We start from the raw sequence: 288,358 nt of genomic DNA, 5'->3' as shown, positions 1-288,358 counted from the left end.
GCAACATTGTAAAGTAATTACACTAAAAAAATATAAAGGAGAAAGAGAGAGAAGAAAAGAAGAGGAAAGGCTCTGCCTGCTTTTAGCCATCCCTTGCTTAGAGTTTGCCGGTTCAGTTCCAGCTTTGGTTTCTCAATCCTCTATCCAGGAGATAAAACTATCTCCTGGCAACTGTAACTGAGTCTTTGGAACACAGTGAATTTAACTGCTAGGGCATTGAACAAAGCTTATAATGAAGGAAAAAAGTTAAAACACTTTATATATTATTGCACTTTTGTCTGAATGCATGTTAGGAATTGATGGGTTATGTTATTTGCCTATGTTGTGTTAATTTCCTATCTTCTAACTGCCAGAGAAGAGCACCCCAACATCTCAGAAAGGAAAAACTGTAATTAGAGAAGCACTTTAGTAGGACAAGCAGATGTTTGCAACTAGTAGATGAATTAGGATTTAACACAAAGGCCTCTAATCTCTGAGGTCTGTCTGCTAAGAAAAAGTTCCTGTCATTTTGTCCCACTTCCCATTTTGTCCCAGGCTTCCCTGGTGGATCAGACAGTAAAGAATTTGCCTGCAAAGCAGGAGACCTGGGTTCAATGCATGGGTGGGGAAGATCCCCTGGAGAAGGGAATAGCTACCCACTCCAGTATTGTTGCCTGGAAAATCCCATGGACGTAAGGGCCTGGTGGGCTCCAGTCCATGCAATCACAAAGAATCAGACATGACTGAGCCTCTAACACTTTCTTTTTTTCACCACAAAAAAAAAAAAAGGGGGGGGGGGAAGAAGCCTGCTAAGAGTGGCAGCTGGAGATAACTCCCCGTTTGGAGATTTGTTTTTGAATTTGAAAAAGTTACTGGACACATCCCTTTCTGAAAATAAGTTATTGCCTTGGTAATGGGTTCTTGCTGAAATCTAATGCCCAACCCAGAGACACTCCTCCAGCCTGACATATAAATTTCAGACTCTATAACTAACAAAGAAGTTTATAAATGCCTCCCTTGTCAATAGGATATGGTATAATGAAGAATGCAGCTGGCTTGGCCCCAGACTCATCTTGGTTCTGTTTTAGAATATGTCAGCCCCCACTCATCTTTCATAATCCTAGATGTGACTCTGGCCTTTTGATTTTAAAATTATATGCTAAATGACTGAGAACATGAAGTGATTACCTAGCAACTGCCCTCAAAGTCAGCAATAGTTTTTTTTTCATTTTTAGTTTTTTCTTTCTCCACTTAAAATAAAACTTGGAATAAAAATTAAAGATGATTGACTTAATGTTTCTTAAATTACTCTAAAGTCAATGATTTGAATTGTTATTTGAAAAAGATGGGGGAATAAAATGGAAATTGTATCTGATGATAAGATAAATCTTGATTGAAGCTTTTAAAAACTTGTTATTGGATCAAATTATATGGAAATAGCTTTATTGGTTGGCGATCATTCATCCACTCATCCATTTGATAAACATCTGTAGTGTGCAACATAATATAGCCCATGATAAACATGGAGATGGATAAGTTATAGCTCTTATTTCAAGGAACTTACAGTCAAATATAAAACACAGAATTGAAAGAAGTATTGTATAACTGACTATATTAAAATGTGGTAAGATTTATTCAACATATGTGTAATATCCAATCTTAATCAAATTAATATCAATATATCAAGGAACATTTTCTTTAACCATGTCTAAAAGATATAAGTAACAATATAAGGCGGTTCAATCTGCTTAATGAGAGACATATTCAGAGCATTGGTTTCCCAATTTTTTTCCATTGATTGTGACAGAACATGTATATGAATTATTATTGTTTTTTTCTCTTCATCAATTCATTGCTAGGATTTGTCAAGGAGGAACATTTCTAGATATACTTTTGATTGCTTTAATTGTAGCTAGCTACAGATACAATTAAGGATTTCATCATTGTGCAAGCAGCAATAGGAACAATAATCATTCCCCAATATATCAAGTCTAATCCACAGATACCTTGAATATGTCAGGTTATATGGCAAAAGGAAGTTAAGGTTGCAGATGGAATGAAGGTTATCAATCAGCTGACATTAAATAGAAAAGGCCTCCACCCATTATCTAGATGGGTGCAATGTAATCCCAAAAGTCCGTAAAAGTGGAAGCAGGAAGCAAAAGAAGAGACTTGGTTGAAGACGTGATTACAGAAGAATAATCAGGGATAAGCAACATTGATTGCTAGGTTGCAGATGGAATAGGTAATCACAGAGGAATGTGGGTTTTCTAGAAGTTGGAAACACAAAGAAATTGATTCACTTTCAGAGCTTCCAGAAAGAAATGCTTTAAGCATAGTGAGACCCTTATAGAACTATAAGGCAATATATTTGTATCATTTTAAGTCATCGAATTTCTGATAATTTGTTGCAGCAACCACAGAAAAGGAGAGAGTTTTGTAAGGTTCTATAAACAGAAAAATTTGAAGCCTGGTGGCAGGTTAAGTATATAGGACTATTCAGAAAGCTCATAAGAATGTTATTAATATTTTTGTTGATTAAATCAATATAGAAGAAAATAGAATTCATTGAGAGAAGTTTCTCTAATATAATAATATATTCTACTCATTGACACATTGGTTTAATTCAAAACTAAACGTATTGGCCAGCCAATGGCAAAGAAATGTACTTTACATAATAACCTATAAGCACAAGTTTTAAAGTTGGATTTAAGTGACCTGTCAAACAGTCAGAAATTTGCAGTGTATCCTTTTATTACAGAATTTAACTGGATTCTGATAAAAACCTCAGGAATAGAAAAATAGATTTTGAGGTAAAAGCCTTGGAATACATCATGAGTTTGTTTTATTTTGAAATATTTTTAGGTGTAAAACTTTGACACTGTTGTAAGTAGCATCACTGCCGCTTGACAGAAAGGGAAGAGGTCCGCATGTTAACTGAGGTTTAAGAAAACGCCTCAGTGCTACTGTGTCAATTAGTCCCACCCTCTCCCTCCCCAGCTGTGTCCCCAAGTCTGTTTTCTATATCTTATGTAACATAGATAACCAGTGGGAAGTTGATATATAACAGAAGCTCCTCCCCGTGCTCTGTGACAGCCTAGAGGAGTTTGAGGGAGATTCAAGAGGGAGGAGACATGTGTGTACCTATGCCTGATTCAGGCTGCTGTATGGCAGAAACCAACACACCACTGTAAAGCAATTATACTCCAATTAAAAATGAGTAAAAAAAAAAGAACAACTCAGTAATATTAGCTTTTGCAGTAATTAAATCCAATATTTTGCTCTCATAAAATCACAACATAGCCATTAAAAACAGTCTTTCTGTCTTTGGTTATAAGGCAAGTGTCTTGCTCTGTGTATGTGAATCTCACTAGCTTCTAAACTTTCCCCCTCAAATTTCTTTTACAACATGTTTCTGAACAGTTTAATATTTTTAGGAACACTACTAGTATTATTATAGTAAATGAGACTATGCTACTAAATGTAATACATATGATTATTTCTATAATATTACCTTCATGAATATTATGGCAAAGGAAACCAGTACAGATATCCAAATTATCAATGCACCTGGGGAGAAAAAAGTCATTTTTGTAAACTAGATTGTAGCTATTGTTTGTTATGGCATTTGAAGCTGATGACCTGAAATTTCATTGCTGTTAGGACTGCAAGTATTAGTTATTATGACAAAACTTTAGCTGAGAAATAAATAAATATCTGTCTCCTCTCACCTTCCTGCATAGCCCATGAATTGTAACAATATTTATCAGGGCCTTGGAGTTATGTCCTGGATAAAAATAGAGCATCTTCCATCTTTACCTTTTATGAGTTCACCATTTACAAGGTGACTTTTAAAAGATTCGTGGATACTTTGAATGTCAGTAAATGTTATTTCAATATTTTTTCAAATTAATCTGAAGAGTAAGGAGATTACATATTCTGTTTGTGTGACCTGGCCTGAGAACTGATCTTTCATGACCTGTTTTAAACTTGTGATGTTAGTGCGGAATGAGGCAACAGCAGGGAAAGGGAGAGAAAATGCTAATAAATTTGTTAGTAGTCAGAACAAAGGACATTATGTTCCAAAAGAGACAAACTTTGCTATTGTGTGCATTTTTCTTAATTTGAGTTGTATTTCTAGTTGTCAGGATGTGTTTTTGGATATAGAATAAAAGTGGGAAAAATTTAAAATAAATGCAAGAAAAAGTAAAATATATATATATTATAACTTTTGTGTTTCCTTTAAGCAAAAATCATATTGTGGTTTAATTTAAAGTCCTCCTCCTATCACTGAAAAAGTCATATTTTTGTATCTTAAATCCATATACTTCAGAAGATTTCAAAGACCTTGTCTAAAGTTTAAATTTATCTCTCCTAAAAATTTACTTTTTTGGTTTGTAAAATAATTTATGATTCAACTACTTTCACATTTATACTATTGATATGACATCAGGAAAATATCTGTGTGAAATGTAATCATATAATAGGACACATGGTTAAATTTGCCACTGGGAAACTGGTGGTGAATAAAGTTTAACATTTTTGAAAATACAAAATGACACATATATAATTCTTCAATTAAAAAAATATATATATTTGTATTAGATTCTTCTGACGATTTTGCCCTGGTCACATAAGCCTTGCTGACAATAGAATTAAGTCAAATTTCACTTTGGGAGAAATAAATGGCTTCAATTCTGAAATTTATTAACCAGAATTAATTATATTTGTTATCAATAAACCATTCTGAGACTTTTGCTTCCTTTGGAGGCCACATTGCAAGTGTTTAATTTAGAATAAAGAACACATAAAATGTGACTTAATACAGTTCTTTGGAACAATGTCTCTAGGAGGAAGTATCTTTAGTTTTCACAGAGGAAACATGATTTGAGAGATTATCTCTATGTTAAAGTGCATATCTACTATAAAGTCTCTTTAATTATCTCTTTTCAGTCACAGGGATAGATAACACAGCAGGCTAGTTCTCTAATCCCCAAAACCTCAAGAGGTAAATAATCTCACCTGTGAGGTGTTTGGAGTGATAAGTGACTTCTTGCTCCACAAAATGATAATCATCTATTTATGTGCATGCTCTCTAACAGTATATTTCTAAAGATATAGATGTTGCTTTTCTGTTGCAGAAGGTAAGAAATGATATTGAAGGCAAAAATATAAAATAGTTCAGTTTTAATAAATAAATACATTTTCACCAATGTTAAAATAGTCAGAAACATAAATATTTTGCCCTGTGGCATGTGTGCTAAGTCGTGTCCAACTATTTGCAGTCCTTTGGACTATAACCCACCAGGTTCCTCTGTCCATGGGATTTTTTAGGAAAGAATACTGGAATGGGTTGCCATTTTCTCCTCCAGGGATCTTTCTGACCCAGGGAATGAACCCATGTCTCCTGCATCTCCTACATTGGCAAGGTGAATTCTTTACTTGCTGTGCCATCGGGGAAGCCCTGTGGAGGATACAAAAAAGAGATAAAGCATCATTCTCTTCCATCACATCTGAAATATCAATTTCAAAAATCTATCAATTTCAACCATAGTGTTAGTGATAAAAACAAGCTGAAACTTTTATTTTAAAGTGTTATTAATACTAAAATGTCTATCTTAAACTTTAGCCCTTGACCTTTTACTGAATTAAATAGGTATGAGAAAAAATAGAAAAAAAAGTTAGAAAATGTTAGCACCCAAGATTTGACACAGAACTTATTGTAGAGTAGTAGGGATTTGGAATAAAGATGGTTATGTGAACAAAGTAGGGATAACCTTCTTGCAGCCAGTGGTCCTGAGAATGGAGCTGGCCATTGCTGCTACATTGCTACTGGTCTGAAGAGCACACTGTGATACAGAAACTTCAGCTTTAATTACCACTGGATCTACTGACCACCCTCAGTCAGGACCTTACTCTCTATCTCTTTCTTGTTATTATGAATGAGCTATCTATTTATCTACATTTCTTGATATTCTCTAAATTCTCAGTTTTTAATGTCATCTCTTACATTCCTTATTAAGGACAAAAGTCCTAATTCATTATCTCTTTCTCTTAGGTTTTTCCAACCAGCTAAAAATAAGTTATGGTTTATTAAGTAGAAAAATAGAGATATAAACAATTAAAACTTCTATACCCCAATATTATATATATTCTCTCATTTTCACAGAAAAGGAGAAATTCCTTTATTTTATAAAGGAATATCCAAAATCACTGCTTCAGTTTTCTTATTCTCATATTCTTCTTTTAAACCACAATCCACTGGAACTTTATCCTTTGTTGTTGGTCACTAAATCATGTCCGACTGTTTGTGACGCCATGGACTGAAACACGGAGAATGTCCTGTCCTTCACCAGTTCCTGGAGTTTGCTCAAACTCATGTCCTTTGAATCAGTGATGTTATCTATACAAGAAAGATTGCTGGTCAACATCACCCATGACTTCTATATTTCAATGCATACTTTGTTGTGCTCAAGTTACTCACCCCAACAACACTCTTAATCACCTCTGACCAAACTGTCTTGGTTTAATTTCCTCACTTACATATCAGGCCATCATGGTCTCAGTTTTCCCTCCACATCACTGTTCAAATATCCAAAATCCTCTTCACTGGACTCTTCTCTTTGCAATTCTTATGTATTACGTGCTGAGGGCTCATGCCTTAGTCCTTTATAATCATATACAGACACGATGTTTACCAACCTTCTGCTTGTCAATGACACACATGTATAGCTTTGACTGTTCTCTGAACCCAGAATATCATACCTTACAGAGCATCTCCACATGAATGATAAATATCACAAAACATATGTTCTCATAGTACGATGCTGCTATTTTCCAATAAACTATGTATTCTTTATTCTTCTTTTAACTATCTATCTAATATATATAATACTTTATTTATCAGAGTTCTTCATAGAAACAGAGTCAATTATTTATATATATATATATATATATATCTTTGCTCTCCTACTGGCTCAGGCAGTAAAGAGTCTGCCTACAATGTGGGATACCTGGATTTGATCCCTGGATTGGGAAGATTCCCTGGAGATGGGAATGGCAACCCCACTTCAGTATTCTTGCCTGGATAATTCCATGGACAGAGGCAGGGGGCTACAGTCCATGGGATCCCAAAGAGTCAGACATGAATGAGAAACTAACACTTTGACTTCACTTTCATATATGAAAATGAATATGCCATATATATGAATATGACACATTTATAATACAGAAGTAAAGAGATTTTTTTATGAGGTATTGGCTCATGCAATTATGGAGACTGAGAAGTCCCAGGATTTGCCCTATGCATGCTGCAGATCCAGGCAAGCTGATGGCATAGTTTGAAGGCCTGAGCCCTGGAAAGCCAAACGATGAGGATTCCAGTTTCAGGCCTTCTCTGAAGGTGTGAGGACCAGCATTGCTGTGGGAAGAAAATGGAAAAACATTGTGCCATTTCATGAACTCACACAAAGAGAGAGTGAATCCTCCCATACATCGTATTTGGTTCTATCTAAGCCCTCAAGAGACTGGATGATGCCCATCTGCATGGGAAAGAGGAATCCATGTTACTTATTCTACAGATCCAAATGCTAATCTCATCAGAAACACTCACACACCTGCTCAGAAATAATGTTTAACCACATATCTGAGCAACTTGTGACCCAGTCAAATTGATACATAAAATTAACTACCATGCACTCCATTTGCTTCTTCCCACAAATACAGCCTTAATAGGGATCATCTTTCCTTCTGTTTCAACCACCTTAAGACAATGGCTTAAGCTTCCATTATCTATCAGCAAGCCAAGCACCAATAATTGAAAAGTATCCTCCCTGGCTCCTGTTTTTGAAGACCCACACACTACACCAAACAGGACTTTTCACATAGCATTCAAAAATAAACATAAAGAAAGTAGCCACATTAAAATCATCCAGTGTGTTTCAAATCCATTTATAATAAAATTCAAGCACCAGACCCTGACCTAAAAAGGCTAATGAAGTTTGGCACAGGTTTCCATCTCTCACACCACCTTCTACCATTTTCCTTCTAATTGATTACTTTTCAGTCACAGTAGTTGTGTGTGTGTGTGTGTCTGTGTGTGTGTGTGTGTCTGTGTGTTTATTGGCCCTTGATCTTATCAGGATTCTCTCCAGATTACCAATAACTTCCACACAATTAATCTTTATTTCTTACAGCACTTATCATAATATTTACTTGCTCATTAAAGTTCTCCTTTGTTTATTGTCCATTTTCCACAGCAATATTATGTCCATGTGAGCAGTGATCTCTTCTGTTATATACACTGCTCTATCCCACAATGCTGAAAGAGTACATGGCAGACCTTATTTTCTTGGGTGTGAAAATCACTGCAGATGGTGACTACAGCCATAAAATTAAAAGACTCTTGCTCCTTGGAAGAAAAACTAGGACAAAACTAGACAGTGTACTAGAAAGCATAGACATTACTTTGCCTACAAAGGTCTGTATAGTCAAAGCTAAAATTTTTCAAGTCATAAGGGATGGATGTGAGAGTTGGACAATACAGAAGGCTGAGAGCTGAAGAACTGATGCTTTTGAATTGTGGTGCTGGGCAGTAAGGAAATCAAACCTAAATGAAATCAACCCTAAATATTAATTGGAAGGACTGATGCCGAAGCTGAAATTTCAATACATTGGCCATGTGAAATGAAGAGTTGACTCATTAGAAAAGACCCTGATGTTGGGAAAGATTGAAGGCAGGTGCAGAAGGGGATCTCAGAGGATGAGATGATTGGATGGTGTCACCGATCCAATGGACCTGAGTTTGAGCAAACTCTACCAATGAATGAAGGACAGGGAAGCAGGGCATGCTGCAATCTATGGGGTTACAAAGAGTCAGACATAACTGAACAACTGAACAGCAACTATAAGGGAATAAATGAACATTTTTTTCCTGATGTTCAGATTAATGGGACTTACTCTTCTAGATTTAGAAATATGTGTTGTGGTTGTTTAGTCACTAAGTCCTGTCCAACTCTTTTGTGATCCCTGCTAGTCTCTTCTGTCTATGGGATTCTTCAGGTGAGAATACTGGAGTGGGTTGCCATTTTCTTCTCCAGAGGATCTTCCTGAAACAGGGATCAAACCCAGGTCTCCTGAATTGAAGATGGATTCTTTACCATCTGAGCCACGAGAGGTCCTCATATAAGCTATATGAATATAAACATCACATAAGCTATATGAATTGTTAAGTATTCTTATTTCAGAGATTCTATGCTAAGTCACTTCAGTCATGTGCGACTCTGTGCAACCCCATAAACGGCAGCCCACCAGGCTCCCCATCCCTGGGATTCTCCAGGCAAGAACACTGGAGTGGGTTGCCATTTCAAATATTCTACAAAATACCAAATGAGCTAATGATTATCTCCAGTTTTTATAAGAGACCTGATGAACTTGGCAACAATGATAATTTATCTTAGTTTACTTTATGTCTTATCTTTCATTTGTAAAGCTGATTTTTCATTGGAAAATTACTTGGATTTAATGATCTGTATAGAAGCTTCCTAAATGTAGGAGTAGTAAATTTTAACATAACAGTTGTGCGAAAATGTAACTATTGTATGACGTTTTATGAAGAAACCAAACCAACACTCCATCCTAAATTAATTCAAAGCCCCACAACCACATGTTTTTCACTTTGAGTCCTCACAATTTTAATGCTTCATCCATTCACATATGTATGTGTATACTAATTTTCACTAAATCGTTAGCTTATACACAAATGTTGATATTTTTCAAATATTCAATGGCAAAATATTTTTATCTTAATGTCATTTCTAAAGAATGAGAATCACTGAGTCTATCATTGCCAGATCTATTTCTCACTTATTATTTTCTCTTAATGCTTAAAAAGACTTCCCTGGTGGCTCAGACAGTAAAGCATCTGCCTACAATGCAGAAGAACCAGGTTCAATCCTTGGGTTGGGAAGATCTCCTGGAGAAGGAAATGGCAACCCTCTCCAGTGTTCTTGCCTGGAAAATCCCATGGATTGAGGAGCCTGGTAGGCTACAGTCCATGGGGTTGCAAAGAGTTGGACACGACTGAGCGACTTAACTTTAACTTTATTTTCTCTTAATGAAAGTGAAAGTGGAGAGTGAAAAAGTTGGCTTAAAGCTCAACATTCAAAAAATGAAGATCATGGCATCCAGTCCCACCACTTCATGGGAAATAGATGGGGAAACAGTGGAAACAGTGTCAGACTTTATTTTTCTGGGCTCCAAAATCACTACAGATGGTGACTGCAGCCATGAAATTAAAAGACATTTACTCCTTGGAAGGAAAGTTATGACCAACCTAGATAGCATATTCAAATGCAGAGACATTACTTTGCCAACAAAGGTTCATCTAGTCAAGACTATGGTTTTTCCTGTGGTCATGTATGGATGTGAGAGTTGGACTGTGAAGAAGGCTGAGTGCTGAAGAATTGATGCTTTTGAACTGTGGTGTTGGAGAAGACTCTTGAGAGTCCCTTGGACTGCAAGGAGATCCAACCAGTCCATTCTGAAGGAGATCAGCCCTGGGATTTCTTTGGAAGGCATGATGCTAAAGCTTAAAGTCCAGTACTTTGGCCACCTCATGTGAAGAGTTGACTCATTGGAAAAGACTCTGATGCTGGGAGGGATTGGGGCCAGGAGGAGAAGGGGACGACAGAGGATGAGATGGCTGGATGACATCACTGACTCGATGGACGTGAGTGTCAGTGAACTCTGTGAGTTGGTGACGGACAGGGAGGCCTGGCGTGCTGCGATTCATGAGGTCGCAAAGAGTCGGACACGACTGAGCAACTGATCTGATCTGAATGCTTAAAACAAGTCAAAATAATGAAAAGAATCATAGGATTTCATGTTAATTAGAGAAAAGAAATATAAAAGAAAACATACTCTAAAATGGACAACCTGACATGAAGTCAGTATTTATTTAGATGATAGACAAAACAGCAAATATTACAATTTAGTAGTGAAGTCGTGTCCAACTCTTTGCAACCCCATGGGCTAAAGAGTCCTTGGAATTCTCCAGGCTATAATACTGGAGTGGGTAGCCCTTCCATTCTCCCAGGTATCTTTCCAACCCAGGGATCGAACCCCAGTCTCCTGCATTGCAGGCAGATTCTTTACCAACTGAACTATTGTATTTATCATAAGCTCATATTTCATTTTAACTTTTGTCTATTATTAAAGTAACAGAAGGTTGTCTTTTATGCTACTTGATCATGTGGGTCAGGTCAGTTATTTTGTCCTCCTTCCTTGCAGAAACCACATAACAGGACTTCTGGATCCTTGCCAGTCAGGAAAATTGAGAAAAAAAAGAGAACATTTCTTAGAGTTTCAGTCCAGAAGTGACCATATTACTTCTGTTCACCCTGATGCATCAAAGCAAGTCATAAAGCATTTCTGAGATAGAAGAGAAGAGAAGTCCTACCATATGATAGGAAGGAGAGAGAATCAAGTATTTTCAACTGTTTGTATTCTTTTCCTGTGTCTGCTATAAGAAATTACCACAAACTCAGTGGCTTAAAAAGTACAAATGAATTCTCTTACAGTTCTAGAAGCTAGAAGTTTTGAAATGGTTCACCATGCTGCCTTCTTTCTGAAGTCTCTAAGAAAGAACCACTTTGTTGCCTTTTCTCCCTTCTAGTGGAACCGCACTCCCCTTCTAGTGACTTCATCCTCCATATTGAAAGCCAGCAGTGTAGCATCTTTTCTCTCTCTGACCTTTTGATTCTGATGCTACTTGAATCTAACTCTATTGTTTCCTTCTTTTAAGGACCCTGTGATTACCAGGTGGTGCTAGTGATAAAGAACCCACCTGCAAAGCAGGAGATTTAAGAGCCATGGGCCCGATGCTTGGGTCAAGAAGATCCCCTAGAGGAGGGCATAGCAACCCAGGCTAGTATTCTTTCCTGGCGAATCCCATGGACAGAGAAGTCTGGCAAGCTATAGTCCATGGGGTTGCAGAGAGTCAGATATGACTGAAGCAACTTAGCATGCATGTATGTAATTACACTGGACTCACCTAGATAATTCAGGATAATTTCTTCATCTCAAAGTCTTTAGTTACATTTTTGTAGTTCCTTTTGCCTGTAAAAAAGAACAGATTTGTAGGTTCTGGGAATTTTAAAATATTTAATACTTTTGAGGGGCTGCTAATCACACTGTCACACCATTCTAGTGTGACAATAAGGAAACATGATATAAGTGGACAGGTGTGGTTCATTGGAAGTTTAAAGATCAACATAGTTTTAATCCATGTTCATTGCAGCATTCTTCACAAGATCCAGCACATGGAAGAAATCTAAATGTCCATCAACAGAAGAATGGATAAAGAAGATGTAGCATGTGTGCAAAATGGAATATTACTCAACCATAAAATGAATGAAATTTTGCCATTTGCAGGGACATGGACAGTTTTATAGGAAGCTACCTTTGAAACTCTATACCATCTCATTAAATATTTTAAGAAAGAAAAGCAACCTCATTTTGAGGAGGTAAAAATTGAAGTACAAAATGGAGAAATGAAAACAAGAGAACTAAATTTGCTCTTCTATATTGGTGAAATCGGAGAAGGCAATGGCACCCCACTCCAGTACTCTTGCCTGGAAAATCCCATGGACGGAGGAGCCTGGAAGGCTGCAGTCCATGGGGTCGCTGAGGGTCGGACACGACTGAGAGACTTCACTTTCACTTTTCACTTTCATGCACTGGAGAAGGAAATGGCAACCTACTCCAGTGTTCTTGCCTTGAGAATCCCAGGGACGGGGGAGCCTGGTGGGCTGCCGTCTCTGGGGTCCCACAGAGTCGGACACGACTGAAGCGACTTAGCAGCAGCAGCAGCAGCAGCAGCAGCAGCAGCATTGGTGAAATCTATAGATATATTTTCATCCCTTAAATATGACTACAAAAGAAAGAAAAAGGTTTTGGAAGTCTTTTTTGCATATCTTAAAAGTTAATTTAACAAGCGTACCTTCCAAACCATCTTATGTGAAATATTAGTATCACAATTCTCACTTGAGGGGGGGGTACCAAATCCAACTCAGCTACTTATTAGAAAATAATTAATGCAAGGAAAAAAAATAAGGGATAAGAGAGTAACAAAAAGACACTATATAAAACAAAATTTAGTTTTTAAAAAAATTAGTAAAAAAGTTAAATATATGTACAAAAACTGCCTTATACAATTTTTAGTTGCAGAGCAAAAAAATCTTATATTTAAGGATTTATGCAAAGAAAATAAGAAATATATATACATAAGTGATTTTCATTTTTCTCTACAAGGAGTTGCAAATACTTTCTGCAAAGAATCAGATAATACATATTTTATCAAAACATAGCATTTTATTGCCACAATATGACCACCTAAAATATTGTACAAGTTCATTATTAAATTCAAACCAATGACAGGTGGAAGAGAGTGTCCAATTCAATAAACTGAATGAGATAAAAAAAATTACAATGATTTAGAATAAATATAAATTATTCTAAAAGCTACACATTATTAGCATTAAATATATTAAATTTCTTAATGTCAATTTACTTGATTACTCAGAGTCAAGATTTGGGTGAAGTTAGTGAGGCAGTTAGCTCAGGTACCCTATGTAATAGTTACACAGTGGCTGAAAAACTCAGTAATCAAGATGGTATTTTAATGTAATATTAAACAAATTGTCAAACCATGCCCTAAATACTGAGTGCCTAATTTTGTGTATACAATATTGTTGAAATCAAGACCTGATTTGGGTCAAACAAGTGAGAAATATTCCATAAGTGCAGTTTAAATCATTACACTGTTGAAAATTTTGATATTTTTTTAATTGTAGACATTGTTATTAATAGGGGTTTTTAAAGTATTTTATTAAAATACTGTATATCTTGATTACTGGATTTTGGTTCTGATTTTTCATTACAGTTATCGTTACCTTACTAGCTTCACTCTAATTACAACACTAGAAGCAGTAAATGTAATTTAATATTAAGAAAGCATATTGAAGCTTGCTAAAAATTTAATATTTAAATTTTTATAGAAATGCATTATATATAACAAATTTTCTCTTGTTATTGGTCATTTTTTTTCTTTTATTACAATAAGCGGAAGTTGGTGATGGACAGGGAGGCTTGGCGTCCTGCGGTTCATGGGGTCGCAAACAGTCACACATGACTGAGCGACTGAACTGAACTGATCTAATCCCTAAAATGTCTGTTATGTCTTTGTATAACTTAATGTAAATATTTATGGCTTAACTGAGTTATTCTTTCATCAGGAATCATCATCAAGGGTTAAAGAATGGTGATGCTCCTGAATTAAGTATTAAGAAATACAAATGTACTGGTTGAATTCTTATAGCTCATCTGCTTTTAAAACATGTTTTAAAAACCTAGAAATTATGTTAAATACTGGATGCTTGGGGCTGGTGCACTGGGATGACTCAAAGGGATGGTATGGGAAGTGAGGAGGAAGCGGGGTTCAGTTTGGGAAATACGTGTATACCTGTGGTGGATTCATGTTGATGTATGGCAAAACCAATACAATATTGTAAAGTAATTAGCCTCCAATTAAAATAAATAAATTTATAAAAATATATATATATAAAAAGTAAAACAACCTAGAAGTTATATTAAATAGTGAAATAATCTTTTATTTTAAAATGATCACAATTATATAGATAATAAAATAAGAGAAGAAACATCTTTTTTAAAAAATTCTTTTAGCTAAGAACGATAAAGTATGGAGACTTCCTTGGTGGCTCAGTGGTAAAGAATCCACCTGCTAATGCAGGAGACACTAGACATGAAAGTTCAATTCCTGAGTTGGAAAAATTCCCTGGAGTAGGAAATGGCAACTTGCTTCAGTACTCTTGCCTGAAAATTCCCATGGACAGAGGAGCCTTGTGGGCTACAGTCCATGGGGTTGCAAAAGGTGGGGCATGACTGAATGACAGCACACAAAATACTTTTAAGTATAATGCATTTAATGTAACTATAATTTTCTCATGTATAAATACATACTACATGTTGTATGGATTAAACTGTCTAACTTTCCAGTAAAATATACAATATAATGATTTATCTGTTAAAATAATTTTAAATATTAGAAACTTAGATTCACATGCATACACACACACATATAAGTATCAATTGTCCTGTGTAAAAAGAACATCCTCTGTTTTTCTCCATATTTATTGTTCAAAATTTTTTAGTTTGACAGAATATGAAAGTAATTTGAAATTGGAAAAAGTTATATTTGCAACATAATAAAATATATGATTTCACCTGTTTTATGTTTTGATGAGCAGTTCTATAATTTAATGTGGTCTAATGTTGGATGTGAGAGTTGGACTGTGAAGAAAGCTGAGCACCAAAGAATTGATGCTTTTGAACTGTGGTGTTGGAGAAGACTCTTGAGAGTCCCTTGGACTGCAAGGAGATCCAATCAGTCCATCCTAAAGGAGATCAGTCCTGGGTGTTCATTGGAAGGACTGATGCTAAAGCTGAAACTCCAATACTTTGGCCACCTCATGTGAAGAGTTGACTCATTGGAAAAGACTGTGATGCTGGGAGGGATTGGGGGCAGGAGGATAAGGGGACGACAGAGGATGAGATGGCTGGATGGCATCACTGACTCAATGGACATGAGTTTGAATAAACCCTGGGGAGTTGGTGATGGACAGGGAGGCCTGGCATGCTGGGATTCATGGGGTCTCAAAGAGTTGGACACGACTGAGCGACTGAACTAACTAGCTAACTAATGTATCAATTGCTTTTTCCATGGAACATTTTGTCCTTGTGTCTTGAGCTATTTTTTTTTTTTTTGCAAGAGAATAGAGATTATATTTATATTTGTATAGTGATTTTGTATCCTGCAACATTGATAGACTCTCCTGTAATTCTTAAAACTTCTGGATTATTTCAGATTTTTTCTATGTATAATCATAAAATAGTCTAATAAAATTACACAATATTATCATTAAACATATGGTAGCTCAGATGGTAAAACGTCTGCCTACAATGCAGGAGACCTGGCTTCAATCCCTGGGTAGGGAAGATCCCCTGGAGAAGGAAATGGCAACGCACTCCAGTATTCTTGCCTGGAAAATCCCATGGACTGAGAAGCCTGGTGGCTACAGTCCATGGGGTCACAAAGAGTGGGACACAACTGAGCCACTTCACTTTCACTACCTTGACAACCCAGAGGAAAAACCCAAAGAATGTTATTGGTGCTTCCAATAGTCATAGTTTGCTTAGATTCAGACAAATATCAAGATCTCTAATTATCATGAAACCGAGAGATTTTAAAATACTCATTTATACTTATCCCCACCTGTTTCAGAGGAAGTATCTCAGAGGATTGTTCCTCTGAAGCACAATTTTGACTCTATTTGTAGTAAGAACTGATTTGGCTTCCAAATAGATTTCAAAACCTCTGTCATAACTACTTTTAAGAAATGCAGTTGCCTTGCTAAGTTATCCATAATATGGTTTCCTTAGTTGCCATTGTTTCCTCTTATAACTCACTTCTCTCATCCAGTCTCATGTGGGTACATCTGACTGTTGGAACCTTGGAGACATAGGAGCACCCTAGCTAAACATGAACCATGGAAGAAGTTGATATATGCTTGGAGAAATCCTAACTCCAGTATTTTCCAAATAGCTCCTGATAGAGGCTACAGTCTGCTCCAAAACAGACTTTTTTTTTTTTTTTAATGTGGGGTAAAAACACCAGTGGAGAAATAACTTCAGAAAGAGTGAAGGGATGGAGCCAAAGCAAAAACAATACCCAGCTGTGGATGTGACCGGTGATAGAAGCAAGGTCCAATGCTGTAAAGAGCAATATTGCATAGGAACCTGGAATGTCAGGTCCCTGAATCAAGGCAAATTGGAAGTGGTCAAACAGGAGATGGCAAGAGTGAATGTCGACATTCTAGGAATCAGTGAACTAAAATGGACTGGAATCGGTGAATTTAACTCAGATGACCATTATATCTACTACTTCAGGCAGGAATCTTTCAGAAGAAATGGAGTAGCCATCATGGTCAACAAAAGGGTCCAAAATGCAATACTTGGATGCAATCTCAAAAACGACAGAATGATCTCTGTTCGTTTCCAAGGCAAACCATTCAATATCGCAGTAATCCAAGTCTATGTCCCAATCAGTAACACTGAAGAAGCTGAAGGTGAATGGTTCTATGAAGACCTACAAGACCTTTTAGAACTAACACCCAAAAAAGATGTCCTTTACATTATCGGTGACTGGAATGCAAATGTAGGAAATCAAGAAACACTTGGAGTAATAGGCAAATTTGGCCTTGGAATACAGAATGAAGCAAGGCAAAGACTAATAGAGTTTTGCCAAGAAAATGCACTGGTCATAGCAAACACCCTCTTCCAACAACACAAGAGAAGACTCTACACATGGATGTCACCAGATGGTCAACACCGAAATCAGACTTATAATATTCTTTGCAGCCAAAGATGGAGAAGCTCTATACAGTCAACAAAAACAAGACCAGGAGCTGACTGTGGCTCAGATCATGAACTCCTTACTACCAAATTCAGACTTAAATTGAAGAAAGTAGGGAAAACCACTAGACCATTCAGGTATGACCTAAATCAAATCGTTTATGATTATACAGTGGAAGTGAGAAATAGATTTAAGGGCCTAGATCTGATAGACAGAGTGCCTGATGAACTATGGACTGAGGTCCATGACATTGTAGAGTATACAGGGATCAAGACCATCCCCAAGGAAAAGAAATGCAAAAAAGCAAAATGGCTGTCTGAGGAGGCCTTACAAATAGCTGTGAAAAGAAGAGAAGTGAAAAGCAAAGGCGAAAAGGAAAGATATAAGCATCTGAATGCAGAGTTCCAAAGAATAGCAAGAACAGATAAGAAAGACTCCCTCAGCAATCAATGCAAAGGAATAGAGGAAAACAACAGAATGGGAAAGACTAGAGATCTCTTCAAGAAAATTAGAGATACCAAGGGAACATTTCATGCAAAGATGGGCTTGATAAAGGACAGAAATGGTATGGACCTAACAGAAGCAGAAGATATTAAGAAGAGGTGGCAAGAATACACAGAAGAACTGTACAAGAAAGATCTTCATGACCCAGATAATAACGATGGTGTGATCACTCATCTAGAGCCAGACATTCTGGAACGTGAAGTCAAGTAGGCCTTAGAAAGCATCATTACGAACAAAGCTAGTGGGGGCGATGGAATGCCAGTGGAGCTCTTTCAAATCCTGAAAGATGACGCAGTGAAAGTGCTGCACTCAATATTCCAGCAAATTTGGAAAACTCAGCAGTGGCCACAGGACTGGAAAAGGTCAGTTGTCATTCCAATCCCAAAGAAAGTCTATGCCAAAGAATTCTCAAACTACTGCACAATTGCATTCATCTCACATGCTAGTAAAGTAATACTCAAAATTGTCCAAGCCAGGCTTCAGCAATACGTGACCCGTGAACTTCCTGATGTTCAAGCTGGTTTTAGAAAAGGCAGAGGAACCAGGGATCAAATTGCCAACATCTGCTGGATCATGGAAAAAGCAAGAGGGTTGCAGAAAAACATCTATTTCTGCTTTATTGTCTATGCCAAAGACTTTGACTGTGTGGATCACAATAAACTGTGGAAAATTCTTCAAGAGATGGGAATACCAAATCACCTGACCTGCCTCTTGTGAAATCTGCATGCAGGTCAGGAAGCAACAATTAGAACTGGACATGGAACAACAGACTGGTTCCAAATAGGAAAAGGAGTATGTCAAGGCTATATATTGTCACCCTGTTTATTTAACTTATATGCAGAGTACATCATGAGAAATGCTGAACTAGAAGAAGCACAAACTGGAATCAAGATTGCCAGGAGAAATATCAATAACCTCAGATATGCAGATGACACCACCCTTATGGCAGAAAGTGAAGAGGAACTAAAAAGCCTCTTGATGAAAGTGAAAGTGGAGAGTGGAAAAGTTGGCTTAAAGCTCAACATTCAGAAAATGAAGATCATGGCATCTGGTCCCATCACTTCATGGGAAATAGATGGGGAAACAGAGGAAACAGTATCTGACTTTAGTTTTTTGGGCTCCAAAATCACTGCAGATGGTGACTGCAGCCATGAAATTAAAAGACGGTTACTCCTGGGATGGAAAGTTATGACCAATCTAGATAGCATATTCAAAAGTAGAGACATTACTTTACCAACAGAGGTCCATCTAGTCAAGGTATGGTTTTTCCAGTGATCATGTATGGATGTGAGAAATGGACTGTGAAGAAGGCTGAGAGCTGAAGAATTGATTCTTTTGAACTGTGGTGTTAGAGAAGACTCTTGAGAGTCCCTTGGACTGCAAGGATATCCAACTAGTCCATTCTGAAGGTGATCAGCCCTGGGATTTCTTTGGAAGGCATGATGCTAAAGCTGAAAGTCCAGTACTTTGGCCACCTCATGCGAAGAGTTGACTCATTGGAAAAGTCTCTGATGCTGGGAGGTATTGGGGGCAGGAGGAGAAGGGGACGACAGAGGATGAGATGGCTGGATGGCATCACTGACTCGATGGACGTGAGTCTCAGTGAACTCTAGGAGTTGGTGGTGGACAGGGAGGCCTGGCGTGCTGTGATTTATGGGGTTGCAAAAAGTCGGACGCGACTGAGCGACTGAACTGAACTGATGTGAACTGAACTGAAAAACATCTAAGCATAATTTTAAACTGTGAAATGAACAAATGCCCCAAATATAGCACTGATGCGTTTCTGAGGTAGATGAAACTAAACAATTCTGAAATCATATTTTGCAAGGTTACAATGCCTTGGAGTGTAAATAAAACCTGCAGGAAAAGTCTGGTTTTCTGCCTGTTTTTGCAAATGAAGCTTAATTGAAAAATGGCCATGCCTAGTCATTTATCAATTATCTTGGGTTGCTTGCACTACAACAGCAGGCTTGAATAGTTTCCAAGAGACCATTCAGCTTGCAAATTCTAAAATATTATCTGGTCCTCTACACACCACACACACAAAAGTTGAACAACTGTTTAGATAGCATGCATAGATTTGTCACTGGAAAAGAAAAAATCCCTGAAATGTGTTTATAAAGGCAGAGATACAGCAAATACATAAAGGAAGTAGATTTTGAGTATGTTTAGTTCATGATAGGAATAATTGCCTGAATGATGACAGCTAATCAGTATGAGACTATGTAGCCTGATACTGGCAATTTAATTTCAGAGTGTTTTTATTTCTTCAACGGTATTTGCAACCCATCTTAGGAATCTAACTGAAACGTACTTCCTCCTTTGTCACATGACATAGGTAATTGGAGGATCAGTTGTTCAGTTTTCCTAGATGATTCTGTCCACTGAATTAAGAATGCCTTTTTGAGAGTGTTAGAAAGGAATGCACTTAAACCTGCTACAAAGATATGATTTTTCAAGTGGCTCTGACTTTGAAAGGGAACAAATTATGATAGAAAATAAGGAAATGCTCCAGCTCAAATCTAAACTCAGATATAAGAGTTTTGAGTCAATAGCAAATTCTGATACCCCTGACACCCACAAAATGCTTAGCAAGTCTTCTGTAACAAAGGGATTCAAGTAGGAATCAATGTTCCTCAAAGGCCAATGGGGAGTCCTTTCTAACACACTCTTCTCCAGGCTTTGAGAATAAAACTCAGAAGAAGGAAACTGTATCTGAAAAGTTGGCATAAGAAAGTCACCTGGAATCAAGAATTCAGAATCGCAAGAATAGGCCCCAAATCATCACACTCTACTCTTTAGAAGAAACGGAATTTGTCAATATTTGTTGATCCCATTAAATTCTCATCTAATAGGCAACCTATGTATATTTTCAATTACTCACTGATAGAATTCTTTTTACATCAGTGTCCCTTTTTTCTCCTATTGTATTTTTTATCACACTACCTTTTTTTTATTAAAAGGTAAACTCTTTTTAAAGAAAATTCTGTGTGCATGAAAAACAATAAGTCTAATAGTCAGCATGGCATGGTATGACATCACAGTTGCTTAACATATAGAAATTAAGGACTTTTATACATAGTTTTATATGAGACACCTGTCCAATAATCACCCTTAGAAAAAAGAAAAAGGAAGTATTTTGCAACATTCGCATGAGACAGAGAGACTTATAACAGAGAATATACATAATATTGCATTCTTTGAGGAAAGTGTTGTGGTATGTAATGGTTTTCTCTTCTTTAAGATTAATAATTTTTACTACAAGCTGAAAAGACTTTCATATCTGGTTACTATGTGCTTCCTTGACTTTATACTTGCCTGAAGCCATATTCTTCCTTCCAAACAAACCAGCTCCTCTCAGTTCCCTGGATGTATCGTGTTAGCAGTGCTTTTTGCCCTGGAAATGGCAACCCACTCTACTATTCTTGCTTAGGAAATCCCAAGGTCAGAGGATCCTGGCGGTCTACAGTTCATGGGGTCGCAAGAGTCCAATGTGACTGAACATGCACACTTGCACCCTCACTGTACAAACTTTCGTAACTTCTCCAACATATACCCATTCACATACCTACCAAAATTAAATGTTGCCTCTCATTCTTCAGTTTCCAGTTCAGTCTCCCTTACATCAGACAGACATCCTGGCCATTGAACTCGATCAAACCCTTAGAAGCCCTTCTTTATACACTTAATAGTTTTGTAATATGGCTGATATTTGATAGAAAGTAAATATTTTTCTGAATGAGTAAATTATTAAAAGGCTCATCCAACTCATTTGTCTTTTGAAGACTACACATGGAAAATCACAAAATGTGGTTTTACACCAAGAATGAGTGTACATGGAGTTCTAGTACATGCTATTGTAAGTCAGTATTTTTTATGTTCCATCCATTGTCAGAAGCTGACAGAGAACCCAAGGGACATAAAGCTAAAATCATAAAGCATCAGCCTGCATTTCTGAGCTATTTAACAAAGAGATGTGAATTCTATCTCCTTCATTTAGCAGTCTTTGGATTCTTTGTACAACAAAGATTTATTGAAAAAAAGCTACCCTGGCTCAGGCACTGTTATTAAAGTATTGGATAAGACTTGGGAAGCTTAATTATGATACAGATGTAAACCATCTGTATGTAAACCATTTTCCTTTCAGTTCTGAATTGGTAAGTACCTTTAATGCAAAAAAAAAAAAAAAAAAAAAGGATTGTTGTTATTTTGTACTTTCTCACCACTCTCACACTTATTCTACAATTACCAAAATTCCTGTGTTTTCATAAGCTGAAATGTAGGGATAAAATAAAACTTTACAGAATAATATTTTCTTCTAATTGCAAATTGCTGTTACTGAAATACTAGAGTTCAAAAAGCATAACCCAAGAAACTTACACAACAAGCATTGCATCATCTTATTCAGTTTTAATTTCTGTTTACCTGTATTATTCTTAGTGCATACACAATAGAATTGCACTTTGCAAAAAAAATTATTAATGACAAAGCACCATGGCTATATCTGTGTGATATAATCATAAACAACACCTAAATCATGTTATATGTATTTGCATACACATAGAAATCTTTACAAATATACATATAATTGTCCTTGCTAACTGTGTATCTGTGTTATCTCTTGCACTGGAATATTAGCTCCTGGGTAGCAGAATTTAGGAAATCACAGCAGTTGATGACTGCAGCCATGAAATTAAAAGATGCTAGTTTCTTGAAAGAAAAACTAAAACAAACCTAGACAGTTTATTAAAAACCAGCGACATTCCTTTTCCAACAAAGGTGTAGTCAAAGCTATGGTTTTTCCAGTAGTCATGCATGTATGTGAGAGTTGGACCATAAAATCTGAGCACTGAAGAATTGATGCTTTTGAATTGTGGTGCTGAAGAAGATCTTGAGAGTCCCTTGGACAGCTAGATAATCAAATCAGTCAATCTTAAAGGAAATAAATGCTGAATACTTATTGGAAGGGCTGACACTGAAGCCAAATCTCCATTACTCTGGCCTCCTGATGCGAAGAGCCAATTCATTGGAAAAGCCGCTGATGCTGGGAAAGATTGAAGGAAACAAGGAGAAAGGGTGCAGTAAAGGATGAGATGGTTGGATGGCATCACTGATTCAATGGACATAAGTTTGAGCAAACTCTGGGAGACAGTGAAGGAAAAGGAAGCCTGGAATGCTGCAGTCCGTGGGGTCACAAAAAGCTGGACACAACTTAGTGACTGAACAACAATACAAGGAGCTGGTACAGTGTTATAAGGAGAGGTTACAACTGTGAGAATAGTGATTAAAAAATTATTTTAAATCATCTAAGTATAAGTGGTTTAGACTAATGTTGAAATTTGATGTTCAATGAAAACATATTTGTTGAGAAAAAAGTAGAATAAGAAATTAGAGAAATCTCTTTTATATTTCCATTTGTAAAATTACTGCAAGTGGTATGCTTATAAGCTATTCTCATACTGATCATTCAGTGAAGTAGCTACTAACTTATACTAAATTTCCACTCTCTAAGAGTTTTTGTTGTTGTTTTACATGAAACTAAAAGATTTTCATCAAAAATTTCAAGATGTTTTTCAGTCTTGGATATGTACTTATGAGGCTAATTTAATGCCAAATTTTATTTTCCTTATTAAGCAGATTTGTAGGGATGTATGTTTGTCACATGATAAATATATGTTTCAGAAATATATGGCAAAACCAATACAATATTGTAAAGTTAAATAAAATAAAATTAAGAGAAAAAAATAAATTAAAATAATTCTAGCATTTTATTGTTACCACAAGTGACTTTTTTAACAGACAAACACTGCCTTGAAGGGACCCTCTGCTTTGTGAAATAATTCACAGAAACAAATCCATTCTTTGTATATTTTTTGTATACTGTGGAAGAAGATCCTTTATATTCTGCAAGTTTGATGGCATTTTAAAATATCATCCTTAACAAATGTATTTGTCATGTTCAGAAAATGAAAATAAGAGTTAGAAGAAGACTTCCCTCTGAAGCCTGGGAGCACTCTCACTTTAGTGTTATGACAAAAGCATAGAGTATGACACCAGCATGTGCCCGTCTGAGTTCATATTTGGATGAATAATCTTAAAGGAACTGAGGGTCAGAAGCCTATATCCTATGACCCAATCTCACTTCTCGGTCATGGGAGGATAGTGTTTGTAAGATTGAGGTGAGAACCCAGCCCCAAACTGAAGAAAGCTATAATCAGAAATCTCCTTCACTTTAAAATTGCTTGTCTTTGAAGAAGTAAATATCATGTTGTTTTGGTTTCTGAGTTAAGCACAGTACATAATCATTATACATAGCTTGAATAATATACTGATAATATAAGGAAAATACAACATTCATCCATAAATCCGTTATATATTTCTTTCAGTTTTATCTAGAGGTACTGAATATGGACAAAACTCAGCTATCGTGGCTTAAGCTTATGTGCAAATGACATTCAACTCTCCTGTGTTCACTTTTTCTTTCTGTGTGAAACAGAAGAATTGAGCTGAGTGACATGCTGCTAAATTGGGAGTTTCTATTAAAATGCTGAGAGAATATGTAAGTTAGGAGCTGATTATTTGTCAGATGGAACAAATGAAAAAGATGGCTTCCAGGATGGAGACAGTCTGAGAGAGAATTGGTACTGCCTCTGTAAATAAATTCAAATTTCTCCATACCCTATAAAAGAGGCACAATATCCAGGGACCACAGTAGACCCAAGGCAGTGATGTTAGTCTGGGTAATTTAAACTGGGCATTTCCTAAAAAGATCTGCTAGATGAAACTAGATCAATGGGAGTTTACAATGGGTTTATCAATGGGAGTTTACAAGTATAAAATGGGAGTTTACAATGGGTGACAATGTCTGAAACTTTGAAGTTGAAAGGAGGGTAGGAAGCACCATGTGAGGGTAAGGGACGGCTCATGAATAGGAGTCGTACACGAAAGGGCCCAACTGGAAGGATGTGAAGAAGCCATGAAAATACCTTCAGGCAAATAGTTGCCTCTTGTTAAGACAGATGTCAAAGAGGAACTTACTATAAATACAGTGAGTTCTGACAGCATAGCTATGGGAGAGAAAAAAGTTAAGGAGGAAAGACTGAACAAGGGCTTGACAGTCATCTACTGCCAGGCCCTTGCTGGTCAATGGCAGGGTGAGGGATGTCTCACTTTATAATGAGGAATTAAGCTCTGAAAAATTTAATTGAATGAGCATTCTGATTTCTCAACTCAGTTTTGTATCAAAATTGAAAGCAACTGATAGATTGTCTTTCCTACCAACTATCAGAAATATCTTGAGCCTTCTGGAATTTTCATTCAATTGCAGGGAAAATATAATACTCTTGAATGCTAAAGTAAATTTAGGAGATGAACCTTAGACTATGACTTAACATCTTCCATTGTTTGTACCATGCTTATACAACACACTATTTACCATTTCTATAATAATGTGGTGATGTAGCTATGTTTAACTTATTTAAATTATTTTAATTTATGTTAAATTAAAATGCTCACCTTGTGGCATGTGCTAAGTTGCTTCAGTTGTGTCTGACTTTTATGGACTGTAGCCCACCAGGTTCCTCTGTCCATGGGATTTCCTGAGCAAAAATACTAGAGTGGGTTGTCATTTCCTTCTCCAGGGAATCTTTCCAAATCAGAAATCAAACCCACATCTCATGCATTGCAGGCAGATTCTTTACAACCAAGACATCAGGGAGGCACCTAATTTACAAAGAAAGAAATATTTTTATTTGTAACTGGGCTTCACGACCCAGATAATCACAATGGTGTGATCACTGACCAAAAGCCAGACATCCTGGAATGTGAAGTCAAGTGGGCCTTAGAAAGCATCACTACGAACAAAGCTAGTGAAGGTGATGGAATTCCAGTTGAGCTATTTCAAATCCTGAAAGATGATGTTGTGAAAGTGCTGCATTCAATATGCCAGCAAATTTAGATAACTCAGCAGTGGCCACAGGACTGGAAAAGGTCAGTTTTCATTCCAATCCCAAAGAAAGGCAATGCCAAAGAATGCTCAAACTACCACACAATTGCACTCATCTCACATCCTACTAAAGTAATGCTCAAAATTCTCCAAGCCAGGCTTCAGCAATACATGAACTGTGAACTGCCTGATGTTCAAGCTGGTTTTAGAAAAGGCAGAGGAACCAGGGATCAAATTGCCAACATCTGCTGGATCATGGAAAAAGCAAGACAGTTCCAGAAAAACATCTATTTCTGCTTTATTGACTATGCCAAAGTCTTTGACTGTGTGGATCACAATAAACTGTGGAAAATTCTGAAAGAGATGGGAATACCAGAGCACCTGACCTGCCTCTTAGAAACCTATATGCAGGTCAGGAAGCAACGGTTAGAACTGGACATGGAGCAACAGACTAGTTCCAAATAGGAAAAGGAGTACATCAAGGCTGTATTTTATCACCCTGCTTATTTAACTTATATGCCAGAGTACATCATGAGAAACGCTGGACTGGAAGAAACACAAGCTGGAATCAAGATTGCTGGGAGAATTATCAGTAACCTCAGATATGCAGATGACACCACCCTCATGGCAGAAAGTGAAGAGGAACTAAAAAGCTTCTTGATGAAAGTGAAAGTGGAGAGTGAAAAAGCTGGCTTGAAGCTCAACATTCAGAAAACGAAGATCATGGCATCTGGTCCCATCACTTCATGGGAAATAGATGGGGAAAAATTGTCAGACTTTATTTTTCTGGGCTCCAAAATCACTGTAGATGGTGACTGCAGCCATGAAATTAAAAGACGCTTACTGCTTGGAAGGAAAGTTATGACCAACCTAGACAGCATATTCAAAAGCAGAGATATTACTTTGCCAACAAAGGTCGGTCTAGTCAAGGCTATGGTTTTTCCTCTGGTCACGTATGGATGTGAGATTTGGACTGTGAAGAAGGCTGAGCACCGAAGAATTGATGCTTTTGAACTGTGGTGTTGAAGAAGACTCTTGAGAGTCCCTTGGACTGCAAGGAGATCCAACCAGTCCATTCTGAAGGAGATCAGCCCTGGGATTTCTTTGGAAGGAATGATGCTAAAGCTGAAACTCCAGTACTTTGGCCACCTCATGCGAAGACTTGACTCATTGGAAAGTCTCTGATTCTGGGAAGGATTGGGGGCAGGAGGAGAAGGGGACAACAAAGGATGAGATGGCTGGATGGTGTCACTGACTCAATGGACGTGAGTCTGAGTGAACTCCAGGAGTTGGTGATGGACAGGGAGGCCTGGCATACTGCGATTCATGGGGTCGCAAAGAGTCAGACACGACTGAGTGACTGAACTGAACTGAACTGATGTGCTGAACAAAAAGTTCATTTGAGTTTTATGTACCCTCTTACAGAAAACCTGAGTGAACTTTTTGGCCAGCCCAGTATTAGATACATTAGATGTTAACAGTGTCCCTGAAATACTTCATGGCAATCTAAATCTTGAAAGTGTTATTTGCTCAGTCATGTCCAAGTCTTTGTGACACCATGGGCCAGGCTCTTGGGGCTCCTTTTTCCATAGAATTTTCCAGGCAGGAATATTGGAGTGGGTTGCCATTTCCTTCTCCTGACCCAGGGTTCGAACCAGGTCTTCTGTATTGCAGGCAGATTCTTTACCATCTTGTTCTCTTACCATTAGATTCAATTTAAGCATGATTAAGAATATGTTCTGTGTATTGAGTTGAAAAATGACATTGCAGTAAAATAGAAAATAGGTTGATAGAACATGGGAATATTAACATAAAAATATTATTTTATATTAAATGTACCTATAGTAGGGTGTTAGTTAATGATTAGTAGTTGAACTGATTTATCAAAAATATTTATGAAATAATAGGTGATATAGAGATAAAAATAGACCTTTCACTTTTGAAATAAAGGAGACAGAGCAAAACCTCCCAATGTTGAGCCACTCACTTGAAATTTACAACATTCCTTCATTCATGCTTCTTCCATATATTCTGTAGAATTTTTAAACAGTGTATTATAAAATATTATATTCTTATTCATAGCTTTTGGGAAAGAGTGAAGAACAAGAGAAATATACAAAGGTGAGTAGAATTTATGATATTTTTCAAGATATTCAGTGTGCTGCTACTACTGCTAAGTCACTTCAGTCGTGTCCGACTCTGTTCAACCCCAAAGACAGCAGCCCACTTGGCTCCCCCGTCCCTGGGATTCTCCAGGCAAGAACACTGGAGTGGGTTGCCATTTCCTTCTTCAATGCATGAAAGTGAAAAGTAAAAGTGAAGTTGCTCAGTCGTGTCCGACTCTTAGCAACCCCATGGACTGCAGCCTACCAGGCTCCTCCGTCCATGGGATTTTCCAGGCAAGAGTACTGGAGTGGGCTGCCATTGCCTTCTCCATTCAGTGTGCTAGACACTTGCATATCAGGTTTTCATTGCTTCCTCACAATTTAGCACAAAATTGGTACTGTCTCATCTGAGGTTTGGGGTACTCTTCCCAACTTATGTGGCTGTTGGAAAAATGTATTTCCTTGCAGTGGTAGAACTCACAGCACTCTGCTTCTTCAAGCTGTGAAACGAGCAAATGAGTGAAAGAGAGAAGAATAGGGAAAAGTGTTGGAAGAGTTTCTGCTACTTCAGTGTCTCATCTTGAGATCCTATTGTAAAAGGCTCAGCTGATTAGGTTGATTAAGAAACTTAATTATACTTGCAAAATTATTTTATCAGGCAATAAATTAGTCATAGGAATGATAACCCTTGATACTCAAGGATTCTGCTCACATTTAAGGAGGGGGAGGTATTTGGGACCCTCCTCAGAATCTGCCTCCCAAAATCTGCTTCCTTTTTTCCAACAGAGTTTACTGTTTTTACTTGTGATAATTGACAGGAAGCAGGTAATCTTGTCCTCTAGGTTTTGCTTCTGAAAGTGGACTTTACATAACATCATGGCATACAATTCCTAATAAGATATACTGAAAGGCACAAAATGAAATTGTTGCCTCTTATTTAAGTATGTGCCAAGAAAAAGGTCCATATAGTCAGATCTATAGTTTTTCCATTAGTCCTATATGGATGCGAGAGTTGGGCCATAAAGAAGGCTAAGCACCAAAGGAGTGATTCTTTTGAACTCTGGTGTTGGAGAAGACTCTTGAGAGTCCCTTGGACTTCAAGATCAAACTAATCAATTCTAAAGGAAATTAATTCTGAATATTCAGTGGAAAGACTGATGCTGAAGCTGAAGCTCCAATAATTTGGCCACGTGATGTGAAGATCTGACTCATTAGAAAAGACCCTGATGCTGGGAAACTCTTAAGGCCAGAGGCAAAGGGGACAACAGAGGACAAGATAGCTGGATGGCATCACAAACTCAATGGACAGGAAGTTGAGCAAGCTCTGGAAAATGGTGAAAGACAGGGAAGCTTGGCATGGTGCAGTCCATGGGGTTACAAAGAGTCAGACAGAACTGAGCAACTGAACAACAGCAATTTAAGTATCAAGTTCGGATGAAAATTGGAGTTGCTATTTCTATGTTAAGACAAAGAGTGAAAAATGATAACTTAAAACAATTTAATGCCAGTTGTAAGATTTGAAGAGATTCAAAATTTTCTGTGTTCTAGAAAGTGTTTCAATGATACCCCTCTCCACGTGCCCCAATGCTGAACATTCACCAGTGTTTGCCTTTATATCTATGTTGGTGAAGAACAGTAGGACACGTTATATGATGTGGGTAGAACAGTCATGGAAACATGTAAGACTATGATATCTGAGAAACATCAAATGAGAAAGTTTCACTGGCAAGCATTTTTACTGAAGAAAATATCCATGAAATTATCTTTAATCTTTAGGAAAACTAAACATTAAAATCAGTTGGGTAATATTTTTTTCTAAAAAATATTTGACATGCAAAAATTGAAATTATGTTACAGTAAGTAAATTTAAATCTTAAGAAGATAAAACAGCAAATAACAGCTATCTTGTTTTAATAAAAAATTGACATTAAATTAAGAAACAGAAACTATTTCTAATACTCAGTTTACTCTTACGTCTTATGGGCCTTCTCCCTAACTATCTTAGAGATGACTGTTGAGATACTTTTGGGAGGCAAAGCAATAATGTTTAAGCCTGAGTCTTGGGCATTGCAATGTTCAATAATTCTATTGATGATATTAATATATGTATGTGTGTATATATATATATATATGTATACACACATACACCTTAAATACTAATATTTTCCCAACAAATGCAATATGAAATAGCTTTATTCCCAGTATTCACAGTCAGGAAAAGTCATATAAAATATTTTTTAAAATTCTGAAAATCATCTGCTGACCCATGTCTCTGCAAACAAATGTTTTAAGGTTTCTAGATTTCTCAATCAAGCCATACTGTGACACCTGTGGTCCTCAGAGCTGCAGTCAGTGATTTTAATTTTAATTCACAGATTTTTCTTATTTATTTTTTTTAATGCATCTATACAATATATCCAGAGAGGGCCCTGACACCCCGCTCCAGTACTCTTGCCTGGAGAATCCCATGAATGGAGAAGCCTGGTGGGCTGTAGTCCATGGGGTCGCTGAGAGTCGGACACGACTGAGCGACTTCCGTTTCACTTTTCACGTTCACGCATTGGAGAAGGAAATGGCAACCCACTCCAGTGTTCTTGCCTGGAGAATCCCAGGAACAGGGGAGCCTGGTGGGCTGCTATCTATGGGGTCACATAGAGTCGGACACGACTGAAGCGACTTAGCAGCAGCATATAATATATCAGTAAATCCTATCAGGCAATTTCTTAATGAAAAGTTCACTGGTAAATCCGTGAGTTGAAACTTATTTTTGACTATACCATATTGTATTGGAGAACTGAACATAATCATTTATTAAAATTTAACAACCCAGAAGAGTAACCTAAACTTTTTAAAATAAAAATGAGTTGCTATTAGGCACCCAAAACTGCCTTCCTTAATTAAGAATTTAAAAATATAAAGGTGAGAAAACTAAAGTAATTTTTACTCTCACTAAGGTAAGATTATAACCTCAGATACATACTAATATATCAATATGCAATGTCAACATTTCATAAATGAATATGCTTTATAAATTATTGCAAGTAAAATATAATGTGAAAAATAAGCATATATATTCTCAGTTTTAAATCACATTTTATATTTCAATCTAATTGAAATTTTAACCATATTACATATTTCAAATATGAGAAATTAGACACAAATGATATAATATGAAACAAATTAGAAAATATTTGAAATATTAAGCCATATAATAGGTTCAATTTGTGACTTAATTAAGGAAAATTGGAAAAAGCTTCCACAAATCTATTTCATTAAAGTTTATAGTGAAACCTGTCAATCATCTCAAGGCTGAGTGACTATGTCACTTTTCATTTGGAAAAATGAAAACATTTTCACAATATCCAAATGATTGTTCTCATCCATTCAAAATACTCAAGAAAGTTCCCTAAGAAATATACACCCCAAACACACACACAGACACACAAATATATGCACACTCAAGGATTTTTCTTCTAAGTGCATATTATGTAAGAGTCTATTAAAAAATCAATATTTTAACAAAATGCATTTATCTGCAAGTAGAGAATATTTGTATAAGTTCAATTAAAGTTTTATGGATTGTTGACAATTTCTGGATTCCAGTTTATAAAAATTAATTAAGTGGTGCAGTGGTAAAGAATCCTGCCCATGCAGGAGACTCAAGAGATATGGGTTTGATCCCTGGGTCAAGAAGATGCCCTAGAGGAGAGCATGGACAAACTTGCTTGGAAAATCCCTACCTAGGGTCAATAGGTGCCCAATATGCTACTGGAGATCAGTGGAGAAATCACTCCAGAAAGAATGAAGGGATGGAGCCAAAGCAAAAACAATACCCAGTTGTGGATGTGACTGGTGATAGAAGCAAGGTCAGATGCTATAAAGAGCAATATTGCATAGGAACCTGGAATGTTAAGTCCCTGAATCAAGGCAAATTGGAAGTGGTCAAACAAGAGATGGCAAGAGTGAATGTCGACATTCTAGGAATCAGCGAACTACAATGGACTGGAATCAGTGATTTTAATGCAAATGACCATTATATCTACTACTGTGGGCAGGAATCCCTTAGAAGAAATGGAGTAGCCATCAAAGTCAGAAAAGTCTCAAATCCAGTGCTTGAGTGCAGTCTCAAAAATGACAGAATGATCTCAGTTCGTTTCCAAGGCAAGTCATTCAATATCATGGTAATCCAAATCTGTGTCCTGACCAGTAAAGCTAAAGAGGCTGGAGTTGATTGGTTCTATGAAGACCTACACGATCTTTTAGAACTAAGACCCAAAAAGATGTCCTTTTCGTTATAGGGGACTGGAATGCAAAAGTAGGAAATCAAGAAACACCCAGAGAAACAGGCAAATTTGGCCTTGGAGTACAGAATGAAGCAGGGCAAAGGCTAATAGAGTTTTCCCAGGAGAATGCACTGGTCAGCAAACACCCTCTTCCAACAACAATAGAGAAGACTCTACACATGGACATTACTAGATGGTCAACACCGAAATCGGATTGATTATATTCTTTGCAGCCAAAGATGGAGAAGCTCTATACAGTCAGCAAAAACAAGACTGGGAGCTGACTGTGGCTCAGATCATGAAATCCTTATGGCCAAATTCAGACTGAAATTGAAGAAAGTGGGGAAGACCACTAGCCCATTCAGGTATGACCTAAATCAAATCATTTATGATTATACAGTGGAAGTAAGAAATAGATTTAATGGACTAGTTCTGATAGACAGAGTACCTGATTAACTATGGATGGAGGTTCGAGACATTGTACAGGAGACAGGGATCAAGACCATCCCCATAGAAAAGAAATGCAAAAAAGCAAAATGGCTGCCTGGAGAGGCCTTATAAATAGCTGTGAAAAGAAGACAAGTGAAAAGCAAATTAGAAAAGGAAAGATATAAGCATCTGAATGCAGAATTCCAAAGAATAGCAAGAAGAGATAAGAACGCCTTCCTCAACGTTGAATGCAAAGAAATAGAGGAAAACAAGAGAATGGGAAAGACTAGAGATCTCTTCAAGAAAATTAGAGATACCAAGGAAACTTTTCATGCAAAATGGACTCGATAAAGGACAGAAATGGTATGGACCTAACAGAAGCAGAAAATATTAAGAAGAGGTGGTAAGAATACACAGAAAAACTGTACAAAAAAGATCTTAACGACCAAGATAATCACGATGGTGTGATAACTCACCTAGAGCCAGATATCCTGGAATGTGAAGTCAAGCAGGCCTTAGAAAGCATCACTATGAACAAAGCTAGTGGAGGTGATGGAATTCCAGTTGAGCTATTCCAAATCCTGAAAGATGATGCTGTGAAAGTGCTGCACTCAATATACCAGCAAATTTGGAAAACTCAGCAGTGGCCACAGGACTGGAAAAGGTCAGTTTTTCATTCCAATCCCAAAGAAAGGCAATGCCAAAGAATGCTCAAACTACCACACAGTTGTACTCATCTCACACGCTAGTAAAGTAATACTCAAAATTGTCCAAGCCAGGCTTCAGAAATACGTGAACCATGAACTTCCAGATGTTCAAGTTGACTTTAGAAAAGGCAGAGGAACCAGGGATCAAATTGTCAACATCAGCTGGATCTTTGAGAAAGCAAGAGAGTTCCAGAAAAGATTTATTTCTGCTTTATTGACTATGCCAAAGGTTTTGACTGTGTGGATCATAATAAACTGGAAAATTCTGAAAGAGATGAGAATACCAGACCACCTGACCTGCCTCTTGAGAAATCTATATGCAGGTCAGGAAACAACAGTTAGAACTGGACATGGAACAACAGACTGGTTCCAAATAGGAAAGGGAGTACGTCAAGGCTGTATATTGTCACCCTGTTAGTTTAACTTATATGCAGAGTATATCATGAGAAATGCTGGCCTGGATGAAGCACAAGCTGGAATCAAGTTTGCTGGGATAAATAACAATAGCCTCAGATGCAGATGACACCACCCTTATGGCAGAAAGTGAAGAGGAACTAAAGAGCCTCTTGATGAAAGTGAAAGAGGAGAATGAAAAAGTTGGCTTAGAGCTAAACGTTCAGAAAACTAAAATCATAGCATCTGGTCCCATCACTTCATGGCAAATAGATGTAGAAACAGTGACAGACTATTATTCTGGGCTCCAAAATCACTGCAGATGGTGATTCTAGCCGCCCGCCCCCCCCACCCACCCACCCCCCCGCCCAATTTAAAAGACTCCTTGGAAGGAAAGTTATGACCAAATTAGACAGCATATTAAAAAACAGAGACATTACTTTGACAGCAAAGGTCTGTCTAGTCAAGGCTATGGTTTTACCCGTAGTCATGTATGAGTGTGAGAGTTGGACTGTATAGAAAGCGGAGCGCCAAAGAATTGATGCTTTTTAATTGTGATGTTGGAGAAGACTCTTGAGAGTTCCTTTGACTGCAAGGAGATCCAACCAGTCCATCCTAAAGGAAATCAGTCCTGAATATTCATTGGAAGGACTAATGCTGAAACTGAAACTCTGATACTTTGTCCACCTAATGGGAAGAACTGACTCTGGAAAAGACTCTGATGCTAGGATAGATTGAAGGCATAAGGAAAAGGGAATGACAGAGGATGAGATGGTTGGATGGCATCACCTACTCGACGGACATGAGATTGAATAAGCTCCAGAAACTGTTGATGGACAGGGAGGCCTGGTGTGCTGCAATCAATGGGGTCGCAAAGTCAGACATGACTGAACAACTGAACTGACTTATGCGTTGGCAAGTGTGTTCTTTACCACTAGCACCACCTGGAAAGCCCTTCATGCATATACACTAACGTCGCTCAGTCGTGTCCAACCCTTTGCGACCCCATGGACTGTAGCCTATCAGGTTCTTCCGTCCATGAGATTTTCCAGGCAAGAGTGCTGGAGTGGATTGCCATTTCCTTCTCCAGGGGATCTTCCCGACCCAGGAATCGAACCTGTGTCTCCCTCATTGCAGGCAGACGCTTTACCGTCTGAGCCACCAGGGAAGCCCTAATGAATATACAAACATCTGTAAGTATCGATATATGTAAACATCTATATCTATATTGAGTTAAACATCAGTTTATACAGATGTATCTGATTCTAACCCATTGCCTGTTTTTAATTTTATTTTTTCCATTGTTGGATTTTAAGGATTGTTTGGATAAAAGTCCTTTTCACATGTATTTGAAAATATTTTGAGTCATGGTACATCATTTCATTCTAATCAGAACGTCTTTCATAGAATACAACTTTAGCTCTAAGAAAGCCCAACTTAATTTGATTTTTTCTTTTTTGAATCATTCTTTAGGTGTTGTATCTAAAATTTCATTACCAAAAACATGGCCAGCTAGATTTTCCATCATGATTCCTTATAAAATTTTCTTCTAGGTTTGTGTTTCACATTTAGGTCTCTAATGTATTTTGTGTTATCTGAAATGTGTAAGGTATATGTCTAGATTATTTTTTATATATGGATGCCTAAGTTTTCAGTATTGTAGTATGTTGAAAAGATTTTTCATTCAGATGTTTTTGTGCCTTTATCAAAAATAAGTTGACTATATTTGCATGGTTATATTTTTGATTCACTATTCTGATCAACTGATTTACGTGTATCTTCTTCTGCCAATCTCATTCTGCCTTGATTACTGTACCTTTGTAGAAGATCATGTATCAAGTAGCATCATCCCTCTGACATTGTTCTTCTGCAGTATTAATATTATGTTTGCTATACTGGGTCTTCTGCTTCTCCACATAAACTTTTTAAGAACAAGACATCTCATGGTATTGGTTGAAGTAGCACTGAATCTAGAGATTTGGTTGGGAATAACTTGCATCTTAATAATTTTTGGTCTTATCTATATACATAAACTATTATACTATTTGTTTATGTTCTCTTTGATTTATTTCCATGAAATTAAAAGGCGCTTACTCCTTGGAAGGAAAGTTATGACCAACCTAGATAGTATATTCAAAAGCAGAGACATTGCTTTGCCAACAAAGGTCCATCTAGTCAAGGCTATGGTTTTTCCAGTGGTCATGTATGGATGTGAGAGTTTAACTGTGAAGAAAGATGAGCACCGAAGAATGGATGCTTTTGAACTGTGGTGTTGGAGAAGACTCTTGAGACTCTCTTGGACTGCAAGGAGGTCCAACCAGTCCATCCTAAAGGAGATCAGTCCTGGGTTTTCATTGGAAGTACTGATGCTAAAGCTGATACTTCAATACTTTGGCCACCTCATGCGAAGAGTTGACTCATTGGAAAAGACTCTGATGCTGGGAGGGATTGGGGGCAGGAGAAGGGGACGACAGAGAATGAGATGGCTGGATGGCATCACTGATTTGATGGACATGAGTTTGCATGGACTCTGGGAGTTGGTGATGGACAGGTTGGCCTGGCGTGCTGCTATTCATGGGGTCACAAAGAATCGGACACGACTGAGTGACTGAACTGAACTGAATTGATTTCTTCATCTGAATTTTACAGATTTTTACATTCAGATGCTGTACTCATTTTGCTTTATACCTAAATATTTTCATTTTGGTGCTATCATAAGTTGTTTTGATTTTACCTGTTTCCTAAATTCCAATTGTTCATTGTACTTAAAAATGGACATAATTGACTTTTGTATCTTAACCATGTGTATTAATTTCCTATGGCTAGCATAGAAAAGTAACTAAAAACTGGTGGTTTAAAATGACCAACATTTGTGTTCTCACACTTCTGGGGACTAGAAATCCAGATTTAAAGTGTGAGCAGAGTTATGCTCTATGTATAAGCCTATGGGTAGAATTGTTTATTGCTTATTTCTAACTGCAGCTTTTATCTTTCCATGCTTCCTCTTCCTTGGGCGGCAGTAACATTGCTCCAATCTCTGTCTCTGTTGTCATATTATGTTCTTCCTACTTGTCTCTGTCTAAATTCCCCCCTTTTTTAAAGGCTACCAGTCATATTGGATTAATGTACACTAATGGCTTCATTTTTGCTTGATATTATCTGCACAGAAATGCTTTTCAAGCAAAGTCACTCTCATAGGTATGTGAGTTAGGGCTAAGTGAAGTCACTCAGTCATGTCCGACTCTTTGTGACCCCATGGACTGTAGTCTACCACACTCCTCCGTCATTGGATTTTCCAGGCAAGGGTACTGAAGTGGGTTGCCATTTCCTTCTCCAGAGGATCTTCCTGACCCAGGGATTGAACCCAGGTCTCCTGCATTGTAGGCAGACACTTTAACCTCTGAGCCACCAGGGAAGTCTACAGTATGTCTTTTGGGAAACACAAATCAACCCACAGCACTATGTGACAGTGTTCTTCTAACTAGTCAGTTCCAGAAATTTTCTGGTTGATCCTTTGAGACTTTATGCATAGATAATTATGTCGTATGCAAACAGTCATAGCTTTTCCCACCTTTTCTTGGTAGATATACACTTGACTTCCTTTTTCCCACCTCTTCTTGGTAGATATACACTTTACTTCCTTTTTCTTGTCCTGTTGCACTAGGTAGGACTTCTAACACGATGATACACAGGAGTGATGAGAGAACATAGTTCTGTTCCCCATCTTATGAGGAAAACTATCAATTTTCTCACCGTTCAGTTTAATGTTAGCTGTAGATTGTTCGTAGATATATTTTATGAGGTAAAGAAAGTCTCCCTCTGTTCTTAGGTTGAATAGAAATTCAACATGACTGGTTGCTATATTTTGTCAAGAGTGTTTTTTTTTTTTTCCCACATCAATTCATATGATCATATGAGATTTATTTTTTATCCTGTTGATAGGGTGAGTTATCTTGGCAAATTTTCGAATGTTGAACCAGCCTTGCATGCTGGAATATTTCCCATTTGGTCATGGTATAAAATTCTGTTATTGTATTGCCTGATTTGATTTGCTAATCTTCAGCTTAACATTATTGCTTCTATGTTTATGAGAGATGATGGTGTATAGTTTTTCCTTTTCTGTAATGTTTGTATCTGATTTTTGTATAGAGTAGTTCTGGCATCCAAAAAATGCAATATGTTGTGTTTATTCTCCTCCGTTATGGAAGTGTTCATGAAGAATATAAAATATCATTTTTTTCTTAAATATTTGGTACAATTTACTAGTGAAATCTTTAGTGCTTAGTGATTTCTTTTTGGAAAGTTATTAACTATTAATTCAAATCTTTAATAGATTTATGACTATTTCAGTAATATATTTCCTATTGCTTGAGTTTTTGTGTTCCTCAAGAAATTGATCTATTTCATCTAAGTCATTAAATTTGTTGTCATAACCTTGCTCATAATATCCTTTTATTATTCCGGGTAACTTGTATCATATCAGACTACACTAGCTTTTCTAAATTCATAAAGACTTCTATTTTTAGGCCATTTATTACATATTAAAGAAAAATAGAATATTATCCCTGTTCTCTGAAGTCTATTTTGTTTTACTTGGCTGTCTTAAAAAGATAAGAAATAGGAGGTGATTTAAAAGTTGATGCCACACATAGCCTTCATTTCAGATCTCAGTGAATAGATAAACTATTAGTGACTATGTAACTATTAGTAACTATGGTGTTACACTGAGTTTGAAATGTGATAGCTTCTTATATAAAAAACATGATTTGAGCATGTCACTGCTTCAAACACTGAATAATAATGCACATAATTTTTATTATATAGGATCACTGCTATTTTGTAAAGGTGAAAAATAATAACATAATAAGAATAATAGCAACAATAATTAATATAGATGAGATAATATATATTTTTACATATTTTCACATGAATTGTCTCATTTGATGCACAGAGACCCATAATCTATGAAAAATGAGAATATCATGTAAATAACTAACTTAAAAATTCTCATCTTGTGCTTGAATTCTCTTACAATACACATATTTGTAAGTGGTAAAAGGTATCTTATTTTGGAGGCTAACTTTTTTTCAAAGACTATTTTTTAGATACTAGCTTTCAGAAAATTTCAGGGAGACTATGAAGCCTAGAGTAAATTTACCAAGTTTTACCATTTCTAATTTACAAGAAAGGAACTCACCTGTTTGAATCAGTTCAGTTCAATTCAGTCGCTCAGTCGTGTATGACTCTTTGCAACCCCATGGACTGCAGCACCTCAGGCCTCCCTGTCCAACAGCTTCTGGAGCTTGCTTAAACTCATGTCCATTGAGTCGGTGATGCCATCCAACCATCTCATCTTCTGTCATCCCCTTCTCCTTCTGCCTTCAATCTTTACCAGCATCAAGGTCTTTTTCCAATGTGTCAGTTCTTCACTTCATCAGATGGCCAAAGTATTGGAGTTTCAGCTTCAGCATCAATCCTTCTAATGAATATTCAGGATGAATTGGATAGACTGGTTGGATCTCCTTGCAGTCTAAGGGATTCTCAAGAGTCTTCTCCAACACCACAGTTCAAAAACATCAATTCTTCAGCGCTCAGCTTTCTTCACAGTCCAACTCTCACATTGATACATGACTACTGGAAAAACCATAGCTTTGATTAGACAGACCTTTGTTAGCAAAGTAATGTTTTTGCTTTTCAATATGCTGTCTAGGTTGATCATAACTTTCCTTCCAAGGAGTAATTATCTTTTAATTTGGGGGCTGCAGTCACCATCTGCAGTGATTTTGGAGCCCTGCCAAAATAAAGTCTGTCACTGTTTCCACTGTTTTCCCATCTATTTGCCATGAAGTGATGGGTCCAGATGTCATGATCTTAGTTTTCTGAATGTTGAGTTTTAAGCCAACTTTTTCACTCTCTTCTTTCACTTTCATCGAGAGGTTCATTAATTCTTTTTTGCTTTCTTCCATAAGGGTAGTGTCATCTGCATATCTGAGGTTATTGATATTTCTCCCGGAAACCTTGATTCCAGGTTGTACTTCATTCAGCCCAGCATTTCTCATGGTATACCCTGCTTATAAGTTAAATAAGCAGGGTGACAATATACAACCTTGACATATTCCTTTCCCTATTTGGAACCAGTCTGTTGTTCCATGTCCAGTTCTAACTGTTGCTTCCTGACCTGCATACAGATTTCTCAAGTGGCAGGTCAGGTGGTCTGGTATTCCCATCTCTTTCAGAATTTTCCACAGTTTGTTGTGATCCACACAGTCAAAGACTTTGGCATAGTCAATAAAGCAGAAATAGATGTTTTTTTCTGGAACTCTCTTGCTGTTTTGATGATCCAGTGGATGTTGGCAATTTGATCTCTGGTTCCTCTGCCTTTTCTAAAACCAACTGGAATATCTGGAATTTCATGGTTCACATGTTGCTGAACCCTGGCTTGGAAAATTTTGTTTGAATATTACAGTTATTGCTATTCAGTGTATAATGTAATTCTGCTTACAATATGCAGAAAAATCTTAAGGCAGGGGCTGAAGGTATAAATAAATAAAGTTAATTATAGCACACTAAAATATAGCAAAATTAAGTAGCTTCAAATGGGTAAATATGAATAGAACTTATTTTATAAAATATTGTATAAATTAGAAAAGATGCATATGTCTGTGTATGGAATATATAGTCAACATCTTGTGGTCATTTTAAGTGAAAAGTATAGCATCTGAGATAATTTTTGAGCATATTAAAATATCTATAGAAGCTATTTTAAAGAAGTACATCATAATTAACCTAAAATTGCAAAGCTTTTAAATTCAATTCAAATGTGTGCTGATATATTTTATTCTTCATCAGTTCTAATAGAGTCATTACCTGATGTTTTAAAAGATCTTTTTCTAAACTAATATTTAGCAGAAAGTCAGATCTATTTGGTAATTTAGATGTGTTCATTCATTGGAAGTGAAAGTGAAAGTCACTCAGTTGTGTCTGACTCTTTGTGACCCCTAGGGCTATACAGTCAGTGGAATTCTCCAGGCCAGAATACTGAAATGTGTAGCCTTTCCCTTCTTCAGGGGATCTTCCAACTCAGGGATTGAACCCAGGTCTTCCCCTGCATTACAGACAGATTTTTTTTTACCAACTGAGCTATCAGGGAAGCCCTATTTATTCCTTATTTCAATAAATATTCAGAAATGAAAAGGGTTATTAGACATTATTAAAATTATCATGCACTCCAATACTGTTGCCTGGAGAATCCCATGGATGGAGGAGCCTGGTGAGCTGCAGTCCATGGGGTCGCTAAGAGTTGGACAGGACTGAGCGATTTCACTTTCACTTTCCACTTTCACACATTGGAGAAGGAAATGGCAGCCCACTCCAGTGTTCTTGCCTGGAGAATCCCATGGACGGAGAAACCTGGTGGGCTGCAGTCCATGGGGTCGCACAGAATTGGACACGACTGAAGCGACTTAGCAGCAGCAGCAGCAGCAGGAATTATCTGGGTGGTGGATTCTGTCCTGACAGGATAAAAAAGGATGTCCTATGGAATTATGGGGGCATATCATTATGCCCAAAAGAAAGCATAAAGGGAAACTGAGTCTTGTAGCAGAAACTACAGCTTCAAATCAAGCACATATCTGTGTCTTGTGAACTTCCATACAAAATCTTTCTCTATTTAGCATCATTTCTGTCAACTATAAGAGTTTTAAACTGGATCGTTTATAATCTCAGGACAATGATTAAGAGTGCTTGGAATCATAGGTCTGAAGTGAAGCAATGATTTGAAACACATCTTATTTTCATTTAAAAGAGCAATCAGAGGCAAGGCACTGAAATCTACTTGATAGATTAAAAAATACAACAAAATACTAGCATATTAAATCCCCAACAATACATTATAAGGATCATATACCATGATCAAGTGGGATTTACGCCAGGAGTTCAAGGATTTTTTTAATAACTGCAAATTGATCAATGTGATACACACATTAATCAATTGAAAAATTAAAACATGATCATTTCAATAGATCCAGAAAGAACTTTCAATAAAATTCAATATCCATTTATGATAAAAGCGTTTCAGAAAGTGGACATAGAGGGAACATACCTGAATATAATAAAGGCTGTATATGACAAACCTACAGTGAACATCAAACTCATTGGTTAAAATCTGAAGACATTTCCTGTAAGATTAGGTATAATACAAGGTTTTATAATCAGACAAAAATGAAATAAATTCAAACTGGAAAAGAAGCAAAACTGTCACTATTTGCAGATGATATGATGCTATATACATAAAAAATTTCTTTAATTATTTTAATTTTATATGATAAATGCTATACAGAAAACAAAACCGAAGATGGAGTTAGACCTAGAAGTTTATATAGCATTAAAAAAATTATTAGAGTTTAGTTGATTTACAATGCTGTGTTAGTTTCAGTTGTAAGGCAAAGTAAATCAGTTTTATATATATATATACATATATATATATATCTCCACCTTGTTTTGGATTATTTTTCCATATAGGCCATTGCAGAGTACTGAGTAGAGTTCCCTGTGCTATACATTGAAAGAAAAAAAAAAAAAGTAAAAATAAATGAAAATCTGTCACTAAGTCAGTTCCCAATCCCTAACCATACAAATGGGCAAAAGGTAGATGAAAAGGTGCTCAGCATCACAAATTATTTAGAGAAATGAAAATCAAAACTACAATGAGGTATCATCTCACATCCTTCGGAATGGTCATCATCAAAAAAAAAAAAACTTTTACACACAAAAAATGCTGTAAAGGGTGTGGAGAAAAGGGAACCCTCCTACACACATGGCTTCAGGGACCCCAGAAGTGCTTTCTGAGCTTCCCCAGAAATGTAGGACCCTGCTGCTGTTTCAGCTGATTCACTGCATTTCTGATTCAGGATGGAATTCTGGAAACTATGGACTGTATTGGACTGGGGCAGAAAATCACACCCAAACCTTGGCATTCCTGCTAGGAACTTTTTACCAGGAGTTAATTCAGAGTTGGGCTTCCCTGGTGATTCAGATTGTAAAGAATCTGCCTGCAACTCAGGAGACCTGGATTTATTTGATCCCTGAATTGGGGAGATCCCCTGGAGGAGAGCATGGCAATCCACTCCAGTATTCATGCCTGGAGAATCCCCATGGACAGAGGAGCCCGGCAAGCTACAGTCCATGGGGTCTCAAAGAGTCAGACATGACTTAGTGAGTAAGCAGAGCACAGCATACCTACATTGTTGGCAGGACTGTAAATTGATACAACCATTATGGAGAATAGTATGGAGGTTCTTTAAAGAACTAAATATATAGTTTCATATTCTGTTGGGAGGATAGCCTCTGCCATCTCAGCTAAAATTGCCAAAGATCTTAGTAGTGGATGGATTTTTAACAATTTGAAGAGTTGAGTCCTTAGAAGAGACCCTGATTCTGGGAAAGATTGAGGGCAGGAGGAGAAAGGGGAGACTTAAGATGAGATGGTTAAGATGGCATCACTAACTCAAAGGACATGACCTTGAGCAAATTCAGGGAGATAGCGAAGGACAGGGAAGCCTGGTGTGCTGCAGTCCCTGAGGTCATAAAGAGTCTGACAGTACTGAGCGACTAACACTTTCACTTCCCTATACACAGACACACGCACGCACGCGCACACACACACACACACACACAATGTATTTCAAGCAGTCAGGCATTCTGGCTCCCTAAGATAAAAATACTTGCTTTACCGTTAACAATACAGCCTATCTACAGAACTCTGAGTCTGTTCTGATAAGGGATATTTCATCAACACTATAATGCTCTATTTCAGTGTGCTTTGCTTGTAAAAAATTTAGCTGCTTTTTATCTTTTCAAGAGACATGTGGTTCTTATAGAAAGAAATAATTCTTAAGTAAAATGTCAGGGTGCTTGATATTTCTTTTGTCCTCTTTAAAACTGTGTCAGGTGTTTCAGTAACAAAATGTAAAAGATAAAGAATTTGGATTTCACTTTTCTTGATCTAACTTTTTATTCCAATGCAGTGATTGCATGCACCTTCTCACACAGCAACCACGTCAGGGGGTGATATAGCAGTTTTCTGATTAGGAAAATTTACAAAGAACATTCATCCTACCTTTATAAGAGATCTGGGTAAATGAGCACTTTAAAAGCCACACAGAAAAGTCTTAATCATAGATACTCACACAGTCACTGGACAGAGACATTCAGAAAAAGATTTTTTAAGTACCTGGCAAGTGCAAGTAGGTCTTAAGGAAAAGTAACTCTGTTAGGATAACACATGAATAGTGACTCAGCACTTTTAGAAGTGCCTAAGTTTGTCAATCAGTTAAAGAGTGATCCAGCAGCCTCAAGATAACCTAAGAATTAGTTAGAAATTCATGATTTTGGTTCTCACCATAGATCCATTCAAATCAGAATCTTCATTTCAACCTATGCATATTAAAGATTGAGAGCATTGCTACAGGTTGGTTTGGGCCATGGATTTCACTATTAGTAAGTAGTTTTCAAATACTCTCCCTAATATATGTTAAATATGTTAAGTAGCAGAAGGAAGCAGTTTATTATTTTACTTTGCCCTTTTGAATTCATTCTTCTGATAATGAGCTATGATCATTGAAATGGGTATGGAATCTAAATGAATTGGCTAAGTGCAATCCCCCTCCTTTAAGCTGAACAAGGGTTCACCACTTGGTCTCTTGGTTTCCACCTCTGTGAGGCAAAGATTCTCTCACATTTACAAATGTATCCCAATGGAATAGCACATGGACTATTTCAAAGTACATGGTCAGTAAATATTAGTGGAATATGTGAAAGAAAGACAAGATGAAATAGAACACCATTGAATAAAGTAACCATTTTTTGGAAGAAATTCAAGTAATGCCATAGACTTTTCAAAATTTTTCTTTATAAAACTTTTAAGTTTAAGTTTTTATATTATAGAAGTATGTTGCATAAAATGTCCAGGGCATTTTTTTTCCTAATACAGGTATTGACAACTAACTATTCCATTTTACATAAACCTGTTCGAACACAATGTTATCTTAAATATTTATATTATTCCTTCATATAGACAAAAACTATTTTTTAGCTTCAGATGGCACTTGCATCATATAATTTCATTTAACAGCAAATGATATTCATATTTAATTACTAAGGAATTATATATACATATACATATTTATGTATGTATATATAAACTGAATCTCTGTGCTATACACCTGAAATTAACAGTATGTTGTGAATCAAATATGCTTCAATGAAAATATTTAGTATCATTATTGCTCTACTTACCTAATCTCAAACCAAATGTGAACCATTTTCATTTACTTTTTAAATGTTACAAAATGACTTCTATCTTCAAAAATTTTCCCAAATTAATCCTTTAAAACACTGACTCTTATATATAACATTTAGTAGACAATTTTATATTTTTCCAGCGCTTGATTCTTTTCTCTTCTGACATCCATATTTGACATGTTGGTAAGACAGGCTTCATCCTGAAACTGACTCGGCCTCATGTGCAGTACTCCTCTATTTTTTTGTTCTCCATCTCACGTTTTGATAATTACATCTCATTGGTTTTCCCTCAAATTTTAAATCATCTTTGAATATAAAGTTTTCCTTTAGAAAAATATATTTATTCATATGGCTTCAGCTATCTTCCGCATGTTGATGATTTCAATATCAAACATAAAATATCTAAACCTGAAGTTTTTGCCTTGCTCTCCAACTTTCACCAAATGTCACTCTTATATTCCTGCTTCCAATGTTTTCCACAAAAATTGCTAATTCTTATTGTTCCAAATCAATATTTCATCTTTGACTTATCCTTGTTTTTAAATCATGTATCATATTCTATTGATAACTCCTAAATATTCCAGAAGGGTATCTCCCCATTCTTTTAATTCTTGAAAATTTTTGAATTCATAGTTTTGATTATTTATTTTGGTGTATTTTGTTAATCTCTTAACTGGTCTTCCTATGTCTTATAACTTAAGGCTACCTACTTTATGCTGTCGCCACTATGTTTCTAATTCAAAAAACTAATCTTGGATACCATTTGGAGCATGTTGCTGTTGTTCAGTCGCCCAGTCATGTCTGATTTTTTGTGACCCCATGGACTGCAGCACGTCAGGCTTCCCTGTCCTACACCACCTCCCAGCATTGGCCCAAGTTAGTGTCCATTGCATTGGTGATGCCATCCAGGCGTCTCACACTCTGACGCCTTCTTCTCCTTCTGCCCTCAGTCTTTCCAAGCATCAGGGAAGCACAATCCTATATAACTCATAACTACTTTAGAATAGAATATCCCTAATGGAACAGGCAAAACCTTTCATAATTTGCACTGCTCCTACTCAAAATCTGTTATTTTGATTCATTCTTTTTCCCCTTATATCCAACCTAAGTATTATGTGCTTTGAGAAAACATACTTTGATGCTGTCTTCCTCTTGCTGTCTGAGGCATACTTTTAAAAACTTTAAATCATGGTTTTATATCTACAGAATTCTTTCTTTAAAAAAATATTTTTTTAATTGAGGAAAAATTGTTTTACAATGTTGTGTTGGTTTCTTCTCTACAATGTGAATCAGTTATGAGTACATATGTTCCTTTCCTCCCAATCTTCCTCCCACTTCCCCTGACCATTTCACCCCTCTAGGTTGTCACAGAGCACCAGGCTGAGCACCCTAATTGTATGCAGGGATTATCTTCAGTTTCAACAATACTATTGGGAATAGAGAAGGTTACTTTAAAAAATGTATTAACTAAAATATATAAATCCTTTCTTATGGCAAAGTTAACATTTCTGGGATTGGAAACAGGAAGATCAGCTTGGCCTCTATTACAATATCCCAGTAAGAGAAGATAACGTCTTGAAGGAAGAGAATAACATTGAAGATGGTGAGCAGCAGGGATGATGTGCAAAATCTTAATGCCTGGAGTAGCATGGCTGATGAAAGTTCACAATGGATTCCATAGCAGTTAGCATGGTTGCTAGGTGTCAGAAAATACTTTGAAAATATGTTTCATGCATTTTTATTAGAGATTGGATAAAGGATATAGCTTCATGCTGATGATATTTAAAGAGAAATTTCAGCAAAAATATCACACCAAGAGCAAGGCAAACTTAAAAATCTAAGCAACTTCACCAGGAAACATATTTATACAGAGTAAAGTGAGAAATCTAAAATGCATGATGGATTTGCTGTTTTTATTGTTTAGTCACTAAGTCATGTCCAACTATTATGTGACCCCATGGACTGTAGCCTGCCAGGCTCCTCTGTCCATGGGATTTCTATGTCCAGGCCAGGATATGGAACATTTCCTTCTCCAGGGGATTTTCCTGACCCAGGGATCAAACCCACGTCTCTTGCATTGGCAGGCAGATTCTTTACCACTGAGCCATCAAGGAAACTGTATAATTTGCTGCCTATCTTAATTTAAGAAATGTGTAATTTTAATTTGAGAATAATTAACAATTTTTTTTCCCTGCAGATAAAGGTAGGATCCCTCCTTCTGAATTCCAACCATAATCAGCTATTGATATTCCAGTGATTGCCCTACTGATCACCTTTACACTGGCTGTCCTTCCATACTTTATCATACTTCAACCAATATTATCATCAAAGATTATGCAAAAACAAAGGCACACACCCCTGACCTAAAGGTGTTGGAATTTAAAGGAAGACAGGTTAGGAAATATAATGAAGGAACCAACTTTTTCAAAGGTATGAACTGAGTGTTTGTATGTGTTATACTCTCTAATCTAAGGGGCAAGAATTTACTCACAATTAAATCTCCTATGAACCATTATTTAAAAATTCATCTAAACATACTTATATTTGCAAAAGACAGAAGAGATTTGCTAATATTCCCTTTGCCATTGATTTTATTTTGAGAGAAATGATGATTTAAGAGCTTTGATAGTATGTATAAAAGGCATATATTTGTATTTGTTTAGAAATAAAAACTTGGCAACTTTATGAAATTATGTTCATGTGAGAAAGAATACTCATAGAGCAGATATAACTCAACCATATGCCGCATTCCTTGGAAACTTATTCAGTCAGTGTGCCAAGAAAAATATTGAATAAAATTGATGTTTTCATGGTTTATGAACCAGTAAAATGGAGTGAACTACTTCTACTGAACACAGCAAGAATTCTTCAGTTGGTCAGTTGCCCTAATATTTATGGTTCATTGATTTAATTAGAGCCTAGTAAAATGATTTCATTACGAAAGAAAATGTTTGATGGGCAAAGACAGCTATGTGAATATGTTTTTATATGCTTATAAGACCATAAAGAACAATATTTTTAAACAGCTTTATAAAAATATAAGGCAAAATGAATAAGTAGACATAAAGAATGGGGGAATTTAAATGCTTCTGACCAACTGAAGCAACTGAGATATTCTTAATTGTTTAATTTTGCTTCTTATTTTGTAGATTTTTTCTAAATTAAATTATTAACATTCATAACTCTTAAGCTTTATTATTGTATTTGAAAGTTAATTTTAAAACCCTTCAAAGTAATATTAAGAAACAACTGTAATTATAACACATGATTTATTTTTATATATTTTTCCAAAAATTTTGCATTCTATGCTAAACTCTCAAAAGCTAACATAGCTACACAACACAAATAAGATACTATTAAATATTTTTCAATGAAATTCAGCCAAGTAACTTTCAAATTTTCACAACATCAAGAAAATAGTAGACAAAATTTTTGTTTTGGGTTTTGCAAATTAGTCCCCAAAGAATTTGCCCAACAACACATCCCCATAACTGTGTACATGCTCTATATCTAGTTTCAAGAGCTAAAGCTTGATAATCCATAATCATGTTGATTATGGATTATCCTCATGGCCAACTTTGACCAAAAGAATGTGTTACAAGTGGTAATTTGGATTTCTGAGCTCAGGCATTTGATAATACAGCAAACTTCATTTCCTGTTTTGTGGAATCCTATTTTTTAATTGAGTAAAATGATAACTGAGCAGATAGTATGTTACATGATAATCTTTTAAAATATTGGTCACAGAATGCATATTACAATTTTAAAACTGAGTCAAAAACAGAAATATAGCATTAAGCAAAGCATTATTTCATCTTGTATAATGATAAAATCCTATGAAAACTTTAGACAAATATTTGAATAAGTATTTGATAAAATTTTACTAGAAACAGTAAATTTTAGATTAGACCATAATGTAAACATATATTCTAATTACTTGGATACATGTAGATTAATGGGCTTCCCTGGTGGCTCAGCGTGTAAAGAATCTGCCTGCAATGCAAGAGGTCCCGGTTCAATTCCTGGGTCAGGGAGATCCCCCGGCAAAGGGATAGATTACCTACTCCATTATTTTGGGGATTTCCTCATGGCTCAGTTGGTAAAGAATCTGCCTGTAATGTAGGAGACCTGGGTTTGATCCCTGGGTCAGGAAGATCCCCTGGAGGAAGGCATGGCAACCCACTCCAGTATATCTGCCTGGAGAATCCTCACTGACAGAAGAGACTGGCAGTCCATGGCATTGCAGAGTTGGATACTTCTAAGCACAAGCAAAATACATGTGCAAAGAGAAGTCTAAAAACATTAGCATGTTAAATTTATAAAACTCATTTTAAACTTTATTGAGTATATCATATATAAACTTACATGAAACATTTTTTTTTTTTTTTTGAGTTGAGACCTGTAGCTTTAACCTTTAAGCTTATAACTTTAACCCTAACTTTTTACCCTTATGGCAGAAAGTGAAGAGGACCTAAAGAGCCTCTTGATGAAAGTAAAAGAGGAGAGTGAAAAAGCTGGCTTAAAACCCAACATTCAAAAAACTAAGATCATTGTATCCAGTCCCATCACTTCATGGCAAATAAATGGAGCATCAGTGGAAACTGTGACAGAATTTATTTCCCTGGGCTCCAAAATCACTGCAGATGATGAGTGCAGCAATGAGATTAAAAGATGCTTGCTCCTTGGAAGAAAAGCTATGATCAACCTAGACAGTATATTAAAAAGCAGAGACATTACTTTGCCAACAAATTTCCATCTTGTCAAAGCTATAGTTTTTCCAGTAGTCATGTAGGGACATAAGAGTTGGACAATAAAGAAAGCTGAGCGCCAAAGAATTTATGCTTTTGAACTGTGGTGCTGGAAAAGACTATTTGATCTCCAGGAGATCAATCCAGGCAGTCCTAAAGGAAATCTGTCCTGGATATTCATTGGAAGGACTGATGCTGATGCTGAAACTTTAATACTTTGGCCTCTGATGTGAAGAACTGACACTGGAAAAGGCCCTAATGCTGGGAAAGATTGAAGGCAGGAGGAGAAGGTGATGACAGAGGATAATATGGTTGGATGGCATCGCTGACTTGATGGACATGAGTTTGAGCAAACCCTGGGTGTTGGGAGGCCTGGTGAGCTGCAGTCCATAGGGTCACAAAGAGTCGAACACAAATGAGTGACTGAAGTGAACTGAACTGAAGAATCTTTGATAAATAACTAAATAACTAAACCATGACACTTTTACAAAAATATCTTTAGACCCATGTCTAGGTTTCAAAATATCATCACATATTGAGTATAAAAGTATCATCACAATATAACTTCTGAGACTTTTATAACCCAACAACAATAATTATTTCAAGGACAAATATGTGATTACCCCCACAAAATATTGGAACATTCAAATTAAAATTTTAGACTTAAAATTTTCATATGTATTTAAGATGATTTGGGGTCAACTTCATACATTTTGTTCTTTCCTAAATTTCTTCATATCATTTCATTTTGAGGGGGAAAAAGCTATTTACTGATGCATTGTATATGGATGATCAGCAGAATATTTCCACTAGTGCAGATGATCTAAAATATTCAGACAAGCTGAAGCTGATCATGCTTATTTTCTGTTTCCTCATTGTGGAAAGCTTAATCATTTCACTTCTATATATTTACAAGATACTGCTCATTTCACTATCTTTTCCCCTTATGTTCAGTATCTTCTCCTGTATTTTAGATTTTAAAGTCAAATCCTGACAGTGATGAACCTATTTTCAGGGCAGGAATAAAGACACAGACCTAAACAGCCACTTGTGGACATAGTAAAGGGAGGAGAGGGAGGGACAAATTGAGGGAGTAGCATTGACATATATACAGTCATGCGTAAGATAGATAGCTAGTGGGAAGCTGCTGCATAACACAGGGAACTCATCTCGGTGCTCTGTGATGACCTAGAGGGGTTGGGTGGAGGGGTGCAAGAGAAGTTCAAGAAGAAGAGGACATATGTATACTTATAGTCAACATGTTGTACCACAGAAACCAACACAACATTGTAACACAGTTATCCTTCAGTTAAAATTAAAAATAAACAAGGATACTTGTTTCATTAGCAAAATCTGAACTTTTAAAATCAAAATCTAAAGTTTTCCAATTAAGTAGTAAAAATTAAATAAAAATAAAATATCAGGCCAAAAAAAGTGAAAATTGTTCCTGTCCATAGAAAAGGTCTCAGGACATAAATGAGAATAAAAGGCAGTTCAGTGTCCATATTATACAGCTTTAATATACCCTGGCCCTTATTCTATTGTGTCAATATACCTTTGTCATTACCAATTTCTTTTCAGACAGACACAACCACTTACAGAAGGCAAGACATGCCCAGCTAGTCATTCTTTTGTTGTTGTTGTTCAGTCACTTAGTCATGTCTGACTCTTTGCAATCTCATGGACTGCAGCACACCAGGCTTCCCTGTCCCTCACCATCTCCGGGAGTTTGCCCAAGTTCATGTCCATTGTATCAAAGATACCATCCAGTCATCTCATCCTCTTCTCCTGCTTTCAATTTTTCCCAGCATGAATTAATCATTCTAGTAAAGGACTATTTGTAAGTATTTTCAAGAAACCTTGATACTTTTGTGTTTTACAGCATGTTTTTTACTAACAATGTTTTCTAATAATTAGTTCATAAAATTTTATTTTTATGTAATTTAAAACAATTTTTGTTGCCTCAAAAACCAAAATTACAATTAATTAGAGACTTGAAGAAGTACATATCTTGTGATAGAAAGAAGCAATCTAGTATTTGCAAAGTACTTTTCTTTTTAAGAAGGAGACATTTTGTATTACCTCTATCACCTGCCAACACCTTGGTATTCTTTCACCAATGAATTAACAGTCACTTACAGAGCAAGAACAAGAAAGAGATTGTTAATGACTGAAAAGTACTTCATCTTCAATGTGTCAAACTTATCATCTAACAGTTCACATTTGAAAGGGTTAACCACATTGGCACTGCTGCTGCTGCTGCTAAGTCGCTTCAGTCGTGTCCGACTCTGTGTGACCCCATAGACGGCAACCCACCAGGCTCCCCATCCCTGGGATTCTCCAGGCAAGAACACTGGAGTGGGTTGCCGGGCCTTTCTTAGGGGATCTTCCTGACCCAGGGATCAAACACCAGTCTCTTAGTCTCCTGTATTGGCAGGCAGGTTCTTTAGCACTAGCATCACCTTGGAATACATCCCTGCCAATTAAGGTGATTTGTGTTAATGATCAGTTTTCTTAATTAATTCAAGAATCAAATAGTAAGGGAGATTTTGCTTTTTCACAATCTCTTTGATATAAGAACTTTCTGATTTACTAGTTCAGAAAAGATTCTCCATTAATATAAGCAAATTCAAAGACCATTCTAGAAGGTTAAACCCTTCATTTGATTATTGGTAGCAGTCAGCATAACAAGCATTAAATTAAGTCTGAGTTCAACATCATTACTTTTATTTCCAGAACATTAAAGAACAAGTTATTTAAAATATATTGAAAATAATGTTACTTGTGGATAAAAATTTCTCATGGAATAGGCAAAGGAGGACTTTGAAAGAGAAATTCTAAAAGGCAAATATGCAACCATAATTTAACTTTAATTAGAATATGTTAGTGTAGGCCTAGACGATATAGAATGTCTTATTATATTTGAACTAAATATAAAACTCAGCTGGGGAAGAAAGTGAATAGAGGGAGTTAAAGTGTGAATCAGCTTACAGCCAGGCCTGATATCTTTTAGCCAACCTCTATCTTTTCCTAGAGGGCTTCCCAGGAGGCTCTCTGGGTGTGGTAAAGAATCCACCTACCAATGCAGGAGTTGAGGGCTTCCCTGTATCAGGAAGATCCCCTGGTGAAAAAAATGGCAACCCATTCCTGCATTCTGCTTGGAAATCCCACAGAGAAAGGAGCTTGGCAGGCTGCAGTCCATGGGGTCACAAGAGTCTGACATGACTTAGCAACTAAACAACAACAACAAATTTTTTCCTAGATAACCCTTCTATCTGGGACAGCTATCTGTCTTGCTAAATCTGAGAGATAAATCTATTTTCTCATTAATAGAATTTTTTCAAAACATTATTCCTTCATGACAGAGTAATGAATATGGATTTTAGAAAATCTATTAACAGCATATGAGATGAGAGAAGATATTTTATTGATTATGAAGCTAATAATTTAGAGAAAGAAGCTCAAATTTTTATACAAACTTCACCCTGTACTTTTTCAATTCACTACCTTGCTCTCACATTTGTAAAGACCCAGTCGATGAATTGATTTGCAGTGTGATGGCATGGTATTGTTCTCTTGTGTTTGAAGACAGCAGTCTTGCATCAAGCTTGAAGCATGCTTTTATCTCATTAGCAATAGAATTTATGTAGCCTTGTTAGAAATATTAATAAAAATTGCACAGATTGCTTAAGTTAATTGATGTAATACTTCCTTTGAAATGCTGTGTCAGCATGATAAAATGACTAGTTCAAATTGAAAAGTCAAAATGGGAACCTTTAATTCACTGTAACAGAAGATTCAAGGTCTATATGTATTCTGACTTCAGAATTCAACAGAAACTGATTTTTCAAATGCCTTAATATTAATAGTACTGTCCAACGTAGCTTCCTTTTGTTATCTCTTTACATATGTTTTCACCAAAAGCCTCAAGAATGCTTTCAAAAGCACACAGAAGTGCCCTGATGAAAAATAACTTTATTTTCAGTTCAGTTACTCATTTTTATGGGGCACATTTCCACTTCCAACTTATCTCTAAGCAATGTCTACCCAAGGATTCAACTACTTCACCTCAGACAAAAAACTAAAAGTAACTTTGATAAGTATCTAAAGTATATAGGACACTTAATTTATTCAACAAATATGCTTTTGAGCACCTGACTTGTAATAGGCACTGTCTATGGGCCAAGCCTTCAGGAATGAACAGAGGAGACACATTACTTTCTCCTGCAGAGTTAAATCTTGTTTTCTCAGTTCAATCATCTGAATTGGAAGTGATCTGAATAGGGGCAGGTGTGAGAAATGGCTACGCAGTAAAAAATAAAAAAATAAAAAAAATTCATGGGAAAGATCCAATTTGCAAGATTAACTTGTTCATTTTTCCACCCTTCCTTTAAATTAAATTCTTATTGCTTCAGTTAAACAATCAATTTTCATTAATTCAATAAGAAGCACATAGATCACCAAATTAACATGAATTATTAATTGCATGTGACTTATATATAAATATGTTTCTATGTATATATAATAAAATATGTATTCTATTATATGGAGTAATATATACTAGGAAAGACTAGCACAGAGAGATAAGAAAGCCTTCCTCAGTGATCAGTACAAAGAAACAGGAAAACAATAGAATGGGAAAGACTAGAGGTTCTTCAAGAAAATTAGAGATACCAAGGAAACATTTCATGCAAACACGGGCACAATAAAGGACAGAAATGGTGTGGACCTAACAGAAGCAGAAGATATTAAGAAGAGGTGGCAAGAATACACAGAAGAACTATACAAAAAAATCTTTCTGACTGAGATAACCATGATGCTGTGATCACTAAACTAGAGCCAAACATCATAGAATGTTAAATCAAGTGGGCCTTAGGAAGCATAGCTACAAACAGAGATAGTGAAGGTGATGGAATTCCCGTTGAGCTATTTCAAATCCTAAAAGATGATGCTGTGAAAGTACTGCATTCAATATGTCAGAAAATTTGGAAAACTCAGCAGTGGCCACAGGACTGGAAAAGGTCAGTTTTCATTCCAATCCAAAGCACAGACAATGCCAAAAAAATGTTCAAACAACTGCACAATTGGACTCATTTCATATGCTAGCAAAGAAATGCTCAAAATTCACCAAGCCAGGTTTCAACAGTATGTGAAATGTGAAATTTCAGATGTTTAAGCTGATTTTAGAAAAGGCAGAGGAACCAGAGATCAAATTACCAACATCCATTGGATCATATAAAAAGCAAGATAATTCCATAAAAGCATCTACTTCTACCTTATTGCTTACACCAAAGCCTTTGACTTTATAGATCACAACAAACTTGGAAAATTCATCAAGAGATGGGAATACCAGACCACCTGACCTGCCTGTTGAGAAATCTGTATGCAGGTCAAGAAGCAACAGTTAGAACCGTACATGGAATAACAGACTGGTTCCAACTAGGGAAAGGAGTACGTCAAGGCTGTATACTGTCACCCTGCTTATTTAACTTATATGCAAAGTACATCATGAGAAATGCCGGACTTGAAGAAGTATAAGCTGGAATCAAGATTGCCAGGAGAAATATCAATAAATTCAGATACACATATGACACCACCCTTAAGCCAGAAAGAGAAGAAGAACAAAAGAGACTCTTGATGAAAGTGAAAGAGGAGAGTGAGAAAGCCAGCTTAAAGCTCAACATTCAGAAAACCAAGATCACGGCATCTGGTCCTATCACTCCATAGCAAATAGATGGGGAAACAGTGGAAACAGTGACAGACTTTATTTTTGGGGGCTCCAAAATTACTGCAGATGGTGACTGCAGCCATAAAATTAAAAGATGCTTGCTCCTTGGAAGAAAAGCTGTGACCAACCTAGACAGCATATTAAAAAGCAGAGACATTACTTTGCCAACAAAGGTCCATCTAGTCAAGGGTATGGTTTTTCCAATGGTCATGTATGGATGTGAGAGTTGGACTATAAAGAAAGCTAAGCACCAAAGAATTGATGCTTTTAAACTGTGATGTTGGAGAAGACTCTTGGGAGCCCCTTGGACAGCAAAGAGATCAAACCTGTCAAACAAAAGGAAATCAGTCCTAAATATTCATTGTAAGGACTAATGCTGAAGCTGAAACTCCAATACTTTGCTCACCTGATGTTAAGAACTGACTCATTGGAAACGACTCTGATGCTGGGAAAGATTGAAGGCAGGAGGAAAAGGGGATGACAAAGAATACGATGGTTGGATGGCATCACCCACTCATCGGACATGAATTTGAGGGACAGGGAAGCCTGGTGTGCTGCAGTCTATGGGGTCCCAAAGAGTTGGACATGACTGAGTGACTGAAATGAATTGATTTAGAATAGATGTATATGTAATATTTATACAATGTGTTATATTTGTAATATACTATATTATTCTATATATATATATGTTCAGTTCAGTTCAGTTCAGTTGCTCAGTCGTGTCCGACTCTTTGCGACCCCATGAATCGCAGCACGCCAGGCCTCCCTGTCCATCACCAACTCCCAGAGTTCACTCAGACTCATGTCCATTGAGCCAGTGATGCCATCCAGCCATCTCATCCTCTGTCGTCCCCTTCTAAAGTTATGACCAACCTAGATAGCATATATATATGTACAATATGTTAAATTTAATATGTACTTTTATAAAATACATATATATATGTCTGTTTATTTATATGCTTTGTATTTTGTAATAAAATCAGGTTTGCCTCAGTGGTCAAGTTAAAATGACAGTCAAATATCCTAAGATACAAATTCAGCAATTTTTGAAATTTAGCTATTCCACAAATTCATGAAACACATGAAGTGAATACTTGTCCAACACAAATATATGCAACAAACTACCTACCATGTTTAAAATAAGATGGCTTGTAGATGACAACAAACAGAAAAAAGATTACCTTTAGGATTAAACCTGACTATAAATGTTTTTCGGAAGTTTGTAAAATTTGTTTCCCTGTAAGTATTGCCTGTCCTATTAAGTATTCTTAAAATAGTTTTGTAATGATTAAAAATAAAAAGCAATCTGCTAATACCTAGAAAGTGTTATACTGAGTGAAGTAAGTTAAAGACAAATATCATATGCTATGGCTTATATGTGAAATCTAAAAACAAAAAAAATTATACAAATGAACTAATTTACAAAACAGAAACAGACACATAGAGAACAAGCATATGGTTACTTGGTGCAAGGTTAGAGGGAGGGATAGTTAGGGAGTTTGGCATTGACATGTTTACACTGCTATATTTAAAATGAAAAACAAGGACCTATTGTATATCACACAGTTGCTTTTCAGTCATTACTGCATATCTGATCTTTGCAACTCCATGGACTGTGGCACATCAAACTTCCCTCTCTTTCATTATCTCCCAGAGTTTATTCAAACTCATTTCCATTGAGTCCATGATGACATCCAACCATCTCCTTCTCTGTTGCCCCCTTTTCCTCCTACCCTCAGTCTTTCCCAGCATTAGGGTCTTTTCCAATGAGTCAGGTTTTCAAATCAGTTGGCCACAGTACTAGAGCTTCAGCTTCGGCATGCTGCTGCTGCTGCTAAGTCACTTCAGTTGTGTCTGACTCTGTGCCACCCCATAGACAGCAACCCACTAGGCTCCTCTGTCCCTGGGATTCTCTAGGCAAGAATACTGGAATGGGTTGCCATTTCCTTCTCCAACCCTACCAATAATATTCAAGGTTTATTTCCTTTATCATTGACTGGTTTGATCCCCTTACAGATCAAGGGATCCTCAAGAGTCTTCTCCAACACTACAATTCAAAAGCATCAATTTTTTAGCTCTCAGCTTTCTTTATGGTCCAAGTCTCACATCCATACATGACTACTGGAAAAACCATAACTTTGACTACATGGACTTTTGTCAGCAAAGTGATGTCTCTGCTTTTTAATATGCTGTCTAGTTTTTCATAGCTTTTCTTTCAAGGAGCAACCATATCTTAATTTCATGACTGCAGTAAACAGTCCCCAGTGATTTTGGGACCCAAGAAAAATAAAGTCTGTCACTGTTTCCATTTTTCTCCCCATCTGTTAACCATGACGTGATGGGACCGGTTGCCATGATCTTATTTTTTTTTGAATGTTGAGTTTGAAAGCATCTTTTTCACTCTCCTCTTTCACCTTCATTAAGAGGCTCTTTAGTTTCTCTTTGCTTTCTGCCATTAGGGTTGTGTCATCTGCATATCTGAGGTTTTTTATATTTCCCCTGGAAATCTTGATTCCAGCTTATGATTCATCTAACTCAGCATTCTTCTCGATGTACTCTGCATAGAATTTAAATAAGTAGGGTGACAGTATACTGTTTGACCTACTCCTTTCCAAATTTTGAGCCAGTTCTTTGTTCCATAGCACAGAGAACTCTGTTCGATGTTATATAGAAGTAGAACAGTCTTATGGACTCTGTGGGAGAGGGAGAGGGTGGGAAGATTTGGGAGAACGGCATTGAAACATGTAAAATATCATGTATGAAACGAGTTGCCAGTCCAGGTTCAATGCATGATACTGGATGCTTGGGGCTAGTGCACTGGGACGACCCAGAGGGATGGTATGGGGAGAGAGGAGGGAGGAGGGTTCAGGATGGGGAACACATGTATACCTGTGACGGATTCATTTTGATATTTGGCAAAACTAATACAATTTTGTAAAGTTTAAAAAAAATAAAAATAAAATAACTAAAGAAAAAAATAAATAAAATAAAAAAAAAGAAATCTAAATGGGAAAATGTTTCAAAGAATAGAAACATATATGCATAACTGAATCACTTTGCTGTACACCTGAAACTAAGACAACAGTGTTACTCATCTATACTCCAGTATAAAATAGAAAGTTAAAAAAAAAGTATTCTACCAACTTATGCATATTTATGCAAAAGAACTAAAGTCAGGATCTTGAAGAGACATCTGCACCCCCCATGTTCATTGTGGCACTGTACACAATAACCAAGACATGGAAACGGTTGAAATGACCGTTAATTGGATAGAGACCGTTAAATGGATAGAGAAAAGGTGGTTTATATATACAATCCACTGTTATTCAGTATTTTTTTTTTAAAAAGAGGGGAATCCTGTCATATGTGACAAACAGATGAACCTGGAGGACATTACTGTAAATGAAATATACCAGTCACAGAAGAACAAACAATGCTATTTCCACCTAGATGAGGGAACTAAAATAGTCAGAATCCTGAAAATAGAATGCAGAAAGGTGTTTTCCAAGACACGGAGGAAAGAGGGATATGAGGTGGTGTTGTTCAATGGCTATAAAATTTCTGTAATGCAAGATGAGTAAGATCAACTGAACAAAGTACTGCCTGTGGTTATAATAATAGTGTATTGTGTACCTAAATAATTTGTTTCAAGGGTAGATCTTGTGTTGTGTTCTTACCACTATAATGAAAAAGTAAATCAATAAAATCAAAGGGTCATAAGGAAAATTTAGAGGTGTTGGCTACACCTAGCACTTTGTAGTAATGGTTTCATGGGTGTATGCATATGTGTAAAGTCATCAAATGATGAAAATTATACATGCAGTTTTTAATATATCACTTATACCTCAGTAAGACTGTTTAAAGATTTTAAAGAAAAAAATAGGTAATCTACTTTACTGGGGTTTTAATCATGAATCACTTTATACGTATTTGCAATGAACAACAAAACAATACAACCTGCATTGATTTTAATAGAGTATGAATATCAATGTATTCAAATATCAAACTAATCTGTTAGAAATGTCATGCCTATTTTAACCTGACACTAGGAATTCAACTGAGTGTGAGCAAATCTAGCTATAGAACCATGGATGTTTTCAGCCAACATTGAAGTGTCTCTCCTTGACTCTGGGTAGAATAATCAATCATTCATTCAAACAGACAGGCTCTTAAGAACAACAGGTGCTCTATCCACAGGGTCAAGGTCACATCAGGATTCAGCCTGCTGTTCTTCCTTTTTGTGATGCTTAGAAAGCAGGAAAATCACTGAGGGGAACTTTTTATTAAATGAAAAAGAAAAAAATGGAAAGGAAAAAATCAAAGTTAACAGTGTCTAGTACCATTTATTCTCTTCAGTTTACTCAATTTTGGAAACATCTGCAGGCTTCTAACTTTGATATTGTTAACTCTGAGCACTTTCCAATTTCACTACTCATTTATTTTCTCTTTGTCTCTTTGGAATTTGCAAGTTTTATACTTTCTTTAAAAAAGCCCAATGTATTATTGATGAGGTATTCTCTCTTTAATGTGATAAAAATATCCCAGACGCAAAGACATATTTAACAGTATATTGGCTTCCATCGGGAAGATCATTATTTTGATTTTGTACTCACTATATGCATTTTCAACTAACTTTAAAAGACTATGTAGTTTTGTCTTTTTTTTTTTTTTTTTTTTTACCCAAGCAGTATCTAAAATTCTTCTAAAGCCATGTGTGTTTCAATGTTAAAATTTTTTTGCAAAATATTCACATTTCAAAGGGCAAATGTGAGTTTTATCCTAGTAAGTTTCAATATTGGTAATTGTGGTGAAGCTTCACTACATGTTAGATACTTGGGGTGTTAGTGTTCTAAGGGTCAGAAGTCACGAAAACTCTACAATGCAACTTGAATGGTCTTAGACAAGTCTTTAATTTTTCTAAGCTTCAGTCAGATGAATTATAAAATGATTTTAAATTCTTAGTTCTCTAAGTTGATGTAAGGAAAGTTTAGAAAAGTGCCATAAAATTAATAAACACCTAACATTCTGTATTCATTGCTATTATTATTCCACTTATTGTTTTGATAATTTATTCCTTATTTTGAAATAAAATTTAAATAAGACTGTTCCTTGGTAATAATGTGAAGTTAACATTTTATTCTCCATTAAGGAAATAGCTAAGTAACACCCTGTCCTCACACTTCTAATTATAAGTGGCAAAAGCAGATGTTGCAGGTTGGTGGTATTCTTTTTGATAACTGGATTTAGAGCAAATATCTCTACTTTTTCTTTCTAGAAGCATTTCCTCCCTCATTCTGGTTCCTCCTTTCCTCCTCTCTATGTAGAAGTTTTCTTGATACTGACAGGCTTCAAACCTCTCATAGACACTGAAAGAAAAAAAAAAATATATATATATAGCAACATTCAAAGAACTAAGATCATGGCATCCAGCCCCATCACTTCATGGCAAATAGAAGGAGAAAAAGCAAAAGGAGTGAGAGGTGACAGATTTTATTTTCTTGGGCTCCAAAATCACAGTGGAGGGTGACTGCAGGCATGAAATTAAAACATCACAGTCTCCCAGCCTGGTGGAGAAAGGCCAGTGAAGTAAAAGTTATGTGAAAAGTAGATTATGTAGAAAAGAAGTATGGGAGACACTGTGTTAGAGTTAAATAGGTTTCTTTATTGTAATATTTTGTATAGAACAGTCTTTTGGATTCTGTGGGAGAGGGAGAGGGTGGGATGATTTGGGAGAATGGCATTGAAACCTGTAAAATATCATATATGAAACGAGTCTCCAGTCCAGGTTCAATGCACGATACTGGATGCTTGGGGCTGATGCACTGGGACGACCCAGAGGGAGGGTACAGGGAGAGGGGAGGGAAGAGGGTTCGGGATGGGGAACACGTGTGTACCTGTGGAGGATTCATTTTGATATATGTCAAAACCAATACAATATTGTAAAGTTAAAAAATAAAATAAAATGTTAAAAAAAAGAATCATTTAAAAAAAATAGATAAAAGATCCTTGCAAGTTGGAACGGAAATAATGACAAAACTAGACAGCATATTAAAAAGCAGAGACATCATTTTGCTGAAAAAGGTCCACATAGTCAAAGCTGCGTTTTTTCCAGTAGTCACGTACAAACTTGAGAGTTGGACCACAAAGAAGGCTGAGCACTGAAAAATTGATACTTTGGAATTGTGGTATTGGGGAAGACTCTTGAGAATTCCTTGGACCACAAGATCAAGCCAATCAATCCTAAAGGAAATGAACCCTGAATACTCATTGGAAGGACTGATGCTGAAGCTGAAGCTCTAATACTCTGGCCACTTGTTGTGAAAAGCCTACTCATTGAAAAAGAACCTGATGCTGAGAAAAACTGAAGGGAACAGGAGAAGAGGGCAGCAGAGGATGAGATGGTTAGATAGAGTAACTGACTTAATGGACATGAATTTGAGCAAATTCCAGGAGACAGTGGAGGACAGAGAAGCCTGAGAGTCACACATGACTTAGTGATGGAAGAATAACAGCAATAAAACACATACACTGACCTCTTTGACATAGTTTGATTTCTCTCTTACATATAAGAAAATTGAAAAGAGCATTTGTAATTCATTATGAATTAAAATTTTCTAATAGTTTCTGTGATATTGTAGTTTTTATATAACAGATCATAACATGACAGCAAAATTTACTAGTATATAATATGAAGAAAATCTTTAATAAATGTATAAAAGAGCAACATAGCACCTAATAAATTTAAGGATAGCATAATGGGATTTTATGGAATAGTGAGGTTTCTGACACCCACAATTACAAAGCAAGATGTGATGTCGTTTCTTGATTTAATCAGAAATAGCATTCAAATGTCTGTCATTGAATGAAAAGGATGAATGAAAACACAATTTTAATTCAGTGTTTTCTTTTTTAATTCTAATATGATTTTACTGTAGTAAAGACATTTTATATGATATCTACCGTCTTAACAAATTTTAAGTGTACAAAAAATATCATTATCTACAGGCATAAAGTTTTATGGCAGGTCTTTAGAACTTGTTTATGTTGAATTACAAGGTGCCTGTGCATGCATGCTAAGTTGCGTCAGTCACGTCCAACTCTTTTGCTACCCTATGAACTATAGCCCACTGACCTCATCTGTCTGTGGGATTCTCCAGGCAAGAATACTGGAATGGATTGCCATTTCCTCTTCCAGGGTATCTTCTCGAACAAGGGACTGAACCTGCGCCTCTTGTGTCTCCTGCATTGGAAGGCAGGTTCTTTACCACTACTGCCACCTGGGAAAATTGAAGAGCAGCTCTCCTGTTCCCTTACTTCCTGCTCCTGGCATCCATAGTTCTGTTCTCTCCTTCTAAGAATTTAGCTATTTTAGTTACATTATATCAGTGAAGTCAAGCAGTATTTGTCCTTCTGTGACTGTTAAAATAATGTCTTCCAGGCTCATCCATGTTGTCATATTTCACAGGATATTCTTCTTTATATAAGGCTTAATAATATTTTGTTACATGTATATACCACATTTTCTTTGTCCTTTCATAGATTGATGGACATTTTGGTTGTTTCCATGTCTTAGCTATTGTGAACAATGCAGAAATAGGAAAGTGCAGATATTAAGATTTTGATTTCAATTCTTTGGGACAAATACCCAAAACTGGGATTGCTGGATCATATAGTAGTTGTATTTGTAATTTACTTAGGAACTTCCATACTATATTCTGTGACAGGTGTACCATTTTCCAATGGTAAGCAAGGGTTCTAATTTCTCCACCTTACCAGTAACTTGCTTTTTATATATTTATATATATTTATATATATATATATATATATATATATATATATATATGGAAATTTTGTTAAAAACAAGAATGCCATGTGAGAGAAGGAGATGAAAGAAAGAAAGAGGGAGAGATATAAAGAGGGAGGGAAAGAAAAAAAGAAATCAAAATTCAGTCTGTGATGGGGTATCCAGGGGGTCCTAAGTTAGAGTTCTGTTGCCAAGTGATGAAGAATTGAGATGAGGCCGTGAGGGTCTTCTCCATCACCATGCTGTGCTAAGTCATTTCAGTCATGTCTGAGACTCTCTGCAACTCCTTGGACTGTAGCCAACCAGGCTCCTCTGTCCAAGGGATTCTCCAGGAAAGAAAACTGAAGTGGGTAGCCATTTCCTTCTCCAGGAGATCTTCCCAACCCAAGGATTGAAACCAGGTCTCTCACATTGCAGGTGGATTCTTTATTGTCTGAGCCACAAGGGAATTTGTTATTCTATTAAAATAACTTGAACTTCTGAGTTTAATTGTAAAATGGCAGCCTCCAAAATCCTAGTTGTTTAAGCAGAGAAATATTTTTAATGCTATACATTAACTATATCATGTTCCTTCAGACTCAGTCAACATACATTTTGACATAAATATATTCTTCTTCTTAAAATATACAATAAAGCTGTGACATTTTTACTAAAATGATGTATTTTCTATACAGTACTATACATTATGTTGTGATGTAGTTTGTGTATCCCAAACTACACCACTACACCACTGATAGCACAACAAATGTTTCTTCCGAGAATAACAATATAAAAGAGATAAAAGCACAGTAATCTTTGTATCAAGGCAACTTAGAACTACTAAGGCCAAGAAGATTTAAGGAGATAAATTAAAAAAAGGGGCAAATTCAACAGAACAAAAAGCTAATGCTTTAACCTTTATTTTCTTCAGGGCCTTGGCTGACTTCTAGACCCAGGATAAGAGTCTGAAGATCAGGACAATGAGAGAATAATGAGAAACTAGTAAAAGATACGAAAGCTCAGTTGGTTCTCCTTAAGGTATCTGTTGGGCTCTGAACCTGCACAAGGCAGGAGGCTAGTTATTCAAGCAATGAGGAGGTTGGGGCAACTGCATTCTACTGAAAAGATAAAGATGAGGATTTTGGAGCTGCCAAGAGGAGAGACATGGTGAACACTTAGAAGTCTGGTTGAGCGTCCCTGCAGAACTGTGTCCTGAGAGAATAATGACAAAACTGCAAGCTAGCTGCTCTTCTGTGTCATTGCTAATTGGTTTTAGCTAATTTGGTTCCCTTCTGTCAGCTCCTAGTTCTTCTTCAGTGCCTCAAAACAATAAAGAATCTGCTGCAGTGTAGGAGACCTGGGTTTAATCCCTGGGTGGAGAAGATCCCCTGGAGAAGTGAATGGCTACCCACTCCAATATTCTTGCCTGGAGGATTGCATGGACATAGGGACCTGGCATGCTACAGTTTATGGGGTCAAAGAGTTCGACACAACTGAGCAACTAACACTTTTTTGCTATCAGTTTACTGTGGGAAAGTGTAAGTCTTCTGTGGTGGTTTTTAATTGCTTCACAATATTACCACACATTTATTGGCTTGTGAAGTGTGATGTGCATGCTCAGTTATGTCCAACTCTGTGTGACCCTATGGACTGTAGCCCTGCCAGTCTCCTCTGTTCATGGGGATTTTCCAGGCAAGAATACTAGAGTGGGTTGCCATTTTCTTCTCTATTTATTGACTTGAAACATTATCTATTCATTAGCTCAGACTGTTCTGTAGGTCAAAAGTCTGAAACGGTACAGCTGGGCTCTTTACTCATGTCAAAAGGCTGAAGGTATGATGTCAGCCTGGCTGAGTTATTATCTGGAGGCTCATACTTATTGGCAGAAGTTAAGCTATGTGTTTTCTAAATTGTTGTTGTTTAGTCTCTAAGTTGTGTCTGAATCTTTTGGAACCCCATGGACTGTAGCTCACCAGGCTCCTCTGTCTATGGAATTTTCCAGGCAAAAATACTGGAGTAGGTTATCTTTCTCCTGGATATCTTCCTGACCTAGGAATCAAACTTGTGATTCTTGCCACGTCTCCTGTATTGCATGTGGGTTCTTTATAGCTGAGCTACCAGGGAAACCCGATTGTCCAAATACTTCCATATAACTGGGACTAAAATTTATTCTTGTTATAACAGTCCCATGATATGAAGTCAGTGAATTGTGTTTTTAAGAAACAGAATTGAGAAAATAAATGAAGTTTCACACTAATTGGTACTAAGATCAACTAGTCTGACTTCTTCCTACAATATGAAAATGTAACAAAAATAATAACAATTGATATTTTAGAGTGTTTTCAAGCTCCCAGCCTTTTTCACATATGTTATTCCATTTATACAAATAAAATGACTAATCTGATGGGTATTTTTTTAGCAGAAAAATCATTTAACTACCAATTCTATATTATGTGGAGGAAAAATTAAGTTAAACTCAGTAGGAAGTAGATACTATTAGTCCAAGTAAATATCCCAAGAGTATATGAAATTATATAGTCTCACATTTTGAGTAGTAGTACATCATGTCTTTAAAAGGAAATGCAGACATAGAAAACAGGCTTGTGGACACAGTGGGGGAAGAAGAGGGTGGGATGAACTGGGAAAACAGCATGGAAACAGATACATTATCATATGTAAAATAGATCAGAAGTGGGAATTTGCTGTGTGACACAGGAAAGCCAGTGTTCTGTGACAACTTAGAAGGATGGGATGGGCTGTAAGATGGCGGGGGGCAGGGGGCGGTTTCGGGAGGAAGCAGACATATGTATACCTGTGGCTGATTCGTGTTGATGTATGGGAGAGGCCAACACAATATTGGAGAGCAATTATCCTCCAATTAAGGCAAACAAACCAAAAAGTATGTTACACTATAAGATCTGATCCTTAGAAAAAAGATACTGTCTTGCATCAATGCCAAGCAAAGCTTAGATAAGAAATTTTGATTTGAAAATAACCATATCATCTGGCGGTGGGGGAAAGGATATTGGGTGAGAAAAAGGAGTTGGGAAACTTTATCAGTCTCAGTTACAATAAACTGTCGGAATCAATTAACTTCTGTGACTTGTGATGTGTTGAGTTTCTTGGTGCAAATGTCATTAATTTCAAGTCATTTTTTTCAGGCTGAGCAATAAAAACATTTCTCTGTTGTTTCATAAAGGGCAGAGTAGGTCTTTCCTATTTGTCAAACATAAAAATTTTCACAAAATAGCAAATTATGAAGAAACAGGCCCAAACAAACAAGTTTTATGCATTTAATGACAAAATTAATAGGACAGAAACATTTGCCAAGGCATTTCAGTCAATTATTATTTAAAATATCCATTCACGATTCATTTATGCACATATGGCATAGAGAAATAATCATCTCTTGATTATCTGTTCATCATACTTAAGTCTTTTAAGAATTAAACTGATTCATAAATATTATGCTAATTGGGAGAGTGCTAACAGAGAACAGGGCTCTCAGCTCTTTGTCACCAATGATGATGATAGATTTGATTTAGTTATGATAAGTTGTGAATAATTTTAGCATGACCATTCCTTTTTTCATACTACTTGAATATCCTTTTCCTGTGGTCTGAGCCGGTTCTCTAGTTGAGCAGAGTGAAGATATCTGCTAGAATCAGCCATGATTATGGACTTTAACGGTACTACTAACTCATCAGTTATTAAAGCCTTAATTTTGAATGATCCAATGACATCACCCTAATACTGTATTTTTTTTGTTAAATTTGATGCTTTTGAAAAAAACTTTTTAAATGCTTCAGGCTATGTTTGATGAATTACATTTTGATACAAAGAAATAAAAATCTGTACTTAATAAAATATATATTCAGTATGTCAAGATCTGAAATGATCAACAATACTTCCTTTATTATTATCAATTACAGATATGTGAACCAGTGCTAATACAATGTGTGCATAGATTGCAATGTGTATTCAACTTTATTGAAAATCCTGAATAATAACATTGCTGCTAAGTCACTTCAGTCGTGTCCGACTCTATGCAACCCCACAGACGGAAGCCCACCAGGCTCCCCCGTCCCTGGGATTCTCCAGGCAAGAACACTGGAGTGGGTTGCCATTTCCTTCTCCAATGAATAATAGCATTATTAATATATAAAATATTTAAATTTATATTTTAATTAAAAGTTAATAATAGGATATCTCAGAGGTCAATTTTCAGAGGCCAGTTCCAGGATTTAATAATATGATATCCCTCTACCAAAAAAAAAAAAAAAAAACAAAACCCTCATTTTGTACAAAAAAAGAAGTGATGAAAGAAGTGGCTGAATTATATATATGTATATATATATTTTTTTTCTAGATGCCTTAGGCTGAATTTCCCTTCATATCCAGTTTATCAGTAGTCTCTCTTAAAACACTGAGAACTAATCTGAAACAATTTGTAAGGATCTTAACAAATTCTCCAAGGAAGTTTCTTAGAATGATACTACCAACTTTCTAAAGGTAAGTAACATATTATTTCTTTCAGATTTAAACTTTTATTATTTTTGTCCTCTTACCTACGATTAATTTCTATGTGTCATTCTAAATGAGTATGGTTTCTTCTTGTTCCTTGTTAATAACAGAACTTAAAATTGGCTCCCTAATGTGTTTTTGTTATTGTTTAGTCGGGAAGTCATGTCCGACTCTTTTGCGACCCTATGCACTATAGTCCACCAGGATTTTTTGTCCACAGAGTTTTCCAGGCATGAATACTGAGGTGGGTTGTCATTTCCTTCTCCGGGGATCTTCTCCACCCAGGAATCAAACCCTCATCTGCTTGACAGGTGAATTCTTTGCCAATGAGCCACTTGGGAAACCCCATATAAGATGTTTTATCATTATCCAAGTAAATGGTAGGATAAATAGAAAGCTATAGAGATGGAAGGGTGGATGAATGTTGTGAATGAGAAAGAGAATGAATACAGATATTACCATAATGTCTATAATTTTGTCTTTTGCAGATTATTTATTTTTCCTTGTAAAACCTCTGTTGGTTTATAACCCTGGGAGATCCCCAGGTGAAATCTGAAGCTGTGCACATAAGAAGTCTGCAAAAAGACACAAAAGAAGGAGGCAGACCACCCCAGATTGGTAGATGACAGTTTTGATAAACAAGACATCTCCACATAAGACTTGTCTTGGGTGACTGCAAGAGAGTAGATCTCTGACCCTGCCAGCAGAATCTTACAGAGGCCTTTATGAGGATGAGTCACTACACAGCCAAGATGGTCTCAACAACCCCTGACTCTCAAGGCCACATCCTTGGAACCATGTCAGCTACAGGGACACAGGCAAACATACACCCCAAGAACAGGGAAGTGAATGAATGGTCTCTGACTCCCAGGTCAACCTTCAGTCATGGTCACACACTCCCTGATGACCTCCTTCAACACTTTCTTTGCTGTATTTCTTTAAGATATTTATGAAAATAATTTGGAAATTGTGGCTGAAGTTCATGGATAGCAATGCTTTTTAGAAAAGATTTAAGCTAAGAAAAGTTACAAAAGAAAGCTACAAAGAAACTCCCTTCTCTCTAGCAATGCCCACTTTCCTACAGCAAAATAGGCCTGAGGATCATGAATCAAAGACCAATATGAGGCAGCATCTCTGAAGGCCTTATTCCATGGAATAATTCCCAAGGTCCCTCAAAAATTATTGAGATTTAATTTTAAACATATCAAGATCAGGCTACAATTAGTAAGATCATCTACTTAGAAGCAGTGCTAAACGTCTTCATGGTGTGGTCAGTACTGCTGTTACTTCTCACTGTAGCTTGACTCCAAGGACCTCGTTGTGTTTGATCACCAGAACTTTCTTCTGGAGCAACTCTTTAGCTATTTCCATCAGATACGACCTCTGCTCTAACTAGAGTTGGAATATCCATTCTTTTCTGCTTGATGTCTTAATCCGTTATAGAAATCATACAGAAGAAACAAACAGATGTAAAAAAGACATACATACAAAATTTCTTAAGGGTAGGAGAGTTACCTAACACAAGGTTGGCACAAAGGGAACAAATAATACTGAAACATCAGAATTTGGAGCAGAGAAAGATTTATTGTAGGACCATGCAAGGAGACACCAGTCAGTGGCTTGTGCTTAAGAAAAAACAAACAAAAAAACCCCTCCAAAACAAACCTCAAAATCCCTGAAGCGTTTGAGTGAAGCATTTTGAAAGGTCAGGTGAGGGAGGGATTTACAGGGTATGTGATCAATTCATGCTCAATTCTCTGATTGGTTGGTGGTGAGGTAACAGGGTAGTTAGCATTATGAATCCTTAGGTTTCAGAAGGTCCAGGGGCTACGTGGTCATGAGCATCAAGTAGTTAATTTCTTCCATTTGGTGGTAAACTGAAAACCTCAGGAAATATGCCTCATATACTATTATCTAGGTCCATCAGAGAGGAGTTACAGCAGAGGATACGAGGACAGAAAGGCCCCAGAGTGCCCTGCTTGGTTACAGGAGTAGTGTGTTCAAACATGAATCAGAGATGACATGGGATAAAATTAGGATAAATAGTACAATTGCAATTTGGATTAAAGGTTTCATCAGAATTAGCAGCAGATCTTTCATTGCTCTTTCCACCACCATCCACAAATTTGTGTTCCTGAGAACTGTAGGAAGATTGATTCTGATGGCTTTGGTCCCTGAATGTTCACTGATTCCTGTCTTACCAAATTCATCACTCTGCCCCTCCTAATTGTCCCTAATCTGTGGTCACTTAATTAATAGTCTACATTATGTCAGTGTTCATGAAGCAGGAACTATTGCTATGCTGTTTCATTAGGGAGCAGTGAAGCACACATATATATTTAAAATATTTTCTTATTGTAAGCGCATTCTTAAATCATGTCAAAAAATTATTGAATGCCTCATGTAAGTCAGACACTGTGAAAATCATTTTCACTTTTATTATCTTTTATTCCTTATAGCAAACCTCTTACAAAGGTTTTTATTACCCTCCTTTTATGGATTGGGAAACAGAGAGGCATAGAAATTATTTAACACAGCAAGTATTTTACCTATGAACTCTGATTTAAATCTAAGTCTTGAAGGTACTAAACCCAGAATGCACTAATGGCATTCAGTCATAATTTTATAGTATATAAAAATTGTAACCTGTATTAAACAAAATGGGAATACAAACCTTTTGTATTCCATTAAATTATTTTTTACTGAGTCATATGAAAATAATTTAATTTTTAATTTTTAGGTATTTAAGTTAATATGTGATAATTAGATGAAGAATAATTCAAAATTCAATGATGGTAATTTTCCATTAGACATTGATAACTCTTTATTGTTTATGAACAACTACAAAATTTGTAAGACTTTCCAATTTTGGGGGAGCAATGAGCCTTCTTTTGTTAACTTATTATTAATTAAGTGAGTTACTTAATTCAATTTCCTTGATGTAATGATAATAGTTTTTGATTATTTATACTTCTAGTACTTATTTTTCAAGAAATTCTGTGACAGTGTCACAGAAAATAGTTGCAATCTAACAGTTGAAACACGTCTTATTTGAAAGAAAAGTTTAGATCTTAAGCCTAGCGCCAACATCTCAAGTAACCCTGAGAGAACTGCTGAGAGGAGACAAGGAGAGGAGCAGGTTATATTTAAAACAAAGGGCATGTAGTCTGAACATCAAAAGATTATTGTTAATTAAAGAAAATCAGATATCTCAAGTTAAGGAATTTAGTACTTTTTTATGTATAGGAAGATGTAAGAGTCTGAGCTCACTGAAATCATTCCTTCCATATGTATCTCAGCTATATGGGGCCAGTATATTTCATTGTTCACATCTTGAGTTCCTCAGTTCTCACTGTAGGGAATGACTGCAGACTGATGGCTACCAGATCTCACAGGTATTCTTCTCCTTCCTGAGTGCCCTTGGGGCTCAGGAATTCACATTTGGAGGGCCAGAATTGCTGATGATTGTGACATGCTAGTTTACTGATATGGCAGGAAATATTTCATTCCTCAGTGTGAAAGTTTATATGAATCTGGTATTTTGAGGGTACTTTATGTAGGTAATACTCAAGGTCTAGATCATCATAATAGTAGTGTACTTATCTATATTTGTGTATAGGTCAGGCCTTTTTATAAAATATTTCCTCAAACTATATTTGATTATTTAATTATTGACAACAAGGAAAATGATGAGTAAATGATTTGGGGACAAAGTTCAACATGGGGCTATTATTAAATCCTTGCTTCACTATATGCTGAATGCAAGAGTTTCCTGAAATATAATTTGTAACAGAGCCTGTTTACTGAACGTGTGGAATATGCTAACAGACAATCTGAAAATTAAATCCTTAATCACTTGTCTCCTACCAGGGTCTTTACACATATTTTATCAAAATTCCCTTTCCCAACTCTTGCCTGTAGATCCCACAGGTTACATGGTTTCATAATTTTCTAATAGTTTTAGCTGAAGTTCAATGTTATCTTCAGGTATGAGAAGATACTCAGTTCAGTTCAGACACTCAATCGTTCTGTCGCTTTGTGACCCCATGGACTGCAGTATGCCAGGTGTCCTTGTCCATCATCAACTGCCTGAGTTTACTCAAACTCATGTCCATTGAGTCGATGATACCATCCAACCATTTCTTCTGTCATCTCCTTCCCTTCCCACCTTCAGTCTTTCCTAGCATCAGGGTCTTTTCAAAGGGGGCCAAAGTATTGGACCTTCAGCTTCAACATCTGTCTTTCGAATGAATATTCAGGACAGATTACTTTTAGGATGGGCTGGTTGGATCTCCTTGCAGTTCAAGGGACTCTCAAGAGTCTTCTCCAACACCACAGTTCAAAAGCATCAATTCTTTGGTGTTCAGCTTTCTTTAGAGTCAAATTCTCACATCCATACAGGACTACTGGAAAAACCATAGCCTTGACGAGTCAGACCTTTGTTGGCAAAGTGATGTCTATGCTTTTCAAAATGCTCTTTATGTTGGTCATGACTTTTCTTCCAAGGAGTAAGCATCTTAATTTCATGGCTGCAGTCACCATCTGAAGTGATTTTCCAGAAGAATGAAGAGACGGAGCCAGGCAAAAACAACACCCATTTGTGGATGTGACTGTGATAGAAGCAAAGTCTGATGCTGTAAAGAGCAATATTGCATAGGAACATGGAATGTTAGGTCCATGAATCAAGGCAAATTGGAAGTGGACAAACAGGAGATGGTAAGAGTGACCACTGACATTTTAGGAATTAGCAAACTAAAATGGACTGGAATGGGTGAATTTAACTCAGATGACCATTATATCTACTACTGTGGGCAGGAATCCCTTAGAAGAAATAGAGTAGCCATCATGGTCAACAAAAGAGTCAGGAATGAAGTGCTGCTGCTGTTGCTGCTAAGTCACTTCAGTCGTGTCTGACTCTGTGCAACCCCTGAGACGGCAGCCCACCAACTTCCTCCATCCCTGGGATTCTCCAGGCAAGAATACTGGAGTGGGTTGCCATTTCCTTCTCCAATGCATGAAAGTGAAAAGTGAAAGTGAAGTCGCTCAGTCGTGTCCGACTCTGAGCGACCCCATACTGCAGCCCCCCAGGCTCCTCCGTCCATGGGATTTTCCAGGCAAGAGTACTGGAGTGGGGTGCCATTGCCTTTTCCCAGGAATGCAGTACTTGGATGCAATCTCAAAAATGACAGAATGATCTCTGTTCATTTCCAAGGCAAACCATTCAGTATCACAGTAATCCAAGTCTATACCCCAACCAGTAATGCTGAAGAAGCTGAAATCGAAAGGTTCTATGAAGACTTACAAGACCTTCTAGAATCAACACACAAAAAAAGATGTCTTTCATTATAGGGGACTGGAATACAAAGGTAGGAAGTCAAAATCACCAGGAGTAACAGGAAAATTTGGCCTTGGAATACAGAATGAAGCAGTGCAAAACTAATAGAATTTTGGCAGGAGAATGCACTGGTCATAGCAAACACCCTCTTCCAACAACACAAGAGAAGACTCTACACATTGACATCACCAGATGGTCATTATCGAAATCAGACTGATTATATTCTTTGCAGCCAAATATGGAGAAACTCTATACAGTCAGCAGAAACAAGACTGGGAGCTGACTGTGGCTTAGATCATGAACTCTTTATTGCCAAATTCAGACTTAAATTGAAGAAAGTGGGGAAAACCACTACACTACACCATTCAGGTATGACCTAAATCAAATCCCTTATGATTATACAGTGGAAGTGAGAAATAGATTTTAAGGACTAGATCTGATAGACAGAGTGCCTGATGAACTATGGATGGAGGTTCATGACATTGTACAGGAGACAGGGATCAAGACCATCCCCAAGAAAAAGAAATGCAAAAAAGCAAGATGGCTGCATGAGGAGTCCTTACAAACAGCTATGTAAACAAGAGGAGCAAAAAGCAAAGGAGAAAAAGAAAGATATAAGCATCTGAATGCAGAGTTCCAAAGAATAGCAAGAAGAGATAAGAAAGCCTTCCTCAGTGATCAGTGCAAAGAAATAGAGGAAAACAACAGAATGGGGAAGACTAGATATCTCTTCAAGAAAATTAGAAATACCAAAGGAACATTTCATGCAAAGATTGGCTCAATAAAGGACACAAATGGTATGGGCCTAACAGAAGAAGAAGATATTAAGAAGAGGTGGCAGGAATGCACAGAAGAACTGTACAAAAAAGATCTTCACGACCCAGATAGTCATGATCTTGTGATCACTCACCTAGAGCCAGATATCCTGGAATGTGCAGTCAAATGGGTCATAGGATGCATCACTATGTACAAAGCTAGTGGAGGTGATGGAATTCCAGTTGAGCTTTTCAAATCCTGAAAGATGATGCTGTGAATGTGTTACATTCAATATGCCCGCAAATTTGGAAAACTCAGCAGTGGCCACAGGACTGGAAAAGGTCAGTTTTCATTCCAATCCCAAATAAAGGCAATGCCAAAGAATGCTCAAACTACCGCACAATTGCACTCATCTCACACGCTAGTAAAGTAATGCTCAAAATTCTCCATCTAAGGCTTATGTGAACTGTATATTTCACAGTATGTGAACTGTGAACTTCTTGATGTTCAAGCTGGTTTTAGAAAAAGCAGAGGAACCAGAGATCAAATTGCCAACATCTGTTGGATCATCAAAAAGGCAAGATAATGCCAGAAAAACATCTATTTCTGTTTTATTGACTATGCCAAAGCCTTTCACTTTGTGGATCACCACAATCTGTAGAAAATTCTGAAAGAGATGGGAATACCAGACAACCTGACCTGCCTCTTTAGAAATCTGTATGCAGGTCAGGAAGCAACAGCACCGGACATGGAACAACAGACTGGTTCCAAATAGGAAAGGAGTACATCAAGGCTGTATATTGTCACCCTGCTTACTTAACTTATATGCAGAGTACATCATGAGAAATTCTGGGTTGAATGAAACACAAGCTGGAATAAAGACTGCTGGGAGAAATATCAGTAACCTCAGATATGCAGGTGACATCAACCTTATGGCAGAAAGTGCAGAAGAGCTAAAGATCCTCTTGATGAAACTGAAAGAGGAGAGTGAAAAATTTGGCTTAAAACTCAACATTCAGAAATCTAAGAGCATGACATCTGGTCCCATCTCTTCATGGCAAATGGATGAGGAAACAATGGAAGCAGTGACAGACTTTATTGTTTTGGGCTCCAAAGTCACTGCAGATGGTGACTGCAGCCATAAAATTAAAAGATTCTTACTCCTTGGAAGAAAAGTTATGACCAAAATGTGAAAGACAGTTCAGACTAAACTGACATTTCAGTCTTGCATTTAATTATGTTTCTCCCACCCTCTGTGTTAATCCTGGGTCAAGACCTGAAGGAGATAAAATGTCATCATCTATATTACCGATGCTTTGATATTGTTGTGGGGGGGAGCATCATAGACTATAGAGAGCCCCTGTGGAATCCATACGTATTTAAATTTTAATTTCCATTTTTTATGAAAAACCTATAAACTATGTCCAGCAACATAACAAGCTAATCCTTCCAACAACTGGACAGCTTAGATTTCGTTCTACTCTTACAGATCACCATGCACATTTGTACATAATTCAGCATAGACAATATCTCACATATACTATCAATGCTTTGCAAGTTGTGAGTTTGCCTTGTTACTTTTGGTCCCCAGCACATAATTCTGTGGGCTTCCCAGGTTGCACTAGTGATAAAGAACCCACCTGCCAATGCAGGAGAAATAAGAGATGCAGTTTCAATCCCTAGGTTGGGAAGATCCCCTGTAGGAGGGTATGGCAGCACACTTCAGTATTCTAGCCTGGAGAATCCCATGGACAGAGGAGCCTGGCGGGCTACAGTTCATGGGGTGACAAAGAGCTGGATAAATCTGAAGCAACTTAGCACACATGCACACATATAATTTTGAGGGAATGGATTAATTTGTCCCCAGATAAGTTCTAGGAACATGAATCAATAGATTTCAAAACAGCCACTTATTGTTACCATCACATATTTCTGAGAAACTATAGCATCACTTGTTATTTAATATATTCTATTTTTATTGTAATCTAAACTACCTCTTTTTCAGAAATAGGCTCTCAATTTTACATGTCTCTGTGCCATAGTTGACAAAAGTAATTTAAATAAATATATATATATATATATATATATATATATATATATATATATATCTTTCATCTTAATCTGTTCTGGCTGCCATAAAAAAAAAAAATTCCATGGACTAGGTAGCTTAAACTACAGAAATTTATTTTTTCACAATGTTGAATGCTAATAATCTGAAATCATGGTTCCAGAATGATTGGGTTCTGGTAGGAATACTCTTCTGATTGCTGGTGGCTGCTTTCTTGATGCTTGCTTGAGGAAAGAAAAAGATATCTCTTTTCCTCTTCTTATAAAATCGCCAATCTTATCAGAAGAGGATTGTGACATCATTTAACTCTAATTACCTCTTAGAAGCCTGATCTCCAAATATAGTCATATTGGAAGTTAGGGACTCAATGTATGAATTTTGGGGGAGTGAAATTCAGTAAATAGTGTCTTCATAATAGAAAACAAGTATAATTTCCAAGATCATAGACATTACAATTTTATTTAATTTTTACAAGTCTTAAAATATGCCTTGTTTACTTTTATACTGTCAACGGAAAAAAAATGCAAAACCTGAATGTTCAGATTTATATTTTAGTTGGCTGACAAACCTAAGGAATTAAGCCCAGGATGTAGCCTCAGCAAACTCTGAGAGACAGCTTTGAAGAGGTTAGGGAGAAGCCTGGATATATAGGCGTTTTTGTCACAAAGACCCAGTAGTCAGAACTTTGAAAAATTGCTGTTAACTAAAGAAAAACAGACATCTAAAGTTAATGTATTCATTGCTTTTCTATGTATGGGAAGATTCAAAAATCTGTGCTAACTGAAATCATTCCTTTGACGTGCACCTTAACTATTCAGAGCCAGTGTCCTGTGTTCTTCCAGCCTGAAACCCCTCAGGGTGCACTGTTGTGGGTGGTTGCACTGTCTGAGGGCTTGGTTGTCAGCAACTGGTTTCCTTCCATCCTGAGTTCCCTCAGGGCTCACCTTCAGGAGATACAGTGGCTTGATGGCTGCAGCATCCTTTCTTTACAGACACAGAAGACAACATCTTTCATTCATGATACTTTATTTATTTAATTTTTATGTATATATTTATTCATTCAGTTTTATCTAGAGATTAGTTGGGACAACAAATTGTTAAAGAATAGTATCCAAGAAATTTTCCCTATAAAATCTGCATGGAATTTTCTCAAGAAAAGACAGTAGCATTAAGCATATTAATTGCATCAAATAGCTTATCATTTTTTATCTTACTTTAATCATAAAGAAAATAAAACTGAAATCTGTACTTATAGTAAAAAGGCTTAACTTGTCTGTTTTAAGATTTTTATTTATCATGATGTTTATTGTGAATTGAATTAAAGGGAAAACAAGAATATTTGAAAAATAGCAAAAAAAAAGTATATATATATATATGAAATTCTGTTGCACTAGCAGGTCTTAAGTCTTCCCTGGTGGCTCATTATGCTTACAATGCATGAGGCCCAGTTTCAACCCCTGGGTCAGAAATATACCCTGGAAAAGGGGTTGGCCACCCATTGCATTATTCCTGCCTGGAGAATTCCATAGACAGAGGAGCCTGGTGGAATACAGTCCATGGGGTTGCAAAGAACCAGACACACTAAATGACTAACATTTCCACTATTTCATTTTTCTCTTTGCAGCAGGTCTTATCACCAAGATCACTAGCATGAAGGGAGGCAGGACAAAAAATGTCTTCTTCCAAAACCCTTACTTTGTGAAATCTCAGTGACATTAGAGCACTGCTATCTCAGGCAACATCAGTTATATTAATGAAAATTACATTGCATGCAATCAAGTGTAATTATTCACTCTAGAAAAAGGATCAACAGAAGCAAAACAATGCTGGCTGCCAATTATCTTTCAACATCAACTGCCCAACCAGAGTCCCGGAACTCTACTTATTAGTATTTTGTGGTTTGCAGTAAGAGACTTGAGCTCCTTGCTGTTTTTATCTCATCCTACTTGTATGTCTTAGTGGCAAAGAGAAATTTACCAGCCAAATGTACAATGAATCCAGAGTTGTAGTGAAAATTGGATTATTTTGCTTCTAGGTTCATGCAGGATTTATCTCTGAACAAATTGTTATGATTGTCCTAACAATTTTTACACAATTATTGTAGAAATAACAAATTGATCAGCAATTAAGAAAATAAAACCTCTATCATAAGAAAATAAATGTTTCATCATTCTCTTAATCTGGTCTTTGTCTAAACACATGTCTATTTTTAGCTATGGTGAGATTTTATGTTTACATTTGAACATTAAGTTATGTTATATGTCAATATAATTTGTAATATTATTTAAGTTTTCACTTATCTGCCCATTATTTTATTAATACTTGTTTAATATTAAACAAGTAATTTATTAAACCCACTTAGCAGCAGCAGTGCCAAATTAATCTTTGTCTTTATTGTTTAACTTGCTTAGGATTTTTTATGTCTACTAATGTAAGAGAACTTATTTTCTTTTTTAAAAAATTAAATCGAACATATACCATCTCTTTAAATAAATTTGATGGTTTTCCAACCTTTCAACAGATCTATCTGCTTAAAAAATCTATTCCATATACCTATTTTAAAATAAATTTTGTTTGAATATCATAATATTTGTTATATGCTTTTCTCAACTATACCGTTTTATACACAATATCTGCCCACACACATAGCATGAAACCATAGACTAGTAAGCACTGACATGTTGGAGCCTGTGAGTTTTTTCCAACAATCAAACATTGCCCATCTGTCACTCTGACAATAATCCCTTGGTTCTTGGAGGATTTGTCTTTTTCACAACTGTGACTAGGTATCATAAAAACAAATCTATTTTTTCACTGCTTGCAATGGAAACTTCATACGGCCATAACATTTTCCTCCCCAAAAAACTCTTCTTATATGTCACAGCTTTCTCTTCAAGCTTACTTAATCTTGCCATATAAACACACTGGGAGCTGGGGCAGGGCGGGGGCGGGGGGGACATTGGAATGCCAGAACTTCTATGGTGAAGGGAGATGGACTGCTAATAAGATCAGTGGAAGGTATCATTTTTCTCTGTGAGGTGGAATGCACCAGTGTCTTTGGTCATTGTCCTTAGAATCCAGCCTTATTTTTTGTTAGTAAAATGGCCACTTGCCACAGAGCAAATGTTACTTAGCACATGCCACAGCGTGTATTTAAATGCCATCAATTCATGTGCTGGAGTGAATACACTCACTGATTTCTCATTTGTCTCTCTGTACAGGCTTATGGCCTATCTACTCGTCAGGCCATTTTGTCTAAAACACGTCCCTGAGGGGTTATTGGAAGACTTTGTGGGAGAATCATTGGGGCTCCTTCCTGTTCAGACACTGCCTCGTGTGAGTCTGGTAATGGAAGGGAAAGACGAGTCACAGAATGCCGGGAGCCGGCAAGAGGCATTCCGCTCTTGACAAAGGTCATGAGGAAGGAGGCTCGGCATACGCATAGGTGGGATAGAGTCTCAGGAGTCCCCCTGGATATTCTCGAGCATCTACCCCCTCAAAAAACCAGAGTCTGCCTACTTTACTGCTTTGTGCTCTCACCTCTGACTTTACTGGGGGCTGTCCCCCACCACCATCTCTCTCTGTCAAAGAGTTAACTTACAGCTCCAATTAATAAAGTTCCTGGGCAATTAGGAGTGTTTAAATCCAAACCCCTCAGATAGCTCTCTAACTCGCCTGACAAGTTTACCCGGACTCCTACAGCTATGCATATGATTGTTTACAGTCTCCCAGCCTCAAGAGGCATGGGAAGCTTAAGATATTCAAATAGCTTAGAGCCTCTCAGAGAGTTAGAAACTGTCAGAATACAACTAGTAAAAGATTTCATTGATGAGCCAATGCTTGTTGCCAAGTTTTCACATCCCCTGAATTGTATCCTTGAATGTGTATTAATTAATATAGTTGGTATGTAGAAAAAATAAGTAGTGGCCTTAGTGTTAGCAACTTTAGACCCTTAAGGTAATAAATTCTTTCCTTTGTTGTAAACCCATTACACATCTGCCCTATAGGAATACAATTTTATCTAACACCTTCGGAAGATGGCGCCAAACCTTAAAATAATTACTCTTAGAGAAAATAAGTCTTTGTCAAGAGTCATAAAATGTTAATAGGCCTCTGTCCAGAAGATGATGTAAATCACCTAAACCATTTGTATACGATAAATTTGCAGGAAAGAAACCCTGGTTTTTGATAAGGATCAAAGACTGCTGACTTTGCATCCCCTATTATCCTCTATGTGTAACTTAGGGTATAAAAACCCCTGTTGAAAATAAAGCTATGGGCCTTGCTCGCCAAAGCTTGGTCTCCCCATGTCATTTTTCTCCTTAATTTCCAGCTGAGTCTCCATCTGGAGCGCGGAGGTCCTCTGCGACCATTTATTTGCCTGGGCTTCTAAGACCCACTCGAGAAGATGTCTAACGTGGGGCACCTTCCGCTATTCGAGAAGGCGCCTGCGGCCTCCATGGTCAGAGCTAACCTGGTGTCACAGGTTATATTGATTTTCCACGTAAACCAAGCTACTCAGCCTCTTTTCTCCACTGAATTTTCCTACTGAGCTATCCTCATTCTATTACTCTTTATATCTTTGGTAAATATTTAAATAAATAGGTCACCGAAGCCATCTCTCCTTCGAATACCCTGGATCAGCCGGGGCTCGACCCCGGCAACAGAAGACCTTGCATTTGTTTGCAAAGCCTGCCATAATGAAATACGACAGACTGGGAGACTGAGATCACAGAAATTTATTTTCTCATGTATCTGGTGGCAGGAAGTCCAAAATCAAGTGCCAGTACAGTTGATTTCCTCTGAGGCCTCTGTCCTTGTCTTGCTCTTTGCCTCCTTCTTGCTACATAGAAAATATATATATATATATATATATATATATATATTCAAATTCTTCTTTAATGTGGATTATTATAAGATATTGAATACAGTTTCCTATACTATACAGTGGGAACTTGCTGTTTATTTTATATAAAGTAGTGTGTATTTGTTAATCTCAATCTCCTAATTTATCCCTCTCCCCTTTTCCCTTCTTTTAATCTCCCCTTCTTACAAGCATAGCAGTCAGCCTGGATTAAGCCCCTCTGCCCAGTAGCATCATTTTCCTTAATATCCTCTTTAAAGTACCCATCTCCAAATACAGTTACATTCTGAGGTACTAGAAGTGAAGACTTCAACATAAAATTTTGTGGGAATACAATTCAGCTCATGATAGCTCCCTATGCTTCTCCAAGTTATTTCCACATGAAAACAAAAACACCTCACATTATCCAGCTTGGGAAAATTGTCTATTTTCATTTTTGCCTTCATAATTTTCTCATTTTTACATACTCTGATGACTATCGGAATATAAAGTGAAAGTGTTAGTCACTAGGTCATGTCCAACTTTGCAAACTCATGGACTGTATCCCACCAGGCTCCTCTGTCCATGGAATTCTCCAGGCAAGAATACTGGAGTGCATTGCCATTCCCTTCTCCAAGGGATCTTCCCAACTCAGAGATTGAATCCGGGTCTCCTGCATTGTAGGCAGATTCTTTACCATCTGAGCCACCAGGGAAGCCCCATCAGAGTACAAGAAGAGTAGGACTAGGGTTACTTGATGATCAATATTCATTAGCTTGATGTCAAGGGCACAGTGGGGCCTTCCCTGTTATTCTGATTAAATCTCAGTCTTAAGTAGGCACTATTTCCCAGAGTCTTGAATGTAGAGCACTACCAATGATCCTACTCTCTCCCATCTATAGGTCAAGGTCCAGGACTTACTCCTGCTTTCCCATGCATGTAGAAAGGTTTTGTTTTCTGGTCCTTTCATCCAGTTGCAGTAGATTTTCACCAGTAACCTAAAAGGTGACTATGGTACTTGCTCTTTACCGAGCATTTTAAGAATGTCCTTCATAGGAGAGTTGGAAGGTAATCCAGGGTTGACTTTCTGTCTTCCTTTGCTGCCGCTTCTTCCCTAAGCCAGCACCACCTCTTGCCCTGACCCTAATCTTTCCTAAAAGTGCTAATAAAGATGAAGTTTGTAAACCTGCACATAAGTGAAAACTCCTCTTGCGTATCCAGCCTCCAGAAGTTCATATATTCTTGCCAGTCCACAATTATATTTAGCAATTTATTTAAAATACAGCTAAATTGTTTTTGCCAATGCTCAGTGGCATCTTTCTCATGTAAGCAAGTGTTTGTTTCTTATTTATTTTAGAATCTTTTGTCTTAGTTTAGAGTCATTTGTCTTTCTTTACATTTATGGTTAATTGTCTGCCCTGCAGGTTCAGCTTTCTGATGGATTTGAGAGCAGTTATGAATATGCAGATTCCCCTCATTATGTTGTTATTTTGTAAGGGAAGGAGAGAGACTATGTCCAATTCTCTATATCCTCAAGGTTCAACTCATATTGTCTTTTCTTTAACACATAAAGAATTTGAAGGAAAAGGACAGAGTTCCTATATACCACACATCCACTCATCACATACTACAGTTTTCCTTATTATTAACATTTTACATTAGTGTGGTGTGTTTGGTAAATTTGATCAATATTGATACAGTATTATAAAATAAAATCAATAGTTTACATAAGGATACACTTTATAGTGTATGTTCTGTGGATTTTAATATATTCATATTGAAATTATAATGTCATATATGATAATGATGACACCATTATTATAGAAGGTGGGGCTTTGGTGAAGAGATTAATTCATAAGGTTGGGGCCCTCAAGACTGGGATCAGTGTCCTTACTAAAAAAAAGACACAAGACTCCTTGGCCCTTCCACCTCATGAAATTACTGAGAAAATAATCATGCACAAACCGGGTAGAGAACTCTCAACAGATACCAATTCTGATTGTATCTTGATTTTGAAGTTCCCAGCATTCAGGACCATGAAATAAAAAAAGCATTCTTCTTTTAGCCATCCAATCCTGGTAGTTTGTTATAACAGTCCTAACAGAGATCAAATTGTCAGCACCAGGTGGATCATAGAAAAAGCAAGAAAATTCCAGAAAAAAAAAAATCTACTTCTGCTTCATAGACTATGTTAAAGCCTTTGACTCTGTGGATCACAAGAAACTGTGGAAAATTTTTAAAGAGATGGGAATCCAGACCACCTAACCTGCCTCCTGAGAACTCTGTATGCAGGTCAGGTAGCAAAAATTAGAATTGGACATGAAACAACACACTGGTTCCAAATATGAAAAGGAGTACATCAAGGTTGTATATTGTCATGCTGCTTATTTAACTTATATGCAGAGTACATCATGAAAAATGCTGGACTGGATGGAGCAAAAGCTGTAATCAAGATTGCTGGGAGAAATACCAATAACCTCAGATATGTAGATGATACCACCCTTATGGCAGAAAGCAAAGAACTAAAGAGCATCTTGATGAAAGGAAAGAGGAGACTGAAAAAGTTGGCTTAAAACTCAACATTCAAAAAACTAAGATCATGACATCTGGTCCCATCACTTCATGGCAAATAGATGGGGGAAACAATGGAAACACTGGGATACTTTATTTTCTTGGGCTCCAAAATTACTGCAAATGGTGAGAGCAGCCATGAAATTAAGTTTGCTCCTTGGAAGAAAATTATGACCAACCTAGACAACATCTTAAAAAGCAGAGACATTACCTTACCAACAAAGGTCTGTGTAGTAAAAGCAATGGTTTCTCCAATAGTCATGTATGGGTGTGAGAGTTGGATTATAAAGTTGAACCCCAAAGAATTGATGCTTTTGAACTGTGGTGTTGGAGAAGACTCTTGAGAGTCCCTTGGGCTGCAAAAAGATCCAACCAGTCCATCCTAAAGGAGATCAGCCCTGGGTGTTCAGTGGAAGGACTGATGCTAAAGCTGAAACTCCAATACTTTGGCCACCTGATGCGAAGAGCTGACTCATTTGAAAAGACCTTGATGCTGGGAACAATTGAGGGTAGGAGGAGAAGGGGATGACAGAGGATGAGATGGTTGAATGGCATCACTGACTTAATGGACATGAGTTTGGGTAAACTCTGGAAGTTGGTGATGGACAGGGAGGCCTGGCATGCAGCGGTTCATGGGGTCCCAATGAGTTGGACACGACTGAGCGACTGAAGTGAACTTAACTGAACTTCACTATTATAGTTAGATTACTTTATGGGCCTCTTAGATGCAAAAATTTGATTACTGTATGTATTAAATCTAGAGTTAAAAGATTTTGAAGAGCTCCTGTTTCTGTTAGGTATGTGGAGCAAGTATAACGCATTGATTAAGAATAGGGGGATGTATGTATACCTAAGACCTTGATGCTGGGAAACATTGAGGGCAGGAGGAGAAGGGAGCAACAGAGGATGAGATGGTTGGATGGCATCACTGAGTCAGTGGGTAGTAGTCTGAATCAACTCTGGGAGATAGTGAAGAACATGGAAGCTTCGCATGCCATGTCCATGGGGTCACAAAGAATCAGACATGACTTGGCGACAGTCAAATAAGCAGCAAATAACAACAAATTGTTGTTTGAATAGCAAACAATAAAAATTAAAAAGTATATAGTATTAAAACTCTCTTAGAAGTTGTCTAACTAAATCTATTTTGTCAAATTACCTTTTATCACCACATACTCATTGAAACAAATACGCTCATGTATTACCAAGGGTATCTTGCCCAACTAGTCCTTAACAAAGTGGTTTTATTGTTGTCTTTATTGCCTAGTAAGCTCTTCCATTCTCTCTCTTTTGAAAATTATAGTACATGCATGAATTGTCTCCATCATAGTAAAAGATCAACAACAAAAGTGATAGAATAAAAAAAGATAATGTGAGTCTTCATACATAATAAGATATTTTAGAATATTAAAAACTATTTCATATGACATTATGAAGTCAGAAAAAAATGAGTTGCATGTAAAGAAAATAAATTTATTAGAAACACATTTTTTTTCAATACTGTCATGGTTTTCTTCACTTTTAACTTCTCTTATGAAGTTTTAAATCCACAAAATAGCAACCCACTCTGTTATTCTTGATTGGAAAATCCATAGACAGAAAAGCCTTGTGTCTACAGTCCAGAGAGTCAAAGAGAGTCAGACACAATTGAGTGACTAAGCATGCACACACACATGCTTAGTTTGAATAAGACCATCATGCCAGGAGGGGCCATGTACACACACCATGATTCCTAGAAGAAAGGAAATCTGCATGCCATTCACCACTAAGTTTACTGCTTGTTTGCAAGATGCTCAGTGAAATGAAACTGTTCCCTGACTTCATGTTGTGCCTGCTTTCTCTACTTTCCTTCTCCAGGGATTACAGAGATAAGAGTCTCTTCCTTTTATAATGAACGCTTTAGAGCTCATGAGAGAAGAACGTCCTCTCCCCTCTCTCTGGTAAGTCATTTATCTCTTCTGAAGCTTATTTATTTATTTATTTTTTTAATGATTTTGTTGTAAAGAGCAAGATTTGGGTGCATGTAACCCATTTAGTTATCGGGTCAGAAGCAATCATTTCCTGACCAGTTAGTGCGTGTCTTTCCCCCATGATGAGTGCCTTATAAATGCTGCACTCAGTGTTTTATGGCTTTACTGCCTACCCATTTAGAGAATACTGTCATTCATTCAAATGCACACTGCAAACATTGTAGAAATTCACTGAAAATTATTTTTACTAAAAAATGCCTCAATTACCTGAACTGGAAAGAAGGGAAATTGGGCAGTCCATGCAGTTCTTGAAACCTTATTTTCCCAGCATTGAAAAGAAAGTTGCACTGGTCACCAACATTAAGGGATGGAGAAGGATCTCACTGGTGATACACTTGGGCCACTGGAACACACTGAAGTTCAAGAGCAAGTCTTAAAATCTAGAACAGTCCTTTTATGCTAGGCAGAGCTGCTTCGTTAATAAAGACCTCCCATAAACATTATGGAATAGCACAAGAAACCTCCTGTACTCTTGCCTACTTGTTCTTCAGAACTTGTTTGTTCAGACTGATCGCTTTTTTCTGTCCTCATATTGTGTGAATGTGGCTCTCTTTCTCTCTCTATTTCACCTCATCTCCGTCTATGTATCATTCTGCTTAGCACTCTACTTAGCACTATATTTAGCATTCTACTTGGTGATTCTGTTGGACTTCTGGGATATTCTGGATCCACCACTGGACAGTATCCTTGATCATCCTCTTCCAAATGCTCTTTGATCTTGCAAATTTGTAGTATTTATTTACTATGTAAAACCTATTACAGTAAAACTGAAAGTGGAATGAAAACTCAGATATGATTGGAACTATTAGACACCATGTTATTTTAAGTCTTTACACAAGCCATTTTATTTTTACTGATATGCTTAGAATTACCACTTACTTTGACAAAAAAAAAAAAAATCAAGATTTTTAGGTAAACAAGTCTATCAAGCTTTGCACTTTAATGAGGGGTGTGATGGGGTGGGATGTGGGAGGAAGTTTCCAGAGGGAGGGAACATGTGTATACTTATGGCTGAAGCATGTTGATGTATGGCTGAAACCAACACAATATTATAAAATAATTATCTTTCAATTAAAAATAAATGTATTTTAAAAGAACCAATTTAAAAAGGTTTTCACTTTGCTAAAATGTAATGTAATGCAGGTAGGGAGAAGACAATGGCAACCCACTCCAGCACTCTTGCCTGGAAAATCCCATGGAAGGAGGGGCCTGGTGGGCTGCAGTCCATGGGGTCGCTAGGAGTCAGACACAACTGAGCGACTTCAGTTTCACTTTTCACTTTCATGCATTGGAGAAGGAAATGGCAACCCACTCCAGTGATCTTGCCTGGAGAATCCCAAGGATGGGGGAGCCTGGTAGCCTGCCGTCTATGGGGTCGCACAGAGTCGGACACGACTGAAGTGACTTAGCAGCAATGCAGGTAGAATTGTTTAGGTCACTGTTCTATTTTCTTCACCCCTGAGAAACGGAGTTGGAGACTGGATGGTGACACAGTCCAATATGAAACCAACTTCTCACTTGCCTGGAAAAAAAAAAAATAAGAGGAGAATAATTAATCGAAGATAATTCTTAAATATAATTCATGTCACAGGAATACACATGCTTACTTTCTAACTGTGTAGCATCCCATCTCTGTGGGTTCCATCACCATTTTGTAGGACTTAACCTTGTTCATTATGGGATGTCCACATGTATCCATTCTTTTCCTCTTCCATGCTAAACAACTGCCTTGCTGAGGAACAATGTGAAGTAGAATTAATGCCACAGCACTCACAGCCTTTGAATCTGTGAGGTGTCACAGAGTTACCTTTCTCTGACAGTAGAGGGGCACACTCATGCATGTTACCATATCTGGTCCCGACATCACCTAAGCTTGATTCCATACCATTCATGTTTTTTTTTTTTTTTCTTCAATGCCAAGTCAAAAATAATAATTATTTAGATAACTGAATTCTTCTTCAAAATGCCTTCTGTGTGATAACAAGAACATGGTGCTCTAATGCTGAGAGAATTGTTTGCTGGCTACTTTTATTCTCTGTAAATTTCTTCGAAATTTCCTTATGTCACATTGATATTTCAAAATATGTAGAATGTTGGTGAGCTTTTTCAAATTTTGCTCTAGAGAATTTGACCTCTTTCTTTGGTAATTTTATTAATTTAGGTACAGTAAAAAGGAAGAGTTCTACATATACAAACTAACTGTCCATCTTCTGAGCTGATATCCCAGTATCTTACATTTATGTATATACTATATTACATATTACATTTAAAATTAATATATATATATATATTATATTTTACTGCAAATTGATGCCAATGAATTGTTAACATATTTTGTCTTAGAATATAAACTTTCTATCAATGTCAAAATTTTAGGTACAACCAGGCTATATTTAACTTGTTATTCCACTGATATAGAAAATTTTCTTAGGGGTTAATTCTCTTGACAGCAGAACGTACAGTCCTGCTACAATCTAGAAGGCTTTAGAGACACTACATTTGATTTTCCCATCTTGCTGAGTAGTCAAGTCACATATATTAGGTTTTCCTAATTGTCACTTGTAATGAAGAAAAATGATGTTCAAGATGACCTGAAGAAGTAAACTGACTCTGATATTGTGTAAAAAGAAAGCATATAAAACAGCTGTTCATAGAGAAGCATCTGTTCTGGCAGACAAGACCTGGAGAAAACATTACCTTCTGTGCTGCATCAGGAAGATAAATTGTAAAGCAGAATTCTCAGGAGCATTCCCAGATGCTTCTTTTGAGACAAAAACATCAGCCTAGAAGGGCTTGCCAACTTACATCCTTGCCAGCCATCCAGCCTCACTTCTCTTCCTCTTTTGTGTTGTCATATTCCCAAGTAACCCTTTATTTTTGTCACTGGATTTTTCTTTCCCTTCACTGTGTGTCCACATTAGAACAGATAACATGAAGAGGACTGGACTCCAACATTTACAGATCCTTTCATTGAATACATAATTGTCTTTCTCAGTTATGTGTGACATAAATAAATATTACTACCTCTAAAATAATTGTCAGAAAGTTCAATCTTTCCCTTAAGTAATATATCTAGAAAAATATCAATTAAAAAAAAAGTTTGGTCTCTTCACAAGCAGCTAGGTCACATACTGCATTGTTGTTCAGTAGCTAAGTTGTGATTGACTCTTTGGGACCCTTTGGACTGAAGTGCCCCAGGTTTTCCTGACCCTCACTATTGCCTGAGATGTGCTCAAACTCATGTCCTTTGGGTTGGTGATGCCATCCTACTGTCTCATTATCTGTCATCCCCTTCTCCTATCTTCAATCTTTCCCAGCATCAGGGTCTTTTCCAATGAGTCAGCTCTTCACATCAGGTGGCCATAGTATTGGGCTTCTGTTTCAGCATTAGTCCTTCCAATGAATATTCAGGGTTGATTTCCTTTAGGATTGACCGGTTTGATTTCTTTGATGTCCAAGGAGCTCTCAAGAGTCTTCTCCTGCACCACACCTTGAAACCATCAATTCTTCAGCACTCAGCCTTCTTAATGGGCCAACTCTCACATCTGTACATGGCTAATGGGAGTTTATCAGCAAAGTGATGTCTCTGTTTTTTATTTCTCTGTCTATGTTTTTCATGGTTTTTCTTTCAAGGAGCAAACTTCTTAATTTCATGGCTGCAGTAACCATCTGCAGTGATTTTGGAGCCCAAGAAAATAAAGTTGGCCACTGTCACCATTTTTTCCCTATCTATTTGCCATGATGTGATGGGACTTAGCTTTTTGAATGTTGAGTTTTAAGCCAGTTTTTCACTCTCCTCTTTACCTCATTAAAAGAGCTTTTACTTCCTGTTCTGAATAAGTAACCATTGATTGTGAACAATATTGTTCAGTTCTGAGCTTATTGCCAAAGTGCCAGCTATAGCCTTACCCCATAGAAATACGAACCTGCCCATGAAAAATAAACAGCTGTCCAGTCAAGAAACGCCATGTGTCTTTTTAAGAGGACTTCAGCTTTTTCCATATCATTCTGTGCTTATGAGTGTTTGTTATTACTCATCACATAGGTAAAAGTTATAAACATTTAAACATTTTTGCATAAATATAATTCATGCTGTGTGAGATTTTTGAAACTGAGGATACAAATAAAGAAAAATAATCACAAACATTTCTAAGTAGAGATAAACTTTTGGATACTTTCTCACCTATTTATTTACCTATTCTGTGTTCTCTCTAATATCACTACTGCTTGTGCTGAATTTATATTAAATATAAAATTCCTATGTATTGATTATTCTTCTCGAGTTAATTTTATGACTGCATATTCTGTATGGAATAACAAAACACTAAATTTTTTCAAACACTCAGTTTTAGACTTTTAAAAGTTATTCTCACTGTAAAAATGATTTTTGAAAGCAAATGACTAACAGCCACCCTGGATATGAACATAATCATTTAGTGAATGCATAAATTCAGTATGTGGCAATTCAACCCCTTTCTGGATGATCCAAAATGCTAACCAAAATAATTCCAATTGAATATTTAAATAAAAGTTGATTAAATATATCTGATTAAGTAGGTAAATTTAAATATGTAGCATAACAATGTTAAATCTTTTGCTAATACTCTTTAGACTGAAGATATGCTAGGAAAATTAAAGTGCCACAAGAAGGAATTATTTGCAGTAGTTCATCAAACATAATTCAATTTGAGAGCCCTATGCTTTATAATGAAAGCTAAGTAATCTACTGCAGACCTTGCATTTCAATGAATTCTGAGGTAACCCGCTTTAGTGAGATGAATGCAGATTTTTTTTTTTTTTTGACAGCAATGATCGTGAGTTTCAGTGCTAAACTTTCCTTTGAGTGATTTGATAAAATTTCTTAAATTCTCTAAGGATAAGTTCTCTCGTATAGATATCTAATTGTATACTTTTTATTAGAATAAAATACAGAAAAAAAAAAAGCTTTTGAATTCTCAAACAAGGATTTCTTCATTGACTGTATATTGGGTTTACTCACACAAAGAGAAAGATCTATGACATAGAAGAAAACAAAGCTACTCTAGTTTCTGCAACCTTTATTCATAGATATTTCAGATAAGATAACTTTTAGATTGAATTAACCAGCTCAATCTCAAAAGATTTCCTTTTGGATTTATGTGTGTATGCTGATCTCTATATATGTCTACCTTTGAAAACAGTTCATCACATTTGTTGATTCAAGAGCTAATCGCTGTCATGAATAACATATGTGTTTGCCATATTTTCCACTTGGATAAGTACATTTACCTTTCTTTCATGGGGCTTCAGAGAGTGTTCTGCTTGTCTACCCCAGGGAAAACAGTACTGCCAGCTGCTTCTGTCTAAGAAAAGACAAAATGTTGATAAATGGAAAGAAATAGAATTTATAGTGAGTAGTTTTCATGTACCATATTTTAGGAAGTGATTACTTTTGGTTTTTTTTTTTTTTTAGTTGTAATATCAGCCATAGTTTATGTACTTTAAACGTAATGCTAAATATATTTCTTAGAATAAATTAGGAATTATCCTATTATAACTGTTAATGGGGTAGGGGGGATGTATTTCCATGCTTGGGCATAGAAAAAAAAAAATTCAGTGTTACAGAATTCTGAAGGTGTTAAAACTGATCTTACTGATTAATGTGTTTCTGCTCACTGTTATGCCATAAAATGAATACAAGTATGTGAAATATAGGGCATCTGGACAACTAAAGAAGTCATATATATATATATATGCTCTCTTCTTATTATTTGTGGTAACAAAGTTCTGTAAAGTCTTTATGAACAACAAATTAATATTGTTATTAATGGTAAACTTACACATGTCAATATTCTACAGCCCAGATATGTTTCTTCTATTCACTCAAAACTCTTGCAAATGTATTATGTATTATGTTCATACATCCTAGAATGATGACATAAAATGTGTTATATTCACACAATGGGATATTAATATAATTATGGAAATGAAAGAGTAATAATTGATGTGGATTTATCTTTAAAATATAATATTGAGCAAATATTTCAAATGACACAAATAGATATTCTATTATTTTCATTTATATGAAATTCAGGAACATATATATATATATATATATACACACACACACTTATGTATACATATGTTGTTTATATAACATATGTATTTATGTTTCCCAGTGGCTCAGATGGTTAAGAATCCACCTGCAATGCAGATGACCAGGGTTCAATCCCTAGGTTGGGAAGACTCCCTAAAGAAGGAAATGGCACATATATATATATATATATATGTGTGTGTGTGTGTGTGTGTGTGGGTGTGTGTGTGTATGTCAAATATCTTTTCTAAAGAAAGCTTCAGTTCAGTTCAGTTCAGTCACTCAGTCGTGTCCGACTCTGCGACCCCATGAATCACAGAATGCCAGGCCTCCCTATCACCAACTCCCGGAGTTCACCCAAACTCATGTCCATCAAGTCAGTGATGCCATCCAGCCTTCTCATACTCTGTCATCCCCTTCTCCTCCTTCCCCCAATTCCTCCCAGCATCAGGGTCTTTTCCAATGAGTCAACTGTTCGCATGAGGTGACCAAAGTATTGGAGTTTCAGCTTTAGCATCATTCCTTCCAAAGAACACCCAGGACTGATCTCCTTTAGAATGTACTGGTTGGATCTCCTTGCAGTCCAAGGGACTCTCAAGAGTCTTCTCCAACACCATAGCTCAAAAGCATCAATTCTTCGGCTCTCAGCTTTCTTCACAGTCCAACTCTCACATCCATACATGACCATAGGAAAAACCATAGCCTTGACTAGATGGACCTTTGTTAGCAATGTAATGTCTATGCTTTTGAATTAAGCTTAGACCTTAACAAAACATTGTATTTACTTTGAGAAAGAAAGCAATATTATGCAATACCAGCACTTCTTGAATTTATCATTTTTTGGTTACATTTTGGACATATCTTTTTTGGTGGCTTCTATCACAATTTATACATAAATCCATGCTGATGTCTAAATCCTTATTCACAGCTGTATAATATGCTGTATATTTTTTTATTCTTGAAATTTTAGAACTGTAAAATCAATTCAAAAAATATAAAACTAAAAAAAAGTGAAATCCTGTTACTTAAACCTTTGTTCCTGGGAAGTTCATATTGTATTGGATAAAACTGAATTCTCTTCAAATATATAAACTTCCCATTTTTTGCAGTAGAAATTTGTGATCAATGTTATGTTTTTCCTTCATCTCTTGGACTGAATTCTCCAACCATTGTTTGGTTGTTTTTTAATGTACAGAACATTTTTCTGTCGAAGTACCAAATAAAGCATGGACTTAAAAATCAAACATTCATGGATCTGGATCTTAGCTTCTATAATTATTCCCTTATCTCACAGCTCACCTGAGCATTGGGATATCTCAAGAAACATCTGCTGAAATAACAAATGTAGTTTACTCTAAGCTCCTTTCTATCACCTTTAGATTAAGGCTTTTTAATTAACAACACTATGTGATATTTCTGGGGATAAATAGTTTATAGAATATAAAGTTGTTAATTATTGCAGAGCTTGTGATATCTAATCTGTGTACATTAGTCATGCAATATTACAACACTGCAATAAACTCTAATATGAAAAATATTTGTGAATGTCTATAATTATTTTGCTAGAATCATTTCCAAATTGGTATAGATAAATGTATGAACATTATAAAAGCATTTGAATTTGCTAAATATTTAAATCAATATAATTTGTACATTTATCAACATGTCCTCCAGAAACCTTCCATAGCTGCATGTCAATTATAATAAAGGGCCCAACATTATTTTCTGATGCTCAACTGTTGGCAGCTTTCAAACTCCTTCCCTCTTCCTTCTCTTTTCCCTCACACCTGCATAACCTAGTTATTGCAAGCCCTTGTTGTTACTTGTTGTTCAGTCACTAAGTTGTGTATGACTTTTTGTGACACCATGAGCTACAGCACGCCACACTTCCCTGTCCTTCACTATCTCCCTGAGTTTGCTTAAACTCATGTCCATTGAGTTGATAATGCCATTCAACTATCTCATCCTTTGTCACCCACTTCTCCTGCCCTGATTCTTTCCCAGTATCAGGATCATTTCCAATGAGTTAGCTCTTTTCATCAGGTGACCAAAGTACTGGAGCTTCAGCTTTAGCATCAGTCCTTCCAATTAATAGTTAAGGTTGATTTCCTTTTGGATTGGCTGTTTTGATCTCCTTGCTGTCCAAGGACTCTCAAGAGTCTTCTCCTTGAGCCCTCTCCATTGGTGTTTTTAGGGGATTAAAACTGTTCAAACCTTCACCATGGCTCCAACATCTAACTGCAGTAAAGACCAGAGCTACTTGCCCCCAATCCCTAAGTCTTGTTTTACTCAGGATTTAACCCAATGGGTTTTTTTGTGTGTGTGTGGAATTGTTTTGTTGTTTACTCTGTGAGTAATACATTTACTTTGCATCCTTTGGTGCCTGTGTGTCATTTTTCCTGATATATCTTTGTAGGGGTTGTGTGGAAGCCTGCAGGATGTCCATTTGGAATGCCAGGCCCCCAGATAAAACACTTACATTAAGTACCTAGTTTACTACAATTTGGTGAACTTGATAAGTGTAGATAGCTTTTTATTGTTTTAAATGGCTAGGGAAGTGTAATTTATTACTATAAGTTACCATTTAACATTTCAAATAAACTCATCTATTAGATGAGGTGTAGACTGTTTTGAAATAAATGCACTGAAGAAACAATCTATTTCCATACATAGTATGTGAGGAACATAGCCTTCAAGCTACAATTTCTACCCATACCATCTGCTCTTATTTAATGAAAGTCTATTTGATCTGAATGGTGTGGATAATTGCCTCAATCTCTCATTTCATTGTCATTTTGGAAGCCCATTTCTTAAAAAAAAAAAAAAAAAGAAAATGGATTGGCCTTATTGGGGAAAAAATAGGGGCCTATTTTTTTCTTTAACCAAAATCAATTTCAGCAATATTTTGCTTTCAGTAATCAATGTTTGTTTTAATGAAGAAATGCATATCCATTTCTGATATTCAAAATGCAACAGTTACAATTGATGACATTATATTTTTTAATTTAGAAAACATTTTTGTCTCTTTGGAAAGTGTAAAGGGAAAATACAAGGTTATTGGCTTTAATAATGAAAATACATATGCTGTTGTGAGAAGAAAAGAATAAAAATCATCAAGAAAAATTAAAAAAAAACAATTTAGGATGAGATTTTTTAGTATGAGAGTAAATATTCAGGGGAAAAGGAGGAAAGTTGACAATGACAAGCAAGGTCTTGGGTCCATTTCCAGGTGGCACACTTGGGAAAGAATCTTCCTGCTTAATACAGGAGATGCAAAAGAAGCCAGTTTGATCCCTGAATCAGGGAGATCTCCTAGAGGAAGAAATGACAGCCCATACCAGGATTCTTGCCTAGAAAATCCTATGGACTGAGGAGCCTGGAGGGCTACCATCCATGGGGTTGCAAAGAGTTGGACATGACTAAGCATGCACACATACACATGATTGAGAATATCTCTGAAGAAGGAAAATTCCTGAAACTTAAGGCTCATCCCTAAGTCCCTATTTTAAGATGCATTTGAATACAGAAAAAGAACCTGAAGATTTAGAGGTCTGCTTTGGACTGAATATTTTTCCCCCCAGCCCAAATTCATCTGTTGAAGTCCTAACTCACAATATGATGATATCTGGAGATGGAGCTCTTGGGGTGTAGTTAGCGTAAGATAGAGTACTGAGGATGGAACCACTATCATAGGATCTGTGCTCTTATAAGAAGAAATACCAGAGTTTGCTCTCTATCATGAGAACACAGGAAGAAGGTGGCAGTCTGCATGCCAGGAAGAGAGCTCTCACCAGAACCAAGCATGCTGGAAACTTGATCTCCAACTTTCAGATTCCAGAACTATGAGGAAATAAGTTTCTGTTGGCTAAGCCACCAGTTTATGGTATTTATAGCAATTCAAGCTCATTCAAAGTCTGGTTCAAAGACTTGAGTGATCTCCATATTAGTTTTAATAATGGGGGAAAAAACTGGTCTCTCATCAAATATTTCAGGGTCTTCAAGATTGAAGAGTAATATAAGAAATAAAAAGCTATTTTAAGTTAATTTTTGATAGTTGGAGGTATGCATCACCATGTATAAATATATAGAAAATAGTTTTGTTGTGATTTTTGAAATTATAGAGTGATAAAGCTTATTATGCAGTATTTAATTGCTAAGCAAGAATTATGAAGTTTATGGTATAAGTTATGTTTCATAACAAGTGTTTGAAAATATAAACCATAACCTAGCGTATGACTTTCTAGAAGTTCCATATTTCTATTAATTTCTTTTTTTATTTTATTTTAATATTTAACTTTACAATATTGTATTGGTTTTTAATTTCTATAAACAGAAAGTTAATGATTAATTCAAAACTACTTTTATAATAGTAATTTAGTATTTCTGAGCAATAGTAACTACAGCTATTCAAATAAGCAATCATATAGCTTACATTATAGCTACAATGTAGCTCATGGTAGCTTGTGCATTCTGTGAGTGTTTAAAAACACAAATAGGATACAGAAGTTTGAGTCATTTCGATTCAGTATAATGCATTAGTTAAGTGTACATCGTTGGATTACCAAGGTTAAAATTTTTCCTCTGTTACCTGATAACTTTAAGACAATGCTATATTTCAGAGGTTAGTTGAGTAATTTAATTTCTCAAATACCTCAATTCTTTCCTCTTTAAAATGGGAATAATAGGCACTTTCTCAAAGTGTTATTTGTGGATAAAATAATGTAAGGCACTTAGAATTGTGGTTCGTACATGGTAATAATCTGATAATTATCATCTCTTTTTTTTTACCTTTTAACTGATGTTTCCACGTGAATGTACTTTAAGATGTTTCAGTTCAGTTCAGTCGCTTAGTCGTGTCTGACTGTTTGCAACCCCATGAATCGCAGCATGCCAGGCCTCTCTGTCCATCACCAACTCCTGGAGTTCACTCAGACACATCCATTGAGTCAGTGATGCCATCCAGCCATCTCATCCTCTGTCGTCCCTTTCTCCTCCTGCCTCCAATCCCTCCCAGCATCAGGGTCTTTTCCAATAAGTCAGCTCTTCACATGAGGTGGCCAAAGTATTGGAGTTTCAGCCTCAGCATCAGTCCTTCCAATGAACACCCAGCACTAGTCTCCTTTAGGAAGAGTTGGATCTCCTTCCAGTCCAAAGGACTTGCAAGAGTCTTCTCCAAATTGTTTAGGGGTGCACATTGGATTTATTGGTTAGTCCTACATTGGAAAGAGGTACAAAAAATAGGGAAGCTGTCAGGTATTAATATCCTGGCAATTTGAGGCCTCTTGTTACTGATATTTTATTTGGATTCTCAGATTATTACTAGAGATAGTGATCTTACTTACTACACATCTGACTTATAGACAGACAGAAGCCTGGTTTCCTATAGATGAGTTATTTTCCAAGCGTGATTGCTACGTGTTGAGAATCAAGAGTTCTTATTTTGTATATGGCCTGGCCCTTGTCCTTTTGTATTCTCAGTCTCTCATATGTTTGGGACATACACCAAGAATATATTTCTAAAATTATCAAAATCACATAGCATGAAATTATGATAATTTTTAAAGTATATACTTTGCTATAATTCTAGGTATAAGATAAGTCATGTTGTGTCCAACTCTTTGCAACCCCATAGGCTCCCCCAGGAGCCCACCAGGTTCCTCTGTCCATGGAACTCTCCAGGCAAGAATCCCCTTGTCCAGGGCATTTTCCAAAGTAGGGTTTGAACCTGGAGTCTCCTTGTTGCAGGCAGATTCTTTACCATCTGAACCACCAGGGAAGCACAATTCCAGGTGAAAGTTAATAATATAATTAATTGATATTATTTTAACTTTATTGTATTAATTTACTTAATGAATTCTATTCAGTCAGTTCAGTTGCTCAGTTGTGTCTGACTCTTTGCAACCCCATGAACCGCAGTACACCAGTCCTTCTTGTCCATCACCAAACTCCCGGAGTCCACCCAAACCCATGTCCATTGTGTTGGTGATGCCATCCAACCATCTCATCCTCTGTCGTCCCCTTCTCCTCCTGCCCTCAATCTTGCCCAGCATCAGGGTATTTTCAAATGAGTCAGCTCATCAGGTGGTCAAAGTATTGGAGTTTCAGCTTCAACATCAGTCCCTCCAATGAACACCCAGGACTGATATCCTTTAGATGGACTGGTTGGACCTCCTTGCAGTCCAAGGGACTCTCAAGACTTTTCTCCAACACCACAGTTTAAAAGCATCAATTCTTCAGCGCTCAGCTTTCTTTATAGTCCAACTCTCACATCCATACATGATCACTGGAAAACCATAGCCTTGACAAGATGGACCTTTGTTGACAAAGTAATGTCACTGCTTTTTAATATGTTGTCTAGGTTGATCATAATTTTCCTTCCAAGAAGCAAGCATCTTAATTTCATAGCTGCAGTCACCATCTGCAGTGATTTTGGAACCCAGAAAAATAAAGTCAGCCACTGTTTCCACTGTTTCCCCATCTATTTGCCATGAAGTGATGGGATTGGATGCCATGATCTTAGTTTTCTGAATGTTGAGCTTTAAGCCAACTTTTTCACTCTCCTCTTTCATTTTCATCAAGAGGCTCTTTAGTTCTTTTTCACTTTCTGCCGTAAGGGTGGTGTCATCTGCATATCTGAGGTTATTGATATTTCTCCTGGCAATCTTGATTCCAGCCTGTGCTTCGTCCAGCCCAGCGTTTCTCATGATGTACTCTGCATATAAGTTAAATAAGCAGGGTGACAATATACAGTCTTGACATACTCCTTTTCCTGTTTGGAACCAATCTCTTGTTCCATGTCCAGAACATGTTCCATGTTCTAACGGTTGCTTCCTGACCTGCATCCAGGTTCCTCAAGAGACAGGTCAGGTGGTCTGGTATTCCCATCTCTTGAAGAATTTTCCACAGTTCATTGTGATCCACACAGTCAAAGGCTTTGGCATAGTCAATAAAGCAGAAATAGATGTTTTTCTGGAACTCTCTTCCTTTTTTGATGATATAGCGGATGTTGGCAATTTGATCTCTGGTTCCTCTGCTTTTCTAAAACCAGCTTGAACTACTGGAAGTTCACGGTCCGTGTATTGCTGAAGCCTGGCTTGGAGAATTTTGAGCCTTACTTTACTAGCATGTAAGCTACTAACACCCTCAATTAAACTGCTTTATCGTATATCTTGTTAATTTTGCACAAAATGATGAATAGATTTAGGAAAGAATGACTGAGCTGTTTTTGTTTATCTGTGAAAGTGAAAGTGGCTCAGTCATGCCCAACTCTTTGTGAGCCCCATGGACTATACAGTCCATGAAATTATCTAGGCCAGAATACTGGAGTGGGTAACTTTTCCCTTCTCCAGGGGATCTTCCCAACCCAGATATCAAACCCAGGTCCCACATTGCAAGTAGATTCTTTACCAGTTGAGTCACCTATAAAATTACAGAATAAATCACATACCCTTAGGATAGCTAAAGTATGAAAACTAAAAAACTATTTTATAAATTTTTTAGCAATTTGGGATATATTTCAAATATCCACTCACACTTATCCTTGAGACAGCAGGTAGGAAGAATTGAAGAGGATATATCCTCACGGGCTTTGGTTCTTGATAAGGACACAAAGAAGAATCTGATGTCTTACCCATGGCAAAAACAAGTTTTTTGAAGAAAAAACAGAAAGAACATCTCAAGGAAAAAGTGGACCAAGCCAGGAGAGGCACTCACACTGGAATGATGAGGTGTAGGATTTTTTAAGACAGGACTTTTACATATTCATCTAGGTGAGCTAGATGACTGTGATCCGACAGTTTTTTTTTTTTTAGGGAAAAGAGCCTTAATCTTTATTTTATTATTATTATTTACTTTACAATATTGTATTGGTTTTGCCATACATCAACATGCATCCGCCACGGGTGTACACGTGTTCCCCATCCTGAACCCCCCTCCCACCTCCCTGCCCATACCATCCCTCTGGGTCATCCCAGTGCACCAGCCCCAAGCTTCCTGTATCCTGCATCGAACCTGGACTGGTGATTTGTTTCTTATATGATATGATACATGTTTTAATACCATTCTCCCAAATCATCCCCCCCCCACTCTCCCACAGAGTCCAAAAGACTGTTCTATACATCTGTGTCTCTTTTGCTGTCTCGCATACAGGGTTGTCATGAACTGACAGTTTTGACTGATATTTGCAAGCTACATAACAACAGTCTCTATTGTGCATGTCTTTCCCATAATTCAGTCTGTTATGGTCAGATGTATGTATGTATAGAATATTTATGAACACTTAATTGGCTCTTGGGGCTTCACTGGTGGCTCAGATGGTAAAGAACCTTCCTGCAATGTGGAAGACATGGGTTCAATCCCTGGACCACGAAAATCCCCTGGAGAAGGGAATGGCTATGCACTCCAGTATTCTTACCTGGAGAATTCCATGGACAGAGGAGTCTAGTCCTTGGGATTGCAAAGAGACACTACTGAGCAACTAACACTACTAATAGGCTCTTGGCTGTCTAAGTCAGTTTAGGACATAGCTGTGCATCAAGGATGCACCTGCCAGAATCGGTGAAGTCCCGATGGTTAGTTTGTACCCACTGTGAACCTAGGACACGGGCACACCTGAGTTGGAAAAGACTCTGTGGTTACTTTGTAGCCTGTTGGTGAGCTTTCCTGGGCTACACAGGGGCATGTCTAGGGTGGGGTTTACAGATCAACTTGAATTATTTTCAGCTATGCCACCCCTTGTTGCTCATGTCTAACTTTCCATCTAACAAGACCAGCTGGAGTTAAAATATTTATTTTTTCTGATTATTTATTGAATTACTAATAAAATAAACCCCTAGAAAACTAAAGAAAAGACCCTCATGATGCACATAACATTCTTTTAGTTAAAATAAATTAAAAAAATGTATTTTAGGGGAGTCCATTTTTTTCACAGTATGTAATGCCACACTTCTTTAGAACTGCAAAGCAGGGTTCAAAAATGCCTTACTTTTACAGATGAATTCAATTCTATGCATCCATTTTATCAAAGAAAAATTGCAAGTAACACTAATTAACTCTTATTAACATGAAAAAAGGCATAAAGCCAGTAAATGGGTAGCAAGGAAACCTTCAATTTAGTAGTAAAGAATAAAAAATTATCATTACCAACAACGGCTGCAAATTTTATTGCACTGTTGTACAAGATTTTAAATATAAATTTAAAAATAACTTTTTAAATAGAGTGACTGCTTTGGTTCAAGTTAGACATCATGATGAAATGTTATACACTGAAAATCTTTTGGTCTTTTAGTTGTGGAAATGGCTTCTACATTTCTGGAAGTGCAGCAGCAAAATAATAAAAGTAAATTGAGCTAAAGAAATCTCTTTCTAGTATTCATGCCAAACTATTTAGAAGTATATTAAATCATCATTTGAATAATTTATGGATAGTCATTGTCATGATGTGATGTGTGGTTTGTGATTATGGGCAGCTTTTAAAAATTAGGTTTCTAGACTTAAATTTAGGAAATAAATTAATGGTTAAAGCTCAGAGAACCTCATTCATTACTAAACTTTACCCCAATGCTTTCAATGTATGGAATCCAACTGTAATAGATCCCAACTTGTCCTACCCAGCAAAGAAAATCTACCGATCACAGGGTGTGGTAAAGGGAAGTACAGTGTTTATTTTAGGGCACTAAATAAGAGAGATGTTGTGCTTCCCTGGTGGCTCAGGTGGTAAAGAAGCAGTCTGCAATGCAGGAGACCCACATTCGATCCCTGGGTCAGGAAGATCCCCTGAAGTCTTGGACCCATTTCAGCTTGCTCTTTGAGTTTGGGATTTTTTATAAAGGTGAAAAGCAAAAAGGCTGGGATTAATCTTTGTCTTGTGACAGTTCTGTGACATTTCTTAATCATAATTTCAGAAGTCAGGATATCTATGATTTATGATTCTTAGTCAGGCCAGGTGGTCCACGGTGCCAGGACCATGTTGTATCACCTTGCCCTGGAGAAACTAGCTGAGCTGGTACTTTAATTATGATATCTATAGTAGCAATTTTGGTTATCAACAGCAGTTTTAGTCATCTCTGGTTAATTAGTGCTCAGTTAGCACAAGGATGAGGTCATAGGGGACAAAAAAGAGAATAAAATTTTGGACAGAGAGCTTAATAGCAAACAGTAATGGAACTTGGTTTTAGGGAGACTAAGTTTCATTAGTAGAATTGAGTGCTACTGGCCTTAGCATTTAAAAACCATAGATCCTAATTCTAAATGCCTGGCTTGTTAGAGACACTGTGAACAAAAAAAGAAAACAAAAAAACAAAAAACTCACTTTCTATTACATGTTTCTAACTCAGTCTCAGTAAATCTTCATAGAAGGTCAAGGATTGTGTTAAAAGAGGCTTTTCGGGTGAGAAAAAAGATAAAACTATGACTTTCATATAGCTATAACAATGAATAAACCATAAAATATTTTATTTACTTCATTCAGTGAGGGAAACAGAAAAATATTATTATAACTTGGCCAGAAAAGAATAAAAAAAGCAGTCATAGGTGTGCAGAACTGTAATATAGCTCAAAGACAATACAAAATTTTAAATCATATAACCCAGCAGGGTGTGCTGGATATAAACAATGCACATGTGTAAAGTAGGTCAAAGACTAGGAGGAGCTGCAGTCATGTGACCTGGAGTGGGCTATCCTCTAGGCGATGCATAGTTTTCACTGAACGCTGTGTGTGATTTTTTTTTTATATAAGAGGCTTTTTTGTTGTTAACACTGAGATAGTAATTTTCTGACTTTTATCCAGCTACTTAAAGCACTCAGCATGTTCACTTTTAAGTTTTATATATATATATATATATACACATACATACATATATTCAGGACTGATTTCCTTTACAATGGACTGGTTGGATCTCTTTGCAGTCCAAGGGACTCTCAAGAGTCTTCTCCAACACCACAGTTTAAAAGCATCAGTACTTTGACACTCAGATTTTTACAGCTCAGCTCTCAAATCCATACATGACTACTAGAAAAACCATAGCTTTGACTAGATAGATCTTTGTTGGCCAAGTAATGTCTGCTTTTGAATACGCTATCTGGGTAGGTCATAGCTTTTCTTCCATCTTTTAATTTCATGGCTGAAGTCATCATATGCAGTGATTTTGGAATCCAAGAAAATAAAGTCAGTCACTGTTTCCACTGTTTCCCCACCTATTTGCCTTGAAGTGATGGGACCAGAAGCCATGATTTTAGTTTTCTGAATTTTGGGTTTTAAGCCAACTTTTTCACTTTCCTCTTTTACTTTCATCAGGAGGCTCTTTAATTCTTCTTCAGTTTCTGCCATAAGGGTGGTGTCATCTGCATATCTGAGGTTATTGATATTTCTCCCAGTAATCTTGATTCCAGCTTGTGCTTCATCCAGCCCAGCATTTCTCAGGATGTACTAAGTATATAAGTTAAATAAGCTGGGTGACAATATACAGCCTTGATGTACTCCTTTCCCTGTTTGGAACCAGTCTGTTGTTCCATGTCCAGTTCTGTTGCTTCCTGACCTGCACACAGGTTTCTCAAGAGGCAGGTCAGGTGTTCTGGTATTCCCATCTCTTTCAGAATTTCTCACAGTTTATTGTGATCCACACAGTCAAAGGCTTCGGCATAGTCAATAAAGCAGAAATACATGTTTTTCTGGAACTCTTTTGCTTTTTTGAAGATCCACAGATGTTGGCAATTTGATCTCTGGCTCCTCTGCCTTTTCTAAACCCAGCTTGAAACCCGGCTTGAACATCTGGAAGTTCATGGTTCATGTACTGTTGAAGCCGGGCTTGGAGTACTTTGAATATTACTTTACTAGCCTGTGAGATGAGTGCAACTGTGCAGTAGTTTGAGCATTCTTTGGCATAGCCTTTCTTTGGGATTGAAATGAAAACTGACCCTTTCCAGTCCTCTGGCCACTATTGAATTTTCCAAATTTGCTGGCATAATGAGTGTAGCACTTTCACAGCATCATCTTTTAAGATTTGAAATAGCTCCACTGGAATTCCATCACCTCCACTAGCTTTGTTCATAGTGATCCTTCCTAAGGCCCATTTGACTTCACATTCCAGAATGTCTGGCTCTAGGTGAGTGATCACACCATTGTGATTATCTGGGTCATGAAGGTCTTTTTTGTATAGTAATACTGTGTATTATTGCCACATATTCTTAGTATCTTCTGCTTCTGTTAGGCACACATAAAGCTTCTGATGGGCACAATAAAGGGCAGAAATGTTATGGGCCTAAAAGAAACAGAATATTTGGAAGAACTATGCAAAAAATATATTTATGACCCAGATAATCACTTAGGATAGCCTGCTTCTAATTAGCCAGCTTGCAGCTTCCTTCTTCCAACAGCCTCCAATCAGACCATATCTGAAACCTTGCCATTTCTCTCTATAAAGCTTTCCCAGTCCCCTGCCTGTCCCTGAATCTCAGTCAGATGGAGGTGACATTGGCCAACTTCCTTGCTACTGTAAGCTTTGGATAAGTACCTGTCGTTTGTTCTTACGTGGTTGGGCTTTGCTTACTTTCACATCTCACAACTATGAAACCTAGTCACTGTTAGCTAATTCATAGAGGGAAGAAAACTGAAATAGTTAAATTCAGTACTCTAAAAAATCACCTTTGAGGCCCATGTCTTTCTTGATTGACAATCTACATGTAAAACTCATGATAATTTAGAAATTTTCAGTCAGTACAACATTACTTAAATACTGATTTTTTGCAAATATTGAATTTTTTAAAAAAATCTGATTATCATATACCATGTATAAAAAGGAGTCCTCTGGTGGCTCAGATGGAAAAGAATCTGTCTTCAATGAAGGAGCCTCCGATTCTATCCCTGGGTCAGGAAGATCCCTTGGAGAAGATAATGGCTACCCATTCCAGTATTCTTGCCAGAGAATTCCATGGACAGAGGAACCTGGTGACCTATAGTCTATGGGGTTGTAAAAGAGTCAGACATGACTTACCGACTAAAATAGAAATAAGAACAAATCCTAAGTGATTGGTTTGGGGAACATGTTTGGCTTTCTCCATTTAACCCTGAGTTGGAGTGAATTGAGTGAAAGTCACTCAGTCATGTCTGACTCTTTGCAACTCCAAGGACTATACAATCCATGGAATTCTCCAGGCCAGAATACTGGAGTGGGTAGCCTTTCCCTTCTCCAGGGAATCTTCCCAACCCAGGGATCGAACCCAGGTCTCCCACATTGCAGGCAGATTCTTTATCAGCTGAGCCACTAGGGAAGCTGCCCAAAGTTGGATGTGGGATCAAAAATAGAGAAAGTGGCAGTCATTGATCAGTTCTGAGCCTCCTGTGATGATTGCTTCAGAGACTGTTCTGGCTTCTTGGACTGGTTATTATAGAGGCTGTGGCTTGAAGTTTTATTGCAATATGTAGTCTGGCCATTTTTCTGCATATTTTGTCTCTGAAAGGATATATGATCTGAACCAATTTATAACTATTTTATCTGATCACCTCAACAATCAGAACACTGTACATAAATTATACTTAAGTGTGAACATGCTGAATGCTTTAAGTAGTTGGATAAAAGTCACAAAATTATAAAATATCAGATTTAAATAGTTATATGTATATCTTTGGTTTTATTAATATATGCTTATTAATTTTATTCAATATTATTTTTGTGGTATTATCTTTATCATTCTACATTTTACTTGTTCATCTTATCTGTTATTTTCTTATTAATTTATGCCAAATTTTTGTTCATATATTTTTCAAGGACCCAAATTTTGTTTTATTCTTTTCTAAATTTGTCTTTGCTTTTCTATTATTTTGCACTTAACTTTGCTATTTTCTTTATTTTAGTCTCAAATCTTTGTAATAAAAGCTAATATTATTTAGTTTCTATTTACGTAATTTTAAAATCAATATTGAATGGCATAGATTTTCCTCATGTGTATTGCTTTACATATGTTCTAGATTTTGACATGTTGTATCCATAATAGAATTTGTTTTACACAAAAATAACAACAGGAAATTTCATTTCCAAATATACAAGATTTTGTCATTAATTTCTATTATTTTTTCTTTAGAGCTAAAAGAACATCACATATTCTTTCATCACAATTCATTGAAATTTTTGTTGCCTAAAATAGGAATTATTTTCAGAAAATATCATCATCTATAGGAAAAATGGACAGATCAGAAGGCAGACTGTCAGAAAATAATATACTTTTAAAATTAAGTATCTTTTGAACATATGTATATTAAGCTTTGTTCTAAATGCTGGAGCTATAGCACTAAAGAAAAGTTCAGAATGAATGACTCACATAAAATCTTCATAGTAATATTTTATCGTAAATTACGTTGAATATAAGAATATCATGAAATCAATAAAACGAAAAAATCAGAGATGAGGTGTGACTTAAGGTACTTGGAGAATGTCTTACTGTCAAAGTATATTTGAAAAGAAAACTGAAGTGTATGAGGAAGCCATCCTTGAAAATATCCAAGGGAAATACTTTTCAGACAGAGATAAAGGCAAATTAATAGTATATTCTAGGCAATGATGAAGATTTGGAACCAGCTTCAGAGGAGATTCTTGACTTATAGATTTCCTGATTTTCTATGGTATAAATATAGCTATGGTCATTTTCAACTTACCAACATGCAGTCATTGAATTCAGACACCATGGTATAATATCTCTACTATATATGTTTAATAGATATGGATAGAATTATGATAGATATAAATAACCTTCAGTACATAGACTATATTAAATATATATATGCTGCTGCTAAGTCACTTCAGTTGTGTCCGACTCTGTGTGACCCCATAGATAGCAGCCCACCAGGCTCCCCTGTCCTGGGATTCTCCAGGCAAGAACACTGGAGTGGGTTGCCATTTCCTTCTCCAATACATGAAAGTGAAAAGGGAAAGTGAAGTTGCTCAGTCGTATCCGACTCTTAGCGACTCCATGGACTGCAGCCTACCAGGCCCCTCCGTCCATGGGATTTTCCAGGCAAGAGTACTGGAGTGGGGAGCCATTGCCTTCTCCGAAATATATATATAGATTATATAATATATATAACATGATATATATTATATATAGATTATAGCAAAATGCAGCAAAATAATTAGTAAGTGATGAGTTTCAAGTATATTTTACCCAATTTTAATATAATTAAATTTTAGTATATAATTTAATTTTTAGCAATGACTGAATTTCTGACTTTCTAAGTAGTTTTTGTTTTTGTTTTTGTTTTCCTTTTTTCAATGTGACTTGCAGGGTCCCAGTTCCTTGACCAGGACTGAACCTGGGTCACAGTAGTGAAAGCCCTGAATCTGAACCACTAGGCCACCAGAGAACTGCCTGTCTTAAAATTTAATAGTCAATACTCAAATGCAGTTCTACAATACCACTGGATCCAGGAAATCAAGACCAGTCCTTGGGTAGGAATGGGTAGATAGGAAGAATAGGAAAAGTTAAAGAGGTACATGGGCACTTGCCCATGTAGGGGGCTAGACTTATATGGAGAGTTTTGCTGTTACTCTGCCTGTCTGGGGAGTATCTAGAGAGATTTTAGCAGAGAAGGAACTTTATACGTTATTTTAAAATTGTCATTATGACTTATTTTGAGAATAATTTGTATTATAGTAAATGAAAAATTAATAAAATCAATTAGGAGGATATTTCAGTAGCCAAGGAAAGATTCAGAATACTTTTTGAAGATTAAATATATATATCTCCTGGTTTAGTCTCTCAGTCCTGTCCAACTCTTGTGACCCTGTGGACTACCGCCTTCCAGGCTCCTCTGTCCATTGGATTCTCCAGGCAAGGATACTGGAGCGGGTTGCGATTTTCTTCTCCAGGGGTTCTTTCCAACCCAGGAATTGAACCCTGGTCTCCTGCATATTAGGTGGATTCTCTACTGACCAAACTACCAGGGAAGCCAAATATATATATATATATATATATATATATATATATATATATATATGTGCTGTGCTTAATGACTCAGTCATGTCTGACTCTTTGTGACCCCATAGGCTATAGCCCATCAGGCTCCTCTGTCCATAGGGATTCTCCAGGCAAGAATACTAGAGTGGGTTGCCACTCCAGGGGATCTTCCCATGGGATCTCTCAGGGATCTTCCCAACCCAGGGATCAGACCCATGTCTCCTGCATTGGAGGTGGATTCTTTACAATCTGAGATACCAGGGAAGCCTGTATGTATGTATATATATGTATGTATATACATATACAATTTACTAAAAAAATAAATGTGGAGTGTGAGAGTAAGAAAGGAGTCAATGATTTTGACCTTGAGTTTCTAGAAAGGTGAAGTTGTCAACTGAGGTGGGGTGGCAATGGGTAGAACATGATGATGTTGGGTTAACTTTGGAACATTCTAAGTTAAAGTGGCTATTGTGCTTGTAGAAACGATGAGTAGGGGTGGAATATATGAGTCTGGAGTTTAAGTGTTTGAATAACTGACTATAATGGAAGACTTTACTCCCAAATGACTTTAGTAATAAAGGCTTAATAGTAATTCAATTACTAGGTAGATAAGACAAGCCGTGCCTTGCATTAAGTAGGAAGTATTTAAATGATCACCCATGTGCATACATAGGTATAACTATTCTGGCTTTGTGGGGGTGTAGACAGTTCTAAGTTAGTGATGTTGGTGAGATATATAGAAATGTCTTCTTTTTTTTGTTTCAAATGTAGTCTTTCAGCTTTTCTTCCTCAGTGACTGGTAAAGGTTACAGTAACTCAAGCCAATTCTGTGCTTTCTAATGACACATTCAGTCTATTCCCTCACTGTCTTCAAGGGAGAATTAAAAAAAAAAAATTAATATCTTGGTTTCTCCACCCAGTTATAGGCTGAAATAGAAACAAAAATATGTTGTAGTGATTACTATATATATACCTGTGTGTGTATATATATATATATATATATATATGGATTATTAAAAAAATTTTGTGTTTATGTTTAACAGCAAATGTTATTCTCAGGTCCTAAAAACAAAATTGTGCCTGTTTTTTACAACTAGAAAATAGTTTTAAAAGCACATTAATATTCTAATAGTAATTTCAGAAGCGTTATCTAATTTAATATTTGTTGCTTAGTTGCTAATTTGTGTCTGGCTCTTTGTGACCCCATGGACTACAGCCCACCAGGCTCCTCTGTTCATAGGGTTTCTCAGGCAAGAATACTGGAGTGGGTTACCATTTCCTGCCTCAGGAGATCTTCCGGACCCAGGGATAGAATCTACATCTCATGCATTGGTCCGTGGATTCTTTATTGCTGAGCCACCAGAGAAGCCTCCAGTTTAATTCTTGGAATAAGTTTAACATCATTTTGATACTACTTTCAGCTTTTGAGGCCTGGGACCAATTCTGAATGCCATCTTTTCTGTCTGATTTTATTTGAATAAGTCCCTCTTCACGTTGGCTGCTACTGAGTGGTAACCGGAAGTCAGACTTTGGTAAGGAACCTGGGGGATATTAATATTTACAACACTTGGTTCTGATACACAATACAAAACAAGACCAAAGTATCTGCAATTCTAGGCATATAGGCAGACCTCATTTGTATATTGTGTTGAACAGAAGATAACCATTTAATTATTCTTATACTTTGCTAAATGCTATCTCGTTCAGGGAATATAAGAATATCTAATCACTTCTATTAAAACTAAGTACACTGAATCTATTAAAATAATAAAAATAAGATGCATAGAGGTCAAAAGAAGAGAGAAACTGTAGTTGCTTGGATAAATCATGAAAAACTTTATTAGAGAAAGCAGCGTTGAGTTTGAACTTGACGAATGACTAAAATGCCAGCAGATGGAAGCAGTAGTTAGACTTCATTAAGCAGAGAAGTATAGTGTGAGCAAAAGTTCAGATTTTGGAAAAAATAAACAATGTATGAAAAATAATTAAGTTTTGCTGGAATAAAGTTCAGGCTAGAGGAACGATGCACATCTAGATTGGAAAAGACTGATGCTATTGGAAGGCTTAAAGGTTAGTGAGAGATCTTTTCATTTCTGTAGGAATTGTAATTATTTACAGGTTTTTGCTAAGAAAGTGAAATGTTTGTAAACAAATTTGGAAAGTAATCAGTTGAGTAATCATTGAAGAACTTCAATCAGGAGATTAATGACATAAGAATGGAAATATGAAGTATAGTAGGAATTTTAGAGGTAAAAACCACAGGAGTTGGAAAATAATGGGATATAAGAGACAAAAAAGAATAATGAACCAGCATTAACTGTGGAGTCCTAAGTGACAGAGAATATTTCTGCAATTTGGAGGAATAGGGAAGTTGGGGACAAATGCAGATGTCGAGTTGGGACATGTGGTATATTACACAGATGGTATTTGGGCACCAGACACCTGTGTCCTCTGAACAATGCATGAAAAAGAGAGGGTTGCAATTATGCACCTTGAGTGTTTTCAGAATAAAAATATTGAAACATGAAAATGGATATGATTTGGTGAAACCTAAAAGGAAGATTCCACATACTTAAACTTTTCAGCCCGATTTAGGCCATCTTTTATTTTAAAAATACCTTCAGTTTTAAACTTCATCTTGTCCAGTTTATTATTCTTTTCTTATGAGAACTAAATTGGTTATCAAAATAAGATTCTCTTACACTAACTGTGGTGAGACTGCTAAGTGCCCACCTTATAGCTTCTCCTTTTTCTTACCACTAAAGTGAAAGTGTTAGTTGCTCATCATGTCTGACTCTTGCAACCCCATGGACTGTAGCCTGCCAGGCTCCTCTGTCCATGAAATTCACCAGGCAAGAATACTGGATTGGGGAGCCATTCCCTTCTGAAGGGGATTTTCCTGGTCCATGGATCAAACCCCAGTCTTCTGCCTTGGGGACAGATTCTTTACCATCTGAGCCAACTAAAGTCTGACATTATTTGTAGTGTCACTGAGTCCAGCTTTAAAAATTTGATAATAAAATTATTTTCCCCCTTCTTGTCATGTAACACATTTTGGCCAATGGGATAAAAATGGAAGTCCCAAGGGAACTTCCCAAGCCTCGGGGCACACTTCCATTTTGTCCTTTCCTTTCTTTATGCCTGAGACACTGTTGTGATGGCTGCTAGATGGCAATCTGATACTGTGCTTTAATCCTGAACTCCCCACTCTGAGTTTCCTGTATGTGAGAAAACACTACAGTTATAACTTAAAGGCACCACTTTGCAGCCTCTTCTTGTTCCTAGTTGGATACAAAAGGATTAAATGAACTCAGTGATTCTCTGTGCCAAAACTGTCATGATATGAGTATGTGGATTTATTTGTCATTACCATGAAAGACGTATAAGTTTTAAGAGAAAAATCTAAGCATCTCATGTTAAGACCCATAATTGAAATGGCTTAACAACATACATTAAACTGGACAAGATTTTTAAGGGTACTATTTGAATGACAGGACTGTTTATTATTTTTAAATAACTACTGTTTCCTATTTTAATCACCTTATTTTTTATGACTGAAAACCAAACACAAAATATTTTTGTGATATTGAGTTCTGTCAGAAGATCTGTCAGAAGAAAAGGGGAATAAATAGCTCATGCATGTATCATGAGCTAGTATTTATTATGTGTTTTACCAAGCATTTTATATGGTTAGTAAATATAATCAAAGTAAATATCATCAAAGTAAATATTCCAGCAATCACAGATATCAACTGAAAAGGCATCATACCCTGATGTTTTTTTATTGCATATTCCTAATATGCTTATTTGGTACAATGTGAAATGCGTGCAGATACACTATGTAAAGGTAAAAATAAGGTAGAGTGCAAATACAATATAGTAACACTCTGGAGAACTGGAGGCATGGAAAAACATTAAAACCATAAAAACTGATTACTTTATCTTGACTGTTTTGCCATTTTTCCTTGTCTCCTTTGTGCAGTAATCAAATGATGTTTAAAAACCCCGAATTTGCTCTATTAAAATTTTAAAAAGAAAAAAATTACAAATTTAAATATTGAGGGCACTCTAAAACTCCCAAACTAATGAAAATGATTTTATTTGATCAATGAAAAGAAAAGAATATTTCTCATCTATCAGTTCAGTTCAGTTCATTTGTTCAGTGTGTCCATCTCTTTGTAACCCCATGGACTGCAACACGCCAGGCTTCCCTGTGCATCACCAACTCCCAGGGCTTGTTGAAACTCATGTCCATCGAGTTGGTGATGCCATCCAACCATCTCATCCTCTGTCGTCCCCTTCTTCTGGCTTCAATCTTCCCCAGCATCAGGGTCTTTTCCAGTGAGTTAGTTCTTCTCATCAGGTGGCCAAAGCATTGGAGCTTCAGCTTCAGCATCAGTCCTTCCAATGAATATTTAGGACTAATTTCCTTTAGGATTGACTGGTTGGATCTCCTTGTAGTCCAAAGGACTCTCAAGAGTCTTCTCCAACAGCATAGTTCAAAAGCATCAATTCTTCAGCTCATATTTAGTAAATGTTTATTTTCTATATTATCAAATGAACAGAAGGAATAGGAAATATGTTTAAAGTCCAACTCACATTCTGAATATATTTGTATTAACCATTCAACAACAACAACAGAAAACAAATTAAACTATTCTTTTTGAAGGGAGGGAGCTTTAAATAATAAATATTTATTGATATTAGAAGGGGCTTCCAAGGTGGCACAGTGGTAAAGAAGTCACCTCCCATTGCAAGAGACACAAAAGACTTGGGTTTGATCCCTGGGTCGGGGATTTCCTCTGGAGCAGAAATGGCAACTGGCTCCGGCATTCTTGCCTGGAAAATTCCACAGATAGAGGAGCCTGGAGGGCTACAGTTCATGCAGTTTCAAAGAATTAGACATGACTGAGTATGCATGCTAACTACCTATTGATATAAGAGGAGGGAATCATATGATAGTATGGTTATAGTTAACTTTATACAGCTATCCTATTCTAATGCTTCACACAAGAAAAGAGCATATAACCATATAAAATGCTTGGTAAAATGCATAATAAATACTACCTCATGATACATCCATGAGCTATTTACTTACCTTTTCTTCTGACAGAACTCAAATGTGGTCCTGGTGTTCAACCCTTCACCTCAGGACTTAGACAAAGTCACCCTTACCTCAATGGCAGTTATCAGATCTGATAAATTTAAAGCAGTTATTAGAGTTCATTAATGTTTCCAGTAATTGAGTTAGTCATGGACTTGCAAATATGTTTTAACCAAGAAAAGCATTAGAGATATCTGCTAGAAAGGCTTATGAAAGTTAACCTCACTCTAGAGGAAAGACATAAAGAGGTAAGGGGAGGAAGAGAGAGGGAGAAGAAAAGAAAACAAAGATTAAGAAGAAAAAAAAGAAACAGGAAGAGGAGGGAAGGAGAAGGATGGAAAGAAGGAAGTCCATAGTAGTGTGTGCATGCGAAGTCGCTTCAGTCCTGTCTGACTCTTTATGACCCTATGGGCTACAGTCTGCCAGGCTTCTCTGTCCATGGAATTCTCCAAGCAAGAATACTAGAGTGGGTTGCCATGCCCTTCTCCAGGAGATCTTCCCAACCCAGGAATTGAACCCCAGTCTCCTGAATTGTAGGAAGATTCTTTACCATCTGAGCCACCAGAAAAGCCCAATGGGGCATTACCTCTAACCAGTTAGAATGGTTATCAATTGATAAGAACTAGCTAGCATTAGAGGGGATGTGGAGAAAAGGGCACATTTGTGCTCTGTTGATGGGAATGTGAATTGGTGCAGGTACCATGGAAAACAGTATGGAAATTCCTCAAACAATTAAAAATAGAACTATCATATGATCTGCACCCACAATTCCACATCTGTGCATTTATCTAAAGGAAACAAAAACACTAACTGGAAATATATATATGTACCCCCGTGTTAATTGCAGTATTATTAACAATAACAAAGATGTGGACATAGCCAAAGTGTCTATGAAGGGATGAGGGATAAAGAAAATGTACGTAAATACAACAAAATATTGGTCAGCCATTAAAAGAAATAATAATAAATCTTGCCATTTGCAACTGCATGGACGGAACTTTAGCTCATTATGCTAAGTGAAATAAGTCAGAAAGACAAACACCATACGATTTCACACACACGTGGATGGAAGTCACTGTGATTTCCAATGTAACTTATGGTTCAGTTTTAATAAAGAACAATGGTTCAGTTTTACCTTGAAGAACAAAAGAATCAAAGATTATATGCCATGTTCCTCTAATTGCTCACATGTCTCAAGCTAGATGAAGTCAGGTTGTATAAGTACTATACATGTCTAACACACCACAGGCCAAAAAGCCTTTCAAAGATGAATTTGGAAAACCAAATATGATAGTGTTAACCCGTTTTTTTTAGCATGTTTCATGTCCTTTATTATATTCTGCAAATTATTTGAACCACAAAGAAGCTCTTCCTAAAGCAACAGCAAAATCATTGCTGTGGTTTTTTCTGTAATAAGCTCAGCTGGGGAGTAAGTAATAGAAGCAGCAACAGAACTGATAATCAATATTGCTCCTCTTTTGTATGATTGATCACCTGGCTCAGTGTTACCATTATGGAGAATTAAGTATTGACTTAACGTCCTTATTTGGAAGCAAACAAACAAACAAAAAAAAAATAGCAACTTAATTATGAACTACTCCTGGGGAACTCTGAGAGCCTCTGGGAAAGTATGAAATATATTAAATGAATTAAGTTATAATGTGGTCATGCCTAAAATGTCTTGGTGTGATTTTTTTTTTTTTTAACTTTACTTTAGCTTGAAAAGTATGAAAGTGAAAGTGTTAGCTGCTTAGTCAGTGTCTGACTCTTCTCGACCCCATGGACTGTAGCCTGCCAGGCTCCTCTGTCCATGGAATTCTCCAGACAAGAACTGGAGCGGATTGTCATTTCTTTTGTTTTTTTTTTTTTTTTTTCTATTTTTATTTTTTAGCTAGATCTTCTTCACCCAGGGATCAAGCCTGTGTCTCCTGCATTGCAGGCAGATTGTTTACCATTTGAGCCACCAGGGAAGCCTAGGATAAGAGCAAATCCATGAGGAGAAAAGATGTCCCAATTGTTTTAATAAGTTAGTAATCTGGCCCCATCACTTCATGGGAAACAGATGGGAAAGCAGTGGAAACAGTGTCAGACTTTATTTTTTGGGTCTCCAAAATCACTGCAGATGGTGACTGCAGCCATGAAATTAAGATGCTTACTCCTTGGAAGGAAAGTTATGATCAACCTAGATAGTATATTCAAAAGCAGAAACATTACTTTGCCAACAAAGGTCCATCTAGTCAAGGCTATGGTTTTTCCAGTAGTCATGTAGGGATGTGAGAGTTGGACTGTGAAGAAAGCTGAGCGCCAAAGAATTGATGCTTTTGAACTGTGGTGTTGAAGAAGACTCTTGAGCGTCCCTTGGACTGCAAGGGGATCCAACCTGTCCATTCTAAAGGAGATCAGTCCTGGGTGTTCTTTGGAAGGACTGATGCTAAAGCTGAAACTCCAATACTTTGGCTACCTCATGCGAAGAGTTGACTCATTGGAAAAGACTCTGATGCTGGGAGGGATTGGGGGCAGGAGAAGAAGGGGACGACAGAGGATGAGATGGCTGGATGGCATCACCGACTCAATGGACATGAGTCTGAGTGAACTCCGGGAGTTGATGCTGGACAGGGAGGCCTGGCATGCTGCGATTCATGAGGTCACAAAGATTCAGACACGACTGAGCGACTGAACTGAACTGAACTGAACTGAATCCTACATAATGAACTTGTTGCATTTAGAACCTTAGAATGCTATTTTCATGTGTGCTAAGTTGTTTCAGTCTTGTCTGACTCTGTGCAGCCCCGTGGACTCTAGCCCACCAGGCTCCTCTGTCCATGGGATTCTCCAGGCAAGAATGCTGGGGTAGGTTGCCATTTCCTTCTTTAGGGGATCTTTCCAACCCAGGGATCAAACCTGCATCTCTTATGTCTCCTGCCTTGGCAGATGGGTTCTTTACCACTAGTGCCACCTTGGAATGCTGCTTTAATTGATGTTAGAATCACTTTATATAAATAATTTTATTTTAAAAAAATCATACAGGGAAATTAGAACTGTCCATTTCCATAGTCTCTAAAATATATCTGGATTATGATTATGACACAGTGCACTCCATTCTAACATTTACAGTTGGGTCCAGCCTTCCAGAGCTAGCATGTCTACATATGTTTTTCACCTCCATGTTATAATCTAGGACCGCAGATTCCACAGCTAGACATACTGCTTTTAAATTTGGGCTCTGACACTTAATGGCAATACAGTTTGCACCCGGTTATCCATCTCTTTGGGCTTGAGATTCCTTTCTTGTACAATGGATAAAAAGTATCATCTTCATCAGGTTTGTGTGAGATTCAGTGCAACAGTCTATGCTACTAAGTCGCTTCAGTCGTGTCTGACTCTGTGCAACCCCATAGAGGGCAGCCCACCAGGCTCCCCCATCCCTGGGATTCCCCAGGCAAGAACACTGGAGTGGGTTGCCATTTCCTTCTCCAATGCATGAAAGTGAAAAATGAAACAAGTCGCTCAGTCCGCGACCCCATGGACTGCAGCCTACCAGGCTCCTCTGTCCATGAAAAGTAGTTAAATAGTGCTTGGGTTTATTACTCATATGCTGCAATTAACTTTGTGCTAATCTGTAATTTGGGTGGTGACAATATTAACTCCTTCCATGCAGTTTTTGAAAAGTCCACACATAATTCACCTTAAACACACCTCTGAACCTGTATTCTTATTGTAGTTGTCATTCTTCCTTCACTTGCATTCAAATCTTTTTCTCTCTCTCTTTTGTATGATTCTTCCCAACTGGTTTCTTTCTTAGATCTGCAAATTTCTTTGGGCGATTTGATGATTGACATAGAGCAAAGAGATCTTAAAGTCCTCACTCAAAGATAATTTGCTTAACTAATAGCCCTGTTAGTTTCCTGAACAACCTTGCTTTCCATATATCTCATAAAAAGAAAGACAAAAATAGAGCACTTTATCTGATTTCAAAATAATATCTATTGTCTTGGAAAGAGACCTTAAACTTGACAGGGTAGTAAACTGTTATCTGTAGATATATTTCCTTTAAATCAACTATTTGTCAAAACTGTCAGTTTTTAATACACTTTCTGGCACTGATTAAGAAACATGAATTTTCTTAGTGAATCACAAGAATCTCTCCATCTTCCTTAAAACCTCAATAAAAAAAGTTTTCTATATTTGAAAATAGAAAATATTAGTAATAACACAAACATTGTACTTAACACTTGACTGAGATATCAGGCTTTCCCTTGTTTACAGAGCTGTTATTTATAGCTCACATTTACATGGCATAGAAAAATGAGCTATTTTCCCCTTGGCTAATAGCCAATATTAAAAGCATCTACTCTTGATCACTAGTTACCTTAGAGAATTTCCTACTTTCTCAAATCTTGTCCTGCAAGCTCAAAACCAGTTAAGATTTTCAAATAGAGTAAATCTACATAGAAATGCAAGAAAAACTATTTACCAAGAAGATGAGACTGCCAAATTTTTATTCATTTCAAATGAAAAAGTAAAAAAAAGTAAATGTAATTATATAACTTTAATATTAACACAAAATATGCATAATTTTTCTCCAATCACATGAGTAATCTAGTCATCTCAGTAGATTCTTTAAAAACTATGCAGTTAAAACAAAGACAACCATTCAATGTTTAATCATATTAATGTATTTATTGTTGCAATTCTCTCAGTTATCTCTCTTGCTGTATTAGCCAGAATTTGGGTTATTGTTTTAATTATCCTTACCTGCAACAACCCTCATAAAAATAAGCTACAATATCAGTGATTTATAAGACTTAATATTTTTCCCAGTGTTGAATATGCAGATGGCTCCAGAAAATTTGGTTCAGGCCTTTGGATGGATTTAGCTCTCTTCTCGGAGAAGGCAATGGCACTCCACTCCAGTACTCTTGCCTGGAAAATCCCATGGATGCAGGAGCCTGGTGGGCTGCAGTCCATGGGGTCGCACAGAGTTGGACATGACTGAAGTGACTTAGCAGCAGCGGCAGCTCTGTCCTACCAGTCTTCTCACTCGGGATTCAATCTGACAGGTAGAGATTGCCAAAAGGCATGCTCCTTTCAAGGCAGAAGACAGGAACCAGAGAAACTAAGCCTACTATTAGTGGCATAGGAAAGAATATATCTTCCATGCAGGAAGGAAGAGGACAGTGGACATTTGCTCAACAATAATATAATATAGCACAGATGGCTTCTGAAAGCATTAGCACATTTAAATCTTCTTTCTTTCTGTGATGGATAGCAAAATTGCCAAATTTCTCATTGACTGTTCCTTCTTTATATGTTTCTGTACTAGTCTATTCAACCCTGCAGACCAGAGAAACATTTAATTTCCTAGATAAAATTTCATTCATTTCTCTGATGAAATTTGTGTGACTGAAACTCATTTTCCTTAAGTAGTTCTTGGTTTGTTGTTGCCTCATTATAGATCCCAAGCAATACTAAATAAAATATGGAGTGAAAAGTAATCTTTAAAGTGTTAGTCACATCATGTCCGACTCTTAGTGGCCCCATGTATTGTAGCCCACCAGGTTCTTTATCCGTGGAATTGTCCAGGCAAGAATACTGGAATGGGTGGCTATTTCCTTCCCCAGGGGACCTTCCTGACTCAGTGGTCAAACCTGAGTCTCCTGCATTGCAGGCAGATTCTTTACCGTCTGAGCCACCAGGACTTCCTTAAATAAAACATGATTCAGCCATTATTGCTTGAAAAACAAATAGCAATGTCTGTACTAAATGGATACCAATGTTAAAGTCAGCATAAAATTTAAATATAATGTACAGTTATGAAATGGTAAAATTTGGGGGGATAAAAACAAAACACAAGTCAGATATTATAATTTTTGAGATGCCACCTAGCAGATATTGGTGTGCATGGCCAGAGTTGATGAATAAATTGTGTTCTAATAGATAGTGTCCCCTGTAAAGTTAATCATAGAGACCTCACTATTTACAACTGCCCAGTTTTTTTTAAACAAGGCTTGTTAATTATTCTCAAATAGTCTGCAATCCTTGACTGTGATAAAGTTTTTCCTATATTATCTTAAATTATCATTGCTATTAAATTACTATTACTGTAAACTATTAAGCTAGCTTTTAGTACATGGAGAACAAGCACAAACCAGGAGTCAATAAAGTCATAAAGTATGTGAAGCCAAATTACCCTTTGATATTTTTTTTGTTTTCTATCGTCCCATATTTCCAAATGCTTGATGAAAATTTTCATTGGATGTCCAAGCAACATGTGTTCAAACTCGCAAAGTAAATTTGTCGTGTTTTCTTTCGGTTTGCTTCTGTTGTATTTATGGATCTCTTTTGCATTTTCATTTCCCTAGCAGTAATGGATGGCGTAAAAAGCAAATTACATAGAACTAAAAAATACATTTGTTAACAAAGAGATAGAAGCTAAAATTATTATCTAGAACTCAGTAGAAAGAAGCAAAGAGAGGAAAAAGATGAATGAGATGGTAAAAGAAAAGATGATAAAGAAAAGTCTAATCTATCAGAGTCCTAAAAAATGAATAAGAGAGAAGATAGCAATGTTCTAAAGTTAACATTAGAAACATTGATGATAACAAAAAAGAAACCCAAATTTATAAAGAAAAAATAATTTAAAAAATTGTAAAACACCTCAAAATGATATTGTGAAAATGTCACTTTGATTGGAAAAATATGAAAAGAATATTCAGTGATATTTCTAACACAAAGCCCTAGAACAAATATATATAAAAATTAATGAATATGGATCAAGAAGACAAAGTTAAGAATAAGAGTATCATAAACCCTTAAAGATAGCATTAAAAGAGTGGAAACCCAGATTAAGTTACTACTTGCAAAAACACAAAAAATAGGAAGAGATTTTGGTAATATTTGGAAGGGGAGAATAAGAACAATGCAATCTGAGGCCCACTACTTGGAAGGATGGTAACATGTTGATAGAAAATACAGTTGCAATATTCTGGGAGGTGGGTCATAGAGGATCCTGCTGTGATGTATGTCAGAGAGTGTTTTGCCTATGTTCTCCTCTAGGAGTTTTATAGTTTCTGGTCTTACGTTGAGATCTTTAATCCATTTCGAGTTTATTTTTGTATATGGTGTTAGAAAGTGTTCTAGTTTCATTCTTTTACAAGTGGTTGACCAGATTTCCCAGCACCACTTGTTAAAGAGATTGTCTTTAATCCACTGTATATTCTTGCCTCCTTTGTCAAAGATAAGGTGTCCATATGTGCGTGGATTTATCTCTGGGCTTTCTATTTTGTTCCATTGGTCTATATTTCTGTCTTTGTGCCAGTACCATACTGTCTTGAGGACCTAATTAAACTTAAAAGCTTCTGCACATCAAAGGAAACTATTAGCAAGGTGAAAAGACAGCCTTCAGAATGGGAGAAAATAACAGCAAATGAAGCAACCGACAAACAACTAATCTCAAAAATATACAAGCAACTCCTACAGCTCAACTCCAGAAAAATAAATGACCCAATCAAAAAATGGGCCAAAGATCTAAATAGACATTTCTCCAAAGAAGACATACAGATGGCTAACAAACACATGAAAAGATGCTCAACATCACTCATTATCAGAGAAATGCAAATCAAAACCACTATGAGGTACCATTTCACACCAGTCAGAATGGCTGCGATCCAAAAGTCTACAAATAATAAATGCTGGAGAGGGTGTGGAGAAAAGGGAAGCCTCTTACACTGTTGGTGGGAATGCAAACTAGTACAGCCACTGTGGAGAACAGTGTGGAGATTCCTTAAAAAACTGGAAATAGAACTGCCTTATGATCCAGCAATCCCACTGCTGGGCATACACACTGAGGAAACCAGAAGAGAAAGAGACACGTGTACCCCAATGTTCATTGCAGCACTGTTTATAATAGTCAGGACATGGAAGCAACCTAGATGTCCATCAGCAGATGAATGGATAAGAAAGCAGTGGTACATATACACAATGGAGTATTACTCAGCCATCAAAAAGAATACATTTGAATCAGTTCTAATGAGGTGGATGAAACTGGAGCCTATTATACAGAGTGAAGTAAGCCAGAAGGAAAAACATAAATACAGTATACTAACGCATATATATGGAATTTAGAAAGATGGTAACGATAACCCTGTATACGAGACAGCAAAAGAGACACTGATGTATAGAACAGTCTTATGGACTCTGTGGGAGAGGGAGAGGGTGGGAAGATTTGGGAGAATGGCATTGAAACATGTGAAATGTCATGTATGAAACGAGATGCCAGTCCAGGTTCAGTGCACAATGCTGGATGCTTGGGGCTGGTGCGCTGGGACGGCCCAGGGGGATGGTATGGGGAGGGGGGAGGGAGGAGGGTTCAGGATGGGGAGCACGTGTATACCTGAAATTAAAAAAAAAAAAAATTAAAAAAAATTAAATTAAATTAAAAAAAAAAAAAAAAAAAGACTTGACTGGAGCCATTGGAAGGTTGGCGTTGCCATCAAGTGAGATGAAGACAACTGTGGATGGAGCAGATTTGGGGGTGAAGATATGGTATTCATATTTGAAAATCTTGAGTTTAGATGTTTAATAAATCTCTAAATAGAGATGTCTAGTAGGAATATTTGTAGTTGAATCTGTTTTGGTAACTCACTGTATAATTTGTACTTCTGCAAATAAACTTCCAAGTTTGTGGGAAAAAAAAAAAAGAAAATACAGTTGCAAAGTCTTCAAATTCATGTTATTTCCCTCCCTTTAGTTTCTGTCAATTGTATTAACACAAAAAATTCAGAGAATAATTATTAAAGATTATTGTTGGAGTAATCGAGGATTGAGTTTAACAAGAGAAATAAAAGTTGCTTTATTCTCTATGCTAATTACTTACATCTGAAAAGTTGAGTTGGTTTAAGAGTGATACAAGCAATTGAAGCTATAAATTTTAGGAAATGGTGGAGGGCATGGAAGAAAGTTATCTAGAAGGAAATATGTAAAAAACTATGGTAATTGGGAAAAGTAATTAGAGATATTTGGCATTGATTCTGGCAAGAAAGAAAATAAATACAGTAATATCAGACAGATGAAATCCAGTGAGCTGCTTGTCAGGGTTGAAAAGTTATTTTTGAAGGGAAAAAAAAAAAAAAAAAACTGAGGCTGCATCAGGGTTGTGTAGAGAAAATGCAAGATATATTGAAATATTGGAACTTATGACCTTAAAGATCTTGGCCAAACATGATGTTAACAGAATGATCGATTGTGCGCTAATGGCTACAATTATTGTGCTAACCTATGCACATTGTGAGGGGAAAGTGAAATCAGCTCATTTTTAGCTATTATTTGCATCATCATTATCACTATAAAATGCTTTACTCAGCTATGAAGTCACTCATAGACCTACAGTTTGTATCATTTAAAACTGGACAAAATCCTGGAAAATATGCTTAAGAGAATAGTTTTGCAGGGCAAAGTGATTCCTTTGATGACCCAAAAGATCTTACCTGCCAGTAATTTCTTCAGAACAGTGAAATAATACTTAGGGTAATTACATTATATAGCAAATTATACTATATATCTCTTATATGCATTATGTTGCCATATGCAATATATTCTGTCCTGTTTTTTTTTTTCTGTAAATCAACATAATCTCATTTTATAGCTTCTCTTAGTTCATATATCTTCTAATTCATCATATTTGGTAGCCAGATAATCACACCACTTTTCTATAAAAGAACAACAGGGCACAAGACACATTTTCTTATAAAAGGTTTTCCTTCAATAGGAAATATATTTAAAGCCAGTATATTCTTAACATAAGAATAAAATTCTGGTCAGGTACCTGCAAAATGTAATGGCAGGATTTGATTATCCTGAACTCCCTTCCCACTTGAAACAGAAAGTCATAAAAAACAAAATGTTAAAAGAAAAAAAGTAAAAGGAACAAGCTAAGTTCAAAATAAACACAGAGCAGTCAGTGGGTAAAATATATTGGTATAATGGGTTTGAATCAAAAAGAAGGAGGAAAAGGCTTTACTTCTCCGGAGTAATAGGAATTTAAAGCGTCCTCTAAAAGGTGAGATCATGCTGCGGAGTCCTTGAAATCAGAAACTGAGAGCTCACCCTCTCTCTCTCTCAGATAAAAACAGTTAGAGGAAAAAGAGACTCTGATAGGCTGTGTCCCGCTTTTTTCCAATGTGTATGTAGTGTTTTTCTTCAAATAGCTTAGATCAGTGTTTTTAAAAATTATTTACCAGTAAGAATCTCTGTTTGAAACGGATCTTGGATACCCATTTACAAAACAAAATCAAACCAGCCCTCATTTAAGCATAAGAAGTATTTGGCATTTAACTTTCCATTCTAGATATTTCTTCCCCTCTGCTGTAAACCTTGATGAGGTTTACAAAATGTTTTTGGTTCTAGAGAATTAAATTAAAAAAAATAGATCATAGAAAGATCATATGTAATTACCTTTATGTGATATAAATAATATATTCCACAATATTTTTAGGATTTCTTTTTCAAAATGAAATGTAAACACACATACACACACATAGAAATTACTTAACAATAAAAAATATCACCTCCTCTGAATTGAAATCACTCTTAATTATAATTATTTGCTATAATAATTGTATCTATTTTAAAAAATGTTTTAAACTCAAGGACAATGCTTATCTAAACTTATAAAACTGAGAAACCTCGTAAAGGAAGACTTGTTGTCTTTTTTCCCTCTAGGACTGAGGAACATAGATTGAAATGAACTTGAACATTATTGCACAATGTTTTATTAAATTAAACTCCAAAATCTCAATTATCTATGGTGTTTTATTTTTATGTTACTTTAATTTTTAAAATTACTTTAGAGTTTGTTTACTGATAAACCATGAAGAATTTCAAGAAATTACTGATATTGCCCTGCATGATTATTTTTTTAATAAGAAATATGTATCTGCAGCTTTTGGAGAAAATTGAGATTACTTTCCATCATAGATAAGGACCAGTAATCACACAGGTAATATTTGAGCCACAATATGATATACAGTTGGGTAGCATAATATATCACAAGTACAAAACTGAGTACAAAGGACAACAGTATTATCAACTTGAGTTCAGTTATTGATGTCCTGGCAATGCCAACATGAGTATTAATTATAATTTCATGGGAACAGTGATTCTCGAGGCATTTTAGCTATGAGATTTCATTTTTTATTGTCAGTCTAACCCAAGCTTATGCAATGTGTAACATTTACCAACTGTGATAAAAGTTTTAGTGATGATTCTGAAATCCTTTTGCAAGGACATATTCTTTTATTTATTTTGCTGAAATAGAGACAACTTTTTTATTAAATATCTGGTCCAGTGCACATTATATTTGTATATGATGTTTCCACTGTGCTCTATTTACTTACAGCACATTGAAATTTTGTGCTTAAAACATATATTTTTAAAATTTCTCTGAATTATTCAAAGAAAGCATGGTAATTTTCTTGGTGATTTATCTGAGATGGTTATACGATATATAGTGTTCACTCTGTGTCTGATGCTCATTAGGTGTGTCTTTTCAATATCCTATATTCTTTAATTCTCAACTTTATGATTCACATTCTGTAGTGTTCTAGGGGGAAAAATTTAGTGTGATAGCCTTGTTCCTTTTGCCTCATATTTAAGACTATTCCCTAGTCCTTAGTAATCTCATGTAGAGTTTAAGCTGCCATCTTGAGGTTGTTAACTTTTAACTTCAGGTTTTACCTCTTTTATTCATTTAACATTTAAATATATACTGTATGCACATTTTGAGCTTTGCACAATGTAAGGCAGATAATACAGTGGTCAATGAGGCAAATGCATTTTCTATTTTCATGGATATTACATTCATTTGCAGGTATCAGAAAATAAACAGAATCTAGACTTCAACTTTGAGTAAGTTGTTGTGAGATATTTGTCAGACATCTAAGTGGAAGTGTCAGGACGACTGATACAACTGAGCTGTTTCTACTTGGCTGATCCATTGCCACCACAGGTAGAACATAGTTAAAACTGAACTTGTTATTATTGAACCAATCTGATTTTTTCTTTTTTTAAACTCACAATCTTTGAAAATAGTAGTCTTCTGCATTGAGACAATCATCAAAATTGGGTATCATTCTAGACTCTATTTCCTCCACTCCCCGCATTGAATCAGTTACTCAGTCCTCCAACTCAACCTTCATATACAGGTCTCTGCATCTGTTCCTGCCATATTTATGTGTAACCTGGAGCATCATGACACATTGCAAACTCACCTCTCAGTGTTTATTAGGCTCTTCAAAGAATCTTTCTCCAATATAGATTTAAGTCAGTCTCTTGCCTGCATAAATATGAATAATCACTACATTATGTACCAAATACAAACTCCAAAGAATGAAATAAAATCCCTTCCATTATCTGGCTCTGTTTCTACCTCCGATTTGTATTTCTCACTTGGCCTTATCTACAACTGCATGCTTCAGGCACACTGATGTTATTTTGCTTCCCCAAATCTCTGCATGTCATATAAATTGACTTAGTCTTTATCTCTGCCTTGAATATGCCTTATACATTTTTCATTTTTTCAACTTATCCAACTTATCACTTCCACACTGACTTTTTTCCCCTACTTCTTGTTGATTGTGTTATCAGCTGTGAATCTCCTATCTTAGAGGACACATTTCAGTTTGCATTTTTTCAATGCAAGGCATAGAGATTAATGGGTTATGTTATTAGAATTGCGCAACAGTCAATAAGGAAGAGGTGGTTCTTACAGCCAGAGTCTATAACTCTTCATTCTTTCACAGTCTGCATGACCTAGCTATATTCTGAATGCTTTCTGCTTTTCATTACTCAGTTGATTCTTTAGCTTCGTCCCTCACTCCAAACCACATTCCCACATTGTATTGAATCATCACTGTTTCATCACTGCCCTCTAGTCCCAAGATTTGCTCATGGTTTTTCTGCTAACGCTCCCGTGATTCACTGCCATAATATGTCCATTTCTTAGTTTAACATTTGAAAGACATTATGAATCACTCAGCCTATGTTTTTATAGATCGGGTCACAGATTCCACATAGATCACTGGGTAGTCTCCACATTGGTTATTCTTTATTGCTTACCATGTTGTGAAAGTGAAAGTGTTAGTAGCTCAGTTGTGTCTGACTCTCTGTGATCACATAGACTGTACACTGGGCTCCTCTGTCCATGGAATTCTCCAGGCAAGAACACTGGCGTAAGTATCCATTCCCTTTACTAGGAGATCTTCCTGACCCAGGAAGAGAACCTGGGTCTTCTGCATTGCAGGCAGATTCTTTATAATCTGAAGGGACAGTGGGCAAAAGGGACAGTGACTCTAAAAGTTTCCATCAGGAAGGTGTATGGATGAGATAGATTGAGATCAGTGGAATACATTTCAAATTTTAATTATTATTGTGCACATCTTGTCTTTTCCAGTAACTAATGCACTTCTAATGTGTTAGTCTCACAGTCATGTCTGACTCTTTGTGACTCTATGGACTATAGTCTGCCAGGCTCCTCTGTCCATGGGATTCTCCAGGCAAGAATACTGGAGTGGGTTGCTATTTCCTTCTCCAGGAGATCTTCCTGTCCCCAGGGATTGAACCTGGGTCTCCAGCATTCCAGGCAGATTCTTTACCATCTGAGCCACAAGGGAAGCCCAATGCACTTCCTAAACCTGATCTAATCATCTTGTGTGTGTTACTACCAAGGATACTCATATTCTCTCCACACACACACAAAAGGCAAGACCATATCCAGATGTCTTTGAATTGTGTTCATTCATGATAGAGCCCCAAATTCTCAAGACATATTCACCATTTTTATAATAGTTCACTCTTATTCAGACATCTTTTCTAGATACATTGGAAGCCTGTAAGACAAACAACAAATGTGAACACCAACAACTCACATATACATAATAACTGGAAAAGAACAGAAGAAGGAAGTACATTTTCCCATTCAGGAAAGGATAGAAAGACATCCAGGACATCCTTACACTCAGTTCAGTTCAGTTTGTCACTCAGTCATGTCCGACTCTTTGTGACCCCATGAAGCACAGCAGGCCAGGCCTCCCTGTCCATCACCAACTCCGGGAGTTTGTTCAAGCTCCTATCCATCGAGTCAGTGATGCCATCTAACCATCTCATCCTCTGTCATCCCCTTCTCCTCCTGCTTTCAATCTTTCCCAGAATCAGGGTCTTTTAAAATGAGTCAGTTTTTCACATCAGGTGGCCAAAGTATTGGACTTTGTGCAACACTCTGGTTGGCACAGAAACAACCACTTTCAGGATAAAATATCTACTTGGCCAGTGAATGATATAAGCTTTCCTTCTTTTTCCTTCTTTCCTTCTATTATTTTTTTTTCTTTTGGTGTTATAGTAGAATGAATTCCTCCGATAACACATCTGACTCTTCAAGTTTGCACACTAGGGGTATTCCTCCACAAGACAATGATTCTCTATAGCATCATATTTATAGCTGGAGCTGACATTCTTTACTCTGAGACCATAAGTTGGCACTATGAGCACCTGGTCAGTTTGATTGGAGTTTAACACAGACTAACAATCACCAAGTTGGACTAGATCTAACTAAAGTCTTCATAGAATTAGAGCATTCTCACCAGGATTACATTCCACCTAGGCACCAGTCATTACACTAATCATATCTGAAAACCTTCTATGGCTCTGTAGTTGCCCTGCCCAACCCTCCCTCACTTATCCAAGTGTGACTTAAAAATGCCAACACACCCAGGATCCCAACAGGGAATAAAGTAGTCTCCTGATTTTTGGAGCATGTGTCCTGTAATTGTGTCTCTCATATTCGCATATGGTCTTCCAGAAGCTTCTTTACAACTGGGAAGCAAATTCTTTGTATTTTTTTTTATATATTTATTTTTAATTGAGGTAAGATTGGTTTATGGAGAAGGCAATGGCACCCCACTCCAGCATTCTTGCCTGGAAAATCCCATGGAGTGAGGAGCCTGGTGGGCTGCAGTCCATGGGGTCGCTAAGAGTCGGACACAACTGAGCGACTTCACTTTCACTTTTCACTTTCATGCATTGGAGAAGGAAATGGCAACCCACTCCAGTGTTCTTGCCTGGAGAATCCCAGGGATGGGGGAGCCTGGTGGGCTGCCTTCTATGGGGTTGCACAGAGTCGGACACGACTGAAGTGACTTAGCAGCAGCAGCGGCAACATTGGTTTATAACTATATAAGCTTCACATGTTCTTAGCGCAAATTTCTGAGTAAGAAAACTTACATGAATGATATCTTTTATCTGAGCACAATAACATAGCTGACATTTCTACGAGTCACACATCCTTACTAACGTATGTACCTGCTGATCTGATCACTGTGATTATGAAGGTGAAGTTTTGGGTGAAATGGGAAAATCAGACTATTGAAGAAACAGAGTATATAGAAGAAAAAGAAAAGGGAAAAAGACAATAAATCAATGGTTTTCGTTAGAAGATAAGATCGGTAGAGAAGATATAAAGAAAGTAATTCCAGTTTGATTTTATAAAGTTTATATTTAAAATATATTGCTCTCATACTGTTTTCATTCTTTTTGAGACCCCAGTCTATGTCTGATTCACAACTCTATAGTGTCAAATAGAGGAATACTGAAAAGAAAGTAAATCTATACTGTGTTCTTCACAATGACCATCAAAATATTAGAGAATAAGCATCATGCTTCCCTGGTGGCTCGGAGGTTAAAGCGTCTGCCTGGAATGCGGGAGACATGGGTTTGATCCCTGGGTTGGGAAGATCCCCTGGAGAAGAAAATGGCAACCCACTCCAGTACTCTTGCTTAGAGGAGCCCATGGAGTGAGGAGCCCGGTGGGCTACAGTCCATGGGGTCACAAAGAGTCAGACACGACTTACTGACTTCACTTTCACTTTCTTTCAATGCAAAAAATGGAAAACCACCTTTCTAAATTTATCACAAGTATTTTTACAAGCATATTTTCAAATGTACCTTGTAAAATCAGGCAGCTTCTTTGAAGTTTTTAAACAATGATTTCTGGCACTACCTATGTAATGGAAAACAATTGTAAAGCAATGTTTTATTAAGTAGTTAAATATGTCCTGTTACATATTTGATCAAATTACTTGTGTTCTGATCTGCCTATTAAACATAAAAGCAATACTTGTTAAACAAGGTAATTAATTGGAATTTAGCCTTTATGTTCTTCACTTTTTATGCTCTTCTAAAAACATGTGATTACTATTTTTAAAATAGTGACATTGATAAGTTAACCATAATTCTGGAATACCCCACTTTCAACATTTTGCTTATATTACATGTGTGTTAGTTCTCTTAGAATGAGGATAGGAATGAGTGAGATGGGCAGGTTGAGAGGTGATAGATTCAAATGTTCTAGGTATAATTAAATACATTTACTTATTAGAAATACATTACAAATGGAAAATAATAGGATAAGAAATAAGAAACATATGTATACTTTTCTAATTAAATATGGAAAATGCCACATATTACTTACCTTTTTTGTTTTCAACACATGGATTTTACTTGGACTAAAGCAAAGCAATGGAATACAAACCATAGTAGCAAAGAAAGAGTTTATATTAATTATTTTCATTAAGATTTGAAATATGTCTAAAATTAACATTTATATAATTAGAATGGTGGACATGAGATTGAAATCCTGGCACACAATATAGAAATTATGGAAAAAAATATATATTTAAAAGATGAGCTTCTAAGAGAGGGCATGAACAGAATTAACTCACTGATAATAGTTACTTTATACATGGGCCTTCCAATGAGAGCTAGTATTAAATATTTTTTCTAATATAGAAAACTTTACATCTAAAGATTATCCAATTTTGTTAACAACCACTGAGTACACTGAAGCCTAGCAGGGTCATTTGTACTTCCTGACCTGCCTCATTGCTCAGTCTGTAACCACTTGTTCCTGTCAATATAGTCATACTACTAAGATTCAATCACTCTCAGAAAGATTCAGAGGGGTGGAAACACTCATCCTCCTAACAGAGTTTGAGGTTGAGCTGATAAATGTATTTTTTGTAGCAAAAATGTAGTATTTTAGATGACTATATATCTTATTTTGAATTTTCCCAGCCTTAATTCAAGTCTCGATAGTTTTTTGTTTAGTTGCTCAGACATGTCTAACTCTTTGTGGCCCCATGGCTTCCCTGTTCTTCACAAACTCCCAGAGTTTGCTCAAATTCATGTCCATTGAGTTGGTGACGCCATCCAACCATCTCATCCTCTCTCGTACCCTTCTCCTCCTGCCTTCAATCTTCCCCATCAACAGAGTCTTTTCTAATGAGTAGACTTTTCACATCAGGTGACCAAAGTATTGCAGTTTCAGCTTCAGCATCAGTCCTTTCAATGAATATTCAGGATGGATTTCCTTTAGGATTGACTCATTTGAATTCCTTGCAGTCCAAGCTACTCCCAGTGTGTCTTATCTAACACCACAGTTCAAAAGCATCAGTTCTTTGGTGCTCAGCTTTCTTTATGGTCCAACTCTCACATCCATACATGACTACTGGAAAAAAAAAAAAACATAGCCTTGACTAGACGGACCTTTGTTGGCAAAGTAATGTCCCAGCTTTTAATACGTTGTCTAGGTTGGTCAAAACTTTCCTTCCAAGGGGCAAGTGTCTTTGTAATTTCATGGTTGCAGTCACCATCTGCAGTGATTTTGGAGCCCAAGAAAATTAAGTCTCTCACTGTTTCCATTGTTTTCGCATCTATTTGCCATGAAGTGATGGGACCTGATGCCATGATCTTAGTTTTTTGAAAGTTGAGTTTCAAGCCAGCTTTTTCATCTCCTCTTTCATTTTCATCAAGAGGCTGTTTAGTTCTTCTTTACTTTCTGCTATAAGGGTGTATAATTTTTGTATTTGAGGTTATTGATATTTTTCCTGTCAATTTTGATTCTAGGTTGTGCTTCATCCAGCCTGGTATTTCGCATGATGTACTCTGGACGTAAGTCAAATAAGCAGGGTGACAGCATACAGCCTTGACATAGTCCTTCCCCAATGTGGAACCAATCTGTTGTTCCATGTTCAGATCTGACTGTTGCTTCTTGACCTGCATATAGGTTTTGCAGGAGGCAGGTAAGGTGGTCTGGTATTCCCATCTCTTTAAGAATTTTTCACAGTTTGTTGTGATCCATACAATCAAAGACTTCAGCATAGTCTATGACACAGAAATAGATATATTTCTGGAATTATCTTGCTTTTCTGTGATAGTTTACAATTCAACATAGAAAGATAAATCTACAGATAAAATGAAATTTCTACCTCACTGCCTTTGCTGCTGCTGCTGCTAAGTCACTTCAGTCGTGTCCGACTCTGTGTGACCCCATAAATGGCAGCCCACCAGGCTCCTCTGTCTCTGGGATTCTCCAGGCAAGAACACTGGAGTGGGTTGCCATTTCCTTCTCCTGCCTTTAGGAACTGGAAAAAAGATGAACATGAAACATATTTTTAAAAGCAAGCTATGAAAGAGACCATACATGTAAGAAATCTCTTGAAAACCATAGCTTATGATTTATGAAGATTATTTTTAATTGATTGTTAGCAAAATTCCCCTCTTGCTTATCTCTTCCTGTAAATCTAATTTCTAATAGAGTGATTCTTTTTCATTTTTTCCTATAACATTTTGATGCATATAGTCTGAATTAAACAAAAAATTCAACATTAATTTGTACTATTAATTTAATTTGGGAATTCTTCTCATGCTTTAATTAAAAATGCTGTAAGAATGGAGACTTCTAAAGAATTTTGACATATTTTGTTTTTAAATTCAATATATTGGTTAATATATATATATCAACTTAAGCTTCTAAACCTTATGGAATTTCCAACCAGTTTAAAAGTGACTTTTAAGTGTGAGAAAATATAATTTTAGGATAAAATTCATTAGGAAAATCTTTCACTTCTATATATTGTACTTTATAATATTTAATAACAAGTTAAAAAAAGGAAAATGATTTTTATTCATACAAGAGTGGTGAGTTAAGTATAAGAAAGGGTTACAAATGACAAGAAAGCTGTATGGAAGTATTCTTAACTCTCTTTCTTAGCATTTCTGTGATGTTTTAAATCACATATATCCCCTTGAGTTAAAACAAGGAAGGATTGACCAGGAAATCAATTCTCCAGCCTTTAGATTAAAATCAGAATAAAGCTAAGTTATTGAAGTGATACATATAAGTCTATGAATGATGGAAAAGTCATTTGTAGAGTCTGAGAAAATATATCAGGTACTGAGTGAAGCTTGACTTAGTGGGCAAGCTGGTACCTAGATATTACCTATGGTGAAATAGTTACTTGGGTTCCACTTGTTATGGGTAATGAAATTTCAAAGCACTCCTTTTCTCAATTGGAAAAACTAACTCACCAAATTACTTAGTTCTTGTATATAGACTACAAGATGTCATTAATTACAGTCTGTGAATCTTTGTCTTTTCTGTTTGAGTACACCAGACAAGCATTGCTACCCACAATTCTCTATTATCCCTTGTACTGTCTAGGCTGGTATCAATCAGATGAATGCTTAATAACAGTGATTCTTGTTGACTTAAGAGTCTAGATTCCACTAAACAAACAATGTAATTGAATATTTGATAATTATTGGTTGTTTGGGAAAGCTAGATTTTCACTTTTGAATAAAGCCCCTAATTAGTCATTTCTTTCCATATTTTCATGACAAACACACGCATGAGCAAACACACACATCTAATTATGTAACAGAGATGGCGTCTTTTAACAATGCTGATTTACAATTATTTTCAAGTTAGGTTAATCTTTACACAATTTTCCTGTTGCCCATGTCAAAAATCTAGAGTTACTTTAGATGAGCACTTCACGCATTTAAAGAAACACATGTTCTATAGATAATATCTTTTATAAGCCTCTTTAATTTGCAATTCCAATTCCAAGGCTTTGATTAATACCTATCATTTCTTGTCTTGTCAATTAAAAAGTCTTTTATTTGGTCTTTTGGCTTTCAATCTTGATTTCTCTCAAAATACATTATCGATACAAATACCAAAATGAGCCTCCTAAAATGAACATCTAATAATGTTATTCCCTTGATATAAATTTTTAACTTATATGATTCATAACCAGTAGTTTAAGTCAGGACCATTTCTTAAGGTTATTAAAATAATAATTATGATTAAAAATACTGATTTTCAAATATCTACATATTCCAGATTAACTGAGTTAGAATCTCCTATTTGGGTTAGCCAGGGTCTATTTTTATTATTTTAAATATAAATTAAGTCAATGCATACTCTGCATCAGGACTCACTGGTTTAATGGCCAGCTATCACAAGGTAAAATGTGATTTGACTTACGTGGCTGTTTAATATATGAATTCACTTAGCTTTCTAGCCGTGTATACTATGCCAGAGTAATATCGAAGTGTTCACAGTTCTCTAAACATACAATGATCTTTAATTCTTCAGTGTCTTTGATCTACCTGGATTGCCTTTCACTGCCTGGCCCATTGGTTGATGTCTATTATTCCATTAACAGCAATTTTCAAGGCATACATCAGCATTTCTTTCATGGAACAATTCTTCCACTGCAATCAAGAGTGCTGTGCTTTATCTATCTCCTGTCTGTGCCTGTCTCCTTCACTAAACAATCATTTCCTGAGGTTAGGGACAGTGGCTCATTTCTTTATATGGGCAGTGTTGTAAGCATTTAGTGACTGACTGGCATATGGTAAGAACTCAGCAAGTACCTTTGAGCTACTGGATGAAAGAATGTGTTAAATTGTTACCATTTTTTTAAAAAACAGAATCAATTTCCTTTAGAAAAAAATGTATTTTCTTTAATAATAATTACTATGAGGGAATCAATTGATGAGTACCTACTACCTGTATTCTTTTGAAAGCATAATTGCACAAGGAGAAAAAAAGAAAAAAAAAAACACATTCTATTTCCAGTTTTCTTGAATTTTAAAGGTACATTTATTATTTATATTTTCAAAAATTTCAGCTTGACATTGAAAGCTAGGTCAAAATGGTAGATTAATTAAATGTTTAAAAGTTAAGAGAAAATTATAAACTAGAGTTAAAACTTGGTAATTATTATGGTCTCTTAGATATCCTTTTAATTAGTAAAATAAACCATGTTTATAGTGATAGATTAGATAATTTAGGAATGTCATAATAAAATAAATTAACTTTGAAAAGAAAGATTTTAATTCTTACCTAGATTGGAAGGTTCTCTATGCCTTTTTCAAAATTTTGACATAATACCCGTGTGAAATAGCTAGAAACAATATGCATTTAAAAGATATGTATTCTATGTAAGGCTAAACAGGTTTGAAAATTAATTATTTTATGGTGACTGCTATAGGTTGAATATTTGTGTCTCCCTAAAATTCATATGTTGAAATTCCAAAGTTTATATGTTGAAACCTAATTTCCAATGTGATGATTTTCAGAGATGGAGGTTTTGGCAATTGATTAGTTCATGAACACAGAACCTTCATGAATGAAATTATGTGCCCTTATTATAAGAGACTCCAAAGAGCTCCCTTGTCCTTTTTGTCATGTCAAACCACAGCAAGAAGATGGTCATTTATGAACCAGAAAAAGAGAATATCACATCTGTTATATGTGGAATCTAAAAAGAAATGATACAAATAAACTTACAAAACAGAAACAGACTCCCAGACTTATAAGACAAACATGATTTACAGGGGAAGGAATAGTTAGGGAGTTTGGGATGGTCATGTAGACACTGCTATATTTAAAATGGATAACCAACAAGGACCTACTGTATAGCACAGGGAACCTCTGCTCAATGTTATGTGGCAGAGTGGATGGGAGGAGGGTTTAGAGGAAAATAGTATATGTATATGGCTGAAAATGTTCACTGTTCACCTATCACAATATTGTTAATCAGATATGTTGTTATTGTTCTGCTGCTATGTCATGTCTGCCTCTTTTGGGACCCCATGGACTATAGCACTCATTCCACGCTCCCCAGACTTTCGCTGTCTCCTGAAGTTTGCTTAAATTCATGTCCATTGAGCCGGTGATCCTATGAAATTCTCCAGGCAAGAATAACGGAGTGGGTAGCCTTCCCTTCTCCAAGGGATCTTTCCAACCTAAGAATCAAACCTGGGTCTCCTGAATTCATTAACATCTGAATCACCTACCAGGGAAAGCCGTAATCAGCTATATATCCAATACACAATAAAAAATTCAAAAGAAAGAACACATTTTTTTTTTCTATTTTAATCATGTAAATCTTACACTTACCTGGTTTATGCAAATTTAATCAGTTAAGGGACAGGGGAGAATGAGTCCTCCATAGGACTCATAGAACTCCACTAGTATATCAGTGTGGCCTTACTGCAGGGGCCTCAGTTTTTGACTTGTTACAGCAAGGACTGCACCTCCTTTTCCATGAAGTGGTCTTGAGATTAGAGCTCTAATCAAGTATACACTGGGTGTGGGCCATCTCTGTGGACTTGTCTGTGAGGAAAGGTAAAATGTTTGATGATTTTTAACAATATGCCACAGCTTGAAACTCTTGTTATTGATCCAATTATTAGATAGATTTAGATATTTTGATTTACTAAATAGATAAAAAGCTGCAGAGACAATGCAATATGTTCAACAGTCGCTTCTGAAGTTTCATTAATTTTTTTTTCCATTGATTTAAAATGCTAGGTAATTGCTACGTTGAGCTCTAACATAATTAGATCAAGGATGGCCAATTTAAAAAAAAAAAGCTTATAGGAAAAAGACTGCTGAGTATGAATGTTGAATGAGTGAGAAAAATATGAGCTTCTCAATTAATTTAGAAAATGGAGAAGTTTCTAATGTCCTTGGTCAGAGGTAAGTGAGAAAAGGAAAGCTAAAAATAAAATGAGAGTAAGAATGTGGTCTTATCACTCTTGATGTGGTGAAGATTAAATTGGGTAAGCAAAGAAAACACATTTGAATAGACAAAAAATAAAATCTATGCCAAAGCTTTTATAAATAATGAATTCTCTGTTAATTCTCTGATTAACAGAGAATAAAGAGAAACATCATTTGTATTTTTCTCTTGGTAATTTTAAAGTATTTTTCTAGGGGTCTGTGATAGCAATATTTTTAAAAGTATAGTTTTCTAACTAACCTTTGTTTCCATCTCAAAGCATTTGAAAGTTCAACTAGCAGCTAGTTTGTGAAATAACCACAGGTGCTCTTTAAAGTAAATTAGATGTCAACTTAATATTCACTGAAACTGTTGAATGCCCAAAAGTTTCTAGACTAAACACTTTTTCTACTTCTTGATTGGAGAGCCTGTTTAGTCTGAAGTTTTAATCATTTGCCTTCTCTAAAAACAACATGTAATTCTTTTGTCCAGTATCCTTTTTCAGTTGACATAACTTTATTTGCAAAAAGTTCTATGTTGTTTATTCAAAGTAAAACAGTTCTTGGATTAGGGGAGTATAGTCCCTCACAAGCACTTCCCTGGTGGCTCAGCAGTAAAGAATCCACCTGCCACTGAAGGAAATAAGGTGCGGGTTCGTAGGTTCCATCCCTGGGTTGGGGAAATCCCCTAGTGTAGGAAATGTTAACCCACTCCTGCATCCTTGCCTGGGAAGTCCCATGGACCAAGGAGCTTGGTGGGTTACAGTTTATGGTGTCACAAAAGAGTCAGACACTATTTAACAGCTAAATAACAATAGCAAAAACAGAAACCATAGGTATAGCAATAACAAAACCAGAAACCTCATAAACCTTGGTCCACTGTTCCCAAGAGATTTGGGCTAAAACCAAGTTTTATATAGTAGGCATTAAAGTAGGCCTTGAAGAAATAAGGGAAAATTGACTAGGAGATCAAGAATATGTCTATAAGGCCAACAGATTCTGTTTTTTAGAGCAATGTAAGCTAGAAGAGGGTGACAGAGGATGATATGGTTGGATGGCATTGCCAATTCAGTGGAGATGGTGAGGGACAGAGGTGTGGCCGTGCTATAGCCCATGCGGTCGCAGACTTGGTGGGCACAACTTGGTGACTGAACAAGACCAATAACAAACTATCTAAAGCTGATCTGAAGGATTGTGATTGGTGTATATGAGCTTTCCTTGACAGTGTCTTCCATAAGTGTAGGCTGACTTAGCTTAGGTTGTGAGGTGAGCCTGGCCACAGGGAAGGTCTCAATTTTGTGATCCTGACATACGTATTAACTTTATCACCCCCGATATCCATTCCTTGGAGGTTCCCACCGTGGACAAGAAAGGCATGAAGAAGTTGAAGCACTAACCTCCCCTTTAGCACTTTGACAGAGCTACTGTGGGTTATTCTAGTCATTTGACATCTGTACAGTGTTTGTGAAAAGTTTTCAATTCTGTGTATAAGTTTGAAAATCAATACTCTAAGACAGAGAACACAAAATGGCATGAAAAAGAAGACGAAAACTACAGACAAGGTATTTTTGTGTCTTGCACACTGTCTTTAATATTGCCAACTTAGACACAAAGAGTCTGCATTCTCGGTTTAGTTTTTTTTTTTTTAAAGGGAAATAGCTACTATACATGACTTACATTTCTATAATGCAATAATTGGCTGGAAAAAAGTAATCACAATCCACATAAGAAAGACTCTGCATTCTTAGTCCCTTCTCCTCCAGTAATTGCCATCATTCAGAACTCTTCATGACCCTCCAGACTCACTTATTTGTACCACTTATTAAATGCCTATACACAGTTGGATTTGGTAATCACTAGGTTGTTATCTTCTTACTGAATTATGAATCAACAAGCAAAGTATATCACATGTAAAATATAAAAATAAGAACAAGATAGATAATTGAGGATCTTTTTACTTTCTGTTTTTTTTTTTTTTTTTTTCTTTATTTTGCAGTGGATAAAAATCTAGGCATACGCTAGTATTTTAAGTTAGATAAATTTCAATAACTCCAATTATAATTTGAATTTTCATTTTTCTAGGGTGATGGATGACTAATCTCACTCTAGTTGGGTTCCCTTTCTTACCCCTAAATTTTTCAATAGTTTGGAGGATAATTGCACTGTCCTGAACTCATTTGTCTTTCAATAGTCTGTTTACATGGGAATCTTTTGAGACGTCTGTTTCATAAGTTACAACTGATCTGATCCTTTTTCATGCCTAATTTAATCCTTTGAGGATTAAATCAGTTATATCTCTGCCAAGTTTTAGGGCATCAGTACCATTCGGTAGGCTCTTTGTCACTCTGGGGGCCTTAGTAAACAGTAAAGCTGTTGATGGCCCTTATCTGCTTTCTTCTGAGTCACATCCACTTCCTAAAGCAGTGAACATACAATAACCTAAGTGCTTGCATGGAACAGAGAGAGAACTACTGGGAGAATGAAAAATAAATAAATAAAAAATAAATAAATCTAGCATCTTGTACAAACAGAACCTACAATCCATAAAATTGGAATGATTAAATCAGATGTCATTCTTAACTCCCTTCAGGTAACATTCCTCTGTACCAAGAGCCCAAATATAGTTGCCAAAGCACCACAATACAAAGGAATAAGTAAACCAACCAACTGAAAACCTAATTAAATTCACTGGACCTTGAAATATACAAATGTCTAATATCTGTAATGGGCTAGGTAAAGAAATAGAACCTTTGAGTGTACTGGAACAGAAAAAGGGCAAGGCATAGTTGTTCACAGTGGTAATGGATGGATCTCCAGCATGCATGCGAAAGTAAAATTAGGGGTACACAAAAATGAAAGAGAATCAATTTTAAACTTGCTAATAAGGAATTAGAAAAAATTTTAATGTAATGCAGATTGGCAAATACAGCACTGACACATGACAAAATTTAAGACACCATCTATCCAAAATCCTAATTTGTAGAACTTATCTATTGATTTTGACAGTTGTATGTGACACATTTGATTTTACTGATGAATGAATGCATTGGATTTTACATCATCGTGTGCGTTAGTCACTCAATGGTGTCTGACTCTTGTGACCTATGGACTGTAGCCTGCTTGGCTCCTCTGTCCATGGGATTCTCCAGGCAAGAATACTGGAGTGGGTAGCCATTCTCTTCTCTAGGGGATCTTCCTGACCCAGGGATTAAATCCATGACTCTGGTCCGATTCTTTACCACTGAGCCATCAGGGAAGCCTATTTATATCACAGAGATTCTTATTAATTAGGTGTGTTAATCAGATAATCAGATGTTAAGTTTATCTCTGTAGAGAAGTTACTTTAACATACTGTTGTGGTATAGACATATTTCTTCAGAGTAGAGGGGGAGAGGTCTGTTGCTGTCTGTGGCATTGACATTCTCCCACATACTTTGTTTAAATCTGAAAGCTACCTTTAACACTTCATTCTCTTTGACAACCATTTCCAGTAGCTCTTCATGATCTGTCAATATTTTAGTCAAAAATGATCCTTTAAGTTCCAACACTTGCTCTCATCATCATAGCTTGATTAATATACTCTCTTTTTTAAAAAAGGTTTTACCAAGCTTTCATATTCTCCAAATGAAGCATATAGTCAAGAATTCCCCAGGAACAAAGTCGGGGACCACACATTACCTTGGACATGGAAGTCTCCCCAGCATGAAATAGGAGACTAGAAGATGAAGTAGTCAGACAATTTAACTAACAGTAAGAGAAGAAAAGCTCAACATTCAGAAAACTAAGATCATGGCATCTGGTCCCATCACTTCATGGCAAATAGATGGGGAAACAGTGGAAACAGTGTCAGACTTTATTTTGGGGGGCTCCAAAATCACTGCAGATGGTGACGGCAGCCATGAAATTAAAAGACACTTACTCCTTGGAAGGAAAGTTATGACCAACCTAGATAGCATATTCAAAAGCAGAGACATTACTTTGCCAACAAAGATCTGTCTAGTCAAGGTTATGGTTTTTCCAGTGGTCATGAATGGATGTGAGAGTTGGACTGTGAAGAAAGCTGAGTGCCGAAGAATTGATGCTTTTGAACTGTGGTGTTGGAGAAGACTCTTGAGAGTCCCTTGGACTGCAAGGAGATCCAACCAGTCCATTCTGAAGATCAGCCCTGGGTGTTCTTTGGAAGGAATGATGCTAAAGCTGAAACTCCAGTACTTTGGCCACCTCGTGGGAAGAGTTGACTCACTGGAAAAGACTGTGATGCTGGGAGGAATTGGGGGCAGGAGGAGAAGGGGACGACAGAGGATGCAATGGCTGCATGGCATCACCAACTCGATGGACATGAGTTTGAGTGAACTCTGGGAGTTGGTGATGGACAGGGAGGCCTGGCGTACTGTGATTCATGGGGTCGCAAAGAGTCGGACACGACTGAGTGACTGAACTGAATTGAACTGAAGAGAAGAAAATTGTCACTATTCTTAAACCTGTTGGATTTGATAATTTGCCTCTATCAATGACATCAGTTATGTTTCCTACTGTTTGTTTTTCCTACTGGCAGATTTATTTTGGGATTTCCAGGACTTTTTCTCATCTTGTATATCTGATATCCCTAAGTAGGAGAAGTTGACTTTTGGTTTATTGATGGCCAGGTTGCAAGGTGGTAATGCAGACCTTATGAGAGAACTGATTTTGAATTTGAAAACATAATGGAATGGGTCATTTGGGCTGTCTCCCTAGAGGAGGGATAAATGGATTCTATAAGAGAAAGGAAGGATAAGTAGGGTAAGCTTAATGCCTTTATACTAATACAAATATCCCAACAACTGTACCTTACAAACTCACCCTAGAGTGCCTTGTCTTAGAAGCCTTATCACTGATTTTGCTTATCACAGACATTCTGTTTTTCTTCTATTTTTCATCTACCTAATGGAGAAAATAATAATGCCTTTTTATAACTTTGTAGGAAGTTATAAGAACACTAATTCCATTTATGAAGTATTCGTCTTTATGAGCTAATTACTGCCCAAGTGCCCCACCTCCAAATACCATCCTGATCACCTTCTTCACACTTGTCTGCAATAGAAGCCATTTCTATGGGCTCTATCTGAAGGTGTTATCTTCCTTATCAATGAATATGTCACATTTTAAATTAGTTGCATTCATAAATATTTATCTCCAAAATATAATTTTATAGCATGATCATGTATTCTGTATTGTTTTATTATCAAATCTTCAGCCCATTGCACAATACATTAATGAAACTGAAAGAATAAAACAGTAAATAATGTAACATTCCTATTCATATCTGTTTTTCTTCCTTTCCACACCAACATATCACAGATGAGTCTTCATTCTTAAAACTAACATTTACAGGCTACAAAAAGAGAAGGAGATAAATCTCAAAAGGCATTAGAATCAAATAATAGTGTTGAATATTACGGCACACAGATTACACTCAATTTGTTACTAAATAGTCAGTCAATTCGAAGTTTTAAGTAGTCATCATTAAAAGATGTCAAAACCATGAACTTTAGTTCCATGCTTGGGCTAATCAATTAAAGAAAACCTAAATAACCACTGCATGAATGACATTCTTAGTAGAAATGTACTACTTAGTAGAAATGTGGCTAGTATTAATCCTTGAATTATTTAACAGAGGGCACTATGAAATCAGGATGATGGAATATTCTCTGCAGTCATTAACTTGGCAGACATTAAACAAGAGGGAGAAGGAAGGTAGCTAAAAATGTAGAAGATAAAATCACCATTCAAAGTGACCTTGTTGAATGGGAAAACACATGGAAAAAAATGCAGTCAACATAAGACGAGGGCTGTGTATCTGAAAAGAAAACTAATTCTTTATTGCAAAAATACAAGAAATGTGAGTGTGGCAGAAAAAAATAGCTAAATGTCATAACAGATAATATGCTAACTACAATCAGCAATGCAGCCTTGGGTAAGGGAAACACAGTGCTGAATTCTTAAGTAGGAACCCTGCATTGAGAAATCATGATGTAATTATTATTTTCATCACTGACTTGTTTTTTTGTGATCAAAATGAATTCTGTTATGTGAAACGCAGAGAGTTCAGAAGAAGGTGATGGAGTCAGCTTAAGGTTTAAAATTAGTTATAAAGAAAAGCAAAGAAAGGATTATTCTGGAGGTAACAATACTGAGAGAAGACAAATGGTAATGCATAGCATGTAAGAGCTCTCTGTAAAAGAATGCTACCCAAGTGATCTCCAACAGACCCAATCACACAGAAAAAAAACTGTTAAGGGAAGGGCAACATTCTAATATAGGCAAGATATGGGGAGGATTTCTGTGAGATGATAAAATACACTAGCAGGAGATACTACAAAGATAAAGATTAAAATTGATTTTTCTTTGAACGGTTTAAATAAAATGCTATCTAACTGAGGATAGACTAAATTGCCTTCAATTTACTCTTAATCTTCATAGAAACGTGGATGCTATTATTTTAATATTGATTCTGACAAGCTGTTAAAACAAGCAGCAATCTCCAGGATGGAGCTTTGTAAAAATTCCAAATGATAACAGGGTGGACAAAGCCAAGTAGTGGATAATAGTGACTGTGATATGGCATAGGGCGATGAGCATCAGCTTTGCAGACCTTAGACATAGGGATATTAGTTAGCAGTGATGACAGCTTACTGCGCCAGGTGCCCAACTGAGACATGGACTTCACACCACTGTTAATTTTCTTAGTGACTCTCTGTGTGGATAACATTATCCACTCCAGTTTACAATGTGGAAATTGAAGTCTATTAGGCGAATCACTGGGCCTGCGACTGATAACTAAGGTATGTCATTTCAACTCATGTTTGTCTGAACCCATGTTCTTAACCAAAAACAATATTAAAATTTAAGTAGAGATGTATTCATTCTGTCTTTATCTATTTTAGCCCTTGTTTTTCCAGAACCACATTCAAGCCAGCTGTGTGATAAATATTGGTTAAAGGACGACTACCCAGGGACGGGAAGACTGGTGGGATGCTGTCTATGGGGCTGCACAGTCAGACACGACTGAAGTGCAGCAGCAGCAGCAGCAGCACACATAATATAGCTTTTGGAAATATTAGGAGAAAAGTTGGAAATGCAAAGAAATCTGTGTAAACAGAGGAATACAACTTTCAGATCAGATCAGATCAGATCAGTTGCTCAGTCGTGTCCGACTCTGCGACCCCATGAATCGCAGCACTCCAGGCCTCCCTGTCCATCACCAACACCCAGAGTTAACTCAAACTCACGTCCATCAAGTCGGTGATGCCATCCAGCCATCTCATCCTCTGTCGTTCCCTTCTCCTCCTGCCCCCAATCCCTCCCAGCATCAGAGTCTTTTCCAATGAAACAACCCTTTGCATGAGGTGGCCAAAGTACTGGAGTTTCAGATTTAGCATCATTCCTTTCAAAGAAATCCCAGGGCTGATCTCCTTCAGAATGGACTGGTTGGATCTCCTTGCAGTCCAAGGGACTCTCAAGAGTCTTCTCCAACACCACAGTTCAAAAGCATCAATTCTTCAGCACTCAGCCTTCTTCACAGTCCAATTCTCACATCCATACATGACCACAGGAAAAATCATAGCCTTGACTAGATGAACCTTTGTTGGCAAAGTAATGTCTCTGCTTTTGAATATGTTATCTAGGTTGGTCATAACTTTCCTTCCAAGGAGTAAGCGTCTTTTAATTTCATGGCTGCAGTCACCATCTGCACTGATTTTGGAGCCCAGAAAAATAAAGTCTGACACTGTTTCCACTGTTTGCCCATCTATTTCCCATGAAGTGATGGGACTGGATGCCATGATCTTCATTTTCTGAATGTTGAGCTTTAAGCCAACTTTTTCACTCTCCACTTTCACTTTCATCAAGAGGCTTTTGAGTTCCTCTTCACTTTCTGCCATAAGGGTGGTGTCATCTGCATATCTGAGGTTATTGATATTTCTCCCAGCCATCTTGATTCCAGCTTGTGTTTCTTCCAGTCCAGCGTTTCTCATGATGTACTCTGCATATAAGTTAAATAAACAGGGTGACAATATACAGCCTTGACGTATTCCTTTTCCTATTTGGAACCAGTCTGTTGTTCCATGTCCAGTTCTTCCTGACCATGCATACAAATTTCCATGTCCATGTTGCTTCCTGACCTGCATACAAATTTCTCAATAGGCAGGTCAGGTGGTCTTGTATTCCCATCTCTTTCAGAATTTTCCACAGTTTATTGTGATCCACACAGTCAAAGGCTTTGGCATAGTCAATAAAGCAGAAATAGATGTTTTTCTGGAACTGTCTTGCTTTTTCCATGATCCAGTGGATGTTGCCAATTTGACCTCTGGTTCCTCTGCCTTTTTTAAAACCAGCTTGAACATCAGGAAGATCACGGTTCACGTATTGCTGAAGCCCGGCTTGGAGAATTTTGAGCATTACTTTACTAGCGTGTGAGATGAGTGCAGTTGTGTGGTAGTTTGAGCATTCTTTGGCATTGCATTTCTTTGAGATTGGAATGAAAACTGCCTTTTCCAGTCCTGTGGGCACTGCTGAGTTTTCCAAATTTGCTGGCATATTGAGTGCAGCACTTTCACAGCATCATCTTTCAGGATTTGAAAGAGCTCAACTGGAATTCCATCACCTCCACTAGCTTTGTTCACAGTGATGCTTTCTAAGGCCCACTGGACTTTACATTCCAGGATGTCTGACTCTATTTCAGTGATCACACCATCATGATTATCTGGGTCGTGAAGCTCTTTTTTGTAGAGTTCTTCTGTGTATTCTTGCCATCTCTTCTTTATATCTTCTGCTTCTGTTAGGTCCATACTATTTCTGTCCTTTATCGAGCCCATCTTTTCATGAAATGTTCCTTTGGTATCTCTGATTTTCTTGAAGAGATCTCTAGTCTTTCCCATTCTGTTGTTTTCCTCTATGTTTTTGCATTGATCACTGAAGAAGGCTTTCTTATCTCTTCTTGCTATTCTTTGGAACTCTGCATTCAGATGTTTATATCTTTCCTTTTCTCCTTTGCTTTTTGCTTCTCTTCTTTTCACAGCTATTTGTAAGGCCTCCTCAGACAGCCATTTGGCTTTTTTGCATTTCTTTTCCATGGGGATGGTCTTGATCCCTGTCTCTTGTACAGTGTCACGAGCCTTATTCCATAGTTCATCAGGCACTCTATCTATCAGATATAGGCCCTTAAATCTATTTCTCACTTCCACTGTATAATAATAAGGGATTTGATTTAGGTCATACCTGAATGGTCTAGTGGTTTTCCCTACTTTCTTCAATTTAAGTCTGAATTTGGCAATAAGAAGTTCATGGTCTGAGCCACAGTCAGCTCCCAGTCTTGTTTTTGCTGACTGTATAGAGCTTCTCCATCTTTGGCTGCAAATAATATAATCAATCTGATTTTGGTGTTGACCAACTGGTGATGTCCATGTATAGAGTCTTCTCTTGTGTTGTTGGAAGAGGGTGTTTGTTATGACCAGTGCATTTTCTTGGCAAAACTCTATTAGTCTTTGCCCTGCTTCATTCCGTATTCCAAGGCCAAATTTGCCTGTTACTCCAGGTGTTTCTTGACTTCCTAGGCTGCGCTGGTGCAGGAGGGCCTAGAGGAGCTATCCCACGTTGAAGGTCAGGAAGGGTGGCGGTGAGGAGATACCCCTTGTCCAAGGTAAGGGGCAATGCTGCACTTTGCTGGAGCAGCCATGAAGAGATACCCCACGTCCAAAGTAAGAGAAACCCAAGTAAGATGGTAGGTGTTGCAAGAGGGCATCAGAGGCAAACACACTGAAACCATACTCACAGAAAACTAGTCAATCTAATCACACTATGACCACAGCCTTGTCTAACTCAATGAAACTAAGTCATGCCCGTGGGGCAACCGAAGATGGGTGGGTCATGGTGGAGAGATCTGACAGAATTGGTCCACTGGAGAAGGGAATGGCAAACCACTTCAGTATTCTTGCCTTGAGAACCCCATGAATAATATGAAAAGGCAAAATGATAGGATACTGAAAGAGAAACTCCCCAGGTCAGTAAGTGCCCAATATGCTACTGGAGATCAGTGGAGAAATAACTCCAGAAAGAATGAAGGGATGGAGCCAAAGCAAAAACAATACCCAGCTGTGGATGTGACTGGTAATAGAAGCAAGGTCCAATGCTGTAAAGAGCAATATTGCATAGGAATCTGGAATGTCAGGTCCATGAATCAAGGCAAATTGGAAGTGGTCAAACAAGAGATGGCAAGGGTGAATGTCGACATTCTAGGAATCAGAGAACTCAAATGGACTGGAATGGGTAAATTTAACTTAGATGACCATTATAACTACTTCTGCGGGCAGGAATCCCTCAGAAGAAATGGAGTAGCTATCATGATCAACAAAAAAGAGTCCGAAATGCAGTACTTGGATGCAATCTCAAAAATGACAGAATGATGTCTGTTTGTTTCCAAGGCAAACCATTCAATATTGCAGTAATCCAAGTCTATGCCCCAACCAGTAATGCTGAAGAAGCTGAAGTTGAACGGTTCTATGAAGACCTACAAGACCTTTTAGAACTAACACCCAAAAAGCTGTCCTTTTCATTGTAGGGGACTGGAATGCAAAAGTAGGAAGTCAAGAATACAACTTTAAAGGATTTTAAATTTGGTGATTAGAAGTTTTCATTTGGAGATTTTGCCATATCAAACATTGTGGTATTAGAATATGTTTCTTGTGTCCTAATCTTCACTTTTGACTTCCAGGCTGACTCAGTGGTGAAAAATCTGCCTGCAATGCTGGAGACATGGGTTGGATCCCTGGGTTGGGAAGATCCCCTAGAAAAGGACATGGCAACTTACTCCAGTGTACTTACCTGGAAAATTCCAAGGACAGATGAGCCTGGAGTGCTACATTCCATGAGATCACAAGAGTCTGTCAGGACTTAGCAACTGAACAGCAATAAATCCCCACTTTTACAGTTCACTAAATATATATATATATATATATATATATATATATATATATATATATATAAATGATTATGGTAGTATTTAAATGGTGATGGAAAGGGGGCAAGCATTTATTAATTCTTTGAATGCAATAAATTTCTTCCAGGAAAAAAATTCTAAAATCACTTAAAACTATTATATACTTTAGAATAGATTGTGTCCACACTTTTAAAATAATTGTAACATAAATCTGTTAAATGAAAAGTATATGACATTCAAAAAATGCAAAGATGGTTATGAAAATACTACTTTTGACACAGCATTTTTCATAGAATCTTTTGGATTTGTTTGTTTCTTTCTCTCTTTTCCTTTTAACTTAAAAGTGAAAGTTGCTCAGTTGTGTCTGAGTCTTTGCGATCCCATGGACTATACAGTCCACGGAATTCTCCAGGCCAGAATGCTGGAGTGGGTAGCCTTTCCCTTCTTGGAAGTTTTAACTTAAAAGGACTAAACTAAAAATCATAGTTTTACCCTTCAGAATCTTGGATTCAGGGCATGAGAGATCAAGGACAAATCTTAGCCTTGAAAGTCTAAGTGAAAAAGTTACGAGAACTATACTAGTTGAGGTTCTCTAGAGAAACAGAACAAATAGGAGGTAGATGGATACAGAAAAAGAAAGAAAGCAAGAAAGAAGAGAGTTTAAAAAATGGCTCAAACGATGATTGTGGAGGCTTGGTGAGTCTAAAAACTGGTAAGAGTTTGTCAGCCTTGGGACTTAGGAAACTGTTGCAGTTTGGGTCCAAAGGCAGTCTGTTGACAAGCCCCGAAGACCCAGCTTTGCAGACAGAACCCAAAGGAAGTCGGCTTGGTGAGTTTTCTCATCTAGGGTAAGGCCAGCATTTTGAACTATTTAGATTTTCAATGAACTGGAATCCTAAACTCCACGTTATGGAGGGTAATCTGCTTCCCTCAAAATCTGTCAATTTAAAGACAAATCTCATTCGGAGCACCTTCAGAGAAACATCCAGAATAAGGTTTGATTTAAATATCTGGCCACTGTGGCTCAATTAGATTAACACATAAAATTAACCATCAAGCACCATTTATTTTTGAAAGAAATGCAACTTTCCTGTCACATTATCTCTTTAATTATTCACTTTTAGAAAATATGTTCCCTGGTAGCTCAGGCGATAAAGAATCCACCTGCAGGAGACCCTAGGTTCCATCCTCAGGTTGGGAAGATCCCTTGGAGAAGGGAAAGGCCACACACTCCAGTATTCTATGCAGATCTATTTATTCGTCTGTTAATTACCTGAGACAAACATGGATTTTCTGTGCCATCTCAGTTTTGATACTGTGTCCTTAACATCAGCTGATACTAAGCTAGTTTCTCTAGTATTTCTGTACTGTTTGTCATCTCTGCACATTGATTAAAGAAGTAAAAGCCTAAGTGCACCAGAGCTGATAGAGCCAAGCACAGATTTCCATAGCAGGTTCTCTGTGTCCACTCATGCTTTTCTTCTTCTTTTTCTTTTCTTTGTGTTCTTAACATCAATTCAGAGTTTATGGAACCAATTGAGTGACACTGCCTTTAGAGAAGCATCTTTTTAAAGAAAATTCCCTGTTATCTTTCCAGATAAAACAAAGATCAGAAACCACAGAAATTTGAATTCATAAAGGTACTTTTTATTATAAAATTAAAGTAACAATATAGAAATTTTTGAAAATCTGCCATAATTTAACTACTCTACAATATGCCTTACTATTTTGATTTTATTTTAGTATTAAATAAAGCATAATGAAAAATTCTTAAATGGAAAAGTACACAGAAGATAGTGAGGTGATAGAAAAATATTAAAATGGAAACTTTAATATAGAGAAGCTTTATTTTTCTCCACAATATAAATTTATAGGGATTATATTTAAATTCTAAATCATAATTTGATGATCTCTGTTGCCTCCTCCATTATTTATATTTTGCAGAGAAAACTTTTCTGTTGTAGTATTGTGGTACTTCATCAGTAGTTGCCAAACGCTTTTCTTGATACTATTTTGAGAAAAAAATATAATTTCCATAATTATTTTTACTAATAAATAGTAATAGGATATGATATTTTAGATATGCAAAACCCCAATTTGTTTTTCTAGAGTAATTTTCTCATTTAAGAAGTATTCAGTGAGAGTAGAACATCCAGTTATTTTCTACAATTAAGTATAATTTATCTAAATCTTATTCCCTTTCTCATGGTTTGAAAGAGAAAATATATAATATTTGTTATATATGTTTTATAGTCACATATATATTAAAAATAACATTGGAAGCAAAATATACATAGTAAATTTTAAGGAAAAAGAATAAAACAAAAATATGTTGGAAGAGTTAAAGAGAATTAATTTATCTGTTGTTTGTAAGGCTATTTTTAAAAACTGCGATTCGATGCATTATACAGGATGATCTGGGCTGGTGCACTGGGATGACCCAGAGGCATGGTATGGGGAGGGAGGTGGGAGGGGGTTCAGGATGGGGAATACATGTACACCCATGGTGGATTCATGTTGATGTATGGCAAAACCAATACAATATTGTAAAGTAATTAGCCTGCAATTAAACTGAATAAATTTATATTAAAAATTAAAAAAATAAAAACTGCAACAGTAAGAAATGAAACTGTATGAAAAGGGCTAAAGTATTTCTAAATTTCTAATTCTTACAGTGGTCTGATTCTTTTATATTTCATAAGATCAGGTGTCTAAACCATGATTTTATTGCTAATTTATGAATACTTATTCATTGTGTACAGCCACCATTCTATATGCTTTATATGTATTAATGGATATGATTTTCACAATTACTAGAAGAGAAAGTTATTATTATTAAAGTCATTAATGGCTCAGACATTTAAATAGCTTAGCCAAGTAACATAGAGAATAAGTGACAAAACTCTAATTCCAGGTTTATCAATCTAGCACCAGAATTTTCTCATCTGCAGCTCTGTTGTGTATCTCAAATGTTTTAAAATTGTATTTCAATATATACAAGTATTAATTTACTCCTCAAAGTTACTGCGTCTGGATACTTAGACTATTTTCTGTAATTTTCACCAGCTTTGAGAGCATAACTATATCCCTTTTATCACCTGAGAGGAAAACCAGAATTTAATACAGTAATTAAAGAGAATAAAAAAATGAAAAAACGTGAGATGAAACTTCATTAAAACTAAGACAGATTCCAGGCAAAAAGAGTTTCCAGTTCCCATAGAAAAATTGGTATTGAGAATATGAGTTGACTGTTCAAAAAAGGAATTGTGGTGATGGTTTAGTCACTAAATCAGTCCAACTCTTGTGAACCCATGGACTGAAGCCCACCAAGCTTCTTTTTCTGTGGGATTCTCCAGGCAAGAAACCTCCTCCAGGTTATCTTCCCAACCCAGGGATTGAACTCATGTTCTCTTACATCTCCTGCATTAGCAGGTGGGTCCTTTACAAATAGCACCGCCTGGGAAGCCCAAATTAGTAGTACAAGAAGAAATAATTAGTTCTCTAATTATTTATGCCCTAAGAACCAGAAGCTAGGAGATATTTAACATTTCTTGAAAACCTGGAAAGATTAAGATAATAATGAAGTATGTCATCAATATACCAAATTAAATGTTTATTATTTAATATTATTTTATGTAAAGTCAATTCTATTCTAATATACAATTCTAAGTCAGCTTTAACATTCAGTGAGTTCAGTTCAGTTCAGATCAGTCACTCAGTCGTGTTTGACTCTTTGCGACCCCATGAATCGCAGTATGCCAGGCCTCCCTGTCCATCACCAACTCCCGGAGTTCACTCAGACTCACGTCCATCGAGTCAGTGATGCCATCCAGCCATCTCATCCTCTGTCATCCCCTTCTCCTCCTGCCCCCAATCCCTCCCAGCATCAAAGTCTTCCAATGAGTCAACTCTTCGCATGAGGTGGCCAAAGTACTGGAGTTTCAGCTTAGCATCATTGCTTCCAAAGAAATCCCAGGGCTGATCTCCTTCATAATGGACTGGTTGGATATCCTTGCAGCTTTAACATTACTATTTTCTTTACTACTCAGTTCAGTTCAGTGGCCCAGTTGTGTCCGACTCTGCGACCCCATGAATTGCAGCACGCCAGGCCTCCCTGTCCATCACCAACTCCTGGAGTTCACTCAAACTCATGTCCATTGAGTCGGTGATGCCATCCAGCCATCTCATCCTCTGTCATCCCCTTCTCCTCCTGCCCCCAATCCCTCCCAGCATCAGAGTCTTTTCCAATGAGTCAACTCTTCTCATGAAGTGGCCAAAGCATTGGAGTTTCAGCTTTAACATCAGTCCTTCCGGTGAACACTCAGGACTGATCTCCTTTAGGATGAAATGTTTGGATCTCCTTGCAGTCCAAGGGACTCTCAAGAGTCTTCTCCAACACCACAGTTCAAAAGCATCAATTCTGCTGCGCTCAGCCTTGTTCACAGTCCAACTCTCACATCCATACATGACCACTAGAAATACCATAACCTTGACTAGACGGACCTTTGTTGGCAAAGTAATGTCTCTGCTTTTGAATATGCTATCTAGGTTGGTCATAACTTTCCTTCCAAGGAGTAAGCGTCTTTTAATTTCATGGCTGCAGTCACCATCTGCAGTGATTTTGGAGCTCAAAAAAATAAAGTCTGACACTATTTCCACTGTTTCCCCATCTATTTCCCAGGAAGTTATGGGACCAAATGCCATGATCTTTGTTTTCTGAATGTTGAGCTTTAAGCCAACTTTTTCACTCTCCTCTTTCACTTTCATCAAGAGGCTTTTTAGTTCCTCCTCACTTTCTGCCATAAGTGTGGTGTCATTTGTGTATCTGAGGTTATTGCTATTCTGCAGGCTATCTCGATTCCAGCTTGTGCTTCATCCAGCTGAGGATTTCTCATGATGTACTTTGCATGTAAATTAAATAAACAGGGTGACAATATACAGCCTCGTTGTACTCCTTTTCCTATTTGGAACCAGTCTGCTGTTCCATGTCCAGTTCTAACTGTTGCTTCCTGACCTGCATACAAATTCTCAAGAGGCAGATCAGGTGGTCTGGTATTCCCATCTCTTTCAGAATTTTCCACAGTTTATTGTGATCCACACAGCCAAATGCTCTGGCATAGTCAATACAGCAGAAATAGATGTCTTTCTGAAACTCTATTTCTTTGTCAATGATCTGACAGATATTGGCAATTTGATCTCTGGTTCCTCTGCCTTTTCTAAAACCAGCTTGAACATCTGGAAGTTCATGGTTCACATATTGCTGAAGCCTGGCTTGGAGAATTTTGAGCATTACTTTACTAGCATGTGAGATGAGTGCAGTTGTGCGGTAGTTTGAACATTCTTTGCATTGCCTTTCTTTGGGATTGGAATGAAAACTGCCTTTTCCAGTCCTGTGGCCACTGCTGAGTTTTCCAAATTTGCTGGCATATTGAGTCCAGCACTTTCATAGCATCATCTTTCAGGATTTTAAATAGCTCAACTGGAATTTCATCACCTCACTAGCTTTGTTCGTAGTGATGCTTTTTAGGGCCGACTTGACTTCACATTCCAGGATGTCTTGCTTTAGGTAAGTGATCACACCATCATGATTATCGTGGTCGTGAAGATCTTTTTTGTACAGTTCTTCTGTGTATTCTTGCCACCTCTTTTTAATATCTTCTGCTTTTATTAGGTCCATACCATTTCTGTACTTTATCGAGCCCATCTTTGCATGAAATGTTCCTTTGGTATCTTTAATTTTCTTGAAGAGATCTCTAGTCATTCCCATTCTGTTGTTTTCCTCTATTTCTTTGCATTGATCACTGAGGAAGGCTTTCTTATCTCTTCTTGCTATTCTTTGGAACTCTGCATTCAGATGCTTATATCTTTCCTTTTCTCCTTTGCTTTTCAATTCTCTTCTTTTCACAGCTATTTGTAAGCCTTCTCCAGACAGCCATTTGGCTTTTGTGCATTTCTTTTCCATGGGGATGGTCTTGATCCTTGTCTGTTGTGCAATGTCATGAACCTCAGTCCATAGTTCGTCAAGCACTCTATCTATCAGATCTAGTCCCTTAAATCTATTTCTCACTTCCACTGTATAATCATAAGGAATTTGACTTAGGTCATACCTGAATGGTCTAGTGGTTTTCCCTACTTTCTTCAATTTAAGCACCTCATCACTTGAGCTGCTCGGACCTGGGAAGAGCACAAAACTCAGGCCCAACTGAGTCTGCGCCTCTGAGGACTACCCGAGTGCCTGAACCTGAGCGGCTTGGACCTGGGAGGTACATGCAACCCAGGGCCAGCCTCGGATTGTTCCCGGTGGAACAACCTAGAGCCCGAGCAGTGTGGGCAGGGAGGCTACACGCGCCGTGAGCAGGGGCAGACCCAGTGTGGCTGAGGCACTGCGAGCGCACGCCAGTGTTATTTGTTTGCAGCATCCCTCCCTCCCTCCCCACAGCGCGACTGAACAAAGAGAAGAAATACAGCTCCACCCATCAGAACACCGACACAAGCTTCCCTAACCAGGAAACCTTGACAAGCCACCTGTACAAACCCACACACAGCGAGGAAAAGCCACAATAAAGAGAACCCCACAAACTGCCAGAATACAGAAAGGACACCCCAAACTCAGCAATTTAAACAAGATGAAGAGACAGAGGAATACCCAGCAGATAAAGGAACAGGATAAATGCCCACCAAACCAAACAAAAGAGGAAGAGATAGGGAATCTACCTGATAAAGAATTCCGAATAATGATAGTGAAATTGATCCAAAATCTTGAAATTAAAATGGAATCACAGATAAACAGCCTGGAGACAAGGATTGAGAAGATGCCAGAAAGGTTTAACAAGGACCTAGAAGAAATAAAAAAGAGTCAATATATAATGAATAATGCAATAAATGAAATTAAAAACACTCTGGAGGCAACAAATAGTAGAATAACAGAGGCAGAAGATAGGATTAGTGAATTAGAAGATAGAATGGTAGAAATAAATGAATCAGAGAGAATAAAAGAAAAATGAATTAAAAGAAATGAGGACAATCTCAGAGACCTCCAGGACAATATTAAACGCTACAACATTCGAATCATAGGGGTTACAGAAGAAGAAGACAAAAAGAAAGACCATGAGAAAATACTTGAGGAGATAATAGTTGAAAACTTCCCTAAACTGGGGAAGGAAATAATCACCCAAGTCCAAGAAACCCAGAGAATCCCAAACAGGATAAACCCAAGGCGAAACACCCCAAGACACATATTAATCAAATTAACAAAGATCAAACACAAAGAACAAATATTAAAAGCAGCAAGGGAAAAACAACAAATAACACACAAGGGAATTCCCAATTTAAGTCTGAATTTGGCAATAAGGGGTTCATGATCTGAGCCACAGTCAGCTCCCGGTCTTGTTTTTGTTGACTGTATAGACCTTCTCCATCTTTTGCTGCAAAGAATATAATCAATCTGATTTCAGTGTTGACCATCTGGTGATGTCCATGTGTAGTGTCTTCTCTTGTGTTGTTGGAAGAGGGGGTGCTATGACCAGTGAATTCTCTTGGCAAAACTCTATTAGACTTTGTCCTGCTTCATTCTGTATTCCTTTGAACCCCCCCTTTTTTTTTGGTCGGGGGGAAAGCAAGTTACTGGAGTGGATTGTCATTCCCTTTCCATGAAATCTTCCCAACCCAGGGACTGAACACGGGTCTCCTGCATTTAGGCAGATGCTTTACTGTCTGAGCCACCAGGGAAGTCTTCTTTAATAATAGCCTTAATTATATTTTTGTTCTTGTTTGATATTTAAAAACAAAGTTTTCATGTGTTCAATAACTGAAGCTATTATTAAGCCTGTAGATCCATTGTTCAGACAAAAGTAAAATAACAATGAACCCGATTTTTTATACGGCGGGGAAAAGCATCTTATTTTGCACATGCTACACAGGCCATGCAAATTGAGGGTTGCTTCATAAAAGACATTTTTCTAAGTGAAATCTCTTTTTTTTCTAAGTGAAATCTGTTTTACAATGAAAACATCAACAGAAGCAATAAAACTGTTACTTCAAAAGTCTATGTTTGTAACAAGTTTTGCTTTATAGATCTATAATGGGTATCTAATAGAACCACTTACAGCTGTAAGTTATGGCAGTTTTTGAACCACTACATTGTATCAATGGAGTCTTTATCCTTTTTCAAACACTTTTTTTTTTTTTTTTTTTTTGCTTCTTGATAACACTCCTTTCATGTTAACAAGTACTTTTTACAACAAAATGTAAATTTGTTCCTATTCATTAAAATAGATGGGCTTTTAAGCATCATTTTGAGGAAGAGATGCATCAGCATTTCCTAGCAGCTATAAATTTGAAATTATATAACTTGACTACAAAATAAAGTTGACAGATTCCATATAAACTCACACATACAATGTTTATATACTTATACAAGGTGTCCTATAAGCAACTTTAACTGAGAGGGCAAAAGTTAGATATAAAGGAAGAGAAAGTCTAAGAATCTCAAAACCATCCTGTTATATCTGAATAGATGCAATAGGTATAGAAAGAAATATTGGAGATTCAACCTGTAAAATATCCAAAAAGTTGAACATCAATTCAATAGTTATAAATCAAATGCAAAAGCAGGTATAACTGAACTTTATTGCTAATACATATCCTTGTAATATTTTGTGCCACCCTTTCTTTCCAGTTATTTAAGTATGAAAAGAGCCTCTTGATGAAAGTGAAAGAGAAGAGCAAAAAAGTTGGCTTCAAGCTCAACATTCAGAAAACTAAGGTCATCCGGTCCCATCACCTCATGACAAATAGATGGGGAAACAGTGGAAACAGTGACAGACTGATTTTGGGCTCCAAAATCACTGCAAATGGTGACTGCAGCCAGGAAATTAAAAGATGCTTGCTCTTTGGAAGAAAAGCTATGACCAACTTAAACAGCATATTAAAAGCATAGATATTACTTTGTCAACAAAGGTCCACCTAGTCAAGGCTATGGTTTTTCCAGTAGTCGTGTATGGATATGAGAGTTGGACTATAAAGAAAGTTGAGCGCTGAAGAATTGATGCTTTTGAACTGTGGTGTTGGAGAAGACTCTTGAAAGTCCCTTGGACTGCAAGGAGATCCAATAAGTCCATCCTAAAGGAGATCAATCCTGAGTGTTCATTGGAAGGACTAATGTTGAAGCTGAAACTCCAATACTTTGGTCACATGATGCAAAGAGCTAAAGACCCTGATGCTGGGAAAGATTTAAGGCAGAAGGAGAAGGGGATGACAGAGGATGAGATGGTTGGATGGCATCACCGACTCAATGGACATGAGTTTGAGTAAACTCCGGGAGTTGGTGATGGACAGGGAGGCCTGGCGTGCTGCAGTCATGCATTCCCAAAGAGTCGGACCCAACTGAATGACTCAACTGAACTGAACTGAAGTATGGTTAGAGAGAACATCAAACCACAATATGAGAAAGTATTAATCTTGAAAAGTTAATGCTATCTTAAATACTTAAATCCATATTACAAGATTGAAATGAATATTTCATTGAAATTAATAATATGATATAGGTCATATAAAATAGAAAATCACATTAAATGGAGCTTTTTCTGTCAGTAAATTTGAAGACAGTATTATTTTTTAGAAGTAACTTATCTTCTTTTTCAGAAAATTTTAAACAATACATTAAAAATACAATGAATTAAGTATATACATTATTATATATAAAATTGATAACCACAAGAACGTTCTGCATAGAACAGGGAACTGTACTCAATATCCTCTGTGTGTGTGTGTGTGTGTGTGTGTGTGTGCTCAGTTGTGTCCAACACCCCATGGACTGTAGCACTCCAGGCCCTTCTTTTCATGGAATTTTCCAGGCAAGATTACTGGAGTGGATTGCCATTTCCTCTTGCAGGGGTTCTTCCTGACACAGGGATTAAACCCACATCTCCTGTGTCTCCTGCATTGGTAGGCAGATACTTTACTACTGAACCACCTGGGAAGCTCTACTCCATATCCTATAATAACCTATAATGAAGAGAATGTAAAAAAAAATATATTTTTATATATATATGTATAATGGAATCAGTTTATTATACATTTGAAGTTAACACAACATTGTAAATCAATTATATTTTAATAAAACTTTAAAAAAGTTAATGAAAGACAAATGTCTCAAGTACCATGAAACCATGAAAAGTGCATTGTGAAGTCATCAGCAAAAATCAGCAAAAATATATCACAATGTTTGTATAATTTCTTATTTTCATTTTTCAAGAAATACGTTCTTCTATAAACTTCCAAACTCTAAATTAAGCATACTTAAACATCAATTAAGTATGTTTTATATGTTTTTATTTTTTTAACAAATATAGAGAAGCAAATTATAGATAGGTCATATCTTGTCCCCAAAATTGTCAATATTAAAATTTAAATTGATACAAAACTGGGAGCTCAAAATTTTATGCAAAGTTAGTAAAATTCCTATTTTAAGAAATGAGAATTATTTTTTAACTCTTCAGTGAAGTCTAGAAGCATTGAAAGTAGTCTTCGAAACGAAAAAATAGTTCATTAAGCTTAATATTTGAGTCATGATATTGCTGCTGTTACTACTAGCGAGGTGGCAGGGAACTTTTTATCTCTAACCATCTGTGCTTGCCCCTCAGGAGGATGTCATTCACGTATTTTTTTATCTCCCCAGGGCCTGCAGTGGTAATATTAAAATAGGTCAATTTAATTACACTGAAAATTATCTATTGCTAACCCATTATATTTGAGGCATTAAACTAGGCTCAGGATGAAAGATAGTTAAAAAACAATAATTTATGGACTTCCTTGGTGGTTCAGGGTTTACATACCTATGGTTCCACTGTGGGCAACAGAGGTTCCATCCCTGTTGAGGAACTAAGGTCACCACGTACCATGTGATGGGGGGAAAAAAGATAATTTAATTTAAAAAAACTTCCTTGTCAATGAGATGCAATTTCTGCCTTTAGGAGATTAATAGAAGTAAGAACTTATGACACAAAGTATCATAATACAGTGTGATGGCCACAAAGATCAAATACAAGAGAACTTTCATGAAGTAATAAGTGATTATTCCTTTTGATGGAGTTGGGGAAGGGAACCAGTCCATTTTAAAGGAGATCAGTCCTGGGTCTTCATTGGAAGGACTGATGTTAAAGCTGAAACTCCAATACTGTGGCCACCTCATGCGAAGAGTTGACTCATTGGAAAAGACTCTGATGCTGGGAGGGATTGGGGGCAGGAGGAGAAGGGGATGACAGAGGATGAGATGGCTGGATGGCATCACCGACTCAATGGACATGAGTTTCAGTGAACTCTGGGAGTTGGTGATGGACAGGGAGGCCTGGCGTGCTGCAATTCATGGCATCGCAAAGAGTCGGACACGACTGAGTGAATGAACTGAACTGAACTGAACTGAACTGAACTATTACTTTAAAAGAGAGGACATTTGAGCTGGACATTGATAAGGAATTTAACTTTCTGAGTTATCAAGAAAGTAAAAGAATATTCACACGGAGGAAAAGAATATGCAAAGTCAAAGAAGATGAAGTCATAATGATTTTGATGAATTTCAAGTATTTTGAAGTCACCATATATGCATTGTGAAGGGAGACTCGAAGAAGATGTGACTAGCATGGTGAACAGGAGGTTGATCTAAGGTCGGCAGACTGCAGAGACCTCAGAGATTCAAGAAGTACTTGAATTGTATCCCACTGGACTATAAAATGGAGAAGGTTTATAAAGGTGAAAACCCTAAAAATTACATTTTTTTTAAATCAAAAATTCTAACTAGAGCTGTCAAGAAGTAAAGATGTTTGTTAAGCAAGGATGTATGGGGATTCAAAATGATTGCATGTATACACCGGGAGACCTTGAGACCATAAAGTTGTAGCTGAAATTTTCTGGGAAATATTGTTTAGAGAATAGCTGGTAGTAACCTTGAGTTTGATAGAGGTCAGAAAATTCAAGCTTTCAGTGATGAAGTAATATGTCTGAAACCACAATCCCAATGGTTACTTGACTCTACTTTGGAGACCTGAAACATTGTTACTTTACTTTTATTTTAATTGCATTATTTCTTTAATGGTCAAAGCAAATATACAATGTATGTTTGACAGGTCATAAGACAGGCTTTTCTAGTTAACATAAAGTTCAATCCAAATCATGTATAAACCAGAATGACTTCTCCATACCTCTGTATGTGAAAATTTCTTCCATCATATTTAACATCTTACAATGGTGTCACATATTTTATGTACTAAAACATGAAGCCCTTATATCAGATGAAACGCCCTTTATGGACTGATTCACAAGTTCCTCCTCTATGTTTTACCTCCTACTATTTGCAATGATCACCATATTGGTATTCCTCTCATATAGCTCAGGAATTTTGCACATAATATATCATTTGCCTGTATTGTTCTCCATTATATCCATCCGGATAACTATCGTACGTTCAACCTTTGCTCAAATTCCACTTTTATGGTAGTGTCTGTCTAGGGAACCTATTTCAAATTGCAACAGTCTCTCTAACTCTACTTGCTGCTCCTCATCATTTACACACTAATTCCTCCTTATCCTGATATCTTTCTTTATTCCATATCACTTAGATCAATTTAAATATAATGTATGCATGTATCATGCCTAGTGAAAATAAAGGCAAGAATTTTAGTCTACCTTGTTCACCGTCATATGCCAAGTTCTTAAAACAAGATCTGTTACACGTATATACGGAAGTCTATTTCTTATATTAGTAAATAGTTAATTATGATGATATAGGTGTTGAATGAAATTATATACTATGATCACTGAAGTAGAGGATTATTGGAAAGCAATGGATAATAGGAAGATTCGATTTTTTCCTTTTTCTTTCATCATCTGTGCTAATTACTGTCAGACAAGTCACTGAGCATAGGTCTCAATAACACATACAATCAATTAAAAAACAATAATAATAAAAGAGAGCCTTGGGCTAGATTATTTCCAATTTCTTTGGGGTTTCATATTGTGTCATTCATAAGAATGCTATAGTTTCATCTTACAAAGAGCTAGAGTGTCCTAAATGTTAAACAATCAATATATTAAAAAAAAAAATTTAAACACATAACATTTGAAATACATAACAAATACATAACAGATGTATTCTTTCATAATAATGAAATAATTTCTGTGGAAAGAATTTATTTGTAGACTATTTTTGTGATTTTTAAATATTCACTTGTTAAGTTTATGACTGAGTTGCAAAATATAATTCTAGGAGTAAAAAGAAAAATGAGTTCTACTGCCATTTTTTCTATAGTAGAAATACAATAAAGGTAACTATAAAAATTAAAACCCATTAATGGATCAAATTGTGGTTAAGTGCACTGAGAAATGATCTTGTGGGGTTGTGGAAGGACACATCTGGAAGGAGGCCATGCAAGTGAAATTTATTATTTTTCTTGTTAGTTTGACAAATGAACCTATAGTTGGCAGTGGATATTGAGTTTCAGAGTGAGCAAAATGGATGACCTAAACATTCACAAAATTTTTCTGGTAGGAATAAGATTTTAATCCAATAATAAGGCTGTCAACACTTAGTGGATTTCCAGTATTTATGAAAATGCTGCCTTCTCTATCTGCATGGTAAGTAGAAGAGGGTATAGTTTATATTAATTTATATTTTCACTAAGAAGTTTTTTTTAAAAAATCCACATATCATCAATTCAGGAAGCCCTTGAAAACTGAAGGGGAGATTATATAAGTCATATTGGCTAACTTTTCACATTTATTAAGCATTAGTGACTTTGATTTAATATTAATATTGAAGTGCAGCTAAAGAAATTCAACATGATAAATAAACACATATAAAGGATGATGCAAGATTCATTGACGTATATTCATATAAGTGACATGTAGTTTAAAGTTAATCCAAAACATTTTTTAAAGCTCTATTTTCTCATCCATGTATCAAGTAGTTGTCAATACATGTTCTACCTAAGTTTTCCCTTTACATCAGGACAAAGTAGGGAGAAATGTTATCTGCAGGCACAACATTGTTAGGGAATGTCCTGAGTGCTTAAATCAAAAGCATAGAAAGGAGGAAACCTGGATAAAAAGAAATTACAGATCAGTTTTGAGTGTAGAGACAGAGGGAATTCGAGGCAAAATGTTCATAAGTAAAGGTGAGGATATTGAAGTCAGAGAATGAGTTGAAAAAGCACCTCTATTACATATTTTTCAGGTGGGAAATTATAAACATGCATGGACTGTTCACACAGCTATGTTGAAAGGAGGATTGGGCCAAGTGGACATAACATAAGTCACACAAAACACAAAATGCTGTTTTAACCAAATTCCCAACATTATATCTGTGAAATAGAATATTTCCAACTTATATTACATAGAATTATATCTGAAAGTGAAAATGTTAGTCACTCAGTCATGTCTGATTCTTTGCAATCCTATGGACTGTAGCCCGCCAGGCTTCTCTGCCCATGTGATTTTGCAATCAAGAACACTGGAGTGAATTGCCGTTTCCTCCTCTATGGAGCTTTCCCAACCAGGGATGAACCTGAGTTACCAGTGTCTCCTGCATTGCTTGTGGATTGTTTACCTGCTGAGGCATCAGGAAAGTACTGGTGGCTCAGCAGTAAAGAATTTCTTGCAATGCAGGAGACCACAGTTTAATTCCTGGGTCAGGAAGATCTCCTGGGAATAGGAGAATGGAATAGCTACCCACTCCAGTATTTTTGCCTGGAGAATTCAAGGGACAGAGGAGCCTGGCAGTCTACAGTACTTGGTGTCACAGGGTCAGACACAATTTAGGGACTAAATGATAAGATTAGCTTAATCCCATCTATTCAAAAATTACCAGAGGCATCTAGGCTGAACTGTCTCCTGAGAAATCTGAGTCCAAAAGAAAAACTTAAAGCTATTACTTGCAGAGATGCTCTTAAAGATTGACTAAAGGAAGTTTATCAAACAAAAAGCAAATGATGTAGAACTCTTCAGTTCGGTTGCTCAGTTGTGTCTGACTCTTTGCAGTCCTATGGACTGTTCATCAGCAACTCCCGGAGCTTGCTCAAACTCATGTCCATTGAGTCAGTGATGCCATCCAACCATCTCATCCTCTGTCGGCCCCTTCTCCTGCCTTCAATCTTTCCCAGCATCAGGGTCTTTTCAAATGAGTCAGTTCTTGGCATCAGGTGGCCAAAGTACTGGAGTTTCAACTTCAGCATCAGTCCTTCCAATGAATATTCAGGGCCGATTTCCTTTAGGATGTACTGGTTGGATATCCTTGCAATCCAAGGGACTCTCAAAAGTCTTCTCCAACACCACAGTTCAAAAGCATCAGTTCTTTGGTGCTCAGCTTTCTTTATAGTCCAACTCTCACATCTGTACATGACTACTAAAAAAACTATAGCTTTGACTAGACAGACCTTTGTTGGCAAAGTAATGTTTTTGCTTTTAATATGCTGTCTAGGTTGGTCATAGCTTTTCTTCCAGGGAGCAAGCATGTTTTAACTCAGAGAAATTGCTTCAGAACTATTCTGTTATTTACCAACACCAACATAAATATAAGTACTTAGAGAAATAATTTTATCATAGCTTTTAAAAGACAAGATAATTTAGACATCTGTGGAATGATAGGCTACTACTAATCACTCAAATATTTACTTAAAGCAAATTTTAAAGCCAACTTGTCTATATAGATACAATTAAGCACTTTCCATATAGTAATCAGTGTTGTCACAAAATAGTATTTTCTGAAGTTCTCTTAGCCTATTATATTGTTATGTTCAAGGAGATGTAATACAACCTTCACATGAGATGATCTGAGCAATGGAATTTTTTTTTCTTCTAATTTGTAATAAATTCACATGAAACACACAAACTTACTTGTGTTTTATACCAAAAAGATCAGACAAAAACATCATCGTGTTCTCATCCTTTAAAAAATAACTCATTTAGTTGTGTATCATGCCAGTATACATTTTAAAATAATACAAGGACCTGATATGCTATTTACATGATTTCAACATCACCCTTATTCCTAAAATAGTAAACATGTTGAGAGATAGAGAACAAGAGTTGTGTCATATCTGTGCTGTAGTTCCTGTCGAGGTCTCTGCTATTGCACTCATTGCTCTAGTATCGATGGCTTGTTATTTGGAAGTTAGCAAATAACTGACTGTTATTTGCATATCAGTCAGTGTTGGTGTCCTTTATGTTCCTAATTGACCTGACATTGGCCAAAGTTTCACCTCAGGAGGGTGAATTTCTATCAATTGCATTAGAACATTGAACACTTCTCATAAACTTGTGGTTAAGCCTTTAAAAGACATTGCACAGTAAAGGCAATTCAAATTTATAACTTGGATGCCAAGTGCCTCTGTCAACTACAGTTATTCCAATCCTTCTATTCAAATATAGATAACAACTGTCAGTGAATCTCTGAAGAATTTCTCTCTTGCTGTTTAGAATCACTTCTCTGTGACTCCCTGCAAAACTGACTTTTGAGAATCCTGCCATTCATTCTTTGCATGTGGTCCTTGCAGCTCCATGTTGAGTGAGAGCAGCTTAAACGCTGGCAGGTTTGCTGCATCCTTGGCTCTGCGACTACACCTACTACTCAGGTGCAGTGATCGGAGTTAATGCTGATGGAATGGAGCAAAATGTCATGGCCTCAAATTCTAGATTTTTCTTACACAGTAACATGATCTTACAGAACTCTGTTTGGTCTGGGGATTGATGTTTCCTCCGTCAAAATATTTTGTCTCTCCTATTCCCATAATCCCAATAAACTCTGGTAGGTGATAGTATCTTAATGCTTTATAGTTCTGAGAAATAGACCTTAGAGGATTTGGGGGACTGACACAGCCAGAATTCAAACACATTTATGATCCTATCCAGAGAGATTTCCATGCACAGAGTCAAAAAAGGATAAAACAAGTAATATGTTGGATTTTATCTTTTAAAAAATAAAAGTTAAGAATTAGCTTTAAAAAGAGATATACACACATACATATATATATACACATATATATACATAAATATGAGGAGATAAGCATTGATCAAGAAAATGAATGCTTTTTAGTCATTGGTATTGATAGTTCCAAAATATTTATTTATCTTTCTAAATCATGTTCTTAAAACGTCTTTCATAAAATGGCCTGAGGCAATGTGTGTGTGTGTGTGTGTGACAAAATTAGTAAATTCATGTCTTAACTGGTGTGCCACTGTACAATAATATTTATGAAAAAATGTTAGGCCATGTGAACTGGATTTTAGTGAAAATAATCAATATTTAAATATGAGACTAGTATTTGGATTTTATAAAATTTTTAACAGTAGTGTATAATACTGTTAGTCTTATATGTCAACTTGGCTAGATTATATTAAATATTTAATCAAACAATAATTTAAATGTTAGATTTAGATGTAAATGTATATTGTAAATGCCGTTAATATCTATAACCAGATGATTTTAAACACAAGGTATTAGCTCTTTAATATTGGTGGACCTTGTCCAATCAATTGATTATCTTGAGACTATAATGTAACAATCCTACTGGAGTTTCTGGCCTACAGGAATCCCTGCACATCTCAAACTTTTCAGTACCTACTATCATGTGAACCAATTTCTTAATTTCTTTCTTCCATCCTACCCCAACCCCCACCTCTTTCACACACACTCTATTTTTGTTTCCTATGGAGAACTGAACTAATAAAAATAAAATTGAAAACTCCTAGAGGAGAACATAGGCAAAACACTCTCCGACATACATCACAGCAGGATCCTCTATGACCCACCTCCCAGAATATTGGAAATAAAAGCAAAAATAAACAAATGGGACCTAATTAACCTTAAAAGCTTCTGCACATCAAAGGAAACTATTAGCAAGGTGAAAAGACAGCCTTCAGAATGGGAGAAAATAATAGCAAATGAAGCAACCGACAAACAACTAATCTCAAAAATATACAAGCAACTCCTACAGCTCAACTCCAGAACAATAAACGACCCAATCAAAAAATGGGCCAAAGAACTAAATAGACATTTCTCCAAAAAAGACATACAGATGGCTAACAAACACATGAAAAGATGCTCAACATCACTCATTATCAGAGAAATGCAAATCAAAACCACTATGAGGTACCATTTCACACCAGTCAGAATGGCTGCGATCCAAAAGTCTACAAATAATAAATGCTGGAGAGGGTGTGGAGAAAAGGGAACCCTCTTACACTGTTGGTGGGAATGCAAACTAGTACAGCCACTATGGAGAACAGTGTGGAGATTCCTTAAAAAACTGGAAATAGAACTGCCTTATGATCCAGCAACCCCACTGCTGGGCATACACACTGAGGAAACCAGAAGGGAAAGAGACACGTGTACCCCAATGTTCATCGCAGCACTGTTTATAATAGCCAAGACATGGAAGCAACCTAGATGTCCATCAGCAGATGAATGGATAAGAAAGCTGTGGTACATATACACAATGGAGTATTACTCAGCCATTAAAAAGAATACATTTGAATCAGTTCTAATGAGGTGGATGAAACTGGAGCCTATTATACAGAGTGAAGTAAGCCAGAATGAAAAACATAAATACAGTATACTAACGCACATATATGGAATTTAGAAAGATGGTAACAATAACCCGGTGTACGAGACAGCAAAAGAGACACTGATGTATAGAACAGTCTTATGGACTCTGTGGGAGAGGGAGAGGGTGGGAAGATTTGGGAGAATGGCAATGAAACATGTAAAATATCATGTAGGAAACGAGTTGCCAGTCCAGGTTCGATGCACGATGCTGGATGCTTGGGGCTGGTGCACTGGGACAGCCCAGAGGGATGGTATGGGGAGGGAGGAGGGAGGAGGGTTCGGGATGGGGAACACATGTATACCTGTGGCGGATTCATTTTGATATTTGGCAAAACTAATACAATTATGTAAAGTTTAAAAATAAAATAAAATTGAAAAAAAAAAATTGAACTCTTAAGATTCAAGCAGTGTATATGCATAGTAACTTTAAACCATCTCTGGAATAATGCAGATAGATGAATTTCAACAAACAGGAGAGGCCATTGTCATCCCTTAACAAGTTTTCCTCCTTCCAGAGGGACTATCCTTGAAGAGAGTCCTTTTGGATCTAATAACTAGAGTGGGAGGCTGGAGCTGAGGGAAGGTGGTGTGGAACAATAAGGCTGGTAAAAAAGCAGATCACTCAACAATAAAAAGGAACAACTCACTTGTATATACAGCAATGTGGTTGAAGCTCGGAAGCATTATTCTTAGTGAAAGAAACAGATACAAAGATAAAACTATATGATTTTATTGTGAAGTTGTAAAACAAACCAAATTTATTTATAGTGATAGAAGTAAGAACAGCAGTTGTTCTGGGATGGTAGGAATTGATCAGGTAGGAGCAGAGAAGGAACTGTCTAGAGTGATAGAAATTCAGGTTATGTAAATGTATATAATTATCAATATTGATCATATTGGGAACATAAGATCTAGTTTCATCTGTAAATCAAATTTCAATTTAAAAGAAACAAAAAAATTACAATGTTGCTAATATAAATGTGGAAAAATGTGTAACCTTTAAACTATGTTTTTAAGGATTTTTTAAGCATATGGGAAATGTCCATGAAACAATGTTATATATTGTCTATTATATGTATATAGACAGTATTGATAATTCTTTTTTTGTTGAGAAAAACTGTAGATCTGCATAAAAAATATTGTAATGAAATGTAGGACAATGTTATCAGTTGTGATATTTTGTCGGTGAGATTTAAGAACTAGTAAAACATGATGTCAAAGTGAGTGTACATGACACATTTATGGCTGTTTTAAATAATTAGTCTTCCTTTTCCTTTGACTGTATGCTTTGGGAGGGCTAAACCTATTGTTCACCTTGACACCACCATAGAGTAGCATCATTGTAGCAACTCAACAAAAGTAGTAAAAGTTTTATGCTTTGGAACCTTCACTCCACGCTCTTGCCTTTCCTGTTCTGTTCTTGAAGTATCTGTGCTGGGCATCCCTGATAGTGGAGACAACCTAGTGATGAGGGCCTTCCAGTACTGTAGAAAATACACTAAAGTCTAAGATATTGTTGTTCAGCCTCTCAGTGTCTGATTCTTTGCAACCCCATGGACTGCAGCATGCCAGACTTCCCTGTCCTTCACAATCTCCAGGAGTTAGCTCAAACTCATGTCCATTGAGTCCGTAGTGCCATCAAACCATCTCATCCTATGTTGTCACCTTCTCCTCCTGCCTTCAATCTTTCCCCAAATCAGGGTCTTTCCCAATGGGTCGGCCCTTTGACTCGCCTATCAATTCACTCCAGTCCATAGGAAAGTAGGCTTTTCCCTGGTATGATAAATATATGCCTTACTGACTTTTTTCAGAGTTCCCCTCTGGAGATTTTAATAAGACTTTTTTTGAAGTGGTGCCAAAAAAATATAAAGAATCATTGAAGATCATCTGAACAACCCTTCATTCCTCTTCTGTGACCCCTGAAACCTCCCAAACACAGCCCTAAAGTGTCCTTTATTCTCCATATCAGTGACAAGCATCCCAGTGACAGCCCCAAGTGCTCTCTTGTATATAGCCATAAGGTCCTGCACAGCCAAAGAGATCTGGGTAGATACATACCATATCATACCACTTCCCCCTCACCTCTCCTCATGCACAATCCAGTATGGCTTACAATCCATCTTAGCTGTTCTCGTACTTCTCTTAACATCTGAGCAATCAGCCCTGCTCACAGTCTGCCTACCCCGCCATCTTTGCAGCTTTTCCCTGATCCCAGAAACTGAGTTCTTAGGGTCTTTTCTTTATACGTGAAATGTTCTTCCCTTGACCCTCCTGGAGTGTCTTCTTTTTATCTTGTAGGTCTCAGTTTAAATGCCACTTTCTTAGTATTTTCCCATTGTCCTACTATAATCAACTGCAGAGCACATTTTTCCTTGTTAACTCGACCTGCTTCTCACTAGAACATAAGCTCTATGTGTTCACAGATTTATTGGATGGTGTTTTCCATCACTGCCTCATAAGCACCTAGAACAATGCTGAAGTCATCAACAGACATTAAAAGAAGCTCAATAGATATTTTTAAAGTAAACTGATATAAATGAGTGCAATAACACACACATGAACTTTCAATTGAATAGGATCAAGTGTGTTGGCCGTTCTCCAAATTTGTTCTACACCGCTTTCTGGCCTGCTCTGTGTCCAGGAGGCTGACTCCCCTGAACTGCAGTACCCAGGCCTGCTGAGTGGCTGCTACTCGTGCCAGTAGTAAATGGGATGACAGGAAGGCAAGGGTGTGGCAGGAGTTTCCTCCATTTGCTCTGCTTTGCCTTCCATGAATAGCTCTTCAGTGGATCCTGATGACAGCACTTCTTCCCTCCTTCCCTTGAGCCTTTTCCATCCCATGTCAGTTTCCTATCCCAGTTCTCAGCTCCAGAGTCTGTACCTTCATCACAATACCTTCATTTGCATAATTTGGGATGAAGTTTTCCTTGTTGAAATCTTATCTGATTTCAGGGAACTTTCTTTTTGTTTGTGTATATTTTATATGTGCGTGTGTCTGCATGTTCAGTCATGTCTGACTCTTTGTGACCCCATGGACTGTAGCCTGCCAGGCTCCTCTGTCCATGGGACTCTCCAGGCAAGAAAACTGGAGCAGTTTGCTATTTCCTCCTTTGGGGATCTCACGACATGGGGATTGAACCTGCATCTCCTGCACTGGCAGGCAAATTCTTCACCGCTACACCACCATCGCGTGCAGCGATTCATGGGGTCGCAAAGAGTTGGACACGACTGAGCGACTAGACTAACTGACTGACACCACCAGCGGGATATAATTTATGTATCTTTCTGTGTATACAAATGGTGCACACGATGCTGGATGCTTGGGGCTGGTGCACTGGGACGACCCAGAGGGATGGTATGGGGAGGGAGGAGGGAGGAGGGTTCAGGATGGGGAACACATGTATACCTGTGGTGGATTCATTTTGATATTTGGCAAAACTAATACAATTATGTAAGGTTTAAAAATAAAATAAAATTAATTAAAAAAAAAACAAATGGTGCACAAATTTTTATGTCTTCTTTCTTTTTAAATTTCTGGATCTCTGTATTTTTAAAATTTTCTCAGCTACTGGCATAAAGTCTTAAAAGAGTCTCATATATGTATTGTGGTTTGTGTGTGTGTTTACATGGGTTGTCATCAAAATTCTGGCTATGGATCCTAGGGAACTGATATGCATAACACACTGTTTATTCTTCTCTACCTTAATTTTGAAAAAAAAATTAGTAGTTGAAAAAATATAGTAGCCAGTAATGACTACAAATAGGTATAAAGAATAAGATGTTGATTTCAGCACATTTCTATTTTACGGCACCAGCAAACACACATCTTATTCTAAATACTCAGTGTGTAAACTGATAAACCTTATAGCAGTGCATTAAATGTGGAAAGAAGGTAGCTATGATGACACTGAGGAATAAAGTGGCAGCAGTTTTCCTGGGACAATCCAGAGCTGGATTTTTCTAAGTAATTTCATTTCAATGAAACAAACAAAAAAGCTTCTTGTAGTCGGCAAACCCCAAATGTAAGCAGGTGAAATACTGCCCAGACCATTGCAAATCCACTGATTAAGTTCCGGCACTTACATCTGTAGTGGGGAGGAACACATGCCCCACTCCTGCCCCAGCACATTTTGTATGTATATTCTATTCAAGAAGATGAAGATGCTCCAGAGAAAATGAAATTTTCACCAACACCCCATAGTTCATTTGCCATCCCTTCACTTGTGTGTTGGGTAAACTCCAGCAATGTTAAATAGAATGACATTAATTTAAAAGCAAAATTTCACAGTCAATCCAACTGAACAACAGATCATTTATACAAGTAATAGGAAAAAAAAAAATCCATGTCACTAAAATAAATAAATTTATTAAAGACAAATGAATTAGAAAATGGTAGCTTGAAAAAATCTTAGATCTTTACTCTGGGATACTTTCACTGTGGGGTGATGTTTGTGCAAAAAACACTTGCATAAATAACAACATCTATATAGCACTGATGTATAAGTTATATGCATATATGCGTGATTTGTGAGTTGTACGTAGTTATATGCATCCTTCAAATGGGATCAAGGTGATTACTCAAGATCTGTGCATTTTACCAGGTACATTTGAAATGTCATATTTTAAAAAATTTTGTCACATGAGACAAAATAAAGGTTTTACCATTTTAGAGTATAGAAAAATATGATGCAGCCAAACAACAACAACAACAACAACAACACAGCCTTTTGAAATATTTTTAGTAACATGGTAGGTGGGGAGGTTTATGATAGGATGAAAATTCTTTAAAGGCTATATTGAAATGTATATGACAAGATCACACTTTTACAGAAAAAAATGTATGTGTGAATAAATAATGGAAAGAAATTCAAGAAAATGTCTCTGGTTGGTGGGATTGTATATAATTTTAATTATCTTTCTTTACATTTTACTATGTTATTCTATCCAGGGATTGAACATGCATTCTTTTCTTTGTTTTTTGCATTCTTTTCTAATCAGAAATAAACAGTGCTCTTTCTTTTTTAAAGTAATATTTTATAGCATATATCTTGCTCTTATTCAAGTTGCATGGCTCCAGTTTTCTGTTGCTGTCATAAAAAATTGCCACAAACTTAAAGCCTTCAATCATATTCATTTAACAGCTCACAGACCTAGCTGCTCTACTAGTTTCTCTTAGATCTTTACTCTGGGATATTTTCACTGTGGGGTGATGTTTGTGCAAATAACATTTCACTGTTCAATTTGTTTCCCAAATGATTTCAACTCTCCTAAGAGCAATGATTTGTGAATTAACTGGAGTTACAGTTCCCCTAGAAAACTTGATGGAAATGCTGGCCCTTTCTAAAGCTAAATAAATATGTAGGCAAAATTGATATGTAAATGCATATCCTTGGATAATGTCCACATACCATTAACCCTTGCTTTGGAGAATGTTTCTATGAAAATAGCATAGTAATACAAACCTTGTAAATTGATAATATTACAGTTTTAAGTATTTGCTTTTTGCAAAGTAAATTCTACATTTTGACTTTAGCTGCCGATCACACAATAGGGTCAAACTTTTCTACATATTGTCTTTAATTTTATCTACCAAGTGAGAAGATGTATGTAACCACTTAAGAGCTCATGCAAATTTAAATGAAATAAAGATTCAAGCAAATAATTTCTGTCCTTTGATAAAAGTTTACTTAAGACTCAACCTGACGACTCCATCTATTTTATAGTGACCTTTCAGACCAGAGGGGAGGTACACCACTGATGTAGATATTGTCATGTTGACACTGAAACTGGCATTTGACACATTTGTTGTTATTGTTCACTTGCTAAGTTGTGTCTGACTCTGTGACTCCATGGACTGTAGCATGCTTGGCTTATCTGGCCATGGGGTTCTCCAGGTAAGAAAACTGGAATGGGTTGCCATTTCCTTCTCCAGGGAGTCTTCCTGGACCAGGGATCGAACCTGTATCTCCTGCATTGGCATGCACCAAGTATAAAACCTGAAGTCTGAAAAGTTTTACTCCTCTATAACATTAAGGACAAATCTATAACAGGTTAAGTGCTATAAACCTATAAAAGAAGCTTACATGAGTGTGTTGAACAATGCCATTCACTGTCTCCAAAGTGTTTTGTTAACAAAGATCAAGAAGAGTTGAATTTAAAAGATTGTGGCAAGAAAATACAACTATATTTTTAAATCCTTATCAAAATCTCATAAAATGCTAATTAACATTATCAAAGTTCAAATAAGCAATGACTGATGAATTCAATACTAAACACTAAAGTTTGGTCAGGAAAATATTTTTAATACTACAAAATAAAATATACATAAAATTTAAACTCAGTGGATTCAAAGTAATATTAAATATGCTAGCGTAAATGAAAATAATAATAGTTAATTCAGCTTCAACTGTTTGCCAGATACTTTTACATTATTTCCAACTATCACAGAAATTTCACAAGAATCGATTTTCAGAGTTTTCCGAGGACAAAATTGAAAAGCAGTCAATTTAAGTGTCAGGCCTGTATAAACAGGTGCTACTGCTACTGCTAAGTCACATCAGTCGTGTCCGACTCTGTGACCCCATAGATGACAGTCCACCAGGCTCTGCCATCCCTGGGATTCTCCAGGCAAGAACACTGGAGTGGGTTGCCATTTCCTTCTCCAATGCAGGAAAGTGGAAAGTGAAAGGGAAGTCCCTCAGTTGTGTCCGACTCCTAGCGACCCCATGGACTGCAGCCTATCAGGCTCCTCCGTCCATGGGATTTTCCAGGCAAGAGTACTGAAGTGGGGTGCTGTTGCCTTCTCCATAAACAGGTGCAGAGAAGATTTAAAGTCATGTCTATCTAAATGGTCCTTTTACAGAGAACCAAGATTTGTTATCCATTTTATGGTATGATTATACTGAAATAGATAAACTACTTGTTGGTAGTTACTTTTTTCACTTGTTTGTATAGTTAGGAAAAACGTTATCTTCAAAAATTATTAACTGAGAATAAAAATTATCTTTTGTTTTCACTTATAACAAATTATTTACATCTTTAAAAACCATCAAATGTTACAAATGACTCTATGACTCCTGATCTTTAGCCATATTGCCAAAGCAGTATCTAATTTTCAAAGTAATCTTGTTAGAAATCTAGAATATTACTTTCATTTTCTCATCATACAAGACAAAAAGAAAATTATATAACTCTGTTTTGAATAGCAAATTTTAATGTCTCACTTTATGCCACACAGATACTGTGCAGCATTCCTATTGACATATATTCAGAAAGATCCTTAATATTTTTAAAACTGAATACTCTGATTATGACTGCTACTCTACATGATGCAAGTGAAATTTTGTTGTTATTGTTTCTAGCCTTTTTTTCTTTTTTTCCCCCTGATCTCACAGCCTGAACTAACAGTCAACATTCACCAGGCTAATAATTGAAAGAGAAAGAAAAAAACAACTGAAAGAGAGAAAAAAAAAAATGGTTTGTATGTTTTGGTTGCATATAATGAAAATACTTTTATGAACAAAAAAAGAAAAAAAAAATTTTAAGAAATATTGAAATGATTACATTTCCTTGACATAAAGTACACGTAAGACTAATCATAGCAATTGAATTTTCTGGTGAAACTAGCAAAAACCATTACAGGGTAAAAAATAAGAGATTTCCTTCTTTTTTTCCAGTTTTATTTATGTTGAGTAAAGAGAAAATTTTGAGCACCTCTTTTGGTAAAGGAAGTAAAAGAAGGCATGAAAAAGGTCGAAAAAACAAAAACCATGACATGTTGGCATCAATACTACCTTATTATTAATTTCTTTTTTTTGGGGGGGGGCAGTCAATAGAAGTCAAGAAAAGCGATTGCAGGAAATAGAAGAGAAAATTACTAGGAAGATTTAAACTTGAGCTTGTTAATGCACTGAAAAGTAAAAAGTCCTGTGAGAATCAGATACTTTATGTTTAGCTGTCTCAAAATAAGCTATATTTTCATGGAGTTCAGAGAATCTTATTTTAAACAATTATCTCCTTGATGGGAGAATCTTTCACTTTGCCAGCAAATTTGCTCCATCTCCTTTCATTTTCAGTCTTGCTGTGTTTGACACATCATCAACTGTATCAATTAGGGAAATATGGCAATTGTATGAATTTGTAAAAATCTACAGAAAATCTCTGCTTCCATAATCTCTAAAATGACAGCAAATTTCTTAGACAATTAGTAAATGCTTTCTTCATAATTCACTCAACCTGAGAGTCTGAGCAAGGAAAAAAAGAATCATATTCTACTTAATACTAAGTAAAAATTTGGACATATCAAAAAATATTCCTGGAAAAAAATAAAATTGATATATTCAAATGCAATTATGAACCAGAAGCATTTCTCCCTTATCACTATTCATTCTAATTTCATAGCAACCATCTTATGTGTTAGAGTTTTTTCTTTGAATTACTAGAAAACTAGTGCCACAAAAAAGATATATTTTATGTTAATCACTATTTCCCTGATTTTCATTTGAGATTTGATTTTTTAAATTCAATTTTTTGGACAAATTCAACTATCTATTTAAATAGTTAACAGTCTTGAAGGATTTTATTTGTTTTACAGGTGAATTAGATTTAACCTTTGGATTGTTGCTATGAAATATTAAGCACAATGTTCTTAGATCTTAATAAGAGTGTTGATTGCTCCAAATCCTTGTAGCATGTTTTTCCATAAAACTTTAACGATTAGACTCTTTATGAAGGCCAGTGATGTTCCACGCCATGGAATTTGCAGACGGTATGTACCTTGTAATTCATTCTGTGTTCTTCGGTAGAACTCTCCTGAACAATAGCACATTGTTCTTAACAGGTAATCAAAAAAACTGTGCTTACTTGATTCTATAATATTGAGAAAAAGTGCTAGAAATTATTTATACTGAATAATTAAAACCAGAAGGCAGCAGTTGAATTCTATCTAGTTCTGTAGAGGAGGAAAAATAATTTCCTCTTTTCCCTTCTGAATTTTAGTCTGGCATAGCTGTCACAAAAATTAAATTAACAAGTGAAAAATAAATAGAAGTTTACTGACATGTATACATTATTTATACATGGAAGATATCCATGAAGAATAAGTAATGTTCTAAGGTGACTTAGAGTTCAGGCTTAGATATTATCTTCAGCTAAAGATGAAGGAAAAAAAGCTGAAAGGGAGAAGAATTATGGAGAGGAGACCAGGAAAAGCACAGTTATGGGTTGTTACGCATATTTAAGTGAAAGCCTTATCAATTGATAAGAATCTAAAGTTGTTTCCATGATAAATTATTGTGTCCTTTCTGGTAGACAGAGGAGAAGTGACACTTTTGAAAATTAATGCCTTGCTTTTAGGAAAATGGGAGGAATGCAGGGAACATTTCTTATATTAGCTTCTTTCCAATTCCCTTAAGCTGAAAATAATCCTGATGCTTAAGTGGGGTTAACATATTCTGTATCCCTTCAGTTTCAATTGCTGAACTTTTGTATGAGATTGATAACACTGGTATTCATTAAGTTTAATGAACTTAAACCGGAATGAATGTTGAAATTCTGATCAGAAACTACAATTCTGCCCTCAATTTCAACATTTTCACACCACCAAGCAATTGTTAGACACCAGCAGAGTGTCCTACTGTTACCAGGTCCTAGCTCAGTATGCACAATGCACAACAGACCAGTTAACTGAGAGATGAAATTTTGAGGCTAGTTGACAGAGAAGATGGCAAACTAATGTCTCAGAATAACCATCTTGTCTGGGTCTGGATGCCAAGTTCTCTTATAGTACCGGGGTGGGGGGTGGGGGGAGTTGAGGAAGTAAAGACCATTATCTTACAAATATCTACTGAAATGGCTAACCTCAGGGAGGGGATGTGGCAATCTCTTCCAGCAGAGGGGCAGGGCTCCCTGAGGAGGTCATTCTGTATGATTGCTATGGTTCAGTTACTCAGTCCTGTTTGAATCTTCAGGTCCCACGGACTGTAGCAGGCCAGGCTTCCCTGTCCCTCCCAGTATTTCAGAATTTGCTCAAATTCATGTCCAGTGAGTAGGTAACAGCATCCAACCATCTCATCCTCTGTCATCGCCTTCTCCTCCTGCCATCAATCTTACCCAGCATCAGGGCCTTTTCCAATCAGTCCGCTCTTCCCATCAGGTGGACTAAGTATTGGAGTTTCAGCTTCAGCATCAGTTCTGGTCAATTACTTAGTCTGTCTGAGTCTTTGTGAACCCCTAAGAATATAGCCAGGCATACCTGTCATCACCATCTCCCAGGGCTTGCTCAAACTATTGTCAATTGAGTCGGTGATGCCATCCAATCATCTCATCCTCTGTCAGCCCCTTCTCCTCCTGCCTTCAATCTTTCCCAGCAGCAGTACCTTTTCCAATGAGTCAGTTCTTTGCATCAGGTGGCCAAAGTATTGGAGTTTCAGCTTCAGCATCAGTCCTTCCAATGAACACCCAGGACTGATCTCCTTTAGGATGGACTGGTTTGATCTCCTTGTCATCAAAGGGACTCTCAAGAGTCTTCTCCAACACCACAGTTCAAAAGCATCAGTTCCTCAGCATTCAGCTTTCTTTATATTCCAAGTCTCACATCCATACATGACTGCTGTAAAACCATAGTTTTTACTAGATGGATATTTGTCATGAAAGTAATGTCTTTGCTTTTTAATATGCTGTCTAGATTGGTCAAAGCTTTTCTTCCAAGGAGCAAGTGACATTTAATTTCATGTCTATAGTCACCATCTGCAGTGATTTTGGAGCCCCATAAAAAAAGGTCTGTCACTGTTTCCATTCTTTCCCCATCTATTGCCATGAAATGAGGTGATCAGATGCCATGATCTTAGTTTTCTGAATGTTGAATTTAAGCTAGCATTTTCACTCTCTTCTTTCACTTTCATCAAGAGGCTCCTTAGTTCTTCACTTTATGCCATAAGGGTGGAGTCATCTGCATATCTGAGGTTATTGATATTTCTTTTGACAATCTTGATTCCAGCTTGTGCTTCATCTGGCCCAGCATTTCACATGATGTGCTCTGCATATAAGTTAAATAATCAGGGTGATAATGTCTTGATGTACAGTCTTGATGTACTCCTTTCCCAATTTAGAATCAGTCTGTTATTACATGTCTGGTTCTAACTGTTGCTTCTTGACCTGTGTACAAATTTCTCAGGCAGCAGGTAATGTGGTCTGGTATCCCCACATCTTTAAGAATTTTCCACAGTTTGTTGTGATATACACAGTAAAAGGCTTTGGGGTAATCAATAAAACAGAGGTAAATGTTTTTCTGGAACTCTCTTGCTTTTTCTATGATCCAAAATTCTGGCAATTTGATCTCTGGTTCCTCTGCCTTTTTTAAAACCAGCTTGAACATTGGGAAGTTCAGGGTTCACATACTGTTGAAGTCTGGGTTGGAGAATTTTGAGCATTACTTTGTTAGCATGTGAGACGAGTGTAATTGTGTGGTAGTTTGAACATTCTTTGGCATTGCCTTTCTTTGGGATTGGAATGAAAATTGACCTTTTCCAGTTCTGTGGCCACTGCTGAGTTTTCCAAATTTGCTGCCATATTAAGTGTAGTACTTTCACAGCATCATCTTTTAGGATTTGAAATAACTCAACTGGAATTCCATAACCTCCACTAGCTTTGTTTGTAGTGACGCTTCCTAAAACCCAGATGACTTCGTATTCCAGGATGTCTGGCTGTGGGGCAAGTGATCACACCATCTTGGTTATTTGGGTCTTGAAGATTTTTTTGTATAGTTCTACTATGTATTCTTGCCACATCTTCTTAATGTCTTCTGCTTCTGTTAGGACCTGAAAGGTCTTGTAGGTCTTCATAGAACCATTCAACTTCAATTTCTTCAGCAATACTGATTGGGGCATAGACTTGGATTACTGAGATATTGAATGGTTTGCCTTAGAAATGAGCAGAGATCATTCTGTTGTTTTTGTGATTGAACCCAAGAACTGAATTTTGGACTCTTTTGTTGATATGAGGGCTACTCCATTTCTTCTAAGAGATTTTTGCCCACAGTAATAGATATAATAGTCACCTGAATTAATTTTGTCCATTCCTGTCCATTTTAGTTCACTGATTCCTAAAATATTGATGTTCACTTTTGCCATCTCCTGTTTGGCCACTTCTAATTTACCTTGATTCATAGACCTAACATTCCAGGTTCCTATGCAATATTGTTCTTTACAGCATCAGACTTTACTTCCATCACCAATCACATCCAAAACTTGGCATTGTTTTTGCTTTGACTCCGTCTCTTCATTCATTCTGGAGGTATTTCTCCACTCTTCTCGAGTAGCATACTGGGTACCTACTGACCTGGGGAGTTCATCTTTCAGTGTCATATCTTTCAGCATTTTCATACTGTTCATGGAGTTATCAAGGCAAGAATACTGAAGTGGTTTGCCATCCCTTCTCCAGTGGACCACGTTTTGTCAGAACTCTCTATTACCCGTCCATTTTGGGTTGGCCCTACATGGCCTAGTTCATATTTTCATTGATGTAGACAAGGGTGTTGAGTTAGACTAAGCTTCAGCATCAGTCCTTCCAATGAATATCAGAATTGATTTCCTTTAGCATTATCTTGTTTGATCTCCTTTTTATTCAAAGAACTCTCAAGAGTCTTCTACAGCACCACAGTTTGAAAGCATCTGTTCTTCAGCACTCAGTCTTCTTTATGGTCCAACTCTCACAACCATATATGACTAGTGGACAAATCGTAGCTCTGATTATATGGACCTTTGTAGGCAAAACAATGTTTTTGCTTTTCAATATGCTCTCCAGGTTTCTCTTAGCTTTTCTTCCAAGGAGGAAGATATTTTTAATTTCATGGTTGCAGTCACCATCTGCAATGATTTTGGAGCCAAGATAAATTAATATAAATAAAGTCCCTCATTGTTTCCATTGCTTCCCCATCTATTTACCATGAAATGATGGGATTGGATGCCATGATCTTAGCTTTCTGAATGCTGAAGCCAGTTTTTTCACTCTCTTCTTTTTCCTTCATCAAGAGGTTCTTTAGTTCCTCTTTGTTTTCTGTCATAAGGGTGGTGTTCTCTGCATATCTGAGATTATTGATATTGCTCCTGGAAATCTTGATTCCAGCTTGTGCTTCATTCAGCCTAGCATTTTACATGATGCACTCTCCAGATAAGTTAAATAAGCAGTGTGACAATATATAACCTTTGATGTACTCCTTTCTCAAATTTGGACCAGTCTGTTGTTCCATATCCAGTGCTAACTGTTGCTTCTTGACCTGCTGCATACAGATTTCTCAGGAGGCAGGTAAGGTGTTCTGGTATTCCCATCTCTTTAAGAATTTTCCATAGTTAGTTGTGATTCACATAGTAAAAAGCTTTAGTGTAGTCAGTGAAGCAGAAATAATTTTTTTTTCTGAAATTTCTTGGCATGTATGATTATGATAACAAAAACAGTGAAAATAAAGATGAAAGACAAAAACCAGATTGATCATGGAGTTAAAATTGACTCTTTCATGACATGTTACAGTTCAACTCAATTTTGACACACTGGTTAAAATCCCACACGCATAGGACTGCCCATTCTCCTTCATATGCTAGTTGCAAATCCAGGCTCTCACCTGTTCTTCTCGAAAACTGTCTATAGACTGAGGTTCCAAGGACTCCCTCCTTTGATTCCATTAATTAACTGGATCAGCTCACAGAATTCAGAAAAACATTTTACTTACTAGACACTTGTTTATTATAAAAGTTATAAGTAGGTAGAATAGGGAAAAGCAGTCTAAAATGGCGGTGGCTAAAAGACAAGGAAGGGAAAAGAGCATGAAAATAGAACAAAGGAAGGTCAAAGAAAGGTCCGAGGACCAGAGTGAGGACTTCAGGTAGAAGAGCACTCCTGGCTGAGCCAAATTTGCATAGGGCAGGCCTAGGGAGAAGAAAACATAAAAGGAGGAGCCAAACGCTCTTTCTCTCTCTCCCACTGTGTGTGTTCTCTCTCTCTCTCTCTCTCTCTCTCTCTCTCCCCCACATGCGTATGCTCTTTCTCTCTCTCACTCTCTCTACACACCCTCCCCCAACCTCGCGAGCATTGGTGCGCTCCTCCACTATCTTCTCTTCTTCAAGGATGGATTCTCCTGCTATCTTCTAAATAAAATAGAGCTGTAACACTGATTTGTCTAAGAGCTATGACACGGTTTGTTCAAGACCCGAGAGCTGTGACGCGACGAGGGCTTTAATGTCCATCGCTCCAAATCATTGTGATGAGACAGGAATGGAGAAGCATACACTCACCTGACAAAAAGATACAACTAGGGAACACCCAGATAAAAGCAATGCATAGGACTAATTATGGGTAAGGGACATGGAGTTTCTATGACCACCACTCTCCCAAATCTTCATGTGTCCATTAACCCAGAAGTTCTTCAAATGCCTTTTGGATTTTTATGGTGGCTCCATTACAAAGGCCTGGTTGATTAAATCATGGCCTTGTGCAGTTAAACTCAGTCTTCTGGCTCTCTCTTCTGTCTGGATGTCAGTGGAGTGGGGCTAAAAATTCCAACTCTCTATTCACATGATTAGACTGCAAGGAGATCAAACTAATCTATCCTAAAGGAAATCAATCCTGAATATTCATGGAAAGGACTGATGCTGAAGCTAAAGCTCCAATGCTTTGGCCACCTGATGAGAAGAACTAACTCACTGGAAAAGACCCTGATGCTTGTAAAGATTGAATATGGAAGATGAAGGGACAAGATGGATGGCATCACTGACTCAATGAGTGTGAATTTGAGCAAGCTCCTGGGGAAGGTGAAGGACAGGGAAGCCTGGCATGCTGCAGTCCACGTGGTCGCAAAGAGTCAGACATGACTGAGCAACTGAACAACAAATTACATTTTTTCTCCTGGCAATCAGCCCTTATCCTTAAATTATGTCCAAATGTCACCTTATTAACACAACAAATGACATTTTTTTCTCTTGTGTCCCTCAGGAAATTACAGAAATTTAGGAACACTGTACCAGGAAGAGTAGATGAAGATTAAATATCTTTTCTTATTATAGATCATTGTATCACTATGCTGAATGTCCTAAAAGGAAATAGATGGTTTTGATTAGTGTATCATCCGGAAATCAACCAGGAAAACAGAGTCAGCAGAAGAAATATATTAAGAGATTAATGATAAGCAATCAGTTGACTCCATTGTGGGATCTTGCTTAGAAAGTTGAAATCTATAGAAAAGTTTGCCAGGAAGGACAATCTGGAACTCTTGGGTACAAGGTAAAGCTGCCCTCTGTAGGCAAAATTTCTTCTTCTATTATATCTCAGCCCTGCCTTTAAAGTTTTGCATGAATGAATTGGGCCCACTCAGATTGTCTAGAACAAACTCTATTACTTAAGGTCAGCTGATTATCATCAAGTAACATCTACAAATGGATCCACAACTCTAAAATCTAGATTAGTGTTTTATTGAATAACTGGAGGCTGACACTCAAGTGAGTTGACACATCAAACTGAGCATCACAATGAGGAAAGGTTGTGAGGGAATAATTTTGTGATTATGCATCAGTGTTAGAATGTTTTTTTTTCATTTTTAATTACTTTTTATGATGTATGTGTTAAAATCCTTGAACAATCTTCTCACTATGTCTCAGGCACCTCTTTTGTGAGTATAGATCACTCACATGGCCAGAGAGCCTTTTCAAAGACAGCCCAAGTATGCATTTTATTCCATATGTTCTTCTTAAAAAGTGATGCTGACATTCTTCCAGGAAGAGACAGGCTCTACATTTCTTCTCCTTGTTCCTGGAAAGATCATTGTAACTGCCTCAGACAGTAGAGTGTGGGAAACACAGATGTGATGCTCCCTGATTTCTGAGTCTAGGTCAGAAAAGGAGATAAGGTTTTCTTCCTCTGTTTTCTTCTTGGAACACCTGCCTTTGAACTCAGTCATCATGCTTAAAGGAATTTCAGACCATATGGAGATACCACATGTTAATGTTTCATTGAACAGCCAATATCAACCAGCAGACTTGGTAAATGAGCTTTCTGAGTCCAGCACCCACTCTCCAAATCTTTGAGTTAAGACCAGAGACACCTTAGGACATAGGAAATAGATCCTTAACTGAATTTCTTGTTCTACCTAAATTTCTGATTCAAAGGGTCCATGTATAAAATAAATTGCTATTATATTTTGTCAGTAATATTGGAGGTAATTTTTTATCTAAGACTAACAATTAGAAAGTCTCCCTGCAGTTCTTATGATTCTATAAAACTCTGAAACCTCATTGCCACAGGGTAAGAAGTGACCATATGAATACAAGAGAAGCTATTCAGAATATCCCAGATCAATCAAATGGATTACTTATGTGATTATTGACCTTCATAAAACACATAAAAATGAATAATATAAAGAGATCATTTACTTTCCATTGTCATCTTGCTTAGAAAGATATACATGTTTGTTTAAATCTTCAGCAGAGCATACCTAAATATTCTAAATAAATGTCACCTTATCAATCTTACTGCATAACTTAATTGGTGAGTCCAGCCTAATAGGCAACTGAGAAAGGAAATTTCTGTATTTGAAAAGTCATAGGAAGAAAAGATATTGTAATCAAACTCCTTTTAATTACCTCTGCAGTTTCTCTCTGTAAGTTCCTTCTCTAGACAACAGACATATTATAAAGAATAAAAACAAGGCTTATCTAGTAAGAGAAAGAGCAGGGAAAACATAAGCATCAAACTTACTGTTATGTAGGCCAGGGTTTCGGTCTGGATTTTTATGTAATTTTCTAACCTCAGCTTTCCTCAGTGCTATTAAAAATTTATACCTCCTTAATGAAGTGAAGTAAGCAAATCATTTGGCACAGAGCCTGGTAAAATCTAGGATTTTAATAAAAATATAAAAGGTGAAAATTGAAAAAGGAAGTTATTCAAAATGGCACAATATTGGATATTCAGGCAGTGTGTGTTATATCTACTGATTTTTCTTTTATTTTTTTTTCATTTTAACTTTTAATGGAATGCAATTACTTTGCAGTGTTGTGTTAATTTCTACTGTACAATGACATGAATTAGCTATATTTATGTGTGTACCAGCTTCCCTGGTAGCTCTGTTGGTAAAAAAAAATCCACCTGTAATGCAAGAGACCTGGTGTGATTCCTGGGCTGGGAAGATCCCCTGGAGGAGGGCATGCCAACCCAGTTTAATATTCTTGCCTGGAGAATTCCCATGGACAGAGGAGGCTGGCAGGCTACAGTCCATGGGGTCTCAAAGAGTTAGACACAACTGAGTGACTAAGTGCCCATATGTATATATATGTATATCCCCTTTCTTTTGGACCTCCCTCTCACCACTCATCCTGTGAGCTCCTATACTTTATAGTAGGTCTCAACTAGTTATCTGTTTTACACATGATAGAATATATATAGGGCAAAGGAGCCTGGGGGCCTACAGTCTATAGGGTCACAAAAGAGTTGATCATGACTGAAGCGACTTAGCAAACAGCATAGTGTATATATTTAATCCTACTCTCCCAATTTGTCCTGCCCTCCTCTTTGTCCCACCCCATGTCCACATGGCTGTTTTCTACATCTGCAGGAGATGCAAGAGACATGGGTTTGGTCCCTGGTTGAGGAAGAGAACCTCAAGTAGGAAATGGCAACCTCCTCTAGTATTCTTACCTGGAAAATTCTATGGACAAATGAGACTAACAGGCTACAGTCCATGGCAGGGTCACAAAGATTTGGCCACAACTGAGTGAGCACTTGGAGTACACACACAGAGTATTCTGTTGTATATATGTACCATATTTTCATTATCCATTCCTCTGTTTGGGGTTTTTAGGTTGTTTCCATGTTCTGGCTATTGTAAATAGTGCTGCAGTGAACACTGGGTCTCATGTGTCCTTTTGAATTATGGTTTTCTTAACATATATGCCCAGTAGTAGGATTGCAGGATCATATGGTAGTTCTATGTTTATTTTTTTAAGAAACCTCCAAACACTTCTCCTCAGTGTCTGTACACAATTTACATTCCCACCAACCATGCAAGAGCATTCCCTTTTCTCTATGCCCTCTTCAGCATCTGTCATTTTTAGATTTTTTTTTTTTTTTATGGTGGTCATTCTCACAAGTGTGATGTGATGCATCATCTTACTTTTGATTTGCATTTCTGTAAAAATTAATAGTGTTAGACAAAGAAAACACTAAAGTGCATTCAGAATATTTTTAAAAGCAACACCTGAGTTGAGGTTCAGAAACCAGAAAACTATTCAATCAGTAATGTATTTAATTTTGATTTTGTTTTCAGGGAAAGTGTTGGCTCCACAATAATCCATAACAATATCTTTCTTTTGTTTAAGGATGCATTATGTTTTCCACTGCTGCATAACAGATTACCTCAAATTTAGCAGCTTAAAATAATACCTATTTACTACCTCCCACTACCATAGGTCAGAAGTCTTGGTATATAATATGAGTCAACTGAATCCAATGCTTAGAACCTTACATGGCCAATAGCAAAGTGTTAACAAGGCTGCATTCATTCTTAGAGGTTCTAAGAGTAAGTTTATTTTCAAGGTCATTTATGTTGATGATAACATTCAGTTCTTCATTGTTAAAAGGACCAAGGCATCTACAGTATTCCCTTGTTTGCTACCATCCCTGGGCCGGTCTTAACTCCTAGACTACTCATGTTTTTTGTGTTTTTTTTTTGTTTGTTTGTTTTTTTCTACTCTTAATCAGTTTACACTGCTGCAACAAAAATATCATAGATTGGGTGGCTTAAACAACAGACAATTTTTTAAAATTAATTTATTTGGAGTATAGTTGATTCACAATGTTTTTAGGTCCTGCTGGACAGCAAAGTGAATTGGTTACACATAAACATATATCCTGGCTGCAGTGCCTCCTTGAAAAAGCAAGAGCATTCCAGAAAAAAACATCTGTGTCTGCTTTATTGACTACACAAAATTTTTGACTATGTGGATTACAACAAATTGTGGAAAATTCTTCAAGATATGGGAATACCAGACTACCTGACCTGTCTCCTGAGAAATCTGTATGCAGGTCAAGAAACAGCAGTTAGAACTGGACATGGAACAACAGACTGGTTCTAAATTGGGAACAGAGTAGGACAAGGCTGTATATTGCCACCAAGCTTATTTAACTTATATACAGGGAAAATCATGTGAAATGCCAGGCTGAATGAAGCACAAACTGGAATCAAGATTGCTGGCAGAAATATCAATAACCTCAGATATGCAAGTGACACTACACTTATGGCAGAAAGTAAAGAAGAACTAAAGAGCCTCTTGATGAAAGTCAAAGAGGAGAGTGAAAAAGTTGGCTTAAAACTCAGTATTCAGAAAACTAATATCATGGCGTCCAGTCCCATCACCTCATGGCAAATAGATGGGGAAACAATGGAAACAGTGACAGACTTTATTTTGGAGGGCTCCGAAATCACTGCAGATGGTGAGTGCAGCCATGAAATTACAAGATGCTTGCTCCTTCAAAGAAAAGTTATAACTGACCTAGGTAGCATATTAGAAAGCAGAGACAGTACTTTATCAACAAAGCTCTGTCTAGTCAAGGCTATGGTTTTTCCAGTAGAGTCATGTATGGATGTGAGAGTTGGACTATAAAGAAAGCTGAATGCTGAAGATTTGATGCTTTTGAACTGTTTTGTTGGAGAAGACTCTTGAGAGTCCCTTGGCCTGCAAGGAGATCCAACCAGTCCATCCTAAAGGAAATCAGTTCTGAATATTCATTTGAATGACTGATGCTGAAGCTGAAACTCCAATACTTTGACCATTGAAGAAAAGACTGATGTGAAGAACTGACTCTTTTGAAAAGACCCTGATGCTGGGAAAGACTGCAGGTGGGAGGAGAAGGGAATGACAGAGAATGAGACGGTTAGATGGCATCACCAATCAATGGACATGAATTTGAGTTAGCTCTGGTATTTGATGATGGACAGGGAAATCTGGCGTGCTGCAGTCCATGGGGTCGCAAATAAGTCAGACAGGACTGAGTGACTGAACTGAACGGAAACTTATATCCATTCTTTTTTAGATTATTTTCCCTTGAAGATCATTAGAGTATTGGTTAGAATTCCCTGATCTATACAGATTGTTTTTAGTTATCTGTTGTATATATAGTTGTGTATACACATCAGTACCAATCTTCCAATTTATCCTTCTCCCGCCTTTCCCCTTGAATGCTGTAAGTTTGTTTTCTACATCTGTGACTCTATTTTTGTTTTGTAAAGAAGTTCATTTATACCTTTTTTTTTTTTAGATTCCACATATAAATAGTATCATATGATATTTGTTTTTTTCTCCCTGACTTTGTTCACTTGGTATGCCAATTCCTCATGGTTTTGGAGAAACTAGGAAGTCCAAGATCATGATGAAAGAAATTCATTGTTTACTGAGAATGCTTCCTCATTCATAGAAATCATCTTCTCAGTATGTTGTCATGGAGAGGAAAAATGGTTGGAGGGTTCTCTGGGGTTTCCTTTATAAATGCATTAACCACATGTTTGAGGACTCTGCCCTCATAATGTAATCACCTTCCAAATGCTCCACTTCCTAAAACAATTGCATTGGGAGTTAGAATTTCAACATATGAATTTAGGGCAGATGCAAGCATTCAGTCCGTAATACTTCCTTTACTTTCCATGTGGCTTTCTCCAGAAATGATGAGTGATCCTTTTTCCAGCTCAGAATATCTCTGACTACCCCTTTTGCTACATCTCTCCTATCTGTAGCTGGAGAAAGTTCTCTAAGGGTTCATGTGATTACATAGGCCTCATTCTGATAATCCAGGAAAATCTTATGTTAAGAGTGTATAGCCATAATTTTATCTGCCAAGTCTTTTGTCATCTAATGTCACATATTCACAAATTTCATGAACATTTGGCTTGGGGTTAGAAAAATTAATGTGAGAGCAAGAGGGTTTTCTTTTTAATTCTCTGTATTTCAACCACTCAGGAACAATACATGTATCTAACAATTTGATTTAATCATTGTTATAATCTTTTATTTTCCCCTAATATTTTTAATTGTAAATTATCTTATAATTTTAATTGTGTATACTAATATAAGTGTCATTTGTCTAAATAGCAGTGTTTAAATAATTTTTATTCTAGAGTTTGCTTAATGAAAAAAGTTTTGAAAACCACTGTTCCTAGAATTTAGCATTTCTCAAACTATCTATAGTGAATTATCATTTTTTTCTGAATCTATCCCAAATCTAAGCTTCAGTATATTACAGTTAAAAAAAGAATTGTTATAAAAAAGTGAAACAAGAGAGGAGGAATACAAAATGGAAATACAAATTTTAATTATTAGTTTTATTACACATACAATTAATCTCCCAAATTGCTGTAAAATATTATAAAAGCTTAGCTTCAATGTTTATACTTATTTTGTCTCTTACTAGAAATAATCATTTTGTACGTTATCACTCTTCCACACAGCAGACATCGAACTGGTCAAATATATTGGTAATTCTGGGATTAGAAAAAAATGAACTTATATATAATAAACTCCAATCTATGACTTTCATGAGCTTAAAATTCTTGACTCATTCCAAACTATCAAAGTACAGAAAGAAAGTGATATTTACTATTCTGAATTACGAACATTTTGAAATGTTTATAGCAGTGTTTCTCTACTTGGGTGAATTATAAAAAGGGCAATCTTTAGGAAAAAAATAAAATCAGCCATTCAAGCACAGTTTTTTTTTTATTTTGAATCATGCCCCCGAAGCCTGTGCAGAAAGAATTGAACCACATCATGAGTCTTGGAGTGCCAACACAGCATTGTGTTGACAATAAACTTGAAGGAGAATGAGGTCATTTTTCAGCCAGCTTCCAGAAATTACCTCTTTAAAATTCTTAGTTCCCTAAGTGCAATAAATATCCATGTTTCCAGTCTCTATACTTGAAAAAAAAAATGTTCTACTGTGCACAGGAGATGATTTCTGTGTCAGAGTAGGGTAAAGAGTACACAACTTGCAAGGAATAAAACTGAACCATTAAAATCGCTTCAATGACAGGCGCTTTTTTTTTTATGAGATTCATTTACTTATTGAAGACAATGATGCCCACATGGACTTTAAATACCTAAAGGCTTTTCTGGAAGGAAAGAAGATGGAAAGTTGATATTATAGGAAAACTTTGAATGTGTTTTGTATAGAGGATAACTGTGTTGCAGGAGTGATGAGAAATCATATATATATATATATATATGTATGTATATTTTTTACTCTTGCAGAGATAATTTCTATTTCTTTCTTTCTTTCTGTAGTTAGCAATCATAATACATGAGAAATTACATACAATATAGATGCTTTATGATGTCAGTAGAATATACTAACTTATAATGAACTTTTTTCCTCTATTAATATTTTTAACATCAAGGTTAAGATGTTATAAAACTTGATTGAGCCTAGATCATACACACATTGAATTCACATATCTAGATTCAGGTCAGTCTCTTAAAGCATTAAACTATTATTCTGCAGCATTAAATTAACATTATGAAGCACAGAAATCATCTTATATAGCTATTATATTCAAGGCATTGTGCTACCTTTTAAGAAATAATATAAATCTGAAGCTTTTAAGGAGCTCATATATTAGTGGAGAGGTATGAGAAATTTGAGTAGGACTTGTATATGTATTCAGTTCAGTTCAGTTCAATCTCTCAGTCGTGTCCGACTCTTTGCGACCCCATGAATCTCAGCACGCCAGGCCTCCCTGTCCATCACCAACTCCCGGAGTTCACTCAGACTCACATCCATCAAGTCAGTGATGCCATCCAGCCATCTCATCCTCTATCATCCCCTTCTCCTCCTGCCCCCAATCCCTCCCAGCATCAGAGTCTTTTCCAATGAGTCAGCTCTTCACATGAGGTGGCCAAAGTACTGGAGTTTCAGCTTTAGCATCATTCCTTCCAAAGAAATCCCAGGGCTGACCTCCTTCAGAATGGACTGGTTGGATCTCCTTGCAGTCCGAGGGACTCTCAAGAGTCTTCTCCAACACCACAGTTCAAAAGCATCAATTCTTTGGTGCTCCACTTTCTTCACAGTCCAACTCTCACATCCATACATGACCACTGGGAAAAGCATACCCTTGACTAGACAGACCTTTGTTGGCAAAGTAATGTCTCTGCTTTTCAATATGCTATCTAGGTTGGTCATAACTTTCCTTTACACAAGCATTATTTATGATATATATAATTGTATAATATTTTAATACTAAAATATAACACATAAATATTGTGAAGCCATAAGTAAGGAAATAATTATTAAGTTTAGATATCAGGAAAATGTGCAAAAAGTAGGTGGCATATAAATTAGATATCAAGGCATAAGCAAAATTTGGACAGATAAGTTGAAACTTTTAAGACAGAGAAACTTAACCAAAGGGTACAGCCTTGTAGACACACATGTCCAGATAGCTGAAAAATACATCCCACAATTATGAAGGTCCTAATGTCTCATACTTATCACATTGCCCATTAAATGGTCTAAATATTAAAAAAATAGATCATAAAATAGAAGCTTTGGGAGAAGTATGTGGTTTTCAGTTCACTTGATCTTATGTAAAGCTTAACCTCTCCTTTCTAGAAGCTCAGGGATAGAGGTCATTCATCTTGCAGTGGTTAGCTAAAGTTGGGGGATTTAAAATTCTTTGTTAACCAAACTTAGAAAATTTTGGTATCTGCATGATTCATTTTCCAGCTGAATTCTTAAGATCATTGTGTCTCTTACCATACATTTACAACAGAATAAAAACCAAATTGTGTTATCTACTATGTTCTTCTCTATTAGATTAATTTTAAAAGCCTCTAGAAAATATTCATTTTTATGATTTAATTAAATTTATAGTGCAGAATCATTTTAACTGACCAATTAAAGGATTTTAAATTTTGAAATGATCCAAAAAGTGCTTAAGCTCTGTTCTAATAGAAATTTTTTGTTCTTTGGGTGAAATGATAAGCAATTTCTGAATACAATAGATATGCAATATTTATATAGTTAGCCAAATTGTTTTTGGAATTTTAACAAAGAAATTTTTAAATCAACTTCACATCTCAATTCGAAACAGATGTAGGTAATTTCCAAAAAGACTGTTTTAGCTACATGGAATTAAAAAAAAAAACATTGATCAATAAATCAAATTAAACCAAAAAGAAAGGAAAACAGAAAAAAGGAAGTTTATAATCTTGTGTCCTTATCAAACTTATTCCAAACAATCAAAGTAAAAAATATATGAGCCAAAATTCGTTTCTCAGGAAATTTTCAATTTTCACTAAAATTGAGTTTGTTTTTTTTTAGTTTAGAAAAAGGAGCACCAAACTGAAAGCTAAGGACATAGAATAATGTATACATTAAATTTCAAAAATAAATGCTAATGAAAATAAATAAATTTTAGAGATAAGCAATATTAATAGATAACTTTTTAAAAATATTCATTAATTATTTAATGTTTAAGTGTTTACTAAATGAAGAATAAAATACCAGCAGAAAGAGGTTCATGTTTTCCCACATGAGTTTATTTTACCTGAAGAACACTCAGAGGTTACAGCACTACACCCACATAGATAAAAGACATTTTATTAAATTCAATGTCATCGTGAAATAGCACATAAAACAATTTTTTGTTTTTACTTGAGAACACCAAGGAATGATGTTCATTTGTGTGTGTATGTGTGCATATACATATACAAAAGTATGTATGTATGCATTTACATATAATTAATGTATGTATATATCTATTCCTATATTTTAAAAGAGTGGTAATAGAATGTAGAGGTCAAGAAATATGATTTTAAAGGCTTTGGAACTGACTTTAATTAACATGTCAGCATTGCTGGTGGCACTGGTTTGCATTCTTCAGTAAAGATAGGAACTCAACTTGTGACATGCTGTTAAAGTACCAGGTATATGTAAATTAGGCTGAACAAAAGTTTCATTTTGAGTAATAGTTGCCATAGAATTTTGTGATTTTTACTAATTCTTATTACTTCATGAATATAATGATATTTTTGTGACTTTCCTAGAGACTAAACACATGTGTAAACCCCTTTAGGGACCCAGCTACAAAACTAAGTTTGGAGTGAATTTGACAGACCAACTTGTCACATTCCACTCCCTGCTCAAACATACTCTGCTTTAGCTCAGGAAATCTATTTTATTGTGTGATCACTGAAGGAAATAAATTAATTTGTACTTAAAAAAAAACAACTAGGAGATATATAAATGGGACAGGGCATAACTTAACTACCTATTGAACAGAAGCTATTCTCAGGGAAGGTTTTGTTTTCTTCACTGTATCTTATGTAGCTTGAATGCTTTCTGAAGTATGATAATTAATGAGATTTCTTCTTTTCTCATAGTTAATGCCTCAGGATTGCTGAACTATTTCCACAGAGGACACTATAGTCCAGAGGTTTTGCTGTGTACAAATAATTAGGCCCTTCATTTCTTTATAATTCTGAAACCCAGAAAATACTAAACTTGAAACATTTCTCACAACTTACTGGGTTCCCCCAGTGGCTCAGGGGTAAGGAATCTTTCAGGAATACAGAAAATGCAGGATATGTGGGTTTGATTCCTAGGTGGGAAAGATCCCCTGGAGGAGGAAATGCAACCCACCCCACTGTTCTTGCCTGGGAAACCCCAAGGATAGAGGAACCTGGTGGATTAAGTTCATGGGTTTGCAAAGTATAGGACCCAACTGAGCGACTGAACACACACACACACACACACACACACACACTTTAGGGAGGACATCTTGACCTAATCTAAGTTGGGACTTTAAATATTGTCTACATTAATCATACTTACTGAGTGGGGACATTTATTTGTTCTTTAAGAATTAATGTGTTTGATTAATGTGGTTGTGCTTCAGAAACTATAGGGGAATGTTGTACAATATAGAACAATGTTACCTTTTAAAAACTTTAAAATTCCTAATGTAAAAATAAATTTTGGAATTCAGCTCAGTTCTGATATAAAATGAGCTTGGAAATAGTCATTACTCTTCTTATAAAAAGACAAATTATACAAACTAAAAATCACGAATCCATCAGAGAACTGAGGTCACAGGGCAAGCCACCACTTCAAATTTTGAAGAGAAGCACATCCAGTAGGTCACAGACAACATGTGAGTAATACCTGGAGCAGAAGGCACTAGAACTATAGACTGGGAAGGACACCTGAATAGAAATTTAGGCAAAATTGCTAGAGGCCAAGTGGCTTCCCTGGTGGCTCAGACAGTAAAGAAACCACCTGAAATGCTGGAGACCCAATGTTCCGGTTCAGCCAGAATCCCTGGAGAAGGGACTGGCTACCCACTCTAGTATTCTTGCCTGCAGAATTTCCTGGACAGCAGGAGCTCGGCGGGCTACAGTCCAGGGAGTCGCAAAGAGTCGGACACGACTGAGGGGCTAACTCTGTCACTTTCTTTATTTCAAACGAGGAATACTTTCAAAGTGAAACTTTCTGATTGGAGTTTCAGTGAGGTTCTCAGATTTTTCTAGTTTACTATGGAAAATCTGCAAGTTCTCATGGTGAAGATCTGAGAAAAATCCTGTTGTTGCTTTGGCAAGAAGCAAGGAAGAAAGTGAACGTCTGATTCTTTGAGACCTCATGGACTATATAGATCATGGAATTTTCCAGGCCAGAATACTAGAGTAGGTAGCTATTCCCTACTCCAGGGGATCTTCCCAACCCAAGAATTGAACCCAGGTCTCTATAACAACAGTTTACCTCCCAAAGGAAGATTTGTCTGACCTTTATCCAGCCCCAGGAAACAGCATCCATCCACCACTGCTCTCCATCTTTACATCTGACTTGAATTTGGATCCCTGAGTGTATTCTTTAGCTATACATATTATGTTTCTGCCTTGATTTAGATTCACATGTAAATACTATTCTTCTATACATAGTCTTCTGCAATATCTACCATTGCACATTTTAGATTTATAAATATTTTAATATAGCTGTAGTTAATCTGTGTAATTATGTTCTATGAATTATAATTATCTGTTCTTCCTTTGATAGATATTAGGATATCTCCCTAGCCAGGGAAAAAATGAATTAAATCAACAATTAGAACTCATTATATATTTTATAAAGTGTTCTAAAATACGACTACTTAATTTTTTTTTAATCTAGCAAGACCAAGTTATAGATGTTGAATGATTAAAAAAAAAAAAATAGTAGGGGATTTTATGGCCCTGACTTGATCCTGTGCACAGAAAGGAATTTGGCCTAACCCTGGTTGGACCCACTAGGTTTGCTGTGGGGTCAGACATGGCCTAGAATGGCCAAGCTTCAGGCTCCAACAAGCCCCTTCCACTTCCTCCACAGCTTATGTAACTGAGATGTCTTTCTACTGTAACAGAAATATTAGGCAGAAATATTTCCTAGAACCTGGCTGGCCTCCCTGCCCCCATCCTAACTTAGCATTCCAGGTTGTCAGGAAACCAGTTCACCTTAGATACGGAGCACTCTACAGGTTTCTGAGTGGTCAGTTGAGGCCCACAGGACACTAGTCCTCACAGTTAGAGCTGCAGAGCCCTACAGAGCCATGGAGGATGGCATGGCCATGACCACCTTATCCATTCTGCAACTTGTCTTGGAGCACCAGAGGGGTGCTCTGCTGGTGATTGCAGGAAGCTTGAGACACGCACCAGGTCTCCCTGATACTCCCTGGGAGATCCTAGTATGCACTATAATGTAGTTTTGATAGTAAAGGGACTTTGCATTGTAAGAGTGAAGTTGCTAGACACAAAGGATTCTGCCCACCATGAAGTCTGTAGAGAATATAGTGACAATACTGAACCAGTGACAAAGAGCTAAAGAAGCCCTTTGGCCTCCCGGGTTGGAGCTCCAGTCCTCCCACGTCATAAAACTTGTGCTTGTCTGCACTGAATATAAAACACAAAATACAGAAACCTGTAAAACTCATCATTTCTGAGCACTGTGGACTTTCTGCAAAAGGCACAGAAGAGCCAGCTTACTCAACTTTCCCAAGTGACTCATGGAAAACCCATCTTACCTGCATCAGAGAAAAATAGAGGACAAATTCAGAAGAAAATAATGAATACTATGAACAAAAATATTCATTTTCCAGAAAGTCTGGAAATTCCCAACCAAGAAATTACAAGATGGAAGCAGAGAGTCCAGAAAAAGGAGAATGAGAAAAAAGACTGGAGTAGTCAAACACAGAAACGGAACAAATCCTGAACGATAAAGTCAACCAACTAACATCAGTGGCTGAACCCATGCTGAAAACCACCCTTTTGCTTGGCCTCCTTAGAGATCATGTGGATGATGGAAACTTGAAAGCCCAGCAGTAGACAGAAGCCGGAAATGGCTATCAATGGATCCATTCTTAGGCCAGAAGCTGATACGAACATGTCATTGATGATGCTGACTTCAAAGTGTTCCTTCAGAGTCCTGAAAAGAAGCAGTAAGAAATAGCCCAACAACTGTGGGAGGAAGAGCAAATGAATGGAGACCTTCCAGGACAAATATCCAGTCTCCACACAGGAGCATCTGTTCACTGTGAGAATTCCTAGCTAGAAAGAAATTCGGCAGCTGAGGCTGAAGCTGAGAATTCTGCCTGAAGTGCATGAAGATCATTGAACACAACTTCACAAAAATTGTTTGAAGAGAAGATCTAATGCTTAGAAGAAAACAAACAAAGAAACAAACAAATAAACTTCCCAGCATGTGTAGGAACATGAAAGCCAAAGTTTTATCAGAATTGCAACCTCTACAAGAAGATGGTGAAACCTAGGCAAAGAGTTGAAAGAAGTACTTCCTACCATTGAAAGGAGATCTGTGTCAGTGAGAAAGACCTCAGGACTGCTGGGTGGCAGCTGTGTTGACTGAAGGAAGATTCAAAGAGCTAAGGAAAGCAAATGAACACAATGGGCAGATGCTAGCCAAGGTTGAGTCCAGGTTCCAGTCTTTTCCAAGAGACCATTTTGCCCCTGCTGCTCCACTTGCAACCCATAGAGGCCCCAAAGTGTTAGGAGATCCCCAGTGCTATGAGCCCACCTTGGGAGCAGGAGGGTCACAAACTGAGGTCTTGGGAACCTGATGTCACCTGCGGGTTTGACTCAGCTGCCACAGAAGCTAGGTTGTGAACACCCAGAACCACAGCACACAATTGCCTGAGTTTTCTTTTTAATGTAATTTGAATGTTTCTGTTTTTATTTTGGCTACTGTTACTCATTTGATTGCTATTATTGAATTAGATAAAGCAAGATAATTTGTAAAAGTTTTTTCAAATGAAATTGTATTAAATGTAGTTTCTTTGAATAATTCGTGTAAGTCCTTAGATCATCTTGAATAAGATACTGTAAGTTGTATTTTGATTAAATCAAAATTACTATTAAGCCAAATGACATATGACATAAATAGAGATGCTTAAAATAATAAAGCCATTTCTATATGCTATGGGCTATAATTAAAAATCTGGACAAGTAACCTAATATTTGTCATAATTAGGTTGGCTTTAAGAACCAATGCAATATTAAAAAAATACAAATCACAGACATCAGAAATTATATCAATTTAGTTCTAAAACCACTGATTAATTTGGAGGAGTTTACATTTTATACTCATCTATTTTTTTTATTTTTTCATATTTTAACCTTTGATATTTGTTTAAGATAATATTTGTTGTCTAAACAACTCAAAATTTTACTTAGTGAAAAAAAGTGTTTATACTTTGTGCAATCACACTACAGAGACACACCACAATTCAAAGAAAGGGTACTTTAATTATTATTTCAGTACCTAAAGAAAATGCAAAAATAAAAGAGATTCAATTATGAAAATAACTTTAAAATATGTAATAATTAAAAATATTCATATCATTACACAGAATAGGTGAGTTGCCTGATATATCAAATAGGATTCCAAATATAAATATTTCATCTAATGTTGCAGAAGAAGAGACTGAGATGAAGGCTGTTTCTGAGCTGTGAGAGGGATGATAGAAGGACCGAGTATGGTGGGGTCCCAGATGCTAGCAACAGAGAAGCTGTTCTCATTCCTGGTCCTGGAGGAGGAGGGGGAATTGTGAGCCCAGTGAGGAGCTGTCAAGGGAACAGGGAAAACTGGCCCCAGTGTCCTCCTGTCCTTCCATTACTGCTGGTGCAATGGCAGACACCGAGAAAAAAATGGGTAGTGCAGCCAGGGAAGTTGGCTTTAGACACACAGCAGGTCGGAACAGAGCCTGAGGGCTTGAAATAATTTGGAGAATAACCAGCACACTTGACTCCATCTGAGCCAGAGAGAGAATATGTGTGTGTGTGTGTGTGTGTGTGTGTGTGTGTGTGTGTGTGTTTGTACATGTGCACTATTGACTTCATGCCTGTCCATTTGTTTAGTGAATAACTTTCTTTAGGAGAGGCAGGAGAATGACATATCAGGCACTTTGTTTCTAAGCCCATATGTTATCAGGATCATAGACATTGTCGATCACCTGTGGCATTATGTCATCATCAAACTTTTGGCAAAAGCAGGCCTGATTCAGATATCTTGGGAAAGGTGGTTCACTAAACACTGCCTGTCTCAATTCTGGAAAATCTTCACTTTCATGTCAAGTCAGGGTATGCTGCTTTCTGTAGGATTGTCATGTGAATCGGAGAGTCTATTCTTTCATGTTTGGTGGCACAGGGATTGATTAGCAGTACCTGATAGGAGATTCTCCAGTGTGATTGAAGAGGTTCTTCTAGAGGTGCTTTTTTCTTTTTTTTCCCCAATGACAAAATCTGCTGATTACAAGTAAGATATTTAAGGTCTTCGTCTCTCAAAGGCACAGTATGATAAGATTGCTCTATCAAAGCACTGTTATTTTTAATAGAAGATGTTAGGCCTTGCAATAGTGGAACATCTCCTTTTACCAGGTGTAGTTCAAAAGAAGCAAGAAATAAGTGCATTAGGCAATCTGTGACTATTTCAATGGATGAGAATGTATGACTTCCAAAAGGGGTGGTTATGAGATTTTAAAGGACCAATGGCAATATTTTTGTCCAAGGAATTTGGAGAGTTTCTACAAATTTTTCCATTTTAATCTTAATAATGTCTTTAATGTTTTCCCCTAAATCAGAGTACTTAAGGGTAGTAAGCACAGTAAAAGTATGGTAAAATCCATCTAACAGCACAAAGTTGTCTAAGATTTGGTCAGAAAGTGGATTTCTCAATAACTATAAAGTTCAAGAGGTATTCCCCCGGTAGGACTATGTTTCCCAAAGGACTTTAGCCAAATGGGAAACAGTAGCTTATCTGCAAAGGCAGGCTTCCATTCAGTGTGAAAACATACAGACCATGAGTAAAATATATGTATATCCATTAGAATGAGGGAGCTGTATGAAATCCATTTACCAGATCTTGAATAGTCTATTAGGCGGTTTAAAATGCCCAGGGGCATCATGAACAGGCTTCCCTGCTTGGACAATGGGACAAGCGAGGTAGGCACTTGTACGACCATGTTAATATTTCCCCACCAATACTGATTCATGAAGACTATCATTTGGTCAGTAGACCTATGGTCTAATGAATATACAGTGATAAAAAGTTGGGATTTTAGCATGGGTTGTTATTTAATCCTAACCAGAGCCATCTCTTTTTATCAAACCAACAATTTTTGAATTTCCACTACTGTTGTTCCTTTTCTGAGGCCTGCTGTTGGGCTTCTCTAGCCAATTTTTCTAAATTATCATTTGGGGAAATATCCCTTTGGGCAGAGGTTTGGCTGCTCTTGCTCCCTTTTAGGGTGACATTTCTTGCAGAAATATCAATAAATTGATTCCCTTGAACCTCCAGAGATTCAAGTTTACAATGCCCCAAACTTTTGCCAGCTACAATGGCAGGTAAATGCGTTTTATCCAATAATTGCTAAATGTGGGGCCACTTTAAATTTTATTTCCTCTGGAAGTAAGGAAGCAATGTTGCTTTTCACAACATTGCAAAATACTGAGATACCCCAAATGCATATCTACTATCACTATAACCATTGACCCTTTTGTTTTTGACTAAAGTACAAGTCCATATAAAAGCATATGCCTGAGTGCTAAGTCACTTCAGTCATGTCCAACTCTTCGCGACCTTATGGTCTGTAGCCAGCCAGGCTCCTCAGTCCATGAGATTCTCTTGGCAAGAATATAAGAGCATATAACTTAGTTTATGGGGACTAAAATAGCCATAGGTAAGCATGTTGCCTCAACAACATTAAAAGGAGCTGCAACAGCATTCCCAGCACAGTATTTGCCATTGTAACTCTTTTCTTTCTTTTTTTTTTGGTTGACGAATCTTAGTTCACCAACCAGGAATTGAACCCTCAACATGGAGTTATAACCACTGGACCGCCAGGGAAGTCCCATTGTCACCTTTTAAAAAGAACCATCAATGAACCATGAGAAGTCAGTCATACAGAGGAATTTCCTGTAGATCATTACAAGGATTCAGGAGATGGCCTTCAGAATTTAGCAGCTGGTGACACAATGGATGAAAGAAGCCAGATTGCCTGAGCTCAGTCATATCCAACTCTTTGTGACCCTATGGACTGTTACCTGCCAGGATCCTCTGTCCATGGGATTATCCAGGCAAAAATACTGGAGTGGGATGTCATTTCCTCCTCCAGGGGATCTTCTAGACCCAGGGATTGAGCCCACATCACTTATGTCTCCTGCATTGGCAGGTGAATTCTCTACCACTGAGCCACCTGGAAAGCAGGCAGATTCTTAACCACTGTACCACTAAGGAAGTCAAACTTTGGTGTTTCTTTAGCCATCCGTAGTTATAGTTAAGTTTCAATGAAATCGTGTTGTCTAACTTTCTGGTTAGGATATTAGGTGACTTTTTAAATATCCTAATTCTCTCTGAAAAAGTTTGATCTGAAGTGAGCCATTGATTTTGTGACCATATATTTTTTATAACTTGAACAGTTATCATTAATGTGCAGGCAGAAACCAAGTACCCTTCCAATTGTCTAGGACACAGTGTCATGATGTTCATCTTTGCTCTTTGTCAGAGCTAGATGTAGTGATGAGAGCAGGGCTGGATGCACCTTCATCCCATGCATATAACTGTATGGTTTCATTCTTGCCTTGACCATCTCATGAAATAAACAATCTACTCTGACTTCTGGCAGGAGATTGACAGGAGTAAGTGTGGTGAACTGGGGCCCAGTAGGATAGACAATCACTAGACTAACAGTAATCCAGGGAAGCCAGACTTGTGGTTTGCACTGGAATCTGGTAGCTGAGAATGAGAAAAAACAGAGGGAGTTTAAAGGAATTATGGAGGATGTAGAGGTGATGAATGAGGGACAGTTAGGAGGGGTCTGCAGGCCCCTAGACTCAGCAAACTAATATACAGATAAGACGTTATGTACTGACATTGGGAACTCTGGAGAAAATTGAGTCAACCATGGCTCACTTCCCAAAGGACAGACATAAGTCTGTGACCTGTGGCCTTCCCCTGGAAACGGCCATGTCCTCGGCTAGTATTACTCTGTGGTGGAAAAGAACTTCTGAGAGGGGAATTGGGAACAGCATTGCTTGCATGTTGTACATCAGCTTTGCTAGGCTATTCGTGCTCTCCTATCTATGCCTGACCTGAAACTTGGCCAGAAATGCCACTATCCACTTCATCTTTCCCACACTGATACCCTATAATCATCTAAAGATTTTCACTCTTCGTTTTTCTGCTGAGATATGGGCATCATCTGGAAGCAACACAGAGCATCAGAACCACCCCACCAAGACCTGATGAGTCAGGATCTGCTGTGCAACAAGATCTCCAAGTGATTGATACAACCTTTTTAAACTTTAAAAAGCACTGAGATAACTCCTACTCATCCTTTACTATTTAGCTCAGAGACCATGTTCTCCACAGAGCCCTAACCTCCCACCCCACACCCAACCTGCTGCAGGGACAGTTAGAGCCTGGCATGGTGCCATCAGTGAGTGCACAGTCCACATTCATGACCACTTCTCTTTCATGGGTCTTTCTCCTCCACTGGTTGGGCAATGCAGTGGAGTAAAATTAATGTTCATTTTGGTATCTGCAAGAGTGGCATTATAGACTGAACTCTTTGTGTCTCTCCTTTACCTGATCACCTGAGGCTTGAGGAGGGGCAGACACCATGTGCAGTGCCAACGGACATGCCTGCTTCACGTGCTTCTGCTCAGAAATCAGGATTCCACTGGCTGTAATGTATCTATGTGTGCTAAGTCACTTCATTCACGGCTGACTCTTTGTGACCCTATGGACCATAGCCCACCAGGCTCTTCTGTCCATGGGATTCTCCAGGAAAGAATACTGGAGTGGGTTGCCATTTCCTTCCCCATGCCTTGTTGACTTTTCTCCTGAAAATAATTTACTGTCATTAGTGCCCTATACAAACAAGGTTCTTAAAACATTCTAAGAGTCATTCTCCATTCCTCTTTAAAGGACCTCTCGACTTAGCCCTGTCTGTCCTCATCCTGGATCCATGTGATGACCACCTCAGTGCCAGGCCCCAAAGCTTCATGCAGACCCTTGGGAAGCACCTGATCAAAGGGCGCACTCACTCTCCCACTCCACATTCCACCCTCTCCACAACCAGACAAATCTGAGTAGTATATCCATCATGCCATGCCCCCAGACATCAACCCTCTCCCTCCAGGATTAAAACCTGGTGCCCCTACACTGTAGTAGAGACAAGTCTCTCCCTGGCCTCTACCCAGCTCCCCTCTTCCCTGTGACCTTAGCTCAGTTTCTACTGCCCCAGAAACTCAGCTCTCAAACAATTTATTTTTTTATTGACATATAGTTTCTTTGTGTTAGTTTCCTTTGTACAACAAAATGAATTACCTATGTGTGTGTATATGTATATGCTGCTGCTGCTGCTAAATCGCTTCAGTTGTGTCCGACTCTGTGCAACCCCATAGACGGCAGCCCACCAGGCTCCCCCATCCTTGGGATTCTCCAGGCAAGAACACTGGAGTGGGATGCCATTTCCTTCTCCAATGCATTAAAGTGAAAAGTGAAAGTGAAGTCACTCAGTCGTGTCCAACTCTTAGAGACCTCATGGACTGCAGCCCACCAGGCTCCTCTGTCCATGGGATTTTCCAGGCAAGAGTACTGGAGTGGGGTGCCATTGCCTTCTCTGGCATATGTATATATACCCTAGCTATATGTGTGTGTGTGTGTGTGTGTATGTTTGTGTATATATATATATATATATATTCCCTCCTTCATGGATCTCCCTCCCCCCATCCCACCCACCTAGAGTGAACCTAGAGTCTGTCAAAGAGAGTGAAGTAAGTCAGAAAGAGAAAAAAAATATTGTGTATTAATGCATATATGTGGAATCTAGAAAAATAATGCAGATGAACCTATTTGCAGGGCAGGAATAGAGCCTCAGGAAATTTAGACTTCCTATTCTCCCTACCTATATCTCCCTACCAGAGGTCATGTCCTCTAACCTCCCAGGAAAATCTTCTTTTTTCTAGACATGAACATAAATATCACTTCCTGGGTTTCATGCAAATTACCCATCACCCTTATTGGATTTGTCTGAAAAGCAGATAACATCATCCTTTCTTTGCTTTTTATTATCTGACATTGCCCCTCACTAAAATGTAACCTTTGAAGTCCACAAGACTCATTAGTTCAGGAGATTTTTTTCATCTCTGCTTCACAAACTTCTAGAATAGCACTGTAGACATTATAGAAGCTCCATAGACCTTTGTTAAATGTATGGATATGAATGAAGACAATGAAACACACACATACTTTGGATCAAAGAGAGTCAATTGTTCTGGCTACTCTCTGAATTCTTTTGAACTTTCTGTCTGGTTTGCTCGAACTAGCCAAGCTCTCTGGGAGGCAGCTAATTACTCCTGCAGGAAACAAGAGGACTGGGCGACAGAGAGTAGGAGCAGGTTACCTGCCACCCTGCAGCCCCCCACTGGGTTCTGATGACATCTCTTCCCTCTCTCTACAGGCACAGAAATGGGAGCAGTATTTAACTTACCAGTACCTGGTACCTTCCCAACCTGGGTTCTTCTCATCCCTGACACAGCTCTGAACCACACTCATCTTTGTCTCTTCATCTGCAGCATTTGAATGAAGTGTTTCTAATTGGAATCTCTTCTGAATCATCAGAAGAAACTACCTCTTTTCTGGATAAATGATTCAAGAATCTATTTGTAAATACAAATTATACACACACTTTTTTTTCTTATTCATTTACTTTTTGTTTAAATAATTAAAATTTTTTTGCAACTCTATTTTTATATTTTTCAAGTACTCACAAACAATTAAGAGGGATTAGTGTTTGCCTTGTGGGGTGTGTGTGTATGTGTGTGTGTGTTTGCCTTTAAGAGAAAATATTTTCATTTTGACTGATAAGCTTTAGAATTTTAAGAAATAAACAATCTTAAATAAAATATCAAAGATTAATAAAATAGTACAAAACAAATAAATGATTCCAAAACTGAAAAAGTAATTCCAAAATTCCAATCTATGAATTTATTAAACTAATCTTAGAATTTTTGGATCTAAAACACAAGTTTAGTAACAAACTAATGAAATATTATGTAGTTTGAATGGAGTCAACTTTTGTTTAATTTTTTTTTTCATTTTTAAAGCAACCAAAATTTATTCAAGTAAATATTAGATTAACTCTAAAGATTTGTAATATTAGCTGTGCTTTACAGATAATTAGCTCAAATGTCTTCACTTATATCAAACTTACAAGATGGTTATAAGGGTCATTTAATTTGAATCAAAGTATAATACTTAAAATATATGATGCCAAAGGATCCCATGGGGAACGTCTGTGTTCCTGGGAATTGTATTAATATTATCAAATCTATTTTACAGATTACTACCATAAAGCTACCATAAAGTTAAAATTCTATACTAATAAGAGTAATGATGACAAGCTTAACTAACAAAAGGTTAATCAAAATTACTTTAACAGAAATGTGTGCACATGTTGAGCTAAAGTTATGGGTGTCCAGGGACACTATTCTGAGTCAAACTTGACAGTGACCCTAGATCCTTCAGCATTCATAGCATGACTTTCTTGCTTTCTGGTGATATGGAAGACACAGGGGATCCCCTGATATTTCTGGGCCTCTGTTGGCTATAAGTGGAGCGGTAGGCTGGAACTTGGACCCAGTCTTGATCAGCATCTGCCTGTTCTCAATTTTTTCCTCAGCACCCACCAGTCTTGAGCCCTTTCTCACTGACACAGATCTCCTTTTCATGGTAGGAAGTGTTTCCTTTCAATTCTTTGCCCAGGCCTTCTGCCATCTTCTTATAGAAGTTGCAGTACTGATATGTAGCTTTGGCTTTCATTTTTCTACACTTGCTGGGAAGTTTTTTTTTTTTTCCATTTTCTCTGCACACAATTTTTGTGAAGTCATGTTAGAGGATCTTCATGCACTTCAGGCAGAATTCTCTGCTTTAGCCTCAGCTGCCGAATCTCTTTCCAGCTGAGAATTCTCACACTGCAGAGACATTTCTTTCATGTGAGACTGGATATTTGTCCTGGAAGCTCTTCATTCATTTGCTTTCCTTCCCACAGTTGTTGGGCTATTTTTTGCTGTTTCTCTTCAGGACTCTGAAGGAACACATTGAAGGCAGCATCATCAATGACACATTCTTATCAGCTTCTGGCCTATGGATGAATCGATCAATGGCCATTTCCAGCTTCTCTCTACTGCTGGACTTTCAAGTTCCCATCATCCACGTGATCTCTAAGGAGGTCAAGCAAGAGGATGGCCTTTAGCAGGTGTTCAGCCTCTGATGTTAGATGGTTACATTTCTCATTCAGGATTTGTTCCATTTTTGGGTTTGACTGTTCCAGCCTTGTTTTCTCCTTCTCCTTTTCCTGCACTCTCAGCTTCCATCTCACGATTTCTTGGATGAATATTTCCGGACTTACTGGAAAATGAGTGTTTTTGTTCATATCATTCATTATTTTCTTCTGAAGTTGTCCTCTATTTTTCTCTGACACAGTTAAGATGGGTTTTCCATGAGTCACTTGGGAAAATTGAGCAAGTTGGCTCTTCTGTGCCTTTTGCAAAAAGTCTGCAGTGCTCAGAAATGATGACCTGTTCATCATTGCATTCAGTGTGGACAAGCACAAGGTTTGCAACCGGCGGGGACTGACCTCCACCCCAGGTGGCCTGAGGGCTTCTTTAGCTCTTGTCATGGGTTCGGTATTCTCACATTTTCTGAAAATCGCCTTGTGGGCAGATTACATTTTGTCCAGTGACTTCACATTTTTTTAAATGGTAAGTCCCTTTACTATCAAAACTAGTATCACAGTGCATACCAGGATTTCCCAGGAAATATCAGGGAGATCAGGAATGTGTCTCAAGCTTCCAGCAATCACCAGCAGAGCACTCTTCAGGTGCTCCATGAACAGCTAGAGAGTAGACCTGATGGCAATCAATAGTCCTTCATGGCTGTGTAGGGCTCCAAAGCTCTGCCTCTGAGGACCAGTGTCCTGTGCTCCTCAGCTGATCACTCAGAAGCTTACAGAGTGTTCTGTATCTATGATAACTTGTGCCTGACAATCTGGAATGTTCAGTTAGGATGAGGGAGGGGAGGTCAGCCATGTTTTAGGAAACATTTCTCCCTAACTTTGCTTTTAAAATAGAAAGACACGTCAGTTGTATAAGCTGTGGGAACATGGAAAGGACTTGTTGCAGCCTGGAGCTTGGCCATTCTAGGCCATGTCTGGCCCTACAGCAATATAAAGCTTCCAGGCAGAAGCAAGACACATTTCTTTTCCATGCACATGAATAAGTCCGGGCTGAGTGGTAAGGCCATGTCTCGATGGTGAGGTCCCTTCTTCTAATTTAACATTTCATTCTGTTGTATAGAAACTGCCCAAGGTTCAGACCTCTCTGAGGCTACCTCTCTCCTTAAGTTTGGTTACTATGGGCAGGCAAGGATCTGTGGTTAATTTTAAGATATTCAATGTCTAAAATGGTACACTGTTGTGCTTGGCACAAAGCGTGTGCCAAATAAATGACAGCCATCCATGGGATAAAGCCCATTTGGTCATGGTGTATGATCTTTTTAATGTGTTGTTGGATTCTGATTGCTAGAATTTTATTAAGGATTTTTGCATCTATGTTCATCAGTGATATTGGCCTGCACCAGTGGCGGATGCATGTTGATGTATGGCAAAACCAATACAATATTGTAAAGTAAAAATAATAATAATAATAATAATAATAAAAAAAAATTTAAATAAATGACAGCCAATTTAATGTAATAAAATAAACAAGCAAAACTAGAAGCAGTTTTAAGTTAGTATCTATCTGAACAGGATATTAAAAGGAATAAAAGTAGTCAACAAAGACAGAGAAAAAATGATCAGATTTTGACCACATTAAAATTCAAATTGTATAGGGCATATTAAGAAATAGTATGAAAAATTAAACATAAGAACACTTTACATTATACATATATTTATATATATGTATATATACTGCATAACTGGTTACCATTTATGATGTATATAGAAGAAAATGAAAAACATTTAAATTCAAGGTTAAAAAGTACAAAGAATCAAGAATATCACTATGCACAAAAGTGAAATTAAAAACTAAAATTTTAATTATGAAACTATAAATAATTAGAAAATTATTTATACTAATTTTTGGTCATGATATTCTAAATTGAGTATTCTCCTTCTGCTGTTAGAAGAGCTAATTGGTATAAACACTCTGGAATGCTTCTGCTAAAGTTTATCAAGAACCTTAAAAGTCTTACATTTGACATAACTGAGCATAAGAACTGCAGTTAAAAGAAAACAGACGAAGTATATAATCTATATCTGGATCAAATTTGTTTTTTATTTGCTGCAAATATTGATGTTTATTGCAGAATAACTTGTAATAGCTGAAACCTGGAAACATCACTCAAAGTTTAAATATAAGGGAAAGATTTAACTCAGAAGTCAATTCATGATGATGCTACATAGGTTTGCAGAACAAGAGGATTTGGGGAAGGGGTAAATGACTTGATATTGCTTATTGTCAGGGAAACTTTTGTTTGGGGAGTTTGATTGAAGGGTGCTTATTACTTTATAAACAATGGAAGGAATAAGTGGGGTTTGGGCAAAATAGGTGAAAGGAACTAAGTACAAATTTCCTGTTACAAAACAAATAAGCCACAGGTATATAATATACAGCATAAGGAATACAGTGACTCATACTCTAATAATTTGTATGATAACAGATAGTTACTAAACTTATAGTGCTTGCCATTTTATAATGTATTTAAATCATTATGTTGTACACCTAAATAACAAAAGATGACATAAACTATACTTCAAATCAAACAAAATGAAACAGGTATAAATGGTCAGAATACTTGAACAGACAAATTGCCAGCTAAGATATACAGCTCACAAAGTCATGAAAAGATATTCAACATCATTATTCATTAAGGAAATATACATTAAAATTACTCTGATATACTTATATACACCTCCTTGAATGGCCAGTTAAAAAATTAGCCTAACAATTCTTTCGGAAAATATAGAGTATGTGGAAATTTCACACATTTCTTCTGGGAGTATAAAAGGACACAACCACTTTGGAAAACTGAGTGTAAGTTTCTTGAAATTTAATTATATATCAACCCTATGACAAAGAAGTTGATAAATAGAAAATGAAAACACATGTCTACAAAAAAGCCTTGCACAAAAATATCAATAGCAGCTTTATCCATACCAGGGCCAAAGTATTCAAATGCCCTTGAACTTGTGAATGAATAGTGAATTTGTAGTAAATCCATACAATGGATCATTGTTCAACAGCAAATAAGATCAAATTACTGAACACACAGTAATGATGAATGAATTTGCGAAGCATCAATCTGAGTGAAAGGTGCACACACACACACATACACAAGCACACAGCATTGCATATACATAAATGTATGAAACTGTAGATTATGAAAAATAATTTATGGTGTAGTTATAGCAGGTTGTTTCTTGGATTCTGAGAATTGATCAAGAAGGAACACAGAAGGAGCTTTCTAAATTAAGGACAACATTTATATAGCACTGATGTGTGAGTTATATGCAAACACGTATATGCATGATGTGTGAGTTATACATAGCTATATGCATCCTTCAGATGGGATCAAGGTAATTACTCAAGATCTGTGCATTTTACCATGTACACATGTAACTTCACATTTTAAAAAATGAGACAAAATAAAGGTCTTTCCATTTTAGAGTATGTAAAAATATGATGCAGCCCAAAAAACCTCACAGCCTTTTGAAATATTTTTAGTAGCATGATGGGTGGGGAGGTTTATGATAGGATGAAAATTCTTTAAAGGCTATATTGAAGTGTATACGGCAAGATCACACTTCTACAGAAAAAATGTATGTGTGAATAAATAATGAAAGAAGTGCAAGAAGATGTCTCTGGTTGGTGGGATTGTGTGTAATTTTAATTTTCTTTATTTACATTTTTCTATGTTATTCTATCCAGGGATTGACTATGCATTCTTTTTTAATCAGAAATAAACAGTGCTGTTTCTTTTTTAAAGTAATATTTTACAGCATATATCTTCCTCTTATTCAAGTTGCATGGCTTTAATTTTCTGTTGCTGTCATAAAAAATTGCCACAAATTTAAAGGCCTTAATTATATTCACTTAACATTTCACAGACCTATCTGCTCTACTAGTTTCTCTGTTTTGGGTTCACAAAACTGGAAGCAAGGTATCAGTTGGGCTTCCACTGGGAGGGGCAGTGGAAAATCTGACCCCAACATCATTCAGGTCCTTAGCCAAACCCAGTCCCCTGTGGTTGTAGAGATGAAGTCCTTTTTCCTTGCATATCAGCTGAATGCTGCCTTGAAATTCTATAAGTTTCTCTCTGATACTTGGGCATATCAGCTGAGTGCTGCCTTGAGATTCTATAAGTTTCTCTCTGATACTTGGGCATGATTCCTCATCTTAGCGACAGGAAAGCCAAGACAAACCCTTCTCCATCTTCTGCTGCACATCACCTTTGCTTTCATCTGAAGAAAGTTTTCTTCTTTTAAAAATTCATGTGACCAGAGGGGATTTTTCCAGATAATCAAAGATAATCTCCTTATCTTAAAATTCATAATCTAAATCATACCTTCAAAATGTCTTTTGCCAAGTAACACAACACATTCACAGGTTCCAGGGATTAACGCATGATCTTTCCTTTGTGGAGGCGGGTGGTGGTGGTGGTGGTATAGAGATTACTCTTCTGCCTCCCGTTTGCATTTATTCTAAATTAGGAACAATGTGCATTGGTTGTACAGTGAGCATATGCTATTGCACCCTGGGAGATTCTCAGTTGATGGAATGTTAATAAATAAAATGACACATGTTAAACTTTTAACCTATAGAACTGTAAAATAACAAATTTGTGTTGTTTCCGCCTATAAATTTGCGGTAAATTGTTACAGCATCATCAGGAAATTAAGACAGATGTCCAAGATAACATCTCTGTAAAGGCCAAAACAAAACAATACTTACCTAAATATCTATCAAAAAATAACAACATTTACAATGTCCTTTAAGTCTGGGTTTATGGAAATATAAAAGAAGAATATATCAGTGAGAAAAAAAAAGGAGTAATCAAAGGCATTAACAGAAGAAGGTCCTAGTGATCATATTACATTAATTATAGTATAGCATTTTCAATAGATGTTAAAAAAATTCATTTAAAAGGTTAGGTTGAAATCAAATAATGAAACACTTTGGAAGATCACCTGGAGAAGGAAATGGCAACCCACTCCGGTACTCTTGCCTGGAAAATTCCATGGATGGAAAAGCCTGTAGGCTAGAGTCTATGGTAGGCTACAGTCTATGGGGTCGCAAAGAGTCAGACAGGACTGAGTGACTTCACTTTCACTTTCTTTTGCATAATACAGAAATTAATGATGACTTTCTCCAGGGCAGTATGAATTAAAAAATAACTAACAATGATCCCAAATCAATCACTCTCTTTCTCAATCTCTTTCTTTCTCTCCCTTTCTGTCTCTCTCTTTCATATACACATATCTATATTTGCCTATTTGTTTATTGACCTGGATAAAACCTTTTTATCAATCAATGTATCTTAATAGAAAGGAAGATCCTAACAGATACCAGTGCAAAAGAGCATATGTAAAATTGAACTGCATTCAAAGTAATAGATGCCCTGAAGCTTTTAAAGACAGGATTATAATACAACAGAGTGCGTATCAATAACTGATATGTAAGGGAGAAGACAGAGAAAACCATTCCAGGATAAGAAAGCATATAATCAGCATGTATGTGTGTGTGTGTGTGTGTGTGTGTGTGTGTGTGTGTGTGTGTGTTCGGTCTCTAACAAAAAATGCAGATTCTTGCATAAAATCTTAGAAATTTTGAATCAGTAGGTCTAGGAGGAGTCAGTGATCCTGTATGTTTAAACAGCAGCAGATGTCTTTAATGCATGTGATCTATGAGCCACACTTTGACAAACTGCTTTAGAATGAACTCAGATGTTGCCCTTTGGGGATGCCTATTATGGAGGAGCCTGGTAGGCTGCAGTCCATGGGGTTCGCTAAAAGTCGGACACGACTGAGCGACTTCACTTTCACTTTTCACTTTCATGCATCGGAGAAGGAAATGGCAACCCACTCCAGTGTTCTTGCCTGGAGAATCTCAGGGATGGGGGAGCCTGGTGGGCTGCCCTCTATGGGGTCGCACAGAGTCAGACACGACTGATGTGACTTAGCAGCAGCATTATGACCTCACAAGCCTAGATTGTGTACTTTTCTATTTCTGAATAGCTACTTGTCATCTCTTTGGAGTTTCGATTACCCAAAAAATATAAATTTCTGTTTTCTGGAGTTCTCTTTCACTGACGATTAAAATCTTTTAGTAAAAAATTATATATTACAAGTCTTTGCTTATCCTGTTCCCAATTCATTTGTCATGTGGTAGATGGCTGAATTAATATTTGATAAAATAATGAACAAATGACTTAATGAACTTTTCAAGTTTAACATTTAGGGCTTAGTTACAAGCAACAGACTTAATTCTCTCTAGCTAATGCAGAAAATAAGTTTATTAAAGAGATGTTTGATAATATAACTAATCATTGGAAAAATCAGAGATTAAGATAGATTGAGGCTCAGATGCTTGAAGAAATAAACAGTCAAAAAATGCCAAAAGAATAACCTGATGCCAACGATGCCACTGTTCTGTAACACTTATGGAATGAACCTTCAAGTTGAAACCAACACCACCACTAATATACTTACCCTTATAATGACCATTTTTTCTGTCATATTAAGCCTCTTAACAACTGCCAGGCACCTTTGCCATCATCTCCTCTAGCAAAACTCGTTACTGTAGAACTTGTTCTCTCATGTCATAAACTTTTTTTTTTTTTTTTTTTTCATTTAGACCTACCCCTTGGGGACATTTTATTTTTTTTTTAATTTTATTTTATTTTTAAACTTTACAATATTGTATTAGTTTTGCCAAATTTTGAAATGAATCCACCACAGGTATACCCGCGTTCCCCATCCTGAAAACTTTTAAAATAAAAGTCTCATTCAGATTGTAGGTCACATGTCCAAATTCTGGCTTCCAGAAAGCCTGAAAATTTGAATTCTTTCAAGTCAGAGGGCAGGACTGACCATGCCTATTATATCAGTCAAGGCATTTTCTGCTCCCTGTTCGTGGGGACATTGTGCCTGCTCTGAAGGTGAAGTTCCCTCTACCCAAAGACTTCAAGTTCCATTCAGTTCAGTTGTCACAAAACAAGTTAATGCCGCCAGTATGCTGCTAACATTTTTGAATACTTGGTATGGAATTGACACACGTGGATAATCATAAGAAAAATAACTTCTCCAAAATTTTGCTTCACTTCGGGAGATACATTTAAGGCACATACTGATCTACACAGATAAAACTCTTCATCACATGACAGTATTTTTCAAAGGTAAAAAATAAAACTAAGATGGCTTGGCAATAAAATTTTATTGCTAGAATGAAGTTATTGGTATGAAAATGAAAGTCAGACGAAAGCTACTTAAAATGAGTGAAAGTACAATTCCAAATCTTAATAAGGACAAGAAAGTGCCTAGAAATTCCACAAAAGGATCATCCAAAATATTCACAGAAAATTTCTGAATAGAACTCAAAATGATGTTCTACGGCAAAAATGGACAATTATTTGCCTTCTATTTCTATTTTCAGTTCATATGCATAAATACATTATGCATACATTTATACTGAATATATTTTGAGTATCCTTGTCACTTTTTATAGATTCAGTTCAGTTAGAGCTTCCATAAAATATTGCTGAGTCAAATATATTTCATTCATGTGATATCTGCTCACCTTTTCTCTAGTGTCAAGGAAATACCTATATTAAAGTACACACTTTATTACCAAGACAGATTGTTGGGATTTATTCTTGACATTGACTTATTTCTGTACATTCACATTAATTCATCACCTTGGCAAAATCACTTTATATTTAAAGTATTTTTAGTCTTCTATTGCTACTCATCTTCATTAGCAAAGTCTTTCTATTAATATCCTGTCCTTTTTCACATTTCCATCCTCCCAAATGTAACCTCCCTTTACTAGTAGGTTATTATGAAATTATCGATATATTAGCCTTCTGCTTAAAGTGTCCTAGGTACTTTAAAAAGATATAATTGAGCTTTCTACCAGTCCTACAGGGCTCCGATACTGCTGTCTTCATCCATTGCCACATCTGCTTCACTCACCCCACTTCCATCATACTGGCATTTATTCAGTTCCTCAGATGCTGGAAATCCTTCCCCATTGTAGAGCCTTAGACTAGGAATTTCACCTTGAAAGTTCTGATTTAATGTTTTATTCCTCAGAGAAGCATTCGCACCTTCTCACAGCTAGATTAATAGTCCTCATGCCTTTGTCTTCTCTCATAAATATGATGCAATTTCTTATTTTATACTCATATGTTTATTTGACTGTCTCTTCCATTGAACTATAAACTCCGTGTGGCCAGAGACCTTGTAGACTCTATTCATCACGATAGCTGTGCATTTACCACAGTACCTAGCAAATAGCAGATGCCCAGGACATTCAGCACTATTTGCTCTATCATTTACGCTCTTTCTCTACAAATGTAAACACACATACCCTCAAATGGTTAAGAAAATTATTGTATGTATTATATATATGCATATGTAGATAAATATATATTGTACATACATCTCTGTGTCTATATATATTATAAATACTATATATTATATACACATATATTACTTTATTTTTCCTGAACCACTTGAGGATGACTTACTTACACAATAGTTTTTTTAGGGTTAAATATATCATGGTTTTATATATATATATATATATATATATTTAAGAATGAGGGTAATATTGTAAATAATCACAGTGTAAGCACCCTAAGTAACTTTTATCTTTATACAGTGCCTTTGTTGAATTTACTATTTGTATTCAAATATTTTCAATTAAGCTCATAAAGCCACTTAAGTTTTGCTTTTACTTCTTAAAGCAGTATTCAATCTGTAATAACATGATACATGAATTTTCATGTTATTTTTTTAAGTTTCATTTAAGGCAGAACAATTCTTACCCCCTTATTTGTAATTTCTGGCATTAATTTTTTAAAGAATGTACTAACTTTTTATTTTAATGGAATGTTCTCCATTTTGAGTTTATCTGATATTCTCTCAAATACAATATAGATATAACTGGACTGTACTTCTTTTTAAGTTCTTGGTTCTTCAATTGTATTCCTTGACAGAGTCATTCTCAAAGATATGTGAGAAAGCAAGTTTTGGCTCATGCTTTACAAAAGTTCAATTCTTCAGATGGTAGAGTTCCAAAAATGTTGGATCATTGTGAAGCTCCAGAGAAGAGTAAGGAAAGAATTCCAGTGAGAAAAATGTGATTGCCTTCACCATATCCAAGCTGAAAATACGTGAATGAGATGACAATAGGAGCAATCTCAAATCCTTTGCCTTTCAAAATTTCAATCTCTCTAGCTCTACCAGAAACAGTAAAGAAGTATTTTTCACCAGTCCAAGTGAACATTCTTTTTCCAAGTCTTTGAAATCTTTCCTAACACTATGAACAAATACTAGTGTGTGTATGTGTATATATATATATTTTTTAATATATATTTATATTATATTATAACATATATAATATATTATATTAATTTATATAAATATATATATATATATATATATATATATATATATATATATATATATAAATTAGGGAGAAGGAAAGGTAAATGGGTAAGTTTCACCAGTCAATCCTAAAGGAAATCGGTCCTGAATATTCACTGGAAGGATCGAGGCTGAAGCTGAAGCTCCAATACTTTAGCCACCTGGTGTGAAGAACTGACTCATTGAAAAAGACCCTGATGCTGGGAAAGATTGAAGGCAGGAGGAGAAGGGAATGGCAAAGGATGAGATGGTTGGAAGGCATCACCGACTCAATGGACATGAGTTTGATCAAGCTCCAGGAGTTGATGATGGACAGGGAAGCCTGCCGTGCTGTAGTCATGGGGGCACAAAGAGTCAGACATCACTGAATAACTGAACTGACTTCTCATAAGAGTGAAATAAGAAGTTTGATAAATGCATTGACTACAGTTTTCTTAAAAAGTATTTTTCAATCTAAAATAACAAAGTTTATTATGAAATAGTCACTTGAAAGAAATGCAACTGGAAAAATATATAATTAAATGTTACTTACTTTAAATATTAATATAAAATATATATCACAAAGGAGTGTTTATAGTAACATTGGAAATTACTATTAAGCTAACTGCTCTTACTTCCATTTGTCTTTTAGAATAATTTGCCTCAATTGCTATCACTGGTGGAGTTTGTACCAGATGTAAACCAGATATGAGGTTGCTGGGGGTTAATTTCTGCTTCCATGGAAACTACTCAGGTGTGTGTTGGTTTTAAATGACTTCCTGCAGATTGACCCTTAGAGGCTCAAAAAACAGCTTTCTTAGAAATGAAGCCCCACACTGAGAGGAGAAAAGTCTTTCATATTTAACTTCCTTTGTACTATATATAACAGTTAATATTTCCAATATTTAGGAAACTACATTTTCAGAATATACTTCACTGTGACAAAAATGTGTCCATTTAAATGAACAGTGATGCTGAATGTTTAAGAACATTTCTTTTCACATGTCAGAGGTTAGGTTAGGTTACTAAGGACATTTGTTGTAGTGATATCCTTTGATACCAGAATGTGGTAATTAACAATAGGATAATTAGAATGCAGAGGGAGAAAGACAAATACCACATGCATGGTATTTGTGTTAAGATCTACGTGTACACGTGGGATCTAAAATATGATACAAATGAACTTACTTACGAAACAGAAACAGACTCACAGAGATGGAAAGCAAACATGGTTACCAAAGGCGAAAAGGTGTAGAGGGGGGATAAATAAGGAGTTTAGGATTATAATATAAAAAACTACTGCATATAAAATAGAGAATCAATAAGGTCCTACTGTATAGCATCAGATCAGATCAGATCAGTCACTCAGTCAGGTCCTACACTTTGCGACCCCACGAAACGCAGCTCGCCAGGCCTCCCTGTCCATCACCAACACCCAGAGTTCACTGAGACTCACGTCCATCAAGTAAGTGATGCCATCCAGTCATCTCATCCTCTGTCGTCCCCTTCTCCTCCTGCCCCCAATCCCTCCCAGCATCAGAGTCTTTTCCAATGACTCAACTCTTCACATGAGGTGGCCAAAGTACTGGACTTTCAGCTTTAGCATCATTCCTTCCAAAGAAATCCCAGGGCTGATCTCCTTCAGAATGGACTGGTTGTATCTCCTTGCAGTCCAAGGGACTCTCAAGAGTCTTTTCCAACACCACAGTTCAAAAGCATCAATTCTTCAGCACTCAGCTTTCTTCACAGTCCAACTCTCACATCCATACATGACCACAGGAAAAGTCATAGCCTTGACTAGATGAACCTTTGTTGGCAAAGTAATGTCTCTGCTTTTGAATATGCTATCTAGGTTGGTCATAACTTTCCTTCCAAGGAGTAAGCGTCTTTTAATTTCATGGCTGCAATCACCATCTGCAGTGATTTTGTAGCCCCCAAAAATAAAGTCTGACATTGTTTCCACTGTTTCCCCATCTATTTCCCATGAAGTGATGGGACCAGATGCCATGATCTTTGTTTTCTGAATGTTGAGCTTTAAGCCAACTTTTTCACTCTCCACTTTCACTTTCATCAAGAGGCTTTTGAGTTCCTCTTCACTTTCTGCCATAAGGGTGGTGTCATCTGCATATCTGAGATTATTCATATTTCTCCCAGCAATCTTGATGCCAGCTTGTGTTTCTTCTAGTCCAGTGTTTCCTATGATGTACCCTGCATATAAGTTAAATAAGCATGGTGACAATACACAGACTTGATGAAGTCCTTTTCCTATTTGGAACCAGTCTGTTGTTCCATGTCCAGTTCTAACTGTTGCTTCCTGATCTGCATACAAATTTTCAAGAGGCAGATCAGGTGATCTGGTATTCCCATCTCTTTCATAGGGGACCATATTCAACAGCCTATAATAAACCATGATGGAAAGGAATATGAAAAAAATATGTATGTGTAACTGAACAGTGCACTTTGCTAGAAACTAGCAACCATTGTAAACCATCTATACTGCAATAAAAATAAAAAATAAATTACCCATATATTTGAAAAAGAAATAGGATAATTAAGGCAGAATTGCTGGCCTCAAGGAACCTTCCACATAGCTGTAAACAGATGACAAACATAAAATTTTAAGACAAATGGCAATTGCAGTAAGCCATTATAAGTGTACAGGACATGATGGAAATAGCAGAAGGAGTAGGTTATCCTGGGCAGAAAGCATACTCATGAAGAGCTACATGAAGTAGATGCTGCTCGAACTGAATATACAGAGTGAAGTGAGAAACCTAATGGAGAGTGTGGAGAGAATGCACAGTAGAGTGGGAGTGGGAGGCAGCTTTAATAAAAGCATAGAGAAGAGAGCAGTGTGTTGCCTGAAGTAGTCAGGACTCATTTGTGGCTTTTGAAGCATGAGACATAGGGGAGCAAGTGGCCAAAAGAGAAGGGGGACTCGAAGATATGGATAATGTGGAGGGCTTCTCAGTATGGCTCTTAAGATCCTAGTACTTAGACTATATATTCTAGAAGGTAGAAGCTAGAGTAAGATGTAGAGCACAGAAATGCATAGTTCAGTATGAGTTTTAGTACATGGCTTCAGTATAATCAGTGACTCCAGGGGGCCTGACACAAATAGATTTGAGGCCAAGGGGCAGTTGGACTTCTCCAGTGGACTAAGCAAGAAGTGACGAAGGCCTAACAGAAAACATGCACCTTAATATAGACCATATGTAATATGTAACCATATTACATAGATCATACGTAATATAGACCATATGTAATTTCTGCAAGATTAGGAATTCTGCTGTTTAATAAGACTTTGGTAATGAGAGGAAGTAGAGAGTGGGCTCAACCTGATCTGCAAACTACAAGTTCTTACGTTTCTATTTAATGATCAAAAAATTCCACATGGTTAAAAAGTAGACATCATAAATTGACTCACTTGCCTCATTTCTACATATCTCCTGCATCATTTGACTTAAATGTTTCTTTCTTAACTGTGTTACACCTATATTTCTCACTTTGAAATGAGTGTTATAATACATTAAAGTTTGACAGGGTTAATGCTCTGTTTCAAATTTGACGTTATTTAAATATGGAGAGGCTATGGTTTTCCTTTACAACCTTATTCATCATTTAAATTAAGTACCTTGACAGTTTCTGAATGTATGGAGAAAGTCTAGGGCCCTCTTGATTAGATTCTGATTATATACAGATATATGACATATATATATATATATATATATATATACACATACACACATCAGCATTTTACATATATAAATAATAGTATAAATACTATATATGTATATAAAATTTTCTGGAAACTGAGAACACAGAGTTGAGACATAATATTGAGCTAAAAGCTGTCACTGAACATTGCCAACATCTACTTTAAATAAAGCAATATTCACTCTCTCATGAAATTGTTGATTTTTTTCTTGGTTTGCCAACAGACTGCTTTTTTCCAACACACTGCTTTGCCAAGGTTTCAAGATGATAATTTAATCTTCAAAAACTTTCATATATATATATATATATATATATATATATATATATATGTGTTCTAGGTGTGATTTTTACATTTACATATATATATGTCTTATATATATATGTATAAATACTTTACACACATATATATGGCTTCTTTAAATTGCACAGTACTTCTCATTTAATTTTAGTTGTGAATTTAAAAATATTTTTCTAATTTTACTTAGGAGTAGCATTAAAATTATAATAATGCTAATAGGTTTTGCAAAGAACATGGAATGACAGTGAAATACGTTAAAAGCTTTTTCTTATACTCAGTGATTCAGAATAAAAAAGTGGCATATTTAGGGCTGAAAGTGACTTGAAATGGTTAACAAAACATTTTATATATAATTTTTGGACAAAAAGTTAGCTAATTTTATGTTTAAATCAAATGAGGAGAAATGGGTTTCTAGCTTTTAAAAAGAAAAATCTGTCATATTAAAATTGCCTTTACCAAGCCTTTTGGTATGGGCAAATATACCAATATAGCCCTTTTGGAAGGGCTACATTCCTTTAGTAAAGAGCATTTCTTTTTAAAATGGACACAAACTTTATTTCAATACAAACATTTTGAAATCTGTTAGAGACCTGAAGACAGTTATACTTACCAAAGACTTTTACCTCTTGGACATATCCAGTGTTATGGGAAGCTTGAATCCCTAAAGATGGAATTAAAATGTTAAAAGGCAATCTTTTGGCTTAGAATTTGCTTATTCTTTATCCTGCCTCAATTCACTGTGTTAGCACAAGAAATTGATTGAAATTATTGAAAAATGTAGATAGAACATCTTGGAATTTGCAACACTTATGTCCAAACTAGGACTGCGATCACTTCTATTCTGTCCAAGTACTATAAATAGAGCATGGAAATTTTACAGTGAAAGGGGAACAGAAAGAAGAAAACTATAAAAGAAAACTGGCATTCTCATATGTAGAAGGGAATGGTTGGTATAAGTTTGGGGAAGTTGGAAAGGAAAATCTGAGGAAGTAAATGTCATTTCCTCTCTTCTTGCTGATATTGTTGTCTTCTATTTTGGAGATATAGATAATGATGGATAGAGACAGATAGACAGATAGGTAGGTAGGTTAGTGACTTCAAATTTGATTCTTACCAAAAAGCCCTGTGTTAGCCTTGACATACTGGCAAGCAGAGGTGGAAATCCACACTGTTTTACAGGACTGCAGTCATAGCAGTCTCAAGTTGAGATTATGTTACTGTAAAATAGAGACAGCTTAAATTCTTAGTCATAACCAGTATAAAATTGCCCTGGAAATCTGCCAACTAAATTTGGACTTGACAATAGAGAAAATTAGCACTTGATGAATTAGATTTCAAGGTATATCTGTAACTACAGTAGTCTATCTTACGCTAAATTATTGACTATGCCAAAGCCTTTGACTGTGTGGATCACAATAAACTGGGGAAAATTCTGAAAGAGATGGGAATACCAGACCACCTGATCTGCATCTTGAGAAATTTGTATGCAGGTCAGGAAGCAACAGTTAGAACTGGACATGGAACAACAGACTGGTTCCAAATAGGAAAAGGACTTCATCATGGCTGTATATTGTCACCCTGTTTATTTAACTTATATGCAGAGTACATCATGAGAAACGCTGGGCTGGAAGAAGCACAAGCTGGAATCAAGATTTCTGGGAGAAATATGAATAACCTCAGATATGCAGATGACACCACCCTTATGGCAGAAAGTGAAGAGGAACTCAAAAGCCTCTTGATGAAAGTGAAAGTGGAGGGTGAAAAAGTTGGCTTAAAGCTCAACATTCAGAAAACGAAGATCATGGCATCTGGTCCCATCACTTCATGGGAAATAGATGGGGCAACAGTGGAAACAGTGTCAGACTTTATTTTTGGGGGCTCCAAAATCACTGCAGATGGTGACTGCAGCCATGAAATTAAAAGACGCTTACTCCTTGGAAGGAAAGTTATGACCAACCTAGATAGCATATTCAAAAGCAGAGACATTACTTTGCCAACAAAGGTTTGTCTAGTCAAGGCTGTGATTTTTCCTGTGGTCATGTATGGAAGTGAGAGTTGGACTGTGAAGAAGGCTGAACACTGAAGAATTGATGCTTTTGAACCGTGGTGTTGGAGAAGATTCTTGAGAGTCCCTTGGACTGCAAGGATATCCAGCCAGTCCATCCTAAAGGAGATCAGTCCTGGGACTGATGTTGAAGCTGAATGTCCAGTATTTGGCCACCTGATGTGAAGAGCCCAATCACTGGAAAAGATCCTGATAATGGGAAAGATAGAAGGCAAAAGGAAAAGAGTGTGACAGAGGAAGAGATGATTAGATAGCATTATCAACTCAATGGACATGAATTTGAGCAAACTTCAGGAGATAGTGGCGGACAGAAGAGCCTGGTGAGCTACAGCCCATGAGGTCACACAGTGGTAAATAACTTTGCTAAACAACAGCATACTTTGTATTTTGTTGCTCCAGGAGATGTCTGTCCAGGTACAAACACTGCAACAAAGGGTCCCAGGATCCAGATCATGGCCTGTCTCAACTTCTGAAGACTTTTTGAATCTTAAAGTTACCTGTGAAGAATATAATATGTTCTCTAAATTTTTTTTTAAATGTTTAGATATATGTATCGAAAAAGCAGGGTCATAGGTTTTTTCTTTAATGATTTGTTTTGCTTTTGTGAAAATTCGTGTGCATTAACACTTTGAATATTCCCGTGTGAAAATTAGAATTTGGGCAGTTTACCAAGTAGTACAACTTGCAATTTGTTCTTCTTCCTTGGTTCATGGATGTGTATGAACATATATGTCTACACACATACTCACACACAGATGACTTCTCTATTGGAATTCATTTTAAAATATTTTCCTGAAATAGCTATTTAATTATAAGAAAGACTTCAAGTGTTACTATTTCTGGAGAAGGAGTACCTGTCATGTGCTAAAACCAGAACTGAGTAAAATAGAGATAGAGATGTAACATTTCTTCACCCTGAAAGTATTAAAACAAAAATTTATGTTTTAAAACTACTTTCCATTTCTGTTAGTAATATATTTTTGGATATGTTTTTAATAATTTATGAAAGTCCTTATAATTAATCTTGACTACATTCTGTTTTTGGTTTTCTCCCCTGTCAAGTCATTAACTATTATAAAGAACCAGAAATCTACTCTCAACATATATCAGTGAAAATAGAAAGGGAAAGAAAAGGAAAAAAGAACAAACATGTGCCTTAAGTAGCCATTGAATCCCACTTTTGTTCTTACTACACAGGACATGTTTCCTAGGCCACCTTGTGAAGGAAGACATATAATAAATACCTTTTTCTATAGCAGTCTCATAACCCCCAAAAATGTAGCAGCCATCTTTGCCCAGAATATGATTCCTTTTTATTCAGTTAGACATTTTGCAAACCTTTTCTATTTATCTAAATCTCAATTTATCCTCACTCACTAACATATATTAATCACGTGTATTCAATACTTCTTTTGAATTTATTTACAGGGAATTACCTTAATAACATTTAGACTACAATTTAAATAAAAGCTGCCAGGATTAATTTTAATATGAATCATTGTCAATTAACCCAAAAGCAATGGATTTCGGAACTATATAAAAATTGAAAATAGGATGAGAATGAAATAAAATTCAATTAAAGCTTTTGCAATCATAACATTTACCTAGAGTCTATTTAAAAGCATTAGAATAGGAAAACAGATGGATCTAAAAAAAAGGGGAGATTTGAGGGGAAAAAAGTCCTGTATATATATGTGGCAAAATATGCAGTTATACAGTGACATTTATAATGTATGATCTTTTATTTAACTTTTTAATTTTCCAGAAAAAAATATATTAGGAACCAAAGAACTCAGAAAAAAATGTGATGATACTTCATTTTAAAGTTAAAAAGAGGTTAAGGAACTTATTACTCATTGAAAAATGAGATGGCAAGCTGATTATACTGAAAATAAAATCAAGGGAAGAACCATGCACTACAATTATTTTCTATCTAGATATTCTTTTTTCCCACATCTCTACAATATCCTACTCAGTTACCATATTAGCTCATTTTACATCATTGTTAATTCAACCTCAAGAAATAGGTTGAAGGGATATTTCATTATAGATTAATTAAAGGGGGATAGTACAGAAAAGCATCATTGCATTCCTTGAAAATTGAAAGATTAAAGTGTAATGATTAGCTCAGGAAAGTCAGTTTGAAAAGATTAAACATCACAGATTCTTGATAAGCAATCATTTTCTTCCAAATCTCAGTCTTGCTGAGTTCTGACTCTCCTGATCCTTCACTGTTTTACCATTTACATTTTTGTAAGGTAGCACAATTTTCATGGATCTATTCTCATTTTCTATTGTCTTTTATTCAGTTTATCTAAGGTTATAATGCTACAGAAAAATGTTTCAAGAAGATTGAGTGCTGGATGTTTTTACAAGAACACTCTTGGGAATAACCCCTGTAAAAGAGTGATGGAAGCAGGAAGAGGGAGAAATTACATTGCGATGCAATTGACACAAAAGTTTCAACTGATCCCATGGGGCTGGGATGACCCATGAAATTTGTTCTAATTTGAAGTCTGTTGGTCAGGTATTTGTATCATTCTGGTAACAAGTTTTTGAATGAGAGAATAGATAGATAGATATTGAAGTAACATAGAATTAATTTGTCTTGTAGTTGTAAGGTGCTTGTCTAGGTTCATTATTTTGCGTAAGAATGTCCAACGCTTCCAGTACTGTTTATTGAGAAAACTGTCATCGTTGCATGAATTGTCTTTGTGCTATGGTTAAAATCAGCTGACTATGTTTAAGTGAGTCCATTCTTATGCACTGTATTTTATCCTTCAAAGGTGATGTTTCAATTTTGGAATGGCTTGTTTAAAAATAATCAGGTTCAATTATTAAAGTGTTGAGAAATAAAAAAGATACTGAACATGTAATAGATAACAGGAGAATCTGAACCATAGTAAGATGACATATATTTGGAATTAAAAAGAACTGAATTTGAAACCTTCCTTGTTGAATGTACATATATATGTGATCTTATTAATTTACTTCTATAGCTGTAAAATGAATATAATAATTGCTGATTTTATTAGACTTTATATGCTTCCTAAGTTTCTTCAGTCTTGTCTGATTTGTTGAGACCCTATGGACTATAGCCTAATGGGCACCCATATCAGTGGGATTCTCCGGGCAAGAATACGGGAGCAGGTGGCCATGGTTTCCTCCAGGGGAACTTCCTTGGGACTAAGCACATGTCTCTGACATCTTACACAGGACTGGGGAGACAGACTCTTGGAGGTCCAAGAGACTTTGGCAGAGATGTGGGTCGGTTGTGGCCTGCTACAGGGTTTGGGGCACTGAATGTAGCAGTGCATGCATGGGACATTTTGAAGGAAGTCCCCATTATCTTCATTACCTCTACCATAAATTGGCCCCAGGTAAATAACAGGGAGGGAACACAGCCCCACCCATCAACACAAAATTGGATTAAAGATTTATTGAGCATGGCCCTGACCATCAGAACAAGACCCAATTTCCCCCTCAGCAGATTCTCCCATCAGGAAGCTTCCATAAGCCTCTTATCCTGCTCCATCAGAGAGCAGACAGACTGAAAACCACAACCACAGAAAACTAATCAATATGAACACATGGACCACAGTCTTGTCTAACTCAGTGAAACTATGAGCCATGCCCTGTAAGGCTACCCAGATGGACAAGTTATGGTGGAGACTTCTGACACAATGTCGTCCACTGGAGAAGGGGATGGCAAACCATTTAAATATTCTTTCTTTGAGAACCCCATGAACAGTAGGAAAAGGCAAAAAGGTATGACAATGAATGATGAACTCCCCAGGTCAGTAGGTACCCAATATGCTACTGGAGAAGAGTGGAAAAAAACTCCAAAAAGAACAAAGAGATGGAGCCAAAGAAAAAGCAACATCCAGTTGTGGATGTGACTGGTGTTGGAAGTAAAGTTCAATGCTGTAAAGAGTAATATAGCATACAAACCTGGAATGTTAGGTCCATGAATCAAGGCAAATTGGAAGTGGTCAAACAGGAGAAGGAAATGACAACCCACTCCAGTATTCTTGCCTGGAGAATCCCATGTATGGATTCTGCTAGGAGATCCTATGGAGAGTCTGCTAGGCTACAGTCCATGGGGTCGCAAAGGGTAGGAAATGACTGAGTGAATTCACTTTCATTTTCAAAAAGGAGATGGCAAGAGTGAACATCAACATTTTAGGAATCAGCGAACTAAACTGGACTGGAATGGGTGAATTTAACTTAGACGACCATTATATCTACTACTGTGGGCAAGAATCCCTTAGAAGAAATGGAGTAGCCATCATAGTCAACAAGAGTCCAAAATGCAGTACTTGGATGCAATCTCAAAAACAACAGAATGATCTCTGTTTGTTTCCAAGGCAAACCATTCGATATTACAGTAATCCAAGTCTATGCCCCAACCAGTAATACTGAAGAAGCTGAAGTTGAAAGGGTCTATGAAGACCTACAAGACCTTCTAAAACTAACACCCAAAAGAGATATCCTTTTCATTATAGGGGACTAGATTGCAAAGGTAGGGAGTCAAGAAATATCTGAGTAACAGGCAATTTTGGCCCTGGAGTACAGAATGAAGCAGGGCAAAGGCTAATAGAGTTTTGCCAAGAGAATGCACTGGTCATAACAAACACCCTTTTCCAACAATACAAGAGAAGACTCTACGTATGGATATAACCAGATGGTCAACACCAAAATCAGATTGATTATAATCTTTTCAGCCAAAGATGGAGAAGCTCTATACAGTCAGCAAAAACAAGACTGGGAGCTGACTGTGGCTCAGATCATGAACTCATTATTGCTGAATTCAGACTTAAAATGAAGAAAGTAGGGAAAACCACTAGACCATTCAAGTATGACATAAATCAAATACATTACAATCATACAGTGAAAGTGAGAAATATATAAAAGGAATTAGTTCTGATAGACAGAGTGCCTGAAGAACTATGGACAGAGGTTCATGACATGTGAGGCAGTGATCAAGAACATCCCCAAGAAAAAGAAATGTAAAAATGCCAAAAGGTTGTCTGAGGAGGCCTCACAAATAGCTGTGAAAAGAAGAGAAGCAAAAAGCAAAGGAGAAAGGGAGAGATATACCCATTTCAATGCAGAGTTCAAAAAATAGCAAGGAGAGATAAGAAAGCCTTCCTCAGTGATCAGTGCAAAGAAATAGAAGAAAAGAATAGAATGGGGAAGGCTAGATATCTCTTCAAGAAAATTAGAGATACCAAGGGAACATTTCATGCAAAGATGGTCTCAATAAAGGACAGAAATGGTATGGTCCTAACAGAAGCAGAAGATATTAAGAAGAGGTTGCAAGAATACACAGAAGAACTGTACAAAAAAAGATCTTCACTACCCAGATAATCACGATGGTGTGATCACTTACCTAGAGCCAGAATCCTGGAGTGTGAAGTCAAGTGGGCCTTAGGAAGCATCACTATGAACAAAGCTAGTGAAGGTGATGGAATTCCAGTTGAGCTCTCTCAAATCCTGAAAGATGATTCTGTGAAAGCACTGCATTCAATATGCCCGCAAATTTGGAAAACTCAGCAGTGGCCACAGGACTGGAAAAGATCAATTTTCTTTCCAATCCCAAAGAAAAGCAATGCCAAAGAATGCACAAACTACTACACCGTTGCACTCATCTCACACACTAGTAAAGTAATGCTTCGAAATTCTCCAAGCCAGGCTTCAACAGTATGTGAACTGTGAACTTCCAGATGTTCAAGTTGGTTTTAGAAAAGGCAGAGGAACCAGAGATCAAATTGCCAACACCCACTGGATCATTGAAAAAGAAAGAGATTTCAAGACAAACATCTACTTCAGGTTTATTGACTATACCAAAACCTTTGACTGTGTGGATCACAATAAATTGTGGAAAATTCTGAAAGAGATGGACATACCAGACCACCTGACCTGCCTCTTGAGAAATCTGTAAGCAGATCAGGAAGCAATGGTTAGAAATGGACATGGAACAACAGACTGGTTCCAAATCAGGAAAGAAGAATGTCAAGGCTGTATATTGTCACCCAGCTTATTTAACTTATATGCAGAGTACATCATGAGAAACGCTGGGCTGGATGAAGCAAAGGCTGGAATCAAGATTGCTGGGAGAAATATGAATAACCTCAGATATGCAGATGACACCACCCTTATGGCAGAAAGTGAAGAAGAACTAAAGAGCCTTTTGATGAAAGTGAAAGAGGAGAGTGAAAAAGTTTTCCTAAAACTCAACATTCAGTAGACTAAAATCATGGCACCTGGTCCCCATTACTTCATGTCAAATAGATGGAGAAACAGTGGAAATAGTGAGAGACTTTATTTTGGGGGGCTCCAAAATTACTGCAGATGGTGACTGCAGCCATGAAATTAAAAGACGCTTGCTCCTTGGAAGAAAAGTTATGACCAACCTAGACAGCTCATTAAAAACCAGAGACATTACTTTGCCAACAAACGTCTGTTTAGTCAAGGCTATGGTTTTTCCAGTAGTCATGTATGGATGTGAGAGTTGGACTATAAAGAAGTTGAGTGCCAAAGAATTGATGTTTTTGAACCGTGCTATTGAATAAGACTCCTGAAAGTCCCTTGGACAGCAAGGGGATCCCACCAGTCCATCCTAAAGGAAATCATTCCTGAATATTCTTTGCAAGGATTGATGCTAAAGCTGAAACTCCAATACTTTGGCCACCTGATGTGAGGAACTGACTCATTGGAAAAGACCCTGATGTTGGGAAAAGTTGAAGGTGAGAGGAGAAAGGGACCACAGAGGGTGAAATGGTTGGATGACATTACTGTCTCAGTGGACATGCGTTTGAGCAAACTCTGGGAGTTGGTGATGGACAGGGAGTCCTGGCATGCTGTAGTCCATGGGGTCACAAAGAGTGGGAAACAACTCAGTGACTGAACTGAACTGAACTGAACCCACTGCAGTATTCTTACCTGGAGAATCCCATAGACAAAAGATCTTAGCGGGCTGTAATCCATGAGGTTGCAAAGACTCGAACATTAATATGCAAACACTGACTCTCTGAGATATATATATATATATATATATATATATATATATATATATATATACACATGCACATATGTGATACATAGTACTGCAAACTAAAAAAAATAAATGAGAAAACTAAATATATAATTTATTTTTTTTTATTACTCAGAGTTGTTTTATTTATTTATTTTTTCTGATTTACATTTTTATTTTTATTTTTTCAACTTTTATTTTATTTTTAAACTTTACAATATTGTATTAGTTTTGCCAAACATCGAAACGAATCCACCACAGGTATACCCGTGTTCCCCATCCTGAACCCTCCTCCCTCCTCCCTCCCCTACCCTCCCTCTGGGTCGTCCCAGTGCACCAGCCCCAAGCATCGAGTACCGTGCATCGAACCTGGACTGGCGACTCGTTTCATACCCCCAAACTCAGCAATTTAAACAAGATGAAGAGACAGAGGAATACCCAGCAGACAAAGGAACAGGATAAAAGCCCACGAAACCAAACAAAAGAGGAAGAGATAGGGAATCTACCTGATAAAGAATTCCGAATAATGATAGTGAAATTGATCCAAAATCTTGAAATCAAAATGGGATCACAGATAAATATAAATATATAATTTATGCGATGCACTTTGAAAATCACCAGCAATGTAGTTTCATTACAATTGTCATAGACAATGCTAAATTACTGCTTTTAATTTAAATTTTGCTAACATTTATTATGTTTATTATTAATTAATATGCTTATTTTGGTTGCATTGGTGAGTAAGGGCCATACAAATGAGGATTTTATTTTTTCCTTAGCTTACATTTGTACATATTTAAATAATATTATGCTAAAAATAGTTTCAATAAAAATGTTTCCAGATTTGTTATACTAAATAACTTAAACTTTGTAACAAGTAATAATAGGAATAATACAGAATACATTTTGATCTTTAGAACATACAACTTAGAAAACAATTATAATTAAAAGAGTTAATATTCTTTGTTTATGGGTACTTAGGTGATATTTATCTCTTTTCAAAATATATATCTCACCTACATTTTTATAGATCAGGTTGTTTTTAAACCTAAGCTTCCAGAAATACATGCAGTAAAATTTAGCCTACATTATGCTAAGAAGGAGATATATTTCTTTCTTTTTAAAGAGAATGAAAAATGTATAAATATATTGCAGTTGTCTTATTTTGTAAATAATTAGTAAGAGGAAAATTATTTAATAATAAAATGATAGAGGCTGGAAGTTAGCAGGTTAAATACAAGCTTGAGATAAATAAATGTGGATGGGGAGGGAAAGAGATTCTTATAAGAGACCAAGAAACATTGGTGATAAAAAAAAAAAAAGGACTGTGACAGAAAAAAAAAGAAAGAATGTTGCCCAAGACATACCAAATAGGAAAACTGTAGAAGAGAAAGACATATAGGAAGAAGCAAGTTGTCTGTGGAATAGACAGAGGAAAAGAGTCATCCATTCAACCATATATACAAACAAGCACTCATTTAACAGTTCTTGAGCCCTTTAAGGTACCTTGCTCTGTGCTAAATGCCAGGTATGTACCGGTGAATAAAACAGAATAAAAACAGTGAATATTTCTTACAGTCTAGTAGGAGACTAAGACAATGATCAATTTCAAAAAAGAAAAATAATTTTAATTGTATAATCAACTGTTCATAGTACAAAATCACAGTGCTAAACTATGAAGGAAAACAATATGAAGTACCTACTCTTTTATATCTCCTGATTTATAAAGAAACACAATTTATGAGGAAAATTTATAATCTCTTTCCTGTTTCTTAGTTTTTATCCAGAAGAAAATAAATGCCTGGCTTAATTGAAAGTAAGCAAGCTCATCACCTTCCAACATTCCCTTGAATTACTTTCCAAATATTCGGTAATTCTAGAGTGGATAATTCTGACATGGAGAATACATATGTTTATTTTTATTTTATAATATCCAAATTCATTATTAAATTGTAATGCTACATTAAAAAGGTTTTGTATATCTAAGATTTAGCTTAGGCTTTAGATGTATTCCATACTTTGTGTTAAATATTTTTGTAGTTATGCCACAAAAAATTCCAATACTAATAATAATGAGAAGGAGGAAAAGGTGTAGGAGCAGAAAAAAGAGAGGAGAACAAAAAGAAAAAATAAAACTGAAAGAAAATCAATTTGATTTTGTTTTTAATGTGTCATCCCGAAATGTGTGAAAATCATATCTGGGACCAACAATAATTTAACTTGTCTATTAACATTAGCAGTCAAATCAAAAGTAGTTTTACAGTACAGTGTAAGTTTAGGGTTTATTCTATACAATTTTCTTGTTGTTCAGTTGCTCAGTCATGCCCAACTCATTGTGACCCCATGGACTGTAACCCTCCAGGCTCCTCTGCCCATGGGATTTCCCAGGCAAGAATACTGGAGTGGGTTGTCATTTCCTTCTCCAGAGGGTCTTCCAGATCCAGGGATTGAACCTGTGTCTCTTGAATTGGCAGGCATATTCTTTACCACTGAACCACTTGGGAAGCCCCAAGAATTGTTAAAGATTAGTGAAAACTCTTGATAAAAAACAGATTGATTCTCTTTATTAATTCCTTAGCTTCTTTTTTTTAATCCTTTAGAATTGCTGTCAAACTTTGTTGGTTATGAATCACACTAGAGAATATAATGAAAATTATGGTCTCTATCCACAAAATTAAGCATGAACAATCTTTCTGGAAAAGTCCATATTGTAATAACCACCTTAAAGCCTGTTCATGAGCTATAGAGAATATTTTCCCCTTTAGGATAAACTTGGACTTCACTGAACACCAACTGTGCTGTACAATAAATGCACTAGGTGAACTTTAAACAACTCCTGTTCCTAGTGGGTTCAGTTTTACTATATCATTCTTCTTAGGCTGCCATAATGACGTACCAATAGACTGGGTGGCTTAAACAACAGAAATTTATTTTCTCAGCGTTCTGAAGGCTGAAATTTGAGATGCCAGTGTGGTCAGGTTTCTGATGTGCTCTCTTCCTGGTTTCCAGATGGTCACCTTCTCACCTAGTCTTCACATGGCAGAAAGAGAGAGAGAGAGAGAGAGTTGTGTGTCTTACAGGTTTTCTAAGGAGCTAATCCCATCATTATTTCCCAAAAGTCCTATCTCTAAAGTCCATTACATTGGGGGTTAGATTTCAACATATACCTTTTAAGAGGACAGAATTAAGTCCCTAACAACTGATAATCAGACCATCAACAAAAACAGTATAAGTCTTGAAAGGAATGCTATAGGAGTAGAAGGGAGGGAGTGACTAAATTTGCAATGTGAGTTGGGGAAAGCTGAGTAGGAAACACGGAATAGACCATACAGTTTGGGAAGAAGCTTCATAGAGAAAAGAAGAATGTTTCAAATAGAAAAAGTAACATGAAAATAGGGACTAGAGAGTCTATTATGTAGGCAACAAGATTAGTGAGCTCCTGTTTACTGGAGAATCAAGAGATTTGAATCAGTGTTAGATTGATGTTGTAGAGTTGGTTGGATCCAAGTTTAGAGATTGTATGGGTATCATGTTGTGGAATATAAAATTAATCCCATAGGGCACACTTTTGCTTAGTGGTTTATAAGAAATTAAATGGACAAGATGCATAAAGATGATACTTTTCTTGCCATGGAGATGAACTTATTCCAGATTAGTTCCCTGATAGCAATGGAATTAATCTATATGATTTGCTATGGAGTATATCTTCAGGATAAACATCTATTTCTGCTTTAAAGACTATGCCAAAGCCCTTGACGGTGTGTATCACAATAAAATGTGGAAAATTCTGAAAGAGATGGGAATACCAGACCACCTGACCTACCTCTTGAGAAACCTATATGCAGGTCAGGAAGCAACAGTTTAGAACTGGACATGGAACAACAGACTGGTTCCAAATAGGAAAAGGAGTACGTCAAGGCTGTATATTGTCACCCTGCTTATTTAACTTATATGCAGAGTACATCATGAGAAATGCTTGGCTGGAAGAAGCACAAGCTGGAATCAGGATTGCTGGGAGAAATATGAATAACCTCAGATATGCAGATGACACCACCCTTATGGCAGAAAGTGAAGAGGAACTCAAAAGCCTCTTGATGAAAGTGAAAGTGGAGAGTGAAAAAGTTGGCTTAAAGCTCAACATTCAGAAAACGAAGATCATGGCATCTGGTCCCTTCAGTTCATGGGAAATAGATGGGGAAACAGTGGAAACAGTGTCAGACTTTATTTTTTGGGTCTCCAAAATCACTGCAGATGGTGACTGCAGCCATGAAATTAAAAGATGCTTACTCCTTGGGAAAAAAGTTATGACCAACCTAGATAGCATATTCAAAAGGAGAGACATTACTTTGCCAACAAAGGTCTGTCTATTCAAGGCTATCGTGTTTCCAGTGGTCATGTATGGATGTGAGAGTTGGACTGTGAAGAAAGCTGAATGCCAAAGAATTGATGCTTTTGAACTGTGGTGCTGGAGAAGACTCTTGAGAGTCCCTTGGACTGCAAAGAGATCCAACCAGTCCATTCTAAAGGAGATCGGTCCTGGGTGTTCTTTGGAAGGAATGATGCTAAAGCTGAAACTCCAATACTTTGGCCACCTCATGCGAAGAGTTGACTCATTGGAAAAGACTCTGATGCTGTGAGGGATTGGGAGCAGGAGGAGAAGGGGACAACAGAGGATGAGATGGCTGGATGGCATCACCAACTCGATGGATATGAGTTTGAGTGAACTCCAGGAGTTGGTGATGAACAGGGAAGCCTGGTGTGCTGCAATTCATGGGGTCGCAAAGAGTCTCACACGAGTGTGCTACTGAACTGAACTGAACTGAAACACCAGAAAAACAAATCGATAAAAAACAGTTGTTTACTTAATAAAAAAGACTTGACACAGATACTGGCATTACTCTGGCTGAGTAACAATGTGGAAACACATAAAGTGCGAGAATATAAAAGACTGGATGTTACTGGTGGCATATATTATAATCTGCAATTACCTTTGAAATGATGAAACCAGAGCCAGGAAAGAGCTGAATTATGTTTTCTAAACTACACATGGTACATTCCAGAAAAATTTAAACAGCTGAATTTTAAATTTATTTTTCCACTGAATGTAGTTTAAAGGTTACTACAAAATAATGAATTATTTCTGTGACTCACCATACTTAGGATATGCTGTTTGCTTATAATATGATCTCTTACAGTGAAAATTTAATTACTTTGCTGATAAGGTGCTTAATATTAGAAAATGAAAACATAAGGATTATAGTATATTGTTTATACCTAATGTTTAATAATTGTCTATTCTTAACATTATTTGGAGGTTTAATGTACTATCAAAAACAAAGATCTGTAGCTCTTTTGTTCTCTTCTGAAAACTTACTAAATCTTTGCTTCAGTGTGATCTGAGTATCAAGATTCTCTAGCAGCTTATTGGAAATGAGGGTTCTTCAAATCTGTCTTAAAATTCTCTCAGGGTCTACCTTAGAGCATTGATGCATAGCCTGCATTTAACAAAATTTCTTATTGACTTTTGTGCACCTTCCATTGGAGAACTGGCTCACATATCATACTTGGGGGTTGCCAAAAATCAGTGTACAAATCACACTTGGATGTTAATGAGTCAGTGTTAATTAGTTCACAGACAGCTTTCTCAAGGGTTAAGGTCATGAGGTCAAGCGTCCTGGTACCATGTAAGTTATCTTGGATTCTCACAGTTACTATTACCTAATATCCAGTAACTATGTAAGCCCTGACTCACATCTTTTATTATCCTCAGTTTTATTGACTTAGTTTATGAATGCTTAACCTGGGATATCATCTGTACATAATATGTAAAAGAATATGTTTTAAATAACTAATAAGACAAGGAGACTTTGTTTTTGGCCCAGGTATTTTAAAACTGCTCAGGACTTGATGTATTGTAATAATCCTTTCCCAAATTACTGACCCCTCTTACCAACTACTATTTTAAACTTAAATAAAGCAATTTAACCTACAACTTGGGGAAAATTATTAAGGCATAAATTACCTTGGAACCTTAAGTGGCTCACAGTTGTGGATTATGTCTGAATTGCACCAGTTTCTGGATGATCTTGTCATTTTGATACAGGTTTAAGAATAATTAAAAATCATGTGGTATATCCTGTTAGATGTACAAGCTGGATTTAGAAAAGGCAAAGGAACCAGATATCAATTTGCTGACATTCCTTGGATCATAGAAAAAGCTACAGAATTCCAGAGAAAAACATCTACATTTGCTTCATTGACTATTTTAAAGTCTTTGACTGTGTAGATCACAACAAACTGTGGAAAATTCTTAAAGACATGGGAATATTGACCACCTTACGTACCTCCTGTGAAACCTGAATGCAGGTCAAGAAACATCAGTTAGAACTAGAAATGGAACAATGGACTGGTTCCAAATTGGTAAAGAGTATGTCAAGGCTGTATATTGTCACCCTGCTTATTTAGTTTATATGCAAAATCTGGGCTAGATGAAGCACAAGCTGGAATCAAGATTGCCAGGAGAAATATCAGTAACCTCACATATACAGATGATAACACTCTTATGGCTGAAAGCAAAGAGGAACTAAAGAACCTCTTGACGAAGGTGAAAGAGAAGAGTGAAAAATCTGTCTTTAAACTTAACATTCAAAAAACTAAGATCATGACATCTGGTCCCATCACTTCGTGGCAATTAGACACAAAAACAATGGAAACTGTGACAGACTTTATTTTCTTGGGCTCACAAATAATTGTGGATGGTGACTGCAGCCATGAAATTAAAAGACAGTTGCTTCTTGGAACAAAAGCTATGACAAACATAGATAGCATATTGAAAAACAGAGACATCACTTTGACGACAAAGATCAGCATAATCAAACCTATGGTTTTTCCCATAGTCATGTATGGATGTGAAAATTGGACCATAAAGAAGGCTGTGCACCACATAATTGATGCTTTTGAATTGTGGTGTTGGGGAAGACTCCTGAGAGTCACTTGGACTGCAAGGAGATCAAACCAGTCAATTCTAAAGGAAATCAGTCCTGAATATTCATTGAAAGGACTGATGCTGAATCTCCAATCCTTTGGCCACCTGATGCCAAGAGCTGACTTATTGGAAAAGACCCTGATGCTGAGAAATATTGAAAACAGAAGGAAAAGGGGATGACAGAGGATTAGATGGTTGGATGGTATCACTGACTCAATGGACATGAGCTTGAGCAAACTCTGGGAAATGGTGAAGGACAGGTAAGCCTGGCACGCTGCAGTCCAACGGATCACAGAGTTGGACATGATTGAGTGACTGAAAAAAAAACAACAATCTCGTTACAAACCAAACTATGGTTGCTGTGGGGGAACGTATACCAAATGATTTTCGCCTGATCATGTACACACTGCTATATTTAAAAGTGGGTAACCAACAGGGTTTATAGTATTGCACATGGAACTCTGCTCAGTGTTATGTGGCAGGCTGGATGGGAGAGGGAGTTGGAGGAGATTGTATTGGGCTTCCCAGGTGGTGGAATGGTAAAGAATCCATTTACCAGTGCTGCGATGAACATTGGGGTACACATGTCTCTTTCAATTCTGGTTTCCTCAGTGTGTATGCAGGGAGGGAGGAGGGAGGAGGGTTCAGGATGGGGAACACATGTATACCTGTGGCGGATTCATTTTGATATATGGCAAAACCAATACAATATTGTAAAGTTAAAGAATAAAATAAAATTTAAAAAAAAGAAAAAAAAAGGAAAAAAAAAAAAAAAAGAAGAATCCATCTACCAATGTGGGTAACACAAGTGATGCAGATTCAATCCCTGGTTTAGGAAGATGCTCTGGAGAAGGAAATGTCAACACACTCCAGTATTCTTGGCTGCAAAATTCCATAGACAGAAGAGCCTGGTGGTCTACAGTCCATGGAGTCACAAAAAGTCGAACACAATTCAACACACATGGTGGACATGTGTATATGTATAACTGAGTTCCTTTGCTATTCTCTTGAAACTGCCACACAACAGTGCTAATCAGCTATACCCCAATACAAAATTAAAAAAAAAAAATTAAAAAAAACAATCCACTACATGTTCGAGAGTTTTTTAAAAATTGAGATAAATAAGGTGGTTCATGTATTTTCCTTACAGTTTCCAAAGAGTCAAGCTGTAATGCAAGGGTACTTGGTAACCACATACTTGTAACTAGTGACTTTTGTAACTCTGAAAATTAATGCTTATTTTTTACCAATGGTACTTTGAAATAGATCCAAAAGAAAATGTGATAAACCTGTTTCTGCTTATTCTAAATTCATTGCACTTGCCCATCAATGTATCTCAGAGAAGAAACAATTATTTTTATATAAATTATGTTAATGCAGATATAAGGGTCTGGTTTGCTGGAAACATATCTCTGGCCCACGTTGATATTGGTTTTAACTTGGAATCAGAGTTTACTTTACATAAAAACAAACAAATTAACTTTAATGTCATGCATTTTTATGGGTTTTCTGAGCTTTACTTGACATTTGAATTATATACCAGTGACATTATCAAAGAGAGAGCATTGAATTTTAAATGCTTCAAAATTTTATTAAGATTAAAATTTGCTCCTGGCTGTTTCTGACTAATATCATTTTTTGAATGAATATATTTTAATATTTTAAATCTAGCAATTGATTAGCACTTCAATTAAAAAAAAAGTTGGTGGGTGAAAGGAGATTATTTTATTTAAGTCTTTTAGTGTATTTCATTAACTGCATGCCTGTTTTCCAAAGATAAAATATAACTTCTTTCCTTTGGGCTATTTGGTCCATTGGTCATTTGCTACACCCATTTTGTATGCAATCCTATACATTGAACCAATACTGTGTCCAAGTGAGTATCATGTGAAGAATGATTTCAAGCAGTCAAACTGCCTTCTGAGTATAGGATAGAGAACTAAATAATATTGAGCTTCTGTAAAGCAGAGGTACTAAAAAGGATATTAGTTGGGTAATCTATGATATCTCCACACCTTTATAGAGAATTTAAAATATATATCTGTATGTGTTCAGTCACTCGGTCATGTCTGACTCTTTGTGGTCTCATGGACTGTAACCCACCAGACTCCTTTATCTATGGAATTTCCCAGGCAAAAATACTGGAGTGGGTTGCCATTTCGTACTCCAGGGGATCTTCCAGACCCAGGGAATGAACCTGCATCTCCTGTATTGACAGGTGGATACTTTACCACTAGTGCCACCTGGTAAGCCAATCTATCTATCTACACTTAAACTATATATATGTGTGTGTGTGTGTGTGTGTGTGTGTGCGTGCACATATGTGTGTATATGCTTATGTCTATGTATGTGTACATATATCTTTAAAATGTAAATGGCTCATTTGTATGCCATTTTCTCAGTGCAAAAGATGCATAACACCTTTCCAATGCCAAGTATATATAGGTATTCCTGAAACTTCTATATTAACTCTGTATGATTTCTGTATCTTTTCATGTACAACAAAGTAGCATGTGTAATTTCACAATATTAGCACCCTAACCCGTCAACCTCAAAAAAAGGCAATATTATGAAAACATTTTAAGATAATCTTGAGATGTTCAGATATAGCTCTGTCATTCTGAAATTAGAAACACTTTAACATTTTACAGGTTTAATTTCCATGGCTAGGACTTCTTGGGATAATAACACCACTTCAGATTAATTGTGTCTCTAAGTGTTGTATATGATACTTGGGAGACAGTACAACACAATATACTAGAAAAATCCTGAGATATAAAATCTAACTGATTAGGATTTTGTATCTACTTTGTTATTTACTAGTTTGAGAAAATTTGACTAAATTGCATAACACATTAAGTAGGCTCAATTTCCATACGATGTAATCCATCCTTCATGGGTTTATTGAGGGTATTAAAAAGATAATATGTGCAAAACACCTAGAACACTGCACAGTGAATAATAAGAGTTCAATAGATATAACTTCATTTCCTCTACATCCATTCTAAAGTAAAAGTAATGAAATAAGTTTTACTGCCTTTATATACCTTTGAAAGCAATTGTAGCTAAAATAAAAAGGCTCAGATACCTCTTGCTGAATAGAGCTTTGTCAAATAAAAATGAGAGACTAAGTTAAATGAAAGCAGTGATGCCACTAAAAATGTGTAATTATTAATTCCACTTCTATGTCTTTTCACCCTGTTCTCTCTTTAGAACCTTTTTTCTTTTGTCTAATTTAGTACACAGTTTTCTTTTTTACCACTTATGACTAGGTACTTATAGCAACATATGCTATTTAAAATTACCCTGGCTTACACTGAACTTTCTGCCTTAATAGTGGTGGACTGCTAATTCAAAGTTCTCTTTCCAGAGACTGTAATACAAAATCATGAGCAAGTGTCCTTCAAAAAGTGCATCCTGATCATAATAATGGTGTGCAGTAAACTTCCATTTACTAGAGTTTTAAACATTCATAAAACTTCAATGTCAGTAATTTATTTTTAGTCTTTACCAGTGGCAAGTAGTTCTAAACACACAGGGAACACACTCCTACAACCTTTTCTTCCCACTGAAGGATCCACTTGTAACCACTTGTGGTCATTCTATACTGTGAAATTCATACCAGCATTTTTTTTTCCTTGCCACAGTTATGCAATCTGGTTCAGTACCAGGGCAATTTATTCCAGTATAAAAATAAACTTCCAAATGTTTAATCTTGTGTGTGCATGCTCAGTCTCTTAGTCATGTCTGACTCTGCGACCCCATGGACTGTAGTCCACCAGGCTCCTCTGTCCAAGGAATTCTCTTGGCAAGAATATTGGAGCAGCTTGCCATTTTCCACTCCAAGGTATCTTCCTGACCCAGGAATCAAACTGGCATCTCCTGTGTCTCTTGAATTGGCAAGATAATTCTTTACCACTGTGCCACTTGGATTTCAGTTGATGTTAACATATTTTTAATTTTGCTTGGTTTTTCCATTTTCTGTTGTTTTTGAACATCCACATCATATTGTTGAAAATTAATATTTTTAGTATGATTTTCTTCTTCATTCTTTCCAGTTGATCCCAGGATTTTCGGCCAATCGTATGCATCAATAACATGAAAAGTCTGGAGGAGTCCCAGTTATTAAATACTAAAATTTAATATTCTAGATGAGACCAAGGTTACTGATCCTTGGTCATTCTCCTATTGTGAGTTGTAGGGAGATCAATTGCTATCAAAGCCAAGTTATACACATAATGTTTTGTAGACATTTTTAATCATTCTTGATTAAATGATTAATTTTGGCATTTCCTTGCATATACACATAAATACACATACACATATTTTATATATTATACACACACACACACACACACGGGGCTTCCCTGGTGGCTCAGTGGTAAAGAATCTGTCTAATAATACAGAAGACATGGGATATGTGGGTTCAATCCCTGGGTCAGGAAAATCCTCTGGAGAAGGAAATGGCAACGTATTCTAATATTCTTACCTGAAAAATCCCATAGAGGAGGTTAGCAGGCTACAGTCCATGGGATTGCAAAGAGTTGAACATTATTTAGCAACTAAACAACAACAACAACACACACACACACACACACACATATATATATATACACACACACACATAAATGAAGACATTTAGACAGTATATTTTGTATAATTCTGTGGTGTTTAACATATTATGTGTTCAGATAAATTTTCATTGAGGCTAAGTAGCTGGTGACTCTAGTTTTTATTTTAAAATGTTAATATGAAGTAACTTCAAAATTCTACCAGGTTACAGATATAAACCTGCATTATTTATTTTTGGTGGAAGCCTGTGTTAACATACATTAACAATATCATTTGGACTGCAGTTGAAGAAAAAAAATGACTCTAAGGAACAATGAGGTATTTTATAACACAATGTTTAGTGTAACAAAACTATTCATGAGATGAAGTGGCTTTTGAAATTCTGTGTCATCTCAAATCACAAATTCCCACAATTTACAAAGGTTAGGATAATTAGAATCTTGACAGTTTGAAAAACTGGACAATTTGAAGTTTGAATAAGTGTGTTTTCAAGATCTTTGAGTTATTGGACATTTGTTTATTTTAGTCAGTGATCTGTGAAAACTCTTGTCTTGTGTCAATAGGAGAAAAATGGATAGAAATGATAAGCACAGTAGCAAGTTCTTCCCTGGCAGCAATTTACTGATCTCTATTTTTAGAAATCTTATTTAAAATAATACATTCTTTGGAAAAAAAATAAAATAAAATAATACATTCTTTGGTTTAATAGTCAAACTTTAAATACATCCTATTGTTTTGTAGCTAAAGAAGAATTTGACTATTAAAGTTAATTTCATCTGAAATTAACTATTTAATTTCTTTGAGTTTTTGATATCCATGTTTTATTATGTCATGTAAGTTTATAAAGTATATGTATTTTATTTCTTAAAGTATAATTCTCCAATTATACCATTTATGAATCATTCTATAGATTCAAATTATGTTGCTTTACTGTTGAAAACTGAGCATATATACTGGAAATAAAACCAAAGAAGATGATTAATTATTAAAAATATTTCATGCTATGATTGATTTTAAATACATGTATTTAGAAGATCCAGCTGAAAATGATATATATACAAATATCAAACACTGCACAATTATATAAACTATAAAGTGTGTGTGTGTGCATGTATTTTCACATAACATTTTGTTGTTGATTAAACAATAACTCAACTAGGTGGTAGGAAATCCAAATCTGAATCTTGTTTACTCTAACTCTTCCATGTATAAATGGAGATAACTTTGTTTTTCTATTGACAGAATTTTAAAATAAGAGCATTCTATTACTTTGCCGACAAAGGTCCATCTAGTCAAGGCTATGGTTTTTCCAGTGGTCGTGTATGGATGTGAAAGTTGAACTATAAAGAAAGCTGAGTGCTGAAGAATTGATGCTTTTTTTAAATTTTTTTTAAATTTTATTTTATTTAACTTTACAATATTGTATTAGTTTTACCATATATCAAAAAGAATCTGCCACAGGTATACATGTGTTCCCCATCCTGAACCCTCCTCCCTCCTGCCTCCCCATATCATCCCTCTGGGTCGTCCCAGTGCACCAGCCCCAAGCATCCAGTATCCTGCATCGAACCTGGACTGGCGACTCGTTTCATATATGATATTATACATGTTTCAATGCCATTCTCCCAAATCATCCCACCCGAATTGATGCTTTTGAACTGTGGTGTTGGATTAGACTCTTGAGAGCCCCTTGGTCTGCAAGGAGATCAAACCAATCAATCCTAAAGGAAATCAATACTGAATATTCATTGGAAGAACTGATGATGAAGCTGGAGCGCCAATACTTTGACCATCTGTTGCAAAGAGTGGACTCAGTAGAAAAGATCCTGAATTTGGGAAAGACTGAAAGCAGGAGAAAATGGGGATGAGGTGGCTGGATGGTACCACTGGCTCAATGGACATGAATTTGAGAAAGTTCTGGGAAATGGTGAAGGATAGGGAAGCCTAGTGTGCTACAATCCATGGGGTCACAAAGAATCAGATATGACTGAGTGACTGAACAACACGAAGTAACCTATTTGCTAGTTGCTCAGTCGTGTCTGACTCTTTGAGATCCCGTGGAAACTAGGCACCTCTGTCCATGGGATTTTCCACCATGTGTACTAAAGTGGGTTGCCATTTCCTTCTACAGGGGATCTTTCCCACCTAGGGATTGTACCTGGGTCTCCAGCATTGCAGGTAGATTCTTTACCTTCTGAGCCTCTAGGAAATCTCCTAAGATAAATGGGATTTATGCACCAGATTTTCCTTGACAGTGGACCCTTTGCCTTTTGCTTCTGTAAGGGCTCTGGTTTTCAGGTTCTGGTCATGTCCCAGTACTTTGGTTCAGTGGAATGGGGCAAATTTTGGTTCTGGGTGTTATTTGAGGTCAAAGATTCCTCCTCTGGCCATCCTGCATGAACCTGGGGTTCTGTTGTTTTTGAAAAACAACTCAATGTATTGTTAGAAGCAGGATAGAGCCAGTTCAGATTGGTTCTGCAGTTACAATGTCATTTCTAGCTCTGCATTTTTCTGATTCTATTCTATAATTACTTAAGTTAGAGACTCAAATAATTACATAAGGGGATTTAAATGAGTTGAACTGTTATAGTTTTTATGTTATATGTAAAATTCAGATGAAATAAAAAGTTTTTTTCATTTTTTTATGAGAACTTCAATCTATTTATCTTATTTAAAAAGATGACAATGGCTGAGTAATACTCCATTGTGTATATGTACCTCAGCTTTCTCAGCCATTAAAAAGAATACATTTGAATCAGTTCTAATGAGGTGGATGAAACTGGAGCCTATTATACAGAGTGAAGTAAGCCAGAAGGAAAAACAGAAATACAGTATACTAACGCATATATATGGAATTTAGAAAGATGGTAACAATAACCTGGTGTACGAGACAGCAAAAGAGACACTGATGTATAGAACAGTCTTATGGACTCTGTGGGAGAGGGAGAGGGTGGGAAGATTTGGGAGAGTGACATTGAAACATGTAGAATATCATGTAAGAAACGAGCTGCCAGTCCAGGTTCGACGCGCGATACTGGATGCTTGGGGCTGGTGCACTGGGAAGACCCAGAGGGATGGTGTGGGGAGGGAGGAGGGAGGAGGGTTCAGGATGGGGAACACATGTATGCCTGTGGCGGATTCATTTTGATATTTGGCAAAACTAATACAATTATGTAAAGTTTAAAAATAAAATAAAATTAAAAAAAAAATAAAAAGATGACAATGAAATGTGAACCACTGACTTTATTCACATCACACACTTAAAAGCAAGCAAGTGACCATTTTCTAAAACAGTTTACTATTAAAAATGTTTCTAATTGAAACCAGAGCCCCACTCAGGTTCATATGAAATTCTCACAAAAGTTACACTTGTGAAAATAAAGCAAAATGGGAAAAATCCTTTAAGCTGCAAAACACAGGATGAAATATTTCAAAAAGACAGGTAGGTGAATGTTTTCTTCTGGTTCTATGACTTCGAGAACAGGAATAAGTATTCTATATTATTTTCTATGAATTGAGTTGAAAGCCATAGTATAAGATAGTCTTTTATAAAAGTTTTACAAAACTTCTTTATTAAAAATGTTTGAGTTTATTTCAGAATTTATATTTGTATACCACACTTTGTATTTTCGTTAAAATTTATTATTGCCTTCATGTTCCAATATTTATTTTAGTGAGTTAACTGGATTTTTAGAGTGCCAATTTCACTAGATTCAAGATTAGTATTGAAAATTCAATTCTGACACATATCTGCCTCTGACATTTTCAGATAACTTTAGAAATATATGTGTAAACACTGGATTTTCTCCAATATTGATCGATACTTGTGTGATACATTTTAACAGAATATAGGTTTTGGATATTTATTTCCATCATACATTCAAAAAGAACTCATAAACTTAGAAGGTTGATTATTATCTTGCTACTATATAGTCAAGAACAAATACATATATTTATTTTCAATAAAAGCTGCATTACCAAAGCTCTTGATGACATAGAGGATAATATCATTTGGAGAAACATGTCCTTGTCAAGTCTGTGAAGAAAATGAATGGTTCTATAACTAATTTTTGATGATTCAGAGATTGACCAATACTTCTAAATTTTACAGTGAAAGGGGAACAGAAAGAAAAAAACTACAAAAGAAAACTAGCATTCACATATGTCTTTATCTACCTGGTTTTCCCACTTTTGGATCAGTGATATCTTCAATATCATATGAGGGGAAACAAAAACATCATACATTGTGAGCATCTAACATATTAAAAAATGATGCAAAACTTTTGTGAAAATTTGCTGAGAAAATAAAACAAGATAAACTGACTTGAAAAGAAAATATGGACATTTTATAGATACAGTTCTTTATAGATTTAAATTACAAATTCCATGTTTTCACAATTACAATAAAAAATGTATTTAGGCCAACTTAACTTTATAATTTACCTTGTACTGATTTACACTGAACTACTCATAATACAACATCATGAAAACAAAACCCATTACCAGCTTATAAGTTTTTAACCTGGCATTATAGCACATGCGTGTGTTTGCGCATTCAGTCCTGTTCAACTCTGTGAGCCCATGGACTGTAGTCTACCTTCCAGCGTCCTCATTCTCCAGGCAAGAATACTGGAGTGGGTTACCATTTCCTTCAGACCCTTCCATCACAATATAGAAAATTTATTCAAGTATTTAGCATTATCTATTGTTTAAACTGTTTCTGGCTTGAATATATTTTAAAGTCTAGGGTCAGGGCATTGAGTAAATTTCAGTATATATACAGAGACACAAATAAGTAGGAAATAAATTGTCTCAACAATTACATCTAATCGTATTTATAATTTTAAAATATTTTAAACTGTTTTTCAACCTCTTATCCCTGTATATTATGCAACCTACCTTACTACCAGTAACTTAAGAAAGTAAATTAAGCTTTAGGAACCATTCCACAAGCAAAATTGCTAATCCCTGTGGCATTTTCCTCTTAATTGATTTTAAAGTACCAATTTTCTTTACTTCTTCTTAGCTCCAAAAACTTATTCAATGTGCCAAGACTAATATAATACCACAGCTATCATCAAATTAAGTAGAATTTAATTTCTTAAAAATATAGGGAAGAAACTACATCCAAAACTATACTGGCACAAAGACAGAAATATAGATCAATGGAACAAAATAGAAAGCCCAGAGATAAATCCACGCACATATGGACACCTTATCTTTGACAAAGGAGGCAAGAATATACAGTGGATTAAAGACAATCTCTTTAACAAGTGGTGCTGGGAAATCTGGTCAACCACTTGTAAAAGAATGAAACTAGAACACTTTCTAACACCATATACAAAAATAAACTCAAAATGGATTAAAGATCTCAACGTAAGACCAGAAACTATAAAACTCCTAGAGGAGAACATAGGCAAAACACTCTCTGACATACATCACAGCAGGATCCTCTATGACCCACCTCCCAGAATATTGGAAATAAAAGCAAAAATAAACAAATGGGACCTAATTAAACTTAAAAGCTTCTGTACATCAAAGGAAACTATTAGCAAGGTGAAAAGACAGCCTTCAGAATGGGAGAAAATAATAGCAAATGAAGCAACTGACAAACAACTAATCTCAAAAATATACAAGCAACTCCTACAGCTCAACTCCAGAAAAATAAATGACCCAATCAAAAAATGGGCCAAAGATCTAAATAGACATTTCTCCAAAGAAGACATACAGATGGCTAACAAACACATGAAAAGATGCTCAACATCACTCCTTATCAGAGAAATGCAAATCAAAACCACTATGAGGTACCATTTCACACCAGTCAGAATGGCTGCGATCCAAAAGTCTACAAATAATAAATGCTGGAGAGGATGTGGAGAAAAGGGAACCCTCTTACACTGTTGGTGGGAATGCAAACTAGTACAGCCACTATGGAGAACAGTGTGGAGATTCCTTAAAAAACTGGAAATAGAACTGCCTTATGATCCAGCAATCCCACTGCTGGGCATACACACTGAGGAAACCAGAAGGGAAAGAGACACGTGTACCCCAATGTTCATCGCAGCACTGTTTATAATAGCCAGGACATGGAAGCTACCTAGATGTCCATCAGCAGATGAATGGATAAGAAAGCTGTGGTACATATACACAATGGAGTATTACTCAGCCATTAAAAAGAATACATTTGAATCAGTTCTAATGAGGTGGATGAAACTGGAGCCTATTATAGAGAGTGAAGTAAGCCAGAAGGAAAAACATAAATACAGTATACTAATGCATATATATGGAATTTAGAAAGATGGTAATGATAACCCTGTATACGAGACAGCAAAAGAGACACTGATGTATGGAGCAGTCTTATGGACTCTGTGGGAGAGGGAGAGGGTGGGAAGATTTGGGAGAATGGCATTGAAACACGTGAAATGTCATGTATGAAACAAGATGCCAGTCCAGGTTCAGTGCACGATGCTGGATGCTTGGGGCTGGTGCGCTGGGACGGCCCAGGGGGATGGTATGGGGAGGGGGGAGGGAGGAGGGTTCAGGATGGGGAGCACGTGTATACCTGAAATTTTTTTAATTAAAAAAAAAAAAATATGTGGCTATATTCGCAGAAAAGTACAAAGTAGCTTGAAACAATCTGCATTTAAAATAATTTAACATGATTTCATGCATTTACCATATATGGTTAATTTTTATATCCATTTTGATTCTCCTATTCTCATGTAATTTCATTGATTTTTCTTACCTCAATTTCTGCCAAAAGTCTACAGAGACCTGTAACTTACTATTTCATATTATATTGTGTTGTTTTCTAAATGAATAGGTGAATGGAGTCATGTATAAGTCTAGAGAACAGTGGATTAAAATTTGCTTCCATCCCTATTATCTATGGGCTTCCCTGGTGGCTCAGATGGTAAAGAATCCATTTGCAATGTGGGAAACCTAGGTTCAGTCCCTGGGTTGGGAAGATCCCCGGAGGAGGGCATACCAACCCACTCCAGTATTCTTGCCTAGAGAATCCCCATGGACAGAGAAGCCTGGTGGGCTGCAGTTCATGGGGTCACTGAGTTGGACATGACTGAGAAACTAAGCAAGAATGCTATCATCTATGGAATAATCATAATCATTTTTCTCTTAAAAACATAGTTGATTCTTGGCTAATTCTCAGTTATACCCAGCCCCAAATTATTTCTGCTTGCTCTGCCCTGCCAGGAATCAATGCCAGCAAAGATTACACATTGGTTTGACCAAAAGATTCATTGCATTTTTATGTAAGATGTAATGGAAAAAAATCAAATGAACTGAGAAATGGCTGAGAAACTATTATCTTAATTTTATTTTTCTGATATATACAACACACGGTCCTACTATAAAACACAGGGAAAGATGAAGGACAGAATTATAAAACTACAACCAAGTAAAAATTATATAAGCTTTCCTTATTTTTTGCTTTCTCCTATTTTTTTATCCATGTGTAGAAATTGTGTAAATTAATTTAGCATAGAGCATAGAAATATGACATGATATGAAAATCAGGTAGTCAAGAATGGTTTTTGAAACGGTTTTCAAAATATCAAGTTTAGACATTGACACATACTACCAAAAATATTTAGTAGCAAATCACCTTGGAAAGTGGAAAATGAAAGAATGTAGAAACTACTTGTTAAAATATATGTGCCTATATTCACAGTAAAGTAAATGGTAGTTGAAATAATATGCTTTTAAAATAATTTAGCATGATGTCATGAATTTTTTTTTTCATTTCATCCTTTTTCTCACTTTAGAAAAAGATTGTAAAGATAAAGATTCCTCTTTGGATTTATGTTTGGATTACTGTGTGGCCTCATTATTATAAGTTGTTATTGGATCAAGAACATTTCTCATTGGACCTGTTGAGAAAGAGGTGGAGTAAGTTGTCAGAAGTGAAAAAGTGACACTGACATTCAAATATCAAGACATTGACATTCTAAAAGTTTTCTTCAGATAAAAAGAAGAAATGAGGAACGCATAGAGAAAAGGTATATGTAAGGATTAAGTAGAATTCCAGAAAGCATTTCAGTGATTGACAGAGGAACAGCAGATGTCATTGAAAACGAAAGACAGAACAAACGTGATTCTCATTATTGTAAGTTCAGGAAGTTAGCAGTTGAAGTAAGACAGAATATAGAGGTGGATCTAAAGTCCTGCTGAGTCATGGCCATGGTCAAAAGAGTGTTTAAAATATGCTTTCTGAGACCTATAAAGATGTGGGAAATTGTCTAATTTTTGTTGTGGGTAATAACAGGCAATTCTCCAAGGGCTCGTATTTTCTTTGTATGTGTGCATGCTTAGTCTCTCAGTCACGTCAGACTCTTTGTGCCTCCGTGAACTGTAACCTGTAAGTCTTCCTCTGTCCCTGGGATTTCCCAGGAAAGAATACCGGAGTGGGTTGTCATTCCCTTCTCCAGCAGATCTTCCTGACACAGGGATCAAACCTAGGTCTCCTGCATTGCAGGCAGATTTTTCACCATCTGAGCCACCAGGGAAGCCCTGTTTTCTTTCTTTGGGTATCCTTAATCCAAAGGGCAGGGAGGTAACTTTACACACATGCTACACCTGCTTCTAATGGATAATATTGGCCAAATGGAATGTTATTTCTTTACATCTGCACACTGCCCAGATAAAATACTAGTAGCCTAGAGAGATAATGTATTGACTGTTTTTCAGGAAAAAAAAAAAAAAATATATATATATATATATATATATATATCTACTATAAACTAATAAAACAATTATTACCATTGTGAAAAGAGAAAATTTCTTAGAAACTCTTGGTGGACAGTGAAGAGGGAAGGGTAGAAATAAGTTTGGGCAAAAAAGAGAGAAAAGCAAAAGGTGGAATTTGGAAAGAACTATGTCCTAGTGTTGAAAGAGTAGATTGGGTATTGGAGAAGTAAGAGGCTCCATTAAAGCACTGTCATCATTATTTGTAGAGAGGAAAAGAATAGCAACAAAGAAGGAAGTTCATTTATGATAATTCTTGTTTGGTTCAAAATTTTAATTCAGGCTCATCTTATGTTTCAGATTATTCTATATGGGTTATGTTGTTTTTTAGTCGCTAAGTCATGTCTGACTCTTTTGCGACCCAAGACTTTATCCTGGCAGGCTCCTCTGCCTATGGGATTTCCGAGGAAAGAATACTGGAGTGGGTTGCCATTTCCTTCTGCAGGGCATCCTCCTGACCCGGGGATCAAACCCATGTCTCCTGCATTGGTAGATGGGTTTTTTGCCACTGTAACACCTGGAAAGCCAATAACTGATTAGACGTGACCGTTTTTAAATTAAACTTCATTTGCAACAATAGACAGAAAACCAGATTTCCCTGCAGATTTTATTTACAAGCCAAAGCAGTATAACCTTGCAAATTATGACGTCAGAGTTTTGTTTAGTTTCCTCCACCTCAGAAAAATATCAGTGTTAAATATCAGGCATTTGTTTAATGCAGAGTTTAGAGTTATACTTTTATGCATTTACCCTGCTATATGAAATTAATTAACATAGATGACCCCACCTAAGGAATATTTGAAAATGTATGAAGACATTTTTGTTGTCACAAGAATAGAAAGGCTCTACTAGGATAGAATGGGTGGGAGTGAGGATGATGAAAAACCACGAATGAATGGTAAGTTCTGCAAAACCAAAATGTTTCCACATACAGTTATAAGAGTAATGCACAAAGTGTTTTGGATCCTATCTCATCTGATAGAATAAACAAGATACATATGGGGACACAGGCTGAATTTGAAGCATGCGGAAAGTTGGTGGGGATGGTACAGTGAAGTCCTTGGTGAGGGCAGGCAAAGATGGAGAATTTATTCAGGGAAACCCAAAGAAATAAGTGTCTGTCTTTCCCATATGTGGTCAATGTCAGGGTCCATTTTATTTACTTACAATAAGAATGAATATGGATAGATTTTATAGTAACAACTATGTATATTACTTGTATTACATCATTTTTGTTTGATTTTCCATAACAATCTATTAAAGGAAGTGTTACTTTCTTTGCAGTATATTTCAACATTTTCAAGTAAGTTCAGTTATACAAGGGGGAAGTTAGACATTTAAGTCTGCAATATTTATTATTCTCCTGTAGCCATTATTTTAATAGATTAACTTATTGGTTCCATTTTCTCATACTTAGTGGCTAACTAGTTTATCAGCTAAAAGTAATAGTCATGCCAAATTAAAGTAATGGAATATTGGTCATGTTACATAGACAATTTTTCATTATCATGCAGAATGAAGTTTCAACATTACAAGCTACTTAATCAGAATATGAACAAGTAGGACACCATCTTTATTGAAACAATTTCTCAAGATAAATTTTTCTCTAAGCATTTCAATACAATAGACCTTTCCCAGCTTGGTCCAGAACAAAATTATTTCCTGTACTCTGAGACATCACAGTCTTTCAAAACCACTGAGAGATAGATAAAATTCACTTAATAAAAGTGTTGAATAACTACATACCTTTAAAAATGACTTTTTAATAATTGCAAGAGAATGGCAAGTACAAAGCATGAAAATATTTTTAAAATCATGCATTAGTACAAAATGTCATCATTATTTACAGAACAGATACATTTGAATATTTTATTTTATTCTTACCAATTTCCTCTTTTCCATATATGTCTATAATATGGATTTAATGATTTGAATTTGTCTCTAAATTACTCAAAACAAACTTTTGATAAAATGTATATAAAATATTTAACTTACACCAGAGGAATTTTATTAAGGATTCAGGTCAGTTCAGTCACTCAGTCATGTCCAACTCTTTGCGACTCCATGGACTGCAGCACACCAGGCCTCCCTGTCCATCACCAACTACTGGAGTTTACTCCAACTCATGTCCATTGAGTTGGTGATGCCATCCAGTCATCTTGTCTTCTGTTGTCACCTTCTCCTCCTGCCTTCAATCCATCTTTCCCAACATCACAGTCTTTTCCAGTAAGTCAGTTCTTCACATCAGGTGGCCAAAGTATTGGAATTTCAGCTTCAGCATCAGTCCTTCCAATGAATATCCAGGACTGATCTCCTTTAGGATGGAATGGTTTGACTCCTTGCTGTCCAAAGGACTCTCAAGTGTCTTCTCCAACACCACAGTTCAAAAGCATCAGTTCTTCAGTGCTCAGCTTTCTTTGTGGTCCAACTCTCACATCCATACATGACTACTGGAAAAACCATAGCTTTGGCTAGATAGACCTTGGTCAGCAAAGTAATGTCTCTGCTTTTTAATATGCTGTCTAAGTAGGTCATAGCTTTTCTTCCAAGGAGCAAGTGTCTTTTAATTTCATGGCTGGACTCACCTTCCACTGTGATTTTGGTGCCCCCCAAAATAAAGTCTGTCACTTTATCCATTGTTTCCTCATCTATTTGCCATGAAGTGGTGGGACCAAATGCCATGATCTTTATTTTTTGAATGTTGAGTTTTAAGCCAACTTTTTCACTACCCTCCTTCACTTTCATCTAGAGGCTCTTTTGTTCCTGTTCACTTTCTGCCATAAGTGTGATATTATTTTCATATCTAAGGTTATTGATATTTCCCCCAGCAATTTGGATTCCTGCACATTTCACATAATGTACTCTGAATATGATAAATAAGTGGGTTATTTTATTTAACCCACTTATTTAACTTGTATGTCTGGTTCTAACTGTTGCTTCTTGATCTGCATACAGATTCTCAGGAGGCAGGTAAGGTGGTCTGGTATTCCCACTTCTTGAAGAATTTTCCACGGTTTGTTGTGACCCATACAGTCAAAGGCTTTAGTGTAGTCAATGAAGCAGAAGTAGATGTTTCTCTGGAATTCTCTTGCTTTGTCTGTGCTCCAACAGATGTTGGCAATGTGATCTCTGGTTCCTCTGCTTTTTCTAAATACAGCTTGATTATCCTTATTAAGGATATCATTAGCATAATTCTGAAAAAAGTTATTTAATCATAAAATTTTTCAGATTTCCTATAAAAGAAGTGAACAAATTCTTCTCACAATATCTGTAATCACTAAAACATTTTTTACCTTTTCTTTTTCTGCTTGCTTTAAGTGGATTTTTTCACTTTAGAATTAATGGAAATATAACTTTGAATATAGAACATTAACTTGTAGTTAAAGTCAGACACATTAAATTGTAACAAAAATGTACCTGCATACAAAGAAAGTTGTTCATATGATAATGTTTAATTAAATGAAATAAGTTGTAATAATAGCATACAGGTTAACTGATCTGTATTTAACATGGAATAAGTATTTAAGTACAAGGAAATGACAGTCAACAGGAAAAGTTCACAACAGTCATGTTGATCTTTTGCAGTATTTTAGAGCTGTGCACTACTGCAAAGAACTGTGATGTGAGACTTAAATGTGGGTCACATATGTCTTTTAAGATCTTATAATAAAAAATAAAGTGAAGTCACTCAGTTGTGTCCAGCTCTTTATGACCCCATGGGCTGTAGCCTACCAAGCTCCTCCTTCCAAGGGATTTTCCAGACAAGAGTACTGGAGCGTGTTGCCATTTCCTTCTCCAGAGGATATTCCCAACCCAGGGATCAAACCTGGGTCTCCCACACTGTAGGCAGAAGCTTTACCATCTGAGCCACCATGGAAATCAGGTATAAAATCTTAATATAAAATAATTAAAAAGGAGCAGAGAAAATTAATTTTAATAATAAAATGCCTCAAATATATTCACTTCCATATCTAATCAACATAATAATATTGAGACATTTTATAGTCTTTTTTTTTCATACTAAGTCTTTGAAATCTGTTTGCATATTTTACATTTACAGCACTTCTCAATTTAGACTAAAGTACATTTCAAATATTATTTAGCCACTTGAGGCTAGTAGAGACCATGTTGGACAGATTTCTAAAGTGTTTCAATATACAAAGCCAGCTTTTAAAATGTTTTATCTTCACAAATTACTTTTACAGCCATCTCGACTGTGTTGTTTCTTTTGTCATACCAAAACAGTATAAAACTTTTCTAGTGATAATGCCACTGGCCATTATTGAGCCAACTATAGGAAATGATCCAATTATCATTAACCAGTCATTGTCATTAAAAATTGTTATTGTTGTTGTTTATTTGCCAGTTAATGTCTGACTCTTTTGTAATTCCATGGATTGTAGCTGGCCAGGCTCCTCTGTCCATGGTATTCTACACATAGGAATAGTAGAGTGGGTTGCCATTTCCTTCTCCAGGGGATCTTCCCAACCCAAAGATCAAACCTGCATCTCCTGCATTGGTAGGTGGATTATTTACCACTGAGCCACTAGAGATGCCCACAACTAATTTTAAAAAATTTATATTAGAGTATTAAAAGTAGAATCTATAATGAGCCTATGTATATATAATCTTTTATGTATTATATACTATTTCTATAATAATATATAATATAATGTAAACATTGTCCTGTTACATATGGTTAAACTTGGTCTGTAGTTTGATTATATATATAAAGGCACGATATCATCATTAAAATATATTAATTTAATCAGATTACAGATCAAGCTTAATCATATGTATAGGACGCTTTTGCATGAACTATTCAACAATCTGAAATAATTATTTACTTTATTCTAAAGTAAATAATTCTAAATAGATAGTTCTAAATAAATTAAAAAAACTATTTCTGATTAGAAAGTATTTCAAAGTATTTTACAAAATAGATTCATAGGGTATGGCATTTCATTTTAGATAGTATAGGTTTGTTTAAGGAATTCATATTTATTCTTTCTTTTGTTGTACTTGCTTTCCAATATTGACATTGTGACATTTACTTAGCTCTTATTTTTACAATTATTTATTTTCTACAAAATAAAAATCTGCTGGTTAGTTGTTGTAATCTGCTGTAAAGTTGTTTTCCTTAGAGTGAAAAATCTGAAAGAACTAAACTATTCAATACTACATATATGCTGAAGGCAATAATCTAAAATCTAGATGTCATATCAATAACATCCGCACCTTAGTTCAGATAATCTGTGCCTGCTCAGTCTTGTCTTACTCTTTGTGACCCAATGGATTGTAGTCCATCAGTCCCCTCTGCCTATGGGATTTCTCAGGCAAGAAGACTGGAGTGGGTTACCATTTCCTCTTCCAGAGGATCTTCCTGATCCAGGATTGAACCCACGTCTCCTGTATCTCCTGCATTGGCAGGAAGATTCTTTACTACTGAGTAATCTGTACTTAATTCAGTACAGATGCTTAAAATCAGTTTGACAGGTAAGACTTTGATTGGCAAAATTCCTTCTTAGATTTCTCAGTTTTGTTTTCTACTTTGTAGGAAACCATAAACTTTGTTTTTAAGAGTATAATATCATGTGAAAGCCTCAGCTCATATCACAGTGTGAGAACTAAGGGTGATCCACTGGGAAAAGATTGATTGGCAGAGAAAGCTGACTGATTAGAGGCTGCAGGATTTATAGGAAAACCAAGACTTAAATCCAAGGATTTCAGACAGGCTAACAACCTGGGAGCTTTTTTCAGAAAGACCAGACCAAGTTGCTGACCTGAAATCAATGGATATGTAACACCATGAGAACACAATCAGAGATGTCAACATATAATTTAAAAGTTACCCAGATAATCCATACAGTGAATACATTTCCCAGGGTAGGTGAGAGGTTGCTGTATCTGTTCAGATTCAAAGCACTTCAGGCTACTTAAGCCTGTGTACACAGATTGCTTGTGTTGTTGTGAATGATTGAGATTAAATGCTGTTAAATGAAAGGACTAATTTTTTTCCTTATATAAACAATGCACATATTTAAAGAAAATGATAATAAGTAATACTTATGTCTGCTTATTTTCTATGGTGAAATCCAAGATGGAAAATAATACAATTTAAATCATATATTTTTGCAATATTGTGTATATTCGGAGAAGGCAATGGCACCCCACTCCAGTACTCTTGCCTGGAAAATCCCATGGATGGAGGAGCCGGGTGGGCTGCAGTCCATGGGGTTGCTAAGAGTCGGACACGACTGAGAGACTTCACTTTCACTTTTCACTTTCATGCATTGGAGAAGGAAATGGCAACCCACTCCAGTGTTCTTGCCTAGAGAATCCCAGGGATTAGGGAGCCTGGTGGGCTGCTGTCTATGGGGTCGCACAGAGTCGGACACGACTGAAGCGACTTAGCAGCAGTAGCGGAAGCAGCAGGATAAATAAAATTCTTCATAAGACAGAGGTGAGAGATGTCTCAGGTTAAATATGCTTTCAATATTTTTAGTTAAAAAATAAGCTGGAATCAAGATTGCCGGGAGAAATATCAATAACCTCAGATATGCAGAGGACACCACCCTTATGGCAGAAGGCAAAGAGAAACTAAAGAGCCTCTTGATGAAAGTGAAAGAGGGGAGTGAAAAAGCTGGCTTAAAACACAACATTCAAAAACTAAGATCATGGCCTCTGGTCCCATTCCTTTATGCAAAAAAGAAAAAAAAAGTAGAAATAGTGACAGACTTTATTTACTTGGCCTCAAAATCACTGCAGATGGAGCTGTGAGTTTAACATGCTTGCTCCTTGAAAGAAAAGCTATGACAAACCTAGACAGTATATGAAAAAGCAGAGACATCACTTTGAGGACAAATGTTTATAGAGTCAAAGCTCTGGTTTTTCCAGTCATGTAAAGATGTGAGAGATGGACTATAAAGAAGGCTGAGAGCTGAAGAATTGATACTTTTGAATTGTGATGCTGGAGAAGACCATTGAGAGTCCCTTGGACAGCATGGAAATCAAGCCAGTTAATCCTAAAGGAAATCAATCCTGAAATTGCATAGAAAAGGTTAATGCTGAACCTGAAGCTCTAATAGTTGGCACATGATACAAAGAGCCGACTCACTGGAAAACACCCTGATGCTGGAAAAGATTGAAGGCAGGAGCAGAAGGGGGTGACAGAGGATGAGATGGTTGGATGGCATCACTGATTCAAAGAACATGAGTTTGAGCAAACTCCAGAAGACAGTGAAGGACAGGGAAGCCTGGAGTGCTGCAGTTCATGGGGTTGCAAAGGGTCAGATATGACTTTGTAATTGAACATATATATATATATATATATATATATACACACACACACACACGTATATATATATATATATATCTACAGTCATAGATAAAATTATTAGAGGCATATCTACAGATCAACATGAAAAATTGCAATAACAAAATTGATACTAAACACTCAAGAAAAATACAGGTTAAAAAAAAACAGATTTTGCCGGAATAATCTGAATATTTCAGGCAAAAGCATTTCATTTCTTGTTTATTTAGGCCTATTCTAAAACATCAAAGGTTAGTTCTGAGGAGTTACATATATTCCTCTTCTCTTTCAAAGGAAAAGCTATTTCTTATATTATACTCTGATCTATTAGGAAGAATAGACTTTTTCCAAAATTTGCATTTTTCTCTCTTTTAGATGCAAGACTTCCCCACAAAAAGCTTCATATCAAGGTAATTTGTGGAGATAAAGAGCAGAAATTATATAAAATTTACTGAGAAAATTTCCATATCCTGGGCTAATGTAGTATTAACGTGGAAGAGAAGAGATATTTTTGAGGATATTAAAAAATATTAGGGAAAAGACCTGAAATATCAACTAACGATTGAAATTTCCTAAAGCTTCTATTAAAGTAGAAGTCATTCTGTTTCGAAGTTCTGGACACAAAGATTTTGATGTACTAACTCCTATAATACTTATAAACACTTTCTGAAAATATAGGTTAGAACTTTAGCAAAAAGAAATTGCTCTTTAAATAGGGACAAAATTAGAGAAGCAATCCAAAAATTCAGGATGATAAAAGCCATGGATGTTTAATATTATTTGACTTTCTGGAAAAAACGTTATATACATTTTGAGTAGATAACATATTATATATATCAGTTCAGTTCAATCGCTCAGTTGTGTCTGACTCTTTGCGATCCCATGAATCGCAGCACGCCAGGCCTCCCTGTCCATCACCATCTCCCGGAGTTCATTCAAACTCACATCCATCGAGTCAGTGATGCCATCCAGCCACCTCATCCTCTGTCGTCCCCTTCTCCTCCTGCCCCCAATCCCTCCCAGCATCAGAGTCTTTTCCAATGAGTCAACTCTTCACATGAGGTGGCCAAAGTACTGGAGTTCCAGCTTTGGCATCATTCCTTCCAAAGAACACCCAGGGCTGATCTCCTTCAGAATATATATATATACATCTATACATTTATCTATATATCTATATATATATTATTCACAATTCACTGACATTTTACTGAGATCAACTGTTTAGACTGAAGGTGGGGAGTAAAAGTAAATTCCCTTGAAAAGTGAAAAGGCAATATTTTAAGATAGATGAAATGTCATCAAATTATCAAAATAAGTAATAGAACAATGGCACTACACATAGAAGATTTTCTTTGGAGTGAGATAACAGGTCCCATAAATGTCTGGTTTTCCTCATAATTTAATGTTTCTACATGATCCAAATGTAAGTGAATTTTGTATAGAATCTTTTAGCTTCTGGCTTTAAAACCCAAAATTTCAGTTTAATATGCACATAAACCTAGCTAAAATAATTTTAATCTGGCAAATAATGACATGAAAAAATAAACATTGCATTTGCTTTGGTCAATGTGAAAGCCATAGTGTTACAGAGAGCATTTTGATAATCAGAAGTTGTAGCTTCTTTTAAAGAGAATCTGACAATAGAAAACTGTGAAGAAAATATTTTTTGAAAAATTTGTTTCATTGACATAGTATATTGTAAATTCTTTCCCTTTTTTATATAAAATAAATTAGAGGATACAGAGTATTGATGACCCTAGGAGTAAAATAAATTACATATTTGCTAACAAATTAAGTTGAGCAAAGGTCCAAAGGGTGATTCAATTCAGCCATGCACCTCTTTGATCTTAATTGATTACCTAAAGCTTATTTGAAACAGGAAAAATAAAATCATTCAACATTACACTTACTATTAATCTCATTGGATAAATCTGAAAATAAAGTCACTGAAATTCCCTACTTAAACTAAGTTTTTGCTCTCTCTCTACAAAAAAATAAAAGTAACAATAATTGAGATATTTTGGGTTTTTAAATTCTGAAAGAATTCTTTCATTCCTTTGTGGAAGGGTATATAGCAAGCTAGCATAATAATGAACATGATTGATTCTAGATATTTTCATAATTCACAAATATTATAATTTGCTTACTTGACACATATATAACAATGACTTAATGGTCATTTCAGTTATTAATGCAATAAGTGGATCTTTAAATTATCTTAGCATTATATATTATGATCTCAATTCAATTATACTTTTTCCTTTTATCTGAGTTATGTTATTTTCTAAAGAAATTAAATCAATAGTCTGAATGCATATAAATGATAAAAATAAATAAATATTCAAATGATTGTCTTATATGAATATCCTCATTTTTTTGTGTGAGTCTTCTACTCAAAATCTTGTGTTGATGAATTTTTAGAATGAGAGTATTTTTATAATAAGAGTATTTTTAGAGCATGTTTTCCACTTTGATCTTCAGTATTTTTTTTCATATCCACCATTAATTTAGATGCTCTTTACTTTCATGAGTACCAAACACTGTTAAAATAAATAAATGTTTTAAATGATTCAGGATTTTATTAAAAACTACAGATCATTATTCCTTAAAACATATTTCTTTCACCTGAAGCATTTCCGGTATTTGAAATCCATATTTAAAATGCAAAAGTCAGGACATTCTTGCTCAAGACAAAATAATTTACCCATAAACAGTGGAAACTATATTACATTTAAAATATAAAAAGCCCTTAATGTATATGACTACTATTCACATAAAAAAACTTCATCTTGATGCACTTGAATGACATCTATTCTGTAACATATGACATAAGTGTAATTAACAAATAAAGATATTTTATATTGAAATCTGTATATGCTAAGCATACATCCATGAAACTTGTTGTTGATCAAAATAATTAGTACTTTAATTTCTCACTGAGTTGTGAACTTTCTGGAATTTCAAAGAATATATTTAGCCCTTTTCTGTTTGAGTTTTAGAAATCCAAAGATTCTACTATGTTTCAGAAACTCTTAAGCATCTTTAAAGATTTTAACTTCCTAACGACTTCTATTCATCACAGTTCAGATAGTTATTAATTATACTCTTTAATTGAATGCTATTTTTAAAGAACCTTTCATATAGTAAAAACCTGGCAGACTTTCATGTTATACTTCATCACTTATTTGCTCTATAATTTTGCTGTATGTAAAGCATTTTCATTATTCTAAATAAAACACTTCTTTTTAATTTGTAGGAGAAAACACCCATTGTTCATGTCATAGCAAGTAATATCATTTAATCCTCAAATTACCTTGAGATATTACTTTTTACATCTTAAAGACTAGGATATTGAGAATCAGTCAATGTCAAAAAGCACTATGGGCCAGATCCTGAGTTTCAACATGCTTCTCTCTGATAGTAACATTTTATAAATGGCAACACCATGCCTGTCTATAAAACCCAAACACAAAAGATCTAGGTTAAAAATGAAATATGCAAAATCAGAAGAACTGATTACACATTTTATTTTCTAATAGCTATAATATTAATTAATGCTAAAAAAGTAATAAGAATGCTATATTTGTTTTTTAAATTTAATTATAACTTATGAAGGGACATAGTATCTCTATACTATTTAACATTTTGATTCTGAATACATATGATACATCACAAAATAAATACATGCTCATGATCTTTGTAGATTCCAAATATTTTAAGATAAAAAGCATTGAAATATTCTCTTATTTAAATCCCAAATATACATAATCATCAAAATCAAATTGAGCTATCAAAGATTTAAAGCAACTTCAGATCAGAATATCTGACTGATAGGTTTTAGATTTTATTTTTCCATTCTAGAAGAGGGGCACTTACCAGACACGATCCTATATATTCTATTTTAGCCAAACTAATTTTTCACTTAACAGTAAAAAAAAATCCATTTATTTAATATACTCCATTCAGGTTTTCCAACTGTTACCAAAAGTGGGGTCTGGTTGCTCACAACAAAGAGGCAAGGTGGGTGAAAAGGAAAGTTTGGTTTATTTCAGAGGTTGGCAAAGCAAGGTGTTTGAGATTGGGAATGATGGTGGCAGCAGGTGGAATTCACATCCAAAGGCAAGCTTTTATAAGTAGAGGGAGGGGCCTCATGTGGAAACAGCACAGACAGCTCTGACAGTCATCTTGAAATTGGTCATCAGTGGTCTGATCTGTGTCATCTTGATTGTTTTAGATTGTTTTAGTTGTCCTCAGTTCCAGACTCAGTTTGTTCCCATTTCTTTGAGGCAAATTCTGGAAATTGTGGCAGTTTATGTTATGGCTACAGTCAAGTCATCATGTAGTTCTACCTAGTTCGTACAGCAGGCAGGTAGCTAGGTGTGAGAGAGAAATGGGGCAGAGGCCAGGTGACAGGAAATCACCTCATCCATCTTGTAAGCAAGGGGGCCATAGACAGACAGAGGAAAGCAGGAATCTTTAGACGGATAGGAAATTGGTGATAAGAGTCTGAGTAGAAAACAAAGAAAGGCAGGGAAAGTAAGAATCTCCTGCATCCAAATGTAGCTGTTGTTCATTGTGCTCTTTTTACAACAGAGTTAGCCTTACAGATAAGAAGTACTCATCAGGCACCAAAAGACACTATGACACTTCTGATCAAAGCTAACTGGGGACAGAAACCCCTTCTCCCCATGGGAACATGGAGCTGGGATGAAAAATCACAGAATATCACCCCCAAGCCTCTCCTTGCCCAGTGAATATTCCACCCCTTCACTTGTATGCCACTCATAATCGACTTGCCAAAGGAACCCAGGGCAACAGCTCTTAACTGTCTGCCTGCTCTCCCTCTGAGAGTGTGAAAAGTGTGCGTGAAATGTTAGTTGCTCAGTCGTGTCTGACTCTTTGTGATCCCATGGACTGTATCCCACCAGGCTTCTCTGTCCATGAGATTCTCCAGGCAAGAATACTGGAGTGGGTAGCCATTCCTTTTTCCAGGGGATCGTCCCAACTCAGGTATTGAACCTGGAACGCCTGCATTGCAGTCAGATTCTTTACCATCTGAGCCACCTGGGAAGTGTGTATCTTTGCTTAAATAAACTTTACTTTCTGAACATCTTTGCTTCATCTCTGAATTCTTTTGCATTGAAGAAGGAACATCAAGTTCATTGGCACCAGTGGGCCTACAAAGCAGCTCAAAGGATATTACTCAGAATATCACCTACAGTACTTGAAGAGGATCTAAAAGTGCTTGACTTTGTTTAATGACAAAACTATTATTAGTTTGTCCTGTTTGAATGTTTTCCTCTGTTTCTGCATTTTCTGCCTTTTCTGATTAAATATGTTCTGTGACTAAAGTTTTTCCACAGACAAAAGGCAGGCAGAAGAAATCTGGGGGGAGAACCATGAAGCCCTGCTCCATTTTACAAGCACATCTCCAAATAATGGAGAAGAAACAGGTTCTGTCCTTCCATACATGCACTCTACTATCAGGTCAGTTCAGTTCAGTTGCTCAGTCCTGTCCATCTCTTTGCAACCCCATGGACCACAGCACACCAGGCTTCCTTGTCTGTCACCAACTCCCAGAGCTTGCTCAAAGTTGTGTCTGTTGAGTCAGGATGCCATCCAACAATATCATCCTATGTCATCCCCTTCTCCTCTTGCCTTCAATCTTTCCCAGCATCAGGGTCTTTTCTAGTGAATCAGTTCTTTGCCATCAGGTGGCCAAAGTATTGGAGTTTCAGCTTCAACATCAGTCCTTCCAATGAATATTCAGGACTGATCTCCTTTAGGATAAATGATTTGATCTCCTGCAGTCCAAGGGACTCTCAAGAGTCTTCTCCAGCACCACAGTTCAAAAGCAACAATTCTTCAGTGCTCGGCTTTCTTTATAGGGTCACTCTCACATCCATATGTGACTACTGGAAAAACCATATCTTTGATTAGACTGCTTCCCCATCTATGCACCATGAAGTGATGGGACTGGATGCCGTGGTCTTAGTTTTCTGAATGTTAAGCTTTAAGACAGCATTTTCACTCTCTTCTTTTACTTTCATCAAGAGGCTCTTTAGTTCCTCTTCACTTTCTGCCATAACGTGGTGTCATCTGCACATCTGAGATTGTTAATATTTCTCTCGGCAATCTTGATTCTAGCTTGTGCTTCATCCAGCCTTGCATTTCGCATGATGTACTCTGTGTATAAGTTAGGTAAGTAGGGAGACAATATATAGCCTCAATGTACTCCTTTCCCAATTTGGAACCAGTCTGTTATTCTATGTCCAGTTCTAACTGTTGCCTCTTGACCCACACTCTACTATAGAAACTGAAAAAAAGAAAGTGAAGTTGCTCAGTAGTGTCTGACTCTTTGCCACCCCATAGCCTACCACGCTCCTCCATCTGTTTAATTCTCCAGGCAAGAATACTGGAGAGGGTTGCCATTTTCTTCTCCAGGAGATCTTCCCAACCCAGGGATCGAACCCAGGTCTTCCGCATTGCAAGCAGAAACTCTACTATACAACACCTTAAATGCAAATTGCCTGGAGATAGGAAGATCCCCTAGAGGAGGACATGGCAACTCACTCCAGTATTCATGAGTGTATAATCCCATGGACAGAAGAACTTGGTGGGCTACAGTCCATAAGGTCGCAAAGAGTCAGACAAGACTGAAGTGACTTAGCATGCAGTCACACATGGTTCATGACTGATAGGTTCAGGCTTAATATGCTGAGGCAGGTAACTGCATCCTTAGTTTCAGAAGACATGATGATAATATCACTGGATATCTTAGAATATTTGCCAAAAAGTTTTATTAGAGAAATCATACTTTCTTATAGCTAAATAAAAGCTTCTTCTGTTTTAAGCAAAGACTTCATTTTCAATGCAATTTTGGGAAAGAGAACATTGTTCTATCTTTGTATATTTGAGAATATTTTTTAAAAAATTATCTGCTTATTTCCTTGGTGTGTATTGATGTATGGCAAAACCAATACAATATTGTAAAGTAATTAGCCTCCAATTAAAATAAAATAAATAAATAAAAAAAATCTGCTTAATAGTAATTTATGCTACTTTTACTTATCTTTAAATGTTTTCTTTGAATTTACATAAACTCTTTCCAAGATATTCATTTCCAAAATATTGTGGCAAATGAAATATAACTGCCTAGGATTCTTTTTAATTACAGTTTTTATAGGAAGAATATTTTTGCATCTTAAATTATGACACTGAACACATAAGTTACCTTGAAAGGAATCACTTTGGAAATATCTTGTTTTAAAAGCTAAAACCAAATACCCAAAATGCACTTTTAAATTATTTTGGTTTATTACAGTATTTATTACAATTAAGCTTATCTAACATTTCCATTACAATTTAGCTTGAAATAGAAATCTTTAGAATCTTGAGTTTTAAAGCCCTAGAAACTGAATAACTATAAACTCAAGTTTTAATGTCTAATTGACACTAAAGTTTAAAAATTAGAAATTTGACACCTATGGTGCGTAATATTGTATAATATGCAACTAAACTTCAGTAAAAACAAAATTAACTTAAAAAAGTAAGAAATAGGAAGTGGGCACTAATAGCTCTTGAATTGAAACCTTCTAGCTATGCTTAATTTTCAGCAGCAAAAGATTAAAAATAGTTTTAAAAGTCAATAAGTTTACATTTAAAATATACTGGATGAAGTAGTGCTTACTACTATATTAGAATTTAATGTAGTCCAATTTGTGGGAAATTATAAGAGTTAAAAATTATAATTCTTTACTTATTCATTTGAGTTTGGTAAATCTTAACAAAATGCATGAAGAATAAATTACTGTTCCTAATTGCTCTCTTCAAGACTGCAATCATTTCCTCCAGTATTCAGAGAAGGAAAATGCATATTATACCTATGAAATTGCAGAACTGTGCTAATCACCTGCATAATAACAAAAGCAAGTTTCCATAATCTGTTAATAAGTTCTAAAATCTGTTTTCATAATCCTTTTGCTATTGATTAAGATCTTTATGGGCTGAATATATTCCACACAAACCATAAAGAAGGACTTTTTCTCCATAAAGCCCTGAAATATATGAACATGCTTAAACTGCACCAGTTGAATAGGCCATCACATATGAATCAAGACACATTTGTACTACACAAATTTTGCTGCTGTCTAGAATAATTTTCTAATATATAATCATGCAACTTTTGCATTCTCCTAGATTTGCAATTTTTGAGACAGCAAGATATACATTTTTTAAAGATTTTTTTTTAATGTGGACCATTTTTAAAGCCTTGATTGAATTTGTTACAACATTGCTTCTGTTTTATGTTTCCTGGCTACAAGGCAAGTGGAATCTTAGCTCTCCAACCAGGGGTCAAATCCTCACTGTCTGTTTTGGAAGGTGAAGTCTTAACCACTGGACTGCAAGGGCAGTTATGAGATAGGCATATTTTCTGTCAGGAATTTTTTTGCTTTTCAGAATGCATTGTGTTCTGTTGAATACTATTGAATACTGTTCTGTTGGATCACTGATTGAGGTGTGTGTTCACTAGCTCAATTTATGTAAAAATGGAGGAAACCTTGAAGAAAATGTTACTTGTACATAATAAATAATTATAGAAATATATTACATGAACTATGTTATGAATCTTAAGTAAAACAAAATGTTCTGTTATATTTTACAGTGTAAAATATGTAATCTCTGTGAGAGAATTTGTTGTCCTTGTTTTTAACTGTATCCTTGGCACTTAGAACATTGCTTGGGACATAGTAAATATCTAATGATTATGAGTGAAATACCTAGTTCTAGTCCAGAGTTTAGTTTTAGCAAAAGAAAACTGGTATTTTTTTAGCATATATTTGTGAGTGTAAATTATATTTTGAAAAGAGTAGACTGTTCTATCTTTAAAAAGTGAGTTCTATAAATCTCTCAGTTGCTCTGGAAGTAATCCTAGTCATGAAAATTATAACTTACCTTTGAAAGTGAAAGTGTTAATCACTCAGTCATATTTCGACTCTTTGCAACCCCATGGACCATAGCCCACTGGGTTCCTCTGTCCATGGGATTCTCCAGGCAAGTACACTGGAGTGGGTGGCCATTCCCTTCTCCAGGGCATCTTCCCAACCCAGGGATTGAACCCACATCTCCTGCATTGCAGGTGGATTCCTTACCACTGAGCCACCAGGGAAGCCCAACTTCCCTTTAACATAACCTTAAATTTTCAACAAGTGTTGCTTAATTATTACCATAGTTAGTTAGGTTGAAAAGCTGTGTTCTAAGGAAAAAAAAAAAAAAACACTAAAACTTAAATTTATAAGCACTAAAGGTTTCCTAACTGTAAATATAAATCCAAAAAGTACAAAAGAAGATAAAACCAAATAAGAAAAAAGAAAAAAAATACTTTGAAATGCTTCAAATGAGACAGCTTTATATAAAAGAAGATCAATATGCTGAAGAAATGTTTTCCAGGTAACTGAATCTAAAACAAAAGAAAACAGCGTTATACTTTGGCATGAGGTTTTTTACATTTAAATTGATAAAAGAATTTGGTAAATTCTTTTTCTTTGTCTTGATTTCTTTAAGTAACAACTATGTTGGAAAATAACTCTAAATTAAATCCAATTCTGCTTTAGTGATATTGCTTATAATGTGTCTTCTGGTTTCCCACCATATTTAGGGAAAAAATCCTACTTATTTTATCATTTCTCTCATGCTCAGTCACTAAGTCACATCCTAGTCTTTGTGATATCATGCACTGTAGCCTGCCAGGTTCCTCTGCCCATTGGATTGTCTAGGCAAGAATACTAGAGCGGCTTGTCATTTCCTTCTCCAGGGTATCTTCTCCATCCAGGGATCAAACCCATGTCTCCTGCATTTGCAGGCATATTCTTTACTACAGAGCCACCTGGGAAGCCTTTATTTTTATCTTATTTATTCATAACATTTTCTGTGGTCTATAAGTGGTCCTGTATGTATGATCAAGACCTTACTCAGACCTTAGATATTTCTCTAGTCTCACCTCCTTCCTCTCTAACTCTGCCTGGACTCCCTCTTCCTGGATTATTGCTTGCCAAACTCTGCTTTGTACATATTAATACTTCCCCTGATTATGTGAATAATTTACTCTATTTCATTCAAGTTTCTGCTACACTGTCAGCTTTGCAGTGAGGCATTCTTTCATCACATTGCTAAAGGGATGCCCTGCTCACCATCTTCTTGTTCTACTTTAGTTTTAAACTTAAGCATGACCTAACACACAGGGGCAAAAGACTGTGCCATTACGAGGTAAACTGCAGGAGTCCAAAAGCTTACCTGTTCATCAGTAAATCCTCAGTGGTGAAGACTGTTTCAGGCACAAAATTTTCTAAAAGTGCTTGTTGAATTAAATAAATCGTTTGATTTGTTCGAATGGAGATGATCAAATACTAAGTATTGTGTATCAAAGTGCATATATATAAGCATACATACATGTAAGGTCTCCAAATTATGATGGTTTGACTTCACTTTGGGATTATGGGAAAGTGATAAACATTAGTAGAAACAATACTTCGAATTTTGAGCCATAATCTTTTCCAGAGTAAATACTGGGCAGAGGCAGGCAACTGTAGCACCCAGTCTACACCTGAATCATGAGAGTGAGTAATCAATACACTTACAATCATCTTTTATCCATGAAACCAGTCTTGTTTTCACTTTCAGTACAGTATTCATTAATTACAAGAGCTATTCACTGCTTTATTATAAAATAGGCTTTGTGTTAGATGACTTTATCCTATTATAGTCTAATTTCAGTGTTCTGGGCATATTTAAGGTAGGTGTGGCTAAGCTATGATGTTCGATAGGTTAGGTTATTAAATGCAATACCTTCCGATGGGTTTATCACAATGTAACCCCATCATAAGTCAAAGGAGATCGTATATATAGCTCATCTCTGTATTTCAAAGAGGATAAGTAACTCACCTAACAAAGTTTAGTCATTAAGAGATGGAGTCAATATGCTATACTTTCTCCTAAAAAAAAAAAGTGAAGTCACTCACTAGTGTCCAACTCTTTGTGACTTCATGGGCTATAGCCTGCTAAGCTCCTCTATCCATGAAATTTTCTCCTAAGATTGTGTTTAAAACTGTTTATTCACTGAGAGTCTATATTCAGAGTTAAGTGAGAATCATTGATCAGTGCTTAGAGAAAGGGAATCTGCTGTTTCCGTTTTACTCCAAAAGGATTCATGAATTGGGAAAAAATGTAGCAATAAGTTAAGAAACTTGGGTAATTTAAATAAATTTTAAACAAATTCAATACAGTTAATTGCTAAAGAACATTTCAGTTCAGTTCAGTTCAGTTGCACACTTGTGTCCTACTCTTTGCGACCCCATGAATCGCAGCACGCCAGGCCGTCCTGTCCATCACCAACTCCTAGAGTTTATTCAAACTCATGTCCACTGAGTCAGTGATACCATCCAACCATCTCATCTTCTGTCATCCCTTTATCCTCCCTCCTTCAATCTTTCCAAGCATCAGGGTCTTTTCCAATTGGTCAGTTCTTTGCATCAGGTGGCCAAAGTTTTGGAGTTTCAGCTTCAACATTAGTCCTTCCAGTGAACACTTAGGACTGATCTCCTTTAGGATGGAATGGTTGGATCCCCTTGCAGTCCAAGGGACTCGCAAGAGTCTTCTCCAACACCACACTTCAAAAGCATCAGTTCTTAGGCTCTCAGCTCTCTTTATAGTTTCATAGCATTAATTACCACCAAATCTTGTTGAATTTATTTCTAAGGTCTCTAAAGAACAGAGTATCTTAGATGATTGTATTGGATGTTTGAAAACAATGACTAACACTGTAATTTTATAGAATTACTAGAGTAACTAAGTATTTCATTCATTCATATTAATTAAAACAGAAATTTTAAGGATCCACCTATTGGACTATTGGTCCTAAAACTTGCAGCCTCACTAGAGCAAGATGATTCATATCATGATGTTTTAAAGCAAGCTATTACCACTCAAAACATACCAGTATAGACAACAAGTATGATTGGAGAAGTTAGCAGTTAGAATTTAGATCGTGCTTATGACAGGAAGAAAGAGCATTTTGTAAAGGGTAATAATATAAACTAAATATAGGATTTAAATGAGAAGAGAGTGAAAGAAAGTGAGGGTGAAAGTGAAAGTGAAGTCACTCAGTTGTGTCCGACTCTTTGCGACCCTGTGGACTGTAGCCCACCAGGTTCCTCTGTCCATGGGATTCTCCAGGCAAGAATACTGGAGTGGGTTGTCATTTCCTTCTCCAGGGGAATCTTCTGACCCAGGGATCGAACCCAGGCCTCCTGCATTGCAGGCAGATGCTTTAACCTCTGAGCCACCAGGGAAGCCTGAGTATTAAATATAGTGAGTGGACTTATTTGTCTGTGAATATAGACAAATATTTATATAGTAAAATGTTTAGAGATATGGTTAAAACAAAAAGCATTTGAACTTGGTTTTATGGACTGTTTGGAACATTTTTATTATATACTCCTATTAATAAAAATCCTGGAGAATCCCCATGGACAGAGGAGCCTGGCATGCTACAGTCCATGGGGGTCACAAGAGTCAGACATGACTTAGTGACTAAACAATCACTACCATTAATGAAAATGCAAATATCATTTATTCAATATTAGTAAATTTGTTCATTTTAATGAATGTAAAAGTGTGAAAGTGTTAGTCACTCAGTCATGTCCACCTCTTTTTTGACTCCATGGACTGTAACTCTCTAGGCGTCTCGGCCAATGGGATTCTCTAGGCAAGAATACTGGAGTGGGTAGTCATTCCCTTCTCCAGGGAATCTTCTCAACCCAGGAACTGAACTCAGATCTCCTGCATTGCAGGTAGGTTCTTTACTGTCTGAGCCACCAGGAAAGTCTATTTTAATGAATATACATTTAAAATAATATGAAGATTATTTTTATGCCTTAGTGGGTAAACTTTTCCACCTCCCAAGGGATCCCCATCTGTTTTAAGATTTCATTGTCCTATGCAATGCTGCAGGTGGGACAGAAACTGACAGATATAAACACAACAGTGACAAGATCAAAACAGAATTCAAGTAGATCAACCATATAGGAAAGCAGACACACATAGAAAGAGTGATACTGAGACAATAAGACAGGTAAAAAGATTATCTCTATGGTCCATACATGAAATAATGAGAAAGAGATCCAGAGTGGAGACAGTGTATGAAACCATTTCTGGTCCAGACAGCACACAGTGGTTCCCATTAATTAACTAAATAGTATTTAAAAAAACAAACAAACTGATATTCCCTCATCCAGGAGTGTAAAGCTCTTGCAGAAATGTGATAAAGTCGTTTACTTCTTCTTTGCCTTTGAGGATGTGTCTAGAATAAAATAAAAAGTAGAGTTCATAATAATAATTTTAATGATCCAGGACAAGTTAAATTGTGTTTCACATGAAATGTAGAGACATACATTGATCATAATTTCAAATTATTTTGAAAAATAAAATTTTGAATATATAATATCTTCTCAAATTTGTCCTAGAGAAATTTCTCACAGCAAGAAAATACCTTTTCCAATCTGTGTTACCATAAACATTGTATTTACATTAAAATGTGAACTGTTGAGATGTGAAGAGGTTTGGGCACTGAGATAGTGTCTAGTATTTAAAATTTTTTTTTCTGATATCTTTTATTCATCATTGATACTGGAAACTATGAATCGTATAACCCATCTAAGTTAAATTTCCATAAAACCCATGAAATATTCATCTGTATTTTCCCACATTTTAAAACAAATCAACTCCATACTGTAATATGTTCAGTGTATTTATTTGTCTGACATAAAATTATGTACATGGATACGCCTGTTAATAGCTCTAAATATTAAAGCTATATAGCATATAATCTATTCCATTTTATAGCAAGGAATTCCATATTTATAGTAGATAGAATTCTATATGATTTTGCCCATTGGTTTCAGAAAATATGGGGAAGTTTCCAGAGGACAAAATTCTATTCAAAACTGACATTTTGTTCAATTTCTCTAAGCTTAGCTCACTGTAAAATTTTATCTATGAAGTTAAGTTCATTAGAATTTCAGTTAGAAATAACATTCTAATTTAACTATACAGTAGCTATTTATATGAGCAAAAAGGAAACACAAGAAATCCATGGTTTGAAATTTGACATGTAATAAAATTTTACCATGTGTAAATCACATTTCTTTCAATGTAATATTTAAATATTTTAGCACACCATTAATAATTTAGTGACAATATTTGAATATTTTCCTCAAAACATTCTGCATCAGTATTTTCTAAGTTATATATTTACTTATTCAATGTAATAAGCTATAAATAATAAATAATAAAATTATATAAATTTTATTATATAAATAATAAAATTAAGCTATATTGGCAAATAGATGGGGAAACAGTGGCTCACTTTATTATTTTGGGATCAAAATCACTGCAGATGGTGATTGCAGCCATGAAATTAAAACACTTACTTCTTGGAAGGAAAGTTATGACCAACTGTCAGGAGCTGTGTTAGGCATTACTGACAAAATGGAGGCATGGCCCCAACTCCCTCTCCTTGTCCTGCATGCACGGACCCGGGATGAAGGAGCTAGGTCTTGTGATTCTGACTTGTTTTTTCCTTTCCTCAGCTGAGTTGACTGAAAAGAATATTAAGATGCTTATTGTTCTTGAGAGGAACATGAGAAGGCACAAAGCCTTCTGCAGCTGTGCTCAGAGAATAATTCATAAACTTAATCATTGACATTTGTTCAAGGATCTTTACAAAAGAGTGTTCCAGGATGAGCATGTAGGCAGCAGCTTGAGGCCATGGGAAGGATTATTATCTGAAACTTATTTGTGAAGGAAATGTTTACAGCAAAGGAGTTTACTGAATTTAGGGCTTAGGAGTAATTAGAAATAGAAGCTAAAGATTTAAGGAATGTTGTAATGCTAGCATATTTTACTATAGCTTATAGAGATTAGGAATTTTAGAGATATTAATAGCCAGAAGCCTTTTTAAGAGATAGTGAGATCAGGATACTAGGGGCAAACAGGATTTAGAAATATAAGAAATAAACCGAGGTTTGTGGTATGCAGTCAGATATAAGCACGAGTTACAATGTAATCACAAGTTAAAGTAAACATAATTCTGAGAGAACCGCTGAAGCAGAAACTCTGCTTGAAGGGCAACAATGATTTATGGAGACAATAAATCTGGGTGAGGGGAAATTGAAAATGTCAAACCTCTGACCTAATGCTTTTGTCAAAGTATAAAAGAGAACCTAAAGCTTGAAATAAACATGCAGTCCAAGAAAGCTGAATGAGAGGCTGCATTGTTACTCGCCGACACCACTCATCCCTTCAGGCTGATTCCCTGGCTGCTGGACTTGGACTCCAGCAACCAACCTAGACAGCATATTAAAAGGCAGAGACATTACTTTGTCAGCAAAAGTGTGCCTAGTCAAAGGCTATTATTTTTTCAGTGGTCGTGTATGGATATGAGAATTGGACTACAAAGAAAGCTAAGCACTGAAGAATTGATGCTTTTGAACTGTGGTATTGGAGAAAACTCTTGAGAGTCCCTTGGACTGCAAGGAGATTCAACCAGTCCGTCCTAAAGGAGATCAGTCCTGGGTGTTCACTGGAAGGACTGATGTTGAAGCTGAAACTCCAATACTTTGGCCACCTGATGAGAAGACCTGACTCATTGGAAAAAGACCCTGATGCTGGGAAAGATTGAAAGCAGGAAGAGAAGGGGACAACAGAAGATGAGATGGTTGGATGGCATCACCGACTCAATGGACATGGGTTTTGGTAAACTCTGGGAGTTGGTGATGGACAGGGAGGCCTGGCGTGCTGCGGTTCATGGGGTCTCAAAGAGTAGGACATGACTGAGAGACTGAACTAAACTGAATTATATAAGTAAATGCACTCCTAATTTAACTGAATGTTCTTATCTTTAAAATTCACTCATTTAAGCAGCAGAAGTATTTAATCCCATACTCAATATCAATGCTATTTTGAAATAACTGAGCTATTCCTCCACCTGAGACAGAGTTGTTAAGGATTTAAACTAATAATAATGAGTGATAGCAGTTTTTGGGTAGAAGTTATTTTAGCAAGAATATTAAGTGATATAAATAATTTAAGTATTTGATACTGAAAACAACCTAAGGAGTATTTACTAACAATATTATTTATTTACAGATGGAGAAAGTGAGGCTTGAGCATTCACAGAGGGCAAAGTATATCTTGGAAGCAAAGTAACTTCTCCTAGATTGAGTAGCAAGATAATGGAGATGACTAAGATTTGAATCAGGTTCTTTCATTTTGTTTTTCCATGTTTTTATTTATCTATTCAAATTTTAGGATGATTTATTCTACTCATGTGAAGAGTTGACTCATTGGAAAAGACTCTGATGATGGGAGGGATTGGGGGCAGGAGGCGAAGGGGACGACAGAGGATGAGATGTCTGGATGGCATCACTGACTCGATGGACGTGAGTCTGAGTGAACTCCGGGAGTTGGTGATGGACAGGGAGGCCTGGCGTGCTGCACTTCATGGGGTCGCAAAGAGTTGAACACGACTGAATGACTGATCTGATCTGATCATCTAGTGTGTTTTTTTACTTGTCCCTATTATTCTATTGATCATGCCTTTTTTTTTTTTAAATTTCAATGATTGCAATTTCAGTTATTTTTAGTTAAAATGACAGGATGAACTCCAATATAAAAATTAACTTAATAGATGATTCTCTTTCTTAGAAACCTGTCAATTAGTCAGGTAATACTTTTACCTGAACACTCTTCTCCAAGTACTATATGTTTAAATACAAATTTTTCAGTCTCAGCCAAAGCCTAATAATTGTTCTGATGATTGAAGTGATAGAAAATTATTAATATTCAAAATATGCTAAACTGAAAACACTTCATAAATCAACAACTTTAACTATAAAAGAGATATTTTGATGTGTTTTGTACATCATCACAACTATAACAAAGGTTCTGGGTTGGGGCAACAGGACATTTACTTCACTTTGTCATCTTATATTTAATAAATGTGTATTTCACTCTGATTTCAGTAAAGAGAAAATAATAATCTTACCAAACAGTTACTCTTATTTTAGTCCTTATAATGGAAATGACAATTTAATATTTTCTAGGTATAAATTTACTTTTTTAGAATATAGAAGTTTACTTTCAAAAAGGACATTTATTTTTTAATTTAAATTGGAAATGTTTGATCAGTTAAAATTCATACTTAGTTTATTCTCTTTATGAACATATAAAGTATTATGCCATTTGGTTTAATAAACGCTTAGTTTCTGCTTAAAATAGAGTTATTATTTAATTCTGAAAACAAGAAAAGTATCAGTTTGAAAATGGTGAACACTGGTGAAAGTCGCTCAGTCATGTCCAACCTTTTACAACCCCATGGACTGTAGTCCATGGAATTCTCCATGCCAAAATAGTGAAGTGGATAGCCTTTCCCTTCTCCAGGGGATCTTCCTAACCCAGGGATCAAACCCAGGTGTCCCATATTGTGGGCAGATTTTTTACCTCCTGAGCCACAAGATATTATTTACCAGCTGAGCCCAAGAATACTGGACTAGATAGTCTATCCCTTCCCCAGCAGATCTTCCCTGCCCAGGAATTGAACCGGGGTCTCCTGCATTGCCAAATAGCTTATTATAAATGAAGTGTTAATCACTCAGTCCTGTCTGACTCTTTGTGACCCCATAGTCTATAGCCCACCAAGCTCCTCTGTCCATGGAATTCTCCAGGCAAGGATACTGGAGTGGGTTGCCATTTCGTTCTCCAATTATAAATGAAACCTGTTGTAAAATCAACCTGCTATCCTTACTATTCAGGCTTCCCTGGTGACTCAGACGGAGACAGGGATTTGATCCCTGTGTTGAGAAGATCCTTTGAAGAAGAGAATGGCCACCCACTCCAGTATTCTTGCCTGGAGAATTCCATGGACAGAGCAGCCTGAAAAGCTACAGTTCATGGGGTTGCCAAAAATCAGACATGAATGAGTGACTAACATACACATACATATTCTTATTACCTAAAGGATGCAACAATAAAATACAGTTTGGAAACAGTTTCTCAGTTAAATCTATGCAGTGGCCTCATGGGATATAATTACAATGTTTAAGTGTTAAAGTGCTAAGTTGCTTCAGTAGTGTTCGACTTTTTGCAAACCCATGGACTATAGCCTGACAGACTCCTCTATCCATGGGATTCTCCAGGCAAGAATATTGGAATGGATTGCCATTTCTTTCTCCAGGGTATCTTCTTGACCCAGGGATCAACCCCCTGTCTTTTAGTTTTTCTGCATTAGCCGATGGGTTCTTTATTACTAGCAGCACCTTGGATGTCTGTGTTAATATATAGATTGTCATTTGAGTATTACTGAACTTAGTTTGTAAGCACTGTAATTAAGATCACATATCAGTTCAGTTCAGTCGCTCAGTCATGTCCTACTCTTTGTGACCCCATGGACCGCAGCATGCCAGGCCTCCCTGTCCATCACCAACTCCTAGAGTTCATTCAAACTCATATCCACTGAGTCGGTGATGCCATCCAACCATCTGAGCCTCTTCATTCCCTTCTCCTCCTGCCCTGAATCTTTCACAGCATTGGGATCTTTTCAAAAAAGTCAGCTCTTTGCATCAGGTGGCCAAAGTATTGAAGTTTCAGCTTCAACATCAGTCCTTCCAATGAACACCCAGGACTGATCTCCTTTAGGATGGACTGGTTGGATCTTGGAGTGCAAGGGTCTCTCAAGAGTCTTCTCCAACAACACAGTTCAAAAGGATCAATTCTTCAGTGCTTAGCTTTCTTTATAGTCCAACTCTCACATCCATACATGACTACTGGAAAAACCATAACCTTGACTAGACAGACCTTTGTTGACAAAGTAATGTCTCTGCTTTTTAATATGCTGTCTAGTTTGGTCATAACTTTCCTTCCAAGGAGTAAGCGTCTTTTAATTTCATGGTTGCGGGCATGTATAGACTCCATTATTATTTATGCTTCTAAAATCTTACATAAGTTCTAATCTCAGCAAAAGCCATTATTTCAATTGCAGTTTGCACCAAATAAATTCATTTTTATATAGTAGAAGTCATTTTCAGTCTTATGAAAAAGCATGAATTTCTCAATTTTGGCTCCACCGACATTTTTGTTACTATTGTTTACATTATTTTAGAGTGCTGGTTTGTAGTGACAAAATATGGTGATCCAATGTTAGCAAATTGATTTTAAATGGGAATGTGAAAAGCATGCTCTAGATAAAATTAAGATATTTTATGTATACACAATATTTTGTGTATCTTCCTTATATCCAAAATTGCTGTACATCATCAATAAGCACAATCAGTACCAGAACAAATGAACTTTCTCCCAGTTTCTACTAACTACTATATTTTAGAAAACTTTTGAAAGCACATGTTTCCTAGGATAACAACAGGAAAACTACTCATACACTACATAACTTAGGAACAGGTTAGCAAAGGCACAGAGGTCTGAGTTGGTAGAACAAAACTCTAGAAACTGACACAAATGTAGGCCTATCTAGACGGAACCAGATCATCACCTTAAAGAAACTATAGTGTCTCATTGAAAGAACATGTTAGATAGAAGGCACTTAAGGCTAACTTACATATATATCCAAATAATCAATTTTTGTTGTGACACAAGTACCCATTCACAGACAAATATGTGTGGTGATGCTTTAGTCCCTAAGTCGTGTTTGACTCAACACTATGAATTGAAGCCTGCCAGGCTCATCTGTCCATGAGATTTCCCAGGCAAGAACACTGGAGTGGGCTGCCATTTCCCAACCCAGGTCTCCTGCATTGCAGGCTGATTTCTGCATTGCAGGCAGATTTTTAACTGACTGAGCTATGAAGGAAGTCCTACAAATATGTATAGCATATATAAAAATATTTACATTTTTAGTAACCAAGAACTTGGGTGAATTCCATTTATTGGAAAATTCTGTAGTCATATAATAGGAATTTAAAACCTATACACAGAATTTAAAACCAGTTTTTCCTCACCTTCATCTCTGAGGTACATTTTAACCTACTTGATTATCATATTTTCTCCAAAGCAAGTAATAGAGGTTATATTTGTGAAAGAGTGCAATTAAACACTTTATTAAAATGAAGTCCTTGGAAGTATCTGCTAATGGGAATAATATGTGCTATTTTAAAGCGTTCTGGTGGATTCCTATATTTTTGACATGGATCACCTCTCCCACTTCAAAAAAGGCAATGGCTTCATTTCAATTCAGGGATCGAACCCAGGTCTCCCGCATGGTAGACAGACGCTTTACCATCTGAGCCACCAGGGAAGTCTGGCTTCATTTAACAAACCCAAAACTCAAGAGACAAGTATTAAAGAAGCAAACAAACAAAACATTTTCTATATATCACTAGCCTCAGGATCAGAAATTCAGGAGGAGCTTGAATTGATGATTCTTCTTTTTCACATGACACCAGTAGAGGTCGCTCTTTAGAGTCATCTGGCAGATGGATAGGCTGGTTTAGGTGATGAAGTTTGCACCATGGCTGAAGGCTGGCAGTTGACAGTCTCTGGGTAATTAGAATTCATACATGTCAAGACACCCAGGTCCAAGTAGCAAGAACCCGTTTGGCTCAGCCTTCGACTTCCTGAAATGCTTATTCCATACTTTCCTTTGGATAAATGAGTCCCAGGTGACTCGGTGGTAAAGAATCTGCCTGCAAGCATAGGAGACACACGAGACCCAGGTTCAATCCCTGGATCAGGGAGACATCCTGGAGGAGGAAATGGCAATCCACTCCAGTATTCTTGCCTGGGAAATTCCATGGACCGAGGAACCTGGCAAGCTACAGTCTATAGTGTAGCAAAGAGTTGGACACTACTGAGATATTAAATATGATCTTCCCAGATACAAGAGGAGAAACATTTTATTCTACCTCTCAGTTAGAGAAGTTATGGCATTTACAACATCTGTGATCTGCCATGCTTTTGAAACTGAGGAGTTTGAAACAAAATTTTCTATTTTTCATTTTAATATTTTCTCTTCATATTAGCTAGAGCCAAACAGTCTGTTTCAATTTCTGCCCAGTTCAGTCCTTATGATTATCACACTAGGCATGAAATATAAATATAGTTTCTGGGCTTAGAATCAATTATAACAAAGTAGCCTTTTTTTTTTTTTTGATCAGCCCTTTACATTTGATAGGGTAAGGATATAAGCAAGGTGATAAAACAAGTTGCTAAATAAGAAATAAAATATGTGTTCCTCTGTAAATAAGACATTATTTTAATGTACATTATAAGCTTTTTTTTTGCTTTGACTCTCTTTTTATATTAAAAACATTAAATCCTAACTCATTCCATACATGCAGATTCTACTATAACAAGTTTTATCTTAAATAAAGGCACATTAAAAAAATAAAATGTACCTCAGTATTGAATTGTAATGAATTTACTATACTTTAATTATATTCCTGTAAATTTTCAAGGTACCTGGAATTTCTAAATACCTATTTCATCATTTGGGAAAAATTTCATTTTGGACTCTTACCTCCATACAGAGATGAATATAGGTGTAAGTAAGTGCTAGTTGCTCAGTCATGTCTGACCTTTTATGACACCATAGACTATGAGAGTCTCCCGAGAGGAGCCAGTCTCCTCTGTCCATGGGATTTTCCAGGCAAGAGTACTGGAGTAGGTTGCTATTTCCTTCTTCAGGGAATCTTCCCAACTGAGGGATTGAATCTGGGTCTTCTGTATTGCAGGCAGAGTCTTTGCTGTCTGAGCCACCAAGGAAGCATGAACATAGGTGTAGGGAAGTCATCGGAGAAAAATATAAATAAGGCCAGTTTGAGGTTTCATATCATGATTTGTTATCTCATAAATGGTAAATTTGGGACTTCTCAGGCAGCACTTCAATATGGGTTTCAACAGTACTTGAACTGAGAACTTCCAGATGAATAACATGGGTTTAGAAAAGGCAAAGGAACCAGAGATCAAATTGCCAACATCAGTTGGATCATAGATAAATCAAGGGGATTCCAGAAAAACACCTACTTCTGCTTCATTGACTACACTAAAGCCTTGGGCAGTGGAAAATTCTTAAGGAGATGGGAATACCAGACCACCTTACATGCCTCCTGAGAATTCTTCTATGCAGAATTCTTCTATGTTGCTTCTTAGCAACAGTTAGAACCAGACATGGAACAATAGACTGGTTCAAAATTGCAAAAAGAGTACATCAAGGTTATATATTGTCACCCTGCTTATTTAATTTATATGCAGAGTACATCATGCAAAATGTCAGGCTGGATGAAACAAAAACTGAAATCAAAACTGCAGGGAGAAATATCAGTAGCCTCAGATATACAGAGGATGTCACCCTAATGGCAGAAAGCAAAGAGGAACAAATGAGCCTGTTGATGAAAGTGAAAGATGAGAGTGAAAAAGCTGGCTTAAAACTCAGTATTCAAAAGGCTAAGATCAAAGCATCCAGTCCCATCACTTCATGAAACATAGATGGTGAAAACATAGAAACAGTGGCAGATTTTATTTTCTTGGTCTCCAAAATCACTATGGATGATTACTGTAGCCATGAAATTAGAAGACTCTTGCTTCTTGAAAGAAAAGTTATGACCAACATAGACAGCATATTAAAAGCAGAGACATCACTTTGCCAAGAAAGTTCTGTGTAGTCAAAGCTATGATTTTTTTCCAGTAGTCATATACAGATATGAGAATTGGACCATAAACAAAGCTGAGAAGAATTGATTCTTTTGAACTGTGGTGTTGGAGAAGACTCTGGAGGGTCCCTTGGACTTCAAGGAGATCCAACCAGTCAATCCTAAAAGAAGTCAACCCTGAATATTCATTGAAAGTACTGATGCTGAGGCTGAAACTCTGATACTTTGGCCACCTGATGTGAAGAACCAACTCAATGGAAAAGACCTTGATTCTGGGAAAGACTGAGGGTGGGGAAAGAAGGGGTTGACAGAGAATGAGATGGTTGAATGGCATCAATGATTCAATAGACATGAGTTTGAGCAAACTCTGGGAGATGGTGAAACACAAGGAAGCCTGGAGTGCTGCAGTCTTTGGGTTGCAAAAAGTCAAATATTACTTAGCGACTGAGAAAAAATCAATAGCAGGTGGTGCTAATGGTAAAGAACCTACCTGCCAATTCCAATGTAGGAAACATAGGAGATGCAGGTTTGATCCCTGGATCACAAAGATACCCTGGAGGAGGAAATGGAAACACACTTCAGTATTCTTGTCTAGAAAACTTCATGTATCCTGGCAGGCTACATTCCATGAGGTTGCAAAGAATAAAATAAGATTGAACATATGCACACACTTCCACCGTAGGGAGCGGTGTGGCCAAAAGAAAAAAAAGGCAAATTAATGCTATGTTTGAGTTGCTGATGCAAAAATGTGTTGAGTCAAGAGCCAAAAAATAAAAATAGAAAATATAGTTTCACAATAAAAGTAATCAATATATTTGTAAGTTTGAACATTCTATAGTCAACAATTGTTGGCTTTCCATGGGCTGCTTATATGATATTACCAATGGTTTTATTACTAATGTAAATGGGTCACTAATTAAATGTGCATCAGATCACCCAATGGTCCAGGCTTCAAGTAAAAGGAAAATGTATATCAGAAAAGATCAGTTTTTATCTCTGTCATTTTGTACAGTTTCCAACTAGAATTTCCTCTAATTCCCAACCTAAATGCAGATTTAAAAAAGTGTCGGAGGAGGAGCCAAGATGGCGGAGGAGTAGGACGGGGAGAACACTTTCTCCCCCACAAATTCATCAAAAGAGCATTTAAACGTCGAGTAAATTCCACAAAACAACTTCTGAATGCCGGCAGAGGACATCAGGCACCCAGAAAAGCAACCCAACTCTTCGAAAGGAGGTAGGAAAAAATATTAAAAACAAACAAAAAAAAAAGAGACAAAAGAGGGAGGGACGGAGTTCCGTCCCGGGAAGGGAATCTTAAAAAGAGAGAAGTTTCCAAACATCAGGAAACCTTCTCACTGCCGAATCTGTGCCGAGCTTTGGAAGCACAGAGGGCAACATAACAGGGAGAAAAAATAAATAAACAGTTTAAAACTCTTAGATTGCGAGCCCTACGGTAACTCCCCCAGCAGAGAAGCAGCGCAGACGCCTGCATCCGCCATTAGCAAACCGGGGCTGGGCAGGGAGGCGCGGCGTGGGCTGCATCGCTGAGAGTAAGAATCTGGCCTGAATACCCTGAGCGCTATCTGAGCGAAATAATTTGGGCTAGCAAACCAGACTGTGGGATACCTACCACGCGAAAAGCCAGCCCTAACCTAAGACCGCCAGGTCCGCACACGGAACAAAAGACTGAACAGAGATAGCCGGCTGCAGACCTTCCCCCTCCGGTGACAGGCAGCCAGAGCCGGAAGGGGGCAATCGCAGCCCCAGAGAGACATTATCTATAAAACTGTAAGCAGGCTTCTTTGCTAACTAAAACTTCTTGGGGGTCTGGACGGTCAACATCTGCCTGAGAAGGTGCGCCGGTTTTACATCCAGATAACCGAGTGGCGGGGAGGCGATAAGTCGCAGCATTGGCGCTCGCCTGGGAAGAGCAAATTGGCGCTTGGACCTGGGAAGAGCACAAAACGCAGGCCCAACTGAGTCTGCGCCTCTGAGGACTACCCGAGTGCCTGAACCTGAGCGGCTTGGACCTGGGAGGTGCATGCAGCCCAGGGCCAGCCTCGGATTGTTCCTGGCAGAACAACCTAGAGTCCGAGCAGTGTGGACAGGGAGGCTACACGCGCCGTGAGCGGGGGCAGACCCAGGGTGGCTGAGGCACTGCGAGCCCACGCCAGTGTTATTTGTTTGCAGCATCCCTCCCTCCCTCCCCACAGCGCGACTGAACAAGTAAGCCTAAAAAAAAAAAAAAAAAGTGTCCTCCACCGTGCCCTTTGAGTCAGGGCGGAAACCAGATACTGAAGAGACTAGCAAACAGAAGAAGATATAACAGAGGGGAACGCCTTGGAAGCTACAGGCAGTAGATCAAACCCTGTGGTTACTACGGACTACATAGGAAGGGGCCTATAGATCTTGAGAAATATAAATCTGACCAAGGAACTAGCCAAAAATGAACTGAACCCACAACACCCACAAAAAAAACCCAAAAAAGTCCTAGATATATTTTTATTATTTTTACGATCATTCTTTCTTTCTTTTTTTTTTTTAACTAAAAAAAAAAAAAAAAAAATTTTAAGTCCTCTATTGTTCCTTTAATTTTCACTTTTATAACCTATTACTTTGCAAAAAAAAAAAAAAAAAAAAGACCCTATTTTTTTCTTCTTCAGCAAACTTCACATATATATATTTTATAATTTTTTGACCTTGTTTTTTTTTGTTTGGTTGTTTTTGTTTTTGTTTTTTTCTTCTTTTCTTTAACATTGTATTTTTGAAATTCCAAACTCTACTCTAGATTTTTAATTTTCGCTTTTTGGTATATGTTATCAATTTTGTACCTATAGTTTTTTTTTATATAATTTCTGTGACTTTTTTTTTTCTTTTTTTTTTCTTCTTCTCTGTTTCTTTCTCTTCTTCTTTTATATAACATTGTATATCTGAAATTCCAAACTTTACTCTAGATTTTTAATTTATGCTTTTTGGTATTTGATATCAATTTTGTACCTGTATTTTCTTTATAATTTTTGTGACATTGTTCGTATTTGTTTGTTTGTTTTCTCTCTTTATTTTTCTTCTTCTTTTTTTTTTTTTAACATTGTATTTTTGAAATTCCAAACTCTACTCTAGATTTTTAATTTTCGCTTTCTGGTATTAGTTATCAATTTTGTACCTGTACTTTCTTTATAATTTTCGCGACCTTGTTTGTTTTTGTTTGTTCATTCTTTCTCTCTTTCTTTTCCTTCTTCTTTTCTTTAACATCGTATTTTTGAAATTCCAAACTCTACTCTAGATTTTTGATTTTTGCTTTTATGTATTTGTTACCAATTTTGTACCTTTAAGGACCCAATCTTCAGGACCCATTTTTCACTAGGGAGTGAGATTACTGGCTTGACTGCTCTCTCTCCCTTTGGACCCTCCTTTTTCTCCACCAGGTCGCCTGTGTCTCCTCCCTAACCCCTCTCTACTCTACCCAACTCTGTGAATTTCTGTGTGTTCCAGATGGTGGAGAACACTTAGGGAACTGATTACTGGCTGGATCTGTCTCCCTCCTTTTCATTCCCCCCTTTTATCCTTCTGGCCACCTCTGTTACCTTCCTCCTTCTTCTCTTCTCTGTATAACCCCGTGAACATCTCTGAGTGGTCCAGTTGTGGAGTGCACATAAGGAAGTGACTACTGGCTAGCCCACTCTCTCCACTATTGATTCACCTCATCTCATTTGGGTCACCTCTAACTCCCTCCTCCCTCTTCTCTTCTCCATGTAACCCTGTGAACCTCTCTGAGTGACCCTCACTGTAGAGAAACTTATCATCTTTAATGTAGATGTTTTATCAATGGTGCTGTATAGAAGGAGAAGTTTTGAAACTACTGTAAAAATAAGACCGATCATCGGAAGCAGGAGACTTAAGTCCAAACCCTGACTCCAGGGAACTCCTGACTCCAAGGAACATTCACTGACAGGAGCTCATCAAATGCCTCCATACCGACACTGAAACCAAGCACCACACAAGGGCCAATAAGTTCAGGGCAAGACATACCAAGCAAATTCTCCAGCAACAAAGGAACACAGCCCTGAGCTTCAAGATACAGGCTGCCCAAAGTCACCCCAAAACTATAGACATCTCATAACTCATTACTGGACATTTCATTGCACTCCAGAGAGAAGAAATACAGCTCCACCCACCAGAACACCGACACAAGCTTCCCTAACCAGGAAACCTTGACAAGCCACCTGTACAAACCCACACACAGTGAGGAAACGCCATAATAAAGAGAACTCCACAAACTGCCAGAATACAGAAAGGACACCCCAAACTCAGCAATTTAAACAAGATGAAGAGACAGAGGAATACTCAGCAGATAAAGGAACAGGATAAATGCCCACCAAACCAAACAAAAGAGGAAGAGATAGGGAATCTACCAGATAAAGAATTCCGAATAATGATAGTGAAATTGATCCAAAATCTTGAAACTAAAATGGAATCACAGATAAATAGCCTGGAGACAAGGATTGAGAAGATGCAAGAAAGGTTTAACAAGGACCTAGAAGAAATAAAAAAGAGTCAATATATAATGAATAATGCAATAAGTGAAATTAAAAACACTCTGGAGGCAACAAATAGTAGAATAACAGAGGCAGAAGACAGGATTAGTGAATTAGAAGATAGAATGGTAGAAATAAATGAATCAGAGAGGATAAAAGAAAAACGAATTAAAAGAAATGAGGACAATCTCAGAGACCTCCAGGACAATATTAAACGCTACAACATTCGAATCATAGGGGTTCCAGAAGAAGAAGACAAAAAGAAAGACCATGAGAAAATACTTGAGGAGATAATAGTGGAAAACTTCCCTAAAATGGGGAAGGAAATAATCACCCAAGTCCAAGAAACCCAGAGAGTCCCAAACAGGATAAACCCAAGGAGAAACACCCCAAGACACATATTAATCAAATTAACAAAGATCAAACACAAAGAACAAATATTAAAAGCAGCAAGGGAAAAACAACAAATAACACACAAGGGAATTCCCATAAGGATAACAGCTGATCTTTCAATAGAAACTCTTCAAGCCAGGAGGGAATGGCAAGACATACTTAAAATGATGAAAGAAAATAACCTACAGCCCAGATTATTGTACCCAGCAAGGATCTCATTCAAGTATGAAGGAGAAATCAAAAGCTTTTCAGACAAGCAAAAGCTGAGAGAATTCTGCACCACCAAACCAGCTCTCCAACAAATACTAAAGGATATTCTCTAGACAGGAAACACAAAAACGGTGTATAAACTCGAACCCAAAACAATAAAGTAAATGGCAACGGGAACATACTTATCAGTAATTACCTTAAATGTAAATGGGTTGAATGCCCCAACCAAAAGACAAAGACTGGCTGAATGGATACAAAAACAAGACCCCTACATATTTTGTCTACAAGAGACCAACCTCAAAACAGGGGACACATACAGACTGAAAGTGAAGGGCTGGAAAAAGATTTTCCATGCAAATAGGGACCAAAAGAAAGCAGGAGTAGCAATACTCATATCAGATAAAATAGACTTTAAAACAAAGGCTGTGAAAAGAGACAAAGAAGGTCACTACATAATGATCAAAGGATCAATCCAAGAAGAAGATATAACAATTATAAATATATATGCACCCAACATGGGAGCACCACAGTACATAAGACAAATGCTAACAAGTATGAAAGGAGAAATTAACAATAACACAATAATAGTGGGAGACTTTAATACCCCACTTACACCTATGGATAGATCAACTAAACAGAAAATTAACAAGGAAACACAAACTTTAAATGATACAATAGACCAGTTAGACCTAATTGATATCTATAGGTCATTTCATCCCAAAACAATGAATTTCACCTTTTTCTCAAGCGCACATGGAACCTTCTCCAGGATAGATCACATCCTGGGCCATAAAGCTAGCCTTGGTAAATTCAAAAAAATAGAAATCATTCCAAGCATTTTTTCTGACCACAATGCAGTAAGATTAGATCTCAATTACAGGAGAAAAACTATTAAAAATTCCAACATATGGAGGCTGAACAACACGCTGCTGAATAACCAACAAATCACAGAAGAAATCAAAAAAGAAATCAAAATTTGCATAGAAACGAATGAAAATGAAAACACAACAACCCAAAACCTGTGGGACACGGTAAAAGCAGTCCTAAGGGGAAAGTTCATAGCAATACAGGCACACCTCAAGAAACAAGAAAAAAGTCAAATAAATAACCTAACTCTACACCTAAAGCAACTAGAAAAGGAAGAAATGAAGAACCCCAGGGTTAGTAGAAGGAAAGAAATCTTAAAAATTAGAGCAGAAATAAATGCAAAAGAAACAAAAGAGACCATAGCAAAAATCAACAAAGCCAAAAGCTGGTTCTTTGAAAGGATAAATAAAATTGACAAACCATTAGCCAGACTCATCAAGAAACAAAGGGAGAAAAATCAAATCAACAAAATTAGAAACGAAAATGGAGAGATCACAACAGACAACACAGAAATACAAAGGATCATAAGAGACTACTATCAACAATTATATGCCAATAAAATGGACAACGTGGAAGAAATGGACAAATTCTTAGAAAAGTACAACTTTCCAAAACTGGACCAGGAAGAAATAGAAAATCTTAACAGACCCATCACAAGCATGGAAATTGAAACTGTAATCAAAAATCTTCCAGCAAACAAAAGCCCCGGTCCAGACGGCTTCACAGCTGAATTCTACCAAAAATTTAGAGAAGAGCTAACACCTATCCTGCTCAAACTCTTCCAGAAAATTGCAGAGGAAGGTAAACTTCCAAACTCATTCTATGAGGCCACCATCACCCTAATACCAAAACCTGACAAAGATCCCACAAAAAAAGAAAACTACAGGCCAATATCACTGATGAACATAGATGCAAAAATCCTTAACAAAATTCTAGCAATCAGAATCCAACAACACATTAAAAAGATCATACACCATGATCAAGTGGGCTTTATCCCAGGGATGCAAGGATTCTTCAATATCCGCAAATCAATCAATGTAATACACCACATTAACAAATTGAAAAATGAAAACCATATGATTATCTCAATAGATGCAGAGAAAGCCTTTGACAAAATTCAACACCCATTTATGATAAAAACTCTCCAGAAAGCAGGAATAGAAGGAACATACCTCAACATAATAAAAGCTATATATGACAAACCCACTGCAAACATTATCCTCAATGGTGAAAAATTGAAAGCATTTCCTCTAAAGTCAGGAACAAGACAAGGGTGCCCACTTTCACCATTACTATTCAACATAGTTTTGGAAGTTTTGGCCACAGCAATCAGAGCAGAAAAAGAAATAAAAGGAATCCAAATTGGAAAAGAAGAAGTAAAACTCTCACTATTTGCAGATGACATGATCCTCTACATAGAAAACCCTAAGGAGTCCACCAGAAAATTACTAGAAATAATCAATGACTACAGTAAAGTTGCAGGATATAAAATCAACACACAGAAATCCCTGGCATTCCTATACACTAATAATGAGAAAACAGAAAGAGAAATTAAGGAAACAATTCCATTCACCATTGCAATGGAAAGAATAAAATACTTAGGAATATATCTACCTAAAGAAACTAAAGACCTATATATAGAAAACTATAAAACACTGGTGAAAGAAATCAGAGGACACTAATAGATGGAGAAATATACCATGTTCATGGATTGGAAGAATCAATATAGTGAAAATGAGTATACTACCCAAAGCAATTTATAGATTCAACGCAATCCCTATCAAGCTACCAACAGTATTCTTCACAGAGCTAGAACAAATAATTTCACAATTTGTATGGAAATACAAAAAACCTCGAATAGCCAAAGCGATCTTGAGAAAGAAGAATGGAACTGGAGGAATCAACCTACCTGACTTCAGGCTCTACTACAAAGCCACAGTTATCAAGACAGTATGGTACTGGCACAAAGACAGAATTATTGATCAATGGAATAAAATAGAAAGCCCAGAGATAAATCCACGCACATATGGACACCTTATCTTCGACAAAGGAGGCAAGAATATACAGTGGATTAAAGACAATCTCTTTAACAAGTGGTGCTGGGAAATCTGGTCAACCACTTGTAAAAGAATGAAACTGGACCACTTTCTAACACCATACACAAAAATAAACTCAAAATGGATTAAAGATCTAAACGTAAGACCAGAAACTATAAAACTCCTAGAGGAGAACATAGGCAAAACACTCTCCGACATACATCACAGCAGGATCCTCTATAACCCACCTCCCAGAATATTGGAAATAAAAGCAAAAATAAACAAATGGGACCTAATTAACCTTAAAAGCTTCTGCACATCAAAGGAAACTATTAGCAAGGTGAAAAGACAGCCTTCAGAATGGGAGAAAATAATAGCAAATGAAGCAACCGACAAACAACTAATCTCAAAAATATACAAGCAACTCCTACAGCTCAACTCCAGAAAAATAAACGACCCAATCAAAAAATGGGCCAAAGAAATAAATAGACATTTCTCCAAAAAAGACATACAGATGGCTAACAAACACATGAAAAGATGCTCAACATCACTCATTATCAGAGAAATGCAAATCAAAACCACTATGAGGTACCATCTCACACCAGTCAGAAATGCTGCGATCCAAAAGTCTACAAATAATAAATGCTGGAGAGGGTGTGGAGAAAAGGGAACTCTCTTACACTGTTGGTGGGAATGCAAACTAGTACAGCCACTATGGAGAACAGTGTGGAGATTCCTTAAAAAACTGGAAATAGAACTGCCTTATGATCCAGCAACCCCACTGCTGGGCATACACACTGAGGAAACCAGAAGGGAAAGAGACACGTGTACCCCAATGTTCATCGCAGCACTGTTTATAATAGCCAAGACATGGAAGCAACCTAGATGTCCATCAGCAGATGAATGGATAAGAAAGCTGTGGTACATATACACAATGGAGTATTACTCAGCCATTAAAAAGAATACATTTGAATCAGTTCTAATGAGGTGGATGAAACTGGAGCCTATTATACAGAGTGAAGTAAAACAGAAGGAAAAACATAAATACAGTATACTAACGCACATATATGGAATTTAGAAAGATGGTAACAATAACCCGGTGTACGAGACAGCAAAAGAGACACTGATGTATAGAACAGTCTTATGGACTCTGTGGGAGAGGGAGAGGGTGGGAAGATTTGGGAGAATGGCAATGAAACATGTAAAATATCATGTAGGAAACGAGTTGCCAGTCCAGGTTCGATGCATGATGCTGGATGCTTGGGGCTGGTGCACTGGGACGGCCCAGAGGGATGGTATGGGGAGGGAGGAGGGAGGAGGGTTCGGGATAGGGAACACATGTATACCTGTGGCGGATTCATTTTGATATTTGCCAAAACTAATACAATTATGTAAAGTTTAAAAATAAAATAAAATTGGAAGAATAAAAAAAAAAAAAGTGTCATGTTTCAACTGTTAAGATATAATGACACTAATTTGCAAAACAATAGCTGAATCAGAGGAGATAGGCTAAATTTTAAAAAGCATGGTTTAAAATCATGATTAAGACTTTATATACTGAAGTGTATTCAGTGCAGTATTTCAAAATAATTCCAAGTGGTATACATTAAAATTCTAAATTTAAAATATGCAAATTTTTTCCTTCTTCAAATGAAAAATAAATTACTTTTACATCTGAAAAAGTTGTGTTCGATAACTGTAGTCCATTTCCATTAATATATAAAACTATTTCTTTTATTTTTCTTTTACATTGGGGTATAGCAGATTAACAATGTTGTGGTAGTTTCAGATACACCTCAAAGGGACACAGCCATACATACATATGTATCTACTATCCTCCAATACCTATTTCTGCTTCATTGACTATGCAAAGTATTTGACTGTCTGGATCATAATAAACTGTGGTAAATACTGAAAGAGATGGGAATACCAGACCACCTGACCTGCCCTCTTGAGAAACCTATATGCAGGTCAGGAAGCAACAGTTAGAACTGGACATGGAACAATAGACTGGTTCCAAATAGGTAAAGAAGTATGTCAAGGCTGTATATTGTTACCCTGCTTATTTAACTTATATGCAAAGTACATCATGAGAAACACTGGGCTGGAAGAAGCACAAGCTGGAATCAAGATTACTGAAGTATCAATAATCTCAGATATGCAGATGACACAGCCCTTATGGCAAAAAGTGAAGAACTAAAGAGACTCTTGATGAAAGTGAAAGAAGATAGTGAAAAAGTTGGCTTAAATCTCAACATTCACAAAACTAAGATCATGACTTCTGGTCCCATCACTTCATGGCAAATAGATGGAGAAACAGTGGAAACAGTGACAGACTTTATTTTTCTGGGCTCCAAATCACTGAAGATGGTGACTGCAGCCATGAAATAAAAAGAAACTTACTACTTGGAAGAAAAATTATGACAACCCTAGACAGCATACTAAAAAGAAGAGACATTATTTTGTCAAAAAAGGTCCCTCTAGTCAAGGCTATGGTTTTTCCAGTGGTCATGTATGGATGTGAGAGTTGGACTATAAAGAAAGCCGAGCACCAACGAATTGATGCTTTTGAATTGTGGTGTTGGAGAAGACTCTTGACAGTCCCTTGGACTGCAAAGAGATCCAACCAGTCTATCCTAAAGGAATCAGTCCTGAATATTCAATGGAAGGAATGATTCCTAAGCTGAAACTCCAATACTTTGGCCATCTCATGTGAAAAAAAAAAACAAACTGTTTCCCCATCTATTTCCCATGAAGTGATGGGACCAGATGCCATGATCTTAGTTTTCTGAATGTTGAGCTTTAAGCCAACTTTTTCACTCTCCTCTTTCACTTTAATCAATAAGCTTTTTAGTTCCTCTTCACTTTCTGCCATAAGGATGGTGTCATCTGCATATCTGAGGTTATTCATATTTCTCCCGGCAGTCTTGATTCCAGCCTGTGTTCTTTCCAGCCCAGCGTTTCTCATGATGTACTCTGCATATAAGTTAAATAAGCAGGGTGACAATATACAGCCTTGATGTACTCCTTTTCCTATTTGGAACCAGTCTGTTGTTCCATGTCCAGTTCTAACTGTTGCCTCCTGACCTGCATACAGATTTCTCAAGAGGCAGGTCAGGTGGTCTGGTATTCCCATCTTTTCAGAATTTTCCACAGTTTATTGTGATCCACACCGTCAAAGGCTTTGGCATAGTCAATAAAGCAGAAATAGATGTTTTTCTGGAACTCTCTTGCTTTTTCCATGATCCAGTGGATATTGGCAATTTGATCTCTGGTTCCTCTGTCTTTTCTAAAACTAGCTTGAACATCTGGAAGTTCATGGTTCACGTATTGCTGAAGCCTGGCTTGGAGAATTTTGAGCATTACTTTACTAGCGTGTGAGATGAGTGCAATTGTGTGGTAGTTTGAGCATTCTTTGGCATTACCTTTCTTTGGGATTGGAATGAAAACTGATCTTTTCCAGTCCTGTGGCCAGTACTGAGTTTTCCAAATCTGCTGACATATTGAGTGCAGCACTTTCACCACATTATCTTTCAGGATTTGAAATAGCTCAACTGGAATTCCATCACCTCCACTAGCTTTTGTGTGTAGTGATGCTTAGGAAAGCCCACTTGAATTCACATTCCAGGATGTCTGGCTGTAGGTGAGTATGAGTGATCATACTATTGTGATTATCTGGGTTGTGAAGATCTTTTTTGTATAGTTCTTCTGTGTATTCTTGCCACCTCTTCTTAATATCTCCTGCTTCTGTTAGGTCCATACCATTTCTGTCCTTTATTGAGCCCATTTTGCATGAAATGTCCCTTTGATATCTCTAATTTTCTTGAAGAGATCTCTAGTCTTTCCCATTCTGCTGTTTTCCTCTATTTCTTTGCATTGATTGCTGAGAAAGCCTTCCTTATCTCTCTTTGCTATTCTTTGGAACTCTGCATTCAAATGCTTATATATTTCCTTTTCTCCTTTGCTTTTCATTTCTCTTCTTTTCACAGCTATTTGTAAAGCCTTCCCAAACAGCCATTTTGCTTTTTTGCATTTCTTTTCCATGGGGGTGGTCTTGATCCCTGTCTCCAGTACAATGTCATGAACCCCTGTCCATAGTTCATCAGGCACTGTATCTATCAGATCTAGTCCCTTAAATCTATTTCTCACTTCTACTGTGTAATTATAAGGGATTTGATTTAGGTCATACCTGAATGGTCTAGTGGTTTTCTCCACTTTCTTCAATTTAAATCTGAATTTGTCAATAAGGAGTTCATGATCTGAGCCAGTCAGCTCCCGGTCTTGTTTTTGCTGACTGTATAGGGCTTCTCCATTTTTGGCTGCAAAAAATATAATCAATCTGATTTCGGTGTCGACCGTCTGGTGATGTCCATGTGTAGAGTCTTCCCTTGTGTTATTGGAAGAGGGTGTTTGCTATGACCAGTGCGTTCTCTTGGCAAAACTCTATTAGTCTTTGCCCTGCTTCATTCCATATTCCAA

Source organism: Bos grunniens, chromosome 1 (genome assembly GCF_055505025.1).
Source record: "Bos grunniens cultivar Pamir isolate PY7600 chromosome 1, Bosgru_T2T1.0, whole genome shotgun sequence".
In the NCBI taxonomy this organism is placed as follows: Eukaryota; Metazoa; Chordata; class Mammalia; order Artiodactyla; family Bovidae; genus Bos; species Bos grunniens.
This window is presented reverse-complemented; position numbering follows the sequence as displayed.